Here is a 286,899-nt window from a genome sequence, read left to right on the forward strand (position 1 = left end):
TCCTGCGCTGCCTCAATGGTGTGGAGGCTGGAATAGCATGGGCTTATTCGGTGACAACCTGCTAACACCACGCCATGGCCCTAGTTCACAAGAAGGGATGGGACTCCATTTACGTGGACCAGTTCTGCTGACATTACTGGAGCTTTGTGGGAGGAGCACATACTGTTAAAGCAACACTTAAAGGATCCTTTAGATCTTACTGTGTTGCCAGCATGATGTAGCAGCTGCTCTGGCCTTGCCCACAGAAGTAATGTCTGTTGAAAGTATTCATGTGGATCATATAGCTCACTTGCCCTCGGGGTGACAACCCTGTTGTGAGATGTAACTGTCTCTCTAACTTGACCCAAATGGTTCCTCTTTATAGATGCTACCATGAGGCTAGGGATAGATGGCTGGATGATCAACCTATGTCAGTTTTGTGTCAGTTACACTAACACTGGGCCAAGGTCTGCTCCCTCCTATTTTGTATGGATTTTACAGAGACTGCACGAAAAAAAATACCTGCATGTAAATTGCATGCACTCTTTCCATCAAATGTGCATGTATTTTTTCTCATTCCACCACAGCCCTTTAAATGTATTTCCTCCTAAAATATGCACTTTGTACCCTCTTTTTTTGTCGTTGTTGAAGATGCATATTTTTGTACTTTTGGGACCAAAGCTGCAACACAAAATTCAGAGAAGTGCATAATCCAACAGATTAATTGCATCCCCAGCTGTCAGCAAGTTTGGGGATCTCAAATCTGGCAGCAAAAAGCTCAAACAAATTCCTCTCCCACCCCCAGCTAGGCTGCAGGGAAGCAACTTCTGTGTGGCAACTTCATAATGCAAGAGTGGGGCCCAAGTAGAAATCTGCAGATTACCCTTCCCATTAAAATAGCCAGGTTTACCCGTTGCCTTAGCAAACCCCAAATGGTATTGCTTCAGTGAGGTCTGTTATGTGAATCTGGTGTGCATAATTCAAACGAAACACTTTTACTTGGATTCATACACAAATATTGGATTTCACACGGCTCATTACAAAAATACACTATCATGAGATTATACTGTAGACAAACGTGGACTCATGCATTCCATCTGACTCCTTTTTTCCACCAAAAAGATCATCAAGTGTCACCACAGGAAACATACACCAAGGCCTGCACTATGTTAGCAATGTGGCAGAGGCTGTGTTAAGTACAACACTAATACAACTAGGACAGAAATGCCGTAATTTTTGAAGGATGGGAGTGTTTCTCTTCTCATCAGGCCACCTGGCGTCCTGCTGATTTACAACAGATTTGTGTCAGAAACCGACGGCACTGAAATGCTGATTGTATGTTAATAGGCAGAGATGGCATCATAGCCAAATAAAATATATAAACAAAGGATGTGAGCCAACTAAAGCTAAGCTCGGTTTTAAAGCCCTACAGGTTCCAGTGGAAGAGAGCCGAATGTGTACTGGACACCCATGAGGTTTAAAAGCGCTTAGGCTTTGCATGCCAAGACCCGTAACCCCGCAGCACCCCAGCAGAAGGAACGACCTCCAAGTCAAGCCTCAATTTATTCCCTGCCATTGGGAGCAGGCCCGGCTGGTGCTGATTGGCCAACCAAACCCGGGGCCAGGAGGAAGCCTGCCCAAGCCTACCAGGACCCAAACCAATAGCTTCAATTTACAAGAAAGGAGATTCTGATTCAACACGAAGAATAACTTTCTGACAGTGGAACGGATTCCCTCGGGAGGTTGTGGACTCTCTTTCCTTGGAGGTTTTAAAGGAGAGGTTGGATGGCCATCAGCCATGGATGCTTTAGTCGAGATTCCTGCATTGCAGGAGATTGGACTAGATAATTCTCAGGGTCCCTTTCAACACTATGTTTCTATGGAATGGTGTTGGTTGTACTGTGGCAAGGGGGGCTGCAAGAGGAGGGAGAGATATGTGACACAAATCGAGGGTGGTGGTGTCAACCGTACCTACGAAAGGGTGTTTCTTCCCCTGCTGAGCGCCTTGTGAGGCAAATACACTTCCGAGGAAGAACTTGAAACAACAAAACCCCAAAATAATAACAAAAATAAGCTATTTCTAGAAGTGTTATACATTTACAGATTATTCTTTAAGACTCCCAAACAGCAGCTCCCAAACTTGATATTGCAAGATCTTGCATATTTTTAGACTATGCTCTTTTATTTTGCACATTAGCTTATTTCACACAGAGCAGCAGCTCTGAACTGTTTCAAGTCACCACCATGTGGGACTTAGCTCTTTGTTTTTCGGGGGTTGGGAACAGCTGCTCTTTTGCACATTGGCAAGCAAATAGCTGAGGTCAATAAGCAGGGGACTCCCAGAGTGCAGGACACTCATAGAGAGACTTTTGTTTGGTCTTGGCCTGTGGGCCTGAGTCAGTGACACTTCTTCAGCTTAAAATATGAAATGTTAACATTATGCCACCTAGGGATGTAAGGGCCACTGCACACCTGACAGAGAGCAGGAGTGTATTCCCAAATTAGTGATTGTACACAAAACTGCATGGCACAAGCAAAAGCAAGGCTATCCAGAAAACATTTAAAGCAACAGAGAAAGCTTAAAAAGTAACAAGTTATCTCTTGGAACATTTATTAATCTATTAGCAGTATAGACTAGTTCCAGCATCTTTAGGTGACATCCTCCCTCCCCAAAAAGGTAGGAAACCTTCCAAAATAAAATGCAACATGTCAAAACTCTCCCTGATTTAGATGCCTTCCAGATTTAATGAAATGTCACTACACATTCCTAATCCCTAAAATTACACATGAACTCAGAAGTGTAAAGTTGTGTGTTGGTGGGGGGTGGGACTGTGTCTGGCCACTGTGAAGCTATATAGAGCTGTGGGACTGGTTTTCATTGCCACATGTCAGGTGGGAAGATAAAACCGCATATTTGTGCGTTAAGATGGCAAGTGGAGACTCACATATGGAAAATACAGGAAAGGAAATCTTTCACATAAAAACAGACAAACATGTAAGGCAGACGCTTCCTAGCCTGGCCTGTTTCCTGACGTGCCAACTTTCAAGGTATGGGTTTATTATTATTATTATTATTATTATTTTGCGTGGAGGAGAATTCTTTTCCCAACCCACTCAGAAGTAGGTTTGCGTCCTTCTATTGTGTTTGAGAAGCCTGGGCTTAGACACTATGGGATTTCACAGGAAGGCCTTGGATGAAACAAGACTCTGAACATGCTTTGGGTTCTGAAGTCACGTCAAACAGCACATCAAACACGCAGTCTCTTTCACTGCCCCAATACACGTGTGTGTGTTTCCTCCTCTTTGCCATCAGTCTCCAGATCCATCGTGGATGCCCCTGTTGAAGAGGTCATCTTGCGAACTGTGTTGCTCAATCCCTTCGTAATACGAGTTGCCGTTGTGCAGAAACGTCCCCACCGCACGGCCTTGCCGTGCATGTCCCACGGCATCACTGAACACCTTGTTTATCTGTTCCTCAGAAGGCATCCACCAATCAGGGTTGGACGTGCAGTGCATCCTAATGAATTCTGCAGGAAAATGTGGAGTTAGCAACAGCGGCCCACTGGCACCATTAGCTCTCTCGCAAGCTGGGCAGTGGCAGGCGGATGCATCACATTCATACACCAGGTATACATTCTTGGAGGCAATGCTAAGAGAGCCAACCCCAAAGCTTTAACTCCTGCAACACGTAGTCCTTTCTCCAGCTCCCATCAGGGGCTTCAACACACCGTGCAAATTAACACAGTTAGTCCCGGGCGGCTGCACAGTATGGGTTTCCGAAAGCATTTTTGGGTTAGCAATTGAGGTGTTTGGGAGGGAAAGGAGTGATGGATGCATGGGATGTTAAGGAACAGCGGCAGGAACACGGGAAAAAGGGGGTAGAAAACATCTAAATAAATTAAGTAAATTAAAATACTGCACCAAAAAGTGGACATTTTGATTCTGTAAAATTAACACAGGGAGAACACACTGGCACGACTTTTCTTATTTTGCACAACTTATTTACCAAGTCAAGCTATTCTGAACAATGTTGGGCAGAAGATTCCTGCATTGCAGAGGGTTGGGCCCTTGTTGTCCCTTTCAAACTCCACAATTCTGCAGTCCTTGTTTTGCTGTTGATAGGGCATGTGGGATGGAGTTATGCAGGACTCCCAAGACAAGAGTGCTTTCTTTGCCATTTTAATTTTATGCTCCTTTGGATATTTTTTTCCAGCTGTTACTCAAAGCCATTGTACATATGCGACTGCAGTTTAATGAAGTTTTCAGAATTTTGAGCAACTCTTACTGCGAAATGCTTCAAGATGTTTTTAAATAATATGTTGTACGGAAATTGAGTTATAAAGAATGCAATTAACAAGAGTTGTAAAAGGGGACACAGCCTTCTACTCTGCCTGCACAAAGTGGCAGGGCTTAGGAAAAGGTGGCCTTCTCCCTCACCCTTCCTTGTAGGATTATTTCATGTTCTAGAAATATAATCTATGGCTAACAACTTGGGCCCCATTAAAATTAAACCTCCTTCAACATAACAAAAAGCCTCAGCGAGCCATTTGGAGCAATAGGCATAATGCCAGTTGACATCCACTTCAAATGTTGGGTGCTTCCACACAGCACCCTACTGTGGGGTTAGTGCCAAGCAAGATTTGCTCGGTGTCCATGCAATGCCCTCAGCAAAATGCTGTCCCACATCACCTTCCCATTTAATGTGGATTATTGTTTCCTGGGAAAATCTGAGAAGTAAAAATAAAACTTGCGGAAGGAGTAAATCCGGATCAAATGGGACAGAGGGTGGGATGGGGAATATGGGATGGCATTTCGATGAAGACGATGTTGTGTAGACACTGTAAAAAAAAAAAATTGCATGCAGAAGCCATACCGAGTCTACTATCGGGGACTGCGTGGAAGCTCCCTTCAACAGTGTCAAATGCTGTTGCAAGAAGCCACCAAACCAACAGAGATGTGTTTGAAACTGTAAGTTATGTTTTGCCTAATTCTCCCACTTAATGCTTGCATGCCTTGACTGGTGAGGTATATAGGCAATTTACGTGCAAAAGGCTTACCACCTGCATATATATATATATAAATTTAGTGTGCAATTGAGCACCCCAGTGCTGACATTTAAGGACAGCCTCGATCCAGCAAGGGATGGAGACTAGCATTCAGAAGCACACTTCCGTGCCTGTGTGCAGACAGTGCAAATGTGAACCTGGATGCAGATCCGCATCTGCATCACAAACAGATGGATGCATCTTTCAAAGTGCATCCCATTCGGAGCCCAAGTTGCCACCGTACTCACACCTGCTGCTCCTCAAGCCTCTGAGGGGCGATTCTGCTGCTGATGCTGTGAGCTTCAGCCTTCTTTTTGTTGAGAGTGGGCCTGCTCAAGGCTGACCACCCTGGACCTGAGCACGACAGCGCTGCCACTTGTAAGCCTGTGAGCATGAGGGGGGGAACAGCTGCCTGCCTGCCTCCCTCCCTCCCATGAAAGGGCTTCAGCATCAGCAGAGCTGCAATAACCCATACAGCTCAGCAGGTGCTAATCTTCCCGAGCTGTTAACAGTGTTGCTTCAGGGCGAGCCGGCTCTCAAGCAAGCAGGAGCAGGAGCTTGACAGCTGTAGCAAGTGTGCCTGTCAGGCAACCGAGGTGACAGCGCACAAGGTGTCAGCCCTGCAAGGGATACCTGGGTCCTGCAAATGCCAGTCGAATGCCTAGTGCTAATAGTAGGCCTGCCAAAGCCACTAGTCCTTAGCACTCGACTGGAGCCAGTGTGCTTGGCATTTGAAAAGTCCCATTCCGGTGCCTCGGCATTTAGATGTCGTAAAGGGGAGGTGGAAGAGGAAGAATTTTCTCTCTTCTGAAACGACCTGCTGCTTTACATGGCCATAGCATGACATGAAAAGAACACTGAAATAATCTCACCGTTGCTCTTCGAAGGTAATAAAACCCATTACCGTATTTACTTGAGTCTAATGCACATCTCTCTCTCTCTCTCTCTCTTTTGTTTGCCAAATTAAGCTGCGAAAAATTGGGTGTGCATTAGATTCAATGGCGCATTAGACTCAAGTAAATACGTACCTCGCTGCGAGCTCATGCTAGCCGGCAGTGGGGTGCAGGCTCTGTCCCACCTCTTCATTGAGGGGTGAGCAGCTGCAGGCCTCAATGGAGCAGTTTAAAAGCTAGCGAGAAGATGTGCAAGATCCTTGCAGAGGAAGCGAGTTACATCCGCCAGCAAATACTTTTGTTGTTGTTTCAAGGTTCTGAATATTGAGGTGCGCATTAGATTCGATGGGGCATTAGATTTGAGTAAATACAGTATGTGCTGACCTGGCAAGAGAGATCTATGGGTGGAAGCACATTGACACATGAGCAGTTGCCAGTCATCCCATCTCTCCCTGGTTTTACTGGTTGCATCTTTTGCAACTGGACCGTGCTAGTTGTTGTGTACTGTACAATGAGTTGTATGCAGCCAGGGCTAGACTGTGGCCATAAGACCAGGATATCGTCTGTTCCATTCCATTACGAATGGTTTCCATATCTCATTAAAAATGGACTTTGGAAACAATTCTCTCTCTTATTCTGAAGACAGTGTATTGATTTCAATGAAGAACCACATTTCATTCAATCAAGGACTAATCGGGACAAGAAAAGCCACCTGATTTTTTCCCAAACAGTGAATCCAAGTAATTAGATTTAAATGTGTAGATTAATCAACCTTAATCTATTTTATAATCAAGTTTAATTTAAAGTCTGATTAAAGTTTTAGTTGATTTGAAAAGCCAGGGTCAATTATAAGCAACGCTGCGGGTTGCGAACGTGCCTCCCGCACGGATTACGTTCGCAACCTGAGCGTCCACTGTAAATTAGTGAAGGAAATGTTAATTATCTCCAAAAGAGGACCTCTTTTGAGGTTTTTTCTTTAAGGGGGGGGGAAGCATGCTTCTCAATGCTGCTCAAACTTTCTATATTTATGAACACTTTGCATTGTCTACTGAGGAGCCCTTTAGCAGCCTACAGCAAATTCTGGGGCATATTCTTGTCTAGGGCACATGCTCTGTTCACATCAGGCCAGTTGGGACCTCATTGTCACCTAGCAACAACTGAGAGCGCATCCTTGAATACATCCTCACATCTGTGCACTGCAGGGGGAAATGGGTGGTGAGGAGGAGGAGGAGCAGGAGCAGGAGGAGGCAGTCTTCCAGAGACACTTTCCAACCTGTGCTAATTGTCTTAGTGAAGAATCCCCGAGTTCCCCAGAGCACAGTCTGAAAACTGCTGGATAAACTGATTAGAGAGGTAAGTGATCAGTCAACCCATCTCCCATCGATTGATGGCGCAACCTAAGCCCCATGAACCCCATGTTTACAGGAAGCTCCCTGTTCCTTCTAGACCAGACATCTCCAACCTGGTGCTCACCAGGGGTTTTGGACTACAACTCCAATCATTCCAACTAAAAGAAGTTATCCTGGCTGGGGCTGATGCAGTTGTTGTCCAAAGCCTTTGGAAGGCACCGGGCCACATGAGAGAACAGGAAGCTAAGCCTTCTTGCCTAAAAGCCCAAAGCCAATGCGGTGAAATGGAGATTGCGTATGGTGGACACCGAGTGAGAAGATGTAGTACCTCTGAGACATGTTACTTTTACTGGATCCAGAGGGCGTCTTTCAGGACCAGTGTCTCCTGACTGCACTGACCTTTTCCTTTTCCCAAGGCCGCACGAGTACTTAAGCTCATCGGTGGTGAAGACAAATCGGATGAGGTATCGAAGGAGCCGCCGCCCATCTTTCTTTGAGGAGTTCACTGCCTCGTCCCACTGTTTGCTAGTGATGTAGACAGGATAGTTGTTAAGCAACTGTTTGCTCCCCTAAAAAAAATGAGAGGAGAGAGAGAGAGAGAGCAGAACAGTTTCCTGGTTTTTCAGAAGGCTAACAGGCAGAGAAGATGAAGTCAGTTGCCAAATAAAATAAAACAGAAATTAGGCAGCTGTGAAATGCTGACAGTGAAAACATAGGCTGATGGGAACAAGGACTTGCTCATACTGAGAATGAGCATTAAAAAAAAATAATCATTTGCATTTTCTATAACAAGAACCAGTGAGGTATAATGAACACCTTGAGAGGAAAGAAGCTATTTATAATGTACTTTCGCAGGTAGGTTAAAAAGTGTCAAGATCCAGTGATTGGGAAAGCTATTTAAATATAATTTTCTTTCTTCATCTATTAGAATGTGCAAAAATGTCTTTTGAAGAGTGTGATCAAACAGGCCTTTCAATGGCAGCTGACGGATAGCTACTTCAGACGCTACTTTTTATAATAATTCCATTTACATAATTAACGTATTACCTTTTGTTTAACACCCTTAGAACCTGACAGCAGTTAAGTTGCAGGGAAAACTCTAAAGCAAATAAACAAAAGTTACAAACCCTAAGTTCCCAGGGCAGCATGACTATTAATGAATTCTACATAAAGGCAGATGACAGCTTTGTGGGGTGGACAACTCCCCACACAAAATCTCTTGGTTGCTGTTTGCTTAGGAAGCCCATAAACAGGCATTCACCCTGATAGAAACCTCTGGGGTTCTGTGTAAGCTTCAGGTGGGGTTCCTCCATGAGACTATCAGTACAATGGCTTGCACTCAACCACCAAATATTCTCCTGCAACCCACAGTTACAAGGATGTGCTATGGATATGTTATTGGACACACTCTTAGTGAACAGTTGAAGAGAACCAGCAGTGAGGTCCACCAGGCCTGGCTCAAACAGCCTGTGTGACTCAGATCGCAGCCCAGAATCCTCAGCAGCAGGTTAAGGTTCCATGTTGGACTCGTAACTAGTTCCTCAGCAGACAAGTCAAAGCAGAGAAGGTTCCCTGTAGGAAGCAAATATACAAAACCAGGGGGTGCTGGGCCCCCATGAACTCGGCCTCCCTTTCTTAAACACAAGGTAAATCCTGACACACACTAATGGTTCAGGGTAACGCTTAACTGCAATAGGCATCTCCTGAAGCTCTGGTGTGGGTCTAACTGTTGGTGAGGGACACTGAAGGGAGAACAGGCTATTCCAAGCACCTGGAACAAAGTTTCACTCATCTAAAGGGAGCTGAATTGGGTGCCATTTTGAGTCTTATCGGGTGTTTTGTTTCCTGGTCAAAGCAAGTGATGAATAGTTGGGCTTTGAGCACTGGAGTTGGAGGCACTAAGATTATGTATAACCTGCACATTTCTTCCTACACTCTCATACAAACCTGCTCAACCTATATATTTGTAAAGAGTAAACCAATACCATCTCCTGTGGCAAACATGTAGTCTGATCCTAAGGGTGCTTGATTGGTAGCAAGACCCAGAGAGTTGAATGGGACTTGCTCCCAGGTAAGCAAGATGTCTAGAATTGTTGCTTTATATTTCACGATTTGGGAAGGGGAAAGTGTGTGAAACATTGATGTTTGCTTAACTTTTCCATGTGATGAGTATGCAGCAAGTTGCCCTCCTGGTCAGCACAAGATTTAGGTCGCTTTGCCTGTGGACATTTAAGCCTCAACGTGTAATGTAAAACCCTATATCCATATGGCTTTTGGGGGAGGGGTGTTCAGATCTCACTGCATTTTTTTCTTGGAGAGGATATTAAAGTTGACCTAATTACAAATGGCGCTACTCAAATATCTCCCTCTTTTAACAGTCCGACCCCTCAATTATTGTTGAGTGTGTGCACAGTGGTCTAATTGCAGCTTGCTGCACTGAACTCTAGACTTAATGGCCACTGATTTCTGTAAGTAGTATGTTACTGGACACAATAACCCTTTGTGAAAAGTATGCTGTGTTTTGGCAAAAACTCCTGTGATGTAGTTAACCAACTGAACAAAGCACATTTTAACCTCCGTAGCAGCAAATGATGCTATCTATCCATAGAGCCAGACAGAAACTTACAAAACAGAATGAAAAACCTTCTAACGTAACGTTATGTGGAAATATGTAAAAAAGAAAGAGAGGCAATGTTCAGGTATGTGCCTTGCATCCTGCTTCACAGAGGCCTCACCTACACCGTCAATCTACAGTGCTTATATATTTTGGCAACTGTTACAGCTTCCTCTAAAATATCATGTGAACTGAAGTTCGGTTAGATACTGAGTGTTTGCTGCTACAGTTCCCCAAGAAAAGCCTCACCTAATTACAATTCCCTACAAAGAGGGAATCACTGTTAAATTAGCCTGTAGAGAGGTCATGGATCAAAGGCTGCAATTGTTCACCACAACACAGCAATGGAATATGTTTAGCTAGTGCTAACATATTAGATGTCTCCCACAGCTGCAGTGAAAAGAACTCATTTCTGTAGGACCATCTCAAATTATGAATTCAGACAATAGCAGAAGCACATCACCAGCTAATCCTATGTGGAGAGAAGTCCGGATGATAGCTGAAATGGTCACATCAAACTTGTAGTTCACACATGGACTGGGTATATAAGTTTTACCGGTACAGTCAAACTTCAGTTTTCAAACATCTCAGCTGCCGAACGTTTTGGAAGCCAAAAACCCAGGAGTGAACGGCTTCAGAGGCGCGTTTTTCGATTCCCCCCCATTGACTTTGCAGCCAGCCCTTTGATCCTCAGTTTCCGAACGTTTCGGAAGTCGAACGGTCTTCCGGAATGGATTATGTTCAAAAAACTGAGGTTCCACTGTAACAGGGAGTAAGTCTCAAGTTTCTAATGCTTGTCCACTGTATGTATAACCTTTAACATCAGTTGGGGTCTATTACACAATAATGTCCACAAAGAGGTGTTATCATTCGGGTTAAAGTTTATAATGTTTGATGTTTTATTGTGCTATTAATTCTGTTGGGAAACCCAGCCAGGTATAAATATTCCCCCTGGTGGGGGAAGGGCATGTAAACAGCAAATCTTGCTCCAGGATGTGTATCATCAATGTACCTAGGCTGAGAGTGAATGGTTCTCAGTGTCTTGTAAATGTAGTAATGTACTGCAGAAGATAAATGAGAGTTTTTCTGTTACACTTTTTTAAAAAAAAATAATAATAAAAGGCATATTCATCCAGCATTGAATTATTTCCCTGTGCACACTTGCCCACTGAAGTGGCCAGGCCCCAGGCACTTCTTATCACCCCTGTACAGTACCTCTGCTGGCTGCTCCGCTGGCTGAGGAATCATAAGCTGATTGTGATGCTGAAGAACAGCCTTCAAGTAATCTAAAACAGTCTGGCAGGGCACTGTAGGAAAAACAGGGGAAGTGAGTGTACATCTGCTGCTTATTGTTAAAAAGGCAAACGTATCAGCGAGTCAAAACACTATTTCACAAAAGCGGGGTAAATCCCCAGAACAGTTTTGTTCCTGAGGTTTGCTCCTTTGTGATGTGGGAAGGAACCCTCAGCAGGACAGCCCTCACCAAACCCCTCCCGGGATTTTTGCAAGACTAAAGAAATGCCTCCCTTGGAAGAAAGGTGGGGTAAATATTGGACAGAAATGTAAAATAAAGTAAGGGTGAGAAGGGAGAAGAGAATACAGAGATGTGGTGGCAGGAAATGTGGTTCGAGCATGGGGAAGTTGGCTTGCAGGCAACCATACTGTGCATGATTTTGATGGGCTCACCCATGTGTCAATCACAAGGCCACCTCCCCCACTTCTCGCAGCAGCCCCTAGACCAGGCACCCCCAAACTGCGGCCCTCCAGATGTTTTTGGCCTACAACTCCCATGATCCCTAGCTAACAGGACCAGTGGTCGGGGAAGATGGGAGTTGTAGTCCCAAAACATCTGGAGGGCCGAGTTTGGAGATGCCTGCCCTAGACCTCCAGCATGAAGCATGCCTCTTATTTTCCATCATTTGGGGTGGATGTGGGCAGAGCAGTCACACCTAGCAAGACCCTTCAAGCTACGTGCAATTTAGTAGATGAGCAAGTCACTAAGTGCAGGTGGGTGAGGAAGGCCCATGCCAAATAGCATCCTGTCACACTGAGTGAGCAGTTCAGCGCAGGCTATTCATGACAGCTGCCAGCAGGAGTACCCAAATACTCCAAGCAAGAAAGGGAACAGACAATGAATAAACCAGTAGGAACTCTAACAATGTAAGAGGAAGTTCGAGGCAGGAGTAGGGAGAAGCAGGGGGGAAATGTGAATGGCAAGTGGGGTGGATGGAGTTACATCACAATGTTGTCTGCACTGGTTGGCAGTGGCTCTCCAGGGCTTCAGGCAAGGGTCTTCTAGAACAACGGTGGGAGAGTGAGAGAGGGCAGCAGGCTACAAAATGCTACCTGGCCACTGACGCCTTTTCTCATTAAATAGGGGCCTTGAGATGCTGGTTCTAAAGGATGGGAGTTATCTGGTTCTAAAGGATGGGAGTCTATATTGGGATGGCCAATGCAACCAGGGATGATGGGAGTTGGGAGTCCGACACCACCACCCTTGGTCTATGTTAAGTCATCTGAGGACACAGGTTACGCCAAAGAAATGTGCTGGAGTATACTTACGCATGTCTCACTGGAATTTGTAGGAGGCTAAAGGAAATTAGCTAAGTAGAGTTTTCCAAAGGGTGGGTGCTACACTCAAAGAGGCCCTGAAATCCAATTTGAGAAGGAGGGAACAGCCCTCTGGACTTGGAAAAAAATAGATATTCCTTTCAGTTGAACAATAGTACTGATAGTATGTTAACCCATTTATTTAGCCATGAAGGATGATGTTTTAAGGACGGAACACTTTATGCTGGTTATGCTGCTGCAAAGTGACAAGTAACAATATCCTGACATGAAACGTGTTTATTCGGAACTATGCATTCTGGTACATCAAACATCTATGGTGGCCTTGACCCTTAAACCAAACAGCACAAACTGATGTTAACAGGATTTATAGATGCTAGTCACTGGGCCTTGCATCTTATATATCTACAGCGCTAGATGTCTCAAATGGTTCTGTTAGGATTACCTGGAATGCTCTCCAGCTTCCGTCGGAGTTCCTCGTTTTCTTGTTGCAATGAAATGACCTCCTGCTCCAGCTCTTGGCAACGAGGACAGTAGCCTTCCTCTTCTTCTTCCTCCTCCTCCTCTGGAAGCGTGGAAGAGGATGGATGGCCGTGGGACTCAGAGGTTGCTGGGGATGTCCATCCACCCAGTGTGTGCACTGGAGAGGTTGAAAGTGGATCCACGTCGGCCAAATGGCCAAAATCACTCACGGAGGAAGCATTCTGAGATGGAAAGCTTCCAGAAAGCAAATAGTTTTGAAGGGAATCGGTAAAGACCCTCAGAAAAGCAGAGGTTTGCTGCTTCTTGTGCATGTACTGCAGCTCTAGGTCCAAGTTGTCTGACACTTGGCTATGGACCATTTTCCCAATCTGGCACTGCTCTGGTCTTTCACTAAAGCTCAGGCTCTCCTGCTTAACACAGGAAGCCAAAGACTGAGTGCGGCTGTTGTCCAGAAATTTCCCACCACAGTTTAAAAGACTAAGAACCCGGCTGCACTGCTGGGCAAAGGCATCCAGAATCATACGGCTCTCTGAAACAGAAGAGGAGACAAATCACAGAAACCCAAAATAGAGACAGTCTGGTTGGCTAGCTGGATAGAATGAGGAAGTAGATTACAGTAAAAAATCCAGAATACATTATGGATGAAAATAGCAAGACAACATCACAAAAACACATTAAATTCACCAAGGGCCTGCATCATCATAATCATCATTACTGCCTCTCTGCACATGAACCAACGCAGGCCCTGTGTTTGGCACCCAAGGCCCTCCTATTTGTGCCCCTTCTGGAGGAGGTGCTGAGGATGGCAACAGAGAACAGGCCTTTTCAGTGGTGCCTCCCCACTTATGGGGTGCTCTCCCCAGGGAGCTATGCTTGGCGCTATCACTATCTACTCTCAGGTGCTAGACAAACACATTTTCCTCTACCCAGGAAACTGGTCCTTAATTTGAAGCATTTTAGATATTTGTGGGCCCTTTCAGTGGGTGGGATGTGTTATACCTGCCTTTTATATGCATTGATGTGTTCTTGGCATTCCTCACTCCCCAAATACTTGATGAGGAGAGGTCTGAAGCCTGCTTTGGTGCAGGAGGAGAATCTTAACTTTCAGTAGGGAAGGGACATGTGTGTGCAGAACATCCAGACGACTGGTGTATTGCATCACCAGCATGTTGGAGAGGTATAATGGAACTTTAAAGACACTATCTCAGCCCATGCGGAAGCTACTTTTCCATGACAAGGTCCTGTGTGGCACAGAAGACTCTTAAATAAGCCAGTCACACAAGTAGGGCTAATCACATAGTTCTTTTGGATAAATAGTTCTCACTTGGCTGGGGAAAGTATCCAAAGAGCATTCCAGAGAGCCAGAGTGATGTGTTGCACAAGATGATGGCTTTGGGCTGGGAAGACTTGGGTTCAAATCCCTTCTTTGGCCATGAAGCTCAACAGGTAGCCTTGGGCAAGCCCCTATGACTCAACCTCATTAACTTGTTTGCCGCAACGATCACAAGCAAGACAAGGTTATGCACACCTGGCCTATATGAAGAAAAAAGACAGGACACAGATGCGATAGATAGAAGCATATGAGAGAGGGAACTGTCCCCTTTGCTACCCAAGTAGCAGCGCTGCATGAACCCTCAACACATTTCATGCATGCCCTGACCCACTTGCTGACAATCAGTGTGGTGATGGTAAATTTTGGCTCGCACCAGCACTTGTTCAGAGGGACCAGGGGCCAAAGGTGGAGGACACCCAACTGCAAAAATGCCATTTTCAATTCCATTTTACTGAACAAATGGACGTAAGTATTGTCAGTCTTGCACTCGGATGCAGAACTCTGTAGATCTCACACACCCGCAGCAGTCTAGTCTACAAACACCTGATGAAAACTTCCTTCCATACACCTGCGGGGTGAACAATATGGCTAATGGCTAGTTTGTCCCCCTTACAACCAGTCATTCCTCCCAGCTGCCTTTCCTTCATAACCAACCCCACCCCATGTGAATGCAACATCTACTTTGGCCCAGATACCCATCCAAACGCAAGACACTCCAGGACCCTGGAGAGCTCCCAGGAACTACAGAAACTCTATTCCTTATCCTAGCCCTGATGGATTCTAAAGGTCGAAGGCCACCACCCAGCATGCTGTCATTTTAGACTCTGGAAGATGTCCAGGGGTGCCAACAGATTTTAAGAGACCAGTATATTGTATGTGGCTTAGGCCCTCCAACCCACTCACCAAAGAGGACACAGATTTGCATAACATTCACATTTGCTCTGCCATATGCAAACGTGTGTCCTTTTTTTTTGCAGGTGGTGTGGAGGGCCCAAAAATAAAACAAGTGGTTTCACACATAATAAAATGTCTGACAGACAGAATGTGAACAAATGAAACTTTCCAGGCTCAGCCTGTTGAATTTCTGCCTGCCACACCGTTGTTAAATGCAGAAGAACCCTGCTTTCCCTCATTGCCAACCCTAAACCAACCACACCTGACAATAGACAACTCTAAACCAATCCTGGACACATTTGGTGGAAGGAAGCTTCCACAGGAGTCACACAGCTCTAGAGAATGAGAAAACAGGAAACAAAAAACTAACGAGAGACTCCTGCTAACATCATGATCAGATGATAAAGGAATAATGAAAATGTAAATATCGGTATCAGCCTCAATATAAGGTTGCCTTCCCTCATTATTCACTCACTCCATTTCTCTTTTGAAAAATATCAAAGGAAGATATTGATTGGAACTTTGTAATTCAAATACACAGCAGTTTTTCATCCGTTTTAATCCTATAATCAGATTCTAGACCTGAAGCTGTATTTACTGTGCGCATTTTAATCAGGATGATCCCAAGTTCTCAGAAGTTCTCTGCACCTCCTCCATCCACAGAAGAAGCAACATATGAACGGAGACTTCAAATTACATTATATATGCTGCGTTAAGTATTATGATTTCCCCTAGATTGTAGGCATGATCCACTTTTGATGCCGCAAATTTAAATGTAAATGACTTATTACATTTTAAAACCAGGAAAAGATAAATTTGTAGATATGGTAAAAGGTAAAGGTAAATGACCCCTGGAAGGTTAAGTCCAGTCAAAGGCAACTATGAAGTGCGGAGCTCATCTTGCTTCAGGCCGAGGGAGCCAGCGTTTGTCCACAGACAGCTTTCCAGGTAGATATAACACCAAATGAGTAAGGAAGCTGTTGCTGTCCTGAGTCTCTTTTATTTTTAAAATCAATTTTACATATTGAAAAAACGATAACACTCATAGTATCAGACTATGTTGGGTATGTTCCAACCAATAGCTTAAACCAGGGATGACCAACATGGCACTCTCTAGACACTGTTGGGCTCCAGGGGTGTCTCCAGCCTATTCCTATTTTCAGCTGGGATTCAGTCACATGTTTGCAAATTCACGCTGTGCCATTATGGTTGACTGGAGGTCCTGCACAAACAACATGTTTCCCCGTAAGGTCAGGTTTTCTGTGATAAGGAAAAGATGGGAAAACACACTGAACAGTGTTGGTAGCACTTGTTTTGACACAAGACCACCTAACCTCCAGACAAACGAATCAGAATAAATGCTCATGAAATAATCAGTGCTGTCTAACTACCTCTCTGCAGAGTCACCAGGGTGGATGTGCAATATACAGGGCATCTGGAAGAACCCAACTCTCACCAGCTCCACTCATCATGATGAATGATTGGGGATGATGGGAGTTGAGATCCAGCAACATCTGGAAGTAACCATGTTGGCTGCCCCAGCACCAGTTGTTGCAAATCTTAAAACCCATGTGCACCTCTAGCTATACATTTTGCAGTGGTAGATGGACCTAATGGGCATAAGTCACGGTAAGAGAGCAAACATGTGTGTGTGTGTGTGTGTGTGTGTGTGTGTGTGTGTGTACGCACACACACACACACACACAGGCAATTATATACAGCTTGATATATTTACATTCATTAGCCAGACAATGCATGTTTATTTCTTATAAAGCAACTGAGTAGAATATCTGTATGTTTTCTTTTGTAAGAGGGCTAGTAAGAGATTTTATTTGAAGAAGAAAATTGACCAAAGGAATCCATAACATTTCCCTAAGTGTCATATCCTCACAGGTCCTGGGGTGATATTCTTAGGAACAAAAGGGACAGTCTTGTGCTGAGCAAGAGGGAACCCCAGCTGATGAAGTATCTCAGCCCCAATGACAAAGCATGAAGGTAACAAGCTGTGTGAGTTCAGCAGAAGGGTAAGGGGGAAAAGGGGAAATCACTCTCCCTCCCTCTTATTTGACCTAAGAGTTCTGAAGTACAGTATTGGAAGCAGTGTGCCAGTTGCTAGGGATAACAAGGGGGAAGAGTGTGGTTGCACTCATGTCCTGCTTGCAGGCTTTCCATAGGCATCTGGTTGCTACTGTGAGAACAAGATGCTGGACTATATGGGGCTTTGGTCTGATCTTTTTATGCTCTTAACATGTGGAGCTGATCTCAGACTTTTGTTGTTGTTGTTTAGTCGTGTCCGACTCTTCGTGACCCCATGGACCATAGCACACCAGGCACTCCTGTCTTGCTCTGCCTCCCGCAGTTTGGTCAAACTCATGTTCGTAGCTTCGAGAACACTGTCCAACCATCTCGTCCTCTGTCGTCCCCTTCTCCTTGTGCCCTCAATCTTTCCCAACATCAGGGTCTTTTCCAAGGATTCTTCTCTTCTCATGAGGTGGCCAAAGTATTGGAGCCTCAGCTTCACGATCTGTCCTTCCAGTCCATGGGACTCTCAAGAGTCTCCTCCAGCACCATAATTCAAAAGCATCAATTCTTTGGCGATCAGCCTTCTTTATGGTCCAGCTCTCACTTCCATACATCACTACTGGGAAAACCATAGCTTTAACTATACGGACCTTTGTAGGCAAGGTGATGTCTCTGCTTTTTAAGATGCTGTCTAGGTTTGTCATTGCTTTTCTCTCAGACTTTACACCTGGCTAACTAGCAATAGGGAGACGTGCAGTTACTCTTAGCTTTTTCAGCATATATGCTTATTTTACATGGCGTTAGTTGGTGGTAAAGTTGTGCACCTGGCAACTGCAGAAGCTGTCATAATAGACAGATGGTGTGAAACAACAATGTGCCCATTGAACATTCTGGTATGGTAACAGTACTAACTTAGGGCTGAGGCAGAGGCGATATTTGTCATGTGGTTTGCCATTTTTGTGGTTTAACAAAGAACCAGAAAGAGACCGGGCAGGAGAGAGCCAAGCCATATCAGGACCATGGAGAGAGAAAAGGCTGTAACCCACAGTCTCAACTGGAATTATCCCACATGCTTGCAATTTGCAATGAGAGGAAAGGTCCCATTAGCACCATATTGCAAACATGCAGGGGGATTCCAACTGGAACCCCAATCTCCTGGTCCCAATCCAACATGGGGCCCCACAAAAGGAAACATGAGATTACTACAGTCACAGGAATTGTCTTTCAAGAAGCTGCATTGGGTTCATCTAGCTCATGAGTTGTCTACACTTCCTCTAGAATTTCAGGTGGCAGTCTCTCGTTGGGAGATTCCAGGGATTGAACGTGGGATCTTTGGCATATGAAACAAGTGCCTTTGCCACTGTCCTCCCTGCCCTGCCCACTTTTAGGTAAGCAGCAGCAAGGCCCTTATCAGGAGGGCAGATCTATGCCTATAGGGGCCACTTTTGAAACTGACTCAGCATCTCATACTAGCTTTTGGCCATTGGCCACTGGAAAGACAGGAAACAAATAGTACAACAAACAGCATATAAAGTAAAACATACAACCCAGATATAATGCAAGATGAACAAGCTAGGAATAAAATCACTGGGTGATGAGGTGGCTTAGTGTCATTAGGTAAGACAGGTCTGTAACGTCAAACCATATTTTGTGCAACAACTCTGAGGAATGTTTGAACAGGGTGCACACACCCTAAAAACTAACATGCACAAGTCCAAATCGTGCCATCAATTCTCTTCCCTCCTCCCTTCAAAAATATTTTTGAATCTACCTTGTGATTTGGCCTTATGTGCATTGGATTTTGTGCAGGCAGACCCTGTCCAAACATTACAGTGACATGGGCTGTTCTGGAGGTGCTGGAGATAGGACAAAAGTGGGAATGACAGAAGGGGCAATCTCTCCCTCTCACCATGTGTACAAGGAAGGGAGGTGAGAGCAACTTCTGAAATGCACGCTAATCGTTCTCCTGAAAAAAATCACAAGGTATCCCTGCTTCAGCTCCAAAACCAATCTCTCCCTATTCTTTGGGTCTGTGTAACTACGATCCCTGTGGGTTGCTTTTCTGGTGCCCGCAATGGTTTTATATAATTAGGTAACTCTCCGCCTGAAGTGACTAAAATGTTTGCATTGTTAACAAGCCTCATTTTGTATACAATTCATTCTTCCTTGAAAAACAATCCTGCAATGCTGAAACATACGTGTTTCTTCAGACACACACACAGAAATTTTTTAACAGCAGTTGTACAAAAGTGAAAAATCTTAACGGCAGCTTCAATATTCAGCTGGTGTGCTGCTGTTTTGCTGCTACTTTCCACAACAGCTCTGCATATCTCTTACCTAAGCGTAGCTTCCATTCTCTTAGACTAATAATGCAATGACATTCTGTATCCAATCATATTTACCAGACAGTTAAATGCCTTCTGAAGGGCATTCCAATTCTGCAAAGACAGCACTGGTGTTTTGATAATGAAACAATATTCTGATCCCTCCTTTCGACCCAGTCAATCTGAACTCCCTCGAGGACATGAAAAGCAGAACAGAAATAATTTACAAGTTTAGAAGACCTGTTTATTTAATGGACATTGTGGGATCTACACAGAAGATGTGACAGTGAATGCAAATATTCAAAAAGCTTTATTGGCAGGGCAGAAAGAATAACCACATTTTAAATCATTTACTTCTTCCATTCTGTAAATCAAAGATACCTTCATGGGATCTGCAGGAACTGAAGAAAGCAATGAGCTACATGAACTTCATAACAGTTGAAAATGTTTGCAGCTTTTTGCAAAAATTATTGGGAACTGTAGTATGATGAAAGTGCTAAGAATGCTTGCCAATCACCCTTGAACTGTGATTCTGTTGGGAAAGAATGACTATTACACCAATTTATATTTGTGGTGTAGATACTCCCTGTGAGAACAAGAGAAGCAATTGATAGGACTGTAAGCAACAGAATGGGTGTCACACAGATCTCTGGAATGTGACGACACAACTCGTTGAATTGCATGTCTTGGTCCTACCATGTGTAGAACACCCTGAGCGATCTAGGGCATTCTTCACGACACATACATGCTGCACTCACATGAAGCGCATCACATGTGATGTTCTTCATGGGATTCCGACTAAACATCAGGAAGAACCTTCCAATGGTAAGAGCTGTTTGACAGTGGAAAAGACTCCCATGAGAGGTGGTGGCCTCTCCTTCCTTGGAAGTTTTCAATCGGGGGTTGGATGGGAAAGGGTTTGGGGTACACCTGTGTAGCAGAGTGAGAGATGGTCCCCCCTCGCAGAGCAGTCTGACATCACAGGGCAATTTGTGCACAAACACATGGGCAGGCAAATCACAGGAGGGCTTATTGTCAACCTCCCTTCCATCAGGCAGTGAAAAACTCCTCCATATTATTAGCCCCACCAAAATGATTAGTTCCTTCACACAAATTCCCCAGGGGCATGCAAAGGAGGCCGCTCACAGCACATACAGCACGCACACTAAGGGAGGGGCATCTGATGGATGCAATGAATTCGAAGGAAGCAGCCCTTTAAAAAAAACAAATGGAAAAACCACTGTGTTTGCTGGAAAAAAGGCAAGCAGCCATCAAAGCGACCAAACCAGGCTTTCATGCAACCTGCAATCTCTTATATAAATAAACAAGCAAAGGCTGTGTCAAAATGAACAGAAGAGTTGAGATGCCCATTGCTATCAAAACCAGATGGTTGCCTCCCAGTATTCAGCCTGCTCAGTCAAACCCTGACTATTTTCTTGGACCCTCAGTATATAAAACGGGGATGCTGTTATTTGTGATGGCAAACAAAAGCAATCATGCCTGCCAAGCACATACTATAACAGTCAGCCTTTCAGCTCTGCTAGACAGAAAGTAATTAGAATGCTTTTAATGTCCAAAAGAATGATGCTGATAGGCTGCCACAGATGTGTAGATTTATGAATATTTATACGGTGGTTTATAGCTGACACTTTTATCAGTTGAAGAAGATAAAATATCTGCCTGACTCAAAAGCTTGACAGTCAGGTTAATAAAATCTCATTAAAGAGAATGACCTATGCAATTATATAGGATTTATTGTAATTCATTTTTGATTGTAGTCTGCTTAAAGATGCAATTTCCCATTTCCTGGTGCCAAATTTAGGCTGCATATCAAGAACTACATGGGCTCTAACACCAAGCCATCAGTAGGAAAAGGAGAAGAGAGAGAGAGGGATAGAGAGAGGAGGGAGAGTTGCATTTAACATCTTAGTAGGTTATACCTTGAGAGAGAGAAAATATTTTGATCTACATCTCAGTTAACACCCCCACGCCAAGGCTCAATAAATTTATTTATATATATGATATATTAAAAACAATAAATCAAATTATACGTGCCCATCTATTTGGGGGGGATTTTTTTTAACACTCTGTTTTCTGCTAATGGGCTGTATCTAGAGTCTGTACAATTTTACAGAAAGCAAGTCACAGAAGAGTGAGCTGTCACTCCAATGGTCATTTCTGTCCTGAGTTTTTTCTCACCTCATTGGAGAAGCAGTGTGCCGCTCTCATCCAAAAGATCAGGTCACAAAAAAAAGCAATAATCTTGATCACAAAGCGACGACAAGAAGAAATTTCTACCAAATGCTAACCCATTTTCAACAGAAAGGTTTAGGCAGCACATGAAAAACTTTGTTCAGAGGCTGTCTTAGGTTTTGGTTTTTTTTAAATGTTTATCTAGCAAGAGTATCTACAACAGTTATTACAAAATGAAGGAAAAGTCCCCTTTGGGGGCAGAAGTCATATGTGCATGATGGAGACAAAAAGTAATATAAGAAGCCTATTGTATGAGCCTGCAGTACAGTTAGGCCATGTTGAGATTTTTGAAATGCAAGGGGTTGGATTAGATGACAATTGGGAATAGATGACAATTGGGAATCGCTTCCAACTCTACAATTTTATGATTCTGTGACTATTCCTGCTTGTAGCATCTTTCCAATGATTCAGGCTAAGCTCATCCCTATTTCCAAAGAACCATTTAAGATCTATTATTATAATCATTTACAAGAGAACAGCTTAGTTTCTCCTCTTGCCAGCTCCTCCCACACCATGAACCCTTTGACCTTTTTTTTTTACATCCATATTTTCAGTTCTATCCTATTACTCCCTGAAGGTTGAATGTGCACCAGGGGAGATAATTTGTTAAATAAGGTCCAAAACAAGATAGGCAAGCAAGCTTGTGTTTGTACTTTTGGTAACAGATGAGCATGTTTAGCCTGGAAAAGAGAAGATTAAGGCGGACACAGGATAGATGCTTTTAAATATCTTGAAGGGCTGCCATGTAGAAGGAGCAGGCATAATCTGTTGCTCCTGAGACAGGTTCAGACTGAAGGGAAGCAGAATCTGGCTGAACATTAGCAGAAACTTGGGAAGAGCTATTTAACAGTGAAAGAGGCGACTTCAAGAGTAGGTTGTCCTTCTTGGGAAAAACTGAAGGAGAGCCTGGACACTTGTCAGTCGGGGATGCTGTAATTGCAAGATTCCACAAGACCAGACCTGATATGTATCAGAATGAGTGGGGAGGCGACTCCCAGGCATCAGAGTGGATCCTTGTAGAGGAAGCGAGATGAACTTGAATGCAAAAAAGCCCAGTCCTTCAGCTTTTCCCTAGTTGGCTCTCTATGGCAGTGCTTCTGAAAATGTGGATGGGTCCTCTTGGGGAATGTGGAGAAGGTCCAAGACTCCTAGAAGGCAGGTGCAAATGGTTTTTTTTTTTGGGGGGGGTGTGCGCACAGGGGGACATGGAAGGAGGAAGTCACAGCCAACAGAGAGACTTTTCTTGCTACCGCCCAGACTGCTTTGCTAGCCATGGGAAGTTGCAGAGATGAGCAGGCATCAGCTGAGGACGTCTGGCTTCCTTCTTCCTCTCCTGCCTCCTTTCCAGGAGGGAAAGGAGGGAATCGGAGGCCCAGCCTGCATACTATATGTTTAAGACAGTATTATACCACTTTAAACAGCCATGGCTTCCTCCAAAGAATCCTGGGAACTGTAGTTTGACAAGGGTGCTGTTAGGAGTTGTTAGGAGACCCCCCTACAACTGTCACAGTGGTTTAACTATCAAGCCCTCTTCTCAGGGTACTCTGAGAATGGTAGCTCTGTGAGGGCAATAGGGGGGTCTCCTAAGAACGCTCAGCACCCATAACAAACTACAATTCCCAGGAGCCATGGCTGTTCAAAGTGTTCTGGTGCTGTTTGACATGTATAGTGCAGATGGGGGCTTGTAGCAGCCACCTAGTCCACTTCTAGGTGGGAGTGCCCCCAAGCCACAAATTCATACACCCACTTGTTCTGCAAAGATTTGGTACACTTATCTGACAAATAGTTGGGTTTGGGCACACAATCGAGAAAGCCTTTTCCAAGGTCAGTGAAAACGGTCCAGAATCCTGCTCAGCAGTTAGTATCATGGAAGAGAGTATTGTGGACGGCAGCAAGGACTGGTCAGAGGAGACCAGGGGTAGGGAACTGAGGGGACACACTCCATTTGGGGGAATATGGGCACCCACTATCCCTACCTTCCACTGGTAAACCATAATCCCCCAGGTCCCAGCTTCCATTAAAAAAAGAGAAAAAGTTTCTAGAATTGGTAATATTTTAGGTAGGAGACAAAATGTGCACACAACATTCTTTTTTTTGTGAGAAACTAATCTGCTGCAGACCAAACCTATCCATTCTGAAGGAAATCAGCCCTGAGTGCTCACTGGAAGGACAGATCCTGAAGCTGAGGCTCCAAAACTTTGGCCACCTCATGAGAAGAGAAGACTCCCTGGAAAAGGGAAAGATTTTGTTGGGAAAGATGGAGGGGACAAGGAGAAGGGGACGACAGAGGACAAGATGGTTGGATAGTGTTCTCAAAGCCACCAACACGAGTCTGACCAAACTGCGGGAGGCAGTGGAAGACAGGAGTGCCTGGCGTGCTCTGGTCCATGGGGTCATGAAGAGTCGGACACAACTAAACGACTAAGCAACAACAACAACAACAACAACTCTGCTGCCCACCTTGAGTGTTTTACTTCTCCTACTCCTGAAAAATGCCTGGTGATGCCCATCCTGGGCAGCAACCTTCCTAAGGCCACATGCCCAGGGGGAAAAGCAGGTAGAGCAACAAGTGGGCTGGTTTCAACACACATTCACACACCCCTTTCTATCCTTCATCACACAGGTGAGCAAAAGGCACTATCACAGTTCAGGAGGTATTTCGGCCAAAGAAGAGGGTCTATGAGGTGCATGGCTTTGGAAGAGAAGGTGTGGCATGGAAAGAGTCGTCCTGTGGGATAGACAGAGAAGCACGGAGGACTGCATTTTGACCCTTTGGCCTGAGTTTTCACACCTCTAGATTAAGTCCTGCTGCTACATTCCCCCTCCACGCCCTTCTTCCCTTTGGCCTGGCAGCTGTGCGATGAGAGGAAAAATGGTGATACTGAAGAGAGCAGATTTGCTCCAGATGCAGATCCGAACACCAGGAAATGTTCCCCACAATTAGGATCTAAAGCGCCCCACAATCTGTAGGGTGTTTTGCACACTCCCTCCCAACAGAAGGCTGGCCGACAGGTAACTTGCAGTCCCCAGAGGCTACTCCCTAGCTTTTCCCAATTTATTCATTTCTAAAGGAAGAGAGGCTGGGGGGTCAGCTCATATGCAAATTCTTGGAGGGTGTGGGTAGGATGCAGGCTGTGGTTATCATCAGCCGGCTTAAGGTGCTTTGTGCATGGGCAGAGAAACTCTTTTTTTCATTCTGCTATGTATTGTCGATGTTTGCATCTGGAAATTTAAAACTGGTTCTGAGGCTGAGCAATTGTGAAAAGCTTCTGAAGGGTCATGGGTTTCAGATGAAGTTGGGGAGGGTGAGGAAGACCTTCCCTCTAATATTTTAAGAACCCATCCATGCGAGATACTCAGACTTATCACCAACCACAGTTTTGAACCTTCAGCTCCACTGATCTCTCTTTCACGCACCTTCTGTCAAATATAAACACTTTCCGCCTCTCCAGCTATATCCAAAGAACCCTACAGCTTTTAACAGCAGGACAAGCAACTGAAAGCCCAAACAGCAAAGATGGATCATAGTCAGCTTGCCTAACGCTTTGTCAGCTGCAAGGCCGTTTCCAAGGATGTCCATCAACATGCAACTCAGCAGTGACATGACGCCTAAATGCAGAGGTGACCTCCTTGGTGTGTGAACCAATGGCACCAGTTCCTCATAAGGACTGGTGCAGGGCAGTTGCCAAGAGCATTAGCTAGGGGACTTCCAGTTCCCCTCTCACCTGAACAATGATTTATTCCTCTCATTCTCAGTTCCCTCTCTGATCTGAAATACAATGACCCTTGGACCAGCCATACTGTTGCAAGTGCAGGAGTCAATGCCTAGGGGCTAAGGTCCCTTCAACACCCCCCAATAAAATATTTGAGGGGGTCAGACCCCCTCCGAGTTGATGGGCATTGACATTCAAATGGTGTGCCTGCAGCGCATCATGTGATTGATTATTTCGTTCAAGTTGGCACCCCTGGTTGCAAGCGTCCTTAAAATGATGGCTAGCGATCACTCTGAACACTGCGAACGCACTCCTCCCCCTACAAAACGGATTGTCGCACGCTCTGCACATGCCCAGAGGCACCCTTGCTACTTTGCGCAGCGCCCTTCAGAATAAGATTGGGCGTCTGTGTGTTAGAGGGGAGGAAGCTGAACTTCTCTCCCCGCGAAGGCATGCCAGAAGAGGCACCGCATGCAAACGACCCTGTCCAGCCCCCTCCGCCAAAGTTGGTACCTGCGCTGAGCTCCAGGCTGCCGCTTCCCTCGTTGCTGCTGCTGCTGCTTGCTGCCCCCTGGTGGCCGTGGCCGTACCTGGCCGACGACGAAGCGGCGGCAGGAGCCGCTGCCTGATGTCCCAGCTGCGGAGCCGGCGTCCTGGGCGGGTGGCCCTGCGAGGCTCTGGCGCCGTTGTAGGAGCCGTGCGCCTGGTAAGGCAGCTGGTGCTCGCTGAGGGACGACGACGAGCCGACGGCGGGCAGCGGCTGGAAGTGCTGCTGCTGCTGCTGCCCGACGCCCGCCCTGACCTGAGGGATCTCCACCATGGTGGGTCTCTCGTAGCGCTTGTTCAGCGCCGGTCTCCGGCTGCTGGGGAAGGTCTTGAGGGCGCTGTAAGGGCTGCGCTGCTGCTTGTAGATCTTGGCCACGCTGGGGCCCTCCTCCGCTACCGCCTGCATCGCCTCCTCCATCGGCAGCGCCCGCTTGCTCGCTCGCTCGCGCTCTCCAGAGCCCCGTCTGCCGCCGCCGCCGCCGCCGCCTTCGCGCTCCGGAGCCCCGTCGTGCGGCGCTGGGGGAGACGCGGGCGGGCGGGGGGGAGTTGGCGGCTGATTGACACGCGGCCTCGCCAATGCCTGGAGGGAGAAGGGCGGCGAGGAGCAAGCGAGGGAGCCCCCACCCCGCCCCGCCCGCTAATGGGAACGGCCCGGGGTGGGGAGGCGGGAACGCCTCAGGGAGCGCGGCGCGCGGCGCTGCTAGCTGTGCCTCAGGCGCCGCCGCCGCCGCTTTGCCCGAGAAACCCGCGGGGGCGCTCGTCGGGAGTGGGGCACGACGAAGCCGCTCCGTTCCCTCTGGAGTCAGGGCGCCACCGCCGGCGCCTCCTCCTGGGGCAACTCCGCGGGACTCCCGCGTAAAAGCGCGCCTCGGCTGGCGCAGCGCGGGAACTTTCTCGCGCTCCAGGCAGGCACGTTTCCTTAGAGACGTCGCGCGGAGATGGGGGGCTGGCTGGCTATCCGACCTCCTGAGTTTAAGGGCGCAGAGGAATCCTGAACGGGGTCCCCGCGCGCACCCTCGCCCGCCTCCGCGCAACTTCTTCGCGTTCAAGCGGGAAAGGAAGTTTGACTCCTCGAGCTGCCGCCCCTTATGAACCGCGTGTTTCGGTGGTGTGGAGGGTGTACACGGGTCTCGTTTCCCCCTCACGGGACCGGGATCACGCAGGCATCTTTCCGACGACCTACTTGCCATTCACCCCAGAGCCTCTCGCGTCTCTCTCTCTCATCTCTCCTCCCTCCCCCGCTCTCCCGCCTCGATTTCGCGCTCCTCGGCTCCCATGTTAGCGATGGGATGGAGGCCGCTGAGAGATAAAAGTATTTTTTTTGGGGGGGGGGGTGGTCCAGGGAAACCGCCAGGGCCGCCGAGAGCGCGACGCAGAGGACATTTTGTTTCTCATTATGCCCGAGCCGTTTCCTGGCGAAATCGGAGAGGCGGCGGGGCTGTAACTCAAGCATGTCAGATTTCCAGGAATCCAAGAGATTAATCACGTCGCTCGACGTGATTTGCACAAAAGGAGCAGGAGGAGGAGAAGAAAGCGTGCTCGTCTTCCTTGGCCTCGCGAGGCGAGGCGGGTTTGGATTTGGTCTTTTCTTACTTCCGAAACTCTTTAGACACGTGGCTGCCTGGACCCCCCGCGCGGATCAGGCCCGAGAAGAAGAAGCATTAGCTCTCCGGATTTGTTTGCTGAAGAACAACGGAGATCCGTGGGAGACACTAGGGAAGATCTACCGTATGGCAGCTTCAGGGGAGAGATGGCCCAGGGAAGAAAAGGAGCCAGACCTAAAGGCTGGCTCTCCCCATTTTCAGCCACGCAGTCTCGTGTGCATGGTCTGCATTATCATTTCCTGTCTCTGCACCGGGGGTGCCAACTTGAATAAAATATTGGGGGGGCAGGGAAGCCCTGCATCGCATAATCGATCACATGTCATAGTGCACACACAACATTTGAATGGCAATGGCCAACAACCTAGGGGGCCCAAAGAGACCCCTTGCCCCCTAGGAGTTGGCTCCTATGCTCTGCACTTACACACTCCAACACGCCCCCCCCCGCCTTTATTCACTGCTTTCATTGATCAGATTCACAATTAGCCCCTTGGCTTTCAAAAGTCAAACCACAGGCTGCCCAACTCCTTGTGCTGCTGTTCCAGGTGTTGCCCCGTGGAGTCTGCCAACCTGCTTCTGTGGTGGCATGTCATAGGAAGGTAGAAAGTGGCCTCACATGGAGTCAGACTGCAGGTCTGTCTGGCTCTCTATTGTATGGTGGAGGCTCTCTAATCTTTCAGAGGGAAAGGATCTCTTCCAGCTCCACCTGGAGATGCCTGGGGCATTCTGCATGCAAGGGGGATGCTCTTAACACTGAGCTGTGGTCCTTCTCTTAGTTCAGCTAATTCTAGTGGTGCAGCAATGCTAGCACATTTGCAAAACTAAGCAGGGACTGGTGTGGTTTCAAATTGGATGGGGGAACCACATGTTGAGATTCTTGCATCGCAGGAGGTTGGTCCCTTCCAATTCTATGATTCCTCTGGATCTAATGGAACAATTGATTCTATCCGGAGCTGTGGCCCTTCTCTTGGGTTCATCTAATTCCGATTCCTCTAGATCAGGGGTGGCCAACTCCCAAGAGACTGTGATCTACTCTCAGTGTTAAAAACTGGCAATGATCTACCCCCTTTTGGGGGCTCCAGGTCAAAGTTGTTGAGCTTCTTTTAGGGAAGAGGAAGGCCCATTTTTTAGGGGTTCAGGTCTATAATGTGTAGCTTTTTTTAGGGAGGAGAAAAGCCAGTGATCTACCAGTGATCTACCACAGACATCCAGTGATCTACCAGTAGATCACGATCTGCCTGTTGGACGTGCCTGCTCTAGATCTTATGGGAGAATTGATTCTGCTCAGTTAGGTAGGACCCAGCTAATTTTAGTTCCACTGACTTCTAGGGAAAGCGAAGGAGGTCCTTAAGGCTGCAATCCTAACCCCATTTATTCAGCTACCCTTGTTATACACACAAAGAGAAACTAAATCTGTGTTTTGGGGGGTGGGCACCATGAGGGGGGGTAATGAATTCCTGGTCATTCAAAACACAAGGGCTCAGTGACAATGCTCAACAGTAAAGTAAAGGCACTTATATATCAACCACAGTTTCCCAGCAAGTTCAGTCTCTACAACACTGTAAACTAGGGCCTTGCCAGCGAAGGAGCTGCTTGCAGGGATGATGCCACATGGGCAGAAAAACCCCAGTGGTCACTCACAGGGAACCAATGTCCAAATGGCTAGCAAACTTGTTGATGTGGAAAAGGCTGAAGAAAGAACGTGCATGCCTTAAGTATTATATTGTTACAGCTGACAAGTGAGGGCAGCTTTGTTTGTTTTTCTCTTAGCCTATAGCTAAAGATGCTTTAGTGAACCTTGACAGCTATATGATCATTCAGGGGTTTTGGTGGCCAGTAGCTACCATTTTCTAGGCACACCACACTTGCTTTGAAAGACGCTGGAGTGAAATAGTTTGGCAGTAGGACTATAGAAAGAAGGGGGGGAAGGGACTTAGAAGCCCAGTGATGGATTGCAAGAATAAGTCTTGGTGTACCATAGACATGCTGTTTGCTTTGGGGGGAACTGATGTGGCTTTCTGCAAAGTAAGTGAACTTCTGTCATGGTTTTAAAGGTGGAAGTCAATCACATACTAGCAAATTCAAGTTGCACAATTAAAAAGTTTCACCACAACCCTGCTATCCCTTTAAATAATAACTTTTTTGCAATAAGGAAAGTGATGTGGAATGCTCTGGAAAGAGTGGGACAACAGCTTCCTCGAATCAACATCCCTGCCAACAAATCAGTTGAGTTGCCTGCAAACCTTGTGCATACAAATATGTATGGTAAAGGTAAAGGACCTCTGACAGTTAAGTCCAGTCGCGGACGACTCTGGGGTTGCGGCGCTCATCTCGCTTTAGTGGCCGAGGGAGCTGGCGTACAGCTTCCGGGTCATGTGGCCAGCATGACTAAGCCGCTTCTGGCGAACCAGAGCAGCGCACGGAAAAGCCGTTTACCCTGGAAGGGAGTTAGCAATGACTGACTGAGTCTTTTTCTGTCCCCCCTCCCCGCTCAGCTTACAAAAGCACCCTACCCTAATACTCTACACAAACAGAAACAAACTTCTCCTGGAACTTCCTTTGATTGGGGAGCAGGGAGAGCTAAACGATTTAAAAAGAATTGGGGGCAGGATTTACATCTTATGATGTAAGAAACAGCCATAAATAGACTGGGAAAAATTATGGAAAGTTGATTTAAAATTCACCGCATGTACAACTTTGAAAGAGAATTATATGAAAATGATCTACCGATGGTATTTAACTCCTGTCAAACTGGCAAAAATGTATAGAACAAGTGCTAATAAGTGCTGGAAGTGTAAAGAGAAAGAAGGTACATTTTACCACATGTGGTGGAATTGTAAAGTAATTAAAAGTTATTGGGAAATGATATATAATGAATCGAAGAAGATGTTTAAAATAACCTTTGTTTAAAAAAACCAGAAGCTTTTCTATTGGGTATAATAGGACAGGAACTACCAAAAGAGTGGAAGTAGTTGTTTATGTATGCTATAATGGCAGCTCGGATTCTACTAGCCCCAAAATGGAAGGACGACAAGTCACTAACAAAAGAATAATGGCATGTCAAGCTTATGGAATATGCAGAAATGGCGAAACTGACAGAAAGAATCAGAGACAATGATAATGAAGAATTTTTAAAAGGCTGGGAACCTTTTATTTTGTATTTACAGAAATACTGTAAAGATATGGTCTCACAAGCAGGGTTTGATTAAACCAGGCACCCCCAAACTGCGGCCATCCAGATGTTTTGGCCTACAACTCCCATGATCCCTGGCTAACAGGACCAGTGGTTGGGGAAGATGGGAATTGTAGTCCAAAACATCTGGCGGGCTGAAGTTTGGGGATGCCTGGATTAAACACAAGTAAGAAAATAAGATCAAAGGCTAAGTAAGGACAACATGGAATGAAATTGACTGTAAGATGTAATCATGAAGGAAAATTTGGTATAAAACTGATTAAAAAATAAGAGTATTAAGGTGTAAGATTATAAAAATAAGAAAAGTTAAGCAGAAGTAGTAAATATTTAAAGACCAGAAGGGGAAGTTGAGGGAAGTCATGGGGAGGGGGTTCTTTTTCTTTTACATGACAAATGTTATATTGTGTTATTTGATTGAATATAAAACTGTAAAAATCCAATAATTTTTTTTAAAAAAATAATAAACAGGAGAAACAAATGAACTTGCAGCTACCCATGCATCCTATGGATTCAAGGTTTTTTTTTTTATAAACATGAGTGGAATTTTAAATGCTTTATGTTATTAAATGAAATAAAACAACAGAATAATAGTGTTGGGGTGTTTTTTTTGTTTAAAAAGGGACTTAGAAAGTCAGCTGCATTGCTTTATATGCTCTCATCTTTCTAGGAAATATTATGAAGTAGTACATGTTTGTAGTAGATCGAAAAAGACCCAGTCTAGACATGGGCTATCAATCATGAAATGTCTCGGTGTCTGGAGGTGCAGTATTCAAAGAACAAAGCAAGTACTCAAAGAACAAAAGCCATTTATCTCTACCTTCGTAGCAATGGGTAAATCTCTCTCCTTTTATGCCATCCTCAACTGCTGATGGAGTACAGAGGGCAAATATGATTTGCCCCCCACCCCCAATACGTCACTGTTACAGGCTGCGTCTAGCAAGTGTGATGGACGCTGTAGCCGGCAACTGCTTCCAACCCCAATCTTAGTTTGTAATCTAGATGTATTTTCAGCAGACTAGCCAGCTTTTCCTTCCTGAAGAAGCATTTAACTTTAGCTAGCTAATTGAAGCCTAGCCCAATTGCTCCTGTTTATTAATCACGAAACAAAATAGTCAGGAGGATCAAAAGAAAACGAACTGCAGAATCCACTATTTCAGCAGCTCTTGATAGACATAAAATGGTATCAAAGAGCGGCATTCCAAAAACCATAGGCCTTCAATTATTATAATGAGCCTAACAAGGAAATGAGATTGACGCAGCAATTCTATTCCCCCACCCGTAAATCCCCTGCGGTTACAGATTATTCAGTGTTTGTTTCTGTTTTTAACCTCATTGGCGATTCTAAGCATTGAGGCAACACTGTGGAGATTGGATCAATCAGGTGACTCTGAAGCCCAGAGGATTTTGCACCTGAACTAAGCATTATCCCCCTTTCAATATTTTATACAGGTTTCCATTTGGGATTGCTACCCTCTGCCCAGTTGCATTGTTTGCCAGCACATTCTGGGAGAAAAGAGATGGGGAATGTAGTTAAGTGTTAGTCATACTAATCACGTCCTCTGCAAGAGTTGGGGTCTTGCCATTGTTATATATGTCCAAGTTGTTCTGGCTTGATTGCTGCAATCTGCTTTTTGTGGGGCTGCCCCGGAAACTGTAGCTTCAAGGAGAAATGGCCATAGCTTAGAGGCAGAGCATCTGCTTTGCATGCAGGTTCAATCCCCAGCATCCCACTCAATATAGAGAATTGTCATAGACTGGTTGGATGCAGAGGAATGGTGGGAGTGGATCAGTTCCATTCTTGCCATCTTTCAACAAGGGTTAAACTCCTGCACTCTCAGTCCATCCCTCCAAGCAATCCTAGAAGGAAAAAAAAGGCCTATCTGTCCTCTCCTGGACCAGAAGCCCACAGACGAGACAACAAGGAAGGGCAGCTGCAGCACCTTGGAGAGCTCCAAGTGAGCTGCTTCACCAGACAAGGTCTGGAAAGGAACAGAAACTTTTTACAGTATTCTGCCAGGGCCAAATCCCTCTCATAGCCTCCTGACCTTTCCTGAGGAGTGGAGTGACTTAAAAAAGCACTCCTCTGACTAGGAGCCCAGTAACACTTCCCTCCTCTAGGCTAAATGGATGGAGTTTTCTCAGGGAGGTGCAAGCCAGAAGCTTCCCTCCCCATCCCTAAGTCGCAAACAAATAATAATAATAATAATAATAATAATAATAATAATAATTTTTATTTATACCCCGCCCTTCCCAGTCAAGACCGGGCTCAGGGCGGCTAACAACAAATAATATCAACACAAATATAAAAGAAACAATTCAGTTAAAACAACAGAATAATACAATGTTAAAATTCAATTTTAAAATTAAAAATATACGAATAAGATAAAACCATTATAAATAAAACCTTATTAATAAAACCTTAGGGGAGGGTAACCGTGGGGTCAGACTGCGTCAGTCCGAAGGCCAAACGAAACAGCTCTGTCTTGCAGGCCCTACGAAAAGATGACAAATCCCGCAGGGCCCTAGTCTCCTGAGACAGAGCGTTCCACCAGGTCGGGGCCAGTACTGAGAAGGCCCTGGTCCTGGTCGAGGCCAGCCTAGCCACCTTGTGACTCGGGATCTCCAATATGTTATTATTTGTGGACCGTAATGTCCTCTGTGGGTCATACCGGGAGAGGCGGTCCCGTAGGTACGAGGGTCCTAAGCCGCATAAGGCTTTAAAGGTCAAAACCAGCACCTTGAACCTGATCCTGTACTCCACCGGGAGCCAGTGCAGTTGGTAAAGCACTGGATGAATACGATCCCGCGGCCGGGACCCTGTAAGGAGCCTCGCTGCGGCATTCTGCACCCGCTGGAGTTTCTGGGTCAGTTTCAAGGGCAGCCCCGCGTAGAGCGAGTTACAATAATCAAGCCTAGAGGTGACCATCGCATGGATCACTGTGGCTAGATCAGGTTGAGAGAGATAGGGGACCAACTGCTTAATGTGGCGGAGATGGAAAAATGCCACCTTGGCCGTGGTTGCAACCTGTGCCTCCATGGAAAGGGAGGCATCCAAGGTTACCCCCAAGCTCTTGACAGAAGGGGCTGACACTAATTGGGCCCCAGCGAAAGATGGAAGTTGCCCCCCCCCCCGCCCCATGTCATCCCGACCCAGCCAGAGGACCTCTGTCTTTGAAGGATTTAGCTTCAGCCGACTCCCACGTAGCCATCCAGCAACAGCTTCCAGGCACTTGGTCAATGTGTCCGGGGCCGAGGCAGGACGGCCATCCATCAACAGATAAATCTGGGTGTCATCAGCATATTGATGACAACCCAGCCCAAAACTCCGGACAATCTGGGCAAGGGGGCGCATGAAGATATTAAAAAGCATTGGGGAAAGGATTGCACCTTGCGGGACTCCACACACCAAGGAGTGCCGCGGTGACAACCCCCTCCCTAGCGCCACCCTCTGTCCCCGACCTGAGACATGAAAAACCAAGGTTAGCCAAATTATTAGACATGAAAAACCAAGGTTAGCCAAATTATTCTGGTACCTGAGAGAGAAAATTCCACAAGTGCCTCTCCTTTGGAGTAAAAAATACAACAACAACAACAACAACAGCAGCAGCAGCAGCAGCAGCAACAGTGTCAAATTAAGCAATGAACCATTTGATATCCTTTTGTTATACAGCCGTACCTTGGAAGTTGAATGGAATCCATTCCAGAAGTCCGTTTGACTTCCAAAACGTTCGGAAACCAAAGCGCAGCTTCTGATAGGCTGCAGGAAGCTCCTGCGACCAATTGGAAGCCGTGGAAGCCCTGTCAGGTGCAAACCGGAACAGTCACTTCTGGGTTTGCAAACCGGAACAGTCACTTCTGGGTTTGCAAACTGGAACAGTCACTTCTGGGTTTGCGGTGTTTGGGAGCCAAAACGTTCAAGAACCAAGCTGTTCGAAAACCAAGGTACGACTTTACTCCAGATCGGTTGCCTGAGGCAGCCACTTCACACTGCCTAATTGTAGAGCAGGCCCTAATAGGTTGTTGACTTTGGAAATCAGTTAATGTATACAGTATGGGAGAACTACCAAACAGAGATCTCTGTAGGTTGTTTTTCAGTTTAACCTCTGAATAAGCACAACCTTGAGACACATTCTCTGTTGTTTCTGACTCTGCAGGCCCCAATTCTGGCATTCATGGCAGAAAGCATGGATAGGCTTGTGTTCAGACTGTCATGATGTTGGGGCCTGGCATTTTAATCCAGCACCTCTGCCTCTAGTGCTCTGACCGAGCTTGCATATCTCTAGTGTTTCCTTGTCATCTTGGTCAGAGCTCAGCATTTGGGGGTAGTTCTATTAGTTCTTTAAGGGACCCAGGTGGTGCTGTGGTTAAACCACTGAGCCTAGGGCTTGCTGCTCAGAAGGTCGGCGGTTCGAATCCCTGTGACGGGGTGAGCTCCCGTTGCTCGGTCCCAGCTCCTGCCAACCTAGCAGTACGAAAGCATGTCAAAATGCAAGTAGATAAATAGGAACCGCTATAGCGGGAAGGTAAACGGCGTTTCCATGTGCTGCTCTGGTTTGCCAGAAGCGGCTTTGTCATGCTGGTCACATGACCTGGAAGCTGTATGCCAGCTCCCTCGGCCAATAATGCGAGATGAGCGTGCAACCCCAGAGTCGGTCATGACTGGACTTAATGGTCAGGGGTCCCTTTACCTTTTTTACCTATTAGTTCTTTGCCACATACACCTCTGTGGCTTTGATTAATGTCACCTTTATTGGGGGGATATTTTTAATTCCAGTGGGGTTCTCAGCTGACAAGAAGCCATCACATACTGGTAAATTAATTTAACTCAATCTGGGCTCAAATGTATGAGTGTGTGTTTTTGTTGTTGTTGTTGTTGTCTTCTTCTTCTTCTTCTTCTTCTTCTTCTTCTTCTTCTTCTTCTTCTTCTTCTTCTTCTTCTTCTTCTTCTTCTTCTTCTTCTTCCTGAAACTGTAGCAAATTGAATACTTGGACGGAGTAAACAAAAGCAGAGGAGAATAATGGGAGGAGAAGGCAAGACTGTGTGTTTGTAAAGATCATGTTGTCTGAGGAAAAGAGGAGTGTGCTCCCCTGAGAACCGACGAATGGATGAATGAATTATTTAAAAATAGTCAAAAGGGTATGCAGGGAAGAAGTAATGGCTCTGACACCAGATGTGGGGGGGTGGGGGAGGATGAATATTTTAAGGGATCCAATTGTGAACATATGGGAAGCTCATTGTATTGAAAGACGGCGAATAAAATGCAGCTTGGAATCTGGAGAGCCTGACTTGGCTAAATGAAACAAAGTGGTGGCTGAGGGGGGTTCATGCCAGGCTCCAGGGCAGATGCTGCATACTTGGACAGTAAGGGCAAAAATTAAATAAAATTGACACCGTTCTAATCATGTGCCACTGTGTGGCATTTTGGGTAGAGCAGAGGGAAGGCAAGGGATTCATGGGTGGCAAAGACTCTGGAGCTCCTGCCCTTTCTGAAAGCTTGGGGTGAGGAGGCTTCCATTGGGTCCATTCGGGAAAGGGCCGTAGCTCAGTGGCAGAGCATCTGGGTTTAATCCCTGGCAACTCCAGGTACGGCTGGAAAATATTTTCCTCCTGAAACCCTAGAGAGCCCCTGCCAGTTGTTGAAGGCAATATTTGGTCCCATGGTCTGCCTCAGAATAAGGCAGCGTCCAATGTTCATCAATAAAGCTGCCGCCCAGACATAATAATATGAAAAAGGCAGATAAAGTTCTTGCCTCCGTAAGCACTGCACCCAAACACATATAAATGCATATTTAAGCAAATGGCTCAGTAGTAGAGTACAAGCTTTGCCTGCACAAGAGCTCAGGTTCAACATCTGGCATCTCCAGCTAAAGAGGATCTGGGAGCAGGTGCCTGAGACCAGGGGCGGACAGTGGTATTATGGGGCCCTGAGCTAATCCAAAATTTGGCACCCCTCCCACCAGCCCTCGCACTGTCCCAGGCCTTGGGAAGGAGGTGAGAGGGCTCTGTCAGGGTCCCCGAGCCCTACGACCTTCCCAAAGCTGGGTGTTGCTGGTAGCCAGAGATGGGTTTTTAACCCTTTCTGTGCTGTTTTTTCCTGGCGCTTTGGCAGACTATGATTGGGTATAACAGCGTTCATTTTTAACCCGTTCTGTGCTGGGTTTTTTGGTGCTTTGGCAGACTATGTCGGTGCTGTGTGTTAGTTCCAGCGAAGGTATTATTCCTCATTTATTTCTGTTCTCTTCCCCCCCCAAAAGCACAGCAGCTTTGGGGCACTCCCCCCAAAAAAGCAATGCAACTTTTGCACCCCACAAAACCTCCAAAACTTTGGTTAGCAGCTCCCCCCAAAAAACTCAACAACTCTGGGCACTTTCTGATAAATAAGGGGTTTTTTGGTTTGGTTTGGTTTGGTTAAATAATTAGTTTTTGGTTTATTAAATACAGTTATATATTACAATTATGCATTTTTGTTATTTAAACTATAAATATCGTGAAATTATGGGTTTTTTCTCGAAGTGACACACCGCCCGAGTTATGCTTGGTTTCTTGGCGAATTTTGACACACCAAGCTCAAAAGGTTGCCCATCACTGAGCTAGGCTTTGGAAAGGAGGTTGGAGGACTCTAGGACCCTGCCAGAGCCCTCATGCCTTTTTCCTGTAGCCAAGCAAGTGATTACTGGGTGCCCTCTCCGCTCAGTGCCCAGTGTGAGGGAACCAGTCACACTGCCCTGAAACCACCTCTGCTGACACCTTGGAGAGCATTTGCCATGTAAGAGTTGACAAATGTTGGGCAAGATGAACAATATACATAAATCTCCAACTCCTCGAAAGATTCTATCAATGGTGTCTCCGAAATTTTTTACACATCACTTGGGAAGACAGGCGAACTAATGCCAGTCTACTGGAAGAAGCAAAGATCACCAGAATGATTCTTCAACATCAACTTCGTTGGACTGGTCATGTTGTGTGGATGCCTGATGATCATCTTCCAAAGCAATTACTCTATTCCGAACTTAAAAAATGGAAAGTGTAATGCTGGTGGTTTAAAGACTGTCTCAAGGCAAATCTTAAAAAATGTAGTATAAACACCAACAACTGGGAAACACTAGCCTGTGAGTGCTCCAATTAAAAAACAGCCTTTAGCAAAGGTGTCATGGGGTTTGAAGACACTTGAACTCAGGACGAAAGGGAGAAACATGCTAAGAGGAAGGCACGCTTGGCAAACCCTCACCATGATCAACTCCCGCCCAGAAACCTATGTCCCCACTGTGTGGATCCAAAATTGGCCTCCACAGTCACTTACGGACTCACTGTTAAAACTGTGCTTATGGCAGACAATCTTACTTGGTTACGAGTGATCGCCAAAGAAGAAGAATCCATTTGTGTCTGGGCTGTGATGGGGCAGTTATGGCTTTGACCCTATATATATAGCCCTCCAAAGTTCTCCAAAGGGAACTAGGCAGCCACCTTCAGCACAGACCTCAGAAGGGCACGGTTTTATACAGATTAGCTTCTACTTTATATTTTGAATAATTTTATCGTTTTTGAAGTAATTCATGCATTAGAATGGTTTCTTTATGTACATATGGAAAAATGCACTTAATTTTAAATCTCACAGTCTCATCTTAATCTTATTTAGAAAATGTCTTCATTTTTCTAGTGAGCAACGGCTGATGAAACAGCAACCATCTGGAGCTCAGTACTGCAAACGTAAGGCAGAAAAAGCTAAGGAGCAAGCTTTGCAAGAGGGGTTCTTCCTGAAATGCCTTTGTACACAGAAAGCAATTGAAGAACAGGATTATGGCTGTGCTCTTGTTGAAAGTAGTCCGGAGGTGCTGCTGCTGCTATGACAATTGATATAAACTCTAAGATGGAAGTTTCACATATTGGAGATAATTCTGGAAAACAACCCAGAGGAAAAAGAGGGTATCAAGATATCAAGTACTGCAAAGTCTGCAATAGAATTGTGCCTGATTTGAATTACTGTGACCCTGCTAATTGGCCTAACCATTGCAGCGATCATTTGCAATACAACAGGTTGTATACAACAGCATGTTGTATCACATTATTTTCCCAAAGACTAAAAAAAACAAGATCTTCTCCAATGCGCTACAAGAGGAGGTCAGCCAATGGTGAATGAGTGTACCATCAGTGGTTGCTATATTCATCCTCAAAAGTTGTGGAGGTGTTTGTTGTTTTGTTTTGTTGAAAGTTGTTCAGCAAAAAAGTAAAGGTGCATCAACCGGAAGAGAAATAGGTGCAAAAGACTGGAAGAACATTGGAGCAATTCTGTCTTCACGTGAAATAAATACTGACCATTGAGAAAACTATCAGACCTGAGGAGAACATGAATTGTGCTTATCTATAAAAACAAAACAAAACACCAACAACTGATGATATTAACCAGCAGAAAATTAGGCAAGAAAAACATTACATGGCACAACTGATGAGTTAGACAGCGCTAACAAAGGAGTTTAAAAAAAGAAAGTTTGTACAATACCTAACCATTTTTTTTAAAAAAAAATCCTATCATAAATGGACATTTGTACAGAGTTAAAGATCAAGAAGCAATGGTTCACTACTTAGGAAAAGACACCCACAATGAGCTTATGCAGTTTCTAGCAGGTGCTATAAAGCAGAAAAAATTAGGGCATGCAAGCTCAGCCAAATTCTAGTCCAGGCACCCCCAAACTCGGCCCTCCAGCTGTTTTGGGACTACAATTCCCATCATCCCTGACCACTGGCCCTGTTAGCTAGGGATGATGGGAATTGTAGTCCCATCATCAGCTGGAGGGCCGAGTTTGGGGGGTGCCTGTTCTAGTCAGTTATTCTTTGGAATCATTGAGATATCATCTTGGTAGTATATATGCTGCTTTAATGGAAATCTTCTATTATGCAAGCCTTTATATGGAAATATTTCCCGGATTGAAACTATTAGTAAGTTCAAGCTTGTACAACATCCTCTTCGAAGTCAATCTTACAAGCAAGTTACTACAAAATAAGGAATCTGATTTAAATTCAGCTAGAAGCCCATTGCAAGTGACCAGGAATTACCTTGTGAACTGCAGGTGTGATGAGGGTTTTTGACAAGTTTTGATTAGATGTTACTCTGATAGCAAAGGAGCTAGAAATACCACAAAACAGGATAAGTTAGGGGAAAAGAGAAAGAAATGGCACCTTGTGTATGAGGCCTAAGAAGAGGCACCACAAGATCCATAGCAGAAAATCAATGTACTGTATGTTTCTGCTATGCTTAGATCCATGGCCATACAATCTGTTGAAGAAAGATTTCAGCAGCTACAACAATCTAATTCCCTATTTGCATCCTTATGATATCTATAGCATCGAGGAAAAAAAAATCTACTGAAGATGTACCTGCAGGAATTGGGGGGGGGGAATCATTGATGCACAATGGAAACAAATATATTGATGCAGAAGATCTGTGCTGTGAACTTATAGCAACATCTCATAGACTTCCAAAGTCTATCCTCCCACAAAGGTTACTTCTCTTCGTAAGACAGCAAAAATTCCTGGATAATGTGCCAAAATGTTTCTGTTGCTCTAAGGATCCTTCTCTCGCACTTTCAGTGTCAGTGGCAAGTTGTGAACTAGTTTCTCAAAGCACAAACTTACACAAACTTACATGTGCTCAACTAAGTTGCTAAAGAGATTAGTTGACTTGGTAACTATTATCAACTGAACATGCCCAGGGCATCAGCATGTGACCTCAAGGAATTGGTGACAAGTTTTGCAAAGCAAGAGGCATGCAAAGTGAGGTTTTGATGTTCCTGAAATTTAAACTGTTAAGAGATTTACATTTTAAAATTTACAATTCACGAGATTATTCAAGACCCAGGCTTTGGCCATGGAAAGGCCCCAGAACCACAGGGGCTAATGGGCACAATCCATAATGAGTAGGAAGCTTCCATTCATTTCATTGGGGCTTACATACAAATCTTAATTAATGTTTGATGTTTCATTATGTTTTTATATATGTTGTATGCCACCCAGAAAAGGGATGCAGGTGGCGCTGTGGATTAAACCACAGAGCCTAGGGCTTGCCGATCAGACGCTTGGCAATTTGAATCCCCGGGACAGGGTGAGCTCCTGTTTTTCGGTCCCAGCTCCTGCCAACCTAGCAGTTCGAAAGTACATCAAAGTGCAAGTAGATAAATAGGTACCACTACAGCGGGAAGGTAAACGGCATTTCTGTGTGCTGCTCTGGTTCGCCAGAAGCGACTTAGTCATGCTGGCCACATGACCTGGAAGCTGTATGCCGGCTCCCTCAGCCAATAACGCGAGATGAGCATAGCTGCCAAGTTTTCCCTTTTCTCGCGAGGAAGCCTATTCAGCATAAGGGAAAATCCCTGTAAAAAAGGGATAACTTGGCAGCTATGGAGATGAGTGCCGCAACCCCAGAGTCGGTCATGACTGGACCTAATGGTCAGGGGTCCCTTTACCTTTACCTTTATGCCACCCAGAGTGGCTGGGGTGATCTTCTTCTTCTTCTTCTTCTTCTTCTTCTTCTTCTTCTTCTTCTTCTTCTTCTTCTTCTTCTTCTTCTTCTTCTATTTTGCCTGATGCTGTTTACTGATTATATGTTTAACTGCAAAATAGACTTAAATTATTTAATTCAGTCATACTGGAAATTTAACCATGTAAAAATCGGCCTTTGATTTCTCTGAGCTTACAGACCCATGAATTGCCACGAGACAATGCCTTAAATATTGACAATAGGTTGTTTTGGACTTTGTGTTCCAAATATTTTGTGTCACCCAAAGAAAGAAACTGTGCATCTTGGGCCTTGTCATGCTTACTTGGAAGTAAGGCTGACTTGGTTCAATGGGATATATTTCCACATTAGCCTACATAACACTGTATATCCTTCACTGATCAATTAGACTGGTTTTAGGTGAGTAATTGAATAAATCTGCATGGCATTGTATGTGAATAAGCAGTAATTTTGAAGGTAAAAGCATACTCTTTTTCTACCAACATATAACTTAGCAGACATTAGCTTAGGGAATGGAATCACTACTGAGTCTTAGAAAAGGTGGTGGTGAGATGCCTTTTCAATAATAACAATAACAATAACAATAATTATTATTCCTACCGTGGTGGATGGCCCCTAACCTCTGGCTTTTGTGAGTACTTCTATTTTTAAAAGAATCGTGAAATGATACATTGGGAAGACTCTTCTAATCCATCAAATGATTTTAAATTGATTAATTAACCAACGAATCAGCTAATAGTTACAGCACCTTTTGCATGCAAAACAGATGCTCTACCATCAAACTACAGGCTTTCCTCACTGATTATTTGGACTGCTGGACTTCTAAAAAAACGCAGACGTCCCACATTTTTTGCCTCTGCCCCTTCAACTGGCATGTGTACAAAGTACTACAGTGCCCACTGGCAAAGACACCCAGCTCTCGCCACGCAAGAAAGAACTACATGCAACACATCCCTTTCCGACACATGCTGGATCGCTCTGAATCTCACCATTTTGAGCTTATTTATGACAACATCTTTTAATGCTAGCTTCAGCATTTTAATGGGGGTGGGGGTGGGGTGGGGTGTGGAATCACAGAAATTTGTACAGCAGAATTAAAGAAATGCAGTCTGGAAGTAGACAGCATGGATAAGGAAACAAACGCTTCAAATAGAATATGGTTACATCCTGTTATCGTTCATGCAGGTCAGTATTATATATGATAATAGATTCAGGCTTTGTGCTGTAATATATGCAGAAATGAACAATTTGCATGATGTATGGAGTTTAAATCATTTGATTCACATTATTTCATCCACAGTATATTACATATCTTTGCACTGTATGCTCCCAGTAACTAGCAATGATATGGTAGGCCTGGAAGTCGGGCACACTTCATCTTGGCATATATTTAAGGATGGCATTTTAAAAAAGGGGGATAGGGAAACTGCGACCCTCCAGATGTTGTGGGGCTCTCACGCCCCCCCTCTGCCTCATCAGGCCTGGCCAGTGGTCTGTGACAATAGGTGCTGGAGTCTAGAAACATCTGGAGGGCAACAGGTTATTCTACCCTTGTTTTAAAATATAATAGACTGGAATATCAGAATGGTTTTTTTCTTGGAGCTGCTAAACACACTCTATCTAAACTACCAAACAGGAGAATTTTGAACATTGTCAGCAGATATATACCGAGACCTGCGGGTATAGCACAATATATAAATTTAATAAATAAGTGATTTTCTTCTAGAGAGAAAAGGTGCCAGCGCTGCGTACCCTTGAGTAACCCCAGAAAAATGCACTAATCATCGTCATCGTCATCACCATCACATTGCATAGATGTTAGCTGGTATGGGAGCAAAAGTGGGTTTGGGGCATTTTTAGAAATTCCACAGCCCTAATCATCATGTATACACTGATGATGATGATGATGATGATGATGAGGCTTCCTAAGGGGGTTTGCTGGCTTGAGCCCCCCCCCCCCCCCATCCAGCCAGTCCCTGAGAGACATGCAAACACATCTCCTAGACCACATCCTGGCCTGCATTCCAAGTTCTTGGATCCTTCAGCCGATCACCAATTAAGCAAGCACTTCATCATCATAACCATGCTTCATTGTTAAAACCAAAGTTATAATGAAAACCATGAACCTTAGATTACGAAGAGGTAACCATTCCCAGCATAAACCGCAAGGGTACATCTTCAGCATTTGGACAGCAGCTGGAGATCAAAGGTGAAAACCAAGAGCGAAGTGCTAAAACCAAACAGATGCAATGTCCCAGTGTCTCGTGGAAATATTGTCCAAATAAACTAGTTCAGAACGAAGCAGCCTTTTTCCAGTTCCGGGGAGGGCTAGCTTAACTTTCCTCCACTCCTGTTGCAAGGATAAGTCACAACTGAACAGCTGCCCTGTGATGATCTCCCTTAATCTCCAAGAGAACCAGTGAGAGCCAAGACGTCGAATAAATATATAGATGATCTGTAATTCGCTCTTCATTCAGTAAAGCCAGTCAAGTTAATTAGGAGTAGGGGAAGGCCATTGATTAATGGCCGTCACATAACATCGAGTTGGCCTTTTCTGCATAAATGCTGCATTGCATTTAAGCAGCGGGTCCACTTTGGAAGTTTAAAATGGAGGAAGTGCAGTGCTATAGCAGCTGTGGTGGAGAATAGGCATTCTGCCAACCTTCTATGATCTGGTGGCCACCAAGTTTGCCCAGCAGTGTATAAAGATGGCAAGTGACCTCCAGCCTTAGCTGTGCTCAGAGCAGACCCACTGTCCATTAATTTCAGCAGGTCTACTCAGCATATTTTGCAGCCTTTAGTCAATGGACTTAAAAGTCTGTTAACTGAGTGAGTATGACTTAGTTGGGAATCACCCATAATCACTTCTGAATCCCATTTTGGGGCACTCGGCCAGGTTTGGGGCATGGCAAGCCACAAAGTCTAGAGATGCAGAGTGAGAAACTGGTGGCATCCTGCAGTGACAAGTGAGGGACTGAGGAAGTGCAGCAGGCCAGGAGCTTTAATAGCAAGCCGTGGCAGATGATTGGCTCCTGGCTGTCACCTGATTCTGAAATCCAGGAGGATTCTGGTGCATGGGATGCTTCCATCCCACTATTATTATTATTATGATTTTGTAATGTATGGAGCCCAAATATGGATCACCTTGAGTGATGAGCACATTGGTTTGTACATCTGGTGCAATGGCCAACTGCAACTTCTCTCCATATTGTGAAACATATTATGTGCTGGTATTGAAATAAATGCAGGTTTTCTGTGTAGGAAAGGCATGTCAGGTGCGAGGCACCCTGAGCTGGGAGGCACTTGGCACCAAATGCAATTGCACTCCGCAGACTGTATCCTATTAAAAATATTGCATTTAGTGGGGGGCGGTAAATATTTATTTGTAACTTTCAGAGAACATTAAGCTGGGAGTAAACATTTTGTTGATGGCTACACTCTGCTTTTATTGGTAATTTTCACATAAATCAACTTATATATATGGAAAATGTATTCATAATCTGAGTTTTCTCTATAGTGATAAAATGTTTCTGCTTCTGTGGTAGAAAATAGCTTATTATGCAAACAGCATTGCCTGTCTTACATTATGCATGGAATTCACCTGGCGAACATAGCTGCCAAGTTATCCCTTTTTTAAAGGGATTTTCCCTTATGCTGAATAGGCTTCCTCGCGAGAAAAGGGAAAACTTGGCAGCTATGCTGGCGAACATCAGAGAGCTTCAACCCAAATGTGTGTGTGTGTGTGTGTGTGTGTGTGTGTCTGTCTGTCTGTGTGTGTGTGTGTGTGTATGAAGAAAAATAGGGAGTTGCATTTACTGAACCACTTGGCAGTTATAATTAGTAGTAAATGAGTTGATAGCTCTATTTTGAAATGTATTTCATATTTGCCTTAGTAAAGCACAGGAAAAACAAAAAAATAAAAACAGGTATCACAATGCATGCCTATGGATTTTGAAATGATAGCCTCCAGAATGTCATTCCCAAATAAAACAAAGTAAAATGCAGGTGACACAGTTTTAATTGCTTTTAGTAATTTTTACTTACAGAGTGGCTCATGGCTATGATTGTGTTCACTCATTATTTCATTACAGTATCTTCTCTGTGGCTCACTTGATTTAATTAAGGGATTTGTGCATGTATTCTGGATTATCAGCAAAAAGAATAGCATTGTTAAGGAAGGTGGCCAGTTCTAAAGAAACCAGACATATGGTACTGGTTCAGATAGTGCACTTCCGGTCTGTCGCGGCGGAGAGAAGGACGCAGGGACCTCGCGCGCCGATGTCCCTGGCTTCGCGGAGGGGGGGGGAGGTCCGCAGAGCGAGCGGATTCCCCGTAAAAACACCGGGTAGAGAGTCCCGGTGACTCATGCGCCCAGCGGCTGCTCCATTTTTTTTGCGGATCCCCCGCTGCCCGAGAGCTCAGTAGAGCGATCGAGAGCCGGTGGGGTGGAACCGCGGGAGCCATTTTGGGCTTGATCTTACCTCCGAGAAGTGAAGCTCCGAGTCCCGACCCGGCAAGCGGCAGATTCTTCCGAAATAAATTCGAACTTCCAAAAAAGTAAGTGGAATTGTGATTACGGACTTTAAATTCGTTAATTGGAAAAATAGGAGAGACTCTAAAGAAACGGAAGTCGGTCTCTTCCTAATGGAAAACTGAGAGGCGCTATAAATAACCTTAAGCTGAACGATAAAGGACTTTTGAGATTGTGGACCCGAGAGAAAGAAGACCTTTTTGAACCCTCTCAACTCCCGAGTCCGGCCCCCCTTGAGGTACAGCATCATTAAGGGGGAGAGCGCTTTGACAGCTGTCAAAAAGCTGTCAAAAGACCGGGTGGACTGTTTTTATTGTTAAAATCGGAAAAATTGGATGAAAATGTGCTAGAATTGTTTAATTTTGGATTTAAGAATGGACTTGTGATTGAGTTAAAAGACAAAGGAAAAGACCAGCCAAAATGGAGTCGACCGTCTGAGAAAGGAATTTTCCAGTACCTCTTTGTTCTCCACCTCCTGTTTGCCTGCGGTCAGGAGAAATATGAAAACAAAGTACTCTCGAGCCTTCCAGGAGGCTGTGCTAAACTATCTACAAACATGGGAGGATATCTACAAGGAACGGCAGCATCCCAATTTACCAGCAGATGAGGATGAAGTCCAAGCCCAGGATATAGAGGAAAATTAGACTTTAGAGACTGTGGAGATTGAATCTGGATGTCAGGAGGAACAATTGGATGAAAATTTTAAAGAGGACTTGGACTTTAAAAAATATGTTTGGGATGAAGCAAAGCATGGACCTCAAAAGGAAGAAAATCAAACAGAGCAAGACAATGAGAAGCAAAGGAATTTGAGGATTGATGGACTTGAAGATCCTGGAGGGGGTGAAATGTGGGATGATGTTAGGGAGGAGTGGAAAAGACAGGGGCAGGGGGGGACAAGGGCCTGGAGATGGACATGGGAAAGAATGGGTGTGGGGTGAATATTTTAGTTAAAAGACTTTGTCTTTAGTTTCTGAGAGACGGTTTTTCGAAATTTTGGCTTGCTTAACGGAAATGCTGATCCAATTGGGGGAAAGGATTTTGGGAGAGGAGATGGAGTCTAAAAATGAATGGAAAAAGTTGTGCTTTCTGGAGGGAATTATAAGAGCAGCTTAGGAAAGAATTTAAGTGAATGTAAATTTTTGTAAGATAAGTTAGGTTTAGGCAGAAGGCTGCCTACTCTCCTTTCCTTACTCTGAGATACTCAGTGGCAGGGGGTGCTCGGAGGGGGGAGGAGGGGATATAATGGAACCTTGGAAATGCTGTGCCCCACGGATTTCTCTTGTGGCAGGAGGGGGTCTGTGGGAGGGCAGCATGGAAAAGGAGGAGGGTTGAGTTATTATTATAAGAAAAGGATTTTAAACTGAAATAGAAAACCCGCCATCAATTTTAGATTTTGTTCTAAGGAAAACCAGGAGGAAGACCACCGAGGAAGTCACAAGTATAAGGTTAAGGTAATAAGAATAAGAAACTCTCCCCTATTATGTTTATGTCTGTATTGTGTTAAGGTATATCTATGAAAGAGCTGGGGGAAGCCAATCCTCAGAACTCCTCCACTCCTGTCCTCTCAGTGGCAGGGGGGGGGAAGAGGGGGGAGGAGGGAGGGGGGAGGCTAAACCCAACTTACAATGGCCCCCTTTGATGCTCAAAGCACACTGGTTTCACTGGTGGCAGAGGTGAACCAGTGTGTGGAGGGAGAACGAAGGGACAGTATTATATTGTATGTTTGTGTAGTTTGTGTAGTTTTGTTTGTAAAATCAATAAAAATCATTTTTAAAAAAAGCAGATATGAAACAGTGGTCCTCAAAGGGCCAGTGCACACAACTGGGTAAACTCAAACACATCTCAGTGTTGATGTATTAAGGCCTGGCAAAAGATGATGAATAACTCATGATGTGATGTTCAGCTGATGTGTCTCAGTGGCAATAAATGGGATATTTTATTCAGAGTTTCTTTGACAAGTTATCCAACACCCCTTTTTTCTGCCGTGGCTATGCAAAAGGCCAACAAACAGAATGAAAACTGCAATCTCTGGGAACACAAATAGTGTTGATGCACAGCTGTCCTGCAAGCTCTGCCTCACACTTGTTCAAAGTCTCAAGATGCGAAATGCCATTGCATCCCCCCAAATAACATGGCACGCAATTGCGCAATGCACAGGAACTTTTTATATTTTTGCAAGGAACTTGCTGCTGAGACATATCCCCCTCTTCTTTGATCTTCTTGCAGAGGAAGGAGCTCCAATTGCACACCAAAGCCCTTTCCCCTCCACTGCATCCTGCAGTCTGCCTTGCACCTTAAGGAATCCCACGGAGGAAGAAAGGTTTGGAGATCCATAGTGTTGTTGTTAAATGACCATCCTGCACAACTGACGATGCTATAGACTCCTGTCCTTCCCCACCCCCCATTTACCTAACAGAGATAGCAACAACAGTGGCCTACCTTACAGGGCTGCTGTCAGGGTTACTCAGATAATGTGAGTAAAGCACTTGCAGCGTTTGAAATGTGCTATACAAACACTAGGTACTCTTATTATTGCGACTTTGCCAAGAATTTAAACCAGATGGCTCAGTTTTGAAAATATCTGAAAATGCTTTGCAAACCAGTGTATGGAGATTGATTGCTGCTGTCTGGCTTGATCATCAGCAATTCTACTTCTTTGACATTTCTGACGCGATACCAAGGTGGGGAAGAAAAAATTGATACTTGGGAAACGTCCTTGAAAATGGATCTGCTGGGTCATTCATTGCCTCTGAAATGTTGGTTTTTTAAAAAATGCTGGCTAGGATGAAGTTTGGCATGGTATGCGTTAGAAGAAAGCCTAGCACAGGGTTGTATCCAAGGGTAGTCCTGCTCAGAAAAGACCCACTGAAATGAATGAACATTACTTTCTTAGCTCCATTCATTTCAATTTTGTCTACTCTGCGTGAAAATTTGTTGGCATACCACCCGTTGTTCTCATGGAGCCACATTTTAGCTATGCCTGTTAAGAGCCCAAGCTGCATTTGTTTGTCACGCATGTTTCCTTTCCTGTAGATCCAGCGCAGGGGTTGCCAACCTTTTTGGGGCCACTGGGTATGTGTGCAAAGTGGAGAAATTGTTTTCGGTGCTACACGGACACACAAATGGTGGCTGCCTGCTGGTAGGTCAGAAGCCAGGCAGGTGAACAGTAGATTATTATTATTATTTATACCCCGCCCATCTGACTGGGTTTCCCCCGCCACTCTGGGCAGCTTCCAACAAATACCAAAATACATTAAAATACCACAGATTAAAAACTTCCCTAAACAGGGCTGCCTTTAGGTGTTTTCTAAATGTCAGGTAGTTGTTTATCTCCTTGACCTCCGATGGGAGGGCGTTCCACAGGGCGGGCGCCACTACCGAAAAGGCCCTCTGCCTGGTTCTCTGTAGCTTTGCTTCTCGCAGTGAGGGAACCGCCAGAAGGTCCTCGGCACTGGATATCAGTGTCCGGGCTGAACAATGGGGGTGGAGATGCTCCTTCAGGTATATAGGACCGAGGCCGTTTAGGCAGTAGATTAAGCCAGAACCAATGACAGGCAGAACCACCCCCTGACTGCTTGTAAGTAGGAAAGCAGCAGGTGGGGGTTAATCGGAGAGCAAACTAAGGTTGGTGGAGTAGTCAAAGGAACCAGCCTCCACTGTCCGCAACCAAGCACACACCACAACCTATTATATTAGGTTGCTTCTTTCTGGTACGGACCCAATCAGTGACAGGGAATGTTTCTATGGGCTCATGCACAAACATGGGCACCATGTTTGTGACAGCACTGGACTAAGCATGGTTTTAGCAGCCATTCTCTCTCCACAAGGCACCCTGGAACTGTAGCATGGGTGGGAGACCAGGGAACATGGCTCCCTCAACAGACTTCAATTCCTAGACTTCTTTGGGTGTATCAAAAATTATCTAAAAGGCAGGTTATAAGTATAGTTAAATAACATACCGTAAATATTCCCTCTGGATGCAATTTCCAGAGAAGCGGACACGGAGCAATGGATTCAAACTTCAAGAAAGAAGATTCCACCTAAACATTAGGAAGAACTTCCTGACAGTAAGAGCTGTTCGGCAGTGGAATTTGCTACCAAGGAGTGTGGTGGAGTCTCCTTCTTTGGAGGTCTTTAAGCAGAGGCTTGACAGGCATATGTCAAGAATGCTTTGATGGTGTTTCCTGCTTGGCAGGGGGTTGGACTGGATGGCCCTTGTGGTCTCTTCCAACTGTATGATTCTATGATTCTATGAAAATTGATGAGAGTCTGCCAGTGACGTCCGTGAGGTTCATCCTCTGATATTCACAATCAGATTAGGGTACTGATCCTCTTGCCTCCACTGAGGTGAATAAAGCAATGGACACACGACTTTGTGTCTTCTGTAGTAGGTTCCCAAAGATGCCAAAGGAAAATAACAAACACAGACTGCTGGTAGAGGAGGCAAGAGAAGCCACTCATCCCATGGAGAGTGGCCAGCTCTCTGGTTGGAGCAAATCTGAAGCACAACCATCCCCTGGGGACAAGGACTTAGTGTAGCTGTTATTCAAAACCAATGGTGATCTCTTCCTTTTCAAAAAATAAATTGTCCAGTAGCACCTTAGAGACCAACTAACTTATTCAGAAGAAGTGTGCATGCACATGAAAGCTTATATCAAGAACAAACTTAGATGGTCTCTAAGGTGCTACTGGACATTTTTTTTTATTTTTTGATATATTTTGACTGCGTCAGACCTACCTGAATTTTCCTTTTCAAGTTTAACTCATATTGATGAGGGTAGCTAGTGTAAGCTTCCTCTCTCATGCTTGCAAAAGCCCTGTACTTTGCACAAATGCCTGTAGAACGCAGCCCAGGGAATCAAGGAATTAAGGGACATGGTCATGGTGCTAGGAAGAATACAGGGCGTTAAATGAGGCTGCAATCCTAGGCAGACTTACTTGGCTGTTAAAGCCACTGGGATTTAGTTCTGAGCAGATGTGCTTCAGAGTGCGCTGTTAATAGTGTTAGGAGTTTTTGGGGGGAGGTAGGCTGTATGCCTGAGCCCTACTTCTAATTCCTGGTTCCAGCACAGATTCAATTTCTGGAACAGCCAAGTCATCCTGGTAATGGCCTGCTAAATATGGGTCGTTAAGGGAACAAAGGGAGTGGCTGTGTGCCAGAGGGTGAATAGGTGGGCCTTCCCTCCTCAAGCTGGATGCAAAAGTGGCAAGCTGGGAAGCCAGAGAGTCAGAGCCATGCCTGATCTTTGTTGAGATCCAGGACTGCGGCTGTGGGAGAAGCAAGACCCTCTTGGGGGTGTTAATGCTGTGAACCTCTCCATTGTAGGCTCAGGTTGTCTATATGTGTAAATAAACCATATATCATAAAGACGCCACACTCCCTGCTGTGCCTCATTTCCAAAAGGAACCATGAACCCTGGGTAAGCATGTCCAGAACTTCTGGAATCTTGCACCACTTGGAGATTGGGTGTTAGGGCACCAACAGGTTGGCATGCTGGAGGCAGCAGTCGGAAGCAGTTAGAGCCTAGGTCCAATGGTCCAGGTCAGGAACCAGCCAAGATCAGGTATCAGCACCAGGGTCAGGCAAAACCAAAGTCAGGAGCAGTCCACGTCAGTAACCAGCCGAGGTCAGGTATCAGTACCGGGGTCAGGAGAAGCCGAATCAGGTCTAGGACGAGCAAGGGCAACCACACGCTACAGCACAGCAGTTGCAAGTGCTGGCGAAGGGAGCAGCCGGCCTTCCTTAAGTAGCCGGCTCATCACCACGCCTCTTACGAGCTGCAGCTGCCTCCAATTGTTCCCTCTGTTTCTCAGCTCTATGCTCTACAGCTGAGAAGGGAGGAGGGGAGGGGCCTGCTGGCTCCTCTCCTCACAAGGGCCTGATTCTGACTTGACTCCTTCCTCCTCCTGTTCTGGTCTTCCCTCTTCCCTATCTGATTCTTCCTCTTCTGAGGAGTGCCGCCACAAGTCTTCTCCAGGTAAGAATTCCTCCCTATCCCCAGATTCTCCCATGGGGGCATCCTCCCCGGGGGAGGGGGGGCTTGCCATCACTCCTCCTCGTCCAGCTCAACCCTGACATTGGGGTGGCGTGCAACAATAGGTTTGCATGAACATAAGCTATATAATCTTAGCTCTGAGATGGTCTTAATTTCTTTCTACTGTGCTCTCAGTACACCCGGTGAGCATCCAGCTCAATATACCCCTATCCCAGTTAAGAGTTCTGTCATTTCTCCTCCTCCACTGATGTAAAAGCCCTTCATCATACAAATCACTTCGTTAAAGTGCAGCAGAAAAATAATTCTAAGCTGCGGACCACATAAGTGGTAGCAATAAAAAGCCAATAAGAGTTTCAAGATTCACTACTTACCACTGTAATATGGTCTTTATGCTTGATATTATGCATCAGTGAACTAAAATGGAAGGGAATGGGCGAATTCAGTTCGGGTGACTATCATATCTACTACTGTGGGCAAGAATCCCGTAAAAGAAATGGAGTGGCCCTCATAGTCAACAAAAGAGTGGCAAAAGCTGTAATGGGATGCAATCTCAAAAATGACAGAATGATCTCGATACGAATCCAAGGCAGACCTTTTAACATCACAGTAATCCAAGTTTATGCACCAACTACCGGTGCTGAAGAAAGTGAAATTGACCAATTCTATGAAGACCTACAACAACTTCTAGAAATGACACCAAAGAAGGATGTTCTTCTCATTACAGGGGATTGGAATGCTAAAGTAGGGAATCAAGAGATAAAAGGAACAACTGGCAAGTTTGGCCTTGGAGTTCAAAATGAAGCAGGGCAAAGGCTAATAGAGTTCTGTCAAGAGAACAAGCTGGTCATCACAAACACTCTCTTCCAACAACACAAGAGACGACACTACACATGGATATCACCAAATGGGCAGCATCGAAATCAGATTGATTATATTCTCTGCAGCCAAAGATGGAGAAGCTCTATACAGTCAGCAAAAACAAGACCTGGAGCTGACTGTAACTCAGATCATCAGCTTCTTATAGCAAAATTCCAGCTTAAACTGAAGAAAGTAGGAAAAACCACTGGGCCAGTAAGATACAATCTGAATCAAATCCCTTATGAATACACAGTGGAAGTGAGGAACAAGTTTAAGGATTTAGATTTGGTGAACAGAGTGCCTGAAGAACTATGGATGGAGGCTCGTAACATTATACAGGAGGCAGCAACGAAAACCATCCCAAGGAAAAGGAAATGCAAGAAAGCAAAATGGCTATCCAACGAGGCCTTACAAATAGCGGAGGAGAGGAGGCAAGCAAAATGCAAGGGAGATAGGGAAAGATACAGGAAACTGAATGCAGATTTCCAAAAAAACAGCAAGGAGAGACAAGAGGGTCTTCTTAAATGAGCAATGCAAAGAAATAGAGGAAAACAATAGAATGGGGAAAACCAGAGATCTGTTCAAGAAAATTGGAGATATGAAAGGAACATTTCGTACAAAGATTACCATAATCAAGGACAAAAGTGGTAAGGACCTAACAGAAGCAGAAGACATCAAGAAGAGGTGGCAAGAATACACAGAGGAATTATACCAGAAAGATATGGAGGTCTCATACACCCCAGGTAGTGTGGTTGGTGACCTTGAGCCAGACATCTTGGAGAGTGAAGTCAAATGGGCCTTAGAAAGCATTGCTAATAACAAGGCCAGTGGAAGTGATGATATTCCAGCTGAACTATTTAAAATTTTAAAAGATGATGCTGTTAAGGTGCTACACCCAATATGCCAGCAAGTTTGGAAAACTCAGCAATGGCCAGAGGATTGGAGAAGATCAGTCTACATCCCAATTCCAAAGAAGGGCAGTGCCAAAGAATGCTCCAACTACCGCACAATTGCGCTCATTTCACACGCTAGCAAGGTTATGCTTAAAATTCTACAAGGCAGGCTTAGGCAGTATGTGGACCGAGAACTCCCAGAAGTGCAAGCTGGATTTCGAAAGGGCAGAGGAACCAGAGACCAAATAGCAAACATGCGCTGGATTATGGAGAAAGCTAGAGAGTTCCAGAAAAACGTCTACTTCTGCTTCATTGACTATGCAAAAGCCTTTGACTGTGTCGACCACAGCAAACTATGGCAAGTTCTTAAAGAAATGGGAGTGCCTGATCACCTCATCTGTCTCCTGAGAAATCTCTATGTGGGACAAGAAGCTACAGTTAGAACTGGATATGTAACAACTGATTGGTTCAAAATTGGGAAAGGAGTACGACAAGGTTGTATATTGTCTCCCTGCTTATTTAACTTATATGCAGAATTCATCATGCGAAAGGCTGGACTAGATGAATCCCAAGCCGGAATTAAGATTGCCGGAAGAAATATCAACAACCTCAGATATGCAGATGACACAACCTTGATGGCAGAAAGCGAGGAGGAATTAAAGAACCTTTTAATGAGGGTGAAAGAGGAGAGCGCAAAATATGGTCTGAAGCTCAACATCAAAAAACCAAGATCATGGCCACTGGTCCCATCACCTCCTGGCAAATAGAAGGGGAAGAAATGGAGGCAGTGAGAGATTTTACTTTCTTGGGCTCCTTGATCACTGCAGATGGTGACAGCAGTCACGAAATTAAAAGACGCCTGCTTCTTGGGAGAAAAGCAATGACAAACCTAGACAGCATCTTAAAAAGCAGAGACATCACTTTGCCGACAAAGGTCCGTATAGTTAAAGCTATGGTTTCCCCAGTAGTGATGTATGGAAGTGAGAGCTGGACCATAAAGAAGGCTGATCGTCGAAGAATTGATGCTTTTGAATTATGGTGCTGGAGAAGACTCTTGAGAGTCCCATGGACTGCTAGAAGATCAAACCTATCCATTCTTAAGGAAATCAGCCCTGAGTGCTCCCTGGAAGGACAGATCGTGAAGCTGAGGCTCCAATACTTTGGCCACCTCATGAGAAGAGAAGAATCCTTGGAAAAGACCCTGATGTTGGGAAAGATTGAGGGCACTAGGAGAAGGGGACGACAGAGGACAAGATGGTTGGACAGTGTTCTCGAAGCTACGAACATGAGTTTGACCAAACTGCGGGAGGCAGTGCAAGACAGGAGTGCCTGGCGTGCTATGGTCCATGGGGTCACGAAGAGTCGGACACGACTAAACGACTAAACAACAACATGCTTGATATTACACCTCATGCCAGCCTCAACGTTGCTTTGACTTTCTTGTGTATTATATTGAGGCCTGGTGCAGCATATTGGCGAAGGCTGCAATCCTATGCATGTTTACATGGGAGTAAGTCCCAAAGAACACAGCAGCATTTACTTCTGAATAGACAGGCAAAGAATTGCCCTTTAAGACACCGAGAAAGTCCCTTGTCTTTGAACCTTGCTACTGTCACAGGTTAACTAACACCTCGATCCTGATCCTGTTCATTTTTACTTGGGAACAAGTCTTACTGTGTTCATGACACTTAACAAGGTTTAAAATTTCAGCTGCCAGTAGGGTTGCCAGACTCAATAGAGGACAGGACTTCTGTGCCTTTAATTGCCCTGCTCTCTTTTGAGTCTGGAAACCTTAAAGAGAAACCAGCAGACCCTTTGCTTGGAAATTAAACAAAGGGTCTGCTGGTTTCTCTTTAAGGTTTCCAGACTCAAAAGAGAGCAGGGCAATTAAAGGCACAGAAGTCCTGTCCTCTATTGAGTCTGGCAACCCTAGCTGTCAGGGCAATCCTCTATCAGTGGTGGCGAAACGCAGCCCTCCAGATGTTTTGAGACTACAACCCCCATCATCCCTAGCTAACAGAACCAGTGGTCAGGGATGGTGGGAATTGTAGTCCCAAAATATCCAAGTTTGGCCACCACCGCTCTACATGCTAGCTCAGAGGTAAGCCCCATTGCCTTTAAAATTACTTTCTCCCAAGTGAGTGTATACAGGAATGCAATCTAGCAGTGCAATAGGGTAGCAGTGCACCCCTATGCAAGTCTATTCAAATGTAAGTTCTGCTGAAGGTAAGTGGATAAGTGGGTATAGGATTGCAGCCTAGGTGCCCTTTGACAACCTCAGTTTCCCATCTGTAATATGGGTATAAAAATACTGGCCCACCTTATAGCACTGGGGACTGTTTCAGCAAAAAAACACAAAAAACGTGCTTGTTACTCAAAGTAGTCCCCTCTGTTCCATTAGGCGCATTTAACTTATTTTAACACCTGTTAACTGATCAAGATTCTCAGGAGTAGGCAGTTAGCAAGTAAAAGCATTCATGATCCGACTAGCAATGGGAGAATGCATGTTTTTTGAGCACTAGAAGAAGGAACATAGCACTGGTGTTGGACACACAAGGTCAGGTGGATAATAGCCCACAAAAGTCAAACTACGGGCAAATACATTGTAATGCTGCTAGATAAGAGTGATTTGCAGTTGTTAAGAGACCCAATAATTTATATCTTTGTTATGTGGAGGGCGTTTTACAATCAGAGTTAATCACATTGCTTTATGGTTCCTCTGCTTGCTCAAAACTCGAAATACAAGGGAGAGGTTGCTAGATCATTATAGTAATTGCAACAAGGCCATTTCCATACTGAATGCCCCAAAATAACAAAACCAGTTACATGATGAAGGTACCCTCAAATGGGATGAAACACCTCCAAATCCTGCAGTCGGTACACAGAAACAAACAAGCAAATAAACTCTCCCAGCCGGATAGTGAAACATTTCTTGTGGCCAAAGTATCTGCGTGACTCTAGCTATAATATAATATTGTTTTCAGCATGGACCACAAGTTCATTATTCAGAAGGTTGGGCTTCTGGAAACATATTGCATCATTGGCTCCAGTTGTTTTTCAGGCAGAACTGTAGATACTGTTACATGCCACCCCCATCTCTGCGTGGTGAGAGACTCTATGCGTTTCAAGTGCTTACCTCGGGTTTGGTTTCCTTGGAATGAAGGTCAGCAGAGACCGTAGTGCTTTTAGGATATATTGCTTTATTTACACATATATGCAACCTGAGCATTGGATGGAGGAGCTCATGGCATCGACCCTCTCATAGATCTTGCTTCCCCTTTAGGTTTCCAGGGGAGCCCGAAAAGTCTAGCACAGAGCAAACATGTCATTGCGTCTCCAGCTTCCAGCCTCCTATTGACTTGTTGTTCTTGTAGCTATTGCAACCTAGCTCATCCGTTGAGCTGTTGAAGAGGGCGCTTACAGTAAGTGGCCAGCTAAGGCCATTGTCTTACAAAGAAACTCGTCTGACCATTCAGTAACCTCTTCTACTAGATTCTAACCCTCACTGGATACAAGATCACAGGCCAGGCAGAGATCTAAGCGTATCATTCAGACCAGATGCGCCATGATCTGCCTAACATGGGGGGCGTGCGTGGCGGTGTGTGCTTATGATGTCATGCGTGTGATGTTGACTTGAAAGTGACCCAAAAACATCACAAAAAGTTACAAAAACGGGTGGAACAGGGCAGGGCAGAGGCAGGCCTTTTCAATTGTGTTTCAGATATACGCAATTTCACTGACGCGCACGGCGCCTTGGAACATAACCCCTGTGTAAATGGGGAGTTGCCCGCATATGAACTAAATACTGAGAACGTCTAACCCCAGAAAACGAGACTATTGGGACATTCTTCGCTGTTTATGTCAGTTATCTGCTGCCTACGCAGCTATCAAGCTATCACTTGCTGGAATCTATGGGGCTACTACTTGGCTTGTGGTTGGGCACACAGCCAGAGATGCTAGCAGGGCAGGACTTTGGGGGGAAAGGCTAGGGTCCCACACAGGGGGGTGAGCAGTGCAGTTTTAACCAGCAGCCCGACGTTACATTTCAAGCTGTGCAAAGCAATGCTATCTAAAGAGGCGTCCCCCTGTAAGACCATTAAGTCTTATGGTAATGTTTCTCAATCTTGGGTCTCCAGCTGCTGTTGGACGACAAGTTCCATTATCCCTAGCTGCCAGGGACAGCGGTCAGGGATGATGGGAGTTGTCGTCCAACAACAGATGGCAACCCAAGGCTGAGAAACACTGTTTATAGGAAGGGCCACAGCTCTGCGCTTTGCATGCAGAAGGTCTCAGAGTCACTACCAGTTAGGGCTGGGGGGGGGGGGGGGGTTGGCAGAGGCTTCCTGTCCGAAATCCTGGAAAACTATGGCCAACATCTAACTGAACCACTGCACACATCTTTGAATGAACAGTGTAAAATAGAGGGTAAGAAGGATGAAGACACAGCTCTCAAAACAACCAGCTCTTTATTCTAGCTCTGAGTCCAGACTGAACAGTAGCTTAGCCAACTGGCTTATATAGTACTCAGTAACTTGCAACAGTAACAAACTTCCCCTAGCTACCCAATCTGTGAACAGCACTCTCAATCCTTCATTTGCATGTTGCGGACCTGAGTGAGAACTGCAGCCACAGTGAGCAGGGTAAGAACTGCAGCCATGGTGGCCAGAAAGGAGTACTGCAGTTAACTTAATACATAACAAACAGGGCCTCCCATTGAATGAGCCTCCAAGTTGGGAGCACCCATGTATCTGCCATAACGCTCCTTTTTCTAAGCCACCATATTGATGCAAATCTCAGTCGCCACTATGGGGGCATTGGTTCCTACCAGCTGTGACCCTGGTGACCTGGAATAATATTGGGGACAGGAGTGTGGAAATTACTAGGTACACGAACCAGCCCCAAATCCAATGTCTAGTAGGCTCTATCTAGGCTGAAATTAGTATGAATGTGCGAATGCTTGTCATTTCCCTCCCTTCAAAATTTGACAGCTAGAGATGAGAAGAGGTTATTTTTGCATCACTCCTCCCAAAAATGGATGCGGCTGCCTTTTCTCCTCCCGTAATGCGGTGTTTTCTTTGGTGAGAGTGTTGATTTCCAGTCACTCTCTTTCGGCCAAGGTGAATGCTCAGAGATAAGGGTTGCTCGATTCCCCTTGTATTTTGTGCATAGGGAAAACTCTTGTGCAAGAGTGAGCTGCTGGGGGGGAAATTCATTCACATCAGGAGAGTAAATCCTGTGGCGATTGGCGTGGTAAGTGGTTGAAATGAATATGGACCCATTGCCTGCTAATAGCACGTCAACCTTGGGACATATTGATTATGAATGTAGATGAAAGTGGCTTAGAAGTACTGATAAAACAGTCCATGCACATTTCAAAATATTAGCTACATCCAGCTAAAAAGGGTAGGGAGGAGGGGGGGTGAGAAACGAAACCCACCGCACCTACGGTATCTATTGTGTATGCTAGACTAGATTTGTTCTGATAGATTGGGTTCCCTTTCCATAACTCTTTGCCTGGTTTAATATGCATGACAGAGAAAATGTGTCTCTCCACCAACATTGCAAAGATAACCTTGAAGAGTATAAATGAATGCACGTATTGATGGAGCAATTTGTGTTTTTATTGATTTCTTACTGTGTCTCACTGAATTCTTAGTACGAAGACTAGGCAATGGCGATTTTGCTATCAGGGATGTGCAAAGTAATATTTTCTTTCACTGGTTTTTAACAGCCTTAGAGAATGTACTTTCTCTTTAAAAACAACAACCACCTGACAGACACTCTCTGATATAAAATGCATGATGCCAAATGTGGAAACAGTAAAAATTCATCAGTAGATAGGAACCCAGAGAGCATCAAGTGGCAGCTTAGGGACATACTAAGGACCCCCATTCCCATTAAAGATGTACTGTATTTCTTGTTGCAGGAATTTAGAGCTACTGTCACAAATTTTTTTGCAGAGGTTGGATGGCCATCTGTCATGGATGCTTTAGTTGAGATTCCTGCATTGCAGGGCGTTGGACTAGTTGACCCTTGGGGTCCCTTCCAACTCTACAATTCTATGATCATAAAGACACTACAGTCTCCGCTGTGCCTCATTTTCTAAAAGGAATATACAAACCCAGGGCAAAGCATGCCAGGAACCCCTGTGGAGACTGGGGTGGTCTGTAACAATATCATATGGTTGGGTCCTTATTGGGGGGGGGCAGTAATTGGCACTCTGATTATCCACAAACCTGTTTTTGTGAAAGCATCGCTAGATCATATCTTTAGCTATGAACCCATATCAGTTTTGTGTCTTTGCTTCCCCCAAATAATCTTGTAGGCGGTGCTTGGAACTGTCTGTCCTCCCTCAAAGAAGAACCACAATAGGAAGATTTCATGGGGAGAGGGCACAACTGTTAAAATGCTAAAAGGCAATAGTGTAGCCATGCTGCTAACAGTCTCAGTTATTCAGGGCACACTGTCTGCATATCATACATGAATAAACCCTGAAGAGGCTAATATATGCCTGTGCATAGTGAGTCTCTGTGCAACATGTAAGAGAGAAAAAGTCAATACCGTTTGATTTCTCCCAAGACAGTGTGAGATCGCTGAAATTTAAACAGACACCTCTTTTTTTGAGCAGCTCGGACTAGCCTCTTTCCTCTTATGCTATCTGCTTGAAATCAAGGCTTAATTTAAGCAATTCTATTATAAATCAAATTTCTATGCATAGGCGATGCTTGCGAGGAACAGGAAACGTTTGCAGAGTATTTTTATGTGGGTAAATGCTGTTGATTCAGTCTGGAGGGCAGGGCTTCTCACCTCCTTATTTGTTCTATTAAAAGTATATTCTATCACAACTCATCTGTATTTGCTTTAATCAAAACAGGCTTTCTGAAAAGCAGCCTATACAAATACATGAAAGAAGATCACCTAATATCTCCCCTCTCCTTGCCATCGAGCTACATATCTGACTCTGGCTTTCTGCAAAAAAAGGAGACATTACTAACTGCACAAATGTTTGGCTAGGAAACATTTTTCGCTTTTGGTCTCTTAAAGATTGATTTTCAAAGGGACTCTGTACTCACTCTGCACCCAAGATTCTGGATTCGTTAGAAAATCAGGTCTTTGCAGATTTTTTTTCTATTTAACCTTCAGACTACCTTGCCACACTCCTGCAAAGAATGACACATGAATGTTGATACAGCACACTCCCCACCCCCCACCCCGGAGACAAAATCATGCTATGTATAAATAGTGGATGCATTCCCTGAGCACCTATTCTTATGTAGCCAAAACGGGACTGTCTATGGACAAGAGGGAGGTATCAACACACTCAGGGGGAATCTTAAATTTGCAGAAGTACCAAAAATATTGGGTGAGCGGATTGAAGAGAAATTCTCCTCCCAAATAGTCCAATGATGAATGAGTATGTTTCCATGGTCACGGAATGCTGGTTGACAGTTGAGGTGGTTGTGGAATGGAGTATTCAGGAGGAGGAAGGCATGGCTGATCGGCAGCAACACTGAACAAGGGCATTGCACGTGGCAGCTTACAGTCGAATTAAAAACCATGTGTTCTTTATTGGATGCACCTTTTGTCAGTGCTCACAAAGGCCCACTCTGTTAAATAACGTGTTTAGAAGAGCAGGGTTTCACTCAGAATGGAAAGTAGAAAGTTGGGAAGTATTTTAAGGATAGGTGATTGCAATAGATGAAAATGTTAGCCGGGGATCCTATGCAATTTGTTTTATATGCTGCTGTGTCCATCATGTTCCGCATCTTATTAAAGCTCATGAAATTCTGAAGAGATTTTTCAGGAAAGCACTGGAGAAGGGATGGATGGATAAAGACAACCTTTTTTTTACTGGTATTCCCCCTGTCCTCTGCATTTTCTTCATTTGTAGTGACAAAGCTCTTTTTTACGTGAGGGAAAAGAGAACTGGATTCCATCTAACTAAACCAGGGGGCCCAAATTCTTTTTACTAAATCCTTCTATTCCAAGTGATGATCTGTGTGAGTGACTGGTTTTCACTTGCCTGCCTGCCTGCCCACCATAGCTGCCAAGTTATCCCTTTTTTTAAAGGGATTTTCCCTTATGCTGAATAGGCTTCCTCGCGAGAAAAGGGAAAACTTGGCAGCTATGCTGCCCACGAACCAACAATCATTTTAACCTTTTGATTGGCAGTTTAAACCAAGTATTTAACAACGTCTGGATCTGAATATATGACAGAATTAAAACCAGAAGAGCAACTATCTTTTTTTAAAAAAAAAATGGCAAGCCTCCCTGGATGCAATACAAATGCTTATTGCTTGAAGGGCTGGGTCTCCTTTGCATGCTTATTAATAATATACTTCCTTATTGCAGGATACAGCATTTATTTAGATTGCATTATAGTTGCAGATTTGTCTCCCCTTCCCTGCATCACCTTTCTGCCATCTATTCATAGGCCTGTATTTTAAAAACTGTATAAATGTATTAAAGAAAAGTAAACACAGAAGAGAAGATTGTGAATTAAATATTGCAATGAGCACAGAAGTAAATACAGACAAAAGGAAGATAACCAAGGAGAATTAAGTTGTGAATGGTTTTCGGGAAAGGAAAATCAAGATATATAAGCAGATATTAGCAAAAGCATGGGAGAATTTTGAACAAATATCATGATTTAAACAAAAAAAAAACAAATGCCTATTATATTTGGATTCAAAATGGTCGGACAGAGAGGGCCACTTTCCCTAGGATAGCTTTCCTCTTATTTCTTTGGTAGCTATCTGCAGGGAAGATTTTGGGTACCACATAGCAGGATAGAGTTTCAAACAAAGCCCACATTCCTAGCATGTTTGCACTCCTGTCTCAGCGACGTCTATGCCCTGGCTTGGTCATGCTAGTAGAATGGAAGATGGCAGGATCCCCAGGGATATGCTCTTATGGGGAGCTGTCTTCAAGCACCAGGCCTGTTGGCAGACCAACTCTGCTACAAAGATATATGCAAAGGGACATGAAGGCTGGCAATGTTGACCCTGCCCTGTGAGAATCCCTTGTAGATGACTGCAGTGCCTGGAGACAGTCGGGCTGTGCATCCATAGCAGTGACCGGAGGAGGAATGACTGCTGGGACACCTGCACCAGCAACAACCAGATGCCTTCATTTGCCCCAGCTGCAGAAAAACATGTCTCTCCCATATCGGTATCTACAGCCACAGCAGGCACTGCAACTAGGGTTGCCAGACTCAATAGAGGACTTTAATTGCCCTGCTCTCTTTTGAGTCTGGAAACTTCAAAGAGAAACCAGCAGACCCTTTGCTTGGCAATTAAACAAAGGGTCTGCTGGTTTCTCTTTAAGGTTTCCAGACTCAGAAGAGAGCAGGGCAATTAAAGGCACAGAAGTCCAGTTCTCTATTGAGTCTGGCAACCCTAGCTGCAACCTTCCAATAGTTTGACTTCACCCCCAAAAGGCATACTCTTCCATCGTCTCCTGAGACAGATGGATGCCAGCAACATCTGTTGGGATTGTGGAAATGAAATACAGTACAGTGGTACCTCGGGTTACAAACGCTTCAGGTTACAAACTCCGCTAACCCAGAAATAGTACCTCAGGTTAAGATCTTTGCTTCAGGATGAGAACAGAAATTGTGCTCTGGCGGTGTGGTGGCAGCAGAAGGCCCCATTAGCTGATGTGGTGGTTCAGGTTAAGAACAGTTTCAGGTAAAGAACGGACCTCCGGAAAGAATCAAGTTCTTAACCAGAGGTACCACTGTACGGAGAGTCAGTTACATAGCAGCCAACTCTTAGGGACCTCGCCCACCCCTAAATAAAGTAAAATATTTGAGGGGGCTTCCAGAGTTGACGGGTAAGTTCAAATGGCTTACCTGCCCCCCCCCCCCAATATTGGCACCCCTGGTCAGCTACATCCTTTATCTAATTATGGGGCATTCTGCCTCCAGCCCCACTAAAGATGGCAATGTGATGTTTTTATGCTTGCATTAGGAGACAGCTATCTCTTGCTATTATAGGTGCATATGAATCACTGCACAACACTGGGGTAAAAGCATCCAACCTTTTTACTCTAAAGCCCTGTTGAAGTACTGGGAAGTGCTTACAGTGTTTTCCTTTGGGAGTGTTTGGTTTGGGCATTTTCTCACCGCGGTTGTGTTTGAAAGACAGTGACATTAATTGTTATTTAAAAGGTTAAAAGTGATTTTGCACATTTGGCAGTAAAAGCAACAAGAACCAGCAGGCGACTCTACTTCATGCCTTAGTTTGTGAAAAACACTAAAAACATTGTCCTCACCAGCACAACTTGTTCAACATGCAGACAGAGCAATCATTGGGGCAGGATAATTTTCAAAACTAAGGTGTTTTCAAAACAGCAGGTATGTCGCTGAAGACAAAAAGGTTCTGGTTCTTGAACAGGCACTTCGAGGAATGAAGCAGAGGATTCCTCACTGCAAAGCAAATGGCCAAAACAGGATTTATGTCCCTAATTCAGATTAGAAATTAAGTGATAGCCATTATTCTCATTGTCAATAAGAAATCAATACGAATTCTGTTCCTCTAGAGGGCACCATTAGATTCCACTTGAAACCTGTCAAAAAAGCAGGTGGCTGTGCTGGCCCATTCGCGGAATGGGTGAAATCTGCCATAATACATAAAAACAGGGAAATAGCTTTTACGTTTCACTGAAGCCAAGTTCGAGCAGTTTTATTCTTGGGCAACGTAGACATTTTTGTGGCATGATGCAAGTGACAGAAAGTGAACTGTGCAGGTTTCCTACACAACATAGCTCAGTCGGTAGAGCATGGGACTCTTAATATCAGGGGTAGGGGAACTTATTATGCAGCACAGAGCACCTTCTCCAGCTATATTTATTTTTCCTACTGTGTGCCGTTTCTAGTCTTGGACCTTAACCAAAAGAAAAACAGATGAGGAAGCAGCAGCTTACAGGGAGAGAAGCATGAATGAGGGAGGGCTTAGCATCTTCCTCTCTTCCACTTGCCCTTCCTGGCAGTGGTGTAGGAGTAGATTTTGAAGGACAGGAGCCCATCATGAACACCACCTCTGGCCATGCCCCCCAAAACAGTCCATAGCCACACTCCCAGGGGGAGGCCAAAAATGCAGGCAGCCATGTGGATTCGTCATATATTATACACTCTCAAACACACATACACAACAGAACAGTGGCATAGCATGGGTTGCCACAGCCCGGGGCAAGGCAAGAATCCTTGGCACTGCCCGCCAATAGGCTGGAACAAAGGGGTAATAGTTTGGTGACCTACCCAAGTGGTGCCCTATGAGCGTTGCATACGGCAGGACACGGGATTGATTGAGAGCGGGTATTTTTTCTAAAGCATGTGCAGAGTGCGCCGTAGCCAATTTAGAACACTGCCAAACCAAGCCAGACCATTGGACTATTTAGCACACCACTACACTGGTGGGCAGCAGCTTTCTGGGATTTCATAGTATGCACGTGTTCCATGCAAAAGATATGCTCTAATGCTGACTGAGCTATTGCCCTCCCCACCCCATAAGAATCTGAAATTACCCTAATGCTTCCCTGAAACTTTTGAGACCTGGTGTGCATCCTTGCAGAACCCCATATGTATACTTGAGCCGTGATCAGGAGCTAATAACTCAATTACCCCAAAGAATCCTTTTACCAGCTATGCCTCAAAGGTGAGATCAACGCATTTAAAAGATGTACTAATATCTCATTGAAGCTGCCAGAGCAGTTTCATTTTCTCAAAACACGTTGGAATTGTTTGCACACATCAACAGTACAGACGGTATGCTCTAATGAGCTATAAGTGCAGGTCGTTTGAGTAAATTCTAAGATTTGCACATGCTGTTTCTCCCAAAAAGAAGCACATCTCCTCCACCTAATAAATTCTGCATGCAAATATGGGCTTGTTCATTTCATCAGAAGATTCTAATTCATTTCATTTTTTATTCATTTTGCAGCGTATGCGAACTTGCATGTGTAATTCATCAAGCGTGGAAGCAATCTTTTACATTCTCATCACTTGTGACATTTTTAATCAATGAGTCCCTGCCTAGCAGTGATTAAACTTCTCTTTGAATGGAAAAGGCTATAAGGCTTTGAATGGAAAGTCAGGAGGATGTGGGCAGTAAAAAAATACCCTCCTGGATTGTAAGGTATCTACAGCACCCAGGTATTTCTACAGTGAAAGCTCTTTAAGAAATCCAGGTGGGGATTAAAATGAAGCAACTGGGCAATGGTGGGGTGCAACACATGACCAGTGTTATTTTTCTACAACAAGAGGTGCTGGAACTCACCATTCTCTTAGAATGGCAATGGCACCCACCTGAGAGGTGCCAAAACTCAGTTCTGGCGAGCTCCAGCTGGAAAAAAAAAAGGCATTTACATGGCCAACTTAAAATGTAGTTACGGCTGTGTTATATTACCATTTCAGACTCTCCAAGTGCCCTGATTTTCCAGGAACAGTCCTGGTTTTACAGAAGCTGTCCTGGTTTCTGATTCGATCCCAGAATGTCCCGCTTTTACTTGATATGTCCCTATTTTCATTGGAGAAATGTTGAAGGGTAATGAAGCTATGCGACTTCCAAGCCCAGGAGTTAAGTAACTATACAACCATTAGAAGACATCTGAAGGCAGCCCTGTGTAGGGAAGTTTTTTAAATGTTCAGTGTTTAATTCTGTTTTTATAGATGTTGGGCAACCTAGTCAGATGGGCAGGGAATAAGAATAAGAATAATGGAATAGGATGTCCCTATTTTCTTTGGAGATATGATGGAGGGTATGCAATTTACTCTGGCTCCTGGCCCCACTACTGGTGTTTGAAGCCAAGTACACACGGTGTTAGCCACACCCATATGTGCCCTGTAGTTCCTAGAGAAATACTGCTAATTGACGTGTTTCCCCTCCAACCAGCTTACATCTGATTCAAAAACAGAAGCCACAGTTAAGCCAAGGCATGTGCATCTGAGACAGCTATTGCACTTGTGCAAACAACAATTTCATTGAAGAGGACTTTGGTGCAGCGAAATAGGTCAGGTAATGCCTCTCTGGAGTTCGTAGCGATGTAAAAACACAGAGGGGAGGAAATGGCCTCGTGGCATTTTAAGCACTGATGTGTACCTAGTCTAGGTCATTATTCTTCTCAATTCAGATCAAAGCTAGTTTTCAAGGGAAATGAAGTAAAACACAGAGTTTCATAAGAAGCAACCAGATAGGTGCAGGATAAATAGGGTTTGTGGCTAATGTTGTGTAGACAACGCTTCCCAAACCCAGCAGCGGGAGGGCACTGGGTGCAGAGTAAACAGCAGTGTGCACACAGCAGGCTGCAACCCAGTTTCCTGGAAGTAAGCCCCATTTACCTGTTATGATCGTCCTACTCTCGTGTAAGAGCCTGGCAGAGACACATGCCCGACTGGCATGTTCTCTCCCTCCTGGTCGATCGTTCAGGAGCTTCAAAAGCTTTCTTCTGCCCGAACATCACAGGGACTGATGCCAACAGACATCAGCACACTCAGGGATCCGCAGAGTGTTTGCAGTTCACGTAACAGACCTCAGCAACTCAGCATTTGGCTAAACTACATTTATTTACATATAAACACACACGGAGCACTGCAACATGGTTCCCTCTCTCTCTAGCATCAGACAGCAAACAGAAAGAACAAAGGACAATAATCCCATTTCACGGAACACAGTAACACAAACATCTTGTCTCCGTCACTTCCCACTCTGTGTAATGTAAACATACACCGTCATGTGATAGACAACAATCCCATGACTGCAGACACAGGGAATGAATCTCCAACATTACCTCCCAAGCCAGGACTGGAGGCAGTATGAACAGTGCCACCCAGACCAAGGTCAGCATAGCTGCCCAGAATGCCATTAATTTTGACGGAGGAGATACTTTGCATGTGCCAAGTCATCCCACTGAAATTAAGGCAATTTTCAAACTGCTTAACTATGGTTTGATTATACACATAATTTATTTTACTGAAGGCTGTTATTAAGGAAGTGCTTCCTTATCACACAGTAATGACATCTACTGAGTATTTTAAGTGTTGATACTGGCTATTAATAATTACCCTAAGCATATTATCTTTTGGAGTCCAGTTCTCTCCCCCCCCCTCGCATTTGATATATTTACCATCGTGCATGCCAGTTTCCTGTTTTATTCAAGTTACTTTAGTCAATGGCAAGATATCCTGGGTGAAACCATGCTGGCCTGATGGAGAAGGCTCAGGAATGTCCTTGTTACAGAATCCTCTCCATACTGCTTCTTTCAAAGAAACTGGGTCTGACTGGTTCAAGCGGCCTCTCTCTTCCACTAGATCAGTGTTTTTCAACCACTGTTCCGTGGCACACTAGTGTGCCGCGAGATGTTGCCTGGTGTGCCGTGGGAGAATTACTTTATATATAGTCAATATAGGCACAGAGTTAATTTTTTTAACGTTTTCTAATGGTGGTGTGCCTCGTGATTTGTTTCATGAAAGAAGTGTGCCTTTGCCCCAAAAAGGTTGAAAAACACTGCACTAGATCATGGGAAGGCAAACTAAGGCCCCGGGGGCCGGATCCAGCCCAATCGCCTTCTAAATCCGGCCCATAGATGGTCCGGGAATCAGTGTGTTTTTACATGAGTAGAATGTGCCCTTTTATTTAAAATGCATCTCTGGGTTATTTGTGGGGCATAGGAATTTGTTCACCCCCCCCCCCCAATATAGTCCAGCCCCACACAAGGTCTGAGGGACAGTGGACTGGCCCCCTGCTGAAAAAGTTAGCTGACCCCTGCACTAGATTCTAAACCTCCTTGATACAAGATCACAGGCCTGGAAGCGACTGGTGTGATACTGCTCTCCCGAACTGATAGATGAACAAAGCACAGCTATTTGTGGGAACATGCACATCTCTCAGTTTTGTGATTCAGTTTGCCATAGGAAGCTGCACAACTAGGTGCCTATGGGAAACCCACAAGCAGGAGCTGAGCATCACAGAGATCTCCCCACTTGCCCCCCCTCCCCAAACTGGAATCCAGTGGTGCTCAGTTTCTGGCACTGGAGCAGCCTTATCCTACCTGGATTTGTCTAACCCCGTTTTGAAAGGCATCCGAGTTAGTGGCCGTTGCTGCACCTTGCCAAGCAAGGTTTGGTGTCAAGCCGAAACCAAATTGTTTTTGACAATGAAATAATTTGCAAGTGCTCCCTCATTAGTTGGTAATTGGCTTTTGAAGACGACGCAACCGGAGCTTTGATTACAAGCTAAAAGAAAACATATCTGCGAAAATGAAGGATTACTCTTTGCTGAACTAAATGCTGATTAGCAGAAGAATGACTGAAGTGTTTCGCAGGAAGCTGAGCAAAAGTGGCATTGTGTCTGCACCGGCAAGTTGAGAAGCTGTGTTTAGTGCTAAGAGGTAGCCTATTCTTCTGAGGGATGATAGCTTCACATTAAAGACAGATGTACCAACTAGATCAGGGACATCATCATCATCATCATCATCATTTTTCAGGGCTTTTTTCAGCTGGATCTCAGTGGAACTTAGTTCTGGTACCTCTCAGGTGGACACCATTGCAATTCTAAGAGAATGAGGGAGGCGGTCGTGGTGTGTTCCACCACCTCTTTTTCTAGAAAAATAGCACCGATTTTATTATTTATATGTTACCCACCTGACTGGGTTGCCCCAGCCACTCAGGGAGGCTTCCAACAAAATATTAAAACACACAAAAAAATGAAAAAAGATGAATGTGTTACCCAAGATGTTATTCTTATTTCAAACAATACCGATTATAAAGGGGACAGGACAATTCAAAGAATGGCAAAAGGAACTGCAAAGATTTGTCTGGCAGGGGAAGAAGCCAAGAATAAAATATAAAATTTTGATCGATAAGAAAGAAAGAGGTGGATTCTCCATGCCGGACTTAAAAACATATTTTGAAGCATCCTGCCTATGCTGGATAAAAGAATGGATAACATTGGGAAACACGGACTTGTTAGATTTAGAAGGATTCAACAACAGAGCTGGTTGGCACGCATATTTATGGTACGACAAGAAAAAAGCACATAAAGGATTTACGAATCATGTGATAAGAAGATCATTATTTGAAGTATGGGAAAGGAATAAAATGCTGTTAGAGACTAAGACTCCATGGTGGATCTCACCAGTGGACGTATTTACTGTGAAAAAGGTGAATATGGAAGGAGAGAGATTAACATATGAAAATTTTTTAAGGAAATCAGAACAAGGATGGAAATTGAAAACATATGAAGAAATTAAGGACTCTTTGACCAGTTGGTTGCAATATCATCAAATAAATGATATATTTTCTAAAGACAAAAAGATAGGTTTTGAGGACAAAAAGTCCAAATTCCATATAGAACTGCTAGAAGGCAAAACAAAATTACTGTCTAGAATGTATGATTTGTTGTTAGAATGGAATACAAAAGATGAACTGACAAAAGAGGTGATGATTAAATGGGCAAAAGATTTTGGGCATAATATAGATTATGATTGTTGGTTGAAGCTGTGGAATCATACGTTAAAATTCACTGCATGTACTGCATTGAAAGAGAATTTTTGGAAGATGATATATAGATGGTATCGAACTCCAGTGAAATTATCTAGAATGTATAGAATGAATAATAAAATATGCTGGAAATGTAAAGAGAGGGAAGGAGACTTTTATCACATGTGGTGGAAGTGTGATAAGGTTAAAGAATTTTGGGAAATGATATATAATGAACTGAAGAAAATCTTTAAATATACTTTTCCCAAAAAGCCTGAATCATTTTTGTTAGGAATGTTAGGACAAGAAATCAAAAGAGAGGATAATGTATTATTTTTATATGCAACAACAGCGGCCAGGACTTTATTAGCCCCAAAATGGAAGACACAGGACTTACCGACAATAGGAGAATGGCAGACAAAAATGATGGACTATGCTGAATTAGCAAGACTTACAAGTGGGATCCGGAACCAGGGGGAAGCAAGGTTCCTAAAAGACTGGAGTAAATATGTGGACTACATGGAAAAGAACTGTAGAAGTTTAAAAACTCTTGCAGGGTTGAAGTAAATCCTGCGAATTGAACTTAAGGGGAAGAAATAAAGAAACTGCGAGATAAGTTTTGGTTAGAAAACCTTATGAGGGGAAGGAGGGAAGTCACAATAGAGTATATGTTATTTGTTATTTGTAAATTTGATTGGATGTTTAAATGCATATTAAATGGAAAATTTAATAAAATGTTATAAAAAACACACAAAAAAACTCACCATTAAAAACCTCATTGTATAGGACTGCCTTCAGTTGTCTTCTATAAGTCAAAATAAAAAATAGTCCAGTAGCACCTTAGAGACCAACTAAGTTTGTTCTCGGTATAAGCTTTTGTGTGCATGCACAAACTTAGTTGGTCTCTAAGGTGCTACTAGACTTTTTTTTTATTAAAAAAATTATTTCGACTGCGTCAGACCAACACAGCTACCTACCAGATTCTAAAAGTCAGGGGGTTGTTTATTTCCTTGACATCTGACAGGAGGGCGTTCCACAGGGTGGGCGCCACTACCAAGAAGGCCCTCTGCCTGGTTCCTTGTAACCTCACTTCTCTCAGTGAGGGAACCGCCAGAAGACCCTCAAAGCTGGACCTCAGTGTCCAGGCTGAATGATGGGGATGGAGATGCTCCTTCAGCTTTACTGGGCCGAGGCCGTTTAGGGCTTTAAAGGTCAGCACCAACACTTTGAATTGTGCTCGGAAACATACTGGGAGCCAATGAAGGTCTTTCAGGGCCGGTGTTATATGGTCTCAGCGGCCACTCCCAGTTCCCAGTATAGCTGCTGCATTCTGGATTAATTGTAGCTTCCAGGTCACCTTCAAAGGTAGCCCCACGTAGAGCGCATTGCAGTAGTCCAAGCGGGAGATAACTGGAACATGCACCACTCTGGTGAGACAGTCCGCGGGCAGGTAGGGTCTCAGCCTGCATCCCAGATGGAGCTGGTAGATAGCTGCCCTGGACACAGAATGGGCCTGTGCCTCCATGGACAGCCATGAGTCCAAAATGACTCCCAGGCTGCGCACCTGGTCCTTTGGGGGCACATTTACTTCCATCTGCTCAGCTCAGAGATCACCTATATTTGTTTTTTTTTAAAACATACTTTTTATTAATTTTACAGAATACAAAAAAAACAAAAAAAAACGGTACATACATAAACACCTTTTCCACCTCCTTCCTACCCACCCACATGGGTCCTCCCCTGCCACAGAAGTATCCCATGTATGTGAACAGTCAGAGATGTTCCATTTTATGCTTGGATTTCTGTCCTCCTCCCCCTCCCCTGACCCCAAAGCCCCCCCCTGCCACCAGGGAGCTCCAGCAAACCAGGGCAGTACGCAGGAGGCCATCCATCCAACCATCTATTGTCATACCAAAAAAAGAGAGAAAAATAGAAATAGGAAAAAAGAAAAAAAAGAAAGGGCAAAAAAAGAGAAAAAAACAATACAAAACAGAAAATTTTTTCTTACATTCATGATTTTAAAACCATATTTTGTGGGCTTCCCCTCCCCCCCCCTTCCCCGGTTTTCATCCCTTTTTTATCATCTGCAACAGTTTCTTACTTTATAGAAATACACCTTTGTATCTTATACAACTTCAAATCACTGAAAAATCAAACTCCCATTTTATCTTCCCGTGCCTAATTTTTTCTCCCTCTATAAGCCTCCATATTTTCACATTTTCCAAAATCCATTCACTTTTAAAACTATAACTATTCTCAATTTAACCTTACATCCCCGATTACCGGCTCCACCCCCCCAATCCAGCAAATTCCATAATCAGCAGACCAGTTATAAACCTGTTAATCCATCCATGTAATCACAACATCACTTTCCCTTCACCCCACCCCCTGTTTACAGTCTTTTGCCATCCAGGCCACCATACAGGGCCCCTGAATTTCTTCTCTTCTCTGCATATTTTTTCCTTCTTCCCTGTGGGCGTTCTGGAGTTCCAATAATACCAATCGTGCCCCCCTCAAAAGCGGGGCACTCCATCCAACTTTTTGTAGAGTAAAGTCATCATTTTTTCCGTGGTGTGCTTCATTTTGTGTTGAATCATCACAGTCCTCATCTTCCTCTTTTCCTTCCAAATCACAGTCATCATCATTGTCATTCTCACATTCATCTTTTTCAATGTCAAAAGCTTCATCTCCTAAAAAATCATATTCTGTCATCACCATCTGAAATTTTTTCTGTAACTCTTGCCGTCGTGTCTCCTCTTGACATAACTCTATTCTTGTTTCCCACATTAAGGTCAAAACAGACCGCTGGAACTCAGGGGAACACTTTTTTGTTGACATAATTCAATCCTGCCAAGGTCAAAACTTGTCACGTGGGGTGGAATATGATCACAGTTTATTTTCTCGACTCCATTTTAACAAGCTGGCTGCATTCTTCAAGTCTTATTAACAATAAAGTTCGAACTCACATTTCACAAACATTTAAACCAGAAAAGAAATTCCACAAAGTCCAGAAATACAAAATGAAATAAAAATTGACTCATAAATCCTGATCAACTCACTGGGTTGCCTGGGCTGCCGGCTCCCGAGGAAAAGAAAGATTTTTCTCAGTCTTTACCTCTTGCTGCAGGGCAGTCATAAACCACAGTCTCTCTCCCCTTCTCACCCTGCATCAAAGGGGAGATTCTCTTTGATGCCTTTGAGGGATCCTTTGAATTGTAAATCTTCTGTTTAGGGCTTCCGGGTTCAGCGCCAGCGCCGATCGGCGGGGTCTCGTCTCGTCTCCGAGACGGCCCGTCCCTGCTAGGAGTGGGGAGGGCAGCGAGAGCGACGCTGCGCCCCTTAGAACCTCGGGAAGGGCGTCCCGGGGGCAATTTGCTCGGCACAGCCCAAATCCGGACTCCCCAACTCTTCGGTTAGCTCTAATAAGAGCTCCGGAGCGAGGAGGGTAGAAGTCGCGGGGGCCATTTTGAGCGGCAACGTTATTCTAGCAGGGAGAAGCTTCAAGCCGAAGGCGGAGAGCGCTGGATTCTTCCGAAAATAAAACGATTGGAAAAGATTGTAAGTAACCTCACGATTTGGATTATAAAACAATTTGGATCTGGGAGAGAGGGGAAAAAAGAGGAAGCCACCCCCCCCCCACGGCAACAAAAGAGACAGTAAATAGAAACCCGAGATCACCTATATTTGGCTCCTCCTCTCCCTAAACACTTTCCATTCCCACTGGCCATTATAAGAAATACTATATCACTTTTTAATACACTGCCTGTGATTGCTCCTTTTCCTCCTCCTTCCTCACACCTTCTTCCTTTTGTGCCACACCTTTTAGGTTACAAGCCTATAGGTAAAGACTCTCTTGCTTTTATCAGTCTTGTGTAATGCAATTGGCTGGAAAAATGCTTTAGAGAAATAATGATGTGCTGCACAGAACCCAAATTTGGCATTCACTAGGTTCATCCATGCTTCTGCTTGGCTTATACCTTCCCCCTAGAAAACCTGCTGTTTACTGCTGAATCAGAGCAAACATCAATAGTATTTTCTCCACACTGATGTTTGCTCCAGTTTAGAGCTAAAGGGTGGGTTTTCGGGGGAAAGCGGAGGGGCAAACTGCTCACATCTGTGCCTAGAAAGCACTAGACAAACCGAAAACCACTTGGAACTGTGCTTTCTAGGCAGTGGGAAAGAAAGAGTGTGGCTGAGAACCTCAGAGGCACCATTGTAGTATGGAAATCACCTTTTGTTGTTTAGTCATTCAGTCGTGTCCGACTCTTTGTGACCCCATGGACCAGAGCACGCCAGGCACTCCTGTCTTCCACTGCCTCCCGCAGTTTGGTCAGACTCATGTTGGTGGCTTTGAGAACACTGTCCAACCATCTCGTCCTCTGTCGCCCCTTTCTCCTTGTGCCCTCCATCTTTCCCAACATCAGGGTCTTTTCCAGGGAGTCTTCTTTTCTCATGAGGTGGCCAAAGTATTGGAGCCTCAGCTTCAGGATCTGTCCTTCCAGTTAGCACTCGGGGCTGATTTCCCTCAGAATGGATAGGTTTGATCTTCTTGCAGTCCATGGGACTCTCGAGAGTCTCCTCCAGCACCATACAGTAATTCAAAAGCATCAATTCTTCAGCAATCAGCCTTCTTTATGGTCCAGCTCTCACTTCCATACATAACTACTGGGAAAACCATAGCTTTAACTATACGGACCTTTGTTGGCAAGGTGATGTCTCTGCTTTTTAAGATGCTGTCTAGGTTTGTCATTGCTTTTCTCCCAAGAAGCAGGCGTCTATTAATTTCGTGACTGCTGTCACCATCTGCAGTGATCATGGAACCCAAGAAAGTAAAATCTCTCACGGCCTCAATTTCTTCCCTATTTGCCAGGAGGTGATGGGACCAGTGGCCATGATCTTGGTTTTTTTGATGTTGAGCTTCAGACCATATTTTGCACTCTCCTCTTTCACCCTCATTTAAAGGTTCTTTAATTCCTCCTCACTTTCTGCCATCAAGGTTTTGTCATCAGAGTGTCTGAGGTTGTTGATATTTCTTCTGGCAATCTTAATTCCAGCTTGGGATTCATCCAGTCCAGCCTTTCTCATGATGAATTCTGGAAATCACCTTACCTATCTTTTATTAAGCATTAGTTGCAATGCCACAAACTGAGCACTAGATGGCAATATCCAGCTACTTTTCCTAGCTTCCTTACTTCTAAACTAGAATCCTGTTGCATTTAAAGAGCTCCCTAATGGAAGATAAGACAGTGTTCTTGAAGCTACAAACATGAGTCTGACCAAACTGCGGGAGGCAGTGGAAGACAGGAGTGCCTGGCGTGCTATGGTCCATGGGGTCACGAAGAGTCGGACACGACTAAACAACAACAATGGAAGATAAACAACTTAGGGACCAGCGGTTTGCTGAAACTCTTAGTCATAACCAAGCCAACTTTATTAAAGCAAAATCTGATCCTGGCTAGTTCGAACTACAGCCGTACCTTGGTTTTTGAACCACTTAGTTCTTGAACGTTTTGGCTCCCGAACATCACAAACCTGGAAGTGACAGTTCTGATTTGCGAACTATTTTTGGAAGCCGAATGTCCAGCGGGGCTTCCACGGCTTCCGATTGGCTGCAATAGATTTTAAACTATAACAAGAACTGGTGATCATGTGTGTAGCGGGGGGGGGGGGGCGGGAAGCAGCTGCTCCCCCCAATCAATAAAAATAAATAAAATACATTGCTAACTAAGGTTCTGCCCCTCCCAACAAAACACTTAAAGGATATTCATTGGCTCCCAGTACATTTCCGAGCACAATTCGAAGTGTTGGTGCTGATCTTTAAAGCCCTAAACAGCCATGGTCCAGTATACCTGAAGGAGCAGCTCCACCCTCATTGCTCAGCCGGGACATTGAGGTCCTCCTCTGAGGGCCTTCTGGCGGTTCCCTCACTGCGAGAAGCGAAGTTATAGGGAACCAGGCAGAGGGCCTTCTTGGTAGTGCCCCCCCCCGGGTGGAACACCCTCCCTTCAGATGTCAAGAAAATAAACAACTATCTGACTTTTAGAATATATCTGTTTAGGGAAGTTTTTAAATGTTTGATGTTTTATCGCGTTTTTACTGTTCTGCTGGAATCCGCCCAGAGTGGCTGGGGAAATGCAGCCAGATGGGCGGGATATAAATATCATCACTATTGCCATCATCTTGGGCAGGCTAGCTGAAGGCTGGCTGCACTGCTGTGGGGGGTACAAGGCTCTCTTGAAAGGGCCATGCTGTAAGATCTGGACTCCTCCCAGAAGGTGTAAATAGGGGAATAAGCCATATTTCTTAAAGCTACAACAGTCTCTGCTGTGCCTCAATTCTCCAAAGCAACGCAGGCCCTGGGTGAGTGCCTGGAACCCCCAGAAATCTTGCAGAGTGTGGGGGAGGCACCCAACTTTTGTAACAAGCATTTTATTATTGGGAAAGTGACTGGGATTCGAATTGGCTGCCCCATGCTTTCAGAGCTGCAGAGAAGAACAGGCTCATTGGTTAGCTTGCACTCGGCCAGCTTCTTTTGCTAGGAGTGCCTAAGCTTCCCCAGCTGTTTTTTTTTTTTTTGCCAGTCAAATAAGCCTGTGTCCTGAGCTGGGAGCCTAAAGCCTATTCTTGCCCCATTCATGAGGGCAGTCATTAGAATCACTGTGGCTGCTTTGTGGCTTAAAGGCTTTTAGTCTAGCCCATGAAGGCATTCCCATGGCTAGCCTAACATTGGATCCACAAATACCTGCCCACTTATCAGGCAACTTTAAAAACACTGCTCACAACAGGAGCTTGGTTTCTTATGGTCTGTGCATGGGATGCCATTGTCAGCAGTGAGATCAGCCCCATTCCTCACATTGGACATACGGGTGCCTTAATCTCACTGAGAGTGTCACAGCAAAACTGCAGTTCTTAGCAACTTTGCAACAGACCTTTCTGCATAGCTGCCAAGTTTTCACTTTTCTCGCGAGGAAGCCTATTCAGCATAAGGGAAAATCCCTGTAAAAAAGGGATAACTTGGCAGCTATGCCTTTCTGTCATCACTGATAATCATCAAAAGATCAGTCCAAGCCATTTTAGCAGTGTAATAATGAAGGCTGTTGTGGAGGCATGCACAAATTTTAATGCAGGAGTTTCAAAGTTTCAAACAACCTCCTAAAACGCAGCAAATGCGGCCAAGCAACATACGCAGCAGAATCCTATCTACATTTTTAAACATATGCTTATTATTTTCCCAAAATAAAAAAATACATCTGTTACAATAAATCTGTTTCAATAACAATACAATACAATCAATCAATCAATCAATCAATCAATCAATCAATGCTATTGTTCTGCTGAACTTGTGACTTCCCTCCCTCCCCATACTTGGTTTTCAATTCTTTTCTCTATTTTATATACCTTCCCAATTTTATCTCTGTCCATCATTTTAATTAAGTCCTATCTTGTTTATGATCAGAAATCTCTATTGTTTAATGTTGTAGGTTTTATGTCAAGCCTGTCAGTGTTTTCACATTTTTACAAAACTCCTTTATGTATTCCACAAATTTATTCCAGTCCTTTTGGAACTTCTGGTCTTTTTGCTCCCTTATCCTTCCAGTCATCCTTACCAACTCTGAAAACTCCACCAATTTAGTCCGCAAATCCTATCTACATTTATTTCAGAATTAAATCCTGCTGTATTCAATGGGGCTGACTCTTAGGTTCATCAGTTGGCAGACCCTTTATTTTTGCTATTTAAGCCAAACACGGAATAATACTTAGCATTTACATAATTCTTTAATGCTATGTATAATATGTGGATATGATCAGGCCAAAACTATGTATTTTTAAGCTCCCTTGATTTCAATGTGATACAGCATGCACTTACCTTTTTTAGCTGAAATGAATGAAATTGAAATGTGTTTAACTTGATTTGTATCATTATTCCCTTACTCCTGCAGTCACCAATGTGGCACCCTTCCTCTACCATATTTTATCTTTTAAATGAATGAATAACAGCTTTGCAGGGATTGTTTGGTAGCTGGGTTGCCTTTCTTTGGTCTGTTTTATTAGTTTTTGGGGTGTGTGGGTGTTTTGCCTGTTTGTAGGGGGTGGAATCTTGAGCACCAGCAATTTTTCTTATGTGAAATGGGTATTTTGCAGTGCCCACAAAAGTTTAACCAGGCATGGAAAGTTGATGTATACTTTAATCTGTAATTTTAGCTTATCATGTATACTTTTAATCTTATTCTTTTGCTTTTTTTATAAACCTATTTTTACTGTTGGTTTCTGACTATTTTAATGTATTTTTAAATTCTTTTGTTAACTGCTTAGAGGCTTACACAACTTCTGTTAATTAAAAGAAATTTGCAAATATGTTTCCAGGCCCAAAAAGGTTGAGGAGCCCTGTCTTAGAATAACCTGATAAGGTAGGCCAGTGTACAAGTATTGCAGCCGTGGGACTGATGCAGAAAGATGTTTGTGGCTGCAGTAAGATTTGAATGGAAGGCTTTTAGGCTCAGTAACAGTTATCATTCTTAGCCATTGTACTACCTGGATTCCCAAGAACAGCTGGAGAAAGCAATGAAGAGGAAGAGCTCTGCATAACCCCAAAGTTTGCCTGCACTAACATGAAAGACCAGTTGGCCCAAGAAACAACAATGTCTTGCTTGCTCTATAATTCTTGACCCAGCTGCCCAAATCAGAAGACAATTACTCATCCGTTTCTGCCAGGGATTGATGTGTCTTTGTTTTTACTACAGCAGCACCTTAAATACAAATTTGCATTCAGTTTTGACAATACCATTTTCCTTCCAATTTCACTTAAAGTGAAATTTCAGGGCAACGTGATATTCCTCCACCGGCATTTGAAAAAGCATGGGCAGAATTTCAGATGCAAAAAAAAAAGATTCATTCGCCCTAGCAAAAATTCTCACGGTGGGGCGGCTTCCGGGTTCAGCGCCAGCGCCGATCGGCGGGGTTTCGTCTCGTCTCCGAGACGGCCCGTCCCTGCTAGGAGTGGGGAGGGCAGCGAGAGCGACGCTGCGCCCCTTAGAACCTCGGGAAGGGCGTCCCGGGGGCAAATTTGCTCGGCACAGCCCCAATCCGGACTCCCCAACCCTTCGGCTAGCTCTAATAAGAGCTCCGGAGCGAGGAGGGTAGAAGTCGCGGGGGCCATTTTGAGCGGCAACGTTATTCTAGCAGGGAGAAGCTTCAAGCCGAAGGCGGAGAGCGCTGGATTCTTCCGAAAATAAAACGATTGGAAACAGACTGTAAGTAACCTCACGATTTGGATTATAAAACAATTTGGATCTGGGAGAGAGGGGAGAAAAGAGGAAGCCACCCCCCCCCCCCCACGGCAACAAAAGAGACAGTAAATAGAAACCCGAAGCCGTAAACAGAAGATTTGCAATTCAAAAGGATCCCTCAAAGGCATCAAAGAGAATCTCCCCTTTGATGCAGGGTGAAAGGGGAGAGAGACTGTGGTTGTGAGTGCCCTGCAGCAAGAGGTAAAGACTAAGAAAAACCTTTCTTTTCCTCGGGAGCCGGCAGCCCAGACAACCCAGTGAGTTGATCAGGATTTATAAGTCAATTTTTATTTCACTTTGTATTTCTGGACTTTGTGGAATTTCTTTTTTGGTCTAAATGTTTGTGAAATGTGAGTTCGAACTTTATTGTTAATAAGACTTGAAGAATGCAGCCAGTTTGTTAAAATGGAGTCGAGAAAATAAACTGTGATCATATTCCACCCCACGTGACAAGTTTTGACCTTGGCAGGATTAAACTATGTCAACAAAAAAGTGTTCCCCTGAGTTCCAGCGGTCTGTTTTGACCTTAATGTGGGAAACAAGAATAGAATTATGTCAAGAGGAGACACGACGGCAAGAGTTACAGCAACAATTTCAGATGGTGATGGCAGAATATGATTTTTTAGAAGATGAAGCTTTTGACATTGAAAAAGATGAATGTGAGAATGACAATGATGGTGACTGTGATTTGGAAGGAAAAGAGGAAGATGAGGACTGTGATGATTCAACACAAAATGAAGCACACCACGAAAAAAATGATGACTTTACTCTACAAAAAGTTGGATGGAGTGCCCTGCCTTTGAGGGGGGCACGATTGGTATTACTGGAACTCCAGAACGCCCACAGGGAAGAAGGAAAAAATATGCAGAGAAGAGAAGAAATTCAGGGGTCCCGTATGGTGGCCTGGATGGCAAAAGACTGTAAACAGGGGGTGGGGTGAAGGGAAAGTGATGTTGTGATTATAAGGATGGATTAACAGGTTTATAACTGGTCTGCTGATTATGGAATTTGCTGGATTGGGGGGGTGGAGCCGGTAATCGGGGATGTAAGGTTAAATTGAGAATAGTTATAGTTTTAAAAGTGAATGGATTTTGGAAAAATGTGAAAATATGGAGGCTTATAGAGGGAGTAAAAATTAGGCACGGGAAGATAAAATGGGAGTTTGATTTTTCAGTGATTTGAATATTAGATGAAAATGTTAACAATTGATTTATAAGTTGTATAAGATACAAAGGTGTATTTTTATAAAGTAAGAAACTGTTGCAGATGATAAAAAAGGGATGAAAACCGGGGAAGGGGGGGGAGGGGAAGCCCACAAAATATGGTTTTACAATTATGAATGTAAGAAAAAATTTTCTGTTTTGTATTGTTTTTTTCTCTTTTTTTGCCCTTTCTTTTTTCTCTTTTTTCCTATTTCTATTTTTCTCTTTTTTTGGTATGACAATAGATGGTTGGATGGATGGCCTCCTGCGTACTGCCCTGGTTTGCTGGAGCTCCCTGGTGGCAGGGGGGGGCTTTGGGGTCAGGGGAGGGGGAGGAGGACAGAAATCCAAGCATAAAATGGACCATCTCTGACTGTTCACATACATGGGATACTTCTGTGGCAGGGGAGGACCCATGTGGGTGGGTAGGAAGGAGGTGGAAAAGGTGTTTATGTATGTACCGTGTTTTTTTTTGTATTTTGTAAAATTAATAAAAAGTATGTTTAAAAAATAAATAAAAAAATCTCACGGTGGGGCTTCTATACAAGCACCTCAACTCATGCTAAAAGGGTCAGGAATGAATTAGACTTTCATTATCACAAGACTGCCTTTTTGTCCAGGCTATTTGTGGGTTAGAAACCCATCGTATGCTTATCTTTGTAAAGGGAAAGCGATGGCAAGAAGAATTATAACAGCTCTTTATCAGCTGGAAAAAATACAAAACAAAAACCAACATTTGAGGCGAAAAGCACACTTTCCCTGATTTCTATGACGATGTAGGATGGAGAGAGAAAGTAGCCCTCGCATTGCAAGCAGCTGAACAATTTTTTTTTTTTGACAAACATGCTGCTGGTCTAGAGAGTTTTATTGCTGGTACACAGCACACTTTGTTCTTTTTTGTTTCCCTTAACCTGCTGGTGGTTCAAATTAGCGACGCAGGCGTTTGAAATGTTTGACAAGTGGTCAGATGGAGAGATCCACACCCATATTCCCACCGTGAAATGACGGAAGGAGATTTAAGAGGAAGTGAAAATAAAATGCATTTGCCCCTGTTCCCCCAGACAGGGTTTTAAAAAACATGGCGCACAGGGACTAAAACCATCCAGTGGAGTTCAGTGATAAATCACCAAAGGTGCTGAAAACTGCACCAGCCTTTGGCAAGTTCCATTCTCCTTGCTCTAATTAATATATACATGCATTTTACAATTAGAGAGAGGAATGTGACATTTTCGCTGAGATTCTTCTTAGTGCTTGGGTTTTCCTAATATTTTTTCTAGGAGAAAAAAAAAGGATCAAAGGGGCCACTAAAACAGACTTGTCAGTCCTCCTTACCTTCATTCTCTGTGCACCTTGGTTAGAAAGTAAAGATGACACATCTGCTGTAATCTTAAAGAGATTATGGGAAACGTTTCATATAGAACATATATTATCACCAGGAAATAAGGTACGAATACGCGAGTCCTGCTAATAAGAACATTTGTGGGTATATTTCAAAGCATGATCTGAATATTTATATTATTTTTACTAATGGAATACGTTGTTATTTGGCATAATTTGTATGCCGCTTAAAGAGTAAAACTTCTAAGTGGTTTACTGAAACTATTTTACTAACAGATATAACAGCAAAGAGAATATTCTCAGGGACCAGCCATCTCCAGAAGGCGATATGGAGGCTGGAAAGTGTCTTCTGACTACATCTTTATGAAAACCTAGTCAGTTCACCAAGAAACAGATAAGTGTGTCTCAAGAGAGCCAAATCTGGCCAAGGAATGCCAGAAAAGGTAAACGACTATTTTGCTGGGAAGTGACCTCCTTAAAGAGAAACTCACTTTCCCCAAGAATGGCAATGCCCATATCAAGCTTACTGCTTAAAATAGCAGGCCAGGGCATCTACCAGTGAGAAGGACCTCAATGCTTTGCTCTGTGTGGACCCCTGCCTCCTGGGGATTAGCTTGCCAAACAATTTGCTGCTCACAAAGATATTGCAAATACAAGGCTATTAACTCACAAGGAATTCCCGTGCTTCTAACTGGATGTGGGTGCTGAATATGTGTGAAGAGCATCATAGGAATTTCTGCTGAGCAGAAATGTTTTGCATACATTACTTGGCTGGAGTACTGCATTGCTAAATTCAGAGCGTAGGTTTCTAAGGATGGCTGTAGCTCATGTATTGTTTCAGAAAGTGCGAACCAGGTTAAGTTCACAGGTTTCCCAAACCAGCCTTCAGAACAGATTCTGAAGCTTTTCCAGAAGGAATTATTCCACACTCCAAACAATGATCAGCCACCAGTGGCCCTTGAGAGAGACAGCTCTGCCCCACAGTTGCCATCCCAGTAGCAAGAGGGGTTACATGAAGAAAACAGTAGCTGTGGTCTTGGAATCTGCCAATAGCCCATTGGGGGGGGGGGTAGCAGGAGCTCGGTTCACCATGCCTTCTTCAAAGCAACCACAAGGCAGTAAAATTGTTCAGTATGGACATTTTCAACACACTCCTTGGCCAGTGCTTCCCATTTCCTGCTAGTGTCCTTCCCCAGCCACGAAAGCCTTATTCTGGGGAAGGAGCATGGGACAGCAGGCAACAGAGGAATCCCTTGGTAGAGTTTGAGTAGAGTTTGGGGGGCAGAAGTCCAGATCCCAGCTCAGCAGAATGAGGAGTTCCTAAATGCTGCAAGGGTGGCGTAGCACATTTTGAAGGAAGTGGAGTCACACGCACACCATCTAGAGAGGGTGACCCCTTAAATACAAAGTCTAAAACTACTCAACAGGCAATAATAGCTGTCTTTATTTTTCTTTTCTCTAGTGTCCTCTTATTACTCTTTTTCTCAAGAATGTTTAGTGGAGACACAGGTGATCCAGAACTAATGGTATGTCCCTTAGTTCTTTATTCATTCTAGAATGCTGTTAGGGCAGGGAACCAGGGGGGGGGGAGTACTAGCTTTCCCCAGGTCCTCACATCTCTGTATTCACCCCAACTCTAGCTGATGCTCAAGAGTATTCCTATTCTGCTTCACACATACATGTTCAAGGCAGACAATTTCCTTCTAAAAAGTGTGGAAGCACTAGAGGATGGCAATGCATTAGTGGTCCTGCTTGCAGGAGATAACAACTTAGATGCAGCAGCATCTAGGCTGCATAACAGTGCACCACTGGACACAGGGCTTGGCTATGCTGAGGGTGATATAGTTTATTAAACCAACCCCTCTTCTTAGAGGATTTCCCAATCTTACATTGCCTTTTGCAAAATGCTCAGTTCCCGCTCTATTAACTTGCAAATTGAGGGGTGTTTATGTTCGGAGCATTCTGTATCAATAAATTGGTGTGCATCAGGTTCAGACAACAAGGGCGTCCCCCTACAGACCTACCGAAATCCAGGCTTAAGCACCGTTGGGAAGTCTTACAAGACCTACTTGTGCGGGCTGGTGAATTTTCAGTGAATGTGATGGAACTTCATTGTTTTCCTTTGTTCCCTATCTGAGTCTTTGGCGTGGGGTAGACAGCCATATAAAACAACAAAACAATTCACCGCTGACTCAACGTGCCTTAAAATGGACTGACAGAGATGCTGGCAAAACTGGGAAAGATGTCTTTTTTAAAAAATAATAATGCATGGAACGGGGAAATCGGCCAATTCAAATATGTCATACTTTGCTTTGTTAATATTGCAATACTCTTCTCAATGGTTTAACAGGATCACTAGGCCTGAGCCTTGGAAAGAGACAAATAGCCCTTAAGTCATTATTACAAAAGGCTTATCTATGGAGACGCAATGACAGAAGAAATACTGTGACAAGAGTGCATAGCAATGTAAGCACCAGAGCATTGCAAATAGGAAGTGACTGGGAACCTGCCCAGTTAACAACACTGCTCTTTGCATGACAGCTGTATGTGACAATTACTCGGGACAGCCAAACAGGAGACAGAAAACATATTGGAAACACAAAACAGCTCTAACTCTTGGTTTCTGAGCAATTTTCAGGCTGGATTTGACTGTATGCACGTATTTTTATGTACAGTATGTATGTTGTAACTCATCAAAGGCTATTTCCCCATTCCATTATTTGTCAAATCAAATCACCAAGTTCAAACTCCAAGAAAATTCTCTTTTGGGGGGGATGGGAGAGATGAAATATGCTTATGAAATTATTGGAAGATACAAAGCTAAAAAGAGAATCCAGGCAACTGGACTTTTATCACAAAAGCTGCCTTTTGTCTGTATTAATATGAGTGGCATACTAATTACTGGTATTAGTATGAATATCATTAGTAATACCTGAATGACATTATAATGCCAATCTATTGAATTTCTAAAAGTGAAAATATAGAAGAAGCCATAGTAATCAACTGGGTCATTCCCTGTCATAATTGCAAACCTATCATTGACCAAATCAGGGAAGAAAAACAAAACAGAAAATGGACAAGATGTTCTCTCTTAGACTTACAAAATATAATAGGTTAATTTGCATCAATACATTCCTGCTTGCATCTCCTTTTTGCTTTTCCCCTTATCTGCCCTGCCCCCCCAATAATTTCTTTTAATCATTACCTCATTTACTTTCTCAGATTTGCAAAGAACCTTTATGCAAGAGTCTGTTTCCACAGACCAGTCTTGACAGTGGGTTGTTGTATACTGTACCTATAAACACTAGCATTATCATTAGGTTTCAGTTACTTGTCTTGCCCTTTCTAACTTTCCTATAGATTTGTTTTAGGCACTGGAGAGCAAGTAGAGAAAGGGCAGAATGGGAGATCGTCCATTGCAATTAATTGTTGGCCCCACAGTGTCTGCATTGCTTCAGTTCCTAATATATGCATATTTTCTTTTTTTACTCCCCTATTCTCAGCAGAAAGCTGAAGAGAGACCAGGGAGGAGGCATTCAGAATTAACTCTATCTTTTTACTGAGGTAAATAGAACATCAACTTTGTCAGGAGGAAGGCAGCTTGGCTTGTCAGATACCACTGAGAGCTTTCATCCAAGGGCTCCCACTGTGTGATGAGCAGCCTATACACTTCTTGACTTGATTCACAGACTATTTATCTGGAACATACAGAAAAAGGCTTTCCTAAATACTTACCTTTATGGCCTGTCATGCTTGAAGCTGTATGCATTCCATAACTTGTTGGGTTTGTTGTGCAATATCAGGCTCATGAACTGTCATGTTTAGCAGATTAATTTTATTAAAGCATGTTTCTAGTCCTTCAGACCACTTTTTTTTTAAGTGTTGGCTGTCTGCATAGATTTCAGAAGCCAAATGCAACCGTGGATTCGGCTCCAAGTGATTTGATCCCAGAATGCCCTGCTTTTCCATCGGACGCCCCTATTTTCATTGGTGAAATGTTGGAGGGTATGGAGTTATGCGACCCCCCCAAGCCAAGGAGTTAAGTAACCTATACAACCTTTAGATGACATAGGAAGGCAGCCCTGTATAGGGAAGTTCTTTAAATGTTCCATGTTTTATTATGCTTTTATATATGTTGCGAGCTACCCAGGGTGGCTGGGGCAACCCAGCCAGATGAGTGGGGATATAAATAATAAAATTATGATGATCATGATGGAATAGGACATCCCTATTTTCACATTGGAGGATATGTAAGTCCGGGACTGCCCCTGGGCAATAGGGACAACTCCTTGTTTGTTGTTAATTATTATTATTTTGCGCCACCTTGCACTGCCCTCAAGGACTGTTTGGGAAAAGGAAGCAGGTGGCTCCATGGACCTTCTTGCCACACTCACACGCTTGAGTCTGCTTAAAAGGCTGGCTGGAAAGAATGACATTTACTTATTGCAATTACACCCTCAAGTTATCATTATCTATGTCGTTAGCGGTTCTCTTTTCTTTTAATAATTAGTAAGCCGCCTTGAGCCCGTCAAGGAAAAATATATGTAACCACCATCATAATAACAGTTAGCATAGAATGGGTTGGGCTAGAGCCATGGTTCCCAACATGGGACAATTTTATTTTTAAGGGGGGCAATTCGAGAATGAGTTATTAAGCAGTTCATGGCCTTTTAGGAGTTCACTTTTTGAATAATAAGAATTATATGTCATGGAGGGGGGCAATCAGGATTTTAAGATGCTTAGGTGTCGCAGGTGGCACTGTGGGTTAAACCACAGAGCCTAGGGCTTGCCGATAAGAAGGTTGGCGGTTCGAATCCCTGCGACGGGGTGAGCTCTCGTTGCTTGGTCCCTGCTCCTGCCAACTTAGCAGTTCGAAAGCACGTCCAAGTGCAAGTAGATAAATAGGTACTGCTCCTGCGGGAAGGTAAATGGCGTTTCCGTGTGCTGCTCTGGTTCACCAGAAGCGGCATGGTCATGCTGGCCACATGACCTGGAAGCTATACGCCGGCTCCCTTGGCCAATAATGCGAGATGAGCGCCGCAACCCCAGAGTCGGTCACGACTGGACCTAATGGCCAGGGGTCCCTTTACCTTTACCTTAGGTGGGGTATGGCCAAAAAAAAGTTTGGGAACCACTGGGCTAGAGGACCCTCGGGTCCCTTCTAACGTACCCCAGAAGGCAAGGCAAAAACAACCATCCCCGAGAAGGGCGCGAACGAAGCCTTCCCCGAAGCGCTCTCGGAAGGGGGAGCCTTGACGCCGGTGGCCCAGAGTCTCCAGCGGGGAGAGGAGGAGCAGGAGGGGCCCTGGAGTGCCGTCCCTGCCTTCTCCCTCCTCAGGGGGCGCCTTCGGGTGGGCAGCGAAGGCGGCGCCGCCATCGGAGTCGCCCGAGGGTCGGCCATGGGCCCGGACGCGTGGCTGCGCTGCCTGGTGCTGGGCTGCTGCTGCCTGGCCGGGCGCTGGGGCGGCGTCGGCGTGGCGCAGAGGCTGGCGTCGGCGGGGGCCGCACTGGGCGGCGGCGAGTACTGCCACGGCTGGGTGGACGCGCGCGGCGCCTACTCGGCGGGCTTCGCGTGCCCCGAGCGCTTCGACGCGCCCGACGCCGCCATCTGCTGCGGCTCGTGCGCGCTGCGCTACTGCTGCGCCGACGCCGGCGCGCGACTCGAGCAGGGCGGCTGCACCAACGACCCGTCGCAAGCGGAGCAGCCGACCGGGAGCGCTCGTGAGTGTCGGCGGGGAACCCCCCCCGGGCGGGAAGGGAGGAGTGGGGTTGAGTTGCGGGGAAAAGAAGCGGGTCCCGGTGGCGTGGAAACGCGGACTCGACGTGTGGAGTTGGAGGGAGCGCCCTGGGTGGCATCTAGTCCACCCCTGTGCAGAGTTGGAAGGGATCCCAATGCAGAGTTGGAAGGGATCCCAAGAGTCATCTAGTCGGAACCCTCTGTGATTGCAGGAATCAATGTGATGTGTTAGGATCGTGGGGTTGGATGGGACCCCCAAGGGATGTCTCGTCCTGCCCTCTGCAATGCAAGGATTTCAACAAGATCATCCATGACAGATGGCCATCCAACCTCAGCTTAAAAACCTTCAAGGAAGGAGAGCCCACCACCTCCCAAGAGAGGCCTTCTACTGTCAAAGGGCTCATACTGTCCGAGAGTTACTTCTAATGTTTTGTCTGAATCTCCTTTCTTGTAAATTGAAGTCCTTGGTTGCTAGCATCCAAAGCAGGAGAAAACAGGCTTGTTCTGACCTCCATGGGGCAGCCATTTAGATATTGGAAGATGGCTGTCGTATCTCCTCGCAGTCCAACCCTCCTGCCCTGTTGCCTATGGACTCCTCTGCAAATGGCCCTTTCGATTTTGCCCTCCAGGCTGTGTGGAACCACAAGCACCTTCAGGGAGAGCAGGCAGCTGATGCGTGTATTTTACTTGGGCGTAAATTTCTGCGGAACTTAGTGCGAAGAAAGTGGGCGCAGGTTGACAGCCTTAAATGTTTCTCCTGTATGGGTCCCCACCGCATGCCTTGATGAAAGGAAAATTGCTGGGCTAAATTTGTTTTTCACGCCAAGCCCTGAGAGTGGCTGCTGAGAAGTCTTGGACTTTATTCCCAAGAGAGTTTGGGTAGCGTTGAAATCTGCCTGTCTTCCTGGAGAGCATTCTAGCAATTGTTGCTGCATAATCTTAATAAAACCCTGATGCTTTTTTTCTAGCAAAAAGCTCACTATGGTGTTTTAGAAAGCCGCTACATTGCATAGTTCTTGGTGCTGAGCTATTCTTTCTTTAATTAAATTTTAGGACTGTTTAATTATATGAATTCATTGTAAAAGTTTTTATGCTTTTAAACTCTGTCCAGAAGTGGAGGGCATTTGCCACCTATCCTAGGAGGTCAGGATCTGCCCCAATCAGATGCATAGCTGTCAAGTTCTCCCTTTTTTTAAAGGGAAATTCCCTTATGCCGAATAGGATTCCTTGCGAGAAAAGGGAAAACTTGACAGCTATGATCCGATGTGGGGTCATGTGTGGCACTGCTATTTTCACCAGTTATTAAGGGACAAAGGCTGCAATTCTGTGTGCACTTACAGAAGAGTATGCCCCATTGGACACAGTGGGACTTCTGAGTAAACTTGCACACAATTGTGCTCACAATGTTATTCACCAGCCAAGCAGGTGGACTTGGTAAATCCTCAAAAATATAAAGTCCGACAAGCATTCTTTCCCTTCTATTTCATGCTTTTAATCAGCTGAGAAAGGATCAGAGTCGCAGATAAATAACAGAGCTCATGGGCGATGCTTAGGAGAACTTTACTAACTCCCTAGACTTTAAAAAAATGGGTACGAAACAGGCCTTTTCTGGGACACAAACATATTACAGAGAGATCACTACCTTTCTTGTTCAGGTACATAGTAAGGACTTGCTACTTTCAAAGCTGCTGCCTTGGGCAGTAAGTACTTGGATTAGAAAACCATCATAAACTTTGCTGCTGTTCAGTCCAGGAAAGCAACTTCAATAAAATAAAATAGAATCCCTTTAAACCCCACCCAAAATATACTGCAGTAAAAGATGCAATACAACATTACTGCAACTTTTATCTTTCCTTTTTGTTTTCCTAGATCTTCAGAATTGATCACTGGGTAAATAGGAAAGTATTCAGGTGACAGGTATTGTGAATACCAGGTGCTGGAAACCACAGGAGAACAGGATGCTGGACTAGGTGGGCCATTGGCCTGATCCTGCAGGCTGTTCTTAGGTTTTTACTATTGTCAATGTCCCCCAAAGCTCGTTGTTGATGTTTTGTGGAAAAAAAACAATTGCCCCACCTAATTTGAAAAGAGACTCCCAAGGCCAAAACACTAAAATATATATAGAACAGTCCCTACAGAAATCACAAATATTGACATCAGATCTTAAGCTTCCATAACAAGTAATTGTGCACAAGGCTCTACTATCCCTTTTGGAGTCAGGATCCCTGTCGTGTCAGTGCACCTGGCTGCCCCGTTTTCTTCATCTTGGAAAAAAACAAATTCAAGAAGTTTGCAAATACATCCAGCAAATTATTTGCAGCCAAATTCGAGGCATCTTTCCTCCGACTTCCTATGAATTCGTTGGGACTTATTCCCAAGTTTAAGTGTGCCTAGGTTTGCAGCTCTGTTCACCAGTCCCACTGAGTTCAGTAGTGGTCAGGACTGCAGACTTCACTCTGCAACAAAATCTTTATTTCACTGTCTTCATAAAAAGGCATTCTAGAGCTCTGGAACTGTAGTGTTATGGGTTTAAGACATTTCCAGTTTTGGAATTTACGTGTTCATTTCATATAAAGGAGGGGGAAATTGCTGGAAACCAAATGCACTTCCTTCACCCTTGAAAATAAAAGAACTATCCCAGGTTGTCTAGTGCAGTACTGTACTTTCCTTAGGACCATCTAAAAATAATAACCACAAGCGGTGAGATAGACGTGCGAATTTCACAGAAGTTTTTCTCAGGGTCAGTGTTAAACAGAAAGGAGAGGAAATGGGGAGCAAAGAAAAAGGAAGCATTTTCTAGACAAAGTAGGTTAAGACATGCCAAGTGGAAAAAAATATTGTTGGAAATAGTTACTCTTCTAACAACAAGCAACTTTCAAGTAGTGAAAGTTTCCTGGATGGAAATACAGGGTCAGAGTGGCTTGAACTAACTCAGGAATTCTAGTTGAGGGTAGAATCATTGATAGCAAACTTTAAAAAAACAAAAAACAAAAAACTTGTCCAGTGAGATTTTTGTTCCATGTGTAGAAAGTAGAGGCTGACTAGAAAAAATGGATTAGTGCAGGAATTGATTAAGATCTGAGTAAGAACAATTTAGATGCTTGCAGTTAGAATTTTAGCTGGGGTTGGATCCAGACTAAGTTTGTTGAATGTAGGCATCATCAAAATCAATCGGACATGCTCATCTTAGCTTAAATTATGTCCCATTGATTTAATTGGAAACGAAGTGGAACTAATTTAGTCTGGCTCCAGCCCATTAGTGAGTGACCCAGAGAATTAGTGTCAGGTATGCTGTTAAGACTGATTATTGTCCCATAATCTTTGCGAAGCCCTTTGTTCTTTTGAAGAAAACGGAAGACTATAAGCAATGATTTTCTAAATGCATAAAGCCTGGCTAGGTTTTGTTCATAATTTATTTTTCCTGTCTCGCTCAGAACCAGTCTATGTGCCGTTCCTGATTGTCGGATCGATATTCCTCGCCTTCGTTTTCGTGGGCTCCTTTGTCGCCGTTTATTGCTGCACGTGTTTAAGGCCGAAGCAAACGTCGCCGCAGCCGATCCGGTTTTCTCTCCGAAGCTACCAGATGGAGACTTTGCCAATGATCCTGACCTCGACTAGCTTAAGGACTCCGTCGAGACAGTCCAGCACTGCCGCCAGCTCAAGTTGCACGGCCGGCTCTCTCGGCAGGTTTTCATTTGCCAGGCCAGAGTCTGGCTGTACAGCGGCATCTTCACCCCCACCTTACACACCAGGCTGCTTGCAAATGGGCCACTCGGTCAGCCTCTCTCAGCCCTCTGGGTTTTTGGTGTTGGGACCATATTTCTCCTATCCGCTCGACTCTGAGCCGCCTCTAACTGGGAAGAGCGTTCCGGAAACTTAGCCACAGCTGAGCGAAGTGTTCAAAACAATGCTTCCGCTAAGAAGCACAATGGACTCCTGCGTTACGTGGTTTTCATTGTGGTGTTCTCTGCTTATGGAACTGGAAATCACGTGAATGGGTGAGTTACCCTTTAAAAAAAGTGTCAATTATTGCAGGAATTTTCGTTTGGTAAAAAGTACTGGTCTAAAACACGTTGGACTTGTTGGAATAAAATGCACATTCCCAACTGATATCAATTTGGAGCATATCTGCATTCAGAAAGTGCCACCTGACCAAAGTGTGTCATTGTGTGAGTAAAGCTGCACATTCCTGCCTTGCAGGGGGTGGATTAGATGATCCTCAGGGTCCCTTCTAACTCTACAATTCTATGATTTTTGTGATCTAATATGAGCAGAACTCTGGCAGATACAAGGAAAAGACATTAAACAACCACATTGTTTGGATAATTTATTTAGGCGATGAGTAGCATTAGTGATGGTTTCAATGTGAACTTTAAACATATCAGTTCCAGATAGTGGGGTATCTGACTGGATCATGCCCTGCGTTTTGTGTGTGTTTTAAATATAGGCTTACCTAAAAAAACCAACCCACCAGAATTAGTATCACTTATTATAAAGGGAATAGTTTTATTCATAGATATTGGAAGATCATGCCACTAAAAGAAGAAGCTATAAAATGAAAGAAAATTAATGGTTATAAGCCCTGTTTTTTTTAAAAAAAGGGTATCTTAACACCGAGTTAAAGACACTAACCAATGCCAACATTTGTTGGGCCAGGAAAAAAGTGATGCGCTGTTTTGAATGTGTGATAGCATAGACAGTTGTGCTAGGACAGTTTCAGATGTGACAAGATTGCTGGGTATTTCACTAATAAGCAAGCTTTAACTAAGAGTTTGTACAAAATTTCTCTCAGTCAAGAGGATAAGTTGTAATAACATCTAAAAGCTATACAGTAATTTCACACATTTGCAGCGTATAAAACATTAAAATGCCCGAAGTAGCCTTGTGTATTTATTGAGTTTTGTCCTGTGACTTGGAAGACAAAGCTGGGTAAATAAAAGTTTTATTTTGTAAAATCTGCACTATCTAAAATAATGTCTAAGAACTGTAACTTAAAATGTATTGACAAGCTTGACAATGTTTTGTAGTCACAGGTTTTCTCCCAATAAAATGCTCCACGGCTGAAACAATATTTTGGTTGTCCAATATGTTTATGTTTTGAATTAATGGAAACATGGGGTGGAATTCAGAGTCTCGCTAGGGAGCTGCTTCCTCTGATGGAGCAACGTCGCCTCTCCTCCCCTTGTGAGCTGTTTTGGGGCGTTCTCCTGACCCCCACAGAGCTGTTTAGGGAGCTTGTGGGGAGGAGGGAAACCCCCATTGCACTAGTAGGACTCCCACTAGCATAACTAGTTTACTTTCCTACAATTGCTTATATTTCTGAATTGGCAAAATGGCCTGTAAGACTGATGCATTTATTGGCTTGCTGAGAGTACATGAAAACTTTTGCACAACTTAAAACGGTCAGAAATCAAAATTAACAGGCGTGTAAACTATTTACACTGGGGGTGGGCTGACCTTTACCCCCCCCCCCAAAGTTCCTAGACTGCAGCTCCCATCATCCCTGACCCCCTGGCCCAAAGGAGCCCAGGTAAAGCAATGTGTTTTTAATTTAAGAATGTATGTGGAAGCAAGCCCCGTTATAACAAATGTGACGGAGTTTTGTCCAAATTAAACTGCAAACGCTGTTGTGTTCTGCTGCATTTTTGAATACACCTCTGAATCTGTTGAGTAGCCAATTAAATCAATGATTTCCTGTTTTTAATGCCAATAATAATAATAATAATAATTTATTATTGTTTATTCCCCACCCATCTGGCTGGGTTTCCCCAACCACTCTAGGCTGTTTCCAACAGAATATTAAAAACACAATAAAACATCAAACATTAAAAACTTCCCTAAACAGGGCTGCCTTCAGATGTCTTCTAAAAGTCAGGTAGTTGTTTATTTCCTTGACATGTGGTGGGAGGGCGTTCCACAGGGCAGGTGCCACTACCGAGAAGGCCCTCTGCCTGGTTCCCTGTAACTCCACTTCTTGCAGTAAGGGAACTGCCAGAAGGCCCTCAGTGCTGGATCTCGGGCTGAATGATGGGGGTGGAGATGCAGAAATATAGGGTGGTTTTACTCAAAGTAGACCCATTGAAATAAAGGAACATGACTAAGTTAGGCCTGTTAATCTCCGTAGGTCTGCTGTGAGTAAAGCATAGTTGAATACCACTCATAACAAGGAAACGGGTGAAACATACCCACATTTCTGCACTGATAATGTTTTTTCAATTCTAGCTACTTAAATTCAGCGTGCCTGAAGTAGTTCGGCATTTCCATTTCCCCGTGTGTAAATATAGGGCTGAGCATGACCCAGATGTTGTTGTTTGTGCCGTTGGTTTTTTCTCCTCTGTGGGAAGAGTTTTTTCTCCTCTGCTGTGATGCAGACCCCAGCTGCATTGAGGAGAGGACTCAGTCCTGCTGGGTGCTGCTTCGAAGGGAATGAACTGTCAAAGCAGACCCTCCCCACTCCACAGGTCAACTTTGATAGATGGGCAGGATCTCCCACTTAACAGTTACCTCGTAGCATCATGACACCAGATGATGGACAAGTATCAGAGCTGGCCAGTGGGTTTGGGAGGGATTTAACGGTGAGGCCTGCTGGACCAAGAAACCTCCCCATCCCTGGCTTAACCAAAAAACGAACAAACATGTCTCATTTCCTTTAGCCCTCAGTCTGATCAAGAATAAACACACACCACTATGTAGAGCTGGGGAACCCAGTGCCCCAAGAGGATTTCTACAGCCTTTCCTTCCTCCAGCAGTTCCTGATAACCCCTGCAAAGTTGTCCCTGAGGGTCAGGTGACCCTTAAAAGCGACATGTCAAGAGGCGAAGGTAGATGTGTTTGTTTGGGGGGAAGGAGCAGAAGCTGGAGAAGGTCCTTCAGAAGTGCCTTGCATGCTTCTTCCACAAGGTTCCTCTGGATTTTTACTTGCATTTTAGATAAGCTTCTGTGTCTGACATGCAAAAGAAGAGCTTTAATTTGACCCAGGATTCAGCTCTAGATCTTTTTCAATACCAGTTTTGGAAGGTAAACGCCTGTGAGCAAAGGGAAATGGCATTAGCACTGATCAAGCACGGGTCTTCTTGCATGAATGGCGTTATTAGCAACAGGACTTTTCACTCAAGAGTCTGGATTTGAGCATTGACACTCCCCCATTTATTATTATTATTATTATTATTATTATTATTATTATTATTATTATTATTATTGATTTTCAACAAATATAAACACAACAAAGAAGTTGTGTTTCCTGGAAGAGATGATCAATTTATCAAGTCCCGCCCAAACCTGGTTTGTAAACTCGTTGGATGCCAGTCATTGGAATGTTCATTAGATAATTTCAGAAAAGTGTACTGAATTTCAACGAAGTCCTCCACATCACACTTGCTGTTCAGAGCATGCCACCACTTTAAAAAAGTTTCCTTGTATCGTAAATTGAGCTGGTCTTCTTTGAATATTGTCTATAAACCCAGATTTGGATTACACCGGAAATGTTGATTTGTAATATTGCTTGCTTCTGCAGATACTCTGTCCCAGAATGACCGTGCATGTTCATATAGCCACATGTGGGATGTTCTGCCAACTGTTACACCCTCTCCCAATACATTGGCGAGGATTTTTTGTTAATGTACCTGTATCTTAACAGTGTTAAATGCCATCTATATATTAACTTACAAGAATTCTCCCTTATACGGGTAGACACTGATCTTAGAGCTTTGACACTTCTTTTAGAAACAAATCTCAACTACCCAGTCCTATACCAGAACTGGACAAAGAGTTGTTACAACAAGGTGAACTTAGTGCTATACCATTGAATCCTCACAAACGACAATCATGAAACAAATCCTGAAATTCTCAATGAGTTGTTCACCTGTGGACTTGGTCATAGAAGATGCTTGAGAGTCATAGAAGATACCTGAGAGGATTTTCTTTTTACTTTGAGTAAAAGCAAATCAAAAACTGTTGTTACTTGAGAGCATTTTGCTGCTGCTATATAACCAGCTTTGGATTTTAGCAGATTTAGACCAAAGCAATGCTCGGTTCATGACATTCCTAATATTGGGTGATATCTAACAGTGTCCGAGACGGACGAAGAGAGAAGTTTCATAACCTGTCAGCCGTCTCTTCTCCATATCTGGCTCAAATTTGGACTCGGATGCCTGTGCAGACCGATCTCTTCTGCTTCTTCCTTTCTACTTAAAGGAGAGCAACGTTTTGGGCCCCTGTGGCATTGGGCCTGGCCTGGGGGACCACAGATGCCAACTTGAATAAAATATGGGGGGGGGCAGGTAAGCTCGGCCCCACATAATTGATCACATGACACGGCACACACGCACATACTCCATTTGAATGGCAATGCTCGTCAACTTGGGAAGGGGGGCTCAAATACTTTATTGGGGGGGCTGAAGGGACCTTGGCCCTTAGGAGTTGGCTCCAACGTGGGGGGCAATGGTCCTACTTCGCTCATGCCCAGGGTCCTTGGGGTTTATTCCTGTCTCCGTGGGAATAGCGTTCCTCAAAGCAGGGCAAAGAGAAGGCACCCCACCTGCGAAAGGTGATATCTATGTGGCTTCATGAGCTGAACCACCCCACCCACTTTATCCCTGATAGGAGCGTCAGGTTAGATCAGGGGTAGGCAACCTAAGGCCCGTGGGCCGGATGTGGCCCAATTGCCTTCTCAATCCGGCCCACGGACGGTCCGGGAATCAGCGTGTTTTTACATGAGTAGGATGTGTGCTTTTATTTAAAATGCATCTCTGGGTTATTTGTGGGGCATAGGAATTCGTTCATATTTTTTCCCAAAATGTAGTCCGGCCCCCCCACATGGTCTGAGGGACGGTGGACCGGCCCATGGCTGAAAAAGGTTGCTGACCCCTGGGTTAGATCCCCAACGACCTCCTCATTCAGCCACTTCAGGAACTTGGGGGGTAAGGCTGCCCATCTCAAAAGAAACCAGGCAGGGCATTTCAGAGCTGGCCATTATGTAGGTCAGGCACCGCCAAACTTCGGCCCTCCAGATGTTTTGGACTACAATTCCCATCTTCCCCAACCACTGGTCCTGTTAGCTAGGGATCATGGGAGTTGTAGGACAAAAAATCTGGAGGGCTGCAGTTTGGGGACGCCTGATGTAGGTGCTCCCCTCAGCAGTTCCCTCTCTCGAGACAGACTGTTTAGCCTGGAGAAGAGAAGGTTAAGGGGTGATATGATAGCCATGTTCAAATATATTAAAGGATGCCATATAGAGGAGGGTGAAAGGTTGTTTTCTGCTGCTCCAGAGAAGCGGACACAGAGCAATGGATTCAAACTACAAGAAAGAAGATTCCACCTAAACATTAGGAAGAACTTCCTGACAGTAAGAGCTGTTCGACAGTGGAATTTGCTGCCAAGAAGTGTGGTGGAGTCTCCTTCTTTGGAGGTCTTTAAGCAGAGGCTTGACAGGCATATGTCAAGAATGCTTTGATGGTGTTTCCTGCTTGGCAGGAGGTTGGACTGGATGGCCCTTGTGGTCTCTTCCAACTCTATGATTCTATGAAATCAAAGATGGCAGCCACAGATGCCTCCAGGGCGGGTTCCACTCATGAACTCCCTCCCTTGGCCTCAGTGAGGGATACAATGTGGAGGCTGGGCCAGGAGACATACGACCTTCCTTCCGACCAGGAAGTTGATGTTTAATTTGCTCCTTGTTGGACAGCCAAACACTGCTGGGTTCTCTGCTCCTTTCAGGAGCCACGCTCTTTAAAAATGGCTGTGGTACCCAGAGCACAGCATCAAGTGGGCAAATGGGAGAATCCCCTGCTAACCCAGATAAAAGGGCTCGGCTTCAAAGAGCAGTCCCCAGTAAGCAGAGCAATGACTCGGGGTGGAGTGGTCTTTGGAAACTGGCCAAACATTGTAATTCCTTAAGCACATGTGGGGGGGGGGAACCCAACTCAACAGAACATCAGCTAGATCGCTTGTAACATCCAGGGTGCGTTAGACCTGTCAGGCAAAAGCAAGTTGCGGTTACCAATCAATTGTAGTAAGTGGTTTGCTGTTTTCAGCGGGGCTTGTACTGCATACTGGTAGAGTCTGGAATTAGCACTTGATGACCAGCTTATTCAAAAATGCAGGAAAGCCAGGAATGGCTCTGACGGATAATTTTGTTCAAACTTGGTACCTGTTTATCTGTTGTGCAGCTCCAGTAAGAACTTTCTTTCTGGAGGGGCACTTTCATTGCCAGGATAAGCTCCAATGTTTACATTGTATCACACTAATGTAGGACTGTGGAGACATTGTAGTTACTCATTATTTTTTTTACTTCATTGCCTAAAGGAAATCCTTAAGGAATATGCATACTATTTTTATTTAGAATATATATCCATTTGTATTTTACTTTTATAGCAGCACTGACTTTTTAATGCTGTAGCTTGTTTTTTTCTTATCTCTTCTAAATGTTGGTTTCTGATTATTGTTTTACACTGGTAGTTCATGTTGCGTGCTTTTAAAAGTCTACACATTCTTAGGCAAATAGTGTTCCTGTGTAATAAATCATCCTTTGGCTATCAAGCTGTGTTATATTTTAAAAATTTGTCTTCATTATTCATTATACTGACTCTTCTGTGAGTGTCTTCACTGAACAATGTTCTTCAGGTTTCTAATTATTTAGTAAAAATTACACAGTGTCACGTTAGTTAACTAAGGGACATCAAAACTAAGCTTTTATCGAGAGGATTTTAATTGCTCAAAATCGGACTAATGGAGTGTGCTTCTTGGAGAGGGTTGCATTTAAGATGCGGACAACGCTTCAGAGTTTATTCAATGGCAAGGTTTATTTTTGAACAATTAGAAGACAAAACATTTAAAATTTGCAGTTCAAAACATGCACATTCACAAAAGGCCAATGACATGTAACACTGCATAGAACTGAATATATTACTAAAATTTAATAACGTTATAAAACAGTGCATTTGACATCCATTTAAAACGAAACCTGAGAAAAACTACCATAAACACGGAGTCAAAATCTCTCCATTCATGCAGCTTCACAAATTCCACAGTAGTTTCAGCAGTAATGGTTCAGTGGAGCTGGAAAGTCCTACTTTGCTTTGAATGCAGTCTTTTTGATACAGTGCCTTTCAAGACAGCATGGAAATCAAGTTGCAGTAGAAAACTAATATTGATGTATTATGGCTTCAATTGTAGAACAAGAAAAAACACGGAAACATGATTTTGCTTTTACACATTCGGGCCACATTTTCGTAGTTACAAAATATTAGAAGGGATGCAAAAGTCTGTGTTGGAACAACCTATAAAACACAAGAAGACCCGACTGCCTCTTTTTACTGCCCTCTTACTGTTTGAGTAGTGTAATTAGTTTAGTGGGCTGTGCGCAAATTTTAGAATGCTACCCTTGGTCAACTTGTGTATGATTTTCCGAGTTCACATTCAGTACTAATAAAGGGAAGTTGTTAATTCAGTTGTTGATCCAACACTTGCTTTTGCTTACCAATACACACACGGTTTGATGCATGTTTGAACTGAAGGGGAAAGAAACAATGAGCTTTACAGCAAAAACATGCATCAGCTCGGATTCACACTGTGACATTTTAACTCATGCAGACAGATTGATAAAACTTACTAGAACGACACCTGTTTTTTGCACAATACATGAATGGGCAGAAAAAGAGGGGAGCTAAATACCTGGTCCAAGACTCTAAGCAAACAATTCAAAATTAATTAATTGATGAAAACAGATGTCTTCCCATGTGAGACAGTGCAACAGGAATCTTTCACCATTGCATTTGTTTAAATATTTTCTCTATTTTTTATACAACTAGAAAGTTGCTTATAAATTTGTCAAAATTTCTCTGCAAAAATAAATCTAATACTAAGAAAAAACAAGTCCACTTACGGCTTCTCAAAGTGATTCCAATTACCAGTAGCTGATGTTCTGGTTACTACATTCTCACAAGTAATTAAAATAATACCTATATTTAGGCGATGATCTCTGAATGGCACCTTTTCATTCAATTAATGATTTTTTTTAAGTAAAAAAAAAACCACCATTAGCGTGAAATTGTTGCACAATACACCTAATACATACAAAACATACAACTTCCTTTCTGGATTTAATTAAGAGAAATGTAAAAGTTTAGGATTTCAAAACAAGTACATTATAGTAAAGTACTGTAACTTGAGTAGAGTATTGTTTATTAAAACATGTTGCTTACCAACCAGTAGTCCCAAATATATATATTATAATATATTCCTACGGTATATTATAATGTAATAAACCACTTATCTAGCCTTTTGTTATGAAATGTGTTTGTTTGTAAATAACTTGTGTATTGTATGTCCTGACTTTTTGTTTAAATAAATATAGTTTACTTGGGTGTTGTGTTCTTTAGGAACTCCGAGTTTTTATTTAGATTTTAATATGGGGGGGGGGGGAGCAAACTATTAAAGACAGAACAAAAACACAATCATCGGATATTGTGATAATGACTGCTGTTAGAAAAATGACATCCAGTGTGTGAGACAAAAAAGCTAAATGACATCAGAACAAAGATTAATTCAGGAGGGCAAAAATGAAAAATTAAGATGTGGAGCACTTATTCGGAATAGCTAAGATAAGCTGAATAAGCCTACATCTTCCTTAGAAAATTAAACATTTTTTTTTTTTTAAAAATAAGACGTAACCTAATCACTGAGAGTTTAAAATCCCATGATCGAGAAAATGTGCTAAGAACAGTCTACTTTTAGGCAGCAATGGCAGCCAAAATGAGTACCTATTGTGTCTATTTTTTTTGCAAATAAGGGTGGTGTCACAGTGGCCGGAGTGGACTACTTCAGAGTAACGACGCTACGCAGCTCTGCATTTTATTCTTTTATTGGTGCTGCGTATTTACAGTGCTCAAGTCATTGCTATTTACACGGAGCGATGTTGTCAGTCGGTTTCAGAACCTCCTAATGGCTTTTGGCGCGTCTTTCTCCAACACAAAAGCTTTGGCAGACCCATCCTCTTGCCCCTCCTCTTCCTGCGTAATTCTGGAGTTGGGGGGATGGGTCTTCCCCCCTTACTTGCCCCTTCCTGTCCCACCTGGGACCCTGGCTCCTCTACCTTGCCTGAGCCTCGGACACGACTTCCTGCTTCCCCACTGGAATCGGAACTCTCCCTGCTTTCCCCTTTGCTCGGGGACGGGCTTGAACTCAGGAGGGGAGGGACTTCGCGATATCCCCTGTCCCTCACAGGTGGCCATAGAGTTTCCCGAACTATCGCTAATGTGATACCTATGCCTGCACCTTGATCCAGCAAGGGAGATCTGTTTGAGGTAACTGGATTGCGTGTGTGTTGAAATAGGTATCTGCATGCAGATCATTCTCCTGCGTCATTTGCATGCAAACTGCCATTTCATGCTTCAGGGAGAGGAGGAAGGAGACACACCTGCATCCAGCACTCTCGATTTACATGGTGCATGTCAACTCTGACCGCTTAGCTGGGGTGCGGGAAATGAATGGAGAAGACATTCTTTCCTGATTACTCCTTTCAGATGCCCCTAAGAGGCTGCATGGGGCCAGAAGCAAAGAACAGGTTATATGAATGAGCAGATCGTTTCTGCTGAATCACGACGGATCGACTTCATTCATTGATTCTAAAAAGAAATATGCACTGCTTAGAATTGTACTTAAGTATTCTAAAAAGATTATCATTTTTAATCGTTCACTTGGGAAATCTGTTGAAGGAGACATGTCTCACGGAGAAACAGGCCCAGTTTGTGAAAGGGCAAGCCCCAAATTTTTGTGTGTGCTCCAGGTCAAGTGATTTGGCCCTCCTTGCCGATTCATTCATTATCTATGCCTGAAGTAGCTTTTCTAAAGGCAATTTCGGGCTGCAAGATGGGAAGCAAGGCTGTTTTCAGCAAGGGTTCGTTTTTCTCTTTTGGACTCTTTTTTTCCGTCAGTTTTATTTTCTGTTTAAATATTTACTTGTGAAAAAGAACAGTGTCCTTGCCATTACGAGTGAGTGCAACTGTGTATCACAAGTACGGTATATAAAATGTTCTACATCATTTAATAAATACAATGTTCCTATTACACTTTGCTTTTCAAAAGTTGGACCATCGCATACAAATATTTCATTTATAAGAATATTTATATTTGTCTTTCCACAGGTAGAACAGTTGTACAGTGCACTCAAATCAGAGGTGAAACCTACTATATAAAAATATATTTTAAATTAGACATACTGAAACAGCTTTTAAACGGCTTCAAAGCAGAGCACATGTTAATTTGCAGTATTGTATCAGATTCTGTTTCTCATCCTGATTAGACAAACGTATTTAAAAATACTGAATTACAATATTTTGGGGGGGGGGGTGAGGAGTTGAAATCTTACATTCCTGATTAGAGTATGAAAACTTTTTTTGTTAGTTTACCTTCCTTGCTTTCACTAGCAGTTTTACATCTTATACCTTTCAAGATTTACACATAAAAAAAGAAAAACAATTTATCGGTTAAAATCCTCACACTTCAGCATAGTCTAGTTTAAATCAAATTTGGGACTGTACACATATATTTGACAGCAAGACTTAAGTAACTGTCTTGTAGTGCAAACAGAAAGCAGTGCAATGCCGATGACTCTGGTACCTCGTTCTTGTGAAAACCACCAAAGTAAATCACTTTGTTTGCAGCAAGTTGCTCTGGCAACTTAAGTGTAAATTAAAACCAGCATTTTCAAGTACACTTCTGCTCCAATCCAGTAAGAGCAAGCATTTGCATGTGTGCATGATACAACATTTTGGTCTGGGTCCTATGAATGCAAAAGAAGCTTGGGAAAGAAAACTCACATGGGATTCATGCATGGTGCTCCGGCACTAGGTGTGAACAATGAGCAACATGGCTGGCTCTTTCCTCTCTGTTTGTCAGAAAGGAAACTGGAATCAAGTCACCACCTTTTCCTTTCTGTCTGGCCTTACAGGTAACCAATTCCATTAAAATGAAAGTATGCTATGTTGGGGATGGTGGCAGGGAAACAAACACCTTTGCAAACAGCCCGTTTCTGGGTACAGGTTTCCCTGAATCAGGTCCTTAAAGTGTATGGAAGGGATATAAGGCAGACGAGCATCTGTCTATAATTCAAAGACACATGCCCCTTACATAGAAGTTGGCTGCTGTGTTAAATGTACACATTTCTGTTAAATGAACATGAATGAAAGGCTTGTATAAGGCCAAAGGTGAAAGTGACCTCAGATTTGAAAAATAAATGCAATACAAAGCAAACGGTATCAAGTTCACATTATTGTAAAACTTTTCAAGTACAGAGTTTCAAGCATGCAATTCTTATATCACACTTGACGTTGCCACCCTTCAAAATTTCTCTGCAAATGATTACTAAGATGAGAAATATGGAAATTCTTTGGCAAACTTTTTAGGCTAGTTTGACACGTGTACCTATAAATGTCTTGCTTTGAAATCTTACTTCAACACATAAATTAATATTTAAAAATTGTTATTTAGCACTTCTTGAAATCAAAGGCTAGGTTCTTTAAATAATTCACCGCTCACAAACCTTTGCAAAGGCTATGGTTGTCAATGTATGCTATGTCGATTAATCTGGCTGTTCATTATGTCCCGGATATACATATAGGAACGTTACATATTCAGCATCACTGTAAATAAGTAGTTGGCAAAGGCTGAAAGCTATTTTCAATCTCTGCTTACAAAATCCAAGTAACACTTGTTGAAAAATTTGGAGATGGTGTATTACAGTATAGTTGCACAGTGCTTATGTCTACTCAGTATGTGAACTCAAACTTCAGGGAATAAGAGTAACAACACACATCTTCCTCTAATCTGTTGCTGGACCTTGCTAGCAGACCCAGGAAATACATATTACTTTGCCATACTATGGCAAGTATTAGAGCTCAGTGTCATAGTTCTCCTTCACCACTCGTCAGGTCTTTGCTTTGTAGTATCGTAGGCTCTTATTACTTCAGATTGTGAAACGATCCCATTTTCGTCTTGAGAGAAGGCATAACCATCTGCAATTATAAAGGCAAACTGGAATGAGGAACAAGGACTACAGTTCTAGTTCGGCTGAAATATTTTCAAAAAGAATCACTCAGTTTAGATACCAACATGCTAAAGAAGCCTATTGCTAAGCACAGCCCTGACATATTGCAGAGAATCCCTGTTCTGGATTTGTCAATTGTGAGGGAGCTTTTTAGTATGTTCAGTCATTCTTAGAAGCCCCCTTCAGACTCTTCCGGAAAGTTTGGGAAAGGAACGAGCTTGGATGCTGTGCGCGGCAGATGTTGAAAGAGGGAACCAGCAGTTCCTGCTCTACTGAGCTGTGCGCCCTACAAATTTATGCCTTCTTGCACTTGGCTGAACACCAAGATGGCTACAGTTATTGATGGATATGATTAATGGTATATCCAGTGCTCCCCCCCCCAGAAACAGAGGTGGAGGAATTCTTTTTTTAGCGGGGAGCCAAGGTTGTTGAGGGTTTTTTTGGGGTGGAGACCGTCCCACAACCTCTGACACAAAGCCACAAGCAACATGCAGCCCACACACAGCTCTGGGCTGCTGGTACGCTGGAAGAGGTGCTGGAACGCACCGAAGAGGTGGCAGAACTCAGTTCCGGCTTTTAAAAAAAGCCCTGGGTATATAGCATTGGTGTTGTTTTTATTTGGCTTTTAATTGATTTTACTTGTTTACATTTTAGCTTATTAAGTTGCTTCGAAACTTCTTTTTTTACATTAAACAACTAAAAACGCAATAAAGAAATAAAACAAAAACAAAATGAATAGAATTATTTGTGCAATCCTATACATATGTATTAAAATTAATCTGAGCGCAATAGTGCTTATTTTGGGGAAAGCTGGCACATGATTGCAACCTAAAATAACTGATATATGTTCTCTATTCTAAAGCAATGTTTCAAGAATGAATTCAAATTCCATTACTCATTTAAAATTATGAGTTGGAGCCACATGGGACTCTCTGAATGGGGTGTGGGGCATGTAGTGGGAAGGTAGAAATGGCACAATTTAGAGCAGCCACCTTGTGCGAGGAGACCCGTCTTTCCACTGTGCAAGGCATTCTTGGATTCAGCCTTACGGTTCCAATTACGGTCCTTTCTTGCTTTCCTATTTACTCTCTTTCCTGTGATTAAATCTTGAGCAAGGGGAGCCAAGTATGTAGGATCTATTATTAATAGCTTTCTAAAACCCATCTTGGCATTTATTTATTTTTGGAAACACTTGTATCCCTCTTTTTCATTTTGAGGTCTTCAAAGCATCTCACAATAAGAACCAACAAGATAACAATAATAAACCAACGTTAAAAATAATGGTGCATGTGACTAAAGCTATGCAATAAGAAATGTTATTTAACGGGGCCAAACATAAATATGAAAGCAGAACCAAGTGTATTCATGGTCTGTGATTCTGCTATTTCTGTCTTTTGGATTTGTACTTATTTCTGTCAAATCTGAATACTTACGAAGCAAGTTTTGTTGCAGAGACTCAGAGCGGTACATGTTGACATGGTTTTTCTTGAAGACATTTTTCAGTAGCTGAGCTGTTTCAGTTAAGCTAATAAAATAAAATAAAATGTCAATACACTAATATCTGAAATAATGACTGAGCGCTGTGAAACAATATTCAGTGTTCACCAGGGACTATCAAACAGGTTATGGCAAGTTAACTAAAAGCACAATCCTAAGAATTAAGTCCAACTGAGTTCACTGAAGCCTACTCTCAGATTAGTGGATATAACCACTTTTGTCTAGGGTTGCCCTATAACTACTTTCCTGGGAGCAAGTCTCGCAGAGCTCAGTGGGACTTTCTTCCGAATATGCATGAATATGCCTGCACTGTAAAAGAGATTATTTATTGGCAACTGCAATTCTTCATCATAGGCTCTTTAAATTCCTACTTATGGGAGAACCTAAGACACAGCAATGGATGCAGAGACCCACCAGACATGCAAGTAACCTCTGCTTTTTGAATGGGATCTCCACAGTGACATTTATGACTTGAATGCTTCACAATTAAGAAAGAGCAGAGTATCTTAAAGAAAACAATGAAAGTCAAGATTTTGCTGGCAAGTGTGGATCAGCCCTAAGATACTGCAATGCTTCATAACAACATTACGATGGGGTTCTTCTTGTGCAATGATGTGGATTATTTACAGGTATTACAGTACCTTTTCCCATGAACAACTGCTCCTGGATCTTGAGATTTTGCTTCCAACTCCTGAACTTCATCTACCAGTGTTTTAAATGCTGCTCTTTTCACTCTGCAATGAAAAATGCTTTTGGATAACTCATACCGAAGCTGAAATTTGAGAAAAACTAAAACAGAAATCTCCAGTATAAAAATCTATTTTATACACCAATCTAAAGTTAAGCTTCAAAGTAATGCTACATAAGAATGCACATACATGTTACACAGAGTGCAGACTGTAAATAAATTTTCAGAATTAACAGTTGGAGGAAGTTTATAAAAATGAGCATTCAATTCATTGTTGTATACTTCAGAAACCATGTCTGCTTTGTTTTAGCATTTTATATCAACTATCAGATTATATTTTATATGAAAAACAATTATTTTAAAGAATTAACATCTGCATTCTAAATACAACTTTGGGTTACTAACACATGAATGCGTTAATTTCTTTAAAAAAACATAAATAAAGAGTATTATACTTACACTTTATATGCTACATCGAAGATCAAAGCTGTCAGCGGAATGCTTAGTAAGCCCATCCAGAAAACACCAGAACTGAACATCATAACTGCCTGCATGGATTTAAACAACGGCGTTATTTATAGAAAAGAAATGCGAAACTTTTCAAATGAAGCTAGGTAATATGGTGAAAAAAAATAGTAACCTATTGAAAAATTCAGCCACTGGGAATGTGTTCAGTAAGGAGTGTCAATGAGAGAATGTTGGTATTCCTTATAGACTTGCGTAGAATAAGCAATACGGTATATAAATCGCTTTACCCACCGTTCCAAACACAGGAGAATGACAATCGAGAGATGTGAATAAGAAATTCATATTAAGCACTTTTGCAGGCAATAGTAGAAGCATCTTCCATGCACTGAGCATTTGGATCTAAAGCAATGTTTATTTATTAGACTTATCACTCGCCTTGTTCCTAGGGTTTGCTCAGGGAAAATACCAATATGCTGATAATGTGACGAATATAGGACTCCTTTAAGTTATTTATGACTCAATTAGGAGCCACTAAATGCCGCCCGGCACGCTTTCTCTAGCGTCTCTGCTCCGTAGACCCGGGCTGGGCAGTGAAATATAGCAAAATTCTTCTTTTCCTTTCTCACGCACAGCGGTAGCTTGTATAGCCGTTGGATAAAAAGCCTCTTAAGAACACACAGAGTCCAAGGTGTTCTAATAACTACTGAAGTTTATTTTACAAAGAAAACAACAAACGACCTGGTGAGCTCGCAGACATTTTGCGACCGTCTCCCAGGCAGAATCGAAAACAACTGATACACAAAGAAACACTTCCAGTACATTCTGTAACATGATATCTTCCTCAGTGGTCAGGTGGACAGTACACAGTTAACCCCTTGGTTACTTGTTACTCCTCACACCCCCTCTCACCTGAACACTGGGGATACCGGGTATCCAAACTTACCCCAAAATCATGTGACGAATATAGGACTCCTTTGAGTTGTTTATGACTCAATTAGGAGCCACTAATTACCGCCCGGCACGCTTTCTCTAGCGCCTCTGCTCCGTAGACCCGGGCTGGCAGTAAAACACACAGCAGAGTTCTTCTTCTTCTCATACACAGCGAAAGCTTGTATAGCCGTTGGATAAAAAGCCTCTTAAGAACACACAGAGTCCAAGGTGTTCTAATAACTACTTGAGTTTATTTTACAGAGAAAATAACAAACAACCTGGTGAGAGCGCAGACATCTTGCGACCGTCTCCCAGGCAAAAACGAAACCAACTGATACACACAGAAACACTTCTAGTACATTCTGTAACATGATATCTTCCTCAGTGGTCAGGTGCTACACAGTACACAGTTAACCCCTTCGGTTACTTGTTACTCCTCACACCCCCTCTCACCTGAACACTGGGGATAGCGGGTATCCAAACTTACCCCAAAACCAACCCTTCACAGAATTCCCCATGCCGTTGGAAACTCAAGGGTTTTGTGAACCCATCTGCTAGGTTCTCCTGGCTTGGACAATACCTCAACTTTACCAAGCCTACCTGTATGCTCTGACATACGTTTCGGAAGCGGATGTCTAAGTGTTTGGTTCTGGCCTTGAACTGTCCAGACTCCGCCAGTCTCAAAGATGGTTGATTGTCGCCCCAAACAGTGATGGGCTGGCTACAATCACCCCAGATTTCCTGGACCAAACATCTGTAGTACTCCAACTCAGTGCATGTCGCAGACAACGCACAGAATTCGGCTTCCGTGGAAGACATTGCTATTAGGCTTTGCCTGCGCGACCGCCAACCAATCAGGGCATTTCCAAACTTGACTACCAAACCAGTCACTGACTTCCTGTCCTCCTGATTGGCCCAATCAGCATCTGTAAAACAAGTGAGTTGTGGCTCACCTTGCGCTGACATCTCCAAACAATACTCTTTGGTCTCCTGCAAATACCTAAGCACTCTCTTAATGCCATTCCAAGCATGCACGCTAGGTTTCGATGCTTCTCTACTGAGCAAATTGACTGCAAAAGCAATATCTGGTCTGCTCCATTGTGACAAATACAACAGACTCCCTAGCGCTGACTGAAACACTTCAGGACTCTCAAACGCTACTTTGTCCTTCACTTGTGACTCTTTCACAAAGTTTGTCTCCATGGGTGTTCTGACCCCTTTACAGTCAGACATTCTGAACTTCTCCAGCAAATGTTCAATCTTGCCTTTCTGACTGAGCAAAAAACTTCCATCCTCAGTTCTGTCTATCTGAACACCTAGATAAACTTTCACTGCACCTAGATTCTTGAGTTTGAACCTCTTGCCTAGCTCCTTTGCAAACTTCTGCACTTGCATCTGGCTCTTTGCTAAGCAAATCGGGTCATCTACATAGACAAGCAACAGTTCTTGCTGTTCTCCTTCACCTCTGAGATACAGACAACTGTCAGCTAGACTCTTCTTGAAACCTAGGCTCTTCAAAACAGAATCAAGACATGAATTCCAATTTTTAGCGGATTGCTTCAGACCGTAGATCGACTTGTGCAGCTTCCACACCTGACCTGGCACGTCACTCTCAAACCCTGGAGGAGGCAACATGTACAACTCCTCCTGGAGGTCAGAGTTCAAATAAGCGGTGTCCACATCAAAGTGGTTGACCACTAGGCCTCTCTGCGCTGCAGTCGCTAAAAGCACCCTGAAAGATTCCGATCTCGAAGTCGGACTAAAGACACCTGTGTAGTGGATTCCTTTCTTCTGAGTAAAACCTCTAGCCACTAATCTAACCTTGTACTGAGGCTCTCCAGTCACTGTGGGTTTCAGCCTGTAAACCCATCTACAACTGACTGCTTTCTTACCTTCTGGCAACTGTGTTAGACTATACACACCAAGAGATTGCATGGAGTTCAACTCTTTCTCCATTGCAACTTTCCACTTCCTAGCTTCCTCCACTGACAACTGTTGCACCTCTTCAAAGCTTTCAGGCTCACACACTGCTAGGTTCGTCCATACACTGACAGCTGAAAACCTTTCAGGTGGTTTACCTTTCGTGGTGCGTTTTGAACGCCTTGGTCCCACATCCTCCCCCTCTAAATCCGAACTGCTTGTCTCTGACTGTGGCTCTCTCGGACTAGCAGCACTGTCAAGAGACTTACTACGCTTTGCAGCCCCCTCTGGGCTTGCTTTGGGTGAAGTGGGTGACCTACCACGTTTGCTGTACTTCCCAGGCTTGACCTGGGGTGAAGTCGGTGCGCTTCTGACTACTTGCTTCACTTCCCTAGGAGCTACACCACTTGGACCAGCTGCCTGACCTGAATCTGGTCCTGCAGCACCTGGAACTCCAGCATCAGCCACCTGAGTTTCCTCTTCCTGGTCAAAACCTGAAGACCAGTCAAGAAGAACTTCGGGGTTAGCATGAATGCGTCTCCAGCCCTCTTGTTCACAGAACGTAGCACTCCTGCTAATGTGAACGCGGGTTTGGTCCCCCTCTGCTGGTACAAACCTCCAAGCCTTTGAGTTTGGTTCGTAACCACAGAAGATCATTTTCCTGGATCTTGATCCACCCTTTCTGCGCTTCTGCTTTGGAATTAGAACCCAAGCCTCACACCCAAAAGTTCTGAAATAGTGCACCTTCGGAACTTTGCCATACAACATGTAGTAGGGTGTGTTGTCCACAACTGAATTAAAAGCGCGGTTTGAACAAAAATTCACAAATTTATAACATTCCCCCCAAAACCTCTGGGGTAATCCTGCATCAAACAACATTGCCTCTACCAGTTCAGACAGCGTTCTAAATTTTCTTTCAGCTAAACCATTTTCCTGTGGACTAAAAGGGGCGGTTTTTCTGTGCCTAATTCCCTTGCTGCGGAAAAACCCTTGTAGTTCTGCACTCAAAAACTCTCCCGCCCTGTCACTCTGAAAACACTGGACAGTGAGAGAGAACTGTAGTTCTACTTCGGCTACCCACTCCTGTATCACTCTGGCAGCCTCCCCCTTCTCTTTCAGTGTTATGACCCAGGAAAAATGGCTGAAATCATCCAGAAGACACAAAACATATTTTGAACCACCTAAACTTGACGTTGACATCGGCCCAGAAATATCCAAGTGCACTAACTGAAATGGTTTTGTGCTCTTCCTCTCAGACCTAGGATAAGAGCATCTCTTCGTCTTCGCTTTCGCACATGCGCGGCATTGCAGGTGTTTTTGACATGGCTTGAACCTGCAACCTTTGACAAAATCAGGGGCTTTTTTCACATAAGGAAAAGACATGTGACAAAATTTCCGGTGCCAAGCATGAATACAATCCTTATGGATAGCGCCCTCTGTGCCCTTTGGGGTATTTGCACTTTTAGCCTGAGCATCACCAGTGTTACTTCCACCTGCTTGCCCCCTCCCATCTAGGACAAACAGACCATCAGACCCAACAGTAACACTTACCAGCTCAGCCCCATCTCTGGCAATTTTGCAAACACCATTGGCAAAACTTATTTCAAAGCCCTCACGCAATAAGCAAGACACACTTAAGAGACCATTCTCCATGCCTGGTGCAACATAAACATCAAGGTTAGTGTCTAAGCATTGCATATAAAAAACACCCTTGCTTTTAATTGTTCCAGAAGAACCATCAGCAAGATGCAGGCTTTTTTCATCTTCAAGTGGCCTGCAGTTCAGGATCTGTCCTGAAGGCGGTACAAGATGATGGGTGCTGCCTGAGTCGATAATAAAAGTGAAACTGTCCTGTCCTCTGTTTCTAACCGTTGCTAAGGCAGCAGAAAGATGTTGGCTGACAGGCTTATCTGTAGTCTTCCCACGTCCTCTGCCTCGGCGCTGCTGGCTGGTCCCACGACCACGTCCGCTGGGTTGCCTGGCACCTGGCTGAGTGACCTTGGCTGCTTCCGGAGCTGGGCAGAATCTCGCTACGTGCCCAGGCTGCTGGCACCGAAAACAAAGCCTTGTTGCGCACGCACTCACAGTGGGTTCCTCAGTGCTTTTTCCTGCACCCCCACTGGCTTCTCTGCGCCCACGGCCCCCCTTCTCAGCCGATTCTTTCTGGCGTCGCAGTTCCTCGTCCGCCAAACGACCAGAAACGTAAGCAATCGTGAGTTCATCTTCAGGCATTGCCTCAAAAGTTAAGCACAAATGCTCATAGGCGTTTCCCAAACTAGACAGCAAAATATAAACTTTTTCCTTCTCTTTGAACACAAGCTCATGCCGCTGCAGCTTATGGAATGCATCAATCACATTGGCAATGTGCTCCTTAATGGGTTGCCCTGGTCTCAGTCTCAACTCAAAGAGATGCCTCATAGCATGCAGCTTAGCTCCAGCTGTTTTTCTCTGATGGACCCTTTCCAAACTGTTCCAGGCTTGCTTAATATTTTCAGCATTTTGCACATAGGGCAGCTGCGTAGCATCACAGCTCATGGCAATGGCACATAGAGCCTTATTGTCTTTCCTGGTTTCTGCTGCAAACCTCTGTGCTTCAGCTGCTGAATTATCAGCGACAGGGGTTGGAGGATTTAACACACAAGTCCATAAATCCTTTCCCAGCAACCACATTCTGGCCCTTTCTCTCCACTCTGCATAGCTGTCGCCATTCAACCTCTGGAACGGCACGACAAATGACTCCTGTAGCTGCTCCGCCATCTTGTCTACCCCCGGGCTCCGTGTCCAGCACTGTACTGTACTCACTCAGAATAGCTGACGTTGCTCCTCCGGGTAGACTGCGGATCCCAGCCTCTAGTCCAGGGTCTTTCTGCCAGCGAGTGCATCTGTTAATTGCCGACTGCAAAACAACAGGTTTCTCCCAGCTAGCTCTTTACACCGGCTTCTCCAAGGCTTTTACAGCTGCAATCACCTTTTATTGCTTTGGTGATTGATTAGGTTCAGGACCTCTTATCTCCCAGAACCTGTCACCCAGAACCTGTGACAGGTGGGCCCATGATCTGTGATCCATAACCTGTGACGAATATAGGACTCCTTTGAGTTGTTTATGACTCAATTAGGAGCCACTAATTACCGCCCGGCACGCTTTCTCTAGCGCCTCTGCTCCGTAGACCCGGGCTGGCAGTAAAACACACAGCAGAGTTCTTCTTCTTCTCATACACAGCGAAAGCTTGTATAGCCGTTGGATAAAAAGCCTCTTAAGAACACACAGAGTCCAAGGTGTTCTAATAACTACTTGAGTTTATTTTACAGAGAAAATAACAAACAACCTGGTGAGAGCGCAGACATCTTGCGACCGTCTCCCAGGCAAAAACGAAACCAACTGATACACACAGAAACACTTCTAGTACATTCTGTAACATGATATCTTCCTCAGTGGTCAGGTGCTACACAGTACACAGTTAACCCCTTCGGTTACTTGTTACTCCTCACAAATCAACCCTTCACAGAATTCCCCATGTCGTTGGAAACTCAAGGGTTTTGTGAACCCATCTGCTAGGTTCTCCTGGCTTGGACAATACCTCAACTTCACCAAGCCTGCCTGTATGCTCTGACATACGTTCCGGAAGCGGATGTCTAAGTGTTTGGTTCTGGCCTTGAACTGTCCAGACTCTGCCAGTCTCAAAGATGGTTGATTGTCGCCCCAAACAGTGATGGGCTGGCTACAATCACCCCAGATTTCCTGGACCAAACATCTGTAGTACTCCAACTCAGTGCATGTCGCAGACAACGCACAGAATTCAGCTTCCGTGGAAGACATAGCTATTAGGCTTTGCCTGCGCGACCGCCAACCAATCAGGGCATTTCCAAACTTGACTACCAAACCAGTCACTGACTTCCTGTCCTCCTGATTGGCCCAATCAGCATCTGCAAAACAAGTGAGTTGTGGCTCACCTTGCGCTGACATCTCCAAACAGTACTCTTTGGTTTCCTGCAAATACCTAAGCACTCTCTTAATACCTGTCAGAGGGCCTGATGTGGCTACTCTAGAGTAACGACTCCAGCATGGTCTTTTTAGGCTTTTATTTATTTATTTTATTCATGCTGATTATTTACAGTGTTCAGAGCGGTTAATATACATCCTTAAGGTGAGGTGTCAGAACCTCCGAATGGCGATTGGCGCGTTTTCTTCCAGCATAGAAGCTTTGGTAGACCCAACCTCTTCCCCCTACGTTTGCGTCGCAATTCGGGAGTTGGGGGGATTGGCCTTCCCCCCGTGCGCCCAACTTCCTGTCCCACCTGGGGCATGGGCTCCGCAACCTTGCCTGAGCCTCGGACACCACTTCCTGACTCTCCGCTGGAGGCAGAGCTCTCCCTACTCTCTCCAGCGCTTGGGGATGGGCTGGAACTTAAGATGGGAGGGACTTCCCTGTATCCCTTGTCCCTCACATCCACCCCCCTCCCAGGCTCCTCTCCCCCCCCCTCCCTAGGAGCTCTCCGCTTGCTGGGGACGAGTGAAAACCCAAGAAGTCCGTGATGTCAGAGCCTGTGGGTGTAAAAATTTTCCCCCAATCCGGCGATCTTTCCCCCTCCCCCTGAGAAGACGGGAATCCCAAAAAGTCTGTGGCGTCAGAGCTGGTGGGAGTAAAAATGTGCTGCCAGTCCTCTCCTGCCTCTGACGTAGTCGACCTCGGTGAAACCCACACCTCTTCTTCCGTATCCTCAAATTCCGCTTCCCATCTCCATGGAGAGCTGCTGCCTGCGATCCCTTCCTCCCGCCCTTCCCCCTCTCCCTCCCTTTCCATGTGCCAGGGCTTGGGCCTGTGGGGGAAAAGGGCGTGGAACTCTTCCACTAAAAATTCCTCTTGTACTTCCGTGGCAGGTATCCACTCATTGTGGGACGGCGGAGTGTCCTCCCATGCCATGAGGTACTCCAGCCCTCTCACCCCTCTCCTTGAATCTAAAATCTCAGTTGCCTCATTGAGTTGTTGGGTGTCTCCCCTTTCCCCCCTTCCCTCTGGAGGCTGATCGCTGTCCCTGAACCTGGTACTTTCTCTGTACGGCGACAGCAGCGATCTATGAAACACTGGGTGCACCCTCATGTCCTCCGGCAGTGCCAGCCTGAAGGCTACTGGATTGACCTGCTGCGTGACCGTGAAGGGGCCCAGCCTCCTAGGCGCCAATTTCTTGCATCGCCCTCTGGTGGGAAGGCCTTCAGAGGACAACCAAACCCTGTCCCCCACCCTGATGACCTCCCCCGGTCGCTTGTGACGATCTGCCCCCTTCTTGTACGCTTCCTTGGCCCTCTCCAAGTGCTCCCGGAGTTGTTGGTGCACCGTCTCCAGTTCCTCCGCCCAGTCCTCTGCCTGCGGGCCCTCCTCCTCCTCCTCCCCCTCCCTCTCTGGGAAAGATCTGAGGTCGCGCCCGTAGTTGGCCTTAAATGGCGACACCCCTGTGGAGACGTGCACCGCATTGTTGTAGGCAAATTCTGCCAGTGGCAGGTGATCCACCCAGTCCGTTTGCCTCTGGCTGACGTAGCATCTCAGGTACTGCTGCAAAATGGCGTTGACCCTCTCCGCCTGTCCATTGGTCTGCGGGTGCCGGGCAGTCGACAAGCTGACCTCCACCTGCAGGAGGTTCATGAGCCGCCGCCAGAACCTGGAAACAAATTGGCGGCCTCGATCCGAAATAACCCTTAAGGGTAATCCATGCAGTCTGAATATGTGGTCAACAAACAGTTTGGCCGTGTCTTCTGCAGAGACCGCCCTGGCACACGGTATAAAGTGGCACATTTTGGACATGAGGTTCACCACCACCAACACTGCTGTCTTGCCCCTGGAAGAAGGCAGGTCTGTGATGAAGTCCATGGACACTACTTCCCACGGCCTGTGCGGTGTGGCTAATGGCTCCAGCAACCCTGCTGGTGCTGCCCTGACTACCTTTGCTCGCTGGCAGGTGTCACAGCCCCTTACATAGTCTCTGACATCCTCCCGCACCCCTGGCCACCAGAAGTGTCTCATGACTGAGTGGTTTTGTCCCTTCCAAAGTGCCCTGCTGTTGGGTTGTCGTGCATCTGCTTGAGGACCTTACCTCTGAGTTGTGTGGTGGGTAGGTACAGGGCTCCACTGTAAAAAAGCAACCCCCTCCTTTCCTCAAAGTCTCGTGCCTGCTCCCTCCCCCCTTGCAGGTCTTGGAAGATGCGGGTGGCAAACTCATCTGCTGCCGTCAGTGCTGTGAGTTCTGCCTCGCTCACCACTGCTGCTCCGCAGGACCATGCCGACGGGGGAAACACGTGTCGGGGCGCCGGTGGTAACTCCTCCTCCATGTACTCTGGCTTACGGGAGAGGGCATCCACCCTGACGTTCTGCTCTCCCGGTATGTAGTGGATGGAGAAGTTGAAGTGTGAGAAGAACTCTGCCCACCGTATCTGCCGCTGGTTGAGCACCCTGGCTGTTCTCCAGAACTCCAGGTTCTTGTGGTCTGTGCACACCTGGATGGGGTGCTTGGCGCCCCCCAGGAAGTGTCTCCAGTGCCGGAACGCAGAATGGATCGCGAGAAGCTCCTTATCAAACACCGTGTAGTTGCGTTCTGGCTGGGTCAGTTTTCTGGAGAAAAAGGCACAGGGTCTCCACTCTCTGTTGGCATCCAGTTGTAGTAAAATGGCCCCCACCGCGCGGTCTGAAGCGTCTGTTTCGATGCGCAGTGGCGCGTGCTGTACCACATGGAACAGGTTCTGGTCGGAGGCGAACACCTTTTTTAGGCTTTCGAACGCTGCTTGCGCCTCCGGTGTCCACCTGAACTTCTGCTTGCCTCTCAGGCAGTCAGTGATGGGAGCCGTAACACGAGAGAAGTTCTTGATGAATTTCCTGTAGAAGTTGGCGAAGCCTAGTAGGCGTTGGGCATCTTTGCGCGTCCTTGGGCTGTGCCAGTCCAGGATGGTCTGCACCTTGTCCTTGTCCATCGCTAGCCCCTTGTCTGACAGCTTGTAGCCCAGGAAGTCCACCTCTTTGGTGTGAAACTTGCACTTCTCCAGCTTCACATACAGGTGGTGCTCCTTCAGGCGCTGCAACACCTCCCTGAAATCCTTCACATGCTGCACTGGGTCATTGGAGTAAATAAGGATGTCATCCAGGAAGACCAAGCAGTTCTTGAAGAGGAGGGACCCCAGGACGTGGTGCATGAAGGCCTGGAAGCATGCTGACCCCCCTTGCAAACCAAAGGGCATCACCAGATATTCAAAAGAGCCCAGTGGCGTGAACATCGTGGTCTTCCACTCATCGCCTTCCCGGATCCTGATCAAGTTGTACGCCCCCCTCAGGTCGAGCTTTGTGAAGATCTTGCCCCTGCGCGCTGCTGTCAACAGATCGTCCACTCTGGGCATTGGGAAAGCCACTGGTTCTGTCATGGAGTCCAGGCGTCTAAAATCCACCACAAGACGGCGCTGTTGCGTGTCTTTCTTGTCCACCCAGAATACCGGGCTGCCCCCTGCTGCCTTGCTTTCTCTGATGAACCCCCGCTTGAGGTTCTTGTCGATGAACTCCCTCAGATCCTCCAGTTCCCGGTCTGACATGGAGTACAGCTTGGCTGGGGGTAGCGTTGCCCCGGGTATCAGGTTTATCTGACAATCAAAAGACCTGTGGGGTGGCAGGTGGTCGGATTCCGCTTCACTAAAGACCTCCTGCAGGTCCCAGTACTGTTTGGGAATTGCCTCTCCCCCCTTAATGTGCATGGTGGCCACCGTGGCTATCGGTGGCCCCTCCCCTGGCTGGCGCTGCATGCAATGTTCCAGACAAAAGTCCGATCCAAACGTAATGCATCTCTGGTGCCAGCTTATGGATGGGTCGTGGCGTGCTAGCCAGCTCATTCCTAGCACTATGGGGGGGGTCTGAGATGGTGGTGACGTTGAAAGCCAGTGTCTCTGAGTGCCTTCCCACTGTCATTCTCATGGGGGGGGGTCTGGTGGGTGATGGCCCCTCCCAGCAACTCCCTGCCGTCAATGGTGGAGACGTGCAGGGGAAAGTCCAGCTGCAGCAGTTGGATTTGGTGTGCTTCCGCAAAATTTCTTGAAAAAAAATTGGCCGACGCCCCCGAATCGATTAACGCTAAAACCGTCAGTGGGTACCCATTAGGGAGTGTCAGAGCCACTTCTAGAACCACCCCTGCTCTGGGGGGTGTGGGCTGGCGCTGCCCCTCTGTGGAAGGGAGGGAGGGAGGGGGCTGGTTTCCGTCGATTGCGCCTGGCTGCTGCCCCTTGTCTCCTGCAGCCAGGCAGTCTCGTTTCCCTGCTGTTGCGTTGAGTCTGTGGGGGCGGGCATAACAGTTCCCGCCCTTCCCTGCCATTCCCGGCGATGCGGACAATTCCTGACGAGGTGACTGGGGGAGTGGCATAAAAAGCAGTTTCCTCCCCTCCCCTCCTTGCGTTTCTGTGGTGCCGGGGTTTGAAAAGCCCGCGCACGCGCTCCTCCGATCTCCATCGGTTCCGGCTCTGGGCTTGGTCTGGGCGGGGCTGGGGGTGGGCCCTGGGGTGGGGTTTGGTGATGTGGTCTGTCCTGGGAGCGTGGGAACCAAGGTTTTGCTGCGCGCGTCGTTTGTTTGTCATTCCATCTGGATTCCTGTCTCACCCCAACCGCTAGCGCAGCTTTGCTTAACTCATCCATAGTCCGCGGTTTAGGACCTCTCGCCAGCTCATCCTTAACGTCTGAGTGCAAACCCAGGTAGAAGGCTGATTTCACTGGCTCACTGTGCAGATCCCACCCCAGTTTGTGCACCAGCATGGTGAATCTCGCCCAGTAGTCTCTAACTATCGATTTTCCTTGTGTTATGAAGCTCCTCTTTTGTGGCTTCCATTTCAGAGTCACTCGCGTACATAATTTTTAAAGCTTCTAAAAATAGTTTTGCGTTCTTCATGCAATCATTTTTTTGCGCAATGAGCGGTCTTACCCATTCTCGGGCGGCCCCCATCAAATGCTCTATGATAAAGGAGACTCTGTGCGCGTCATCTGGGAATTCTGCTGCATGCAATTCCAGCGCATAATTTATTTCTGTCTCAAATCCCAGGTACTCCCTAGGGTCGCCGCTAAACTTGGTGACTAGGCTCTGTCCCCTTCTCACTTGGACTAGCTGCGGCTGGGGCGCCCCCCCACCTCTAGCGGCTTTCTCCTCTTCCAACTTTTTCTGCAGGTCCAATACCATCACTCTTAGCTGTTTCTCAGTCTCCTCTTTTGTCCTCACCTGGTCCACCAGCTTGTTCAGCTCCTCCTGCGCCCCGCGCGCTTCCTCCTGAGCGGCATGCAATTGCTGCTGGGCCTGGGCTGTCAGGTTCAGTATCTCCTGCTTCGCCGCTTCAGCCTCCCGCCTCCAACGCTCAGCCTCTTGCGCGCTCATCGCGGCACTCCAAAGTAGCCAAAAAAAGATTCGGAGGTTGCTGTCAGAGGGCCTGATGTGGCTACTCTAGAGTAACGACTCCAGCATGGTCTTTTTTTTTTTTTTTAATTTATTTTATTTAAGGTTTTCTCAGTTTACAAAGACATGGGCAGTGTCTCTCATAGCATTTTTACAGATCAGTTTCAATTGTTGAGACATTGGGGAGGAAAAGGGGGAGAGCGGTAGATAAGGGGAGGGGGTGGGGGTAGTGTGACAATGTTTCTAGTTTACTTAAAGTGTGTTGGGGGGGTTGTCAGCATCGGTTGTGCAGGTTCTTTGTTGTGCATTTGTTTTCCTTTGATGGTGAGAGTTGTTGGGGTTGGCCTAGGATATAGTTTTCTTTTGTGGTTGGCTGTGGTGGTCTGTTTTATGTGAGTAGGGTGGGCGGGTCAGGTTAGCCATATTGATTTGTATGCTGTTGGTGGATTTCTGTCGTTGTCTTGTTGCGCTGTGTATGTGATAAAGGGGAACCATACTGGGGTGAAGCCGTCTTCTTCTATTTGACCCCGTGTCAATTTCAACTTATTGGTTAATTTTTCTAATAGGGCTGTTTCCCATACCGTCTGGTACCATTGGTCCATGTTTACTCCTGCCAGGTCTTTCCAGTGTCTGGTTATGGTGTTTCTGGTAGCTGAGAGTAAGTGGGTTATGAGTTCTTTGTGATGTAGGTGGGCATTGTTGTCCTGGAAGATGTTTAGCAAGGCCAGTTCTGGGGTAAGTTCTAATGTTTGTTGGGTTATTTTACCTATTTCTCTTACGGTTGTTCTCCAGAATTGTTGGGCTTTGGGGCATTCCCACCACATGTGGAAATATGTGCCTGTTGATGTGCATCCTCTCCAGCATTTTGATGAGGTTCCTGGGCGTATTAGTGCTAGTTTTCGTGGTGTTAGGTGCCACCTGTAGATGGTTTTCAGAGTGAGTTCTTTCCTTTTTGCTGATATGGATTTAAATGGGGGTTTAGACCACATCCTGGTCCATTGAGTGGGGTTGATTTCATAGCCTATATCTTCTTCCCATTGTTTTTTTATTGCGTCTGGGGAGTTTGTGGAATTTTGGAGGAGTATTTTATATATTGCAGATACCATCCCTTTGCCGTGACCCTTTGTCGTTAGAAGGAGGTTTTCAAAAGGTGTCAGGGGTCTTGTTGCTGCTAATTTTATTGCTGGCTTGTTTAAGAGGGCATGTAATTGGTGTTGTGCTAGCCAGGGTATTTGGGTGTCTTCTAGTTTATCCTGTATTTCTCGTGTTGTCAGAGGTATGTTATTTTTATAGAAGTCTGTTAGGCGATATAGGCCTTTGGTTTGCCAAGTTTTAGTTTGGATGTTTTGTGCTGCCTGGTGGAATAATGGATGGTAGACCAGGGGGAGTAGTGGGGATGTGGTTGGGGTTAGTTTGTCCGTTTCTGTTTTCCATGCTTTGAACATGGTTTGTGTGTACCTATTAAGTGTTGTGGGGATCCTTCTTAGTTTGTTTGGGAGGAATGGGTATGCTGTGGTGCTGATATTTTCAATTGTGTCTCTCTCTAAGTGTATCCATTGTTTTGTCTCATCTTCCAGTATATACGGGATTATATGTCGTATTTGATTGGCCCTGTAATATGTTTCTATGTTAGGGATTCCCCATCCTCCTTGTGAGGTGGGGAGGTGCAGGTATTTGGTGCTTATTCTTGGTTTTTTATGTGAGAAGATGAAGGAGTGCAGTTTTCTCTGCCATCTGCGGAGTTGAATTGGGGGGATCCAGACTGGGAGGGTTTGGAATAAGTAGGTTAATTTTGGGAGAGTGATCATTTTGATCATTGCCATTTTATCTGAGAGGGTGAAATTCATGTTGTCCCATCTCTTCAGGTCTTTGTTTATTTGTCGCCACAAGGGTTTATAGTTGTGTAGGTATAATTTGTTGAGATTTTTGGTTATTTGTACCCCTAGGTATCTGAACTTGGTGTGGCAGAGTTTTATTTTGGTGATATTAGTGAGTTCTTTCTGGGTGTGGGGAGGAGTGTTGAAGCACATGGCTTCTGATTTTGCAAAGTTTACTCGCAGGCCTGACACCGTTGCAAATGTGTTGAGTTCTCTGGTTAGGGAGATTGCTGTGTTTAAGGGGTCTGATGTTGTGACCATTAGGTCATCTGCAAAGAGCCCTATTTTATATGTTCTGCCTTTTATTTCAACTCCTTTGATGTCTGTGGTTGCACGGATTCGGATTGCTAGCGGTTCTAGGGCCAGTATAAATAGGAAGGGGGATAGTGGGCATCCTTGTTTTGTGCCCCTTTGGATTTTTATGTTGTTGGAGTCTATGTTGTTGATTCTGCATTTTGCTGAGGCTTGGGAGTATATTTGTTTGAGGACTTGTAGAAAGTTTGGGCCAAATTTCATGCTAGTTAATACTGCTAACAGGTATTTCCATTCTAGGCAATCAAAGGCCTTGAGGATGTCTAGAGACATAATTGTCAGTGGGGTTTTGGTTGCCTTGCTGTGTTCGATTAGGTTCAGCAGTTTCCTGATGGGGTCTGTGATATTGCGACCAGGGACGAAGCCAGTCTGATCTGGGGCTACTAAATTGCATAAGAAGTTTTTTAAGCGGTTGGCCAGGATTGATGTGAATATCTTGTAGTCTTGGTTTATTAATGAGATTGGGCGATATGATTCGACTTTGAGATTGTCCTTCAGGGGTTTTGGGATGGAGACTATTTTGGAGTGGGTCCAGGTTTGGGGGATGGGCCCCCCTTTCATGATGTCGTTAAATAGGCGAGTCATGTGTGGCATTAGGGGTTCTTTGAATTTCTTATAGAATTCTGCTGTGAAGCCGTCTGGGCCTGGGGCTTTGTGTGGTTTCAGGTTTTTTAGGACCATGTCTATTTCCTCTGGGGTGATGGGCCTGTCCATGTATTCCTGTTCTTCATCTGTTAAGGTAGGCATGGTCAGTCCTCCTATAAATTCTTTTATTCCCTTCTCAGGTGGGTTGTGGGATGTGTATAGACTAGAGTAAAATTCTGCAAATTCTGAAGTTATTTCTTTGGGGGAGAATGTTGTGTTGCCGTCTTTTTTGGTGATGCAGTGTATTCTTGTTTTGAGTGTTCTTTTCCTACATCTATTCGCTAATAGTCTGGAGTTCTTCCCCCCATATTCATAGAAGCGTTGTTTAGAATATAGAATGTTGATCATTGTTTTATTAATTTCTAGGGAATCTATTTCTCTTCTCTTTTGTTCTATAAGTTTAAGAAGTTTTTTGGATCCTGTTTGTTTGTAGCGTGATGAGAGGGTTGTAATTTCTTGTTCCAGTTTACTAATCTTTGTGGTGGTTTGTTTTTTAAGGAGTGTTTTCTCTTTTATGCAAGCTCCTCTGGTGACTGCTTTCATTGCGTCCCATAGGAGGGGGGTTGTTATGTTGTCTACATCATTTTCTTTGAAGTAATTTTGGAGGGTTTTTGTGAGACTTTCTCTAATTTGTTTGTTTGTGGTTAGGATGGGGTTAAAGGACCATGATGGGGTATTAAGTGTTCTCTCTCCTATTTTAATAGTAACTTCTACTGGGGCATGGTCTGTGATTTTAATGTTGCCTATGTTTGATGATTCTACCCAAGGGATTAGACTCTGTGTGAGCAGAATGCTGTCCAATCTGGACGTTGTGCCATGCCGTCCAGATTGGAATGTGTGGGTAGTGTCTCCCGGGTTTTGTTCACTCCAAATGTCGTAGAGACCCCTGTCTTTTAGCAGTTTTATTAACTTGTAAGAGTCCCTAGTTATTGGGGGTTTTCCACGAAGGAAAGTTGCCCATGGGGTTGTAGATTGGATGTTTTTTAGGGATATGCCTTTCATATTTAGGTTGAGGTCGCCTCCTAGGATTGCTTCCCCTTCCATGAAGGAGAGAAGTTTGTTCAGTGTCTTCTGGAAGAATTCTAGTTGTTTTGAATTTGGGGCATATATAGATCCGATTGTCAGTTTAATTTTGCCATCTAGTGTTCCTTTGATGAAAATGAATCTGCCCTTTTTGTCCTTCAGGACTGTTGTGGCTTTGAAGTTTAGGTCTTTATTGAGTATTACAGCTACTCCGCGGGCCTTTCCTGAGCCTTGTGCCACCCATTGTTGACTGAAGCGGGGGTCGCTCAGAAGTTTGTTCCCTTTGGGGGGGTTGTGTACTTCTTGTAGGAAGGTGATGTGTGGTTTCATGGTGTTTATGTGTGAGGTAATGCGTTTTCTTTTGATGGGGTTTCCCAACCCCCTCACATTTAGTGTAATCGCTTTTAAGCTAGCCATCACGTCTATTTGTTGTGTAAGGCGATTCCTTGCCAACCCGTCCAGGTTGTCCTGTGTCTCTCACTATGTGTTGTTTACTGAACCATTGGGGTTCCGCTGACCTAGGGTGTGGTGGGTAGGGGGCTAGTGGGGTTAGAGTTAGATTTGGGTTAGAGAGTAGGGAGTAAGTTGTATAGAGTTTCCTATGTGTAGTCTTATAGGTGTTCATTTGGGGTATTTTGGGCCGTCTGGCCCTTGGCCGGTTGGCCCTGGGTCTCAGCTGATGTGGAGGGCCGTGTTCAGAGACAGGCCTTCCCCCTTGTCGTTTACAATGGGGGGTGTTCAGCGAGACAATGTAAAGCGTCCTTGCGATATGGATGTCGGGTTTAAGGTTTGGGAACAATGTTGCCAGTATTAATAGCAACATCATTTTTGTGTTGGGGTGTAGGTGTGAGTGTTGGTGCGCTCTCTGGTGCCACCATTGTGCTAATTAGGTAATATCTTTTAGCCTGATCGTAGGTTGGGGTGTGTGGGTTGCATTTGTTATTTTTCCTTAGAGTGGATTCGGGGGGGGGTGTTGAGGGTGTGTGTTGTGAGTTGTCGGATTAAGGGGGATGTGGGATGTGGTTGTTTGGACTGGTGTTGGAGTGGCGGTTTCTGTGGGGATGTGGGGCGGGGGGGGAATGTTGCTGGTGTTAGTTTTGTTCATAGCCTAGGGGGGGAGGGGGGAGGGAGGGGGAGTCACCAGTCCTTCAGCTTGCGATGTTTTCCGGCTGCTTCATTTTGCTGTGGTTGTTGTTGCAGTAAGGTCGTTCCTCTGTGCTGTGTTGGTTTCGTCGGTCTTGGTCAGGCTTCTTGTGTCGTATGGTCGGCCGGAAGGTTTCGTGTGTGAGGGTGTTGTCTGGTTGTATTGGCGTGCTTTGTGTTTCTCTTGATTCTTTGCCTTTTTCTTCTTGTTGTTCTGGACTTTCGTCCAGCCATTTGCTGTTGTTTCGTTGTCTTGGTCTTGGCTGTCGCTTGGTGGGTCATCTTGAAGCCATTCCGGTGGGATGCTGAGTCCGAGGTCCTTCAGTAATTGCTTGGCTTCCGTTTTGTTGGTAGCTGTGTATTGTTTTGCGTTTTTTGTTGCAATGAGGCGGAAGGGGAAGCCCCATCGGTAGTTGATCCCTGTTTCTTGGAGACGTCGGGTGCATGGGCGTAAGATTTTCCTCCGGTTTAGGGTATCTTGGGACAGATCTTGTAAGGCCAGTATGTGGTTGTTTTTGTATTGAAGGTTGGTCGAATTTCTAAGGTAGTTCCAAATTTCTTCTTTCTTTTTGTAGCGTGCGAAGCACACGATGATGTCCCTTGGGGGGTCGTCGGATTTTGGCATGGGTCTTAGAGCTCTGTGTGCCCTCTCCAGGTCATCTATCTCAATTTTCAGGTTTGGCACTGTGTCTTTTAGCCAGTTTACTATTAGGTTCGCTGGGCTTTTCTCTTCCGCTTTTTCCGGAAAGTTGCGAAAGCGGATGTTGCAGCGTCTATTCCGATCTTCAAGGTCCGCTTGTTTGATTTTCAGTTCTTCGTTTTCTGTTTCCAGTTCGTTCAGTTTCTTTTTTATATGTGTGTTTTCCTCCTGGTGTTGCTCTATTGTCCTTTTTTGTGTTTGGTTCTCGTTCTCCAGAGCTACCAGTTTGGATGTTAGTTCATTGATTTGTGCCTGTAGGGGGGCCACTGTGTCCTCCAGTTGTTTTGTGAACTGTTTTGTTAATTCTTTCGTTATTCTCTCTATTAGTCTTGTTTCCATATCCCTCTGATCTTTTTTTGTCATCGGGTGGTCGTCTTCTTGGAGAGGCGTTGCGTTCTCAGCTCTGTTTGCCATTTTCCTGGCTGGTGTTATCCTGGTTTCCCTGGGGTTTTCGGTTTGCGGTCTGCTTGGTGACTTCTTGGAGTAGGGTTTGTTGTGATTGGGAGTCGTGGTGTTAGATTGTTGGATTGATCAGGCGTTGATTGGTGGCTATTCAGAGCGTTTGAATTAGGCGGTCATTTGTGTGTCACCTGGGTTGTGTTTTGCAGGCTTCTCTGGAGTTCTCGCGTTCTCCTCAGTGGTGCACCCTCGTGTGTTCGGGGGGGGGGTGTTGGGGTCCAGTTGGGGGTGGAAAGTGGGGTTGTGGAGCCACAACAGGTAATTAAAGGGTTTGAGCTTGGCAGGGTTGTTTTCAGGTAGATTTAGGCAGAACTGTATAGTGTCAGAGGGAGGGAAAGAGGATGGAGAGGGGGTTTAGGAGGAGGGGAAAAGAAGGGGGGAGAGGGGGAGGGATAGGAGATTGGAAAGTAAATGGGGGTTGGAGGGAAGTGGGGGAGTGGGGGGAAGGAAGGAGTGAAAGGACGGTAGAGAGAGGGGGAGAAGGGGAGGAAGGAAGGAAGGAAGGAAGGAAAGTAGTAGCAGTGATGGTATATTGTATTGGTGCTTTTAGGTTCAGTGTGGGGTAAGGGTTTGCTGGGAGATTGTTGGTGAAAGTGGGTGGGGGGTATAGGTATGTAGTTGTTGGGGATCAGTGGGGAGGGAGCGGGGAACAGGCACACTTAGATTGAGGTATAAAGTGGGGGCCGGGGCCGGGGTGGAGAGCAGTGTATTTGAAAGTGTGAGGGATGGGGGTATTAGCAATAAATCAAAGTTGGGATGACTGCAGTAGCAGAGGTCCCCTTCTAAACTGAGAGGTGTTGGGGTTAGGTATGGGGTGGATTTAAGAAATAAAATAAAATGAAGTGGTCAAGCAGGCGTGGGGGGAGCAGGAAGTGGGGTGGGTAGGGTGATGATGGGGAGATGCGTAAAGGGAGATGCGTAAAAAGGGGGGATTGGGTATTAGTAACTAAGGGGGGTTCTGTATGTAGAGGGTGGGAGTGGGATGTTATAGGTGGTGTAAAGATGCTGGTGTGGGGGGGGAGGAGAGTAAGGTGGGTTTAAAAAGTAAAATGGAGATAAAAATATAAGTGATACACACACACACACACACACACACACACACACACACAAGACAGATCCAAAAAGGAGGTATAAAAAGCAAAATTATTTGGAGGAGGTGGCTGCAATGGCAGCGCCTCCCTTAAAAAGGGAATGTTCAAAAAAAAAAGGGGGGGGGAAGGAAGAGAAAAGGAAGGGGGGAAATGGGGGGAGGCCTTTTCTGTTTTTATTTTGTTTCCCAAATTAGAAGGACTGGAGAGTGCTGGGGGGGGGGCTAATGATAACAATAGAGATTGAGAAATGAGGGTAATATAAAAATTGAAAAGATAAAAAAGGTAGTTGGTAAGAATGGGAGAGGCAATACAAAACAAAAACAAGGACAAACAATGAGCAGAGATCTCCTTAGGAGTCCTATCTCACGCTGCCTCTCTCTGGGTCTCGCCCGTTAAGAGCAGCAATTAATATATGTATATATGTGAAACAGCTACAACAACAAAAATAAGGTTAAAAAAAAAAGGAATTTTTTTTTTTATTTATTTAAAGAAAACTAGGGGGAAATAATAGTAATAATAGTAAAAAAATTGGAAGAAAAATATTTTTAAAAAAAAGAAAGAAAGAAAAGGGAAAAAATGAAAAAATGAAAAAATGAGTAGAAAAAAAAAATTCAAGAAGTTGCAAAAGCGATGTCTTTTCCGACAGGCCTCGTTGGTGGGGTGAGAGCTGGGCTTGGGCCTAGTTTTTGCCTCGTGTCTCCCCCACGGCCTTTGTCCTCCTACCTCGCCTCTTCTCCCTTGTTAGTGGCGGTGGCTCTTTGGCAGGGCTGCTAGTCCAGGTTGCGACGGTGTGAACGGCAGGACCGAGGCACCTCGCCTCAGCGGGTCCTTTCTCCTTCTTCTCCCTTCGTCCCGGTGGGGGAGAGGGCGGCTGCAGCCGCGGCCGCGGCGGTGCACGTGGGGACTCTCCTTCCCCTCCGGTATGTTCTTTCTCTCCCTCCTCCCTGTGTCCCGGGGGGGAGAGAGTGGCGGCGGTAGCGGCAGCGCGCTCAGGGGTTTTCCTTCTTCTCCGGAGCGTCGGCGCTCCGGGATGTAGGCTTCAGCGCGCTTGGGGGCTCTCCTTTTCCGCCGGAGCGTCGGCGCTCCGCGGTGTAGCTTTCTCTAAGCCCCCGAGCCACGGAGCTTTGCTCCGCTAGCGGCCGGGTGCCCTTGGTGCCGATCCGGCGCGGTCGCTGGGGGGGGGGGCGTCGGCGGCCCTCCAGACGGTCCACCGGGACCGCCGGGTTCCTGTGCAGCAGCTGCTGCGGTCCTGGTGACCCTTCGCTGTCCGGGGGCTGCACCGGTGGCGCTGGCACGTTGGTCGTCCCTAGGAGCTCCGCGCCAGCGTGCCCGCAGCCATCTTGCCTCGCCGGAAGTCCTCCAGCATGGTCTTTTTAGGCTTTTATTAAGTGCTGATTATTTACAGTGTTCAGAGAGGTTAATATACATCCTTAAGGTGAGGTGTCAGAACCTCCGAATGGCGATTGGCGCGTTTTCTTCCAGCATAGAAGCTTTGGTAGACCCAACCTCTTCCCCCTACGTTTGCGTCGCAATTCGGGAGTTGGGGGGATTGGCCTTCCCCCCGTGCGCCCAACTTCCTGTCCCACCTGGGGCATGGGCTCCGCAACCTTGCCTGAGCCTCGGACACCACTTCCTGACTCTCCGCTGGAGGCAGAGCTCTCCCTACTCTCTCCAGCGCTTGGGGATGGGCTGGAACTTAAGATGGGAGGGACTTCCCTGTATCCCTTGTCCCTCACAATACCGTTCCAAGCATGCACGCTAGGTTTCGATGCTTCTCTACTGAGCAAATTGACTGCAAAAGCAATATCTGGTCTGCTCCATTGTGACAAATACAACAGACTTCCTAGCGCTGACTGAAACACTTCAGGACTCTCAAACGCTACTTTGTCCTTCACTTGTGACTCTTTCACAAAGTTTGTCTCCATGGGTGTTCTGACTCCTTTACAGTCAGACATTCTGAACTTCTCAAGCAAATGTTCAATCTTGCCTTTCTGACTGAGCAAAAAACTTCCATCCTCAGTTCTGTCTATCTGAACACCTAGATAAACTTTCACTGCACCTAGGTTCTTGAGTTTGAACCTCTTGCCTAGCTCTTTTGCAAACTTCTGCACTTGCATCTGGCTCTTAGCTAAGCATATCAGGTCATCTACATAGACCAGTAACAGTTCCTGCTGTTCTCCTTCACCTCTGAGATACAGACAACTGTCAGCTAAACTCTTCTTGAAACCTAGGCTCTCCAAAACAGAATGAAGACATGAATTCCAGTTTTTAGCGGATTGCTTCAGACCGTAGATCGACTTGTGCAGCTTCCACACCTGACCTGGCACTTCACTCTCAAACCCTGGAGGAGGCAACATGTACAGCTCCTCCTGGAGGTCAGAGTTCAAATAAGCAGTGTCCACATCAAAGTGGTTGACCACTAGGCCTCTCTGCGCTGCAGTCGCTAAAAGCATCCTGAAAGATTCCGATCTCGAAGTCGGACTAAAGACATCTGTGTAGTGGATTCCTTTCTTCTGAGTAAAACCTCTAGCCACTAATCTAGCCTTGTACTGAGGCTCTCCAGTCACTGTGGGTTTCAACCTGTAGACCCACCGACAACTGACTGCTTTCTTACCTTCTGGCAGCTGTGTGAGACTATACACACCAAGAGATTGCATGGAGTTCAACTCTTTCTCCATTGCAACTTTCCACTTACTAGCTTCCTCCACTGACAACTGTTGCACCTCTTCAAAGCTTTCAGGCTCACACACTGCTAGGTTCGCCCATACACTGACAGCTGAAAACCTTTCAGGTGGTTTACCTTTCGTGGTGCGTTTTGAACGCCTTGGTCCCACATCCTCCCCCTCTAAATCCGAACTGCTTGTCTCTGACTGTGGCTCTCTTGGACTAGCAACACTGTCAAGAGACTTACTACGCTTTGCAGCCCCCTCTGGGCTTGCTTTGGGTGATGTGGGTGACCTACCACGTTTGCTGTACTTCCCAGGCTTGACCTGGGGAGAAGTCGGTGCGCTTCTGACTACTTGCTTCACTTCCCTAGGAGCTACACCACTTGGACCAGCTGCCTGACCTGGATCTGGTCCTGCAGCACCTGGAACTCCAGCATCAGCTACCTGAGTTTCCTCTTCCTGGTCAAAACCTGAAGACCAGTCAAGAAGAACTTCAGGGTTAGCATGAATGCGTCTCCAACCCTCCTGTTCACAGAACGTAGCACTCCTGCTAATGTGAATGCAGGTTTGGTCCCCCTCTGCTGGCACAAACCTCCAAGCCTTTGAGTTTGGTTCGTAACCACAGAAGATCATTTTCCTGGATCTTGATCCTCCCTTTCTGCGTTTCTGCTTGGGAATTAGAACCCACGCCTCACACCCAAAAATTCTGAAATAGTGCACCTTCGGAACTTTGCCATACAACATGTAGTAGGGTGTGTTTTCCACAACTGAATTAAAAGCGCGGTTCGAACAGTAATTCACAAATTTATAACATTCAGCCCAAAACTTCTGGTGTAGGCCTGCATCAAACAACGTTGCCTCTACCAGTTCAGACAGTGTTCTAAATTTTCTTTCAGCTAAACCATTCTCCTGTGGACTAAAAGGGGCGGTCTTCCTGTGTCTGATTCCCTTGCTGCGGAAGAACCCTTGTAGTTCTGCACTCAAAACCCCCCCTGTCACTCTGGAAACACTGGACAGTGAGGGAGAACTGTAGTTCTACTTCGGCTACCCACTCTTGTATCACTCTGGCAGCCTCCCCCTTCTCTTTCAATGTTATGACCCAAGAGAAATGACTGAAATCATCCAGAAGACACAAAACATATTTTGAACCACCTAAACTTGACGTAGACATAGGCCCAGAAATATCCAAGTGCACCAACTGAAATGGTTTTGTGCTCTTCCTCTCAGACCTAGGATAAGAGCATCTCTTCGTCTTCGCTTTCGCACATGCGCGGCACTGCAGGTGTTTATCGCATGGCTTGAACCTGCAACCTTTGACAAAATCAGGGGCTTTTTTCACATAAGGAAAAGACATGTGACAAAATTTCCTGTGCCAAGCATGAATACAATCCTTATGGATAGCGCCCTCTGTGCCCTTTGGGGTATTAGCGCTTTTAGCCTGAGCATCACCAGTGTTACTTCCACCTGCTTGCCCCCTCCCATCCAGGACAAACAGACCATCAGACCCAACAGTAACACTTACCAGCTCAGCCCCATCTCTGGCAATTTTGCAAACACCATTGGCAAAACTTACTTCAAAGCCCTCACACAATAAGCAAGACACACTTAAGAGACAATTCTTCATGCCTGGTACAACATAAACATCAAGGTTAGTGTCTAAGCATTGCATATAAAAAACACCCTTGCTTTTAATTGCTCCACAAGAACCATCAGCAAGCTGCAGGCTTTTTTCTTCTTCAAGTGGCCTGCAGTTCAGGATCCGTCCTGAAGGCGGCATAAGATGATGGCTGCTTCCACTGTCGACAATAAAAGTGAAACTGTCCTGTCCTTTGTTTCTAACCGTTGCTAAGGCAGCAGAAAGATGTTGACTGACAGGCTTATCTGTATTCTTCCCACGTCCTCTGCCTCGTCGATGCTGGCTGGTCCCACGACCACGTCCGCTGGGTTGCCTGGCACCTGGCTGAGTGACGTTGACTGCTTCCGGAGCTGGGCAAAATCTTGCTACGTGCCCCGGCTGCTGGCACCGAAAGCAAAGCCTTGTTGCGCACGCACTCACAGTGGATTCCTCAGTGCTTTTTCCTGCACCCCCACTGGCTTCTCTGCGCCCACGGCCCCCCTTCTCTGCCGATTCTCTCTGGCGTCGCTGTTCCTCATCCGCCAAACGACCAGAAACGTAAGCTAGCGTAAGCTCATCATCAGGCATGGCCTCAAACGTTAGGCACAAATGCTCATAGACGTTTCCCAGACTAGACAGCAAGATATAAACTTTTTCCTTCTCCTTGAACACAAGCTCATGCCGCTGCAGCCTATGGAATGCATCAATCACATTGGCAATGTGCTCCTTTATGGGTTGTCCTGGTCTCAGTCTCAACTCAAAGAGATGCCTCATAGCATGCAGCTTAGCTCCAGCTGTTTTTCTCTGATGGACCCTTTCCAAACTGTCCCAGGCTTCCTTAGCATTTGCAGCACTCTGCACATAGGGCAGTTGCGTAGTATCACAGCTCATGGCAATGGCACACAGAGCTTTATTGTCTTTCCTGGTTTCTGCCGCAAATCTCTGCACTTCAGCTGCTGAATTATCAGCGGCAGGGGTTGGGGGATTTGACACACAAGTCCACAAATCCTTTCCCAGCAACCACATTCTTGCCCTTTCTCTCCACTCTGCATAGTTGTCGCCATTCAACCTCTGGAACGGCACGACAAACGACTCCTGGAGCTGCTCCGCCATCTTGTCTACCCCCGGGCTCCGTGTCCAGCAATGTACTGTACTCACTCAGAATAGCTGACGTTGCTCCTCCGGGTAGACTGCGGATCCCAGCCTCCAGTCCAGCGACATTCTGCCAGCGAGTGCATCTGTTAATTGCCGACCGCAAAAAACAGGTTTCTCGAGCTAGCTTTTTACTCCGGCTTTCTCCAAGGCTTTTTACAGCTGCAATCACCTTTTATGGCTTTGGTGATTGATTAGGTTCAGGACCTATAACCTGTTACCCATAACCTGTGACGAATATAGGACTCCTTTGAGTTATTTATGACTCAATTAGGAGCCACCAAATGCCGCCCGGCACGCTTTCTCTAGCGTCTCTGCTCCGTAGACCCGGGCTGGGCAGTGAAATATAGCAAAGTTCTTCTTTTTCTTTCTCACGCACAGCGGTAGCTTGTATAGCCGTTGGATAAAAAGCCTCTTAAGAACACACAGAGTCCAAGGTGTTCTAATAACTACTGAAGTTTATTTTACAGAGAAAACAACAAACGACCTGGTGAGCTCGCAGACATTTTGCGACCGTCTCCCAGGCAGAATCGAAAACAACTGATACACAAAGAAACACTTCCAGTACATTCTGTAACATGATATCTTCCTCAGTGGTCAGGTGGACAGTACACAGTTAACCCCTTGGTTACTTGTTACTCCTCACAGATAATTCTACCCAAATGCCATCTGATATGAAGAGCAGCTTATGATTCTTTCAGGAGGGAGGCTATTTGGCAATTAACCCCCACCCCTGCCAAAAAAGGCCAAGTTCGTATGTATTGCTTTAAGAAACACCTATGTGCAAGGAAGATCACAGCATTAAGCCAATAATATATAAAAGTAATGCAGGATTAATTTAATGTCACAAGTGCTGAAGTGAAAATTTAAATAAAGCAATTTCAAAAACCGTTTCAATACTAAAAATCAATTTTAAGGAAAAGTGGATTTACAAGCAACATAAAGAACATAATTTAACTTATAAACAATGTTATAATGGAAAATGTGACTTTTGTCATGTTAGACAACATAGCCAATTCTTAATGCCACCACTCCCAAGCAAACACTGTGAGGTAAAAGTTTTATAGATTGCAATTAATAAACAGTAAGCCCTGAATAAGAAAACAGGAGGCAAAAATGGATCTAGATGTGATTTAAACGACATACTTCTATTTTTAAAGTAATGACTTTTTAAGAGTAGGGTAACAGAGCAAAGAGCTATCGTTCTGTAAGCTACCCTGTATTAAACGTTTCTTGGTGAAACAGCAGAAGTGATAATGTAGGTCTTAGGATGTTAATTCTTACCATTGTAATGCTAACTATGAAAGAAGGAACAAACTGGCGCCTACCATTCAGTCAATCCAGCCTTTGGCTTTACAAATGAAGAACATGAATTGAAGGGGGAAAAAGTTTTTCTGCGTCATATTTAAAAGCCTGTCACATTTTTTTTCTTTTGCAGAGTTAATCCAAAACTAAAAGATTTAAAGCCGACATTCGCATTAAAGACAGAAGGCCTCTTTGTATATTTGGATGAAGAGGGAGAAAAATAAAATCCCACCGAGGTATTTCCTTCCTTTCTGTACAAGAAAGCTCCCTCCTTGATCAGTAGAAGCATTTTTGTCTCAAACTTTTCACATCTCTCTGCACATAGGCAGGTCAGCTGGGAAATGGCAAACTGGTCCATTTTAGACAATGGCGCTAACAGGGGCAGCCTGTTCTGAGGACGGATTCTGTTTTCTTCAGTTTGTGGTTTACAAATTTATACTAATGTATGAGAGCCGTGGTTTATGCCAAGTCTCTTCTGGTTATAACCCTTCCATTTTGGTCTTATGAAACCAAATGGAATCTGATGCAAACTTGGCTCCCAGGGATATATAGCCAACAATTTTAAATGCAAATTACAATTAACTGGTGTTATTGGTCACACACAAAAAAACAAAAGACTTGTCAATGATTTTAGAACTTGTGAAAAGCTGATACCTCAAAGCCAAAATGGCCAAATCTGCTTGTTCTGAAGAGATAATAGGCTGCACGTCATTAATCTCAGAACAATCAATTCTCAAACAAAAATAAAAGTATGGTTTTACATAGAGATTCAGAAATTAGTTAAAAGGCGAACATTACCTCCCCAGACATATCAGGGGCCATAGGAATTAGAGGCCACAAGGAAGAGTAGATTCCGAAAAATACTACCCACAATGCAATGCTTCCCCATATTGCTATGTGGCTGAACTGGAAAAGAAAGAATAAAAATCAAACAGTCAAACGTGCAAAATAGGTCAATAGGAGAAAATATGTTTCATTTATGGTTAGAGCCAGACTAAGGCTGCATTCTATTTACCTGGGAATTAAGCCCCACTGAAATCAATGGGAATTACTTCTGGGTAGGCAGGATTATAGTTCTATCCCATTCCCTCTTTTCCTTGGTTTATTGCTATCAGAATTTGCAGATTAACATGCCTATTTTGTCTATTAATATTGCCAATTTCTATGCAGTTGTTCTTTGAATAAACCCAACCCAGTTAACCTCTCGTCAACCTATATAGGTCAGTACTCTGTTACATAAATTACAGTAAATTTACACGTATCGCTTTATTATATAGTGTAACCTGAGCTATTTTAAAAATAATTTCTTACCAAAGTCCAATATGAAGTCTCTAATCCAGCTTTTAAACACACAGTTATTACTACAAACTAAAGAGAGAGAGAGAAATTAGCTACTTTTCCTTAACCGATATAACAGTGTTTCAACTCCAAGTGAAGTATGACGTTTCAAAATTTGCTTTTGGAATGGCATGCAAAAGGTGAACAGGTTAAATCTGTAATGATACACTGGGTGAGGGATTTGAGACATAATATCCAACTTTCAGATTGGGAAAGGTTATGGAAAAAAGACTTGAAATTCTTGGCATGTTGTAGACTGAAAGAAAATTATATGAAAATGATGTACCGGTGGTATTTGACTCCCAGTGAGTTAGCAAAAATGTATGAAAAGTACAAATAACTGCTGGAAATGTAAGGAAAAAGAAGGCACCTTCTACCATATGCGGTGGACATGTAAGGTAACAAAAGCATCCTGCAAAATGATATACATTTGAATTGAAAAAGATGTTTAAAATAACTTTTGTAAAAAAAAAAAAACCAGAAACTTTTTATTAGGAATTGTAGGTACCAACATTCCAAAGGAGCAGAAAAGACTTTTTATGTATGCGACAACAGCCACACGGATGTTACTAGAGAGGAATGGCAAATTAAGCTGTTGGACTATGCCGAAATGGCAAAACTAACCAGAAAGCTCAGGAACCAAGAAAACCAAAACTTCAACAAAGAATGGGAACAATTTATAATTTATCTAGGAGATCACTGTAAGCAAATGAGAACACTAGAAGGATTCCAATAACACTTGTAATATAGCGAATATGGTGGACAATATGAAAAGATATAAAATACGGATTATGAAATAACATGCAGTTGAGAGGGTATACAACAGGACCCATGGAGGGGAAGGTGGGGAGTCCAGAGATTTGGACAAATCTCTAAATATGGAGAAGTAAATTGGACTGTTATGATTTATATTTGTAAAATCAATAAAATTAGTATAAAAAACAGAAAAACAAATAAGTCATGTTTATAATTGAATAAGATTCCAGATTACAATTTAACATTCAGATTGCTTTACGAAATCCAAAGAGCTGAAGAGTCCTTGGTGTTGGTTTTCTCAAATTGCATCCCCACTCCCATCCTCAATGGCAGTAGTGTAGGAAGGCAGGGGCGGGGGTGGCGAAGTGCACTGGGCGGAATGGAGCTGGAGGGTGGCATGGTTCCTGCAGGGTGACAGAGCCGCTGTCCCTCTTGGATGCCTAGGAATCCCCTGCAGGAGAAGTGGCGGTGGCGGCGAGGGAAGGAAGGAGGGAGGAGCAGAGAGGGGGTGAGAGAAGCTGGATCCAAAGGCAGGGGAGTGAGGCTTATTGTGGTAGGAAGGGGAACAAAACGGATCAGCTGGTTCCTCCTGCAAAGCTCTAAAAGTGGTTGGGGGGAGGGATCGTTGCCTTCCAAGTCACAGCTCCTCTTTCCACACACACACACACACACACACACACACACACACACACACACACACACAAAGTCATTGGGTCCAGTGAAGGTGGAGGCAGGGAAGTCAACTTGCCCTACCGCTGAGGCTGTGATTCTCTCCCCGCGCCACCAGAAAAGCAGGTCGAAGTGCTCCCAAGGTGCGCAAAGCTTCTCTCAATCAACCTTGCCCCTTGCGGAGCCTGGAAGAGGTGGAAGAGAATGAATAGGGAGATAGGGCCGGGGGGTCAGCTGGAGGCAGTGCTGCAGCAGTTGCTCTCCAGCTGGAGGGGGCGCTCCTGAGGGACCTAGCTCCGACGGCGTACACCGCCCCTTTGGCGAGGAGCGTGCGCACCCTGGCACACCTGCAACTGCCCCAGGCGCCACTGGGGGTAGCTACGTCACTGCTCAATGGCACAAAGCAAATGGCTTTTGAAAAGGAGGTGATTCTCACTGTTTGTCCTATGATACGGGGGAAGAAGCCAGCTGTTCAAATAAATGAAGTTTCAAACTCTACTGAGTGTGGTCAAGCATTTGAGCAAAGCCTAAAGTAGCCCTTTTCGATGCCAGCCTTCCATCTATAGCTATCTAACACACAAATACCTGAAAGACAGCCTTCTTCGCTCGCTATAGACCCTCTTGGGTGCTAAGAGTGGCGGTGGGAGAGGAGGTAGTTCCTCTGTCCTCAGAAGCTCAGGATGGTAGCCTGAGAGAGGGCATTCTCTGTGGCACTCTCTAAGTTATGGAACTTCCTGGCCATAGATGTCCATCAGGCACCTTCATTATACAGCTTCTGGAGAATTCTGAAGATGCACCTCTTTACTCTGGCTTTCGATCCTTGAGGTATAGATCTTTAGGACCATCTTATTTCTATGATTGCAGGTTGTTTCAACCTGTTTTTAACGTTGCATTTTAATGCTGGAACCTGCCCCAGGACCTTAGGATGAAGGCCAGCAATAGCTGATAATAATAGCATTATAATAATTATCATGAGATGATAAAATGCCCTTTTATGCTATGAGACAGCATAAATTCAAATGCAAAAGATCCAGGGGATGATTTAATCAAGAACAGGACATTCAAGAATCAACTGTACAGGGAGTGGTAGAAGCTACACAAGCACCTAGGAATCCATTCATCCTCAAGGACCAGAAATTGGAGAAGCTGTTGGATGTCTTAAGAGGTGTGGATGACTCTCCATTTGAAGAGGAATGGGCTGGCAAAGATGTAGCACACTGAACCTGACGGGTTGCTGAAGGGAGGCTACACAGGCTTCTTATGAGAAGTTGTTTTACACCCTGCTCTATATGCTCAGAGTGCACAAATTTAAGTTTTTTGATTTTTTGATTTTATAGTTCATTTTAATTTATTTTTTGTATCTGGTTTTTTTTTGTTAACCTTACTGTACACTACTTAGAGACTGTGCTCATACCTGCTTATACCTTGTTAAATGGTATATCAATTGGTTAAATCAATCCATCATTCAATCAAACAGCCAACCCACAGGCTAAAATAATAATATTAAGATTGGAATAAAGAATCACCCAGTATCAAATTTCTAGCATACTCTTCTGCCTACGACACAAGTTACATTCACATTAGCAATACTTACGGTATATACTGTGTTTCCCAAAAGCAAATAGTCTGAAGTTTTACCACTGGCAAATACAGTATCTGTAAGATAACAACATCAGAAATATTAAAACGGGGGTTATTTATGGAAATGATTCTATAATACCGGTATAAATTTCTGCTTAAATTGCCAAAGAACTGTTCCCTCGGGTTTCTTTCCATGGACAAAACTATTTTAATTTGAGGCAGAATATGGTCAGTTTGTTGTCCCCATCAAAGAGGACCTAAGTACCGGTAACTACTGACCAGTCAGCTTGGTGTCAATACTATGTAACGTCCTAGATCAGATAATTAAACGGTTGGTCTATGAGCACTTAGAAAAGGATGCTGTGATGACTAAGACTTAGCATGGGTTTCTCAAAAACAAGTCATGCCTGATGAATCTCAATTCTTTTTTTGTTTTTACTACAAGCTGAGTAAATAAGGGGAATCCTGTGGACTTAGTGTATCTTGATTTCAGTAAGGCTTTTGTATGATATTCTTGCAGAGAAGCTGGTAAAATGTGGGCTGGATGAGATAACTAAACCCAAACAGTGCTCACTAATGGGTTCCCATCATCCTGGAAAAAGTGGTAGGTCAGATGCCACAAGGTTCTTTCCTGAGTCTGTTGTTGTCCAACATCTTTATAAATGCCTTGGACAATGGAATTGAGGCTATGCTCATCCAATTTGCAGATGACACCAAACTCAGAGGGGCAGCCAATGCCACAGAAGACAGAATCTGGATTCAAGATGACCTTAACGGATTGGAGAACTGGGCTCAAACAACCAAAAACATTTAAGTAGGGACAAATATAAGGTTCTGCACTTAGACAGGAAGAACCAACTGCACCTTGTTTGCCAGTAGCACATGTGAAAAGGTTCTAGGGGTCTTCATAGAATACAAGCTTAACCCAAGTCAGTAGTGTGATGCAGCAATAAAAAAAAATGCTATTCTAGGCTGCATCAATGGAAGTATAGTGTCCAGATAAAAGGAAGTAATAGTACTGCTCTTTTCCGCCTTGGTCAAACCACACTTGGAGTACTGTGTCCAGTTCTGGGTGCCACAATTTAAGAAGGATATTGACAAGTTGGAGGAGGGCGACCAAGATGATCAAGGGTCTGGAAACCGAGCCTTATGAGGAATGGTTTAAGGAGCTGGGAATGTTTAGCCTGAAAAAGAGGAGACTGAGAGGAAATATTACAGCCACCTTCAAATATCTAAAGGGCTATCATGTGGAAAATAGAGCAAGCTTGTTTTCTTCTGCTCCGGAGGCTAGGACCCGAACCAAACTTTCTGACGGTGAGAGCAGTTCAACAGTGGAATGGGCTCCCTCAGAAGGTGGTGGACTCTTTTTCAATGGAGGTTTTTAAGCAGAGGTTGAATGGTTATTTGTCATGTATGATCTAGCTGAGTTTCCGGAATTGCAGGGGGTTGGACTACATTTCCCTTGGGGTATCTTTCAACTCAAGAGTCCTATGATTCTATGAAGTGCCTTGTACAAATGGTAAAGTTCATTGGGCAAAAATGTGTGGGTCACCGAACTTCTCCTGTGTTTGGTGGTAATAATAAAATATGGTTTATCATTATTAGAATAAGTCTTAGGTGGCTGTGCAGATATTGAAAGCTTTCACTTCCATTTTAAACTAACTGCAGATTAGTGTTATGTCCAAACCAGAACAAATGGTGGTTAATCTTAACTATGTTTTACGGGGGGGGGGGGGGACCACCTTCAAACCACAGTGTATGGTTTGTTTCAATAAGTTTAGGATTCAACATTAAACTGTAGCAAAATCTTGCTATCTCCTGGGGAGCATGTGAACCAAGGCTCATTCCTGTAACAATAAACCAGTTTATCATTATTTCCAAAGACATCTTATGGCTAATATCCTAGAGTTATTTTCCTCTGACAGGAGACCATTTCTGCTGGAAGAAGTTAATTCCATTCACTGAAGAAGACAATTGCAATTCTGCCAGAATAATTTCTTTTAATTTACCAACCACTAGTCTGATATAAAGCTGAGGTTTTTGGTTTATAACGTATTGATCTACTTAGTTTATCTCCTTTGGCTTATAAGTAATTCAAACTTGGGAGGATACATACTTGTATTTGGAAACACACTTCCAAATTAACCTCTACAAGTTGAATAAACTCCCAGTTCTCCAGCAACACAGTTTGGAAAAAGACCCTCTATGCAGCTTGGAAGAAGACAGATCCGAAAAGAACTTCTATTGATATGTATTAAATAAGACTAGTATAACATTGTTGCATTATTACCGGTACATAACAATTATACCCCAAATCACATGACACTAGCAATTTAAAAAGATGTTTTAGCTCCCCATTTGCTTTAGTGCAACCCTGGATATTGCCATTTTAAAAACATACAGTATTTTCAAATTCTGTATTTCATTTACTTACCATACTGGATGGCTTTTAGTGGAAACCAAAACAGAATTACTGAGTGGAAGAGGCCATTTAAACAATGAACCCAGAAAACCTAAAGGAAAACAAACATTCCTGAGAACCATTTGAGGTAAAACTAACTGTGTGAACTCTGACCTTCTTTTCATCTTTTAGTTAGATTCAGAAAATGTGTTTTTCAAAAGGCCACCGCTAAGAACTAATATAACTGATGCATTTTCTGCCTCACAGCTCTTCATGGGTGATTTATTTATGTTTATGTTTCTCGAAATATGTTCACTATCTTTCATTTTAATTTTTTTAGTTTTTAAAGAAATGAATGCCTTCTATAGAAAAAACCAAAGCCATCTTTGTTCTACTAACTGATTGTGCACTAAATTAGCATTAAGCATTAAGTGTTTGTGGTTTCATTCTATATCCTAATCAGTGTAACATGAGGACAGATGATAAAACAACAATTTCAAAATATAGAGTGAAAAGAAAAGAGACAGAAAAAAATTAGTTGTTGATACACACACACAACTGTTTTCTTTATTACCGTGTTTCTCATATTATAAGACACGTCTTATATTTATTTTTTCCTCAAAAAAACACACTATGGCTTATTTTCAAGGGATGTCTTATTTTTTTCCTCCTCCTCCTGCCGCGGCCGGCATTGCTGCTGCGCCTATCACTATGTCTTATTTTCGGGGTATGGCTTATATTCCTTGAATGCTTAAAAAATCCTGCTATGGCTTATTTTATGGGTATGTCTTAAAATATGAGAAACAGGGTACACATTTTCCCACAATTGTTTCTTTTTACTATATGCGTGTTAGAAACACCTGCCAAAATGTGGCAAGTCTAGTCAAACGCAGAAACCCAGCATTTTGCACATTATATAAAAACTAAGTAAGAAGAGAGCTTTTGGTATAAATTCTTTCATATAGTAGAAAACCATGTTTTATAATCAGATATACTTTCCCAAAACATAATCTTTATTGTGTTAAACAGAAGGGCATTAATAGTTTTAAGTTGCTCAAACAACAGAAATTGAGTTGCCTGCCTAAAAAAATGTTCCACCATGTCTCCAACTTCTTTGTTACTTTCCCCAAGTAGGTAAGGTTCTATGATCCAATTTACGCCACAATACTTTAGAACATTTGAACTTGTGTTGCTCATTAACCTTTCTCTCTCCTCCTTGCTATGCCATTGCCACAAGTTTTATTTGACAGAAGGCACAGGTGGATGCAAGAAAATTAGGCCTACTTTTCCATTTTCCTGACCGGTACTTATTGTTACATGCTAATCCTTTAACCTCTTTAGTGGCTCCACAAACTCTGACCCTTTTTAACATAACAAACCCACGCAACAATGATTCCAGATCCTCTGCACATCAGGCCTGAATCAACCATTCTGTCTCCACAGGTAGCTTGTAAGCATTTATTCAGAAAACTTACTCAAAATAAACCCAGCAAAATATACAAGCTTTCTAAAACTAACAAAGAATTAAAACCACCACAATGGAGATACTCGCACAACTAAAAAGAATCTTCAAATATTCTGCAAAAACACTGTTTATCATATGAATATGAGACCCTAATCCGAATTTTCTAAAAGTTTATTTAGCTGTCACATTATTTGTTGCACTACTTGGGGCATGTTTAGTCTATATGGTTATTCTCGCATCACAAGTACTAACCAGGCCCGACCCTGCTTAACTTCCGAGATCAGACGGGATCGGGTGCTTTCAGGGTGGTGTGGCTGTAGACGTTATTCTGAATCTATGAGCGATTGACCACTGACCAACAACAAAATCAATGCAAAGAACAAAAACATAATCTATGAATAAAAAACAGAGATTGCCGTTTCTCTTTTTCTTTTATGCTCTGTGCTGATTGTTTAAGTCACTTTGACATACTTTGTAAAAAGCAGTTTTAAAAAACTTTAAAATCTGGAAGTTTAGGCCGCCCGGATACCGCTAGCCCAAAGGTGAAAAGAGGAAGCAGCCCCGACCAAAGAAGATTGGCAAACCAAGTTAATGGACTACACTGAAATGGCTAAATTAACTGGAAAGCTCAGAAACAAAGATGACAAGAAACTGAAAAAAGAATGGGAAATGTACTTACAAAAGTATTGTATACAGGCTAATATATTGGCCGGATTTTAAGAACACATGTAATTTTAGAAATAATGTAAGAAATTAGAGGTAGAAAAAGAATTTGGAGTAGAAATGATATGCAGTTGAAAAAGAAAATCAAGGAACCGGGGGGGGGGGGGGGGAGGGAAGTCACAGGATTCAGATAATCCTGTTTTATGGATTGGATATTGCTTCTATCTAGAGTTTTCTTTCTTTCTTTGTTGTTGTTGTTGTTGTGGTTGTGGTTGTTTGTTTTTTATTTTTGTTGAAAAATTAATAAAAAATATTTAAAATAAAATATGGAAGTTTAAAATTCAAACATTTAAAATCCAAAATACCATAGAATAAATGGGAATAAAACACAAAAAGATTAAAATATGGTATAAAACATTTTAAAGAAAAAATCCAATACCACAAATGACAAATATGAAAACATGTGCCATTTTCATTTTAAATATGGTATTCAATACTGTCCTCCCCACTGACAGACAGAATCCATCCGGCAGCAGAAGAAAGGCATTCAAGGTCTATATCACCCATGCTTGTAATAAAGTTGCAGGCTTACCTGGCCTCTAGGACACTGCATAGTCTAGTGTCATTGTGGCTGCAAACAGCCCTGGCACTAAACTCATGTATGCTACCAGGTCCAGAGTTAAGGTGTGTTTGAGGCTTGCTGGGTCTCTACTATTTATGCAGTCGTTAAGAGGGAGGGAAAATTAGTGCAGTATAGCAATTTGTGAATTGCATTTTTGTGACATTTTATTCAATTATTTTACAGCCTGGTGGTGATGTAAAATAGTTTCATTATTAATCATATAGCTAATCCTTTTTAATCACGCAGAACTGAAACAGGAAGTACATTCATATGATGCTATTCTAAAGATAACGAAACCATTTTCTACCTTAGAGTTGAAATCCAGTGCATTTTGAGAAGTCTTGTATAATTCGGGGTATTTTAGCATATTTTCTTTTCGACAGGATCTCTCAAATATTCCAAGAGTCAGTGGGGGCATGGCTGTAAACATCTAACATGTAAACAAAACACACCATGGGATCAATTTGTTAAGAAATCAGTGTATTTTAACAGGAATTAAAATGTCAGAATAAATAAGGTACAATATCTTACCACATTGTAAAGTCCTATGCACCATCTTTCAAAAAGTATTTGTCCAGAAAATCCATTAACAAATGCAAACCATATCTGAGGAAGAGATTTTTGAAGCTAGTCAGTCTTATTTGGACACATTTGGTGTTAACTTTTAAAATGTATAAAATCTGAGCAAAGTTTCACTTTCAGCAAGAAAAACAGAGGGAAATAACAGAGTTTAGTATTTAATTAGACCATACAATAAAACACAACTGAGGAGTCATTCTACATCCATTTAAACTAAAATTTTAATGTGTAACAAATCACACTTTATATGAAAAAGCACATGAGTTTGGTCAAACTCATGTTAGTAGCATAGGATGCCATAATTACCTCAATAATATAAAGGACAATATTCTTGTAGAAGCAGTATAGGATGCATTTAGCAACTCTGCTATAATTCCAGGCACCATGGACCAATAGCAAGTTCTTCAAGTACTTGAACTATAAATGATAATGGAAATAAATTTAGGTATATGTATACTGCATCTGTCACTTGAAACAACTGTCTTTTAAAATTTCATTTATCAGTGGATTTACCTGAGCTATTGAATAATCTGAAGAATTAGCTGCTTGTAGCCCTTCATTGCCACTAATGCCAACACCAACATGTGCTGTTTGTATCATGCTAACATCATTTGCTCCATCACCAATTGCCAGTGTTACCACTTTTACCTGCTTTTTGACCATTTCTACAACTTCAGATTTCTGAAGAGGTGAAACTCTATAAAAGAAATGTTTTGAGAAATTCCATTTTACCATTTTATTTTTCTAAATGTAAGGCAGCAAAGAAAATCACAATTGTACTGCATGCTTTTTATGCAACTTCTATGATTTCACATTACACTGGAAGCCATTGTTTTTTGTTTTGTTTTTAAGATTCACAAACTGAAAAAGAAATGGGGGAAACTGATTGGAAAATTGAGAAGCCAAGAAAAACCAAAATCAGTAAATTATGGTAGTTGGCAGGCTTTAGGAAAGCCCATCCAGTTATGGTATTGCTAAGAAATTATGATATTGTTGATCATATCACATGCAATACAAAAGAACAAATGTTTCCTATAACTATATTTTTAAGTGTTGGGTTGCCATATTTTGAAGAGCAAGAAGGCCATTAAAAGCAAATAAATGCAATGTGTCCCGAATTTTACCCCGAAAAAGAGGTCATGTCCTGGAAAAAGAGGACACATGGCATTGTAGCAGACTGTTAAAATTATGCCTAAAAAAACCCACTCCAAAAACTACTTAATAACCTAAATTATTCTAAAAATAGAAAACACTTTTTGAGGAGCTATACTTCTCAAAATTGTATGAATGCTTTGTTTTCAAGAAGAAAAAGTTTTACCTGCAACAAATAACAGCTTTACACGACAGAGCCAAATCGAGGAAATATTGCCTTACACCAAATGTCAATGCATACTTCAGTGTTTTACCATCAATAATAAGAGCAAAATCATTTTCTTTCCTCAAAGCATCACCAAGAGTGCTGCAATGATTGCTTAATGTCTCTCTTGTTGCCTATAAAAAAAATCACCACCAAAAATATGAATCACTTCAATTCTGTTGAACAGTTTTATACTTTTGATATACATTTATCAATTAATTATGGAATTATTATATTCTGCCTTGATGTAACTAATACACCAGTAGCTTTTAAAACAGCAAAGATAAATAAAGACCACATCAGTATTGCCACAAAATAGCACCTAGCCAGGGAAAATAAAAATCCCACTGCAAAAGCTAGGAGACCCTCTTGGGGTGATGTTTAGTGGATGACTTTTTTTAACCACGTACACAGGTATACCGCTAACAAGTTCAGTGGGATTACATCAATGTAATCTGTTGCCTTTTATTACAGATTCATTAGCTGGGAGTATTATTACCAGTGCCTACTGACCCAGAAAGCCTGATGACCACTGACCTACAGAAATGTCAGATCTTAGTTGATTCCATGATTTATAATATCTGTAGTTATTTCAATTTCCCCTCTCAGCTGAATGGCATTTACTATTTTAGCCATGAACCGTATGGGTGCAGGCTATCTTAAAATCAGATTCTCAATATTCATTTGTGCTCTTCGTTTTCGGGAAATGATCAAATTATGCCATTTCAGTATAATGGGACCCACAGCAAGGAATTCAATTTTTAAGCACATCCTACTACTAAGAAGAATAATGTTACGGAAATCCACAGAATTCCCAAGTATTAACCATGCCTGGCCTTTCTTCTTCTTTTTTGCATTTTCACATTATTGTACAACAATAACATTTTGCAATTTTTGGAGAGCATTTCAAGTATTCAAAGTATGTCACTTAGAAGATCTTCAACATCTATGTAAGGTAGGCTATTATTATTATCCCTATATTGCAGATGGGGATTGAGGAGATGAAGCTAATAGAATAATAGCTTGCCTAAGGCCACCTATAAAGTTTATTACGGAGGTGAGATTTGAATGGATGCATAGTTCTTACTCTTAGTCAATATACTGTATTAGTACTTCAATTTGTATTACTCATCACTTGCTATTTTTACATATTGTCCTTGTCTTACTCATAGCTGTCAACAGGTAGGTAGCCGTGTTGGTCTGACGCAGTCAAAATAATAATAATAAAAATCCTTCCAGTAGCACCTTAGAGACCAACCAAGTTTGTCATAGGTATGAGCTTTCGTGTGCATGCACACTTCTTCAGATACACTGAAGAATACTGAATCTGAAGAAGTGTATCTGAATAAATGTGCATGCACACGAAAGCTCATACCTATGACAAACTTGGTTGGTCCCTAAGGTGCTACTGGAAGGATTTTTTATTTTTATTTTTCATAGCTGTCAAGTTTACCCTTTTCTCGCGAGGAAGCCTATTCAGCATAAGGGAATTTCCCTTATAAAAGGGAGAACTTGACAGCTATGCTTACTGTTCTTTTTGTATGTCATTTAAGTTCAGTAACTCAGTACCACCCTCTGGTGGCATACAAAGAGTCAGCTACATTTAATCTCAAATTAGGAAGCATCTGAAGTGAGGAGAGACGAGGATGCACCGCTGTCACCGACCCATATTTCTCTCTCTGATAAAACCTAGTAAAATAAACGCGTGACACACTATCATTGCGCTCAGTGTTATCCTGCCCCCTCCAAGCAGAAGAACAAGAACTGGAGCAGCAGCAAGAAAAAGCCGAATTCCTTTATTAGATGCTACCAGGGATATAGGTGTCAGCCACATACATGCTTTCCTGCATGTGGTATAATTATAATAATTTGATCCAAACACATACTGGCGGTTTAAAGGTTTTACAGAGACCCATGGTAGCATGCAGGCATTAGCATGTTTTTTCAATTATACCTACATCGAGAGAGCCTTCATTTATGACAAGTAGCCCCATGTTCTTTCTCAGGAGTTTACATGAGTGCCCTATTAGAAAGAAATACAATATTTTATTAGGAGAAATCAGTGTTGGTGTTTGACTTTTATGCCTGGATATATGGGATTATTTGCCCTCTGACCTATCCCTGCCAGCAGTGCCAGCCACCTGCACTATTGGATCTTCAATGATATTCATGTGTGCGCCCTTGATAAGAATACGGGGAATCTCCACTGCAGGGGAAGGGGAAAAGCATCTGTTTGTGAGGCTCTGGGTGAGGGAGACAGTACACAGCCCAATCTCTCCATCTCTTTCTGTCATGCTGTAATGTGGTGAGTCAGCAGAGGAAGCCATAAGGAGAACAGCTAGATGCTGTGCAGCCGACCAAAAAAGGCACAAAACTGCTATGCTCCTCTTTGAGCTAGAATGAGAGAACGCACCTCTCCAACCCGTGTCACAAATGTGATCCCGTATTCCAGAGAGTATGGGAATTGTGAAAAACGTGTCTCTTTATAAAAGACTTGCCCTGTATTGCAAGTATTGCAGCGTGAGATGAGCATACCTCTGGCCTGGTCACAGTTATGGCCCCAAAGGGCACAGGGCAAATCCCAACTGACCACCCCCACCCCAGGTTGTGACCAACAACCTGATCTCCCAAACCCACAGAAGCAAAAAGGGAGAGGGAAACAGTGACAAAAGAAAAAAAAACCCACAGATACACAGACACACTAGATGGAGTGGGTAAGCAAGGACAGAAAAATAGGTGAAAGGAGGGTTCTGAAAACTTAAATGTGCATACCCGCCTAACATAACAACCGACAACAAGAGGAGAGGACAGAGAGATGAAACTCATGAAAAAGGCACAGGAAAACACAGGGCACCTGGGGACCATGGGGTGGGTTACACGGGGGGGGGTGGAGCAACTCCTTCCCCTGGGAAGGAGGAGAAAGGCATTCTGAACCTGGACACTGTGAAGCAATGTCTGCCGCTACCAACAGGCAAAAGATGGTTTGATAATTGTAGCCAGGCTCTCTGGATCATGCCTTCCCCAGGTAGGGGAGAGAGGGAGGGGCAGTGTGAACAGTGTCTTGCTTGCTCCTCTTTCTGGTGAAGTGGCAAGAGAAAAAGGCACTTTGGGGTTTAGCTTGTACCTTAGCAATGAGTCTACCTCAGTTGGGGGGGGGTATAAGGGGGAGAGGAGAGGCAGCATGGTGAATAGCATTATTTCTTCTTTTTCAAGCCAGAAATATCCTGTTGCCTTCTAGCTTGGCAAGGGCATCTGCCCCTCATCTTTGCGTCCTAGCCTGTAGCCAAGAGGAAGCGCCTTCTCATAAGTGACACCTGCATCACAGGCACCTTAGGGTAAATGCAGGTCTAGGTCACTTGTTTCCATTACACAAATGCATATTTCTTTCCATTATTATTACCGGTATTTTACTATTATTTAAAGATTTAAAAGAACAATGTAGCACGAAGACTTAAGTCTTACACATTACCAATGTTAATAGCAGTCTCTTGCTTATCTCCAGTAAGGATCCAAATTTTAATATCTGCTTTCATTAGAGTTTCTATTGTTTCAGGCACTTGGTCTTGTAACTTATCTTCTATTGCTGTAGCTCCAAGTAACTGAAGGTTCTTTGAAAAGAGCATATCAGAATTATTTTTTAAACAACAATCACAAATACAGTTTTGAATATTGTAAATAAAAATTAAATACAGAATCAGGGGCTCTGGGCAAAAAAGCATAATCTAAAGAAGCATTTACTTTGAAATATTTCAGTGATACTTATTTTCAATGTTTGCTTAGAATTGGGCTGAATGCCTTAATGTATAATTTGCAATGCTTTGCTCTTCACGTCTAGTTTGATTTGTTCTTACTTTCATTCTTTCTGGGAAGAGCAATAGCAGCAGGAGGAAATCATCTGGATCTTTCTGGCCTCCTTACCATTTTTTAGAAGTGATCATTCATTTTGAGACAGTTCATTCTCTTTCCTGCTACTCTGGAAAACCATGGGGCATTAGGCATTTTATCAGTAGTGGTATTTTTGAGGACCTGGGCAAGACATTTGGGAAGGGATGGCCTTAGAGGGGAAAAGCTTCGGCTCTATTTCAAGGCTTTCTTGTATATAACTGACTAGGCCAAAGTACATAGGCCCAGTAGCCCAAGGCATAAAAAGCTTTATTTGATGAAGCTTAACAAATTAAAAAGGCTTTGTTTCAAATCAGTGTGTTGGCCATATTTTGGGTTTTCCAAAATAGACTTATGGCACAGTTTAAACCACTTCCCCTCCCCTCCCCACATCTATAGTAGAAGGTGAAGAGGCAGGATCTGGACTGATCTCTGCGCCAGCTCAAGGCTAGCACAGTATGTCCAAATCAGGTCTGATTCACAGGATCCAGCCTGGCTCAGTTCTGCTGCCTTCCCACCCATGGAATACCCTATTTGGGGGGCTTTATGCTGGCTACTGATGACGGGCAACCCACTGATCAAACACCTGATCATTTGTGTGAGGGACAAGGGATACAGGGAAGTCCCTCCCATCTTAAGTTCCAGCCCATCCCCAAGCGCTGGAGAGAGTAAGGAGAGCTCTGCCTCCAGCGGAGAGTCAGGAAGTGGGGTCCGAGGCTCAGGCAAGGTTGTGGAGCCCATGCCGCAGGTGGGACAGGAAGTTGGACGCACGGGGGGGGGGAGGCCAATCCCCCCAACTCCCGAATTGCGACGCAAACGTAGGGGGAAGAGGTTGGGTCTGCCAAAGCTTTGGTGCTGGAAGAAAACGCGCCAATCGCCATTCGGAGATTCTGACACCTCACCTTAAGGATGCATTTTTACTGCTCTGAACACTGTAAATAATCAGCACTTAATAAAAGCCTTAAAAGACCATGCTGGAGTCATTACTCTAGAGTAGCCATATCAGGCCCTCTGACAGCAACCTCCGAATTTTTTTTTTGGCTACTTTGGAGTGCAGCGATGAGCGCTCAAGAGGCTGAGCATTGGAGGCTGGAGGCCGAAGCAGCGAAGCAGGAGCTACGGAACCTCACAGCGCAGGCACAGCAGCAATTGCATGCCGCTCAGGAGGAAGCGCGAGGGGCGCAGGAGGAGCTGAACAAGCTGGTGGACCAGGTGAGGACAAAAGAGGAGACTGAGAAACAGCTAAGGGTGATGGTATTGGACCTGCAGAAAAAGTTGGAAGAGGAGAAAGCCGCTAGAGGTGGGGGGGCGCCCCAGCCGCAGCTAGTCCAAGTGAGAAGGGGACAGAGCCTAGTCACCAAGTTTAGCGGCGACCCTAGGGAGTACCTAGGATTCGAGACAGAAATAAATTATGCGCTGGAATTGCATGCAGCAGAATTCCCAGATGACGCGCACAGAGTCTCCTTTATCATAGAGCATTTGACGGGGGCCGCCCGGGAATGGGTAAGACCGCTCATCGCGCAAAAAAAATCCTTGCATGAAGAACGCAAAATTATTTCTATAAGCTTTAAAAATAATGTACGCTAGTGACAGTGAAATGGAGGCCACTAAACAGGAGCTTCATAACTTAACACAGTTAGGGACTACTGGGCGAGATTCACCATGCTGGTGCACAAACTGGGGTGGGATCTGCAAAGTGAGCCAGTGAAATCAGCCTTCTACCTGGGTTTGCACGCAGACGTTAAGGATGAGCTGGCAAGAGGTCCTAGACCGCGGACTATGGATGAGTTAAGCAAAGCGGCGCTAACGGTGGGGGTGAGACAGGAATCCAGATGGTATGACAAACAAGCGACGCGCGCAGCAAAACCTTGGTTCCCACGCTCCCAGGACAGACCACATCACCAAACCCCACCCCAGGGCCCGCCCCCAGACCCGCCCAGACCAAGCCCAGAGCCGGAACCGATGGAGATCGGTGGAGCGCGCGCGTGGGCTTTTCAAACCCCGGCGGCGCCAAGACGCAAGGAGGGAAGAGGCGGGAATTGCTTTCTCTGCAACTCCCCCCGGCATCGCGTCAGAGACTGCCCTCATCGCAGAGAGTGGCAAGGAAAGGCGGGAACGGTTGTACCTTCCCCCACTGAAGCAGCACCACAGCAGGGAAACGAGACAGCCTGGCTGCAGGAGACCAGGGGCAGCAGCCAGGCACAGTCAGCAGACAACAGCCCCAGCCCGCCCACCCGCACAGAGAGGAGCAGAGCCAGCCCACCCCTCCCAGAGCAGGAGTGGTTCTAGAAGTCACGCTAACGCTCCCAAATGGCTATCCCCTGACAGTCCTCGCCTTAATTGACAGTGGTGCCTCAGCCAACTTCTTCTCGAGAAACTTTGCAGAAGAGCACCAGATCCAGCTTCTGCAGCTGGATTTTCCCCTGCACGTAGCCACCATTGACGGCAGAGAGTTGCTGGGAGGGGCCATCACTCATCAAACCCCCCCCCCCCATGAGAATGACGGTGGGAAGGCACTCAGAGACACTGGCTTTCAACGTCACAACCATCTCAGACCCCCCCCATCGTTTTGGGAATGAGCTGGCTGGCGCGCCACGACCCCTCCATAAGTTGGCACCAGAGATGCATCACGTTTGGGTCGGACTTTTGTCTGGAACATTGCATGCAGCACCAACCAGGGGAGGGGCCTCCAATAGCCACGGTGGCCACCATGCATGTCAAAGGGGGTGAGGCGATACCCAAGCAGTACTGGGACCTGCAGGAGGTCTTCAGCGAAGCGGAGTCCGACCACCTACCCCCACACAGGTCTTTCGACTGCCAGATCAACCTGGTGCCAGGGGCAACGATACCCCCAGCCAAGCTGTACGCCATGTCAGATCAGGAACTCGAGGATTTGCGGGCGTTCATAGACAAGAACCTCAAACGGGGGTTCATCAGAGAAAGCAAGGCAGCAGGGGGCAGCCCGGTCTTCTGGGTGGACAAGAAAGACACGCAACAGCGCCGTCTTGTGGTGGATTTCAGACGGCTCAATTCAGTGACAGAGCCAGTGGCTTTCCCCATGCCCAGAGTGGACGATCTCCTGACAGCGGCACGCAGGGGCAAGATTTTCACCAAGCTAGACCTGAGGGGGGCGTACAACTTGATCAGGATTCGGGAAGGCGATGAGTGGAAAACCACGATGTTCACGCCTCTGGGCTCTTTTGAATATCTGGTGATGCCCTTCGGGTTGCAAGGGGGCTCAGCATGCTTCCAGGCCTTCATGCACCACGTCCAGGCTAGCACTGCCTGAGGACATGAGAGTGCACCCAGTGTTTCATAGATCGCTGCTGTCGCCGTACAGGGAAAGTACCTGGTTCAGGGACAGCGATCAGCCTCCAGAGGGAGGGGGGGAGACGGGAGACGCCCGACAGCTCAATGAGGCAACTGAGATTTTAGACTCAAGGAGAGGGGTGAGAGGGCTGGAGTACCTGATAGCATGGGAGGACACTCCGCCGTCCCACAATGAGTGGATACCGGCCACGGAAGTACAAGAGGAATTTTTAGTGGAAGAGTTCCACGCCCTGTTCCCCCACAGGCCCAAGCCCTGGCACATGGAAAGGGAGGGAGAGGGGGAGGGGCGGGAGGAAGGGATCGCAGGCAGCAGCTCTCCATGGAGATGGGAAGCGGAATTTGAGGATACGGAAGAAGAGGTGTGGGTTTCACCGAGGTCGACTACGTCAGAGGCAGGAGAGGACTGGCAGAACATTTTTACTCCCACCAGCTCTGACGCCACTGACTTCTTGGGATTCCCGTCTTCTCAGGGGGAAGGAGAAAGATCGCAGGATTGGGGGGAAATTTTTACACCCACAGGCTCGGATGCCACAGACTTCTTGGGGTTTCACTCGTCCCCAGCAAGCAGAGAGCCCCTAGGGAGGGGGGGAGAGGAGCCTGGGAGGGGGGTGGATGTGAGGGACAAGGGATACAGGGAAGTCCCTCCCATCTTAAGTTCCAGCCCATCCCCAAGCGCTGGAGAGAGTAAGGAGAGCTCTGCCTCCAGCGGAGAGTCAGGAAGTGGTGTCCGAGGCTCAGGCAAGGTTGTGGAGCCCATGCCGCAGGTGGGACAGGAAGTTGGACGCACGGGGGGGAGGCCAATCCCCCCAACTCCCGAATCGCGACGCAAACGTAGGGGGAAGAGGTTGGGTCTGCCAAAGCTTTGGTGCTGGAAGAAAACGCGCCAATCGCCATTCGGAGGTTCTGACACCTCACCTTAAGGATGCATTTTTACTGCTCTGAACACTGTAAATAATCAGCACTTAATAAAAGCCTTAAAAGACCATGCTGGAGTCATTACTCTAGAGTAGCCATATCAGGCCCTCTGACAATTTGTTTACCAGCCTCAACCAAGAGAGCTAGACTGAGGGATGCCTCCACATAATTCACCACCTGTCAGCCCAGTATAAGGGGGCTTTGGACTTCTTTTTAAATTGTTTGAGCAAACTGAAATGCAACAAAATTCTAAATATGATCAGCATTAGCTTCAAAAGATGCAAGATATGCCACATATAAGTAACATGTTCAGGCAACACACAACACCTACTTTTTCAATTAGTTCATAACTCTCTTCAAGTTTCAGTGCTCTATTTTGTACAGCAGTTGCAGCTCTTTGATAGACGTCTAGCCATTCTCGGTAGTCATTTTCTGAAATCTCAGCAACAGCAAAACAAAGTGTTCTCAAGCCTAAGGAAATAAAATGGTCATGCAAGGTTCAATGATTATTCATTGCTTTATCACTTTACAATATTGGTTTCATATGGTATCTCGCATCAAAAATATCCTTTATCATCTGGGTTTGTAGTAGAGTTTAGAATCTGGAAACAAAAAAAATGCTTCCTGGATATATAAAATAGCCACAGAACCATTTTTATCTTACACTGATATCCAGAGAGAAGCAACATCTACACCTAATATGATGCTTCTTCTAAAAAAGCAGCACATCATAACTCCAGATTCTTCCAGTATATAGTAGCTTCACGTTAGTGTTTCAATTCAAATGTTCACAGGTATTCAGGTACACTAGAAACAATGGGAACTACCATAACTTTCAAACCATCCCACCCCTCCTCCTATACAATGTTGCAACTCAAGTAAAGGAAAGATGTTCAGAACACCAAAGGACAAACTATTCTTCTTAAAACAAGAATAAATGTTTAGGAAAGCAGACTAAGACTTAAAAGTAAATCATAAAAAATAAAAACAAAAGCATTGCGCTAATTTGATTGATACACTAACATATGGAAATGAGAAATGCTGTGTTGCGTCGGGATAATTAGTTATAATGAATCCAAAAGAATGTGACCACTCCATTACATAGATAGTATTGCTCTCAGAGGACAGCCAGCTTGCATGTGAGCATCTGACAACATAATTGCAAACATTTGCCATCAATCTGCTACTCTTCCATAAAAAACCACCACCTCTTTTATAACCAGGTGCTCCTGGTTTGGGGTATAGGTAATTGCTAAATGTATCAGATGTTTTTGAACCAATCAAAATCTTAAATTTCAAGAGGAACTAAAATTTTGTATTTGTTCGCACAAGCTCTTTTTCCTTTGATAACTGTGGCATCGTATTGCTACTTACATGTGTGAACGGACCAACATGAGCATAATACCCACAGACAGACCTTTCACATTCCCTCATATTATCTCAAACACTATGCTTCTCAATGAGATCATTTCACACATTCATCTACCAAACTAATGTAATCAAAGGCAGAGAAATCAATGAAAGAGGAATCAAGTTATGTACATGCGTAAAGGCATCTCTCAGTCACGATGAGAAAGGAAGAACCACTACACTACATTGCACTAACTTTAATGAAGAAAGTGAAGGCTCTTTTACAATTGTTACAAAATCATAGTATTGTTATTACATTAATGGTTTTATTCATAACCAACTAATATGCAAATAATAATACCTCCTGTAGCAAACAGCTCTAAATGTTTCAGGGTAATTTCCTTGTATCTTGAATTTTCAGCCAGGCGATCATAAATTACTGTGTCCTATAATGGCACAAAACAAATTGAAGCAAGATTTCTTTTATAAAGCAATGGGGAAATTTTTTAAAAAGGGAAATGCATTTCTATAATAACTACAGTCTGACTGTAAATCATCATACTGTTATTAATTTCTTTATGTATTTATGCAGAATATTCATATAATACTTTTCAACAAGAAGCCACACAGAAATGTTTTTTAAGGTTATGACTGAAAAGCGGATTTTTGATCCCTGTTACTCAACAAATTCTGTAGCAGTTTTATTTGCACCAGTGCAATATACACAATGTACAACCAACATTCACAGCCTTTACTGTAGTATGTGGGTCAGTTACACATTTGATATGTAACTGATTTATGGGATCTGTACTGCAAATGTTTGGTGCTTATGTCACTGCTGGATTGTCCCAGGCTATATATTTCCTTATTAAATAGGTACAGTCTACAGGACTCTTTGACCCACAGTAGTGCCTCTAATTGACACTCACCCTAAACCTGCCATTTAGCTGTCATTTATGCCATTTGCCTTCCCTTTATCACCCTTTCTTCTCATATATTTGATGATTTATCCAACTGGTCTGATATTTCATCAGTAAACAACAATACATTTCTTTTTAAAGTGGTGGCTGACAGACAAGCAAATCCTAGCCACAACTTTGTGCAGGATAAGCAAAAGAACCAAACCAAACCGTACTGAAAAGCTTAAGATGCCAGAAAAGGGAAAGGACCATGCAAAGCACATGTGTAATTCAACCTGAGCATATGAATATAACCTGAGCATCCAGCAAAACACAGATAATACACACTATCCCCATTACGGTAGTAGGGATGGGGAACCTTTGGTCCTCAATATATTGTGGGACTACAACTCCCATCAGCCCCAGCTAGCATGGCCAATGGTTGGGGATGATGGGAGTTGTGGTCCAATAGGCCCAAAGTTTCCCAGTCCAGCTTTAGGTGTTTATGTGTGCTCACTGCTGCTGAAGTCTAAAGCTTGGAGCACATAGGAAACTAGGGAACAGGATGAAGACTGAGAAGGGCTTGGGCCAAGGTAGACAGACAGATGGAGTGATGAAGGAATAGGGAGGCAACAATATACTACTTTTAAAAAATCTTTAAAAACACAGGCTCTACAAAATGGGGAATGTACTATAATAAGAAAAATACAGTAGCAGGATGCTGAGGGTAGATAACACCAGGACCAAGAGCGAGGAGGACCAAAGAAAAACAAGAGACAATGACTAATGCCACAAAATAACAGAAAATTGAAACAATAAAACATAATCATGCACACTACACTATTCAGGCCTGAGCTACAGAAGACAAGACTGAGAGTGTACCCAGCATCTGCTTCATGCAAAGACAGGAATGAATGAATGATTCAGAACCATTCTCAGTGTTCCTGCCTCCATCCACGAGGGGAAGCTCATCCCACCTGAGAACATCTTACATGCATGGGAGTATGGGACTGACTTATTGTGATTCAGGTTTTCAGTGAGAAATCAAGTTCAGAGTGCTAATTGAAAAGTAGGCCCCATGGGCCACCATCTCAGTGTTGCTGGAATGCACTAGGGATGCTGGGATGTAGTCTCTAAAACTGTATTCTGAGAATCTGTAGTTCAAAGGAATTATCTTCCCCACTTAATGTCACCTGCCATGTATTAATAAAAAATAACCAATCTACCACCACTGTAAATGCGGGGACGTCTTTCCACTCCATAAAACAGTAATCTCTATTGGGCCTATGTCTAACATAATGCTTCACACCCAATCCTTGAAAGCAAATAGTGCAAAGAAATGGAAAATGAAAACAACAACATCATCACCAACAACTTACAGCCCCTTTGCAGTAAAGTCTTAATTTTCCTGTAGGTGTGCGGACAATCACAGACATTCTTTTCCTAGAACTGAATGAAAGGCATGTTCCATTTCAAACAGGTTTTAAGCAACTTAGTGGGGTGTGATAGACTTATACAAGAAACATATATAAGATGGAGCATAAACATATCTTGAAATGAGAAAATGTTTACCAGAGAGAGAAAATAAATGTCCTCTAAAATATGAAGCCTACCCCCTCCCCGTCCTACAAATGTTTGCAAAATATTCCATCTATGAAACAATGTAAGTTTTGATAAAGTAAGAGTGGTCTTTTCATACATAGGTTTTCTATTTTTAAAAATGAGGGGCAGAACTTCTCCCAACGTTAAAAGACTGGGGGAAATGGTATAAAACAATAGAATTATAATTAATTTATAAATTATGTACTATAAGAAACACTGGAAAGTGTGAGTAACTAAGAAGATTCAATATAATGCTGTTTTTAATTTATGTTGTTGGAATGAGAAAATTAAGCAATACGAGGTGTTAAGGGTTATTAAATAATAAATAAATGATAAATAGGATGGACTTTACAGCTGTACTATTTCTGTTGACAATGAATTGCATACTTTCATGTTTTTGTTCTCTTAATTTCTTTGTGCTTTTATCAGTCTCTTTAAAAAACTTATTTTGTACTTTATCGCTATATTACTCTCTCTCTCTCTCTCTCTCTCTCTCACACACACACACACACACACACACAATGTCCTACTCTAGTTTTCTAGCTTATTTTGTTGTGCTTAAAAGCCCAAATGTAGGACATTTCATGAATTAAATTACGTTTTGAATGTCCATTTTCTCAAAATTTTCCTTTTCAAAAAGAGACTTCCTTTACCTGAGAAAAAACTGTTTCTTAAATACTGAACAAGAGAAAATTCACAGGTGTTTAATTACCTTGTAAATTCTAGTACATTTAGCATTTCATATCTTTCTTCCTGTCCAAGCTAGGGGAAGAAAATGAAATCGTGATTCAGTCTTTTAAAAATGTTTTCCAAATGTTTTTTTCTGTACTAATAAAAACTATTAGCAACAACAGTTAAATACCATTTTAGACGTACTTACAGATTCTATAATGACAGAGTCTGGTGTTCTTCCAGTGAAAACAAAATGGAGGTGCTTGGCTGCTCTAACCAATGCTCCTTCATCTGTAACAAACCATTCCCTGTTATTTGACTAGCAAATTGATAAAAGTGAAAACCTTGAAATCTATATTTGTATATACTCTGCAGGTCATGTCTTAAATATTGGGAAGAAAAATTACACATTTAAAGTTTCCTGGTGTATTTACTCTTTAATGCATGTGATTAATGTTCCTCTTAAAGATCTTCAGCATTTTCCTATCTCTGTTACTCAGTTTCCCCTTTGTTTTCTGTATATGAAAGAAATTCCTTATCTGACATCTCTAAACCAGGATATTTCAGTTCTAAAATGAAAGTGAGTCAATGGCTTTAAAATCAAAGGCTGTTCCAGCAAGCAAGGGTGTTTCCTGCACAGGAAGCACTGCTTAGAAAGTGATCCATACTTTTAACCCTGCTTCCACATCCCCCACAAGAACGGAGCAGACAATATGGTGAAAGGCTGTTAACATGTTTTGCAAACTTGCTGTTGGTGGCATAGAGTGGGTTGCCAGGGTCCAGGGTAAAAAAAAGCATTGCACTCCCTAACAGGCGCCTCCACTGCTGCTCTGGGACGGAGCTGTGGAGCAGTGGCGTGACATTTGTGGGTGCCACCCTGGGCTGGGGTGCCACCACTGCCACTGCTTGCGCTGTCTGCTCGCTTCTCCTGTTGGCGGGGGATGCCGTACGGCTGATAGATGCATGGCGGGCTGCTCAGGTGAGGCAGGGGGCAGGATGGGGGGGGAAACTATTTTGTTGTGCTCAAGGTAATTGCTCTGGCAGTTCTCCTTACACTATGCTTCTGCTTGCAGTTGTGCTAACTTGACACAATCAAGTTGTAATTGCAGTGCTTCTTTTCTGGGGGGTACTCAAGGGTAAGTAGTACTGGCACCTTTTCCTAGAAGAAAAGCACTGGTAATAGGTACCTATGAAAATCCTTTATTATAGTGATTTACCAGGTGAGTCCCCACTATGATCTTATGTGTTTACAACAGAGAAGCATTATGATCAATAGAGGAGCATAACCTATTCATTAATAATATGCTGACTTTATGTCAACAAGGGTATAACATTTTTCACAGGTTTCAATGACCTTACCTGGAGATGCTGCTTGATAAATTATCTTGTCATCCTCTCTTTCTGGAACTGCTGTATGACATACTGCCATCATAGTTAGAAACTCACAAATTATAGGTGCAGTTGGCTAAAACAGACACACATAAAACAACACAAATTAATTATGCCTCATTCCAAAATGTAAAGCTATAAGCAAATAAGAATAGTTCTAACTGTAGCTGTGGAGAGTATATTATTTTTTATTAGACTCAAGTCTTGTTTTACTTTCAGTCAACTACAAGAAGACATGGGAAGGTATTAATGAGACATAGACTTGTCTTAAACAGTATATTATCAGGGCATATATTTCTGCTATTCAAGGAAAACAGAGAGTCAAGCAAGCTAACACAGGGGACTAGTGCTCCCAAGATGCACTTGGGAGTTAAAGGATTCCTACTGGAATAATTATAATAGATTGAATGTGAACATAAATTGAATTTAACATAATAAACCCCTAAGCAGGCTTAAATCTAAAAAAGACAAGGAATAGGAAAGGGACACAAATGAAATTAAAGGAAAAAGATAAGGGGAGTTCAGGGTTTAAGAACTTGAGAGAAGAGATACTTTAAAATACCATTTAAATATTTGCAAGGGAAGATGTCTGGATGTGAAAGGAGTTAAATAAAAGTGGACAGCAAGAAAGGATCAAGGTAATGAAACAGAAGGGTCAAAATACATTTTGTGTTGGTCACGTGTTTTGTCTTTAAGTTCAAGATACTTTTTTCACAAAGAGCCAGTGCAATGGAGCCCCTGAACCTACAACATGTGTGTGTGTGTGGGGGGGGGGGAATATCCTGCTGGAGTGAATGAGAACTTTCCTCCATGAAAATACCGTAACAGGCAGGCATGGGAGCCTAATCCAGATTGCATGGGTAGATGGGCACACATTACTTTGAATGTTTGGTTAGACCCTTATGAAAGTAAATCTTATTTAAATCAATGTGGCTTTATTGAAAGTACATGTGCATGTTTCCTGCTTGTGATAGGCTCCTTTTGCTGAATTTCCATTTTTTCTTCTTATAACAGTAGTATTTATTTCTATAGCTTACATGTTTGTTTTGGAGGTTTTCCAGTAATGATGAATCACTAAACATTTTTTCATCTCCAGGTTGTGAGCTCTGCCTAAAAGAAATAAAAGAAAAATGAAAGCATACAAACATTTAATTTATCTCTTAATACTACACATCCTAGGACCACACGCTATAGAACAGACACAAGGCTTGATTACACTGTGTTAGTATCAACTAATAAAGTATTATCTATTACAGGAATGCAATCTGTATTTATTAAGGAATCCTGAAATTTTAATTTCTCTTCGTTTGAGTGATTATTTGCATAGTTCAGCTAACTTCAACAAAAGAAATGCCCATATGTGGGTTCCAGATAGGATCTTGATATACAAATACACATAATAAACAAATTACAACTTTGCTAGTTTACCCATGCATATTAATAACTTGACTACAACATCAAATCATGACTTGTATGTGTAAGTTGTAAAGCAACTTCTGCTATTACCAGGTTTTCTATCAGGCAAGCATTTCACTTTGTTGGACTCTGGTATTTATCAATATTTTGCAAACAAGGGAACTCCAAGATCAGCATATTTATGTGTTTAGAAATTTAACAAGTTTGGAGAAAAATAAACATTTTACTGTGTAACAAATACCTGTGTGACCAGTAAAGCTACCAATGCCTGTATTCTCAACAGGAAGATACCTGTGGCTACCTGTGGTATTCAAACTTTGACATGCATTTAGAGGTACTCCCCTTCAGAGTCAGGAGCTGTGTCACTTATGCACACTATCAATTTCACTATGTAATTTAAAAAGTTGTTCTAGAGTTAATAATAAAGATAGACATTCATATTCATCCTCCAGGTGACCCATTTATTGATTTTGATTTGTTTCTACAAAGCTTATGTAGAGGTTAGGATTGGAGGTTATTATATCCAGTATTTTCTGAGATTTATTCTGATATATATATATATATTTTGCCAAGAGGTTAAATGACAATGAGCATTCATCCTGCAGTGCTTGTGGTGTATCTGTCCATCTATCTCATGATTAATCATTCCTTCATTCTACACTTTTCATTTCATTTCCCTGTCACTTTCCTAACCACAAAAAGTCTGTTTCTGTCTTAAAGAAGATTTATTGTGCCAGGGATACAGAGTGTTTTAATCATGCAGATTTAATTTTCCTGCTGTGCACTTGGATCCTACTCACGAAATACTGATAAGTCTCCATTCGCCCAAGTTTTCAGCAAAAACAACCAACGCTAGAAGAAGATTAGTGCTTACCACTCGCCTGTAGCATAGCCATAATCCTCTGATTCAGGAGAATGGCTGTGTGGAAAGAAAGGAGGTAAAGAAATAGGAAATAGCTCTGAAAGGCGTCGAGTTCAGATGGCACATGAAGGAGAATTTAATGAAAAGGAAATGAAAATAAAAAGAACACAGAAAACAAAAAGAAGGATTGTGATATGAAACACACTGTGGAAGTCTGCTGAGAGCTAATTAGTTCCGTGAACAAAGTTTGAGTTAATATGCCAGGTAAGGTTTGATGTCCTAAGGTGTGAAGATACTGACGATGCTGTAGGGCAGGGTGGGGATGTGCAGGCCTGCAGGCCAAATGAGGACCCTCCAGGCTTCTCTATGTGGCCCTCAGAACTCTTCCCAGGCTGTACCCCTCACTGGCCATACTTCGTATTCTGAATGTCTTCTCTGGGTTGAAATGTATCCTGGAACTCTGATAATGCCTCTTGCTTGCTGGCATGGAGGACAGAGATTTATGCATGTGTAGAAATCAGCCTATGCATGTGTGACAAATTGACGCAGTTTTGAAATGTTTATTCCTACCTGGCTGGCAAAGAGTTAAGCCACCTCCAGCCTGACTGACATAGAATTCTGATGGGGGTGGGACTGTGCCCGGTTCAAAAGGAGGGAGTGTCGGTTTGGTCAGTTAGGGAGAGGGAGGAGGGTGTGGTGTGATGTGGTGTGGTGAGATATATGAAGAAAGTGGAGAGGTCAGGAGACTGGGAATTTAGATAAGATTTAGGAAAACTTGAAGTTAAATGTTTGACTGAGTTTTTTTGTACAACTGGAACATGACACGTTAAAGAAAAACTTATGCTTTTAAGACAATAAAACTTCATCTCTGTTTTGCCAAAAAGGTTCGTCTTTATTATTCCAGCGAGGTACCAGGACTCACAGCCGCGGTGGCTCAAGAGAGGGCAAAACTCACCTCAGGCAGGGAGGTGGCAGTTTGTGTCCTGGAGTTAAACGGAGGAGGCTTAGTAGGGTAACCTGAGGCGCCAAGAAGTTGCCAGAGTGAAAAGGGCAAACTTTTACAGTAGGGAATCAGACTGAGGGAGACCCTTTACTGTAGGCAAGAGGTTATTCCATCGGACAGCCTAGAGTTTCCTAAGGTACCAGGCCACGTAAGCTGGAAGGTTCTCCTTACTAAGGAACCCCATAAGTAAAAAGGGTTTATTTTTGAGGCGACAGGAGAAGAGGGTGGTGTTTTCCCCTCTGAATTCCTGTGTCGCATTGATAGTAAGAGAGAGTGGGACCCATCGTCACAGCATGACACCAGAAATAAATTTACATTGACTGTTCCATTCAGTGTTGCCCCTGAGCACCTGCCCACTGTTGGCATGTGGCCCTCGGATGGCTGCCCAGAAGAAAAAGTGGTCCCTCAAGTGGAAATAATTCCCAACCCCTGCTATAGGGAGTATGGAGGATGAGAGGATTCTTTCAATCAACCTGTCCACCCTTTCCCTTGTAGGCCTCAAGCATTTGCTTAGCCAAAATATACAGCTAATTAAAATAACTTTGCTCCAATGGTATTTTTCATTTCACTCAGTTATTCAATAATCAATTGCAATGATATACAGTGGTACCTCAGTTTTCCAACAGCTTAGTTCATGAACAACTTGGAATCTGAACACTGCAAAACCGGAAGTAGGTGTTCCGGTTTTCAAACTTTTTTCGGAAGCTGAACGTGCTCTGTTTTGAGTCCCCCTGTGTTTCCTGTTGCAGTGCTAATTGGCATCACCCCATTGTAATTCAAGCCTTCCGTTTCTGATTGCAGTGTTCTGAGGTGATATTTGGAGCTTATATTTGGTGCTTTTGTTTTTGCTATTTGTTTTGCATTTTTTGTTATGAGGCTTTTTTAGTTAATTTGTTGTTGTGACTGTATGGATCCCAGTGCAGCTACTGATTGATTGATTGATTGATTGTGTGACTCTGTGTGTGACTCTGGAAATGATTGTGTGACTCTGGAAATGGATAAAAAGGCCCCCCCCCAATCCAAACAATGACTATCATCAGTGCAGGTAAGAAAAAGTTTTAATTTTAATCATCTACAATACTGTTTTATTTATTTATTTATTTTGTTTGTTTATTGTTTTCATTTTATGGATCAGTGGTCTCGTAAGATAGTAAAATTCAAGTTAAATTGCTGTTTTAGGGGTTGTTTTTAAAAGTCTGGAACAGATTAATCCGTTTTGCATTACTTTTTATGGGAAAGCATAGCACCTTGGTTTTGGAATGCTTCTGGAACGGATTAAGTTTGAGAACCAAGGTACCACTGTACTCAACTTATCAAGACAGAAAATATCTGTGTATTCCAGCTATAGCAGTCATTGGAGATGGAGTGGCTTGTCCTACGCCATCTAATTCTCAAACTTTGGATCCTTATGTAACCAAAATGGTTTGTAAAACAAGGTTTGGAAAACAACAACAACAAAGAAATATTTAGAGAAGGAAAGAAACTCCAAAGGGACACTGTGAGGGACAAGGGGTATCGCGAAGCCCCTCCCCTCCTGAGTTCCAGCCCAGCCCCGAGCGAGGCTGAAAAGAGGGAAAGCTCCAGCTCAAGTGGGGAAACAGGAAGTGGTGTCCAAGGCTCTGGCAGGGTAGAAGAGCCATCGTCCCAGGTGGGACAGGAAGGGGGAAGGAAGGGGGGCAGACCCGTCCCCCCAACTCCGGAATTGCGCAGAAAGCGTCGGGGGAAGAGGATGGGTCTCCCCAAGTTGTTATGCTGGCGCAAGACGCGCCAAAAGCCACTTGGAGGTTCTGATTCAAGCTGAGCAGATGTGTCTTTGTAAATAGCACTGCCATTAGCACTGTAAATACTCAGCACCAATAAAAGATAAAATGCAGAGCTGTGTAGAGCCGTTACTCTGAAGTAGCCCACTCCGGCCACCGTGACAGCAACCTCCAAGTCTTTCGGGCTACTTTGGAGCGGCCGCGATGAGCGCGCAAGACGCTGAGCAGTGGAGGCTGGAAGCCGAAGCCACGGCACAGGAATTACAGAAATTACAGAACCTGACAGCGCAGGCACACCAGCAATTACTTGCCGCTCAGGAGGAAGCGCGAGGAACGCGGGAGGAGCTGAACAAGCTGGGAGAGCAGGTGAGAGCGAAAGATGAGACTGAGAAGCAGCTAAGGGTGATGGTGTTGGACTTACAGAAAAAACTGGATGAGAAAAGAGCTGCGAGAGGTGGGGGGGTGCCCCAGCCCCAGCTAGTCCAAGTGAGGAGGGGACAGACCCTAGTCACCAAGTTTAGCGGCGACCCGAGAGAGTACCTAGGATTTGAGACGGAGATAACTTACGCGTTGGAATTGCATGATGCAGAATTCCCAGATGATGCACACAGAGTCTCCTTTATCATAGAGCACTTGACGGGGGCCGCCCGCGAATGGGTCAGACCACTCATAGCGCAAAGGAATGATTGCATGAAGAATGCAAAATTATTTCTAGAAGCTTTAAAAATCATGCATGCCAGTGACAGTGAAATGGAAGCCACTAAAGAGGAGCTGCATAATTTAACACAAGGAAAATTGACAGTGAGAGAGTATTGGGCGAGATTCACCATGCTGGTGCACAAATTGGGGTGGGATCTGCACAGCGATCCTGTGCGGTCAGCTTTCTATCTGGGGCTGCACTCAGACGTGAAGGATGAACTAGCGAGAGGTCCAAAACCTAAGAATATGGATGAGCTGAGCAAAGCGGCGCTAGCGGTGGGGGTGAGGCAGGAATCCAGATGGAACGACAAACAGCGCGCGCCAACAGACCTTGGTTCCCACGCTCCCAAGACAGATCCCACCATCCAGCCCCGCCCCAGGGCCCACCCCATGCCCAGCCCACGCCAGCCCCAGAGCCAGAACCGATGGAGATCGGAGGAGCGCGCGCGCGGGCTTTTCAAACCCCGGCGGCGCCAAGACGCAAGGAGGGAAGAGGCGGGAATTGCTTTCTCTGCAACTCCCCCCAGCATCGCGTCAGAGACTGCCCACATCGCAGGGAGTGGCAAGGAAAGGCGGGAACGGTTGTGCCCTCCCCCACTGACGCAGCACCACAGCAGGGAAATGAGACAGCCTGGCTGCAGGAGACAAGGGGCAGCAGCCAGGCACAGTTAGCACAAACCGGCCCCAACCCGCCCACCCGCACAGCGAGGAGCAGCGCCAGCCCACCCACCCCCCCAGAGCAGGGGTGGTTCTAGAAGTGACGCTAACGCTCCCAAATGGCTATCCCCTGACGGTCCTCGCGTTAATTGACAGTGGTGCCTCGGCCAACTTCTTCTCGAGAAACTTTGCAGAAGCGCACCAGATCCAACTTCTGCAGCTGGATTTTCCCCTGCACGTCTCCACCATAGACGGCAGGGAGTTGCTGGGAGGGGCCATCACCCACCAGACCCCCCCCCCCCCCATGAGAATGACGGTGGGACGACACTCAGAGACACTGGCATTCAACATCACCACCATCTCAGACCCCCCCATCGTCTTGGGAATGAGCTGGCTGGCGCGCCATGACCCCTCCATCAGTTGGCACCAGAGATGCATCACGTTTGGATCGGACTTTTGTCTGGAACATTGCATGCAGCGCCAACCAGGGGAGGGGCCTCCCATAGCCACGGTGGCCACCATGCATGTCAAGGGGGGTGAGGCGATACCCAAACCGCACTGGGACCTGCAGGAGGTCTTCAGCGAAGCGGAGTCCGACCACCTACCCCCACACAGGTCCTTTGACTGTCAGATCAACCTGGTGCCAGGGGCCACGCTACCCCCAGCCAAGCTGTACTCCATGTCAGATCAGGAACTGGAGGATCTGCGGGCGTTCATCGACAAGAACCTCAAGAGGGGGTTCATCAGAGAAAGCAAGGCAGCAGGGGGCAGCCCAGTCTTCTGGGTGGACAAGAAAGACACGCAACAGCGCCGTCTGGTGGTGGATTTTAGGCGCCTGAACAGCATGACGGAACCAGTGGCGTTTCCAATGCCCAGAGTGGATGATCTCCTGACAGCGGCACGCAGGGGCAAGATCTTCACCAAGCACGACCTGAGGGGGGCGTACAACTTGATCAGGATCAGGGAAGGCGATGAGTGGAAGACCACGATGTTCACACCGCTGGGCTCTTTTGAATATCTGGTGATGCCCTTCCAGGCCTTCATGCACCACGTCCTGGGGTCCCTCCTCTTCAAGAACTGCTTGGTCTTCCTAGATGACATCCTTATTTACTCCAATGACCCAGAGCAGCATGTGAAGGATGTCAGGGAGGTGTTGCAGCGCCTGAAGGAGAACCACCTGTATGTGAAGCTGGAGAAGTGCAAGTTTCACACCAGGGAAGTGGACTTCCTGGGCTACAAGCTGTCAGACAAGGGGCTAGCGATGGACAAGGACAAGGTGCAGGCCATCCTGGACTGGCACAGCCCCAGGACGCGCAAAGATGCCCAACGCCTACTAGGCTTCGCCAACTTCTACAGGAAGTTCATCCAGAACTTCTCTCGCGTTACGGCTCCCATCACGGACTGCCTGAGAGGCAAGCAGAAGTTCAGATGGACACCAGAGGCGCAAGCAGCGTTCGAAAGCCTCAAGAGGGTGTTCGCCTCAGACCAGTACTTGTTCCACGTGGTGCAGGATGCGCCCCTACGCGTGGAGACAGATGCTTCAGACAGAGCTGTGGGCGCCATTTTGCTGCAACTGGATGCCAACAGAGAGTGGAGACCCTGTGCCTTCTTCTCCAGAAAGCTGACCCAGCCAGAGCGCAACTACACGGTGTTTGATAAGGAACTTCTCGCGATCCATTCTGCGTTCCAGCACTGGAGACACTTCCTAGTGGGCGCCAAGCACCCCATTCAGGTGTGCACGGACCACAAGAACCTGGAGTTCTGGAGAACGGCCAGGGTGCTCAACCAGCGGCAGATACGGTGGGCAGAGTTCTTCTCGCACTTCAACTTCTCCATCCACTACATACCGGGGGAGCAGAATGTCAGGGCGGATGCCCTCTCCCGCAAGCCAGAGTACATGGAGGAGGAGTTGCCACCAGCACCCCGACACGTGTTTCCCCCGTCGGCATGGTCCTGCGGAGCAGCAGTGGTGAGCGAGGCAGAACTCACAGCACTGACGGCAGCAGATGAGTTTGCCACCCGCATCGTCAGAAATCTGCGAGGGGGGAGGGAGCAGGCAAAAGACTTTGCAGAACGCAGGGGGCTGCTTTTTTACAAGGGAGCCCTGTACCTGCCCACCACCCAGCTCAGGGGTAAGGTCCTCAAGCAGATGCACGACAACCCAACTGCGGGTCATTTTGGAAGGGACAAAACCACGCACTTAGTCATGAGACACTTCTGGTGGCCAGGGGTGCGGGAGGATGTTCGGGACTATGTAAGGGGCTGTGACACCTGCCAGAGAGCAAAGGTGGTCAGAGCAGCACCAGCAGGGTTGCTGGAGCCATTAGCCACTCCGCACAGGCCGTGGGAAGTAGTATCCATGGACTTCATCACAGACCTGCCTTCTTCCAGGGGCAAGACCGCAGTGTTGGTGGTGGTGGACCTCATGTCCAAAATGTGCCATTTTATACCGTGTGCCAGGGCAGTCTCGGCAGAAGAGACGGCCAAACTGTTTGTTGACCACGTCTTCAGACTCCATGGATTACCTTTAAGGGTTATTTCGGATAGAGGCCGCCAATTTGTTTCCAGGTTCTGGCGGCGGCTCATGAACCTCCTGCAGGTGGAGGTCAGCTTGTCGACGGCTAGACACCCGCAGACCAATGGACAGGCGGAGAGGGTCAACGCCATTTTGCAGCAGTACCTGAGATGCTACGTCAGCCAGAGACAAACGGACTGGGTGGATCGCCTGCCACTGGCAGAATTTGCCTACAATAATGCAGTGCACGTCTCCACAGGGGTGTCGCCCTTTAAGGCCAACTATGGGCGCGACCTCAGATCTTTCCCAGAGAGGGAGGGGGAGGAGGAGGAGGAGGGCCCACAGGCAGAGGATTGGGCAGAGGAATTGGAGACGGTGCATCAGCAGCTCAGAGAACACTTGGAGAGGGCCAAGGAAGCGTACAAGAAGGGGGCTGATCGCCACAGGCGACCGGGGGAGGTCATCAGGGTGGGGGACAAGGTTTGGTTGTCCTCGGAGGGCCTTCCCACCAGAGGGAGGTGCAAGAAGCTGGCACCCAGTAGGTTGGGCCCCTTTACGGTCACGCAGCAGGTAAACCCGGTGGCATTCAGGCTGGCACTGCCAGAGGACATGAGGGTGCACCCAGTTTTTCATAGATCGCTGCTGTCTCCGTACAGGGAAAGTAGCAGGTTCCGAGGCAGCGAACAGCCCCCCAAGGGAGGGGGGGGAGAGTGGAGGCAGGGAGCCACTCAATGAAGCAACGGCTATCCTTGATTCACGAAGGGGGGTGGGGGGCCTGGAGTACCTCATGGCATGGGAGGACGCCCCGCCATCCCAAAATGAATGGGTCCCAGCCACCCAGATACAGGAGGAATTCTTAGTGGAAGAATTCCACGCCCTCTTCCCACACAGGCCCAAGCCCTGGCACATGGAACGGGAGGGGGGGGAGGAGGAAGCACAGGAGGGGGAAAGCAGTTCGCCATGGAGATGGGAAGCAGAGTTTGAGGACACGGAGGAGGAGATATGGGCATCTCCGAGGTCCATCCAGTCAGGAGAAGAGGTGGACTGGCAGCAGATTTTCACCCCCACCAGCTCTGAGGCCACAGACTTTTTGGGCTTTCCGTCTTCCCAGGAGGAAGGAGGGGGCCAACGGGACTGGGGGGAGGTGTTCACACCAACCGGCTCGGACAGCACGGAGTTTTTAGGCTTTCAGTCACCACCGACACCCGTGCAGCCTCTCGGGAGGGGAGAAGGGGGGCTTGGGAGGGGGGTGGATGTGAGGGACAAGGGGTATCGCGAAGCCCCTCCCCTCCTGAGTTCCAGCCCAGCCCCGAGCGAGGCTGAAAAGAGGGAAAGCTCCAGCTCAAGTGGGGAAACAGGAAGTGGTGTCCAAGGCTCTGGCAGGGTAGAAGAGCCATCGTCCCAGGTGGGACAGGAAGGGGGAAGGAAGGGGGGCAGACCCGTCCCCCCAACTCCGGAATTGCGCAGAAAGCGTCGGGGGAAGAGGATGGGTCTCCCCAAGTTGTTATGCTGGCGCAAGACGCGCCAAAAGCCACTTGGAGGTTCTGATTCAAGCTGAGCAGATGTGTCTTTGTAAATAGCACTGCCATTAGCACTGTAAATACTCAGCACCAATAAAAGATAAAATGCAGAGCTGTGTAGAGCCGTTACTCTGAAGTAGCCCACTCCGGCCACTGTGACAGACACAAACACATGAACTAGTTCAATGAGGAAATATCATGTTCAGTGGACACAGATGAGGGGAGAGCAGAATAAATAGAAGACAAGGGGTCGATGAGAAGAAATGGAAGAAAATATATTGGAAGAGGGCATCACTTGCTGGCTGGCTTGAACCCGAAATTAAGAGCATTCAACATTTCACTGCAGATCTCAAGGGTCAGGTTTCCTAAATTGAAAATCTTTCACTTTGCTTGAAAAGCCTAAAGGTACTTTCACAAGAAGCATCAAGGACCTACCACAGTCCTCAATTATGCAACAACAATTCATTTTAGCGGTTAAATAGGAAATATTTTAAAATTAAAAGACCCTTTTTATTTTACTTTTCTGAACTAGGACTTCTAAAGATACTTATTGGTCTCATGGTTACTATGAGGTGTCTTAACCCGACTGCTCAAAGCCTCAATTATAATTTCTGCATAGTTATAATATGTTTATATGAAACAGGTGTCTGTTCATGTGCTATAAAGTCAAGGTATTATTAACTTGCTTAAGAACCAGTAAAATATTGCTGAAATCATAGTAATTCATAGGTTTCTGGCCCTTTTAATTGCATTTTGCTTTTGAGTGCTAAAGATATATTCCAAAGTGAATTGATTTTTAAAATTCTGACTTGATTGAAACCCCAAATATGTGAATATAATAAAAACTATTTTCACTAAAGTAGCAGAGAGTACAAATGCAACCATATTTATGGGAAAACTTACCCATAAGCGATTCCTGCAATAGTACACTTCTTAAACTGCATTACGTTGCATGTCAGGGTGCCAGTTTTGTCAGAAAATATGTATTTGACCTAAACAAATAATAAGGCTGATTAAGACTTCTCATTAAGCCTACATTCATATTATTAATGTCTCAACTGTTAAAAGCTCTTCATGTTTTAACATGTTGTATAAATAATAAATGTTGAAAATGCTAAACAACCTTAGCAAAGAGAAATATTACTGGCTGGTTTGGATGAAATGTTTGTCATTTGTTCCTCTAATCACTGTGTCCCCTCAGAACTCCTGTTTCACCTCCAATGCTGCCAGATGTTCAGCATGGATGCAACTTTCTGCAGCAGCCCACATGCCTACAAGCTCAGACTACCCATTGGATTTCCAATCATATGTGATAGAAAACACACAACTCTCCTTTTAATCCAGCTCTGTTCTACCATAAAGATAAGTGACATCCCACCCCCCTGCCCTGGGCTCAGAGGGAGGTCTTTCCAGAGCTTTTATCACCATATTTAAACTGCAGGTAGGAAGATTCAGAAGGGATAGAGTCCTCTGCATCCTAGTCTAGGAGTGAAGTAGCTCCCAATCCTTTCCCCCCAGCTAAAGAGGGCTTTTTCTTGTTCTTTCATGCCCTCTAGTGCAGGCATCCCCAAACTGCGGCCCTCCAGATGTTTTGGCCTACAACTCCCATGATCCCTAGCTAACAGGACCAGTGGTCATTGATGATGGGAATTGTAGTCCAAAACATCTGGAGGGCCAAAGTTGGGGGATGCCTGCTCTAGCAGATACCACTGGATTGCTGCAATTCTAAGCCCTCTTATAGCAGAGTCGGGGAGGCTTCGTACTGTTTGGGATGTGAGGAGTAACAAGTAACCAAAGAGTTAACTGTGTACTGTCCACCTGACCACTGAGGAAGATATCATGTTACAGAATGTACTAGAAGTGTTTCTGTGTGTATCAGTTGGTTTCGTTTTTGCCTGGGAGACGGTCGCAAGATGTCTGCGAGCTCACCAGGTCGTTTGTTGTTTTCTCTCTAAAATAAACTTCAGTAGTTATTAGAACACCTTGGACTCTGTGTGTTCTTAAGAGGCTTTTTATCCAACGGCTATACAAGTTTCCGCTGTGTGTGAGAGAAGAAGAAGGCTCTGCTGTATGTTTTACTGCCAGCCCGGGTCTACGGAGCAGAGGCGCTAGAGAAAGCGTGCCGGGCGGTAATTAGTGGCTCCTAATTGAGTCATAAATAACTCAAAGGAGTCCTATATTCGTCACAGGTTATGGGTGACAGGTTCTGGGAGATAAGAGGTCCTGAACCTAATAAATCACCAAAGCAATAAAAGGTGATTGCAGCTGTAAAAGCCTTGGAGAAAGCCGGTGTAAAGAGCTAGCTGGGAGAAACCTGTTGTTTTGCAGTCGGCAATTAACAGATGCACTCGCTAGCAGAAAGACCCTGGACTGGAGGCTGGGATCCGCAGTCTACCCGGAGGAGCAACATCAGCTATTCTGAGTGAGTACAGTACAGTGCTGGACACGGAGCCCGGGGGTGGACAAGATGGCGGAGCAGCTCCAGGAGTCATTTGTCGTGCCGTTCCAGAGGTTGAATGGCGACAACTATGCAGAGTGGAGAGAAAGGGCAAGAATGTGGTTGCTGGGAAAGGATTTGTGGACTTGTGTGTCAAATCCTCCAACCCCTGTCGCTGATAATTCAGCAGGTGAAGCGCAGAGGTTTGCGGCAGAAACCAGGAAAGACAATAAGGCTCTGTGTGCCATTGCCATGAGCTGTGATGCTACGCAGCTGCCCTATGTGCAAAATGCTGAAAATGCTAAGCAAGCCTGGGACAGTTTGGAAAGGGTCCATCAGAGAAAAACAGCTGGAGCTAAGCTGCATGCTATGAGGCATCTCTTTGAGTTGAGACTGAGACCAGGGCAACCCATTAAGGAGCACATTGCCAATGTGATTGATGCATTCCATAAGCTGCAGCGGCATGAGCTTGTGTTCAAAGAGAAGGAGAAAGTTTATATCTTGCTGTCTAGTCTGGGAAACGTCTATGAGCATTTGTGCCTAACGTTTGAGGCAATGCCTGAAGATGAGCTTACGCTTGCTTACGTTTCTGGTCGTTTGGCGGATGAGGAACTGCGACGCCAGAAAGAATCGGCTGAGAAGGGGGGCCGTGGGCCCAGAGAAGCCAGTGGGGGTGCAGTAAAAAGCACTGAGGAATCCACTGTGAGTGCGTGCGCAACAAGGCTTTGTTTTCGGTGCCAGCAGCCTGGGCACGTAGCGAGATTCTGCCCAGCTCCGGAAGCAGCCAAGGTCACTCAGCCAGGTGCCAGGCAAGCCAGCGGACGTGGTCGTGGGACCAGCCAGCATCGGCAAGGCAGACGGCGTGGGAAGACTACAGATAAGCCTGTCAGCCAACATCTTTCTGCTGCCTTAGCAACGGTTAGAAACAAAGGACAGGACAGTTTCGCTTTTATTATCGACTCAGGCAGCAGCCATCATCTTGTGCCTCCTTCAGGACAGATCCTGAACTGCAGGCCACTTGAAGATGAAAAAAGCCTGCATCTTGCTGATGGTTCTTCTGGAACAATTAAAAGCAAGGGTGTTTTTTATATGCCATGCTTAGACACTAACCTTGATGTTTATGTTGTACCAGGCATGGAGAATGGTCTCTTAAGTGTGTCTTGCTTATTGCGTGAGGGCTTTGAAATAAGTTTTGCCAATGGTGTTTGCAAAATTGCCAGAGATGGGGCTGAGCTGGTAAGCGTTACTGTTGGGTCTGATGGTCTGTTTGTCCTAGATGGGAGGGGGCAAGCAGGTGGAAGTAACACTGGTGATGCTCAGGCTAAAAGCGCTAATACCCCTAAGGGCACAGAGGGCGCTATCCATAAGGATTGTATTCATGCTTGGCACAGAAGATATTGTCACATGTCTTTTCCTTATGTGAAAAAAGCCCCTGATTTTGTCAAAGGTTGCAGGTTCAAGCCATGCCATAAACACCTGCAGTGCCGCGCATGTGCGAAAGCGAAGACAAAGAGATGCTCTTATCCTAGGTCTGAGAGGAGGAGCACAAAACCATTTCAGTTAGTGCACATGGATATTTCTGGGCCTATGTCTACGTCAAGTTTAGGTGGTTCAAAATATGTTTTGTGTCTTCTGGATGATTTCAGCCATTTTTCTTGGGTCATAACACTGAAAGAGAAGGGGGAGGCTGCCAGAGTGATACAGTAGTGGGTAGCCGAGGTAGAACTGCAGTTCTCCGTCACTGTCCAGTGTTTTCAGAGTGACAGGGCGGGGGAGTTTTTGAGTGCAGAACTACAAGGGTTCTTCCGCAGCAAGGGAATTAGGCACAGGAAGACCGCCCCTTTTAGTCCACAGGAAAATGGTTTAGCTGAAAGAAAATTTAGAACACTGTCTGAACTGGTAGAGGCAACGTTGTTTGATGCAGGACTACCCCAGAAGTTTAGGGGGGAGGCTTATAAATTTGTGAATTATTGTTCAAACCGCGCTTTTAATTCAGTTGTGGAAAACACACCCTACTACATGTTGTATGGCAAAGTTCCGAAGGTGCACTATTTCAGAACTTTTGGGTGTGAGGCTTGGGTTCTAATTCCAAAGCAGAAGCGCAGAAAGGGAGGATCAAGATCCAGGAAAATGATCTTCTGTGGTTACGAACCAAACTCAAAGGCTTGGAGGTTTGTACCAGCAGAGGGGGACCAATCCCGCGTTCACATTAGCAGGAGTGCTACGTTCTGTGAACAAGAGGGCTGGAGACGCATTCATGCTAACCCCGAAGTTCTTCTTGACTGGTCTTCAGGTTTTGACCAGGAAGAGGAAACTCAGGTGGCTGATGCTGGAGTTCCAGGTGCTGCAGGACCAGATCCAGGTCAGGCAGCTGGTCCAAGTGGTGTAGCTCCTAAGGAAGTGAAGCAAGTAGTCAGAAGCGCACCGACTTCACCCCAGGTCAAGCCTGGGAAGTACAGCAAACGTGGTAGGTCACCCACTTCACCCAAAGCAAGCCCAGAGGGGGCTGCAAAGCGTAGTAAGTCTCTTGACAGTGCTGCTAGTCCGAGAGAGCCACAGTCAGAGACAAGCAGTTCGGATTTAGAGGGGGAAGATGTGGGACCAAGGCGTTCAAAACGCACCACGAAAGGTAAACCACCTGAAAGGTTTTCAGCTGTCAGTGTATGGGCGAACCTAGCAGTGTGTGAGCCTGAAAGCTTTGAAGAGGTGCAACAGTTGTCAGTGGAGGAAGCTAGTAAGTGGAAAGTTGCAATGGAGAAAGAGTTGAACTCCATGCAATCTCTTGGTGTGTATAGTCTCACACAGCTGCCAGAAGGTAAGAAAGCAGTCAGTTGTCGGTGGGTCTACAGGTTGAAACCCACAGTGACTGGAGAGCCTCAGTACAAGGCTAGATTAGTGGCTAGAGGTTTTACTCAGAAGAAAGGAATCCACTACACAGATGTCTTTAGTCCCACTTCGAGGTGTGAATCTTTCAGGATGCTTTTAGCGACTGCAGCGCAGAGAGGCCTAGTGGTCAACCACTTTGATGTGGACACCGCTTATTTGAACTCTGACCTCCAGGAGGAGTTGTACATGTTGCCTCCTCCAGGGTTTGAGAGTGACGTGCCAGGTCAGGTGTGGAAGCTGCACAAGTCGATCTACGGTCTGAAGCAATCCGCTAAAAATTGGAATTCATGTCTTGATTCTGTTTTGAAGAGCCTAGGTTTCAGAAAGAGTCTAGCTGACAGTTGTCTGTATCTCAGAGGTGAAGGAGAACAGCAAGAACGGTTGCTTGTCTATGTAGATGACCTGATCTGCTTAGCAAAGAGCCAGATGCAAGTGCAGAAGTTTGCAAAAGAGCTAGGCAAGAGGTTCAAACTCAAGAATCTAGGTGCAGTGAATGTTTATCTAGGTGTGCAGATAGACAGAACTGAGGATGGAAGTTTTTTGCTCAGTCAGAAAGGCAAGATTGAACATTTGCTTGAGAAGTTCAGAATGTCTGACTGTAAAGGGGTCAGAACACCCATGGAGACAAACTTTGTGAAAGAGTCACAAGTGAAGGACAAAGTAGCGTTTGAGAGTCCTGAAGTGTTCCAGTCAGCGCTAGGGAGTCTGTTGTATTTGTCACAATGGAGCAGACCAGATATTGCTTTTGCAGTCAATTTGCTCAGTAGAGAAGCATCGAAACCTAGCGTGCATGCTTGGAATGGCATTAAGAGAGTGCTTAGGTATTTGCAGGAGACCAAAGAGTATTGTTTGGAAATGTCAGCGCAAGGTGAGCCACAACTCACTTGTTTTGCAGATGCTGATTGGGCCAATCAGGAGGACAGGAAGTCAGTGACTGGTTTGGTAGTCAAGTTTGGAAATGCCCTGATTGGTTGGCGGTCGCGCAGGCAAAGCCTAATAGCAATGTCTTCCACGGAAGCCGAATTCTGTGCGTTGTCTGCGACATGCACTGAGTTGGAGTACTACAGATGTTTGGTCCAGGAAATCTGGGGTGATTGTAGCCAGCCCATCACTGTTTGGGGCGACAATCAACCATCTTTGAGACTGGCGGAGTCTGGACAGTTCAAGGCCAGAACCAAACACTTAGACATCCGCTTCCGAAACGTATGTCAGAGCATACAGGTAGGCTTGGTAAAGTTGAGGTATTGTCCAAGCCAAGAGAACCTAGCAGATGGGTTCACAAAACCCTTGAGTTTCCAACGGCATGGGGAATTCTGTGAAGGGTTGGTTTTGGGATAAGTTTGGATACCCGCTATCCCCAGTGTTCAGGTGAGAGGGGGTGTGAGGAGTAACAAGTAACCAAAGAGTTAACTGTGTACTGTCCACCTGACCACTGAGGAAGATATCATGTTACAGAATGTACTAGAAGTGTTTCTGTGTGTATCAGTTGGTTTCGTTTTTGCCTGGGAGACGGTCGCAAGATGTCTGCGAGCTCACCAGGTCGTTTGTTGTTTTCTCTCTAAAATAAACTTCAGTAGTTATTAGAACACCTTGGACTCTGTGTGTTCTTAAGAGGCTTTTTATCCAACGGCTATACAAGTTTCCGCTGTGTGTGAGAGAAGAAGAAGGCTCTGCTGTATGTTTTACTGCCAGCCCGGGTCTACGGAGCAGAGGAGCTAGAGAAAGCGTGCCGGGCAGTAATTAGTGGCTCCTAATTGAGTCATAAATAACTCAAAGGAGTCCTATATTCGTCACATGGGATTATGTAGCCCTTGACTGCCCTTCTCACATAAAATGGGAGACCCCATGTTTATTTTTTGTCTTGCTCATGCCTAGCTCAATAAGAGGCACTGGTGGTGTCTTTTCATGAGATGTGAAGAAAGGCCTGCATGCAGTTGATGAACAGGATGTCTCCCCTCCTCAGCCATGCCACAACAGATTGCTGGGTTTTTGTGTGGAATTTCCACTTCACTAAATATCTATTGACATATCTGTTGAAAAAACTCTAGCCTCTATCAGAGAGTTCTCCATTCTCTTAGGAGGGCATAGAGACGTCTATCAGGACAGGGATGGGGTGAAGTATCTCTTTTGGGCCACACCTTCAGATGAAAAGTCTCTAATCTCTAGGACTAGGGCAAACATTGGTACTGCTTTACCAACATTGGGGTGAGGGGAGACACACCTCTTTACCCTGGTTTTTGCCATGTGATATGTTTATTTTTAGGATCCACCTTATGTTTGTAATTGTAAGTAGTTCTAAACTGTTTTTAACATTGTGTTTTAATGGTTGTAACCTGCCCTGGGACTTTAAAAGTGAAAGGTGGATAATCATTATTATTAATAATAGATGTAGGCGATGTAAGAAACCAGAGAAATGTTTCAGGCTGTTTCTAAGCAAAATATAGCAAAAAATTTCTAAGGGAAAATCTTAAAATCTAGGACCCTATTAATTGCTCATGGAAAATTTTAATAACAAATTTCAATGGATTTCAAAACCATCAAGTGTTAGGAGGGACAACATACCTGCCCAAGTTCTTCATTGAGATTGGATGTGCGAGCCATGGCAGAAGTGTCTGTAGGTTCATAGTGCATGTCAATATCCTATCAAAAGGAAAAGGCAACATTTAAAAAGCTGATGACCCACCATTTCATTCTGCCTTTATGCCTGTCACATGAAAATAATGTTTCTTGTTGTCAGTGTGACTTATTTCATGTAGATACAGTTATCCAGAATTCCGTATGTATGCTGATATCACTTAGCAAAAAACAAACAAACAAAACACTACTGCACATGCATAAGAAATGGAGTAGCCAACAGTTGCAGGGGGGAAGTCAGGCTGGCTAAAGCTCAGAATGAGCTCAGGCTTGCAAGAGAGGTTAATAATAATAATGAAAGTTTCTCCGGCTATGTCCAAAGTAAGAGAAAGAACAAGCAAGTGGTAGGTCCTCATGGGGAATATAAAGGTAAAGGTAAAGATACCCCTGACCATTAGGTCCAGTTGCGGACGACTCTGGGGTTGCATGTTCATCTCGCTCTATAGGCCGAGGGAGCCAGCGTTTGTCCGCAGACAGCTTCTGGGTCATGTGGCCAGCATGCTATTGGGTGACAGAGAAAAGGCGGAACTACTCAACACCTACTTTGACTCTGTCTTCACCCAAAAGGAAAGCGATGCCCAACCTGATGATAACAGAATAAATAATGTAAGGAGGGAGCTGCAGCCCAAGATAGGAATAGAGGTAGTAAGGGAACACCTAGCTACTTTAAATGAATTCGAATCTCCAGGGCCTGGTGCATCCAAGGGTACTAAAGGAGCTTGAGGATGTCATTTCAGAGCCTTTCTCTATTATCTTTGAGAATTCTTGGAGGACAGGTGAGGTCCCTACAGACTGGAGGAGGGCAAATGTCCCCATCTTCAAAAAGGGGAAAAAGGAAGACCCAGGTAACTACAAACAACAAACTGGTGAACTTGACATCAATACCAGGGAAGGTCCTAGAACAGATAATTCAACAGTCGGTCTGTGAGCATTTAGAAAAGGATGCTTTGATTACTAAGAACAAGCATGGGTTTCTCAAATATAAGTCATGCCAGACCAATCTGATTTCTTTTTTTTATGGAATTACAAACTTGGTGGATCAGGAAAATGCTGTGGACATAGTGTGTATTGATTTCAGTAAGGCTTTTGACAAAGTCCCCCATGATATTCTTGCGAGGAAGCTTGTAAAATGTGGGTTGAATGAGGTAACTGTTAGGTGGATTTATAGCTGGTTGACTGACCAACCCAAAGAGTTGTCATGCTGGAAAAAAGTGACTAGTGGGGTGCCGCAGGGTTTTGTCCTGGGCCCGTGGTTGTTTAATGCCTTTATAAATGACTTGGATGAAGGAATTGAGGGCATGCTCATCAAATTTGCAGATGACACAAAACTGGGAGGGGTAGCTAATGCCACAGAAGGCAGAATCAGAATTCAAAATGATTGTAACAGATTGGAGAACTGGGTGCAAGCTAACAAAATGAATTTCAATAGGTACAAATGTAAGGTTCTGCACTTAGGCAGGAAGAACCAGATGCAGAAATATAGGGGGGGGGCTGATTTGCCAGCAGCACGTGTGAAAAGGATCTATGGGTCTTGATGGACCACAAGCTTTACATGGAGCTGGGTATGTTTAGCCCAGAAAAGAGGAGACTGAGAGGAGATATGATAACCATCTTCAAATATCTTAAGGGCTGTCACATGGAGGAGGGAGCATGTTTGTTTTCTCCTGCTCTGGAAGGTAGGGCTTGAACCAATGGCTTCAAGATGCAAGAAAAGAGTCCCTGAGTGTCATAGTTAGCTCTCTGGATCCCTTGTTAATTTCCCCCTTTCAAGTGACATACTGTCTTGCTCAGTTAGAAACTGCTTTGAAGCTCCATTCTGTTTAGAAAGGCAAATCCAAACACCCCATGGGCATGTGAAAGTAGCTGGATGTTTATTTGGATCTAAGTCTTATTGTAGATGCAGTATACTGCATAGTGTTATTCACTTATTAGCTGTGCTCAGCATACACTGTAAGAGCTGTTCACAAGTCTCCTGCCCATCTCCCACGCTGCATATAGCAAATGAAGGAGGAAGTGGAACTGCCCCTGCTGGCCCCGCCCCTGACATCACCTGCCCCTGACATCATCATGTTCCCAGGTAGGCCACCAAACTTTGTGGGTTTAGTTGAATGTTGGCATATAGCTCTTACCAACATACAACTCAATGGACAAATGTTGGGGCCATGGACGAGATGAGAGCAGGGGGAGGGCACAGTTTTCTTTCCACACATTCAGTGTATGTGTGGAGGAGTTATCTGAATGCCATTACTATTGCACTTGTTTCTGAAGTTTCTATGGGCAAAATAAAATCTCACAGGTGGACCATGGAGCAGCATCTGCTCCCTTTGCACAAAATGCATAATCTGGCCTCAGATTCCGTGTTAGTATGAGCATCCCTTCAGGTGGTACTAGAACTAAACAAGTTCCTGTAGGCTGCAACCTCAGCAAATTGATTCACAATGCTAGGTTGAAAGGGATTTCAACAATCCATAGAAGTTAAAGTCTATGAAATTATATATGAAAAGGTGCATGATGTTGCAAACTTTAAACTTTATAAAAACATTTAATCTTGTAATTAAGTTTGCATTACTTTAATAAAACCTACCTTTCATAGCAAAGAAAAGACATATATAACATTTATTATTGAAAGCACTTATCAAAGCTCTGCAAATAGCGCAAAAATGCTCGTATTTACCCAGTTTATGAAATATGCTTGAATAAATTTAACCACTTCCAGCGTAACTAACAGGCTGATTGGAATGAGATTGTTGAAAAGAATGATAAAGGTCAGGAAATTCAGTCCAAAATTATTAGCGCCACCATCTGTTTTGAAAAAAAAGAAAAGAAAGATAAAAGAAAGAATAAGAATATGTTCATAGTTTAGGAAATTAACAGCGTAATGCTAAAAGTTCATTTACCAGGTGGCATTTTGAAAGTTTAAGTTTTAAAAAGAAAAAATGATAAACCAAGTTCAACCTGTGGTATCTATGGTCCCAACAAAATTATCCCTGTTATATTCTCTGGGAGGAAATCTGCTCAAGAGTAAAGGAGAAGAGACAAACTGCCCCAGGCACCCACATGGCTGGCCGGCAATATTCCCTAAGGTTAGTGTGACAAACAAGGTTGCACCTGGAAGTATTCTCTGAGTCTTCCCTCCAAAAGCAAATAGCTTGGGGGCACACCTTTCATAAGGACCATGGCATGAGTGTATAGGAACAAAGCTTCTCCCCCACGCCTGCTGCTTTTTTAACCCCAAAGAAATCAGATACATGAAATGTAATCAGACATTTCCCTTATCATAATTTGGTCCTGAACAAAACTTTTCTCTTGTTAATTTCTAGTAGTAAGTGCAAGTATATTTTACATACACATTTTGATGTAAAACCCTTATTCAATATGAACAAAACTGTACCTTAACGGTGCAACACATTTATCTTATTTTATGAATACAAGCTAGTTGAACTATCACTGTACTCACAGTTTAAATTGATATACCAGTCCCGCTCCTCATGTTTTTTATTCCATATAGCTGAACCAATGGAACAAACCAAAGACATTGCAAGAAGAATGCAGAACAGAAACAGAATTTGAATATTTGTAATTCTTTCAACATTGGATAGTTTAAGAGGAGGGCTTGTTGAGTTCTGTGGATGGAATAAAAAGACTTCATAAATAAGAGAAGACATATGCATGTGATTCCCCCCCCACTAGATAGTATTGGAAATCAAAGACAATTATATGTATTGCCCATCCGGTAAGTGTGATTACCAGTTTTGAAACACACCATGAAACAGCATTTTGCCTGTACAGTACTTTCTAATGAAGGCATACAAGAACAGAAAAGCAGATTTTTTGCTATGACACACATGAAGTACATTTAACCATTAATTTATACCTAGCAAATCAAGAACCCCTTTCACATGTTTTAATTAATGCAATTATATTTGTCGAATAGGATTGGTGACCAACACTATAAAGTCTACAACATTAGCTTGTGCCACAGAACTACATATACAACTTCTGTGATTTGTGATGGATTTGCCTTTAGTCTATTGAGCTTCAACAGCACTGCACTGTAGGCTGCAATTACATTTTAGGTATAACCCTATGCCATAGGACCATGGGCCTTGCTACTTGTGTCTAGATTTCTCATAAATATACAGTGTGAAAAATGTTACAGGTATTACCCATGAATTAGAACATCCAAACAAAAAATTTAGATTATTCATAATTATAAGACGAACCTGCATGAGTTTGGTATCGTGCCCTGTATAGACAACTATACCATGAACCCATTGTGTATTTCTTAGCTGAGCTCCACGCAGAAGAATTTGATCAGGACCCAGTGGAACAGTGCTAAAAATAATAAAATAAACATTGATTTAGGTTGAGCTTTAAGTAAAATACCCATTTGGGGAAATACCAACTAATGTCTATTTTATTTCAATTTCTGACACTATCAACTTGAGATATCACAACATAGTTATGAAAAATTAAGGAAGTAGAATGAAATTATATGCTCCCTCTCCATAGGTTTGAAAAAGCATTCTATGCTGGAGAATGATCAGACGAAAAGTGTAAAAAGAAAGACACAATGCACTTCAAGGAATCCACATCTAAGTAACATGCAATTTTATACTGGATTTACTTCTATTATTGGATCATCTTGATTGGAACAATCTCTATTTAACGGAGTGGGGAAGTGTGGGCTGCTAGTTGGATGAGGGGAATGTCACACACACACACACACACACACACACACACACACACACACACACACGGCACAAGCAGCTTCATATCCACACTAAACTCTTAAGAGCACAAAGTTGCAATCTTAACTTCCACTGCAAGGTAAAACCATATTACGGTTCTCCAAAAAACCTACACAACGCTAACCTTTCCAAGTAGAGATCTGCTGCACTGCTGGAAGATGCTAAGTAAAAAACTCTAATCAACATAAGGCAGCTTGCTAGCCAAGAAAAAAGATCACAAGGAAAGGCATTGAGCACTCTAAGGGTACTAGCTTGGACCATTTTATCCAACATTCTCTCTCATGGCAAATTTTCACATCCTAGTTTTCTAAATGGTTTAGAGGTTTTTTTTTATGATCAAGCAGCATATAAATGCTGTGAAATAGAAAAGAGCTGATAAGGTAAAAGAAGATGCTCTTCATAGGTGAGACAAGGAAAATAAGCTGGAAAAGGAATCTGCCTAGCATACAGTTTCTCAGAATGTGTCTCAGCCTCTCCTAGAATCACTTTAAAAAAAAAAAAGTTTGAAACAAAGCACTGAGTTCTGCAGAAAACATCCCTCTCTGTCTCAGGAAGATAACCTGCAAGGCTGGTGGGTAGTTTATAGCCAGCAAGAAGTAATGTTTGCAGCCCTGCTTTCCCAGTCCTGAAGGTAGAGCCTAAATGATTTAAGAGAGATCCTTTGGCTAAAGTTTATAAAGGGGAACCAGAATACTTCAAAGGGTTTGCAATTTAGCTGCATATGGTAAGCAGCTTGTTCTGCAGCAAAGCACAAAGCCTTGTGAAGACGGATACCTCTTCTATGTATTCATAAAGTATATATAACTTAACACTTGACGTTTGCTTATTATCTGTAATAAAATTCACTTATATCATTTATATTCTCTTCAGGTTTTTAATGGCACGATGAAAAGATACTTAGATGGTTACATACCCATGCGCATCTAATCTGATATTTCCCACAAAGTCATAAAGATGTCTGTTAGGACTTTCACATTCAATTCTTCCTGAAAGTCTCATCAAGCTGTCAATGTCCTTGATATCCGATGTCAATGGTAAACCCTGAATCAACAAATTTTTATGGAACACTATAACCAAATCAATACAGGAAACATTCAACACAGCAATATTTGCTTTCTCAGTTTGGGCCAAATTCCTATATCAACACAGAACAACTGTACAGCCCCACTCACTTGTCTTAGTAGCATGACCAGAGAATGCATAAGAGCTATATTTGCTGTTATAGCTAACCAAGAAAAACAATGGCTTGTCTTTGTTCCTCCAAACCAGGATTACAAATCAGCTTCAAAATACTGTTTGCAAACCAGAGTTTACAATCTCTGATAGAACAAGAACCTATGCTTTGCCGCAAACAAAAAAAGGAAGTTACTGTGGATGAACAGAGTTCATTCCTATAGCATTAATCCACTATTTGCCAGAACACATGGCTTCCAATTTTATTTTTACAGTTGAAGTGCTCTTGAAATATTAAAATCTCATTTACCAGCTATGAAAGTTGTGGCTAAATTGTGGCCAAATAATCTGAACATTGTTACCTTGAATATCTCTTACAGTTTTCAGTAATTTGGCTCAAATGAAAATGTTTTTGGTTTAACAGTGAGTTCTTTAGAGAGCACACGGAGTTAAATTCTATTAATACAGTGGTACCTCGATTTATGAACACAATTGGTTCCGGAAGTATGTTCATAAACTGAAGCGTTCATAAACTGAAGCGAACTTTCCCATTGAAAGTAATGGAAAGTGAATTAATCCGTTCCAGACGGTCCGCGGAGTACTTAAACTGAAGCGTTCATAAACTGAAGCGAACTTTCCCATTGAAAGTAATGGAAAGTGGATTAATCCGTTCCAGACGGGTCAGTGGAGTACTCAACCTGAAGCGTACTTAACCCAAAGCATGGGTGTAATTGGTTCCGGAAGTCTGTTCATAAACTGAAGCGTTCATAAACTGAAGCGTTCATAAACTGAAGCGAACTTTCCCACTGAAAGTAATGGAAAGTGAATTAATCCGTTCCAGATGGGTCTGCGGCGTTCGTAAACCGAAAATTCGTAAACCGAGGTGTTCATAAACCAAGGTTCCACTGTACAACGTATTAACGTATTCAGTAATATGATGTTACTGAACCAGAGTTGCTCACACTACTATGTTTTCCTACTTGCATTCTGAAATAAGATTCCTTAGACAAACACCAAAACATTCCTAAACTAAACAGTGACAGTAACTATGATAGCTTTCTGGCAACCTTTCCTAATGCTTTTTAAAACACATCTCTCCCCCCCACTCCGCCATCAGCTTCCCCAGAAATGCTCACCCTAAACCTGGAGGTGTAACAAGTTACTTATTTCTCAGAATACGTGTGTATGCGTGTGTGCCCTGGAGTTACAATTGCTGGTTCGTGTGACTGTTACTCCTTCTCACACTGATTACTAACAGTGAGTGACACAAATATTGCCATAACAGACTTCTGTTTTCAGGTGTGCTGCTCAGCTGCAAAAGCACCAGGACGGCTGGCAAGAGCTCACACCCCAAAGACACAAACTTTATATTGAAACCCAACTTTTGCTTAACACACATTTATGTGTTAACCTTTCATTGCTAAAATATGAGCAAGTTACAACCTAACTTGCAAAGGAGTGGTATGATTTAAATATAGGATTGAAAGTAACAGTCCCTTTACTACACAGTCAACAATTGGTGGATAAACTATAAGCATCTTATAGCTGGGGGTACATGTGCTGTTCCACAATACAATTTTCCCAGTCCCAGTTTTTGCGACGTACATAATTGGAGGGTAGCTGAAATCTGCCCCCTATTTTGCTCAAATGGAGACAACAAGAACACTTGATACCCAATCATTGGCATTCATTCAGTCCAGAAGAATTGTATGCACACCTCTGGTCCTGAATGGCAGTTTGTTCAAATATCTTATCTCCCATTCACTGTCCATTAGTGACGACAGAAGCGACACTTTATGACAACATAAACATTTTAAATTGATAGGCAGCAACTTACCTGTCGTATTTTTAGATTGGTTTCACCATCTAAATTTGATGTTTCAATGTAACACATAGCTTGTGGTTCACTTAGAGGGGGGGAAAAGATTCATTTTTGTGAGTTGATCACTTAAAAGGTTGTATCCATTCTTTAGTAAGTTACTTTCAAAAATAAATTATATTTATAATCAGCCATTCACATTTGTAGAACATGATTATCAAAGTATGACCTTTGATACAAATCCATATAGTAAGCCACACAAAGTTGTTCAGTTGATCATACTGCCTTATACTTTAACTAGAGAAAATATTCCAGATCTCAAGAGATTCTCAGAAAAATATTAAGCAAAGAATGCTAGCCAAATAAACATATTTGACAACATGCTAACACTACAATCTGCAGAATCACATACCACAAAACAATAAAGCACTCTGCAGAGATAGCCAAATTTTTGCACTCTGAATTTATGCAACATGAAGCATGTATGGAAAAAACTGACAGAAGCAGAACCATTATTCCAGATGCACTGCCTATTCTATGCTTTCAATGTATTCTGAAGATCTTTCAGTTCCCCAAAGCATTTCCTGACTATTGAGTGTATATTGCTGGTAATTGTGGAAATTGTATTTTATTTTGTTTCCAAATCACTATTATATTTACTATTATTGTATAATTTTACTATATCACATACCACTTTGTAATTCCTAAATGTTAAATGGTTTAGAAGTCTTTTAAAATCAACCAGTTAATAAAGAAATATTCTTATTAATCTGATTCTGAAAGACTTAAGATTCAAATGGCTTGGGGCCCAATTACTTGAATGAACCTATACTAGGCTGGCCATATCCTAAGCTGCTCCAATGGGGTTCTTCTCTATGCCTCATCATTAAAGGAAGTGAATTATATGGTGGCACCGAAGAGGGTCTTCTGTGGAATATCCTCTTCAGCAGTGTGATTGGTGCCAACATTTAGTTGAATTACAAAATGTTTCCACATTTCTCAATTTGATAATGAGCTATCTTCTGGTCTTCTTTTCTTTAAGTGTAAATGACTGAATACTGATTAGAATTTAGACTATTTTGCTATACTAATTAGTTGATACATATTTACATTCTGTCGTACTTCATTCTGTCGTGGCTCCCGGTGGAGTACAGGGTCAGGTTAAAGGTTCTGGTTTTGACCTTTAAAGCCCTTTGCGGCCTAGGACCCTCATACTTACGGGGCCACCTCTCCTGGTATGCCCCGCAGAGGACCTTAAGGTCCATAAATAGCAACACTCTAGAGGTCCCGGGCCCTAAGGAAGTCAGATTAGCCTGGTAGAATGCTCTGTCTCATGAGACCAGGGCCCTGCGGGATCTGATTTCTTTCTGCAGGGCCTGTAAGACAGAGTTGTTCCACCTGGCCTTAGGCTTGGAATCAGCCTGATCCCCTCTCCCTCTTTCCTTTTCCTTCTGTGATGGAACTCCCATTTGGGGACTTCCCTGGCCTTTTTCTGGCCCACGTAGGACCAGTCTGGATAGTTGGCCTTGGTGAAGATTTGACGTTTTCTCCCCACACACAGTTTTGATTCTGGGCTTCCACTGAAATGAGGCTGCATTTTAAGTTGTATTTTAATCCTGTTTTTAAGTTGTATTTTAATCAATTGTTTTTATACCTGATGTTAGCTGCCCTGAGCCCGGTCTTGGCCAGGGAGGGCGGGGTATAAATATTATTATTATTATTATAATATTATTATTATTATTATTATTATTATTATTATTTAATAAATAAAGTAAGGCTGTAATCCTATTCACAGATGTCAGTGGGCTTACTTCTGTGTTAACATGCATAACATGGGGCTGCATATTTTGTATGGACTTTGAAAATAAACAAGGCAGCAGAAACACTAAAAAGAAAGGACACATGCTCCACTAGAGACATTATAGAACTTCTCAGATTGAATCAGATTGGATTTTGATTGGTGAAATCAAAATAAGATGCAATCACAGCACAAAGACTTTCAAAATCTGAAGTATACGAAGTATCGTGCAATATTTCTACAAAGAAAAATATGACTCCAGCATTTGCTAACTGCATGCAATACAAAATGTGCAACATTTACGTTTGTATTGAGGGTCCACTACAAAAGCTCAAGTATACTAATTGTTAATTTTTGAGTGTTATATAAAGTTACTGAAAGCAGGTTCTCTAGAATATAAATATGGACATTAGTTAAAACTTTGAATAGAATGTATTTAATGATGTAAAGATTTAACTAATTTCAATACAGGCAGCTGCACATTGAACCATTTCAAAGAAACAGTTTCTTGTATAATATAGCATTATTAAGTATGGTGTAATTACATACGTAACAGGAAGGCAAGAAAAGCAAATTCTGGATGTTCAAATATGCTTGCATTTGTGTTTGTTACTGCAATCCTACGCATGTTAACTCAGAGGTATGTCCCATTTATTTAAATGGGGTATATACCACAGTAAACATGGAAAGGATTGCAGTCTTAATAGTTTTTAAGAACTCAAGGTGAATGGTCCTATTACTTAAGCCCAGGTAAACCTCTCTTGCACTCCTATTTTATACGAATGCTGCATTATTTCTTGAATTCAATTTCTGTATACAATTAATATGTAAAAGGTTGATGGCAGACACACTGCTTTGGCCTATGAGGACCCACATACACATTTGTTCTGAAACTGCTTCATTCTAACCTTGAAGACAGACTGATGAGATCAGCTGGGAGGTGTTCCCCATTGGTCACTTTCACTAATTCCCCTACTGCAACCTACATATCCCAATTTAAATTTTTTAAAATGATTATAACACAACAAGTAAAGGGCAGGAAATCAAATGGACAAAAGACAAAAAGAGACAAAAAGTTGGAAATTACTATACAAAGCATGTTAATAAATGCTTGATGGCTTTTTTTTTTCAAAATCTATTTTAATAGGATCCAGGAAAATATGGTAATGATATGGTCATATCAGAATTAAAACATCATTTAATAAATATATATATTTAGGTACAAACTCTAAGAATAGTTAAAATGTAAGCATCTGATTATTTAAGATATGCAGTGGCAAAGTCATGATACTGTAGCACTGAAAATTATATTTAGTTATGGGAAAAGGTTACGGATGCTTATGGAGTCACTTCTGGAGGAGTCCTTCCTAGATAAAGAATTCCAGTACAGTGGATTCATTAACAGCACAGAACCATTACTACTGGAATCCATGGTTCTCCAAGGTTCCCAGAAAAGTATTCCCATATTTTCTCAAGAAATTAAAATGAACACTAAATGTAAAAATAAAAACTCCTGCTTTATCTCTCCTAAGAATTGATTTTCATTTGAAATTAAAACCTTCTTTTAGCAATGGAATAGGGCATGAGGAGAATAATAATAATGATGTCAAAATTCTGGGCATCGGCTTTTTAAAACTGAGCAGTTCAATTAAAGCAAACATGCTTCCAGTTTAGAATGGTCCCTGAAGTAGTTATTTCCTCTGCAGCTTTTTTTCTTTAAAAATATCCATTCTGCTGGACTGTGAATGGAAGGGTAAAGAAACAAAACAAAACATAAAGCAATTCTTCTATTGCAGGAGATGTGGGATGTGTACCAGAAGAACCTCTTCTCTATTTATTGGGTTAGTTCGCAAGGCCAATCAATAAAAGCTATTTCCTAGCACCAGCATCAAATGGAACAATGGTGGAACAATGACTACCCACGTAGTAATGGATAGTAAATCCAAAACTGATTGTCTGCTAGGCACATTCTGGCACCAGAATTGATTAAAAAATAATGATAATTAAAATCAACAATAAACTGAAACCAGATTAAAACACATGACAGCTTCTACATGTCTGGATAGGCTTGCCTAAACAAAAGCGTTTTTAGCATATAATAATACAATGAAGCTGTCTGCCTGGTGCCAGTAGCCAAGGAGTTCCAAAGTGTGGGTGGTTGTCTGAGTCTAGACTTCTCTCTTCACTTTCCCTCATACTAGAATTACTGGGAGAGGAAAAAATCCAGCAAATGGACGTTCTCTCTTCTATCCTGCCAGTGAGAACCCAGCAGGGCTCTGGGTGAGGCCTTTGATTCCTTCTCCCCGCATTTTAGAACTGCAGCCCCAAAACACTGAGAATTGTAATTGAAAAAGACAGTAAGCAGAGCAAATATGGTAACATATATTGGCCTTACAAGCCAACTCATACTGCAAAGTATAAATAATAGATGCCTCATTTTAACAACAACAAAAAACAAAAAAAACCCAAGTAAACATTATGAAAATCGTTCACTTAATAGCTTCAAAAATATTCTTTTAAGGTTATTAAAAGTTCAAATAATGATATGGTCTAATAGATTTTGAAAAAAGAGCATCCTCTAAATATTTGGTCTGGACTTGTAAATAAAGTAGTACAAGGAAATAAAGATAAACAACCTCCATCATTAAATCTTTCAAATATTAAATGTAATATTTGGCATGCTGATGTTATGAAGAAACTGGATGTTTATTCATGTGTGAAAACAATCGCCTCGGAATACCCCCAATGACATGTTTTCTAGTCTTCTAAATAACTTTAAGTATTAAAATACTTTTTGTGTAAATAGCATCAGACAGATTGGAAGCCTCTGTCCTATACGAAAAGGCCTTTATCCAGTCAAAGTAAGTTAATTTTGTTTAGATTGTAAATCAATAATTTCAGTAATGCAGTATTTCAGTACTTTGAACCAAACTGGGAATAAAGGTAAAAGGCGCTTCTGTTTATTCTTTATTTCCTTGGAGCATTTATAAAGTCAATGCAAGGGTAGAGAAACCAGCCTCTACACCAGAAGCGTTGATGGGTATTCTCTACCTTGATGAGAGTAGTACAGTATCAGCAGGTATATATTCTGTGCCTTTAATTAAAACTATATCTCCAACATTTACCTGAAAGAAAACTAGGATTGGTTAATAATCTGAGACTAGCAAACAGTTCTTAATCTTTTTACTATATTTAAATATGTGTTGCCTAATAAAACTGGTAAACTACTTAAACTGGAACTTGCAAAGGTGTTCCAAAAATACCAGAGTTCCACTGCAATAAATTGGAAGTGAAATCTCATCTGTCTATATTCTTTCTATACTTAACAGATTGGTTTTCCTGCATGGCACAGGAGTAAAAAAAAAAGACCAGGGAGGAGCAAAATGATTACCTTTGGTCTGTTTAGACTAGTATTGTCTACTTCAACTAGCATTTGTTATACAAAGCCTTAAACAGATATTATTTCCCAGCAGTAATACCTGGGATCATTTTAATGATAGGATTGAATCTGAGACCTTCTGCATGCAAAGCATGTGATCTACTATCACTGAGCCATGGGCTCTTCCAAGCAAAATTACTGTATTGGAGTCCCAGCAGGATAATTATGATAATGGTTAGAAAGATCTTTCCTGGTTTCAGTCAAAGCATATAATGGAGAAAACCCAGCTGAAATGTCTGAAGGAGAGATCGATCACTCTTGTGATTATGTAAAAGGTAAAGGGACCCCTGACCATTAGGTCCAGTCGTGACCGACTCTGGGGTTGCGGTGCTCATCTCGCGTTATTGGCCGAGGGAGCCAGCGTACAACTTCCAGGTGATGTGGCCAGCATGACAAAGCTGCTTCCGGCGAACCAGAGCAGCGCACAGAAATGCCGTTTACCTTCCCGCTTGGAGCGGTACCTATTTATCTACTTGCACTTTGACATGCTTTCAAACTGCTAGGTTGGCAGGAGCTGGGATAGAGCAATGGGAGCTCACCCCGTCGTGGGGATTCGAACCACCAACCTTCTGATCAGCATGCCCTAGGCTCTGTGGTTTAACCCACAGCACCACCTGCGTCCCTTTTGTGATTATGTAAACTTGATTAAATCGTATTTAGTGAAATTAAAAAATATGTAACCCTTTTTTATTATATTCCAGCAGTCCATTTCATAAAGGTAAAGGTAAACCTGACCATTAGGTCCAGTCGTGACCGGCTCTGGGGTTGCGGCGCTCATCTCGCGTTATTGGCCGAGGGAGCTGGCATACAGCTTCCAGGTCATGTGGCCAGCATGACTAAGCCGCTTCTGGAGAACTAGAGCACCACACAGAAACGCCGTTTACCTTCCCGCTGGAGCGCTACCTATTTATCTACTTGCACTTTGATGTGCTTCCCTAAATATATCTTGCAGTCAGGTTACATGACTCATTTAATGGACAACAGAATTGGCTTGTACCAGAATAGTTAAGCAAGGGAGGCAATAAATTCATTATTGTGGTGTTTCATTAGCACAAAGTTGCATTGACACTAAGGGGAGGAGGCCACTTTGACCAACTTTGGAATGAGACAAGGAACCGTTGGAAACCCAATACCTCCCCCAAAGTCCTTTGGTGGCAGAGCAACATTGCAGAAGGGTTTTTTGAATGCTCACAGTGTTTATTATTACTGCTGTTCCAACACAGGGACTGAGCCCAACTCACAGCACTATGAAAGGCACAAGTTATCTTTTTAAAGAGGCACTGGGATGCTTGTGCCTTTATGTGGAAATGCATGAAAATCTATATATTTCATATATTAAGCCATACAGAAATGGTCTTAAATAAATAACTTAAAAGTCACATTTAAAAGTAGCTTTTCATTTCTAATTTACTTTATTTCCATTGTTGGTGCCTTTCTTTGTGCAGAAGTTGTATTCTGCATGTATCAGAGTTGTTGCACAAGAAGACTGAGATGAAATCGTAAGATGTTCTTCCATTTGCACAAAAGGTTGTGTAAGCTCCTGCATAAGACTAGAGCTTCAAAAAACCTCCCTAGTACTATGCCTAATCTGGTGCCAGAAATTTGTAGAACAGCACTATCAGGTATTTTCCATCTCTTCTATTTTTGGATCAAATCCAGTATTTACAGTACACTTTTATTCTGAACACTAAACAGATCACATACCTTTTCCCAGTGCACAATTTCCCAAGCTCCATTTCTCAGAACTAAAAAATTAAAAACCAGTGAAAACACAAATGTTGATATTAAATAAAACCAAACTATAGGCATGGCTTAACAAAACGATTTATAAATAACCACAAAAATCCATCATAACCACATAAGTCACACTATCGATAAAAGCAGTTCTACACTTAACATGTGTCAACATAGAGACCATGCTTATTGAATAGAAAATGTTTGTGGTTCACCTATTTTTATTTTATTTTTGCACAAATTTCTCCCTTTCAAGAATGGCGCAAAGAACTTACAGAGCAATCCTAAATCACAGATTTGCTGGCTGGAGGGGGTTAGGGTTTTATGGAATTGTCCTGCTGTCAGGAGAGAAAATGCTCCCTGGTGGGTGGGTGATCACGTTTGCTGTAGAGGCCTACATTATGCCCAGGAAAAGCCCTGCAGGCATAGTTCTATCATCAGTGGTGTTCCTGCTGGCAATAGCCAGGGTTAGTGGACTTTCTAGGAATGGAATGGGGACCCTACATTAGACAATGAGGCCTCAGGAGCAGGCTGCTCATCTACGCCAGCCTGAAGGTGGTGTAACTAATTTTCCAATGGATTCGGGGGTGGGATGGGGACACTTCCTGACCTGGCTGGTAGATTTCCCATCATTTCATTCCCTCTCCTTCCCACTTAGAACTGCACTCTTCTCAACAACACAGATGCCTTTATCCACAACCACATTTGAGAGATGACAATTGTGGCTTAAAGTAGTCAACTTTCTAGGTAGATCACAGTTCATATTATTCCTGTATCTATACCTGCTTTTCAAAGTAGTCATAGTAACAATGGAAGCCAAATTAATTCATATGACTTCGATTTTCTCCACTGTACATTTTTAAAAATTGCTGTGGCATGTCTTTACCTTGAATTTTCTTCTTGTTCACAGCATTATCAGCTTTATGCCTTTTCTGAAACAAAATTGGACAACGTTAGAAGCTACTGTACTGAAATATCAGAATGCTGCACTATTTAGGGGGTGGGGGGGGATGGGTAGAAACTAAAAGTGAGAGCCATTCGTTTAGTAATCTGTGTCTGGGATTGGGGTTCTTGTAACACAATGGTTCATCTGCAGCAGCACTGCCACTAGGTTCTTGCCCTAAGGCAGGATGGGCAGCAGAAATATAAGCTCTGCAATCACTCTCCACTGCCTAGACAAAGGGCCAAATGCATCCTTCCAGGACAGTGGAGAGTGATTGCAAAGCTTATATTTCTGCTGCCCATCCTGTCCAGCTGGGAATAAGGTCCTCATTCTTAAAGAGGTTGCCCACCACTGGTCTAAACTATATTCCCTTGATTCCCGACAAACAATCCAATGCAACAATGAAAACCTGATGGTGTAACTTCACATCAACCTACACCTTGTCATCTCTTCCCAGTTGACTGCATAGGCACAAGTACACCTGCCCATATCCATCATATTCACACACACACACCACACACCACATCAATGGTTACATAATTCTAGCAACCTTTTTGTTTTTTCAGTAGCAGCTTTTGACCCTAGGATGGACACACACACACACAAAGTCCCACTTACTTCCAAGTAAATACGTAGATTGTCATGCTTAAGATCAATTTAATCTAATTGGTCTTAGCACATACAATATTATATCTAGAATTGCAGCCTTATGAATTGATAGCATTTATTAACACCCCCGTTTCTAGAAATTATATCATATCAATATGAATATAAAACAAAGCAGCATAACAGAGTTACTGGTCTTTTCAAATGAAAAATAAAATAAATATATCAGAAAAGAAAGGATATTAGAATGGTATGAGAAATGTATTTTGAAACAGCTACTACAAGATGGCGGCATCATTTTTAAAAACTTGTAGGTTGGATCCAAATATAACCTTCTGCACAAGGGTACCTTTGGATTCAACCCAACATAATTTAAATAATATACATTATTTGAAGATAAATACAAGGATTTAGTGTTATTTGGAAAAATACTTACAATATCTTCTATTATTTCTTTTACAGCTGCTACAATTAAAATAAATAAGAGCGGAACCAATGTTGTGTAACGTCCTGTTGGAGAAACATCTGGAATTTGCTAAAGAAGAAGAGAGGACGGGTAATGTAGACTTCATTGCGAAAAATACTATTTAGTTATTATAAGCAGAAATAAATAACAATACAAAACCTACAGTGGATTGCTTTTAAATGTAAAATGACAATTCTCAAATACACGTTGAAAGTTTGAAAGAAGCAACAGGCATTTCACTTTTAAATGAGAAACCCTGGGATACTGTTGCTATTGTTCCTAACTGCTACCTACTCAGCTTGCTACCATATTGGCCCAAATTCCGATTGCTACCATATTGGCCCAAATATAAGCCGCACCTTTAAAATTGGAGGGCAGGGGGAATAATAAAAAAACACACCTGAATATAAGCCCATCCATTCCTCACTGCTCCTGGCTGCATACTTTGGGGGGGGGGGCTGCGCTGCCATTGGCCTTTCCCCTTCCTCACTCTCTCCCTTCCCGGCCTTGTGGGAGAGGATGGGAGACTACGCATGGGGTGGATGCCGCTTTGCTGTGTTCCTGGCGCTGTGTGCCCTGTGTGTGGCTGCATACCATAAGGTTGCGAATATAAGCCACACTTTAACTTTTCACAGTCGGAATTGGGGGGGAAAGTGAGGCTTATATTCAGGCCAATACGGTATCTCCTATCACCTGAACTTCTTTCTCATACAAATCTTGCTAGATTCCTGAACCTTGAGATATAACCAGCTTTGTCCCTGTAATGCTTAGCACCTCCCATATTGTTCTTGCATTTCTTGTCTCCTTTTTCTTCATACAAGACATATCTTGAAAAGCTGACTCAAGCATCACCCAGAAACATGGAAAAGAATTGATGTCAAGTACTATCCAAATGCCCATCACTTTCATATGTTACATTCCTGCCACACTACTGCTTCCAAATACTCCTGTCACCCTACTCTTCTGCTCTCCCAACAACCCATATCTGAGTAACAGTTTTGCCCGCCTACTTTCTCAGACACTGTCTTATTCCCCTCTGTCCCTCAGGTACCCTATTATTTTTAGTGCAACTCCTTGCAGAAGAAGCAACTGCAGTGTGAAGTGGTTTCTAGAAAGAAATGTCAATCCCTTAAGGAATTCTTGGTACTATGGCAAAGTCCCTAAACAGTGTGATGAGGAGACACACAAATTTCCTTTTCTCCTAGTAATTCTTAATTTTGGGTCAAGTGTGAAAAATACAACTGGTAAAGTGAGTTTACAGTAAGCTTCTATTACGTGACTGCATCAGTAAGAACATTAAACCATGGTTTAGTGTTATGTAGGATAAACTGCAGTGAGCCAAAGCAAAGAGCTGGGCTTTGGCAAAGATTAGTTTCACTTTCAAGCTGAGTGTCAGCTTGATCTGTCATATGCGCCAGGTTTTTAAACATAACAGTTTGTTGTGAGCCAGGATTCCTTGTTCATATGACACAACAAGCCAACATTCTTTGTAAGTGACAGTAAATTTGTGGGAGAAGAGGGGAGTGGGAGCATATGAGCCCAATGCTATGCTCAAGTTTTCTGCAGCTCATCTATATAGTTGGCTCAGCATTACAGACATTATGCATTTGTAAAGGCACCACTGTTTATAAACATGACAATTCTCCAGTGTTAAAACAATGCGTTTCAAAGACATTTCCCATGAAGTAGTACCACACCACACAAATCGAATGGATGAGGACCTGGCATTTCAGGACATTCAAAGCAATTTTACTTTTGCCATATAACAACTGAATATTATTAAATATATATTTACCTCGTCTAGCTTACCTGAAGCAATGCAATGAAAAGAAAAAAGGCATTAGCAGCTCTTCTGAACTGGGAATAGAGGAACCTCGGCAGGAATGTGATTAAGTTGTATTTTGCAGTGCTAAGAAACAGAGATTAAAACTGTATGTAGTTAAGAGATAGAGATAAAAATCACACAGCACCCTGTATTCAGAATGCACTAATCCATAAGATACCTTTCAATACTGTGGAGACAGTATTATGGAACAGTCACTGCTCACAATATGTAATTATTTATTTTTTCCTTTTGTGGTCACTGCTTAAAACTATTTTGCAGTTTCTCAAAGTGCTTCAAATTGTATCCAAGAAAACTCAAAATGAGCCCCAGAACACAGCCATTTTCAGTGCCATATACATGCATAGGTTTTGGTGTGAATGTCATGGAGACTTTTTTTTTTAACTACATGGTGTATACTTTTCAAAAATTAAAAATGCACCACTAAGTCATATATCAAATACAAAACACAAACATATTTGCATACTAGAGGTTGTGCCCCTGCTCACTCTACTCACCAACCACACCACCATTCCTCCACTTTAACCTCCTAGAGTTTGCCCTTCTCACCCCATATAACTACCAAGTTCACTTTTCAACTTCCCAACCCCATTTTTGAAGCCACTTCTCCCTTCTGTTGTGCAGACCTACTTTGCAACATGTTCCCACCTCCTTATTGCCCTCCTGTTGTACAACCCCCTTTTGCACACAGACCACTCCCATGGTAATCTCCTGCATCCTTCTGCACGTAGCAATGACTTCGCACTCTTTTCACCTTCTGCCCAATTATGAAGCCACAATCCCCTCCTATTTGTCAAACCCTTTCATGCCTCTGCTTTCATCTTCAACCACATCCCCATGCCTCCTACTCCCTGCTTTTTTGCAACCACTTTTGCACCCTGTTTTCACATTCATTCCCTCCCCCCCACTCCACCTTCCTCCTCTCTTTTCTCAACTCTCCCTTACGCACACACCACCTCCATTTCCATGGCTCCTCCTCTCTCCTATTCTGCAGCCACCTTTGCAAGTTTTAGCAAGAATATGTACCCAGGGGAGGTCTGTCCCATTTCACTGCCTGGGGCAAAGTGGGAAGGTGCCCCCGCTGCAAAGCTTTGGTTACTGGGGTTGTATGGCTATGGAGGCTTTCGATGAGATTTGGCAGAACTCCTGCAAAACCCTGAGGAACTCTCACACTGCCTTGTAGGAGTCTGCCACCACAGGTGGCTGCTTCAGCCGACTTCATGGGCAGGCTGGCCCTGGTTTCTGCTATAACAAACCATTTCTGCTATAACAAACAAGCTAACACCAAAGGGCCTTTCAACAGGGCCTTTCCTAACTCCCTCCTCATTTTACTCAAACTTTATTTTAAACTACCACCCCATGCTTGCTGTATCCAAATTTCTGCCTCCTGCATTCCTCAGTTGCCTCATGTGAGAGAGATCAAGGATGCAGAGCCATCGAATATTCCAAAGTATTCTACGCAAACCTCTGCAGTAATTTTAAAACCACTGTTTTCCTCTCAGTTTCCTCCATCCCTACTCAAACTGCTGTGTTGTTTTAAACCAGCACTTCCCCCCTCTCAGTGCTTCTCCCTTCTCACTCCTATTGCCATGCTTTCCTCCCATGCCCTGACTTCAGGCAAATCCAGGGTCATGATGCAGCACCTCAAATCCTTCCGTGGGAGCTGTGTGATGACAGCCTTAGGTTTTTATGTATATATGGAGGAAGAAATCCATAATGTATTTCAAAATGATTAAACAGTTGTTTAATCATGTGATATTAATGTCATAACAACTTGTGCACATGTAATTCAAATTGTTCTTGGGCTTGTGAGTTAATACTGAAGCCTCAAGGTGTTTCTGCTTCAAATAATGCTACTCTGCAGTGTCCCAAGCTCTCATCTGAGGTAATTTTGCATAAGAAAGTCTGTTGTACTTTCTCTCCATGGCTCTTCATCAAATGTTTGTTTTTAAATCTTTCATTCTATTTCCTTCAATATCCAGTAGATGGCGTTAGCATATTAGACACTACACTTTTGTGGATGGAAAAAAATGGGATATTGTCCTCTCTCCTTTGAGCAGGTGTCCAAAATATAACTTGCCAGCATGCCAGGAACAAGGGTCCCAGCAGCCTTTCCTTCTCTTTTCCAAAGCGCATCTTTCTTCCAAGTCCTCTGTGCTTACCAAAGAACTCAAAGGCACAGTCTCGTCTCATATGTGGATATTTGAAGTACAAAAGAAATAGTGGGAGAATCCCCTACTGTTTCCAACCTTCTCCAAACTGCTGCATAAGTAAGACAGGACTTCGCTTGTTCCAGAGACTTGCATGCCTAATGATATGAAGCTGGCACCACCTAAAATAAGTTTTAAGTACCAACTTAAGGCTTAGTTATTTCAGCAAGCCTTCCTAGGAAAATGATTTATTTTTATAACCTTCTTGTTGAATGAATGAATGAATGATCTAACCAGCTTCACTAATACACCACTGACTTTGGAAGCAGCTGCAATTAGGAAAAGCAGCACACCATTTCCTTCCACAACAGAGTTCTGACCATCTCCATTGCATTTGTAGCTACTGTATAAAGCTACTGTTAGGGTTTGATCTATCCCACCTGAGGCCCAGGGAGCATGCACTCTCAATATCCTCCCATTGCCCACTAGGGAAGCAATTAATAAATTAGCTGCACAAAATGCTCATCTCCCCCCTCCCCAGCTACAATGAATGTTTGTGTTTTGAGAACAAGGAAGAGATGAAGACATATCCAACAGGTTGGATCCAAAGCTTTGACAGTTTGAGCTCCCTTTGCACAATATGCCTCTGATTTGGGGATATTCTCCTACCCCATTGCATCTCCCTGAGCTAATACCCTTGTTCAGGTTCCTCTGATCCTCCAGAGAAACTTGAAGAGGAGATGGAGGTTGCAGGGAGAAACAGAGAATAGGAAAGATTCTTATAGGAATCACTTTCTGGATCCCATCCAATATTTTTATAACGAATAATAACAGTTTCAGTTTAGCACTGGTGCCTGGGTACTAAACATAAAAAATAGCAACATCAATCTCAAACACTCTAGAATTTATTGTAGCTTTGTTTGGAAAACATTAGGAATACAAAAATCCCAAAAGTTAATACAGATGTTCTTCTCTCAGGCCTCAATTATTCTTAACTTCCAGTTAACTGATTTAACTGCTAACATGAATCTCTTTTTTTACAAGTCCCCATTCAGAGTGAATTAAGTTTTTCTAAGAGTAGGTAACGTGTCCTGCCAGATTTTTCTTAACACTCCCATTTCTTTAACGCTGTACATAAATTGTGACAATATAAAATTGTAACTTAATAAAAAGAAAATTAACAATTGCAAGTTATAAAGAGGTTATAAGAGTTAGTTATAAATACCTGATGTGATTGTTACAAAATTTAGAGAATTGTGGTTGATTGATAAATATAGTTCTCACTTCCTCCTGATCAGCTAGTGAGGTCTTCTCTGAAACATCATCTGTCTTCTCATAGCCTGTAAAATATTAGCCGCTTAATATACAATTAAACATTTTTATAGCACAATGACCTACATAAAAAGCGCTGGGAGAACCAATCGAGAGGTTTGGGTTGCACCACCATTTATTTACATGCATATGACATGCAGCTCTGCCTTATATCCCAGGAAGCTTTGGACTTAATGAATTAGTATCTGAAGGTAGTTTTGTTTTGGGTGAGAGAAAACAAGCTTATGATAATCCAGACAAGCCAACAGTACTATGGGAAAGAAACCTGATGTATCTGTATGGATGTGTGCTACCATTCTTGGCACCATCTGTGGAAGCATTATTGAGGATTGCATTTTACCACATTAAGCTGCAACCCTATCTAGAGAAGGCAGATCTAAACTGGGGGCTCATGCACATTTCCAATTGTCATGTACTTGCAAGTCACGGGCTGAGAGGTGGCAGGGTTTTTTTTTTATTTTTTAAAACATAATTTTTATTGATTTTACAAATTACAAAAAACGGTACATACATAAACACCTTTTCCACCTCCTTCCCACCCCCCTCCATGGGTCCTCCCCTGCCACAGAAGTATCCCACGTAAGTGAACAGTCAGAGATGGTCCATTTTATGCTTGGATTTCTGTCCTCCTCCCCCTCCCCTGTCCCCAAAGCCCCCCCTGCCACCAGGGAGCTCCAGTAAACCAGGGCAGTACGCAGGAGGTCCTCCATCCAACCATCTATTATCATACCAAAAAAAGGAGTAAAAATAGAAAAAAGAAAAAAGAGAAGAAAAAAAAATAACAAAAAAGAGAAGAAGACAATACAAAACAGAAAAAAATCTTTCTTTCATTCCTAATTATTAAACCATATTTTGTGGGCTTCCCCACCCTCCCCCCTTACCCGGTTTTCATCCCTTTTTTATCATCTTCAACAGTTTCTTATTTTATAAAAATACACCTTTATACCTTATACTACTTATAAATTGATTATTATCATTTTCACCTAATGTCCAAATCACTAAAAAAATCAAACTCCCATTTTTTCTTCCCGTGCCTAATTTTTGCCCCCTCTATAAGCCTCCATATTTTCACATTTTTCCAAAATCAATTCACTTTTAAAACTATAACTATTCCCAATCTAACCTTACATCCCCGATTACCGGCTCCACCCCCCCAATCCAGCAAATTCCATAGTCAGCAGACCAGTTATAATCCTGTTAATCCATCCTTATAATCCCAACTCCACTTTCCCTTCACCCCACCCCCTGTTTACAACCTTTTGCCATCCAGGCCTCCATACAAGACCCCTGAGTTTCTTCTCTTCTCTGCATATTTTTTCCCTCTTCCCTGTGGGCATTCTGAAATTCCAGTAATACCAATCGTGCCTCCCTCGAAGGAAAGGCACTCCATCCAACTTTTTGTAGAGTAAAGTCATCATTTTTTTCGTGGTGGGCTTCATTTTGTGTTAAATTATCACAGTCCTCATCTTCATCTTTTCCTTCCAAATCACAGTCACCATCATTGTCATTCTCACATTCGTCTTCTTCAGTTTCAATAGCTTCATCTTCTAAGAAATCATATTCTGCCATCACCATCTGGAATTGTTGCTGTAACTCTTGCCGTTGTGTCTCCTCTTGACATAGTTCTATTCTTGCTTCCCACATTAAGGTCAAAACAGTCCGCTGGAACTCAGGCGAATACCTTTTTGTTGACATAGTTCAATCCTGCCAAGGTCAAAACTTGTCACATGGGGTGGAATGGTCGCAGTTTATTTTCTCGACTCCATTTTAACAAGCTGGCTGCATTCTTCAGTCAAGTCTTAATAAAAATAAAGTTCGAACTCACATTTCACAAGCATTTAAACCAAAAAAGAATTTCCACAAAGTCCAGAAATAAAAATTGAAATAAAATTTGACTTATAAATCCTGATCAACTCACTGGGTTGTCTGGGCTGCCGGCTCCCGAGGAAAAGAAAGGTTTTTCTTAATCTTTACCTCTTACTGCAGGGCACTCACAACCACAGTCTCTCTCCCCTTTTACCCTGCATTTAGGGGAGATTCTCTTTGATGCCTTCGAGGGATCCTTTTAAATTGAAATCTTCTATTTACGGCTTCGGGTTTCTATTTACTGTCTCTTATGTTGCCGTGGGGGGGGGGGGGTGGCTTCCTCTTTTCTCCCCTCTCGGCAGGGGTTTTTTTTTGTCCTGTTGTAAAGCCACTGCTGAATCTGAACAAACATCAATCACGAGACAAATGGAAGTGTGGCTAGGCCCTTGGTTACCCATGCACTAGTGACGTCCAGACTAAACTACTGTAATGTGTTTTATTAGACTAATGTGATCTGCATTTTTAAAGGGTCCAGAAATATTAACTGGAACAAAATGTGGCTGCTCAGATGTTGCTGGAGCAGGGCAGTCAGAGCATGTGATGTGGTTCTTGCATAACACTGGTTGACAGAATGTTTCTGAAGTGCAATACAACTTTAAAACAGGGTTGGTAACCCTTTTTTAATGTTGAGAGCCACAAGTTGTCAATCAATTGTTAAGCAACCTGAATTTCTCCCCCCATCCTAACCCAGCCCATCTCTGGTTTCAGCTTCATCCAGATTCTTGCCTTGCCATTCCCAAGACATTACGCAAAGACTCCCCTAATTTTTATTTGGGACATCTCAATGATTTCCCCTCCCACATTCCAGATTACTGCATCATTTATATTTAATCATTAAAAGCTCACAAATCAAGTTCTGAGAGCATTATTTAAGCTTTCACTCCCTACTTGTCAGCATCCAGAGGCATCTGGCTGGCAATGGTTGGGAAAAGAATGAAGGAGATTTTATCAAAAGGAGAAATTCTGGTATTCATATCCCTTATGGCCTGCCTCATTCTTTAGCTTTTAAAGTGCTGCCACAGACTACAACTTCCATTATTATCAATGGGAAACACATGCCGTTATTTTCAATGGAAAATACAAACTCACCTAGACGGATCCATACATCAGATTGGGTATAGAAAAACCAGTTACATAAGTGTGTCACCCTCACATAACCTCAATGATGCCATCAGGCACATATCAAGCCGTACTTTTTTTTCCCCCTAGGAAAAAGGCTGCTGGTACTTAGCAAGATCCTCTTCCCACTCTTTTTTCTCTCTCACACACTTTCTCCTGTTCCTCCTCAATTAATTAAAGCCCCACTTTGCACATCCCTTCCCCTTCTTCAACTTCCTTCCCAACTTGCCCCCATCAGCTCTTCACACCCACCCAGCATCCCGCCCTCCCTTCTCCTTCCTTCCACTCCTCCCAGCCACCAGCCACACCATTTGCGCTCTCCCCTATGACTTGACCTAGCCACAGCATGTAGGACAGCAGTGCTAGCAGCAGAAGCTGCTGCCTCCTCCCCCTTCTCTCTCTCTCCCTCCCTCTCCCTTCCTCTCTTGCAGTCATGGAAAGAGCAGAGACAAAAGGCAAGCAGGCCTTGTGCTCACCCAGCCACTTGTGGCGCAGTGAGGCAGCACATTCAGGAGGAGAGCGTGCACTGTGGGGTAGCCGAGGGGGAACGATGCAACCTGTTGACTGAGATCAGCAACTGCAGCACTGAACAAGGGCATCCTTTTCCTCACCGCAGCCTCAGCCTCCCTTTGCAATCTCCCTTTTAGCCACAGTTGCTTGCTTGCTCTCTCCACCATCCAATTATCTTATTGCAAGATTTGCTGGGCGGGGGGAGGATGGTGCCAGTACTGTGTACCATTATCACCAGAAAAAAGCACTGAACACACAGAGGTTTCTGAGAGTGCTTTATGGTCCATTCCTACTGCCCACCACCACCCTACAGTCATTTATGGGGTTTGGAGGACATCTTCCACACCAGCATACAGGCAACAGGTACACAGACCTCAGTTTCTGGGCATGCACCAGCTGAAAAGCCTCAGGAAAGTCTAGGGTTCTTTTGGACCTTTTCAACACTCTTATACACTGGTTTTAACTTTATGTCTAAAACGGGATCAAAAGAATGAATCTCCCCAATCCACTAAAAAATACAGGGGGGGAATGGAATTCATCTACAGCTGTAGCAGAAAATTAAAACTCCAATTTAAACTAAGGGCATGTGGGCCTTGCAGATTTTTGTAAGAATTCCAATAATAAAGTACTATTCCCTCTCAAAGTTAGTTCCAAGATGCTGCTTTAGCAGAAAGATTTCAAGGACAAGCCTTCCAGGAAATTATTGGTATCAGTATCCCTCTCCCCTAAGAAATTAAGCAGTGGTTTGGTTCATTGTCATTCTTTTCTAAACTGAACAATTATACAGAATGAAATGTTTGGCATCAAGAGACAGTTAAGAGGGCTTATCTCCTTTAAAGATACTGCCATTGTCATATAAGGACTTAAGTAGTACTAGGAATATGTATCTGAAGAATACATATCTTCAGGTATCTGAAGAATACATATTTTCAGGTATCTGAAGAAGTGTGCATGCACACGAAAGCTCATACCAAAATATAAACTTAGTTGGTCTTTAAGGTGCTACTGAAGGAATTTTTTTATTTTTGCTAGGAATATGTCGTAACTCTAATGAGTAAATCCAAATATTACGAAAGGGAAGGGGTGGTGAAGAGTAAAGAACAGGAAAGTTCAATATTGTTATTATTCCATGGCTTGTTTTTTAAACAGTGTAGAGACACTGTATATATAGCTTGTTTGGTCACGAATCACAAAGCCATAGTCTTGTAAAAGTAACATTTGTTTCAATGAAACTAATACACATTGCATCTTTCTGTTATTAATATATGGAGGGTTCTGCCAAGTATCAGTTCTACAAGAGTAGACTCATTTAAAAAAATGTAAACTCATTTAAGTCATTTTAATTCTCCTTTGAAATGTGAGTATTGTGCATTCTAACCATTTATATTCTGTTTTAAGCATGTTTCTTGAAAATATGGGGTAGATTATGTTGATAAAGTTATTGAGGTTCAGTTCCAGGTTTAGCTTCTACAACAGAAAAATATACATTTGGCCTCTGCAATACAATACTATTTACGAAGCTTTTTTGCATTCATTTTTCTTCATAGTTCCTCACATTACAAATTGCATTCTTTGACTGACTCTATGCTCTACCCAGTAAACTATAGTAACCAGAATAATATTACTAAAATAAAGTATTATCTGTCTTTACTCTGTACAAAATTAGACGTGGGAAGTACAGTAGACCCTCGGGTTACGTTACTCTTGAGTAACGTAAACTTCGGGTTGCGAAAGCGGCAAACCCGGAAGTATTTTTCCGGGTTTCACCACTTGTGCATGCGCAGAAGCGCTCTATCGCGCCACATGCGTGTGCAGAAGCAACACCTCTGGATACGGATTTTTCGGGGTGCGCACGGACCCCCGGAACTAATTAAATTTGTAGCAGTTTCTTTACATATCTGTAGAAATTATTTCTCTATCCAGGTTAATGTTTGAAATGTTAATATTTTGAATATGTCATAAGACATATTATTTATAATTTATCACAGTCTCAAATGTAAAATATATAAGCTCTGATCCACTTAGTAGCCAGACGTATAGGGAATTCCCCCCCCCCCCATGTATGTATGTATGTATCCCTAGCTGCAACAAGAACAGTGTGTGCTAATAAACAATGTACTTAGGCAGGGGTCAGCAAACTTCTTCAGCAGGGGGTCGGTCCACTGTCCCTCAGACCATGTGGGGGGCCGGACTATATTTTGAAGGGGAAAAAATGAACAAATTCCTATGCCCCACAAATAACCCAGAGATGCATTTTAAATAAAAGGACACATTCTACTCATGTAAAAACATGCTGATTCCCGGACCATCCGCGGGACGGTTTTAGAAGGCGATTGGGCCACATCTGGCCCCCGGGCCTTAGTTTGGGGACCCCTGTACTTAGGTTTCTACTTCCCAATGCAATTATCTGCACACACAGAACCTTCTTTAAAAACCAGTAGCCATAACTATCAGCTGTTTGGGAGAGGGAGTTGGATTTAATTCTGCCAAGTCATCAGCATGATTACTGGGGGTTTTTTTGTAGAGGGTTCCAGGCATGCTGCACATGTGTTGTTAGACTGCAGCCAATCAGCAACCTTATGTAAGATATCCGTTGCTGAACCATAACATTTTAGACAACAGATTTTTATTAAAAGGAGCTTTCTGCACATATAAAAGTAGTGATCTTGAGATGAAGAATGAAGTCAATGAGGCGTTCAAAGGAAGTGTTGAGAGTAATGGGAGATTTCAATTACCTTCACATAGATTTGAGTAAATGCATATTCCAGTCATGACAAAGAGGTAAAATTTCTAAGGACTCAAAATCAAGGGTGGAAAACCTGTGGCTCTTCAGATGTTGCTGAACTCCCAACTTCCATCAGCTTCAATCAGCATATTCAGTGCTAGGGGGTGATGTGAGTTGTAGTCCAGCAACAGGGCATAGGTTCCCCATATGTGTCTTAAATGACTAAACCCTGGATTTGTTGCTCATAGAACCGACCACAGGGATACTGACCCCAGACTCAATCCTAAATGGCACAAATTAGAAACAGTGACTACAGTGGTATCAACTTTAACTTATAGCAAAGTGGGAAGAAGTAAGGGGATTGGTGAAAAGGAAGCTGAAAAAGAAATTGAACATACCTATTTAGATATTACTGGTATTTACATTTAAATCTCTCTAGAACACCTGCAGTTACTCAAAACCACCATATCAGATGCTCTGAGAAAATGTACATCACATATCATGACAGGTCCCATCAAGTCAAGGAGGTTCCCATCTCATCTCCTTGCTTAACGAGCCTAAATAATTGCCCAATTGAGGAAAACAAAAAGGAACGCAGATTTGTATTAAAGAAATGCAAGAAGGCAAATATATACAGTATATGAATGAAGAGCATATTGCTAAAGCCCAACAATTAAAAAAAAAACTTCTTAATACATCAGATGCAGGAAACTGGATAAGGAGGCAGTGGAACTGTTGAATGGAAAGGGTGTGAAAATTGTGTTGTTGTTGTTTAGTCGTTTAGTCGTGTCCGACTCTTCGTGACCCCATGGACCATAGCACGCCAGGCACTCCTGTCTTGCACTGCCTCCCGTAGTTTGGTCAAACTCATGTTCGTAGCTTCGAGAACACTGTCCAACCATCTCGTCCTCTGTCGTCCCCTTCTCCTAGTGCCCTCAATCTTTCCCAACATCAGAGTCTTTTCCAAGGATTCTTCTCTTCTCATGAGGTGGCCAAAGTATTGGAGCCTCAGCTTCACGATCTGTCCTTCCAGGGAGCACTCAGGGCTGATTTCCTTAAGAATTGATAGGTTTGATCTTCTAGCAGTCCATGGGACTCTCAAGAGTCTCCTCCAGCACCATAATTCAAAAGCATCAATTCTTCGGCGATCAGCCTTCTTTATGGTCCAGCTCTCACTTCCATACATCACTACTGGGAAAACCATAGCTTTAACTATACGGACCTTTGTAGGCAAGGTGATGTCTCTGCTTTTTAAGATGCTGTCTAGGTTTGTCATTGCTTTTCTCCCAAGAAGCAGGCGTCTTTTAATTTCGTGACTGCTGTCACCATCTGCAGTGATCAAGGAGCCCAAGAAAGTAAAATCTCTCACTGCCTCCATTTCTTCCCCTTCTATTTGCCAGGAGGTGATGGGACCAGTGGCCATGATCTTGGTTTTTTTGATGTTGAGCTTCACACCATATTTTGCGCTCTCCTCTTTCACCCTCATTAAAGGGTTCTTTAATTCCTCCTCGCTTTCTGCCATCAAGGTTGTGTCATCTGCATATCTGAGGTTGTTGATATTTCTTCCGGCAATCTTAATTCCTGCTTGGGATTCATCTAGTCCAGCCTTTCGCATGATGAATTCTGCATATAAGTTAAATAAGCAGGGAGACGATATACAACCTTGTCGTACTCCTTTCCCAATTTTGAACCAATCAGTTGTTCCATATCCAGTTCTAACTGTAGCTTCTTGTCCCACATAGAGATTTCTCAGGAGACAGATGAGGTGATCAGGCACTCCCATTTCTTTAAGAACTTGCCATAGTTTGCTGTGGTCGACACAGTCAAAGGCTTTTGCATAGTCAATGAAGCAGAAGTAGACGTTTTTCTGGAACTCTCTAGCTTTCTCCATAATCCAGCGCATGTTTGCTATTTGGTCTCTGGTTCCTCTGCCCTTTCGAAATCCAGCTTGCACTTCTGGGAGTTCTCGGTCCACATACTGCCTAAGCCTGCCTTGTAGAATTTTAAGCATAACCTTGCTAGCGTGTGAAATGAGCGCAATTGTGCGGTAGTTGGAGCATTCTTTGGCACTGCCCTTCTTTGGAATTGGGATGTAGACTGATCTTCTCCAATCCTCTGGCCATTGTTGAGTTTTCCAAACTTGCTGGCATATTGGGTGTAGCACCTTAACAGCATCATCTTTTAAAATTTTAAATAGTTCAGCTGGAATATCATCACTTCCACTGGCTTTGTTATTAGCAGTGCTTTCTAAGGCCCATTTGACTTCACTCTCCAAGATGTCTGGCTCAAGGTCAGCAACCACACTACCTGGGGTGTACGAGACCTCCATATCTTTCTGGTATAATTCCTCTGTGTATTCTTGCCACCTCTTCTTGATGTCTTCTGCTTCTGTTAGGTCCTTACCACTTTTGTCCTTGATTATGGTAATCTTTGTACGAAATGTTCCTTTCATATCTCCAATTTTCTTGAACAGATCTCTGGTTTTCCCCATTCTATTGTTTTCCTCTATTTCTTTGCATTGCTCATTTAAGAAGACCCTCTTATCTCTCCTTGCCGTTTTTTGGAAATCTGCATTCAGTTTCCTGTATCTTTCCCTATCTCCCTTGCGTTTTGCTTGCCTCCTCTCCTCCGCTATTCGTAAGGCCTCGTTGGACAGCCATTTTGCCTTCTTGCATTTCCTTTTCCTTGGGATGGTTTTCGTTGCTGCCTCCTGTATAATGTTACGAGCCTCCATCCATAGTTCTTCAGGCACTCTGTCCACCAAATCTAAATCCTTAAACCTGTTCCTCACTTCCACTGTGTATTCATAAGGGATTTGATTCAGATTGTATCTTACTGGCCCAGTGGTTTTTCCTACTTTCTTCAGTTTAAGCTGGAATTTTGCTATAAGAAGCTGATGATCTGAGTTACAGTCAGCTCCAGGTCTTGTTTTTGCTGACTGTATAGAGCTTCTCCATCTTTGGCTGCAGAGAATATAATCAATCTGATTTCGATGCTGCCCATTTGGTGATATCCATGTGTAGAGTCGTCTCTTGTGTTGTTGGAAGAGAGTGTTTGTGATGACCAGCTTGTTCTCTTGACAGAACTCTATTAGCCTTTGCCCTGCTTCATTTTGAACTCCAAGGCCAAACTTGCCAGTTGTTCCTTTTATCTCTTGATTCCCTACTTTAGCATTCCAATCCCCTGTAATGAGAAGAACATCCTTCTTTGGTGTCATTTCTAGAAGGTGTTGTAGGTCTTCATAGAATTGGTCAATTTCACTTTCTTCAGCACCGGTAGTTGGTGCATAAACTTGGATTACTGTGATGTTAAAAGGTCTGCCTTGGATTCGTATCGAGATCATTCTGTCATTTTTGAGATTGCATCCCATTACAGCTTTTGCCACTCTTTTGTTGACTATGAGGGCCACTCCATTTCTTTTACGGGATTCTTGCCCACAGTAGTAGATATGATAGTCACCCGAACTGAATTCACCCATTCCCTTCCATTTTAGTTCACTGATGCCCAGGATGTCGATATTTATTCTTGTCATCTCATTTTTGACCACATCCAGCTTACCTCTATTCATGGTTCTTACATTCCAGGTTCCTATGCAATATTTTTCTTTACAGCATCGGACTTTCCTTTCGCTTCCAGGCATATCCGCAACTGAGCGTCCTTTCGGCTTTGGCCCAGCCGCTTCATCAGCTCTGAATCTACTTGTACTTGTCCTCCGCTCTTCCTCAGTAGCATGTTGGACGCCTTCCGACCTGAGGGGCTCATCTTCCAGCGTCATAACTTTTATATGCCTGTTGTCTTTGTCCATGGAGTTTACTTGGCAGGGATACTGAAAATTGTACTAAAGGAGATTAGAGAGATTACATCAGTCTTCACTGCAGAAAATGTAGGGCAGATACTCATGGAGGAATGGAAATTTTCAGGAAGAACGGAACTGAAGAAGTACAAGCAGGAGAGTGTCATTGTGCTTATGTTCTGCTTGTGGGCTTCCTGGAAACAGAACAGTAAATTAGATGGGCCTATGGTCTGATACAACAGGGTTGCTCTTACGTTCTTATGACACACCTACCCATTAGCTATTAAACAGCATAAATAGTCTCATGATTCACTAGTACTCTAGATATGAAAATGCACATAAGAACATAATTCAAGGTCCATCATTCTGTTTCCAACTCAGCCAAGTACCCAAAAAAAGGTAACAAGCAGGAAATGAAAATGGTAGTAGTCATGGTCTACTGTTCATTTCCAGCATCTGCTAGGAGGCTCAGGTTAGCTGTTATGGATAAAAGCAGCTGACAGACCCAACAGGAAGGGTAATGTCAGCAATATTTCACATTCCAGTCGACAGATAAGCAATTTTACATTCTTCGTGAATCCAAATGTGCCCTGGTGACTTGACTTGTTAGTTTTTAAAATTGTCAATTGGTTCTAAAATTTCACCATTTGTCACTTCTCTTTGGTGTAATCCTTCAGCAGCACTCTCTGAAAAAAATATTTTTTAGAATTTGGCATATTTTTAGGGAAATCATTTAGTTTCACTCCTATTTTCCTTCAGCACCCCCTTTCATCTGCACCATTCAGTAAGCCTCCTGGATTTTTGTTTTTAAGTATTTAAATGTTTAGTAACTTTTATATCTTCAGAAATTTGCTCATTTCCTTATTGTCAATTTACACTAGTTTTTCTGGATTTTGTTCCCTTTTTATTTGGAAACTTTGTTACACCTCAATTCTGCTATGTAGCCATGCTGGAATATTTCCCCTAATCTGTGAAACTATATAGGAATAAAAAATAAAGTCTATTTTATATTCCTGGATCTCACTGACACTCACGTTAGCAGTTGCCATCATTGCTGTTTTATTTATTTATTTATTTATTTATTTATTTTATTTATTTATTTATTTATCATTGCTATTTTATTTGCCTCCATATTTACCTGTATCTTGGAAATTACGGTACTTTGTTCCCTGTTTTAGTTGTTACTACCGTTCTGCTAATTCACAATCACTTCGTGTATCTGATGAAATAGGTTCCAGCCGTTTAAAACACATTAATAATGTTGGTCTTTAAGGTGGTACAAGTCCTGTGTTGGCATTGGTACAGCTAGAAATAATAATAAAAGCTTTCCCAATATTGAACACTTAACTTCTGGGGATTCAATTCAAAAGTAGGTAAATTCTCTATGCAAAAATATTCTTGTTAACATTGTTTGCCTTAGTCACCATTAAAACTTTTTAAACCTTTATTTATATAACTTCACAAGACGTTGTCAATAAATAATTTATCATATACAGTCTTTGTTTCCCTAATGTTTTAAGTAACAATCTAACACAATAGCTGCATTCAGGCATAATGCCAAAGCATACATGCACATGTAGCAAATAATGATCTGCTCACACCATAATTTGCCGGCAAAACAAGATCAAACCCTATTTTATAAGCAAACCATGGTTTGCTATCTTTCCATGCAAGAGCAAACTGATGGTTTCCTGAGAAATGTTAAGTTCTTCAGAAAATCACACCATAGGAGGAAAAGAGGAAGGGGTGAAAGACTAGTCATTGCTCATTCATATAACACCAAATAGTGGTTTGGAATAACATCTCAATGCAGCTAGTATTAGGTGCACTAAAGTTAACTGCAACCAATGAGGTTCAATATAAATTGTTGGAGTATGGATTTGCATCCCGTCCGTGCTGGCTAGCTATATTGAATACACCTTCATGTGTAAACAAATGAAATACTTAATATTAACCATGTGTAGTCTCCAGACCTGACTGTCTCAAGACTCATTCAAAGCCAGATGTTTCTGGTCTTACTTGCTAAGAGAGTTACAGCATGTTTGAGTCTGTAAAACACACATAGTTTATTTGTAACAATCAAATATTATTTTAGTTGAGGATATATTATTCCATCTGGTCTTGCAAAAGCCATTGTTGTGAAAAAATATTGTGTTTCTTTAATGTTTGGGTCTTGGGTGAAGAAAAAATTATGAAGAACAAGAAACACATCCTAGTATATTTAACTTACATCTTCACAATGGCAGGTTTGTGGTGACCTTAATACAGGAGTGAACATTACAGGGTATACAAAAGTCTGAATATACCTGATTATAAGAGATAAAAATGTTCTATTATTTCATCCTTTAAATACTATTCTCCCTAACAAATGAAAACCACAACTCAACATAGAGTTGGTTTTGTTGGAAAAGGAGTATAGGAATATGATCTCTTATGACCCAGGGATCCTCAGACTGTCCAACTCACATCCCAGGACTTCCTTTGGCAAGTGTTTACATGCAAACAGGCATAAAGACAGAGACTATGTGTTAAAATAAAGACTGGCCAACTTTATTCAGGGAGCTGAATAGAAAAATAAAGATCAGCCATTTTTTACAGACATATATATGAAATGACAAAATCACACACGTCAGCTTTCAAGTTACAAATTAAAATTACATATGTGAGCTTGCAGGAAACTACGCTACACTGAACATTTCCTGCTTACTAGTATTATTACATATTAACATGAGGAAGTAGTGAGAGCGTTCACAGCTCTACTGTTAGGGAAACAGTTAAGTTTTAGGAAACAGTTCAGTTTCTGCCCCAAATATATATTTGTTCAGTGTATGGGTTGGTGAAAAGCTTTTTGTTTCCACCATTTACTGAATGGAAAAGGATATGAGGCTGTATCAGGTAGCTATGCTATTTGCTTCACTGCTTTGTTTGAAAAACTCAAAAGAATGTATAAGGTGGTTTCATAGTTTTGTCATTCATGCACTGACAAGGTCCGATCTTTCTTAGTTTCAACACTGTTACAGGATTAGGAATTCCAAGGCCAATCATTAGCCCCTCAGGGAACACAAAGCTGTGCAAAATACTGAAAGTGAACCACCTGAATATTAGACTCCTTTTTACTCTTCCAATGGATTCTGATATTTTATCAGACATACTTTGTAGGTTTTAAGTCAAAGTTTATTTTCATAGTCATAAGAATAAAACTCTTTTGTTTTTTAAAGTGGGTTTTTAATATATCTGAGCATAAGGAACATAAAAACCACTAGAGATGTTATATAAGGTTGTCTGCCCACCCTTTCTTTTCAACATTTACATTAATAATGTAGTCAAATAATTCTGCAATCCTGATTTCACACATACACTCCCCAATTCAGGTTTATAAAGTACTGATTGTTCTATATGTTAATAATATGGTATTATTCTGTTACACTACTTTAGTTAGAAAAAAGAAGATTGAAAAGGTTTTAGGAATACTGTTCACAACTCCCAAATTATCAATTATTGCAAAACTAAAGTTCTGTGTTTTGGCAGGCACTCAAAAACAACATTTGAAAAAAGGAAATTTAACTCCCCCTCCAAAATAACCCACCTTTTACTGTTAATATACTGGTATTTGTTTTAGCTGATCCATCTTACTGAAAATAGATTATGTTTCCTCAAAACTGTTAGATGCAGTGTTCTTAGGCCATATTATAAAGACAGCAGAGTCTGGATGCTGTGAAGATTTTTGGAAGAACACTTCTGGCTATATTTGTGGCTTGGAAGGCAATAAAAATTCAGAGAAGTTACAAAATCATTTCCTGGTAGCCTTAGTAGCCTTGTCTCTGATGACTCCTAAAGCCACACACACACCACAAACCTTACTGGCTTGAATTTTCTTTTAGAAACAGTTTTACTGTTACTGTACAAACAAGAAGTTAGCTTTCAGAACAACCGCAGAAAGTTCTAGCATCTCATAGCTCACTCACATAGCACCTTGTTTTTACCAGGAGTTTAACTGCATAATTGATATCTGTGAAAATTCAAAGACTAGGAACAAGATATACGATTTATGGAAAGAAACACTTTCAGATTATTTCTTGTCCCACCCTAAGCTTTTACAATAGGAATTATGCTCAGTCATACTCTCTTGGCAGAAAAAATCTGCCTGAGTGACTTCTGTGCTCCTCCTTTGATGTGGATGGCAGAAAATAATTCTATTCCACTTGAGAGCACACTTTTATTTCCCATTCCTTCCAATGAGCCTGACTACTTCAAGTGATTGATAAGTTCAGGAGAAAACAGACTTTGTGGGCCTCATTGCTGGAGAGGGAAATAATTACTAGGAAAGTAATAGGCTCCTTGGGGAGAAAGGATGGGACGTAAATATAATAATAAATACCTAATTTTAATTTTTGCTTCCAAAATAGAATTCTTAAAACCGATAAATTAAAATAATCTGTGTGTTGTTGTTTTATTGGGACCTCAAGCTTTCTTTTACTGCTGAATGGCCAAGTCAAGGCAATATATTATTTGTGAATACTGTTTCTACCGTAAATATGTCATCCAGTCATGCTTGCAAAAATGAAAGGGAAAGCAGTCAGTCATTCATTCAAATTTATACCTCCCAGTGTTAATATTATTTCAAAATATTTATACACTGTTTGGTTGTAAAAACAAATCAAAGGAGTTAACAAAAAGATAAAACCATAACATCAGGAAATTTTTACAATGCATTAAAACATGCATATTAAAATTTACATCATCTTTTCTAAAATAGCTCCCACTGGCATTATTATTATTACTTCTTTATTTTACCCTTTATCTGATAAGAGTCCATATAAACTAACATGGGGATACTAACTACATTTAGTAATATAAAGCAGTTATTATAGCTACTGCAAAAATTGTTTTGATATTCATATAAACTGCCAAATAATGTGTTAGCTTTTACACCAAGTCCAGTAAACCAATGCTCCTCTATTGTACTATTACTCCAATACACTGGTTCATTATATATTTATCTTACCAAGTGGCTCATGAATCCCAACAGATCTTCAAATATTTATGTCCAAAATTTTCAGCCAAGTTTTTTACTTCATATTTCCCCATCCTTTTATAAACTGATTTACATAGTTCCAATATGAAAAGTTAAGAGATACTGTTTGTGCCTGCTTTTATCTGCTTAGTGCTAACAAGTATACAATTCTTCTATGCAAAAATGTGAGACAACAGAAACATACTTGTACTGAAACAGAGCATGACACAAGCCCTTGTGCCAATATTGTGTAAGCATTCAAGATATGGAAATACGATACAAAAGTTGTGAAGCTATTAGTAATGCTATACTAAAGATGTAAACACATTACTGAATGACTGACTGCCAGGGCTCCCTTTTATTTTTGGGTCTGTAACTGCACGCAAGAGTACAAAAAAGCAAAAATCCAATCAAACAAAAAAATTACTTTCATTTACAGGTATCAGTTTATTATTTTTATTACCAAACACTGACACTTAATGTGTGAAGTTTTGTCTCTCTTGCTACATATTAGATAAATAAAAATAAATAAGCAAATAAATGAAAACTTAAAATCAGCTTCAAAAATTACAAAAAGTAGACTAGATTTCCTGCTGAATTAGAGAGGAGACATGATCTGAACATTTTGAAATAACTCTAGTTGCTACTATTATGGAACTTATGGGTAAAATGAGAGTCTAAATCAGGCATCCCCAAACTTCGGCCCTCCAGATGTTTTGGACTACAATTCCCATCTTCCCCGACCATTGGTCCTGTTAGCTAGGGATCATGGGAGTTGTAGGCCAAAACATCTGGAGGGCTGCAATTTGGGGATGCCTGATCTAAATCCTATAAAGTAGCATGTCCAATTTATGGACCAATGAGGAACTATGGGTTAGGATAAATTATTGAGAAATCATCCCTATAGTGCAATGGTATGAGACTTCTGAGCTTCAGGGCAAGATAAGTACAGTAGCTTCCTTTGCATCTAGCCCTGCGCTTCAGCAGTTTGGTGCTGTATAATGCAATTGCCCTATAGCACTGACTGAGGTTTAGGACTAGATGAGCAGAAAGCTCCACATCTACCCCAAAGCTAACTGAACGGAAGCAGGTGTTTTTCCTTCCCCCTTCCTCTGCTGTACTAGAGCTGGTGAAGGAGAGTTGGGGTTGAGAGGTGTAGCCTCAGTGCACACATCCCTATTTTACAAGACACTTTAAACCAGGCATGTCAAACCTGCGGCCCTCCAGATGTTTTGGACTACAATTCCCATCTTCCCCAACCACTGGTCCTGCTAGCTAGGGATCATGGGAGTTGTAGGCCAAAACATCTGGAGGGCCGCAGGTTTGACATGCCTGCTTTAAACTGTCAGGGGTTCTGCCTCCAAGTCTATAAAATCGGCCCCCTTGTACTCTATTAACTTCAAAAGGATCAGTGTCTTTAAAAACTAATAGCACCCTGGTCAGGAGAGGGAATCATGGCTGAAATATACATTTGTGAAATATACATTCCAAAACTCACCCTGCTTCAGGATACTACAGGATACTACAAATTATTAAGAGTTTGAGCAGGCCAATTCCCCCCCTCCCCCATCCCATTGCTCAACTGCCACCAACATTTTATGGCTCCTGAAGGACAATGAGCACACTCAGTTCTCTTTGGATTTCTATCTTTTTAAAAACAAACAAACACAAATGCGTTTTCCCCTGCATTGCTCGGAAGTCCCGGAATATGTAGAAATGTCATCTTTGTCTGTGGATTTCATGGACCATGTATAAGACCATCAACAGTTGACTGTAAGGTTGCGTAATGACAGGGGTGCCAACTTGAATAAAATATGGGGGGGGGGCAGGTAAGTCCCACCTCACATAATCAATCACATGACACAGCGCACACACACACATCATTTGAATTGCAATGCCCATTAATTTGGGGGTGAGTGGGCTGGCCCCATAGTTGGCTCCTAAGCGTATTGATGAGAATGATTTTATTATTTCTATCCCTGCCACAGTAGGAACATGAAATAGCAACTCTCTCCTCCCTCAGCCTGATGATCACAAAACATACAGCAAACAACAAAAGCTGTGGAATATCCACTGTCTATGCTTCCATTGTGTCAGGTATGCTGACCATTTTCTGGATTTTTTCCGGGGGGGGGGGTGTTTGAGGGGAGGACAGTCAGACAACAGTCAGACGAACGCAAGCAAAATGCAGAGGAACAGACTCAGAGATGGAGAAGATGGTCCAGGCTGTATACCTGGAACAAAGGAGCGTGGATGCTGCTAGCACAGTTGGAAACGGGGCAGCATCTCAGCTGGTAGAGCACAAAATCTCAGGGTTGTGGGTTCAACCCCCTCCCCATTGCAGGAGGTTGGACTAGATGACCCTCAGGGCTCCCTTCCAACTCTACAATTCTGTGATGCTATGATTCTATGCGGAGTGGCCGTAGTTCTAGAATTAAACTGGGTTGTGTGGGTTGCTAGATAGAAAGGCTCTTCCCTTTCCCTTTCATAGGAGCCATCTCCTAGGGGCCGGGGTCCCTTCAGCCCTTCCCCCAATAAAACATTTGAGGGGGTTGGGTCCCCCCAAAGTTGCTGGGCACTGTCATTCAAATGCTGTGTGTATGTGATTGATTATGTGGGGCGGAGCTTACATTTGCCCCCACCCCCTATATTTTATTCAAGTTGGCACCCTTGCTCTCTTTCTATAATACCCCCCCCATGCATTCCTTCTACTGACAGGAATGGGGTAAAATGTATGTGGGTGAAACCAGAAGGGCGCAGGTGAGGAGCGGGGGGGGGGGGGGTAATGTCTTTTGCTACCTGCTTGCTCGCCAAGGCTCCACCGTAAGGGGCGCTTCTAGGGAAGGCGGGGAAAGACAGAGAGCGCCTTCCTCCGAAAACGGAAGGAAAAAGCAGCAAAAAGGGGGGCGTGGGACGAAGGGCTGCCTAGAAATCCCTTCCCCGATTAGCACGAGATGCCCCCTTGTCTCTTATAGTTTATAGTACTCGGGATGTTTGGGTCTGTAAAATGACAAGATCGGGGCAACGAGGACTCCCTCCCGCTTCCCTTCCCTCCTTACACGCAGAAAAAGCCCCCTTCCCTCCGCCGCCGGAGCAGCCCCACTCACCCTCCGCCCTGAACCGCAGCTCGGACACGGTTTTATGCACGACGGGCATCGCGCCTCAGCCGTCCTCTCAGGGCGAGCCAACAACCCTGCCCGCCTGCCTCGGACTCGGGTCTTCCTTCTTCTCCCGGCCGCAGCCGCCCCTCACAAAAGCTCCCTCACGGTTCCCTCCTTTCGCCTTGCGCAAAAAAAGAAGCGAGAGGGGAAGGGGGAAAAAACAAAACAAAACACCACCTTACGGGGAAGGGGAATTAAAAACGGGAGATATTGGGGGTAGGGGGGGGAGGAGATCTCTTGTGGCACCAGAGCGACGCCTGCAGTCGCGAGAGCTCCGCGGACATGCGCGAGCCCGAGCATCCAGCGACGGCAATCCTCTCGCGCCCGCCGCTCGAGCCAACTGACAGCCGGCGCGCGACGCGCTCTCTCTCTCTCTCTCTCTCTCTCTCTCTCTCTCTCTCTCTCTCTCTCTCTCTCTCTCTCTCTCTCTCTCTTTCTCTGCTGCTGCTGCTCCACCCCCGCTTCCCCCTCCCGCTCAGCCGCCCTGGAACGTACCAACTGGCTTTCCGCGGGGGGGGTCGCTTGTTCACCCCCCCCCTCTTCTGACAACACCAGGCCCGCGTCAGGCGCCGCTTCATCCACGGATGAAGACCTTTCTTCCATTCCCGGCAGATCGAAACGGGCCGGGAGCGGGCCTCGTTCGCGCCTTTGTGCCAGCCTCTCTCTGATCGCCCCCCCCCAACTGGGTAAGAATGGAACGAGCCGCGTCTTGGGGCGGACCCCTCCGCTTGACAATAGGAGGAGGAGAGGAAAGGGGGTGGTTGTGGATTTCAGTGCAGGAAGCTTCTGTCCAACGTGCGACTCGAACCCACGACCCTGAGATTTAAGCGTCACGTGCTCTACCAACTAAGCACAGGTCCTGTCCACTTTTGAGACCATAAACACCTGTCATGGATGTACCGTAGGCAGGGGGGCGGGCAGCTCCCCCCCCCCAATGGAGGAAATAAAAAGTATAAATTGTAGAAAGATATTTGACCTATGTTAAATTTTAAAATCCGCATTAAAGCAATACTGTGCCTACGTCAGGGGAGAAAATAAAATATTGCAGGTAGAAAATAAAATACATATTGCAGGTAGTAAAGCCATCTCTGTGTGCCGCTCGTCAGTTTTAAGATAGAGTGAGAGATGAAGCAGACATTTAAATGAGGCTGTATTGGGTGCTATTTACGTATCAGCTCTTGGAAAGCTGAAATGTACAAACACACAATGGCTGTTGTCCTTTCTATGCAAATATAGAAACCGGTCATTGCCCAGGAGTGTCCTCCACCTTTAGGAGAAACGCCCAGGTTTCTTTGGAGATTGACAAAATGAAAACAGAGAAACCAAGTAGCCCTTGTGGCAACACAGAGATTAAATTTAGGTGGAGTGTTTGGTAGAAATGTCAACATAAACAACACTGGGTAGGCTTACTTAGCAGTTTTATGGAATGTTACATTAGAGGATAAAGTCTCCAGGCGATACAAGATAGTCTTCCTTCAGATCAGGATTCCGAAGCTGAATGACTAAAATCAGCACTTTCCAAATCACACAAAAAGGATAAGCAGCTGTGTTGGCCCATGAGAGAAATTCAGCAAGCAAGCAAACAAAACGTTAGGACAATACCTTTAGTTGGTCAGCCAAGATGTGAAAAACTGCAAGTTTTTGAGTTCTTCAGAACTCTTAATCATGGGCAAACAAAGCAAAAACAAACCAAAAAAAAAACCCAAGGTGAAGAGATCACTCACAAACATACACATGCACACAACTAGTGGTGAACATGGGAACTCAAAAGCTTGTACTCAGACCACAGTAACATAGCTGCCACTGAAAATAACTTCTGTGTAGCCGGTACTTCACATAGCTTCAGCAATAGTTGAATTACTACACATGTGACCAGGGCTTTTTTTCCCTAGAAAAAGAGGTAAATTGTTGAGCTTTGTTGAGGGGGAGCAACCAGCCATAGCTGTTGAGGGGCAGTGAGGTAGTCAGATGCATGCGACTAGATCCTTGTTTGAGAGTTGCCACCAACATTTGCTTTAAGTGATATTTGAGGTTCTTCTTTAGACAGACAGAACATCTGAGGAATTTCAGAAGCAAAAGACTTTCTATACTGTTGAATGATTTTTCTTCATTCTTTCCAGCCCCCCAGCCCCCAGCTTTGTTATCAAAAACTCCTTGTGGTGAATCTGAAGTATCTGAAGAAGTGTGCATGCACACGAAAGCTCATACCAAAATATAAACTTAGTTGGTCTTTAAGGTGCTACTGAAGGAATTTTTTTATTTTGCTTCGACTCAGACCAACACGGCTACCTACCTGTAACTCCTTGTGGTGAAGTTACACTATTTTGTTATTTCTGCTCATTTTTCCTCTAGGTCACATCACAGCCAACCTTAAACTCCTAATTCAAACTTCTGCTCTCTGAAACTGGTCCTGTACGCAGGAGTGCAACTGTAACAGCATCTCTAATTCCTGCCCATGGAGCCTGTTCAGAAGGAAAGCATTAAAAAGCTGCTGGTAAAGGAAAATTAGCAGGGTCGCACTCCCTTTGTTCTCCTTCCAATACAGCTAATCAACCAAAGTGACCAAAACCACATCTGCAGCCAGATTGAAATAGGTCTGGATAACCAGCTTAATCCAAATATGCCTGAAGCTAAATGGCTGTCACCTCTTAATACATTAGCCAACTATTTTGAACACTTATGACTGGTAGCTTTGCATGCTACTCTGTTGAGTCCTCTGCATCTGTTTGGTTCAGTACTTGCAGTTGGAACTAGTCTAGGATAATTATTTATAGTTATCATATGGTATAACTGAACAGATGCTGAACCACAGGTGCTTCTCAGAGAAACCATGTTTGTGTTATGTTCTGAAATTGGGTTTAAATAAGCTTACTGTTGTGTAGTGGGTCTTCAGTGATTTCAGCTCAGTGCAAATAAGAAACAGGAGGCGAGGATCTGGTACAACATCTCTTTACTTCAAAGAACAAGGAAGAGCCAGAACCCAGGAATGGGGAAAACTGGGGCTTATATAGTAACAGAGAACTAGCAGGGAAAATATACATTTTGGCGGGAACCAATGGCAAGGTTTCCCTCCAGCGTAAACCAATCCAGCAACGGATCCAAATCCTGCACTCTGAACTAGCAAATGATAGACATTCCCGCTGGAACTTATACATTCAAATAAACTCTGTAATACAATACAATAAACTCTATATTACAATATATACTTGGCTGTGCTATTACTTTAATACACAACACTTACACTATTTTTTTGTGGTTTGACTAAGCTTGTGGTTGAGTTAACTATTTACCCACTACTTATCCTGCCTCTTACAAATGCATAAATCTGTAGTGATGGATCAAATTTGTTTAACAAGGTTCATAAGTTGAGGAGGGGGGCAATGGGTAATAATATATATTAATACTTTATTGATCTGCTACACATTATTTCTTGCTGATCAGACCACTGACATCTGTTTTCTTGTAGCTGCATACACCACCTGAGTTTGTTTTTAATATTTGTTTTAAAAAATTATTTGGTCAATTATCCCCTCGCCCTCAACAATTAACTGTATTTCTTGCCCTGTATCATTCATGGGACTTAATGGGCAGTGTTCAACTGAGTTTTACTCGAGTAGACCCATTGGATGATATCCATCCAAGTTTTACTCAGAGTAAACCTATTGAAATGGGTTCAGAAACCCCATCCAAATAATTGAGCAAAATTTAAATTACTGTACTTTTATGGCCATTTTTAAGTCAACCTGGTTTGCGAGTTGATTTGTAATTTTGATTCTTTAACACAATGTTAAATTAAGTTTCTTTAAAAAAAGAAGAAGACGCAACCATTTAAATCTCTCCCAACACATATCCACAGCGTTGACCACTAGTCATTGTGAGAGCTCGGCTAACAGAAGGCTTTTAAACAATTGTTTATGGAATTATGTTTATGGAAATAAGTCTTTCTTCAGCGCTTTGTTTCATCCAGACTTTTCAACCACAGAGCTGTTAGAAAACATCCAGATTGCTACACATTGACAAATCTACATCAGTGTGAAATCAAGCCCTCTTGCTCTACAAGTAAGAAAAAGAAGGAAGATCAAGCTATAGTTTCCTCTAGGGAGAAACATCAGCAGCATTTTTCTTTCTGACTTATTTTGACACTAGTTCTGGCAATTTGCACAATGGTTCACAGGCAAAGAAAAGCCGATTCACAATGTCAGAGGCGTAAAATAAAACATTTCTAATTTAAGCATGGAGGGCTCTGGTAAGGCTATTAAAAGAAATCCTTCTACAGAATTTTCATTCTGCAGGGCTTCTTGATTCTAGAGTGTTTGGTGGTTATACCATTAAAACACAAACTATTGCCAGCCAAACTGAAGTGGAATAAATAAAAACAAATATAACCGCTTTTGTTCTGAGAAGGTCATCACACTCAGATATGCCTTACAAAGGCTAACATTGTGACCTTCACAAATCAAACTTGAATGCCTTGCATTTTCTCTAAATGAAAGGAAATGCTTTTCTTAACAGAATATGCTAAGCACACCATATGACAGAATCTCAGTGGCCGTACATACTAGATATAAGAGATATATCTTTGTATGTTCTGCGGTGAAGGGAAATAGTTATGCAAACTGATGTGACATGCTGTGCCAGGTGAAAGATTACACACTGAGACTGGGGTGGTTTTGAAGACCTTGGGTTCGTTTCAAAAATAACCCCCAGTTACCACGAAAGGAGAACTTCTGTGCTACACAATGTGAAATGTAGGTTTGAGGTTTTAGAAAGGTAAGTGAATTCCACCCAGGCCTTGCGCCAGAAAACCTGCTAGTAGCAGCCTGCTGCCGGAAAATAATAGGTTATTCTCTGCATCATTAGGCTGCAGTATTCTCAGCTCGGCTGTGCTCTGTGTCTAGCCACTGTTAGCATTGTGTGTGATTATTTGTTATCGCCCTTAACAGGAAATAGGAAAAAGGTACCTGGGAGGTAAGGAAACTAAATCAACGTGGCTTATATTTGTTTCTCATCTAAGGGGAGAAGTGGGCCCAGTAACTAAATGTTGCCAAGTACCCTCACCTCCCACCTGTAATGCTCCTATTTAAGAGTTCTTGCCAGACCGTTCTTAGAGGATGCTATAATCTGGAAGGAACTCAAGCAGGGCATCCCATCATCCCCCCCCCCGTTGTTTTCTGTCTCCTTTTTCAAACCAAACCAAACTCAACATTCTGTGGCTCCTGAACACGCTCAAACCTCACGGGGCTGCTTTTGTTTCCCCTGCATTATGTATTCTCACATCATTATTTTTTTATATATTTCTGCAAACCATGTTTATCAGCGGCATCCATCTGGATTCCATTTCTGCCGGCACTCACCACCCAAGATCACTATGAGAATGAGTGATGCTATATCAGCTGCAGATATTCGAAATTTGGAAAAATGTTGACATTCGCATGTGAGTCCCAACACTCCCAAATTTGAAGTTTTATTACAACCAAGGAGCTGCAATTTTGTGAAGTAAATAAATAAATAGATTGCAGTCATCTTAGTTGCCAGGAGATGGGCGCGTGTTGATATTCATGTGTCACCTACATGTAACATTCATGTGCACATCTATATCTGAAAAGTGTACAAATGCATCTCTTTTTCACAAAATTATTTGTACACGTTTCAGATATAGATGTGCACATGAATGTTACATGTAGGTGACACATGAATATCAACACGCGCCGATCTCCTGGCAACTAAGATGACTGCAATCTATTTATTTATTTACTTCACAAAATTGCAGCTTGCTTGGTTGTAATAAAACTTCAAAGTGACTTACATAAAAAATAAAATTATCAGTAAAGAAAAGTTGAAAACAACTACAGTTAAAATATTCAAAAAAATTAAAACCCGCTTAAGATCCATGTAAGCAGTACTGTGGCAGTAACATCACAGGAAATAACATGGAAGGCCAAGTCTACTATGATAAGGACCAGATGGAACCCCTATCTTCAATGGATAACAACTACTGGACCAGAAGACATTCAGTGGAAATTAAAGACATTGTGCCCGTGGTTGAGGACAACTGTTTGAACCCTTCCAATGGATTATGGGTGGGGGAGGGGTGGGAAGGGAAAGGAAAAATGGAACGGGAAATTAAAAATTGGAAGGAGAGAATATAATGTATGTAAAAATTCTCGTACTTCAATAAAAATCTTTTTTAAAAAAGAAAAAGATCCATGTAAGCATTCTACATGTCTGTAGAGGCTTGCCTAAACAAAAATGTTTTAGCATACAGTATGTTGTAAATACTTTGATGTCCAAAGTGTGGCTCACCCTTTCAGCACCCATGCTTAGCACCTATGTACTATAGTTATATGGTACATTTTGAGCTGGTTTAGATTTCTCAAAGAAATGCCAGCCAATCTTGCTTCTTCCTCACTTCTACTTTAATATCCAAGAGACGCTCATAGATCTCAACATGATTAAGATCTACAGGTTCATACTTTGCTTATTAGAAGGGAGGTGAGGAGAACAATGATTGTGAAATGTTATCTGTCTGATCTGTGGAGGGCAGTGGTGGTGATGGACATGCTTTGTGGCGGGGATCAGACTAAATGGCCTTCTGGTTCAATCTAGTGCTCTGATTCTATCATCCTAAGACTACCTGGTGCATTCTCAGACTGTGCCTCTGAGCAGCAGCTGGGCCACACTCGGAGGAGAGCATTTGTCATGTCTAAATTTTAAACCTTGCCAGTGGCAGCTGTTTAGAGGAACCACTGAACTGGCAAATTTCCCACTTGAGCTAAGGTAAATCCTATTCCTGTGGATAAGGTGGTTTAAACAATACAATACTGTACAATGATTTATTATTGCTACAACAATGCAAAGGGTTAATTTGGTCATATGCGTCATCTAGTAAGCATGTGCTTTTGATCAGCATCTTGGTTTCTTCCAATAATTTAATCAGAGGAATACCATGAATCATGTGTATGCCAAAATAAAATTTTATTTCCATGTTTAATGGCAAAACAGGAAATTAATTTAATGGCAAAACCAACAACCATATATTCTAGAATACCACGAGACCTTGTAATTTGTGTTCATATATATTACATGTTTAAGCATAAACAATTGTATGAAATACATATTTAACCAACTTTCTCTAGTTTGCTTCTTTACACCAGAGTCTTCTCTCAATGTAAAAAATGATATATTATGCAAATTATGATCTGTTTGAAAATGGGACCTTGGCTTTAATCTGTTGTCATAATTTCTTGCTTAAGGGGAAATATGAAGCAGAGATGTCAAACTAATTAAACAGAATAAACTAAACTGATTTCAACCTCAGAATGTTTTTGCAAGTTTATGTGGCTTTGTGTGCTGCAGTAACTATGCCATGCCACTTTCTTGGAGATAAGATGAGACCCCCTAGCTTGTGATTAAGTGCTTTCTGATGACTCACGTTCAAAGACGGGAGGAATATAAATAAATCAGTGTTATACAAGCCGCTGCATCATTCCACCAACTTACTTTCAGAGGTGAAAGAACTGCTGTATCTTCAAAGATAAGTCATGGCCTTTCTGCTTTCCTTCCTGTGACATCTGACAACTCTAATAGATCTAACTGAGTGGACTTCCGGTTTCCCGCGGATCAGCTTCGGACGCACCGGCGGGTCGCTCTTCGCTAGCGCACTCGAAAAGGGCGGATAGGGGGGGCATTGGGCTTCAAAGCCCCCCTCCAAAAAGGTCGTGGAGGGTTTCCAGACCTAACTGATCGGCAGCAGCGTCGGGGAAGCTCCGGCACCAAGCGAAAAAGCGCGGTGAAGAGGAACCTCCCCGGGACGCCTACCTCAAGATCCCGCCCCAGCCGAGAAAGCCAGGAAAATCTGAAGCAAGCAAGCGGTGAAACCTCCAAGGGAATTACCCGACCTAAGGTAATACGCAGCTCTCCCAAGCCCGGAGGTCTTTTGAAAGACTGAGGGAAGCGATGAATTATAGGGAGAAAGAGAAGGTCGGCAAGCTAATTTAACGGCGGTGCAGGAAGTCACCTCTGCAGCGTTCCGCTTTGCTTAAAAAACCAACTCAACAACATCAAAGGTTGCAAGGAAACAGCTACTCTTTTCGTTCCTTGGGCTGCCTGAAGAACGGTAGACACATTTGTAGCAGTCAACGGAGGGTAAGAACAAAGCGGGATAGCAATATTGTAGCAGCAATTCCTGAGAAAGGTATCATTTTCTCTTCTTTTCACTGGAGTTCTGTCGGATGGGATGGACTTAAAATGACTGAACTGATGTAAAAAATATCACTCCCCTCCAAAGCTTACCATGACTGAAATGTATGAGATTGAAATGTATCGAAAATAATTTTGGGGAGGAATTTCTGGCACTTAAGAAGGAATTTGGAGGAACAGTTATAAGAAGAGTTTAAAAGATTTAAAAGATTTTTGAACCTTTTCTTTTTCATGAACTTTTCCTTTCCATTGGCTAAATAGGATATCACATTGGCAAGTGACTTCATCTGAACTGCTGAGTCACAGCGGGAACAGGAAAAAATCTTTGCTCAGGACAACGCTATTTAGAAAGAGCGCCACCTCTAGGAAGGTGGTAACAAGGCATCCAATAACCTAAAATTCATATAACTCACAGCCACAGCCACCACCCAGAGAATAAACAAAAACTTTTTTTGGAGCAGTTTGCTGGGTGAGCAAGAGGACAAGAGGAGCAGCCAACAGTCAAGGAAGTTAAAGACTTCTGTTAATAGTGGATATATTGTGACTAATTATTTTTTTGGTTAGCTCTTTGTTTTAAGCATTGCCAAACCAAAAAGACTGCATTGTGAACACCCCACCCCCCCTGCTTTTGATTTCACATTCCTCTTTCTCTTTTTTCTTTTTTGTTGCCGGTTTATATATATATACACAAGGACTGTTGGGGAGATATGGGATCCCAAAGAGAGGGGGTCAACAAAAAATTGGCAACTTCTGCATTAACAGGGAATGTTGGTAACCAAGCTAGAAGAGGGTCAGGAGCAGATATGGATGCAAATTTGGACGTGAAAGAATTAATCCTAAGTTTAAAAAGGGACATTGTTGATATGAAAAAAGATGTAAATGAAAAATTGGATAGTTTTGGGGAAAAGATAGATGGGAATGCTAAGATTGTAACAGAATTAAGTGAGAAGATGAATGAATTGGGGGAAAAAATGCAGAGCTTACGACAATAGTGCAAGATCTAAAAGGCAAGACTATAAGCTTAGAAGAGTCAGTGAGGAAACTACAGAATGAAAATAGGGAATTGAAGAGGGAGGGGGAACGGGTAAGGAAGGAGATGGCTGAAATGAAACAAACACATGAGGCTGTGATGGACGCAGTCTCTATGATTGAGATGCATAGAAGAGAGAACACCTTGAGATTAAGAGCAATACCAGAGAAACCGGATGAGCAAATTGGAAAGAAAGTGACTTCAGAGCTTGCCAAATGGCTAGAAATTAGCGAACAGGAAATGGAACAGCATATAGACAGGACTTTTAGAATAAGATCAAAGGTTGCAAAGGAAAATAATTGGCCGGGGGATTGTTTGGTAACCTTCAAAACGTTAGATATTAGAGACAAAGTCCTGCAAATGAGTAACAAAAAAAGATTACAAATTGATGAGAGCGATGTAATCATTCATAAATACATACCTTCCAGATTCTTGAAAAAACGAGAAAAATTTAAGCCATACGTAGAAGCACTGAGAGGGAAAACGATAACCCATCGATGGGAATATCCAGAGGGGTTTTCGTTTTTCTTTAAAGGTAAAAGACGAAAATTTATGGTGCCAGAAGACGCAGCGAAATATTGGAGAAAATATTCGAAACAATTAGGAAAAGTGAGAAGGGCAAGTGGAGGAGGGGAGGATTCAGATTCAGATAATCCAGTAGAAGCAGAAGAGAGCTAGAGAGGTGGATTATTGTGTTTCAAGTCTTTATTATTGTAATCATTATAACCAGGAGCTGAAACTGGTATATTTTCATTTGGTTCTGATCTGTAGTTTGGTGAATTGTTTTTCTTTATTTTAAACCATTATCTTTCTTCATAATAAAGTGAATAAAAGTAATCAGAAAAAAGGGGGGAAATATAATATTTTTTAAAAAACAAGCAAACAAACAAACAAACAAAAGAAAAATGGGAATGAATCTTAAATTTTTGACTTGGAATGTGAATGGACTGAATGAAAAGACAAAAAGAAACAAGGTAGAACATGAATTAATTAGGCAAAAAATTGATGTGATCTGTCTTCAGGAAACCCACGTAACGCAGAAACATATAAGAGTGCTCTCCAACAAAAAATTAGGGCAGGAATTTATTTCTGCTCACAAAACTAAGAAAAAGGGGTGTGTGGTGATTTATGCCAAAAATCATTTGGAACCCAAACTGTTATTTAAAGATTCGGAAGGGAGGATAGTAATCATTGAAATCACATCACAAGGAGAAAAGATTGTAATAATTGGAATATACGCACCAAACAAGAGACAAAAGAAATTTTATCAAAAATTGGAGAAAAAATTAATAGAATACGTGGCAGAGAAGACAATCTTGTTGGGAGATTTAAATGGGGTTACCGCACCTGATATAGACAGATCACATAAAAAGAATGGTAAGAGCTCTAAGCAAAGCAAATTACCGGTAATATTTTCCCAAGCGATGGAAACATTGCATATGAAGGACGCATGGAGAACAAAACATCCATTGAAAAGAGAGTACACACACTTTTCCGAGCCGAATAAGACCTCAGGCAGGATCGATGCCATTTGGATTCCTACTGAACTGACAGTAAATATCGCTAAAGCCGAAATTCAGCCCAGAACCTTATCGGATCATAACCCTGTACTTGTTTGGATAAATAAAGAAATGTCTGGACTTAAAAGATGGAAGGTAAATGAATCCCTAATGTATGATGAGGTAATAATTGAGAAAGCTAAAAAGACTCTTCAAGAATTCTTTAAATTTAACTTGCATAAAGAAACCCCTATCACGACAGTATGGGATGCCGGAAAGGCAGTGATAAGAGGATTCTTTATTAATCAGAGCGCAATTCAAAAGAAAGAAAAGGAAAAAAAGATACAAAAACTCAGGGATGAAATAAGGAAACATGAAGTGGACCTCGACAAAGATCCAAAGAATGAAAAAATTAAACAAAATGTAAAAATATTACGGACACAGTACTCAATGATTTTAGAAGAAGACATCCAGTGGAAAATAAAAATGTTGAGGCAAAAGAATTTCGAACAGGCCAATAAGCCAGGCAAGTTACTTGCCTGGCAATTAAAAAATAGACAAAATGAGAGAGTTATAAATAAAATGAAACAGGGAGATAATTACACTTCTAACCCAAAAGAGATTGAAAAGATTTTTTTGGACTTCTATCGGGAATTATATAGTGAAGGTAAAGAAACCGATGAAGAAGCAAAAGGATATCTGGAAAAAAATAATTTGGGGATAATTCCCAAGGAGTATATTAAAGACTTAAACGCACGGATCACTACATTTGAAATTAGCCAAGCTGTAAAAAAAGCTAAATTAGGGAAGAGCCCAGGTCCTGACGGGCTACCAGCAATATATTATAAAAAGCTTGAGGAAACCGTTACAGATCCATTAAAGGAGATAATGAATAACGTATTAGAAAATGGTGAAATGCCCCTAACATGGGGAGAAAGCTATTTAACTCTAATTCCCAAACAGGGAACAGACTTATCTTTACCATCAAACTTCAGACCAATTTCGTTACTGAATAACGATTACAAGTTGTTTGCTTCCATTTTAGCTGACCGTTTAAAGAATGTACTAATAACAATAATTCATGAGGACCAGGCGGGCTTTCTCCCTAAGCGATCAATGCAAAATAACATCAGAAATATTATTAATATTATCGAATATTTAGATATGAAAATTGATAAGCCAGGAGTCCTAATAGCGGTCGACGCTGAAAAGGCGTTTGACCAAATTTCTTGGAAATTTATGAGGGCCACTATGGAGCAAATGGAGTTCGGGAAGCTTTTTTGTAACGGAATTAGAGCAATATACACTACACAAAGGACAAGATTATTGGTAAATAATAATATCTCTAACGAGTGTGATATACATAAAGGGACTAGACAGGGTTGCCCCCTGTCCCCTCTAATTTTTATTCTAGTGATGGAAATACTAAATAACAAAATCAGAGAAGAAAAGGAAATAACAGGAGTAACACTCGGTAGGAGGACGTACAAACTGCGCGCTTATGCGGATGACCTGATAGTCACGACGGAGAACCCAAAGGAAAGCATAAGGAAAATGTTAGAAATAATAGAGGAATTCGGCAAGGTGGCGGGGTACAAATTAAACAACACCAAAACTAAAATGCTGGCTAAAAATTTATCAATGGAAGAAAAAATTGAAATTGAACGGTCAACTCAACTAAAGTTTTGTGGCAAAATCAAATATTTAGGAATCTGGATATCTCCAAAAAATATCAATTTATATCAAGACAATTATACCAAAGTATGGGAAGAAATTAAAAGAAATTTGATAAATTGGAACAAACTGAGATTATCATTTCTGGGACGGATTTCGGTAATAAAAATGAGCATATTACCAAAACTGATTTTTCTGTTTCAAAACATCCCAATAATACGCAATACAGGGTGTATAAAAGAGTGGCAGAAGGAAATTTCCAGATTCATTTGGCAGGGAGCAAGGCCGAGAATAAAGCACAAGTTGCTTATAGATAGAAAAGAGAGGGGAGGATTCGGTCTCCCCGATCTGAACTTATATTATGAAGCGGCCTGCTTCACGTGGTTAAAAGACTGGTTTCTGCTCCAGAGAACCAGTCAGCTGGATTTAGAAGGATTTGATTTAAGGTTCGGCTGGCACGCATATGTACATTACGACAAGACCAAGGTACATAAAGGGTTTAGTAACCACATAATAAGAGGTTCCCTTTATAAAGTGTGGGCGAAATATAAAAATCTTTTGGAGCCAAAAACTCCTTTATGGATTTCGCCGGTGGAAGCCAAGGCGGTAAGGAAAAAAACTAATAAGGATAAATGGGCTACATATAGATCACTGCTGATAAAGGAGGACGAACAATTTAAATTAAAAGGATATGATGAAGTTAAAAATGAATTAGTAAGCTGGTTAGATTACCATCAATTAAATGAAGCTTTTAAGGAGGACAAAAAAATAGGATTCAATTCAGAAATGTCCAGATTAGAAAAAGATTTGATGAATAGTAATAATAAGATAATATCTAAAATGTATCACCTCCTTCTTGAGCTGGAAGTAATGGATGAAGCAGTGAAAGAAGTCATGATAAAATGGGCCCAGGACTTTGGCCATGCAATTATGATGGAGGAATGGGAAAAGCTGTGGGAACGCAATATGAAATTCACGGTATCATACACGATTAAAGAAAATATGTATAAAATGTTATACCGGTGGTATCTTACGCCCTCCAGACTGTCTAGAATGTATAAAAGCATTGCAAATGTTTGTTGGAGATGTGGAGAGGCAAAAGGAGATATGATACATATGTGGTGGACTTGCCGCAAAATTAAAGTGTTTTGGAATCAGATACATGAGGAGCTGAAAAAAATGCTTAAGATCAACTTTACAAAAAAGCCAGAGGCTTTCCTCCTCGGAATCCTGAGCACAGATCTGCCAGTAAAATACAGAGAGCATTTCCTGTATGCGACGGCGGCAGCCCGCCTGCTGATAGCTGCCAACTGGAAAGGAGATAAAATCCCCACAGTTGGCGAGTGGCAAGTCAAGTTATTGGGTTTTATGGAAATGGCTCAGCTAACTGATAGTTTAAAGGGAAATTCCAAACAGGCATTTACGGAAAAGTGGGAAAAATTTAGGAATTATATGCAAGAAATTGATAATAGGAAAGGAATCTTCATGGCAGTTTTGTATTGATGGGCATATAACAAACACTCAGACAAATTGGTAGAATAAGCTTTATTATGTACAAAAAATAACAAGATTATGATGAGGAATGTCAGTACATAAAGAATATAAAGGAGACAAGTTGCAGATGGTGACGGGAAGTCAATAGCAGAATTCTGATGTATTAGTTACTTAGGTGATGAAATGATAATGTTCTTTACTTTATTTTATCTTTTCTTTCCTTTCTTTTTCTTCTGTAAATTTTCTGTAAGACATTATTTTTCAATAAAGATCGGTTTTGTTGCAAAAAAAAAAGAAAAAAAAGATCTAACTGAGTAGATGCATAAGCCTGGTAGGCATCTACAGTAGCCTGGTAAAACAAAGCCTAGTATTGTTTGATGGCATGACTGATTAGTAAATGCGTGCTCACCACTGATACACTAACATGTCACTTTCCAGCATTTGATGGTTCTTGCTTCTAAGGAAGAGGGAGATATGGACACAATCAGTTTCTCCCATCTGGTGCTCTGAGCCACTCTTCACTGACAAATGGCACGTGCAAATATGATGACCAGTTTTGGGTAGTGCAAAACCCAGGCTGGATCTAGACACATCAAAGAAGCATTTCAGTTAAACTCGTTGCAAAACTTTGCATGAGAAATCGGGTTGGCAAAAAGCGGAACTCCACAGCGCCATCTGGTGCCGCAGTGTTAGAATGCATATTAAAGCATATAAAGTGTTTTTTCTTTGCCATTGTAGCTGAGTCCTCAGTCTTTTATCTATTTAGAAAGGTTATATTGGTTCTAGTGTCCCATTCCGTGGTGCTGGAACATAGGAAAAAATGTATACCTGACTCTCTTTCCACTTTAGTTTATATATCTGTATCGCAGTGAAATACACTGTCTGCCCAGCCAGTCACAAAATTACTACATTAGCTACATCATCACCTAATGACTTTCAATGATACCTAGTGACAATCAAATGCTTCATAATCAGTTTTGTAGAGTTCTGTTCTCCCTTATACTTCATTTACAAAACATGTTCTTTCTAGCATTTCTTTCTTAGGCTGGTTCATATTAGCCAGTAACCAGTGCTATTTTTCTAGAAAAAGAGGTGGCAGAGCTCACCATGAACACCTCCCTTGTTCTCTTATAATGGCAATGGCACCCACCTGAGAGGTGCTGGAATTAAATCCTGGCGAGTTCTGGAATATCTGATGGAAGTTCTGGCGAGTTCTGGAACATCTGATGGAAGGGAGGGCACCACTACAACTAATCCAGAATGTGGCAGCTAGACTGGTGACTGGGAGTGGCCGCTGAGACCATATAACACCAGTCCTGAAATACCTACATTGGTTCCTAGTACGTTTCCGAGCACAATTCAAAGTGTTGGTGCTGACCTTTAAAGCCCTAAATGGCCTCGGCCCAGTATACCTGAAGGCGTGTGTCCACCCTCATCATTCAGCCCGGACACTGAGGTCCAGCACCGAGGGCCTTCTGGTGGTTCCCTCATTGCAAGAAGTGAGGTTACAGGGGACCAGACAGAGGGCCTTCTCAGTAGTGGCACCTGCCCTGTGGAACACCCTCCCATCAGATGTCAAGGAAATAAACAAATACCTGACTTTTAGAAGACACCTGAAGGCAGCCCTGTTTAGGGAAGTTTTTCATTTTTGATGTCTTATCATGTTTTTAATATTCTATTGGGAGGCACCCAGAGTGACTAGGGAAACCCAGCCAAATGGGCAGGGTATAAATAATTGTTGTTGTTGTTGTTGTTGTTGTTGTTGTTGTTGTTACTGAAAGGGCCCTCTGCCTAGTTCAACTCCATCAGTCACAACTGGCTGTAGTGACTGGGGGAGTTGTAGATACCAGATTGGTGAAGGCTGGCTTAAACCAACTAGCCAAGTCATTGGCCCCAAAGTTGATGGGCATTGCCATTCAAATGGTGTGATGTACCTCCCACCCCCCCTATTTTATTCAAGTTGGCACCCCGGGCACTAGAGTTTGTCACCAATCTTTTGCAAAAAGCTAAAGAGATAAAAATGCATTGTTCTAGCTAACAGAATGCCAGGCTTGTGGCTGCTGCTGCTATTCTTTGAGCAGAAAAGCGACAATGCTCTTTCAGAAGCATTTCATTGGCTGTTTCCCCTCTGATTTGTTTTCACCCTAGACAGATAGCAGTTCCACCAGTCACGCTTCAGCAATAATGGATTTCTTCTTTTGGAAAGGGAGAAGAAAGAGCCTCTGTTTCTTTTTAAATAATCTTTGTCTTTCTTCTGGAAACATCATGGCTCCTCTTTATTCAGATAATACTGATGTCGCCCAGCGTTAGCTGATGCCATTTGTCAAATCAATCGGCAGAGTCAAGTGTCCTTATCCTATATCTACAATGGTGTTGTTTTTGCTTAGGTGAATTTTTGAAAATTGAATTAAATACCTTCTGCAGAGGTAAGCATCATAGCCTCCATCGATATCTTAGTGCTGTACCCCTTGCACTACCTCAATTAACATGCACTGTGAAATACTTTTATAAAATACTCTGTTGATACAGCAATGGGTCTTTCCCATTTACATGTCAGTTCTCCCAGTCTTGTTTTTTCTTTCAAGGTCAACATTTCTCAGAATTTATTTTTTTCTGAGAAAAATTCTGATACCCACCCCCACCCCCTTTTCTCTCTCTCACTCCCCTAGAAAAGGAAGGCAACTGCTGAATTTTCTCTGACTATTCTCCACCAATACCCTGGAACAAATTTAGTTCTGTGGCATTGCGGAGGATGTGGGCAGGCGCCTTCTTGGTGGTGGCGCCTGCCCTGTGGAACACCCTCCCATCAGATGTCAAAAAGGAAAACAGCTACCAGATTTTTAGAAGACATCTGAAGGCAGCCCTGTTTAGGGAGGCTTTTAATGTTTAAGAAATTAGTGTGTTTTAATGTTTCTGTTGGAAGCCGCCCAGAGTGGCTGGGGAAACCCAGCCAGATGGGCGGGGTATGAATAAATTATTATTATTATTATTATTATTATTATTATTATTATTATTATTATTATGGTTGCCAGGCTGCCACACAGTAACTTCTCTGTGGCAACCACAAAAAAAACCTATGCTATCGTCATTGTTCATGCCATGCCACACACACACACACACCCCATGGAGAGATTTGCTGAAGTAGTCCCTCAATTCCTCTGTCCACAAATAGGGTGGAGAATTTCAAGCGGCCATTGGCACAAAGCTCTACCTTTTCAACACTTCTTTAGTGACAGTGGACTGTCGAATTGTTTTACATTAAGACGACAGGATTCCACGGACACACCATTCATGAATGAGTTCTCTGTTATATAATGTCTCTTCTCTCCAGTTGCAGCTGGAATTATGGAGAGAGTTCTACTGGGAGAGGAGAATAATGTGCCGTTGTAATATGAATCTGCCAGAGTACAAATAAGCAAACGGAGAGAACAAAGATCTCAGTGATGTAGGGACAGATTCTTATCCATGATCAGGCCTCCGCATACCGTTCTGCTCTTGTGCAGTATGTTTCAAGATAACCATGCCTTCTCATTGCCTTCACTGAGCATGTCAATTATGGGGAAACACATTTAAAGTATGCTGGATCTTAAAAACGAGTGTCTCAGAACTGGATGGAAACAGCAACATTTGGAACATTGCAACTTGATGGTTGGAACATTTTGGTGAATTTGTTATGCATTGTTCTATTGTTTATTGTTTGTAAGAGATGTATCGTGTGGCTTTTGTTTCAGTTTCGTTTTCTTTTCTTTTTCCAAGATTGTGTATATGTCTTGATTCAAAGTGTTGGTGCTGAACTTTAAAGCCCTAAACGGCCTCAGCCCAATACACATGAAGGAGCGTCTCGACCCCTACCTGCTCTACTTATCTCCCGCGTGGACTACTGCAATGCGCTCTGCATGGGGCTACCTTTGAAGGTGACCCAGAAACTACAATTAATCCAGAATGCGGCAGCTAGACATCTGACTGTGAGCAGCCACCAAGACCACATAACACTGGTCCTGAAAGACCTACATTGGCTCCTAGTATGTTTACAAGCACAATTCAAATAATAATAATAATAATTTATTATTTATATCCCACCCTTCTGGCTGGGTTCCCCCAGCCACTCTGGGCGGCTTCCAACCGAATATTAAAAACTGTACAGCATCAAACATTAAAAACTTCCCTAAACAGGGCCGCCTTCAGTTGTCTTCTAAAAGTAAAATAGTTACTTATAGCCTTGACATCTGCTGGGAGGGCGTTCCACAGGGCGGGTGCCACTACCGAGAAGGTCCTCTGTCTGGTTCCCTGTAACCTCACTTCTTGCAGTGAGGGAACCACCAGAAGACCCTCGGTGCTGGATCTCAGTGTCCGGGCTGAATGGTGGGGGTGGAGACGCTCCTTCAGGTATACAGGACCGAGGCCGTTCAATTCAAAGTGTTGGTGATGACTTTTAAAGCCCTAAATGGCCTTGGCCCAGTATACCTGAAAGAGTGTCTCCACCCCCATCGTTCAGCCCGGACACTGAGGTCCAGCTCCGAGGGTTTTCTGGCAGTTCTCTCACTGCGAGAAGTGAGGTTACAGGGAACCAGGCAGAGGGCCTTCTTGGTAGGGGCGCCTGCTGTGTGGAATGCCCTCCCATCAGATATCAAGGAAATAAACAGCTATCCGACTTTTAGAAGACATCTGAAAGCAAGCCCTGTTTAGGGAAGTTTTTAATGTTTAAAGTTTTATTCTGTTTTTAATGTTCTGTTGAAAGAAAGCCACCCAGAGTGGCTGGGGAAACCCAGCCAGTGGGTGGGGTAAAAATAATAAAGTATTATTATTATTATTGTTATTATTAACAACCAATAAAGTTACTTCTTTAAAAAAGGAAACAGCAACATCTGTGATCTTGAAAATATGAGTATGTGAGCTGTCACTATAATTCACGTCCATCTATGTATACCAGCACATTCTGGTATTTAGCCTTTAAAAAGTTTTCAGGATGCAAATTCACAGCCTGCACAAGCCATTTTATTGCCCAAGGTGAAAGAGAAGGAGGGACACCTCCTATTCCACATACACAAGCTGACTGGCCTCAGGGCAGAAGGTGGTGGTGATGGGGACAAAGGATAAGTCTTGGGGTTCACACAACTCTGTCCCCTCAGCATCTAGTCATTGCTCTTTGCCCTCCAGTATCTACTGCCTAATGATACAACCAGGCCTTGGATGCAATCCAAGATAAACATACCTGGAAATAAGTCCAAATGAGAATGATCAGGGTTGCTGAACACCGCTGAATTATTGTGTTCTAACGTGAGCTCAACAGGTTTGAAGTCATCTTTTAAATATGCTTCATGCAGGGCAGACCAAATTTATATTGTACATACATAAAATATGAAAGCACTTTTTCTGGTGTGACATATATAGCTTTTGCCAGTTATGAAAAATATGTTTGAAAAGAAACGTTCCGTCAAACGCATTGAGTAAGGACCCTTCAAAGTGACTTGTGGTGCCTATAATTTATTGGTATCACCTGTCTAACCGAGTAGTTGTAATACGATTTGAAATGTAACGTAAATCTAACATTTTAGGGAGGGAGAAACAGAGTACAGTCATACCTTGCGTTACGCCTGCTTCAGGATGAGTCTTTTCGGGATACGGACGCACCGAACCCAGAAGTTCTGGAACGGGTTACTTCCGGGTTCGGCGTGCGCGCATGCGCAGAAGCACTAAATCGAGCTTTGCGCATGTGCAGAAGCGCCGAATTACATCACACGCCTGCACAGACACAGTGCTTCAGGATGCGGCCTTTTCATGTTGCAAATGGGGCTCCGGAACGGATCCCGTTCACAACCAGAGGTACCACTGTACTGTAGAGGGTATGCAATTGGACTTTGTTGTGCTGGGCTACTTGTATGGACTGCTACATATTACAGTACATGCAAAGCATGTACTACAGAGGGGGCAGACTGTGTTATCCAGGAACTCAGATGGCTGCAGACTCAGGGCAGCTGGGAAGTGGCTGTCTCACTGGAATGCTTGTGATCAATCCTAAAAAATGTTACGATTTTAAGAGTCTGGAAACCTCCCTGACAATCAGAAGCTTAGTTACCACTTGGAAAACGCTGACGTTTATTTATTACACATTCATAAAATACATCAAGGCAGCTTCCAAGGTACAAAATACATAATAATAATAATAATAATAATAATAATAATAATAATAATCCATAAAGACATATTTAAAAACTTGAATATGAAGACGTTTTAGAGATCTACTGTATTTGAAGTATACTGGGAAGAGGAACACACAAATTTGTTGCTGTCTGCCCCTTGTCCCTATGCATGTTGTCTACTCAAAAGTAAGTCCTGTTGTTTTCAGTGGCGTTTACTCCCAGGGAAGTGGGTACAGGATTGCAGCTGTAGTTTTACAAACTAGGTTATGTGAGAAACATTCCCTGCTTTGACACAATTGCACAAAGAAGCTTTAGATACAAAAATTGCCATTCCAAAAAATCCCATCCCGGTTGCATATGCAGTGTTTTCAACTGCAGCCAAGAGTGGTGTGCCTAGACAGATGAAAACTTACTCGTTCTTCTGCAGCGTGTGCCTCCACGGGCTTGAAAATGACACCAATCTTGTAAAATGGCTTGCGCAGACTATTTTCTGTCTGGCCAATTCATCTACACCAGGCATCCCCAAACTTCGGCCCTCCAGATGTTTTGGACTACAATTCCCATCTTCCCCGACCACTGGTCCTGTTAGCTAGGGATCATGGGAGTTGTAGGCCAAAACATCTGGAGGGCCGCAGTTTGGGGATGCCTGATCTACACACTATACCTCCTCGTTTCTTTAGCGGGAGTGATTTCCCCGGTCTTGGAAATTATTGGGGATGTGCTACGTGCCAGAATCCACTAATACAAAAATCCCTCTGAGTCATAGGCTGATAACATTACGAAGACTGCAACAGCTGCTGCAGAGATATATCTGTGGAACATTTCAAAGGCTTACGATGGACACCTATGCAGGGTCCCCTTCTGCTCCAATTCACAACAACAACAACAACAACCACCTAAATCTGCACAGAGGAGCAGAGAAACAGTGGGCAGGTTGGTGAGAAATCGGGGGGCGGGGCAGAAATCTTAATAACCTGTGCATTTTGACATTACAGCAATTAACAGTGCAACCCTACATTCAAATGTAAACCTCGTTAAGCTCAGTGGGACTTAGGTAAAGGTAAAGGTCCCCCTGACCATTAGGTCCAGTCGCGGACGACTCTGGGGTTGCGGCGCTCATCTCACTCTATAGGCCGAGGGAGCCGGCGTTTGTCCGCAGACATGGACAGCATGACAAAGCCGCTTCTGGCGAACCACAGCAGCGCACGGAAACAGCATTTACCTTCCCGCCGGAGCGGTACCTATTTATCTACTTGCATTTTGACGTGCTTTCGAACTGCTAGGTGGGCAGGAGCTGGGACCAAGCAATGGGAGCTCGCCCCATCACTCACCCCATCACGGGGATTTGAACTGTTGACCTTCTGATCGGCATGCCCTAGGCTCTGTGGTTTAGACCAGTGGTCCTCAACCTTGGGCCTCCAGATGTTTTGAGACTACAATTCCCATCATCCCTGACCACTGGTCCTGCTAGCTAGGGATCATGGGAGTTGTAGGCCAAAAACATCTGGAGGCCCAAGGTTGAGGACCACTGGTTTAGACCACAGCACCACCTGCATCCCTCAGTGGGACTTACTCCCAGGTATATGAATAGCGAGTTGCAGCTTAAGCAAATTTCTGAGGTCCCTACCACCTGTTACCTGGGAGGAAATCTCACTGATTTCAGTGAGACTTCCTTCTGAATAAACATTTCTAGGGCTGTGACTTAAAGCCAATTAATCTGCATAGTGTGTAGCATATAGCTGGTGCTAAAAAGTTGAGGTTTTTTTTTTTTAAAAAAAGTGTATGATGCTTTACAGAGTTAAAGATAAAAGGTCCCTACCCTTTTATCAGAAGAATGGAAGGAAAGTGAAGAGAGGAAACATACAAAATGAGCACTCCATCTGCACTATACATTTAAAGTAGAATCATAGAACTGTAGAGTTGGAAGGGACTACAAGGATCACCTGTCCCAACCCCCTGCAATGCAGGAATCTGTTGCCCAAGGTGGGACTCGAACCTACAACCCTGAGATTAAGAATCTCATGCTGTACCAACTGAGCTACTGCCTCGACAAGCAGTATCATACCACTGTTTTCACCTGGCTGGAATATGTCCTTGAACTCTGATGCTTCTTGCTTGTCTGGATGGAGGTGGGGAGGGGCAGGAGTAGCGTTGCAAGTTTGCGTAGACACCGGCCTACTGCGCAAAGGCAAAATTCACATTTATTGCTTTGCCCACTTCTGAGGGCAACTTCAGAAAGTTGCTCAGAAGGTAGTGTGGCCCTCAGACTGTAAAAGTCCCCCCACCCCTGCATTATACAGGAGTCTGATTTAAAAAAGGTCAAGTTATATGAAACGTGAGGGGATTTATAGTAGTAGATCAGGCATCCCCAAACTGCGGCCCTCCAGATGTTTTGGCCTACAACTCCCATGATCCCTAGCTAACAGGACCAGTGGTCAGGGATGATGGGAATTGTAGCCCAAAACATCTGGAGGGCCGAGGTTTGGGGATGCCTGTAGTAGATCATACAGGGGTGTTTGGGAGCAGGGGCTATGCAGAGAAACCATGGGGATGACTCCCTTTTCCACATGAATCTGTGGCCGCTGTTAGGCCATATCTTGAAGAGCTGTTTAAAATTATTTTTCAGCTAACACGCTTTTGAGTATAGCACTACAGTGATATCTCGGATTAAGAACTTAATTCGTTCTGGAGGTCCGTACTTAACCTGAAACTGTTCTTAACCTGAAGCACCACTTTAGCTAATGGGGCCTCCCGCTGCTGCTGCGCCACCACCGCTCGATTTCTGTTCTCATCCTGAGGTAAAGTTCGTAACCCGAGGTACTATTTCTGGGTTAGCAGAGTCTGTAACCTGAAGCATCTGTAACCTGAAGCGTCTGTAACCTGAGGTACCACTGTACAGTATTTACATCAGCATACCCTCCAACATTTGGCCAATCAAAATCGGGAAGTGCGAGCCAGCTGGGGTTCCCCCGCCCCAGTCCTCTGTCTCCGTTTCCAGCAGCAACTCCCTCCGTGAGCGCCACACTGGCACGTCCAGCTCTTCCTCCTCTTCCCTGCCACTGTCCTCTTCCTCGTCTTTGTTGGCTGCTTCTCCGTTGGGGTGTCTCAGGCGGAGGAGGCATGGCATCTGGAAATGCCAGGGGTGACCTTACCTGCACCACTACCAGCTCCTCCTCCTCCTCCTCCTCCTCCTCCTCCTCCTCCTCCCTGGGCTCTGGCTCAGTGCTGCCTTCTTTCATGCGAAAGGTGTGTGTCTTTTGGTGCCGAGCGCTGGACAGAGCCAGCTGACTTGAACACAGTGCCGGATTTACGTACAAGCTAAACAAACTATAGCTTAGGGCCCCACTCTCCCCCCCCAAAAAAAAATTAAAGAAAAAAAAACCTGGTTGTACATTTCCAAAATATAAGATAAAAAACAAATAAAGTAAAACCTACATACAGCAACAGTGTTTTGTGTTGTGTAGGCTCCTGTGATGTAAGTCATGGGCCTGCTCCCTAAAATAGCCTGCTCCCTAAAATATCACTGGTTCGCTCATTTCTATATATAGGGTGCCTACATTCTGCTATTTATAATTATTAGGAGTTTGCATCATATATTTTCACCTATTATTATTTTGTGTTATAGCAAGTTTCTAGAGACTAGATAATAAGTCTTTGTAAACTGTGTTTCTAAAGGAACTTTTGTTACTGCCAAATGCCAATGTGTTTGCATTATTAAGTTTGTTATGAATAAAAAAATCATTTTAAGTAAGAGCTTAATAATTTTTTCACTATTAATATACTTTTTCTTAATTGTATTTCACTATTAATATACTTTTTCTTAATTGTATTTCAGTTCAACAATTACTTTGATAAAATACATGGTTTGTTATGTGCAAATGGCTTTGGATACCTATTAGGTCCATAAATTACCACATAGCATATATTCAACACAAAAAACAGCGACAATTTGTTGTTGACAAAGGACAGCTGGACATATAAAGGGCCCCATTACCTTCAGTAGCTTAAGGCCTCATCAAACCTACATCCACCTACATCCAAACCTACATCCTACGGCTTGCAGAGCATCATTCTGGGATCCTATCAGAAGCCGGGATGGCTTCTGTAATTCCAGGATGTCCTGGTCAAATTCGGACAGTTGATAGGTATCCATCAAGCCTGACTATTGATCTACCAAGCTGAATCAAGTCCACGAGCCTTGGATCGTAGCCTGTCGAGTGCATGGCAATCCTCCAATCCTAGGCAAGCAAGGTTTATCAAGATGCACCTGGTGGCTCCCATTCATAGCCAGTGGAACTGCGTGCCACTTGCTGAGTTGTGCAGGGATGATTCAAAATATATGGTAATTGCATGTCACATTTTCAGTATGTGAAAGGGGAGCACATCTGCTGCTAGTGGTATCATCAGTTTACATCATGTGTTTTGAAACAAAACTTTTTAGAACAATACTGTAGTGCTGCCTTTGCAAATACTTTTTGCCAAACACACCCAAAGCCACTGTTTTTATATGCGATTGCTTCCCTTTCCCTTATAATACGTCAGAAATAAACCTTCCTTTTTGCACAAGTAAAGAAGCTTAATGAAATGTGACAGTTATAGCAATGATTATGTGCTATCGTGAATATTTCTTACAATGCCACTCTGCTTGTACGGTTTGAAATACATTTTACAGAATGTTTATAACCCAAAGGGCACAGTGATCTGGAACTAAATGGAACACTTTAGAACACACACTCTGTGCAGAGTGGATTTTAATGGAAGATCTTGATTTGCATTTAGTGAAAAGGGAATAATCAAAGAGCATATCATCTCTATGGGATGCTGTTCAGAGAAAAAGGAGCTTGAATAAATGCCTTTTGATGGGTACATTTTCTATAAGACAGGGAAACAAGACCTCTCTTTTTATAAAAAAAGTTATACCCCCCCCCCAAAGAGATTACCAGCCTTCAGCCAGTCTTACTGAATTCAGTTGTAGTTACAGGTAGGTAGCCGTGTTGGTCTGAGTCGAAGCAAAATAGAAAAATTCCTTCAGTAGCACCTTAAAGACCAACTAAGTTTTTATTTTGGTATGAGCTTTCGTGTGCATGCACACTTCTTCAGATACACAAACGGTCTTCCGTTTCAGATACAGTGGAAGTTTCAGATACACTGGAAACGGTCTTCCGTTTCAGATACAGTGGAAGTTTCAGATACACTGGAAACGGTCTTCCGTTTCCAGTGTATCTGAAGAAGTGTGCATGCACACGAAAGCTCATACCAAAATAAAAACTTAGTTGGTCTTTAAGGTGCTACTGAAGGAATTTTTCTATTTTGAATTCAGTTGGGCTTTCTTCTAGGTGAGCAGATTGCAGATATAGAAGAGTGTTGTTACCCTCAGTCCTGCTTATGGGCATCTGATTAGTCACCAGGAGAACAGAATGCTGGACTAGATGTGTTTTTGGTCTGATCAAGCTGGTTTCTTTTTAAGTTCTTGGTGTATGCAAGAAAAGGCAATATCTATCGTGATAATGACTTGGTGGAAATTATTCTCATACCATTTGTCCTGCTTCACAGAGCTGTTGGGCAAAAATGGCAAGGCACTTTGAACACCCTTAAGTGCAGCAGAAATGCCTCCATTCCAAACAATAATACACTCCATAAATCTTGCATTATCACAAGGCTTATTACAGACTGTATGTTTGCAATGAAATGTTTGACAGTACTCCTGTAAATGTCATTTTCCATTTACAGTTTTTGCATCCAATAAAAAGGATTCTAAGATCATTCCAAAGGCACACCATTATACTTTTACACCACTATCCTATACATGCATACTGGCAACCCCCGTTTCGATGCAACGCGTGTGTCTGTGAAATCACATATAATTGAAACCCAGTGAAAAAGCCTGCAAGCACCCCTATTTATGACTTTTCAGTGACATCTTTATGGTGTTTCCTGGTCATCGGTTTCCTGGGTTCGGTGGAATGTGTGTGCATCCATGGTCGTGCACATATTGAACGTGCGTAAATGGCGCAAACTTTCTGCCTGTATTCTGAACCAAGGGCTATGGACCTCAAAGGGACTCACTTTCAAGTAAATGCTTTTAGGGTTATAGCCTGAGATAATTACAGAATCGTTGTGCTTTTGTTTTGTTTTCCACTTGGTAAATTACAATTAGTCTTACATGCATATTGCTTTACGCTAAGCGTTTGCAAAGCCAAACCATTACTCAACACCTACTGATCAAACATTACTGGCTCAAAAAGAATTTTCAAACCAAAGCAGTGACTCAGAAGTCAGCATACAATCTCACTCTCATTTTCCTCTCCCACACAGTGTGAAAGCAATGGAGACATTTGTTTTCCACAAACTACTCTACAAACTTCACCTGATTGGCAACGCAAAGTGAAGCATTGGGCGGATTTGCCTAATTTCTCCCGTCACGATTGTTTATGTGCATGTTTCTAACGTAACTCCATTCGACAGGTGATAATTCAGTTGGGCAGAATATTCGGGGCACATTTCTTCTACTTTATTTATTTCTTATATTTCTATACCACCCTTATATTTCTCTGCCACCCTTTCTCCAAAGGAGCCCAGTGTGGCAAACAATAAGTAAAGAAACAATAAAAACATCTTTAAAACATCTTACTAGCAATTCCAATACAGGTGCAGATTTGACCCTCACGCTAATTTTCAAATGGACCATGACGGACTTTAAAGGAGCAAGTACATAGCTTGGGGGCACTCCTGGATCCACTTCTGTCACCTGAAGCCCAGGTGGCCTTGGTGGCACAGAATGCCTTCTATCAGCTTCAGCTGGTAGCCCAGCTGTGTCACATCTGTGCAGGGATAGCCCGACTTCTGTAGCCTACGCTCTGGTAACCTCTAAGTTGGATTGCTGCCATGTGTTATACATGGAACTGCCTCTGAAGATGGTTCGGAAACTTCAGCTGGTGCAAAGTGCAATGGCCAGATTGCTAACCAGAACAAGGCAGTTTGAGCATATAACACACCTGTGAGGGACAGGGGATATCGCGAAGTCCCTCCCCTCCTGAGTTCAAGCCCGTCCCCGAGCAAAGGGGAAAGCAGGGAGAGTTCCGATTCCAGTGGGGAAGCAGGAAGTCGTGTCCGAGGCTCAGGCAAGGTAGAGGAGCCAAGGTCCCAGGTGGGACAGGAAGGGGCAAGCAAGGGGGGAAGACCCATCCCCCCAACTCCAGAATTACGCAGGAAGAGGAGGGGCAAGAGGATGGGTCTGCCAAAGCTTTTGTGTTGGAGAAAGACGCGCCAAAAGCCATTAGGAGGTTCTGAAACCGACTGACAACATCGCTCCGTGTAAATAGCAATGACTTGAGCACTGTAAATACGCAGCACCAATAAAAGAATAAAATGCAGAGCTGCGTAGCGTCGTTACTCTGAAGTAGTCCACTCCGGCCACTGTGACAGCAACCTCCTAATCATTTTTGGGCTACTTTGGAGTTGCCGGGATGAGCGTGTCAGAGGCGGAGAAGTGGCGGCAGATCGCTGAGCAAGCCCAGCTAGAACTGCAACAGCTGTCGCTGCAGGCGCAGGGAGAATTGAAGGCAGCTAAAGAGGAGACTAAGAAGGTCCAGGACGACCGGCTACAACTTGCGGAACAGGTGAGAGAGCTTCAGGAAAAAGAGCAGCATTTAAGGGCGGTGGCGGTAGACCTCCAAAACAAGCTGGATGCAGAGAAAAACAAGGCGGGAGGGGCACCCCAAGTCCAAGTGCTGCCAGGAAGGAGAGCCGGGACCCTAGTAAGCAAGTTCAACGGAGACCCGAAGGAGTTTCAGGGCTTTGAGACTGAGATTGTGTATGCTCTTGAGCTGCACCACGATGAGTTCCCTGATGATGAGCACAGAGTAGCGTTTATTGTGGAGCACCTTACAGGGGCGGCCAGGGAGTGGCTAAGACCGTTAATTGCAACAAGGAATCCTTGCATGAAGAATGTCAAACTGTTTCTAGAAGGTTTGAAAACGATGTATTCGTCCGATAGTCATATGGACCAGACTAAGGAGGAACTTCATAATTTACGCCAAGGAAATATGACAGTTCGCGCGTATTGGGCGAAATTCACCATGCTGGTGCACAGATTGGGGTGGGATCTGGAGTCGGCCCCGATGCAAGCGGCGTTCTACTTGGGGTTGCATGAGGAGGTGAAGGATGAGCTCTCGAGAGGTCCAAAGCCCAGTAATATGGATCAACTGAGCAAAGCGGCTCTGGCGGTGGGGGTGAGGCAGGAATCCAGGTGGAGCGACAAGCAAGCAACGCGCGCAAAGCGGGCTTGGTTCCCACGGTCGCAGGAGAAGCCACTCCCTCAACAACCCTTTCAAGCCACGCCTGGGGCCAGTCAGGACCAGGAACCCATGCAGATTGATAGCGCGCGCGCGCGGGCTTTTCAAACCCCAGCGGCGCCAAGGCGCAAGGAGGGAAGGGGTGGGAATTGCTTTCTCTGCAACTCCCCCCAGCATCTCGTCAGAGACTGCCCACATCGCAGGGAGTGGCAAGGAAAGGCGGGAACGGTTGTGCCCTCCCCCACTGACGCAGCACCACAGCAGGGAAACGGGAAAGCCTGGCTGCAGGAGACAAGGGGCGGCAGCCAGGCACAGTCAGCAGACAACAGCCCCAGCCCACCCACCCGCACAGAGAGGAGCAGAGCCAGCCCACCCCTCCCAGAGCAGGAGTGGTTCTAGAAGTGACGCTCACGCTCCCAAATGGCTATCCCCTGACAGTCCTCGCCTTAATTGACAGTGGGGCGTCAGCGAACTTCTTCTCGAGGAACTTTGCAGAAGAGCACCAGATCCAGCTTCTGCAGCTGGATTTTCCTCTGCACGTGGCAACCATTGACGGCAGAGAGCTGCTGGGAGGGGCCATCACTCATCAAACCCCCCCCATGAGAATGACGGTTGGAAGGCACTCAGAGACACTGGCATTCAACGTCACCACCATCTCAGACCCCCCAATCGTTTTGGGCATGAGCTGGCTGGCGCGCCACGACCCCTCCATAAGTTGGCATCAGAGATGCATCACTTTTGGATCGGACTTTTGCCTGGAACATTGCATGCAGCACCAACCAGGGGAGGGGCCTCCGATAGCCACGGTGGCCACCATGCACGTCAAAGGGGGTGAGGCGATACCCAAACCATACTGGGACCTGCAGGAGGTCTTCAGCGAAGCGGAGTCCGACCACCTGCCCCCACACCGGCCTTTTGACTGCCAGATCAACCTGGTGCCAGGGGCAACTATACCCCCAGCCAAGCTGTACGCCATGTCAGACCAGGAACTGGAGGATCTGCGCGCTTTCATCGACAAGAACCTCAAGCGGGGGTTCATCAGAGAAAGCAAGGCAGCAGGGGGCAGCCCGGTCTTCTGGGTGGACAAGAAAGACACGCAACAGCGCCGTCTTGTGGTGGATTTTAGACGGCTGAATTCGGTGACAGAGCCAGTGGCTTTCCCCATGCCCAGAGTGGATGATCTCCTGACAGCGGCACGCAGGGGCAAGATTTTCACCAAGCTAGACCTGAGGGGGGCGTACAACTTGATCAGGATCCGGGAGGGCGATGAGTGGAAAACCACGATGTTCACGCCTCTGGGCTCTTTTGAATATCTGGTGATGCCCTTCGGGTTGCAAGGGGGCTCAGCATGCTTCCAGGCCTTCATGCACCACGTCCTGGGGTCCCTACTCTTCAGGAAATGCTTGGTCTTTCTGGATGACATCCTTATTTACTCCAACGACCCAGTGCAGCACGTGAAGGACGTCAGGGAGGTGTTACAGCGCCTGAAGGAGAACCACCTGTATGTGAAGCTGGAGAAGTGCAAGTTTCACACCAAGGAGGTGGACTTCCTGGGCTACAAGCTGTCAGACAAGGGGCTAGCGATGGACAAGGACAAGGTGCAGACCATCCTGGACTGGCACAGCCCCAGGACGCGCAAAGATGCCCAACGCCTACTAGGCTTTGCCAACTTCTACAGGAAGTTCATCAAGAACTTCTCTCGAGTTACGGCTCCCATCACTGACTGCCTGAGAGGCAAGCAGAAGTTCAGGTGGACACCAGAGGCGCAAGCAGCGTTCGAAAGCCTCAAGAGGGTGTTCGCCTCAGACCAGAACCTGTTCCACGTGGTTCAGGACGCGCCCCTACGCATTGAGACAGATGCTTCTGATAAGGCTGTGGGCGCCATTTTGTTGCAACTGGACGCCAACAGAGAGTGGAGACCCTGTGCCTTCTTCTCCAGGAAGTTGACCCAGCCCGAGCGAAACTACACAGTTTTCGATCGGGAACTTCTTGCGATCCACGCGGCGTTCCAGCACTGGAGGCACTTCCTGGTGGGCGCCAAGCACCCCATCCAGGTGTGCACAGACCACAAGAACCTGGAGTTCTGGAGAACTGCCAGGGTGCTCAACCAGCGGCAGATACGGTGGGCAGAGTTCTTCTCGAACTTCAACTTCTCCATACACTACATCCCGGGAGAGCAGAATGTCAGGGCGGATGCCCTCTCCCGCAAGCCAGAGTACATGGAGGAGGAGGCGCCACCAGCCCCGAGGCACATTTTCCCCCCGTCGGCATGGTCCTGCGGAGCAGCAGTGGTGAGCGAGGCAGAACTCACAGCACTGACGGCAGCGGATGAATTTGCCAACCGCATCTTCAGAGAACTGAGAGGGGGGAGGGAGCAGGCAAAAGACTTTGCAGAACGCAGAGGGCTGCTTTTCTACAAGGGTGCGCTGTACCTACCCACCACCCAGCTTCGACGTACGGTCCTCAAGCAGATGCACGACAACCCAACAGCGGGGCATTTTGGAAGGGACAAGACCACTCACCTAGTCATGAGACACTTCTGGTGGCCAGGGGTGAGGGAAGATGTTCGAGACTATGTAAGGGGCTGTAACACCTGCCAGCGGGCGAAGGTGGTCAGAGCAGCGCCGCCAGGGTTGCTGGAGCCCTTAGCCACGCCACACAGGCCGTGGGAAGTGGTGTCCATGGACTTCATCACAGATCTGCCTTCGTCCAGGGGTAAGACTGCAGTGTTGGTGGTGGTGGACCTCATGTCCAAAATGTGTCACTTTATACCGTGTGCCAGGGCAGTCTCGGCAGAAGAGACAGCCAAACTGTTTGTTGATCACGTTTTCAGACTGCATGGATTACCTTTAAGGGTTATTTCGGATCGTGGCCGCCAATTTGTTTCCAGGTTCTGGCGGCGGCTCATGAACCTCCTGCAGGTGGAGGTCAGCTTGTCAACGGCTAGACACCCGCAGACCAACGGACAAGCGGAGAGGGTCAACGCCATTCTGCAGCAGTACCTGAGATGCTACGTCAGCCAGCGGCAAACGGACTGGGTGGATCGCCTGCCACTAGCAGAATTTGCCTACAACAATGCAGTGCACGTCTCCACAGGGGTGTCGCCCTTTAAGGCCAATTACGGGCGCGACCTCAGATCTTTCCCAGAGAGGGAGGGGGAGGAGGAGGAGGAGGGCCCGCAGGCTGAGGATTGGGCAAAGGAACTGGAGACGGTGCACCAGCAGCTCAGAGAACACTTGGAGAGGGCCAAGGAAGCGTACAAAAAGGGGGCAGATCGCCACAGGCGACAAGGGGAGGTCATCAGGGTGGGGGACAAGGTGTGGTTGTCCTCGGAGGGCCTTCCCACCAGAGGGAGGTGCAAAAAGCTGGCACCCAAATGGCTGGGCCCCTTCACGGTCACGCAACAGGTCAACCCGGTGGCATACAGGCTGGCACTGCCAGAGGACATGAGGGTGCATCCAGTGTTTCATAGATCGCTGCTGTCGCCGTACAGGGAAAGCAGCAGGCTCCGAGACAGCGAACAAACCCCCGAGGGAGGGGGGGAGAGGGAAGGCAGGGAGCAACTCAATGAGGCCACGGCCATCCTGGATTCAAGGTGGGGGGTGGGGGGCCTGGAGTACCTCATGGCATGGGAGGATGCTCCACCGTCCCAGAATGAATGGGTCCCCGCCACTCAGATACAGGAGGAATTCTTGGTGGAAGAATTTCACGCCCTCTTTCCCCACAGACCCAAGCCCTGGCACATGGAAAGGGAGGGGGAGGAGGAGGAGGCACGGGAGAACAGCTCACCATGGCGCTGGGAAGCGGAGTTTGAGGAACCAGAGGATGAGGTATGGGTGTCGCCAAGATCCACCCAGTCAGAGGAAGGAGCAGATTGGCAAAACATTTTTACCCCCACCAGCTCTGACGCCACGGACTTTTTGGGATTCCCGTCCTCCCAGGCGGAAGGGGGGGGCTCGCAGGACTGGGGGGAGGTGTTCACACCAACGGGCTCGGAGAGCACCGAGTTTTTAGGCTTCCAGTCGTCACCGACACCTGGGGGGGGCCTGGGGAGGGGTGAAGGAGAGCTTGGGAGGGGGGTGGATGTGAGGGACAGGGGATATCGCGAAGTCCCTCCCCTCCTGAGTTCAAGCCCGTCCCCGAGCAAAGGGGAAAGCAGGGAGAGTTCCGATTCCAGTGGGGAAGCAGGAAGTCGTGTCCGAGGCTCAGGCAAGGTAGAGGAGCCAAGGTCCCAGGTGGGACAGGAAGGGGCAAGCAAGGGGGGAAGACCCATCCCCCCAACTCCAGAATTACGCAGGAAGAGGAGGGGCAAGAGGATGGGTCTGCCAAAGCTTTTGTGTTGGAGAAAGACGCGCCAAAAGCCATTAGGAGGTTCTGAAACCGACTGACAACATCGCTCCGTGTAAATAGCAATGACTTGAGCACTGTAAATACGCAGCACCAATAAAAGAATAAAATGCAGAGCTGCGTAGCGTCGTTACTCTGAAGTAGTCCACTCCGGCCACTGTGACAGCACCAATCCTGGCAGAACTGCACTGGCTGCTGGTTAGTTTCTGGACCCAATTCATAGTGCTGGTGTTGATCTATACTCTTGCATGGCTCAGGACTGCAATGCCTTAAGGATCCCCTCTCCCGGTTCTTCTTTTTTTTTGGCAATCACTTGTAGCCGAGTAAGATTGTCCCCCATAAACACAGTTTTTAAAGTGAGTCTGTAAGTGACTATGGAGGTCAATTCTGGATCCACACGTCCTTCCACAGTGGGGACCTAGATTTCCAGGCGGGAGTTGATCATGGTGAGGGGTTGCCAAGCGTGCCTTCCTCTTAGCATGTTTCTCCCTTGCGTCCTGAGATCGAGCGTCTTCAAAACCCATGACACCTTTGCTAAAGGCTCTTCTCCAACTGGAGCGCTCGCAGGCCAGTGTTTCCCAGTTGTCAGTGTTTATACTGCATTTTTAAAGATTTGCCTTGAGAGAGTCATTGAACCTCTTTTGTTGACCACCAGCATTACGCTTTCCATTTTAAAAGTTTGGAATAGAGTCATGTTGTGTGGATGCCTGATTATTGTTTCCCAAAGCAACTACTCTAGCCCTCTTCCAGTATAAACTGACCCAGACTCTGTTCTTATCATCTGAGGCCTTTCTCTGAGATGTTCAGAGGGTGGCAACAAGAGAACATGCCTTTTCTGTGGTGGCTCCCTGATTGTGGAATGTCCTCCCCAGAGAGGCTCGCCTGGCGCCATTATGTCGTGATATTATATTTTCTAGCACAACCAGATTGCGATGAAGAGGAGATGATCCCACTGAAGCCGGTCTAGTTCGTTGTGTGAAAAAATGAACAGTGTCAGATGAGAAAAGGTGCCTTTCTTGATATATAGGGAGAAGGGCCTAGAGCAAGGAAAAAGTTGACATGAAAGGATAGATTTTAGGAGGAGCTTTCTGAGCTTCTCATTAAAAAATTGATTAACCAAATAACTGCCTCACATGGAATGGACTGGGGCAATATGTTAACCTGACTGTTCTTTAGCACATCTTCCCGCAGATTCTATCTGTGATTGCTGGATTGTTTGTTCATGGGCATAGCTGTCAAGTTTTCCCTTTTCTCGCAAGGAAGCCTATTCAGCATAAGGGAACTTCCCTTAAAAAAAGGGAGAACTCAACAGCTATGTTTATGGGTCAACCATAGGATTTATGACTGTGTTGCCTCTGGTTGCCCTGGAAACATGCAGTCATGAATGGAGACTTATGAAAAGGCCCATGACCCAAATAGAGAGACCTGTGCAAATACCACAGGAACTATGGAATTAACACAGAAGTGTTAGGAGATGATTTGTCTCATTTGGACGTGGATTTCTGCTACTATCTGAAAGCACCCAGCGAGTGGTGGCAATGGTGCTCTGAGAAATTCATGCTAGGCACCTGCCTGGATGCGACTCATACATCCTATTTTAACCATTTTTAACCTGTTTTAACCTATTAATACTTTCCTCTGCACGCCCCCCCCTACATACAACTGATACAATGAGCGTGAGAGAAGCTCATCGTAAGGTATGGCTAAGTGCAATTTGTCTCCCCAATTTCTCTATGTTATTTGCAGGCGTCAAAATGGTGGGTGGGTGTGTTGCCAGCTATTTCTGAGGAGGGAACAAAAGTCCCCAGCAATTTTTTGCTCACTGTATTTTGAATTAAGCTGATTGGTTAGTTCACATTGGTCCAAAATTCATAGATGGATTCACCAGACATTCTCCATACAAGAACCAAAAGTCTACAGCTGTTCACGAGGAGCTTGAGAGAACAAAAATAAAACAACAACCCAATAGTTCTTATAGAAAAGCACCACTAATAAATGGGCCGTCTCTCTCCATTTCATTGGGGAGAACTTCCAGCTGGTTTTGAGCAAGATTCAAAGGCCACATATTTTGGTTATAGTCAAGGTTTTATCACAATGAAGAACATTTACTTGAGGACCCTCCTGACCTGATAAATAGTGTATAGAAAACCGAATTGTGGTTATTACAATTTTCCCGTTATTCTTAACTTTTCCATCCATTTTAATTTAAATTTAAATTTCCTTCAATAAATTCAATTTTATTTTAAAATTGCATTCTGTGCCTTATAGGTTCACACCCTGCCCACCTATTTCTTTCTTTCTTTCTTTGGCGATCACTCGTAGGCGAGTAAGATTGTCTTCCATAAACACGGTTTTAACAATTGTGCTTTGGCTAATGTTACCAGATAGATGTCCAGGCTTTTTTTTTAAGAGGTTTTGATGAAGCACTCATTACCTATTCAAATACAGTACTAGCATTATGGCCACTGATGTACTCCATCACATAAAGTAACCATTAGGGACGGATATGCTCTGCCATTTGGACTTCCACAGGGAAGTGACGCTGCAATAGTTCAATCAGCACATGAGCAGCTGGGAAAGATGTGGTGGGGAGATAGGGTGTTTTGAGAAATAGTGAACGGGGCAGGGGAGCCATACAAACCGTGTGCTGAAAACTGGGTCCTCCAGCTTGACTATGATTTTCCTGAATAATAGAACACTGTGTAACAGTGCTTAATGTGGAGAGCTCTCATGATAAGCATTATATGAGCCAAAAGTAGGGCAGACATGCTGCGTGAGAATAGCATTCACCCTATTATTATTCAGGAGAATGGTCTCTCTAATTAAAGTTACTAATTATATTTACAAGGACTAATTTAGAAACTCTGTTCACAAACATCATGAACACCAAGGCCCACAAAACATGCAAGCAACATTTGAGCATATCTTTATCCCAGCTGATAAAAAAAAACTAAACTAAACTAAACTAAAAAAACCTTGCTCAAGCAGCAAATGAATGTAACATTTCTGGTTATTTGAACTTGCATTGTCCTCCTCTCTTTCAGGTTATTTAGGGGAAGGTTGTAAGATCAGCACTATCATATGAGTGAGAATCCCTCTACTCCAATAAAAGTCTGTCCCAATAATTTCTACTTTGATTGACCTAATTTACTCATGCCCATTAATGTTCTCCCTCCACAGCTGGAGGCAGTAATGCTTTCAAATACCAGTTGCTGGAGACCATAGGATGGCAGAGTACTCTTGCGTTCGAATCCTGCGTGAGGGTTGACCACTGTGAAAACAGGATTCTGGATTAGATGGGCCATTTCCTGATCCAGCAGGATCTTCTTACATTCTTATTTTCTTTTCTGGGTGTGACTAATGTTGGCTACAACTGAAAGCATTATTATTATTATTACAGTTGTACCTTGGTTCTCAAATGCCTTGTGACTCAAATGTTTTGGCTCCTGAACGCTGCAAACCCGGAAGTGAGTGTTCTGGTTTGCAAACGTTCTTTGGAACCCGAACGCAGCTTCTGCGTCTTCCGATTGGCTGTGCAGGAGCTTCCTGCAGCCAATTGGAAGCTGCACCTTGGTTTTCGAATGTTTTCGGAAGTCGAACGGACTTCTGGGATGGATTCCATTCGAGAAGCAAGGTACGACTGTATTATTATTAAAATTGTATACCGTCCTATACCTGCAGGTCTCAGGGCAGTTCACAAGATAAAATCAAAATATGAAAACACAAAATACACAATAAAAACAAAAGCAACCTAATAATGCCCCCAACACATTTTAAAAGGGCATCAGATGTCCATCAGCCAAAGGCCTGGTTAAAAAGGAATGTTTTTGCCTGGCACCTAAAGGTGTATAATGAAGGTGGCAGCCGAATTTCCTTGGGGAGAGCCTTCCACAAATGGGGAGTCACTGCAGAAAAGGCCCGTTCTCAAGTTGCTATCCTCTGGACCTCTCGTGGAGCAGGCAGATGAAGAAGAACCTCAGAAGTTGTTCTCAGGGTCTGGTTAGGTTCAGAAAGAGATGGTCCTTCAGTGGTGGTTCTTATATACAGTGGTACCTTGGTTTACGAACTTAATCCATTCCAGAAGTCCGTTCTTAAACCAAAGTGTTCTTAAACCAAGGAGTGCTTTCCCATAGCAGCGGGGGACTCAATTTACAAATGGAACACACTCAACAGGAAGCGAAACATGTTCTTACTCCAAGGCAAAGTTCACAAACCAAAACACCTGCTTCCAGGTTTGCAGCGTTCTTAATCCAAGTTGTTAATAAATTAAGCTGTTCTTAAACCAAGGTACCACTGTACATAGAAAACCGAGATGTCAGAACTTCAGCCAGACATGACTCATATTTTTTGTGTCCAAAGCTCTAACCACTATATCACAAGGGGTTTTACAAATCCCTTCACTATCATAAAGGTCACTAGGTGGACTTTGAGCAAGTCACTGCCTCTCAGCTGAAACTGCTTCACAATATTGTTGTGAGGATCAAATAGGGCAAGCCCATGAAAGTAGCCCCAAGAGGAGTGAGATACGATTGTGATAAACAAACTTGTGTGCCCAACACCTAGAGTTTTAAACCACAATGACAAACTAATGTTTCAGCCTGGTTTTTCCCTTTTGCATTTGTGGTCCTGTGTGGAGAGGAATGCAGCATTCAAAGTGACAAGTTTCTTAATGAAGCGCTGAAATCAATGAACGTTTTGATTAACTGCTTGAAAGTGAAGACAACATGAACCTGATATGTCAGAGTTATTTTCTTTTAAAAGATTGATTGTTTTTGCAGGATTATTGGTTTTTCTCTACATAAAATAATATGCATCACACTTGCTTTGGAGCACAGAATAGAACTAGACTACACTTCAGATGCACATCTCTCTGTTTCTGGGTAAAGGTAAAGGACCCCTAGGTGGTTAAGTCCAGTCAAAGGCGACTACGGGGTTGCGGTGCTCATCTCGCTTTCAGGTCGAGGGAGCCGGCGTTTGCCCACAGACAGATTTCCAAGTAATGCAGCCAGCATGAGTAAACTGCTTCTGGGGCAGCGGAACACCATGACGGAACCCAGAGCAGATGGTAATGCCATTCACCTTCCTGCCACAGCGGTACCCATTTATCTACTCCTGCTGGTGTGCTTTCGGACTGCTAGATTGGCAGGAGCTGAGACAGAGCAACAGGAGCTCACCCTGTCACGCTGATTTGAACCACCAACCTTCTGATCAGCAAGCCCAAGAGGCTCAGTGGTTTGGACTACAGCACCACCCGCTCCACAACAACAACAACAACAACAACAACATTTACACCTTTCTCTGGAAGTTTAAGAGATCAATTCCTGAAGGACAGGTCTGTGAATTGCTATTAGGATTTGAAATCTCAGTGGGGCTTCCATGTTCAGATGCAGTATACCCTGGACTGTCAGGTGGTTGGGATCCACAATGGGGCAGGATTATTAGATTGTTACCCTGCTTGTAAATTTCCCAGAGGCATCCAGTTGCAGTCAGAATGCTGAGCTAGTAGACCACCCCAACCAGTCAGCCAGATATGGTACTTCAGCAAAGCCCACAAGCAGGGCTGGAAGGCAACACTTTCCAACACTGTTCGCCTCTCCTAGCAACTGGTATTCAGGCTATTCTCATTTAGCTTTCATGGCTAATGGCCATTGATGGTCTAATCCACCATAGCCCCCCCCCCCCCGCCCTCCGTTCCCTTTTAAAGCCATTAAAGGCAGCAGCCGTCACAAGATCTTTTAGCAGCAAATTCCATAAGTTAATTAGGCTTTGTGTGAAGAGCTGCTTTCTGTCCTCTTCTACCCGTTTTCTCTGCACCACTCAGTCTTGCCGTCTATCCACCCTCGGAACGTCTGCCGATTGAAATAAATGGGAGGCACACACTCAAGACAATCGCTCCGACAGGCTTTAGAACAGCAGTCGCATTCAACAGACAGAAGGCTGCCGACTGCTCTGCGCAACCAAGCCCAAGTTCTATCCAGTTTTCCTGTTTCAGTTTGACAAAATGGAGAACGGTTGCATCAGAACGCCAAGATTAAAAGGGGCTCGATGAGGATGTGCACACCTTTAAAAGGCAAACCTGTGTCGGCCTGTGCAACTTGTGATGCATTAGGCTGAATGCAGGGCCGTCGTCAGGTATGTTCTGTGGTCTGCTAGGTCTTTGATAACCCCTCTGTTGTGGCAGTTGGCGGCAGCAAAAAAAAAAGAGGGGGAAAAAGAGATGACAGGCAGCATGGAATCAGGGGCAGACTTTGATCTTTCAAATTTCAGCAGCACACTATGTGAGGCAAAAATACGGCGCTACTCCACCTCTCACCTTCCGTTCTGCTCAATTCATTACGTCACAGTTGTGGGGGTCTGAGGCGTCCCCTAGACTCAACACCCAGTGAAGTGGGACCGGTTGCGCTGCCCTAAAGTGGCTGGGGAAACCCAGCCAGATGGGACGGGGTATAAATAAATTATTATTATTATTTATTATTATTATTATTATTATTATTATTATTATTATTATTATTATTATGCCTCTGATGGAATAGCAGGTATAGGTATTGGACCAGGGAGACGTGATGCCAAATAAGCATTCAGCTATTGAGTTCACTGGCTGCTTGAAGTTCCCTACCTCAGAAAACATTGTGAGGATATAATTGAGTGTGTGAGAATTATTCATGCATTTGACATTATTCAGCTAAAGTTTTAGTTTTCTATGATGAGATGGATCCCACAATAATTCCTATGGTGGAATTCCTTCCCAATGCACTGTGGGAATGATTTGGAGCAAAAAACAAAAACAAAAACACCCAAAACCCCCGATGCCAATAATTCAGGGTTGGGGAACCTTAGGCCCTGAGAGCCAAATGCACTCCTCCAAGCTTCTCTATGCAGACCCCCTGGACTCTCCTAGGCCATGTCCCTGCTTAAGCTCTCACCAATCCTGCTCTATATCCTCCTTGCATGTTTTCTGCTCTGGGTCCTGAAGCACTGACAGGAACTAGCTTCTGTTGGCAGGCCCTGTGCCAGGGACCGGGCAGAGGAGGAATAGTGGAGACTGCCTCCCCATCCTGACCCTTCCAGGGAGGAGGAAGAGGAAGACAGTTTAGATTTACAACAGGGGTTTGCGGAAGGTCACAGCTCAAAGGCAGATGAGGGGAAAAGTTGGGAAATACAGTCATACCTCGGTTTAAGTACGCCTTGGTTTGAGTACTTTCAGTTTCAGTACTCCGCGGAACCATCTGGAACGGATTAATCCACTTTCCATTACTTTCAATGGGAAACGTCGCTTCAGGTTAAGTACGCTTCAGGTTAAGTACGGACTTCCAGAACCAATTACACTCATACTTCAGGTTAAATACGCTTCAGGTTGAGTACTCTGCGGACCCGTCTGGAACGGATTAATCCACTTTCCATTACTTTTAATGGGAAAGTTTGCTTCAGGTTAAGTACAGACTTTCGGAACCAAATGTGTACTTAAACCGAGGTACCACTGTAATGGGAGAGGAGGAGGAGGCAGAACCAGAGTGGGAGCTGGCTGGCTGACACGGTGTCACTAGAAAGCATCCCAGACTCTCCATCTCCCAGAACCCGGCAAACCTTAAAAGTAGGAAAGCAAAGAGCTCAAAGACAGAGGGTGTGTAGCAGCACCTGAAGAGGAGGCGATGAGAATGACGAATGAGGAAGTGGGAGAGATGGGGTGTGTGTGTGGAGATTTACTCGGGACAATACCATTATCCAAGAGGCCGGGTTCTATAGCCTCTTTGTGTAAAGACTGAAATAAAAAAGGACTGTAAGAAACTTTCCCTTGTCATTATAATTTCCTGGGGACCAGCTGGGACCTGCTGACAGCATCCTGACACCCTGACAGAGGAAGAGGAAGAAACAGAGCAGGAGTTGAATGGTGAGAATTGGGGTTGCAGGACAGGGGCTCTCCTTAGCTGCTTCGGAAGGGGAGCAGGGATACCCGCTCCTACCCCTGACCTCCTAGCAGAGCAGAGGTTCTTAGTGGAGGCTGGGGAGCGCTGTGGGCAGCCAAGGAGAAAGGTGGCCCAGGGTGCAGCCCACCACCTCCGCAGCTGAGAGCAGGCCCCCTACTCCTGGAGGAGTGAGTGTGCATTTGCAACTCAGACTTTCCCACAAAGCAAGCGAGTCTCTTGAGTGAGTGTGTCACACCTTGTCTTTAAAAGCTTGGCGGGCAGGGCATGGAAGCTGTTGGGACGTCTCTGTTTCTTCTGTCCAGTTCCGAACGTCTTGCCTGGTTCCTGAATCATGGTTCCTGATCTCTGTGTCTGCTGCCAAGCCTGTACTGTTGCTTGCTTGAATAAAAGTCTGTTACTTTAGGTCTGCATGGGTTGGGTATGAGGCAAGACACTTTGACTGGCTAAATGTGCCGTTGAATTGCCATTGAAGTGCTATTGGGTCTTGCTTGCCTGTAAAGGTGTGTGTGAGAATAAATTTTTGATTTACAACTGCAAAAAGGTAAGAATCAGGTGACAATCCATTGGTCCATTTGCCTCTGGTCCCACCCACACTGGCATGTGCCCCCCCGGAAGATTTCCTAGTAAGCAACATGGTTTTTGTACTGAGAAAAGTCCCCCCCTCCCCCCGGCGCCATGCAACAATTCAGACTTTTGGTTTCTGTTACACTTCCTGAGAAAGTGAAATGCCGGAGGATATGGTTTTCTTCATTTGCTTCTGTAGTCGTCACAAAATGTCATAGTAAGAAAGGCTTTGTATTGATTTTGTGTGCTGCATCAGTTAGCTATTTCGGCCACATATTTACTCATCTTTATTTCTATGTTACTTTCTCTCTCTCTCTCTGAAACATCAACCTCCACATCTCTTTATTTACTTATAGGGGCTTGCACCCTCCCTACTCCTCAAGAGTGGAATGGGAGTTGGGAGGGCAATACCAGTTGGCTGTACTTTTAGGCAGCTCTGGATCTTTGAAGCTTTTGTGAGAACATCCAGATTTGCTCCAAAGTGCTTTCCCTGGTTGTAGAACTCAGCTTGTTTTTGTTGTCCTGTGGCACAATGAACATTTCTCTTAAGCCCTGAGTTCTGCTCTTCTGTTGTTGTTGTTTAGTCGTGTCCGACTCTTCGTGACCCCATGGACCAGAGCACGCCAGGCACTCCTGTCTTCCACTGCCTCCCGCAGTTTGGCCAGACTCATGTTGGTAGCTTCGAGAACACTTTCCAACCATCTTATCCTCTGTCGTCCCCTTCTCCTTGTGCCTTCCATCTTTCCCAACATCAGGGTCTTTTCCAGGGAGTCTTCTCTTCTCATGAGGTGGCCAAAGTATTGGAGCCTCAGCTTCAGGATCTGTCCTTCCAGGGCTGATTTCCTTCAGAATGGATAGGTTTGATCTTCTTGCAGTCCATGGGACTCTCAAGAGTCTTCTCCAGCACCATAATTCAAAAGCATCAATTCTTCGGTGATCAGCCTTCTTTATGGTCCAGCTCTCACTTCCATACCGGTACATCACTACTGGGAAAACCATAGCTTTAACTATACGGACCTTTGTTGGCAAGGTGATGTCTCTGCTTTTTAAGATGCTGTCTAGGTTTGTCATTGCTTTTCTCCCAAGAAGCAGGCGTCTTTTAATTTCGTGACTGCTGTCACCATCAGCAGTGATCATGGAGCCCAAGAAAGTAAAATCTCTCACTGCCTCCATTTCTTCCCCTTCTATTTGCCAGGAGGTGATGGGAGCACCTGCTCTTCTAGATTTTCCATATCCATGTGTAGTGATGGGCAGAGCCTAATACACACATTTATACCAATCAACCTTCACTAACATAATGCAGTTTTGCATGTTACTTTCACTAATAGGTGCATTTTTATGCACACTTTGCCTCAATATATGCATGTTTGTACACATTGCATGGCTGGAGAACTGCATTGCAAAATTTGCAAAAGTGCAAATTCTGTAGGGTGGCTGTGTTTTGCTTTGTGTATCATTTCCGAGAGTGCACCCTCTGTAATTCTAAATGCAAACTGAACTGTATTTCTTCCCCGTCCCTACCAATTGGACTGATATGCACAGGGTGTTTCCTTGCCAAAAAGGGGAAGAGCCTCACACCTAGTTGTGCACATATCTAACCAGGAGCAAGCTGGGGGGTTTCATTTTGCATTTTTAAAATGATTTTATCATAATGCTATGTAGCCAGGCCTTTGGGACAACACACAATGTCTCATATAATGCTGATATGGTTTCACGATGACAATACAATGTAATAATTCAGAATAGATAAAGCGGTGGTTCTCCTGCTCCACTTAATATTCCCCTCCAAGCTCTGGGTATATATTGCAAAGAGCCTGACAATATCTTACAACTGTTTCCTGCTGCAACTTCAGGAAATTGCATGCTCTGCTCTTCATTAGGAAGAAACATGCCCAAGGCAAAGCTCTGTTTATCTCTTGTGTATCTTCTCAGTCTGACTGTTTAATGGTTTTTTCTCTTTCTGGTGCATGAGTGTTGTTTGCACTAATGCTTGAAATGGAATCTGGATGATTTATTGTTGATCACCTTCTGAACGAATAGGCTCATGGCTTTTATTTAAAAGCTAATGCCTCGTCGCTAAGTCAATATGATACATGAGCCGCATGCATATAACACCTGAAGATGCTCCTCTGAATTGATGCTAGACACAAAAGCCTATGTTGATCTCTCAGTGACCTGCCTCAGAGAGCTCAGTTCAGCAACCCATATATCCCGTCTTTTGCCCTTTTGCCCGAAGCTCAGTCAAATGGCTTCTCAAGACTGTTCACAACTGTCAGGGGGTCTCCTTACAGAGAGCCCCCACCCATCATTTTCACCAGCTCATCACCCAGCGCCAGCACGAGCAGCGAGTCAGAGGAGAGGAACGAGGACGTGAGCAGAGTGGAGAGAGGGTTCTCGTATGCTACAGAGCCATTGCACCGCTCTGAGGGAGAGCTAGGGGAGGGGGAGCTGAGACAGCCATCGGACACAGGGCGTTTGTTTTCCCCGACGCCTGAATTGAGGCGTGCCAGCACCCGTAGGGCAAGGGGGCGGCGTTTTGGGGTCCCCAGGCTCTTATGCTGGGCGAAGACCAGGAAGAAGCCATTGCGAGGTTCTGATACGGACTGAGCAGTCATGTTTCCTGATACTCTTGCACTGTAAATAGCATGCACAATAAAACCCTGAAAGAAAGGATGGAGTGGGGTGTCTTTACTCATGAGTAGCCGCAATCCTCTCTGACAACAACTGTTCCCTTTGTTTGCCCCTTCAAACAAAGGGATTGGTGCTGGCCGCACTATTAGGCAGAGTGAAGCAGCTGCCTCAGGCCAAACTGTTAGAATGGGGCCAACGTGTTAGAAGAAAGAGCTACATGCCTTGTGTTCCCTACTGTATCCTGCTGTCAACATTGCAGCAGTGACGTAAGATTCAGCTGGTCAACCAGTTGGCTTCTGTCTGCAAGGCCATCCCTAGGGGAATGTGGGGCCCAGGACAAATCACACAATTTGAGCCCCCCATTACCATTTACCACCTCTTTGCCTTGCTCCAGGAAGAGGAGATGGAGATCTTTCCAGTTGAGTGGGACACATCAGGGCTGACCAGGCAGCTTGTCATGGACTGGCTGGGTGCAGAGGCGTGAGCTGGGGAACCCCCAAGGGAAGAAGGCTCAGATCCAGGGGACTGGTGGTGGGATGATGATGAGTGGTCAGAGGGAGAAGAAGGAGCAGGGTGGGAGGAGGAGGAGGAGGTGTCGGAAGCTGAAGAGGCAACAGGATTTAGTGAGCAGGAAGAGGCTGTGGCAGACAGCAGTCCAGAATCAGAGGCAGAATCAGAGGCTGGAGAGGAGGGGGGCTAGGAGAAAGAGAGGTAAGCTGCTGAAGAATCCAGAAAGTCTCCCCCCTCCTGCTGCAACCAACTGCCCTCCCCCCTTGTCTCCCGGAACACACAGAAATTAAGAGGGTGGAGCAAAGAGAGACAAGACAACAGAGTCTTAGGCTGCTGCATAGCTGCCAAGTTATCCCTTTTTTACAGGGATTTTCCCTTATGCTGAATAGGCTTCCTCGCGAGAAAAGGGAAAACTTGGCAGCTATGGGCTGCTGGGCACTGCCTCATTGGGGCAAGACCTACTGGGAAGGGTTGCTACGACAACTAGGCCTGAGCTGTTTTGTTTCTTTGAATAAAGAGTTAACTTCACTGAAGTGCTTTATTGTTTAATTGCTGCCCAATTCCAGCTCCTGACACAGCGCCACTCTCAGAGACATCTCTGCCTATATGTGGAATAAGGGGGTCAGCCCCCAAAGTGATCATGCTTGTCCTGAACTACAGACTAGCTGGGCGAGGATGGAAGGTGTGTCAATCTGTTTATCATAGCTACCCCCAAATAGTACATTTTCAGCCTTCCTCCTAAGCCATGGGACCATGCATTGCTTTCCACCACTTGCTCTGATTCTGCACTCTCCAAGGGAGGGTTCTTGCAGTGCGCAGGGAAGGCTGTGGTTTTTCCATTAGAGGTCTGGAGGCCAGATGAACCCGTTGGATAAGAAATTATAGCTCCAGGAGGTAGAAATAAGTTCCACAGAAGGCTGCCCCACTGCACATACATAGCAGTGGTTGCAGCCCCAAATCCTGATGCAGGGAGTCTTGCAGGAGCTAGGAATATTATTATTATTATTATTATTATTATTATTATTATTATTAATACCCCGTCCATTTGGCTGGGTTTCCCCAGCCACTCTGGGCGGCTTCCAGCAAAACATTAAAATACAATAATGTCCCATGAGCAGGATGGGGCCCACAGAACGCTGGCTGAGGACTCCTATTTGACATTATATGCTTTTGAATATAGAAAGCACCACTTCCTCAAGCACTGCATGGTGTCTCTATGTCCTCTTTTGTGTTGTCCTTTCAAAAAAAGAAAAGAACAAATAATCTTCTGTTCTAGTCTGGAGAATGTACTGGGTGAGGGGGCGGGGAGGGGGAGGAAGAGAATAAATTGTATTATTTGTATGTATTAAAATCTGAGACGGGAGAGTAGGAGATGCAGGCATTTAGGAGTAATCAAGATCCTCTGATCATAGCTAGTTGGTCTGCCTTTTGGCATTGCTTGGCTTCATTGCTCTAGGCATAACATTCTCTCCTTCCTTGCAGATTGGCTGGGCTGGCTCTGTTTCTCTAAAGCTGCTCTCCACAAGTACTGCACTGCAGTTCTGGCATAGCTGCCAAGTTTTCCCTTTTCTCGTGAGGAAGCCTATTCAGCATAAGGGAAAATCCCTTAAAAAAAGGGATAACTTGGCAGCTATGAGTTCTGGCCAGATGGCATTTGTCTTTGCTACAAATGGAGCTCTCTGGAGACGCCCATCCTAAGCCAATGCCAGGAGTATTCCTCCCCCGGGGTGAAAAATAAAGTGAGAGCTTTACAGGTTCAGCCTTTATAAAAAGGGAATGCTCTCAAAATGAATGACGGTGTAAATAAGTTTTTTTTAAATTAAATTTTTCTTCTTCTTCTTGTTCCCAACCGGTTTGAAAGATTGCTAGTTAGGGTTAGAGCATCATGGGCTAAGTTCCTAATAAAGCAATTCAATGTGCCTTAGTTATTATTTAGTGTAATGAGCCTCAAACCGTTTTTGCTTTCTAAAAAGAAATTTCATTATAATTCACAATGTAGTAGCAATAACACAATAACTGTACACTTAAAAAATAATAATGGAAAAGACGGCTGTATCTACTTTAAGATCATTTCGTTGTGAATTAGATTTGTGGTTTGCAGACTGGACTATACTAAGCTGCATTTTTGTGTAAAGCTATGTGTTCCTGGACCCATTCATCTCAGCAGCCCTAGGCGTGGCAAACTTTGCATAAGCCTGGGCTTGAAAAGATTAAGAAAAGAGTAAGAGACCAAGAGTTGTTTATTTATGATAAGGGTTGGAGTGATACTGCAATTCTGGTAGAGCACAAAAAGGCCAAGAAATGTGATACTGGATGCAGAATTCAGCTTCCGGGGAATCTTAGCCTTCATTTTAAAAAGAGCCAGTTTCTAGTCCTTATGAAGATTCTGAATGCAAAGAGAAATCTCAGCGGCCATCTGAGTTGCTGAAAAAGATTTCAGGTAGCAGAATTAGGGTCTTAGTGTCGTATAGTGGGACCTCGACTTACGAGCTCCTCGACATCTGACGTTTTCGACTTACGAGCGGAAAAAGTGGCCGCGTGCTTACAATTTTCTCGACATCCGAACGGAAAACCTGTTCGCGGCTAGATGGGGTTTCCTTGACTTACGAGTTTTTGGATGCGGTTTCCTCGACTTACGAATTTTTCCGTTTCCAATGCATTCCTATGGGAAACTGCTTTTCCTATGGGAAACTCGACTTACGAAGTTTTCGACCTACGAGTGTGCATTCTGAACGGATTAAATTCGTAAGTCAAGGTCCCACTGTATATAAACAGGACATATTATGTCAAATGGTAACAAAGCAAACTAAATTATGCAAAATAAGATGAACTCATGATTGTTTATTTCATACCCTCCAACATTTATCCAATGAAAATAGGGATGTCCCAATAATAATAATAATAAGTAATATTTATACTCTGCCCATCTGACTGGGTTGCCCCAGCCACTCTGAGCAGCTTCCAACATTTATAAAAACACAATAAAAAATTAAACATTAAAAAAACTTCCCTTCAGATGTCTTCGAAAAAGGCTGTATAGTTACTTATCTCCTTGGCTCAGAGGTCGCCTAACTCGATACCCTCCAACATTTTTCCGATGAAAATAGGGAAGTCCTAAGGAAAAGTGGGACATTCCGGGATCAAATCAGAAACTGGGATGGCTTCTGTAAATCCAGGAGTGTCCCTGGAAAATAGGGGCACTTGGAGGGTCTATTATTTTACATAGTTTATTCAGGTCACAATACAGCTTTTCTGATGGTATAATTATGATTATATGGGCACACAGACCTATTGATGATCCTCCCTATTTTATTTGCTTTATGATGTACTGCGTTATGATACCATTCCCCCCCTCCAATCTTTTCTCATATCTCTCCATATCTTGTTGCAGCACCTTATCACAGCAATTCATTTTTCTAATGCGTCTCCTTATCATGGTTAAGCGCCTCCTCCCACACAAACTGAATTTACAATGCTTAGTCTCTTAACCAGGTGGAATGTGGTTTGTTATGATGATTGCCTTTTGTAAAAAGAGGGGGAGAGACCCAGGTAGTAGAAATGCGGCAGGCCTCTCCTGCTGGTGGCACATATTGAATCACCAGATGTCTTACTGAATCAAAGGAACTGGGGCACGTAAAACTGGGCTGAGGACAGGATACCTACCTGATGAAACTGGATTGGATAATGGGAAAGTAAGAGGCAGACACCCCAAATTATGAGGGAAGCATGTTTGGTAGAAAGAACTCATTATTTTCTAGTTAGCTAGATTCATTTCTAGTCAAGTGAAAAGAACTGAAATCCCAAAGTAATTTAAACACTTGGAGGTTTTTTTTGTTCTATTTCTGTAAACTCACGAAAATCTGAGCTTTTGATCTTGCAGCTGATCCCATTTATTTTTTTAATGTCTTTTTTCCAGTACAGTGGTTTTTACAGTACTTTTGCACTTTATTCAACACAGTGACCATGTCTCTAATTTAAATACCTATGTGGGCTGGAAATGTAAGAGCTGTCTTTGAAGCTTAATTTGTAAATGCAGTCGTACCTTGGTTGTCGAACGCCCTCGAATTTGTACTTTTTGGCTCCCAAACGCCGCAAACCCCAAAGCGAGTGTTCCGGTTTACGAATGTTCTTTTGGAACCCGAATGTCCAACGGGCCTTCCGTGGCTTCTGATTGGCTGCAGGAGCTTCCTGCAGCCAACCAGAAGCCGTGATTTGGTTTTTGAATGTTTTGGAAGTCAAACGGACTTCCGGAATGGATTCCGTTCAACTTCCAAGGTACGACTGGACAGTGGATCCTCCGGATATGAATTAAATTCATTCCAGGGATCCATATTTAACCTGAAAAGTCCATAACTGGAGGTGTCGCTTCTGTGCATGTGCACTGCGTGATAGAGCGCTTCTGCACATGCATGTGGCATGCAGAGTGCTTCTGTGCATGCGAATGTGGCGAAACCTGGAAGTATACACTTCCGTGTTTGCCGCGTTCGCAACCCAAAAGTTACGTATCCAGAGCGGTACGTAACTCGAGGGTCCACTGTATATATAGATAGGGAAGCTATGGTCCTTTAAATGTTTTTGGACTCCAGGTCTCATCAGTCTCAACTGCATGGCCAATGGAAAGGGATGATGGAAGTTGGAGTCCTTCACATCTGCAGGGCCACACGTTCCCCCTCGCTAATAAATTTCCCTGTTCTGAACGTACAAACTGCTGTTTATTGTCCAAGGGACAGAAAATAAAACAAGCACTGAATGTATCTCTTGACTAAAACCAAAACTGAGGAAAATGAAACACTAATGTGTTTCAGAGATCTCTTGTTTGTTGAAACATAGTAATGGACTAAGAAGGAGTAAAGAGTTCATAAAAAGCTTTTGATAAACCGAAGTGTTGTTTTATGCCTGGTGTAGAGAACTTTGTGTGGATATGGGCTGTTTCAGATGGCCATGGCACTGTGCAGAAGAAACAGGAAGCACAGTTCATTTGTGCTTCCTGTTCCCCATGATCCTCTGATTGGTTCCACACCAATCTCTTTCAATGGAGGAAATGGCCAAGATGAATACTGGATGCTCCCTAGGGGTGTTGAAAACATGAAATGCAAGACAATTGCACATCTTGTTCCCATCTTGCCACATGCAAAGTGGCCGTAAGATATAAGATGTGCTACATGGTGCATAGAAAAAAATAACTCAGATGCAAGCAGGCAATAATTATTTATTACACAACCATATCATTTTGTACATAAAATGTCACTTGATTAGGGGACGTATCTTGGCTTAAAAGTTATGTGCCTTGAAATCTCAATTTCTTTTTTTGTAAATAATTTTTTATTAACCCCCCAATAATAATCAATAAAATAAGGATACAAAAATCAAACCACCATCTAACATTTATACTTCTAATAAAAAAATCCCACTATTTTACAAACCTTTTGAGGTTCTTTAAACCTCAAGACTTCCTTCCACCCGCTTCTACAGGTTCTTTACATCTTACACCATTCTCTGCATTTTGTTACCATTTTTATCCACTTGTTACACCTTTACATTCTCTAATTCTTTACTACTGACAAGTGCTTAATCTAAGCCTGCCAATGTTACCAACTTGTTTACAGTATTTCTGCACATACACAATAACTTGTCCCCATTCCTTTTTAAACTTCTCATTGTCAGAGTCTCTGAGTTTTGCCATTTCTGCATAGCCCATAAGTTTTATTTGCCGTTCTTCTGATGTTTGCAACTGTTCTTCTTTCCATCTTTGGGCTAACAGGACCCAGGCTGCTCCATTTCAATTCCTCTTAATGAACTATATAGTACTATACATCTCTCTCCAGGTCCATATTTGCAGGTGGCACAGACTGAACTGTTCCTACCTCCAGCTATGTGAAATGTGGGGAACCTACATGGGCTGAAGCAACCACAGATTTGGACTGGAAGTGCTGAAACAGCCCTCACAATTTCCCCAAATGAGGAGGGTCTAAGAGGAAGCCCTTCAAATTCACTTTAGTGCAAAAGTCTTATAGGCTCTCAAGGCATTCTTTCCCATCCTAGAGATATAAAAATGTGCTCTCCCCTTCCAAATTTTTCCGGTGCTGCTATGGCAACAAAACGATCCCTCTTCACACTTCAGCACATTCTAATGTGTTTGAACTTCATTATGAAACTCTAGTAAAACTTATCATCTTGTCTTAATGCAGTGTTATATAACCTTTTTCTACAGCAGAGGCAAATATAGCCAGTAACCTCCTGTCTATAATGATCATGCTTTCTGTGCATGAGTTTAACTTGGGATATTTGGGATAACAGTCCTTATGAAAGAGTTGGAAAGGAGCTTGCGTATCCATATGTTTTAGGTCGGCGGTGTCAAACCTGCGGCCTCCCTCAGAGGTTGCTGGACTGCAGCTTCCACCATCCCTGCCCATTGGCCATGCAAGTGGGGATGATGGGAGCTGGAGAAGAACAAGGTGTAAATCTGGGATAGCAAAGTCCATAGAGCATGAAACTCGTAATCTCAGGGTCATGAGTTCGACACCCACGTTGGGCAAAATATTCCTGCATTGCAGTGATTTCGACTAGATGACGCTTGTGCTCCCTTCCAACTCTACAATTCTATAATTTTATGATTCTGTGGTGGAGTCATGAGGGAGCTTCCATATAACCTAAGAATAAAAAGGTAAAGGGACCCCTGACCATTAGGTCCAGTCGTGACCGACTCTGGGGTTGCGCGCTCATCTCGCATTATTGGCCGAGGGAGCCGGCATATAGCTTCCAGTTCATGTGGCCAGCATGACAAAGCCACTTCTGGCGAACCAGAGCAGCACACGGAAACGCCGTTTACCTTCCCGCTGTAGCAGTTCCTATTTATCTACTTGCATTTTGACGTGCTTTCAAACTGCTAGGTTGGCAGGAGCTGGGACCGAGCAACGAGAGCTCCCCCAGTCACAGGGATTTGAACCACTGACCTTCTGATCAGCAAGTCCTAGGCCAGGGGTCCCCTGACTTACCGGGCTTTGGGCAGGGGAGTGCGCGCGCAGCGGGCCGGAGGGCGGGGGAGTGCGCGCCCGTGCGCATGCGCACACGCACACGGTTGGAAAAAACCCGCCGAAAAATGCTTGTGCGCATGCGTATGGGCCTCCCCCGACCCGGAAGTGCATCGGAAAGGACCTCTTCTGGGTCGGGAGAGGCCCATACGCATGCGCACAAAGGATTTTCGGCGATTTTTTGCCGATTTTGAAGATCATCACCGCGCCGCGCACCGTAAGAGCGGGCGGCGGCAGCGGGCAGCGGGGGGCATCGCGGGCCGGATTGGGAGGCCAATTGGGCCGCATCCGGCCCGGGGGCCGTAGTTTGGGAACCCCTGTCCTAGGCTCAGTGGTTTAACCCACAGCGCCACCTGGGTCCCTAATAATAAGACTAGGACGTCCCTATTTTATCAGAGAAATGTTGGAGGGTATGTAACTGTAAGGCCTAGGATGGTTGATATTGGGGAAGGTGCTCTTTTCTGGTTTTTGGACGGCACTTATTATTGCCCATCTTGGCTGGGGGTGCTGGTTGTTCACATTGGCCACCCCAAGTTTTAAGGGTGGACCCAAACTAGCTAGCTGTTATGACCACTTTAGGCTTCTACTTTTGCTGGGTGAAGAAAACAAAATAAATACAGTATTTAGAAAATTCTATGATGCGTAAATAGGAAGCCGAGGAGGCTTTAAGAGAACCGGGATCATGGCTGATGGCTTTGCAGAGAGCTCAGTACAAAGGCAAGCTGGAAAGTTTGATGGGTTTGATGGTCCACGAGTGGCTTAGCCTGCATCTGAGCAACGTGTTGCTGAAGCTGAGAAGCCGAGTCCAAGTCAGTAGCTTTACAGAGCCAAATTGGCTCCTCCTGATCCCAGCAGCATCCTACAGGGCCGGCTGAAATCTGCAGCATGATTCATCCTCTGGTCATTTGCAGTTGCGATGCTGCAGTGCAGCAGTGAGCGAGGCAACCATGTCCACCATGGTAAGGAGTAAGACACTGGGCTAGGTTGGCAGAATTTTTGGTTTTGATATCTCCTGTTACATTCTCCTACATCTATATTGAAAAGCAACACTGACCACTACAATGCTAACAACAGCAAAACTGTGTTGCACAAAGATGGGAAAATAAAGACCCCCCCCCCGCCACAACTGATGGGTTAAGGAAAACTTGGCAAATAATCTGAACGATAAAACTTACATACAAGAGAAATGTAATACTTGCTAATCAAGAAAACAAACTTATTGAGAGGTGTGCCTTGTTTTTACATTTCTGGAACGACAAAGTAAATCATGATATTTTTCCTCTTAATGGTATATTCATGGTATTATGACGTTTTAGTTTTCTCTCTTCATATGCCTTTTTCTTTCCATTTTTAAAATTATTATTTCACTAGTTTTCTTTTTTGCATGAGAAGCGAGGATGTTTGATGCATAAATGCATAATGGTTTTTGCTACACCGTGTTACAAAAGAAAGAAAGAGGCAAAACAAGAAACAGCATCACATCTTCATGAAATGGCAAGCGATGTTCTTCTAACAGGCTGGTTTCAGCTCTCCCCAAAGTGGCAGCTTCCACATCCACAAGGTTCTGTTTAAGGATTTCCATGCCAACATCGAAAACAAAGTGGCTTTACAATCAATTATCATAAAAAAGAGTCTAAAAGCAAAACTGCTATCTTAAACCTTAAAAGAACATTATTAAAACATTTCAGACCAACAATAAAAATGAAAGGGTTTTTATTTTAAAAAAGTGTCCCAAAATGCATGCAAAGTAAATATTTGAAAACCAGCACACTGTCTTTAACCAACTGATTTTTATTTTTATTTAAAAAAAGAAAGAAAAACGTTTTAAAGCTGGCTTTAAAGCAAACAGGCAATGAGCTAAATCAGGCTTCCTCAACCTCGGCCCTCCAGATGTTTTTGGCCTACAACTCCCATGATCCCTAGCTAGCAGGACCAGTGGTCAGGGATGATGGGAATTGTAGGAATTGTAGGAATTGTAGGAATTGTAGGAATTGTAGGAATTGTAGGAAGCCTGAGCTAAATGTACCTCCCTGAAAAGCTAATCATGTTGCGCATGTCTATTCAGAAGTCCGTCTCACTGAGTTCAGTGGAGCATACTTGCTGGAAAAGATGCACAAGATTGCAGCCTTCTTTCTTTCTTTCTTTCTTTCTTTCTTTCTTTCTTTCTTTCTTTCTTTCTTTCTTTCTTTCTTTCTTAGAATACTAAAATGGTTTGGCCTATACATATATTTATTTATTTATTTACTGCTTAAATGCCAAAATGGCTCCTAAGTGGTTTGCAGCTATAAAATAAATACAGGTACATAATTAAAATACACAATAACTTTTCCGTTGAGGCATTTAGGCAATAACAAGATATTCAATAATACCATTTGTTTGATTCTTTTCCTTTGTTGCATGTTCTACTTGTTGCGGGTTCAGACCCAGAGACCTCCCCGCTAAATAAATTCACACTTGACTCAAATTTCGGTTTGGTTTTTGGCAGAATTTAGGCCACAACTTTATTGATTACAGAAAGTGAGTGGTTGCATAGGCTCTGGTTCAACTAGCTAGCTCCCTGCACCCTTGCAGGTAGCACTGACCCAGGGCACCAGCATAGGTCAGCCAAGGGTGAACACATGGACAGGCGGAAAGCCAGGAACAGGCCATGTCCGCCACCCAGATGTCCCTGGACTCAGGCTCCGGGCACAACCCCCTCACAGGGGTTGACCAAGCCATTTGAGTCCCTGGATTCCTTCAACGGAATACCCTTCACATAGGGATGGCAAGAGCGTTCTCCCATCCCTATCACCTGAACCAGTGCCTATCCGCCACATGAGCACCCGTGCTCGCCGCCAACCACCCACACCTGTAACCAATCCCTTAACCCCGCTGACACGGCGGTCAGCCATAAATCATTCCCAATCACAGACAGATGAACCCCATCAAGCCTGTAAAGGGACGCATCCTGGAAGGTAATGCCCGGGTGTCAGATCACCGTCCTGCCCAAGGCCAGAACATTCTTGGCCACTGCACTCTAGATGCACCTCTTGGTGGCAGCTGGGCATCGGCTTCCACGCCACACACATCACCGAAGATATTAAAAATAAATTTAAGGAACCGCAAAAAGAGGGGGAAGGAAGTCAAAACGCATTCGTCTAGCGAGGCAAGCTCCGCTCGAAAAATCCTTTCGTTAAGCGGAAATTTCGTTAAGCAGGGCATTCGTTAAGCGAGGCACCACTGTATTGACTGTTCAACAAGAACAAAAAAAGTATGCACCTCTTGCTAGTCTAACAATTATTTATGCGGTATGCAAAGGAGCAATGGGAAGCTTAGTGGGGGAAAGGTAATGCATCAAATATCTGGAAAGGCAATGAGTTTAAATAAATGCTGCATTGATTTGTTTTTCTTTTACTGACTCCTTAATGGATCTGCAGCAATGAGATTGGCTGCAAATTGATTAACTTTGTAGCTCTAATTGTGTCTTAGGCTTTCAAAAAAGTGAGTCTGTAAGTGGGATTTTTTAAAATTATTATTTAAAAAATCAGCACTATTTCTCTGGAGGGTGGAAGGAATCAAATGTGTATAAAAGAACAATAACACCCTGCTAATAGAGTGAGATGTTTCAGTTGTGAGCACCATCTCTGTCCATGTCACCTGCATCTCAGCCCATGTGATGCTGCCTTTGGACTTGAGATGGAAGGATCTTTCAGTTTCGATTAGCTCTAGCCCTTATTTTTCCAGGCTTTAAATTCAGTTCCCCATACTTCTGCAGCAATTTGATATTTTTTAAATAAAAACCCTCATGATTCCCCTCCAATCAGGTTCATTTTCATGCAAAATGAAATGTATTTACCCTCCCAATGAATACATTTTTACATGCAGTTTTCACTAACGTACACATTTCTGCAGGCACTTTTTCCTAATGTGATACATTTGTATATTTTTTCCCACCAATATAATCATATATTAGTGAAAGAGAGCTAGCATAGTCATTAGCTGTGTGTCCAAGGAAAGTACTGAGACATGTTTGCTTGTTTATTATTAACCTTTATATCTTGCCTTCATCCTCAGATGTACCTGCTGCTTTAGGGGGAGTAAAACCCTATATGGTTGTTCAGTAGCTTAGGAAATGACACAATTTTCAGTCTAGCTTTTTGGAGGAAAGGGAGCATTGGCAGTTTGGCTGGGCTTAAGATCTCACTAATAAGTCTGATGCTAAGGAATAGGGAATCCACTTTTGCTGCTGCTTGGTAGAAGTCACTGGCATGTCTGGTCATGGACAACCCGTACAAGAAGTCATATGACCAGGGCCATCTTTACCCAGGGGTGCAAGGGTTGTGGTGCACCCGGGCACCAAATTCTGGGGGGCACCAAATGTATTTGGGGTGGGGGTGGCTAATGTATACCTACTGTATACCAGTCCCTCTTGATCGGCGGCAGTGAACAGCAATGGAGCGAAAGCCCTGGCCCCCCTCCTCCGTCGCTCTGTTGTTCCGTAGCGTCAAATATTCCTGACGAGACTCGGGAAACAAAAGCAGTTATTTCCGCTGCGTCATTGTTACAGGTGAGCGATTTCCCTCCCTCTAATCTGGATATTCAATATATAAGGACTCAAGGACAATTTTGTCAGATGCAGTCCATTCATATGACAACTATTACCATGTCCTTCGAATTTGTTTCATTGATGGTTCAGTTTCAAGGTCACAACACGGTACATCCTTGAGAAAATGTTTCCGCAATAATGTGTTGAATCATGATCTACCTATACCCCGAACCATTGAGAAGATATACACTCTGGGGGAATCATTTCACAATACAGTGGTACCTCGGTTTATGAACACAATTGGTTCCGGAAGTCTGTTCATAAACTGAAGCGTTCATAAACTGAAGCGAACTTTCCCATTGAAAGTAATGGAAAGTGGATTAATCTGTTCCAGATGGTCCGTGGAGTATTTAAACTGAAGCGTTCATAAACTGAAGCAAACTTTCCCATTGAAAGTAATGGAAAGTGGATTAATCCGTTCCAGACGGGTCCATGGAGTACTCAACCTGAAGCGTACTTAACCCGAAGCATGGGGGTAATTGGTTCCGGAAGTCTGTTCATAAACTGAAGCGTTCATAAACTGAAGTGAACTTTCCCATTGAAAGTAATGGAAAGTGAATTAATCTGTTCCAGATGGGTCCGCGGCGTTCGTAAACCGAAAATTCATAAACCGAGGTGTTCGTGGAACCGAGGTTCCACTGTAACTTCAACATGTAAAGCATGGTCATATAAATCGGTCCTCTGTTGTGAGACTGGACAAGAATTGCAAGATCTAAAACTTAACAAATACGGGGGGGATTTTTCTGTTTCGTTCTTCAGAAACTCATTAGAGAAATCTTTCAAAGAGCCTTCTGGCACATTGGAAGCTTGCTTCAAATCATCATTTCCCTCTGCATCCTATAATTATGGATAATTCATTTTCTGCAGCTGGAAAACCTCACACTTCTATCAAGAATTCAAGGCTGCAGGGTTCCGGTTTCCGCCGGCAGGAATGGCGGACCTGTTTTCCATCCCTCTGACCTTCGTAAGGAATTTGGCGGTTGCTAGGGGAGTAAATGGCAACCCCCTACCCTCTCCGGGGGTTACGGAGAGGGGCCGCTGGCCCGCGATGCCCCCAGACCCACTCCGACTGTTTTTGGAGTGGGGGGAGCTTGGGCTGAAAAGCACTTACGAGGGCCAGGACTCCCGGACGCTAATCTGCATGGCGGGGATTTCCATGGTTAAAGAAGATAATTAGGCTTAAATCTATGGACATACTTCAGAAGGAGGGGAAGAAGCGCTGTTTACTGCTGAGAAATTTATGCTGCTGAGGGAGAGGAGTCAAAGGCTGTATTTCATCTGGAAGAAGGATTGATGGGGACGGAGCGATAAGGGAAGTGAGTTTTTTTTAATTTTTCTTCATATGAGTTACTTCGTACCTTCCCAGACGCGATGTCCTGGCTTGTTTGGAGTGAAAGAGAAGCAAAAGACTGTGTGAGTTGAACTTTATAAACTGTTGTTACTGAGCATATTTTTTAAAGATGTGGAGTTGCCGATGAGAAAAGCCCCCCTCTAGTTGGACGGAAGGAGTGCCTGGACGCGTTCGGAGGATTTATGAGCTGTGACGCACTTTGAATTGGAGCAGCGACCTGAAGCTAAGTTCAGCTATAGGGCAAGGAGATCCATTAATTTACCAAGAGTCTATGGTTTGATGTTTGGGTCTTCTGCCTGGAAAAGCTGTAAATTTTATAAAGATCGTTAATCTGCATGGTTATGAGAGAAAACGAAAGTGATTTGAGCTTTTTAAGATGGCGCTGCTTCGTGTTGACGGCGCAACAGGGAGCTCCAGACTAAGAAGATTTATGGGGAGGCTGGACTGATTAACCCACACAGGAGAAAGAACATCTGTGAAACCTTGTTTGATATTTATCTCAGCAGCTGGGAAACAATCGGTTGAAAGTGGAAAACATCTATATGACTGTAAGGGAAAGATCTGGATTATTATGAACTTGGAGAGACGATTTGAACTTTAGAAAAAAGACGGCAGTGGACGGTTGCGAGGAATCTCCAATTTCTTGAAGCATGGGAACCCAAAAAAAATTTCTAGATGATTTGGCATAACATTCGGTTTGATTGATATATATGTGTATAATTTGAAATAATGAATGTGATATAATTGGTTTTAATTGGAAAATTAATAAAAATATATTAAAAAAAAAAGAATTCAAGGCTGCAAAGTGCTGAGGGAATGCCTCAGAGGACACATGTTTGCTCTGTTGCTCAAACGAATGTTTCTAGCTTGTGCCTAGTCTGATTTAAAATTAATGCAGCTGTGTGCTGGTGCTAGAACTCAACCTTCCGCCGTTCCCTCTGCAGGATGGAAAATGGATGGTGTTTGTCTTGAAGAAGATGTCGCTGTTATTGCCCTGGCTCAGAGTGGGAGAGTGTAAAGACGCTGATATCATGCATCGAAAAAGAATTATGCACTTGTTTTGTATCGATGAATGTCATTCTTTAAGCCTTGCCTGGGTGTCATCCGACATCTTTCCCTCCCCCCAAACTTCACGGGCTGCTATTCTTTCCCATTATTTTCCTTGTTCAGCCTTTGAAACCTCTACAGATGCTCCCTCGCAAGATTCACAGCAAGGAGGGAGACGAAACAACAATGAAACTTTGCTTTATTATTTCAGGCACGGGAGAAAAATAGCACATATTTCAAGTGTCGTGCGTGGCCTGTAGAATTCCAGGATCCATTACTTCTATTTGCGTCAGTGGATTTACTGAGGTGAAAATGTGAGGCCTTGGTAGTCTCCCAATGCATGCTGCAATGCTGCTCAAAAATATAAGCAATATGCAGTATGAAGACGGGGCTATATACACACCATATCTTTAAAGCACATCCGCTCTGCAAATAATCCTGGGAAGTATATTTTAAGCTACTATTCTCCACACAAAGGGACGCGGGTGGTGCTGTGGTCTAAAGCACTGAGCCTCTTGGGCTTGCCGATCAGAAAGTCAGCGGTTCGAATCCCCGTGACGAGGTGAGCTCCTGTTGCTCGGTCCCAGCTCCTGTCAACCTAGCAGTTTGAAAGCATGCCCCCAAAAAGTGCAAGTAGATAAATAGGTATCTACTCTGCTCTGGCGGGAAGGTAAACCGTGTTTCTGTGTGCTGCTCTGCTTTTGCCAGAAGCAGCTTAGTCATGCTGGCCACATGACCCAGAAAAACTGTCTGCGGACAAACACCGGTTCCCTCGGCCTGAAAGCAAGATGAGGGCCACAACCCCAGAGTCATCTGCGACTGGACTTAACTGTCAGGAGTCCTTTACCTTTTTATTCTCCACACATTTAACAAACTACACCCCCCCCCTTTTTTTGAGGGAGGGAATGTGCTTTGAATGTATGGTGTGACTCCCCCCTCCCCAGCTCCCACTTTCTGCGAGATGTGAAGTCACCACAGCAATGTTCCTCCTCCTCCTCCTCCTCCTTCTCCTCCTCCTCTTCCCACCTTATTTTCTGACATTTTCCTGGCCTGTGCTCCATTTTGCAGACTCTTCTCGTGGGGGTGGGGAAACACAGTGTTTTGTATTACGAAGGAGGAGCAGAGGAGAGATAATGGGTGGCTGGCATGGGTGGCATCCCCTTGTCTCCTCCCATCCCATCTTGCTCTGGGCTCAGTCAATGAGTGATGATGAACATGCAAGTATGAATCATCACTCACATTCTGAAGGCTAGCAGGCTAGCAGTCCTCTCATTTTGCTTCTTAACAAGAAGGGCATATATCGCTTGCCAAGGACAATTGTCAGCTAATATTGTTGAGGCAAATCTCAAAAAGAGAACACAGAGGTATGATTTCTGCCCCACCCCTCCAATTCTTAACAGTGAAGTCTATCTTAAAGGATCTTTATCGATTACATTGGCTTGCTCGTAACTTACCCTCCTATGGAAAACATACTGGGACCCTATAAGTTACCGGGTTGTGACTCCTAATGATGGATTTACTACTGTTTCCATCTGCTCGTTAATTGGAATGAATTATTTATCGACTTTCCCCGAAGAAAGGTCTAATTATTATGGATAATCATACCAACAAAAGACTCCAGCGCTTGGTGGAAAGAGCTTGCCTAATCAGGTTATTCAAAATGTATGTAAGTTGGCATTGGTAAAGAGAAAAGCCGGAAAACGTTCTGACGGCATTCAACCATTGCTACACACCAGAACTTTCACATGTGTTGTGTGTGTGTGTTTGAGAGAGGTGCATGTATGTGAGAGTGAAATAATGAACAAAGAAAAATAAAGGAAAGGGCATTGAAGCAAAACCCCTGCACGAGCATAATGTACAATAATATTTATGAAACTATAAATATATAGGAATATATATTTATATGACTATATATACAATTATAATATTTATAAATATTCATTTGAAATTCACCCAAATGTCTCCATCTACCCAGGGGGTTTAATCATGCTGCAATTTCAGCCTGCAGCAGCTGTTTCCAGCCAGGCTATGGTGACCTCCAGTCAGAGCCAGGTCATGGTGAGGTAGCCAGATGCAAAGGACAGCAAGACTCCTGTATTTTGCGGAGAGGAGGAAATGCTATCAGGTACACTTTTCGTACCTATTGCCTCATAAACATCACCTTTCTATTTCACTGGTTGGCAACACCCTTTTTAAAAAATGAATTTATAATGATTGCCTTGTTAAAGCAGATGATGGATATGATTCAAAGCTGTCAAAATACCCCCCCCCCCCCGCTAATTAGAAATGGTGTAGGACGCATTTGCGTTGGTCGGTCTGGTTTCTTCTGGAACAAACGTTTTATTATTGGCACATAACCAACTGTCAAGTAAATTATTTGGCTTGTTATTAACTCAATGCTGTTAAAGGCTGAAGAAGTAAAAAAAAAAAGTAAAATGCTTGTCATGCTGAAATTCAAATTATGATGATGTGTGTGTGTGTGAATATTCTGACAGATCATATTCTCAGATGCTGAGCTCTCCTCTCCGAGATGACTTAGATTGTGGGATAATGACCGCTCCCCACATCAATGGGGAGCGACTTTTGCATGGACGCACGCAGCCCCCTGATCCCAGAGGCGACTCCCTGGTAGTTAATGCATGAAGGGGTTAAGACCATAGAGTAAGCTGTTCTTTCATTCTTAACTGTTTTTTCATTCTTAACTAGGTCACACCCCCTCACCTTGAGAGGAAGGGTTACCAAGGCCTTTGTTCACTCTCTATGTGAATCTGATCAGAAAGGACTTCTAAGCTAGATGTCCCAATCTTAGACCGCATGGCTTTAGCAAGCTATCCTTTTGAAACTAAGTTAAACTCTTGTGGTCTCTTCCAATTCTACAATTCTATTATTCTAAATAATGCCTTTGCTTTCATGACTTTAAGGTAGCGATATTGTCTTCTAGAGACCAACTTTAACCATGTTTTCTTGAAAGTCCAATTGATTTCTGTGGGAGCTACTCCCAGGTAAGCATGCACAGGATTTCAATCATAGTGAAGGAACATAAAGGGTCTGCAACCCTATTTTCTTTTCATAACTCCCATGCAAAAATGAAATGCCTCTCCGAGGATAGTTGAATACCTAATTTTGCTGATTCTCTCTTGAAAATGCCTATCCTCAGTTTTTTCTTCTAGAAAAAAGCTGCCAGTATTCACCATGAAGTTGTTTACAGTAAGTGCCACACTTTTAACCAGTGCTGAGTGACCCCAGAAAAAAGCACTGTCCATCCTAATGATGGACACCCACCTCACACCCAATTTTCCTTCTAGCCAGGCCTAGCAAGAAGCCTTGGTTGTGGGGGAACATGTTTGAGGACAGATTTTGCTGGGAACAACTGACAGGCATGGGAATGGCGTCCACCCACCAGCCTATTAAATTCTAAAACCAATTTGCATAAAGTTATTGATTGTAGTGTGGCTTACCATTAGCACTTAATGCTAAACGAGTTAAGTCACACTGAATTCTGGAGAAGGTAAAGGTAAACTGTCAAACACTTACAGAGTGGTCATTGCAATACATTTATTAATATACTGCAATGTATACCCTCATGTGGAAGTATGAATGTACTACAGCAGTACCAAAAAGGTGGTTATTTTTAAGTGTGTACATTTTGTTTTGGGAAAAGAATCCAAGAGAAATCCCATGACCCTGCTTGTAAAAATATATATGCTATGTTGTAAACCTAGTTGTCCAGTGTGCACAATCAAGTGGACAGAACCAAATTAAGTTGTGATAGTATGTCCCAAGGTATTTGAAAATGACTTGGTCTGATTTCTGAAAGCAATCACTCTCTCTCTCTCCTTCTAACAAACCACCCATGTAAAATATCAAGACTGTACAATAAAACACAAAATTCCATAAAAATAATACAAAATAATTAAAAAAATTAAACAACCAAATAGGCCTGTCGGCATAAAATGGTTTTTCAAGAAATGTCTGAAAGTTAGCAGCAAGGATGCTTGTCAACTAACAGCACTCCTCTGGGTAATCTCAGTGATCAAGCTGGGATGTAAGGGCTCGCGTGGTTTCTTGAACTCAAGTATATACTGTACTAATTCTCACATGGAAGAGTGAGGTAGAAGAGTGCATTAACTTTTTGGTGGGGTGGGGAATCCAAGGTGACAATCCCCCTCAGCATCGCCCTACTCTCTTCCTCATGCCATGTTATTTATGGTGGAGAATGCTGAAATAGGGCTTATGTTTGTCTAATAAAGACAATCAATGCGTCTTGGGCCACCTTAAAAACTAACTAATTTATAGTGCCATAAGCTTTTATGCACTCTCACTTAAGTCCGTAAATGTTTATGCCATAATAAATAATTTGTTAGCCTTTAAGATTTCACAAGACTCTTTGATTGCTTCTGCAAGAAGAGATTAACATGCCTCCCTCTCTGGAAATGTGCACACCCCTATGCACAGACCGTAAGGTTCACATTGTATCTGTATCAGTGCTTTTTTTCTCGCAACCAATTCAATTCTATTTTTCAGTTGCTCTGTCTCCACTTTGATCTTTGTCTCAGGTTCTGAGCTGCTCTTTAAAAGAATGAAGTTCTGTGATATCCGTTCTCTATTAAAAAAAAAAGCTATAACTCTTCACCTTGGACCAAAGTGGATGAAATTTGCAGGCACAGGAGTTTCTCCAGAGTAGATTAAGCTGGCCAAGTTGCAGACAAATATGTCCAGCTGGTGGTGAGGAAGTAGATAGGATTCACAAGTTCCTTATGGGAGGGCAAAGGATTTGTCCCTTGTTCTTTCTTCATTAAAGCAATTAAGAGATAACTGGTATGTATACTTGTACAGTGATACCTCGCTAGACGAACGCCTCGCACAAAGAAAAACTATCAAGACGAAAGCAAGACTCGTTTTTTTGAGACTCGTAAGATGAAGTTTCCTATGGTTGTGCTTCGCAAGACGAAGCAGGGCAGGTGCACGAACGGGAGAGCGGCCGTCTGGTTGGGAGTGCGAACGGCGAATGGAGTGTGAACGGCTGCTGGGGAAGGAGGGAGGGAGCGGGCAGAAATTTCCATTGTTGTCCTGCCCGCACCCCTCCCTTACTCACTTACTATACTCATGGGTGCCCGCGAACCACTGGCTGCCTGTCACCACCGTCACTGAGTAGGACGGCATGGCTGCACGGAGGCGCGCAAACGGGAGAGCGGCTGTCATGGAGCAGAGCGCGGGCTGCCGAAGCGCTCCATCCGTCTAGTCCCACTGGCTGCCTGGTTGGGCGGGAACAGCTGCTGGGGAAGGAGGGAGGGAGCCTCTCCCTGGCCCTCCTCCTGCTTCCCCCTTCCCAGAGCCTTAAAAACTCATATATATATGAGTATGTGTGTGTATATATATATATATATATATATATATATATATATATATATACACTCATATTGCTTTATGATTTCAATTGCTAAGAATCCCCAAAGGTAACCTGATTGTTGCAAAACAGCTGATTGCTTAATGATTGCATTAGGGCATTACAGCAGCGCAAGAGCTTATTTTTCATTCTGTCCCTTTGTATAAGGTTTGGATTCTCACTGGAATTGTTATGGATACCAAAATAGCTGGTGGGTAGGTCAAGATCTCAGAATACCATAAACGAGAGCGTAATTCCTGAGCAAATACTATGAATTGTGCTTACCGCACCTATGTTTATACATCAAACCAAAACACTGATAACATTGTGCAAAGAAGAATGCCCTTTTATTGGTTGCCATCAGACTGTGTTTCCTTTCAGGTATAAAGTTTACAGCTCAGAACCATGCATTGGCAAACTTCTAAGCAGACTGCATCACATATGTTAAAGCAGAGCTTTCTAAACTGTGTGTCGCGACATATTAGTTTGTCGGCTACAGTGTGCAGGTGTGCCGCACGAATGTGCCTCACGCTCCTCCCAGGGCTGGCAAGTGGTTAATTAATTCAGCAAAACTGAATTACTGTGTTGCGAAATGATGCTTGTCTACAAAGTGTGTCACCGACGTGAAAAGTTTGGAGAGCTCTGTGTTAAAGATACTTGTGTTAAGATCCCATCAAAGGACACTGCCAAGATATAGACCAGAATCTCAGTCATCTTTGTGGCAATTGGCTTTGCAGTGCTTATGTATTACATCAGTTTGTGCATGCCAGTACAGTGGTATCTTGGTTCTCAAACTTAATCAGTTCTGGAAGTCTGTTCCAAAACCAAAGCATTCCAAAAGCAAGACGGGCTTTCCCATAGAAAGTAATGCAAAATGGATTAATTTGTTACAGACTTTTAAAAACAACCCCTAAAACAGCAATTTAACATGAATTTTACTATCTAATGAGACCATTGATCCATAAAATGAAAGAAAAAAAACAATGTACTGTAGTCACACAATCATTCAGTAGCTGAACTGGGTTCCACAAAAAAAGAAATAAAAAGAGCTGCAAAAACAAAAACACAAAGTAAATAGCAAAAACAGACCTCAGTGTAACATTCAAAACAGAAGTGTGGCACTCAAACCGGAAGCGTAACACTCAAAATGGAGCATGTTCGGCTTCTGAAAAAAGTTTGCAAACCAGAACACTTACTTCCGGGTTTGCAGGGTTTGGGTTCCAAGTTGAGTACCAAGGCAATTGAGAACCAAGGTACAACTGTAGTATCATCATAATACCACAGTCTTGCTGAATCAGACCTCCCTGTGTTGTTTATCACCAGCATCTGGAACTGACTTTCCACATAAAGGCTCCATTAACCTTTAATGCCATTGCAGATCTACCATCTGTAACTTATTAGTGCATGGCAGCTGAACTGTGGTGTTGTCAGAACCTTGGGGCAAAAGTCCAGGGCTCCGCTCAGCAGAATGAGCAGGAACATCTCAGTACTGGTTGAGCACATGGGCTTAATGGTCTAACTGCATTGCTGTCAGGGTTGCGCCAGATGAGCAGGAGTGGTGGCAAGCCCCCCTAGGCGAAGCGGCAACCACGGAAGAGTCTGGGGAAATGGAGGAGTTCAATACCTGGAGAAGATTGGTGGCGGCACTCCTCAGAAGAGGAATAATCAGATAGGGAAGAGGGAAGACCAGAGTAGCAGGAGGAAGGAGTCGAGGCAGAATCAGACCCTTGTGAGGAGAGGAGCCGGCAGGCCCTCTCCCCTCCTCCCCATAGCTGCCAAGTTTTTCCTTTTCTCGCGAGGAAGCCTATTCAGCATAAGGGAAAATCCCTGTAAAAAAGGGATAACTTGGCAGCTATGCTCCTCCCTTCTCATCTGTAGAGCGTAGAGCTGAGAAACGGAGGGAACAATTGGAGGCAGGTGCAGCTCGTAAGAGGCGTGGTGAGGAGCCGGCTACATGAGGAAGGCCGGCTGCTCTCTTCGCCAGCACTTGCAACTGCTGTGCTGTAGTGCATGGTTGTCCTTGCTCATCCTGTTCCTGGTTCCAGTGTTCCTGACTTCGGCTTCTCCTGACCCTCGGTACTGACATCCACCTCGGCTAGTTCTCGACACAGACTGCTCCTGGCTTCGGCTTCTCCTGACCCCTGGTACTGCCGCCTTCAGCATGCCAGCCTGTTGGCGCCCTAACAATTGTTGCAGCCAAGGTTGTCCTGGGTCTCTGCATGGTGACAACAACATTTCAGTGTGCAGACTAAGACCACCCATCCTTTGGTCACTGCTTTGTGGTGACAGATGGTAAATACAGCCCTTTCCCATATCTTGGTCATTTCTCAGTAGAAGTGGAGTAAGGGTCTCCGCGTGGTCTGCTGCTGTCCACAGCCCTCAAGCTATTTACATAGGAACCAGTCTGACATCACAAGTGGTTTGAATGAATGAGGCTGCTTTGCTGGAAGTGTATGTTCACACGTACATGGACACCACTTAATGATTCCCGGTAAAACATGTGAACCATCTGAACTGAAAAGTGTTGTGTTAAAGAGTCGTATCACTCTTTCGAGAGCCGATCCACACTTTCTTGCAAGTATGGCCCACTGAACACAAGGGGACTGGCTTTGAATAGAGATGTGTGGGGTCGCCAATCCATTTGCTGTTGGCTTAACTAAACAGAAATCCAAATCCCAAAAAATATGGAATAATGTTTCTTATCAGTGCCGGATTTACGTATAAGCTAAACAAGCTATATAGCTTAGGGGCCCACTCTCTTGCCCCCCCCCCCAATGTAAAGGCAAATATAAGATGATAAAAACAAAATAAAACCTACAAACAGCAACAGCGGCAAATGGCTTTAGTTACCTATTAGGTCCATAAATTACCTTATAGCATATATTCAACACAAAAACAGCAACAATTTGTTGTTGACAAAGGACAGCTGGCCATATAAAGGGCCCCATTATCTTCAGTAGCTTAGGGCCTCATCAAACCTAAATCCGGCCCTGTTTCTTATACATAATAACTACTACCAAATCAGCATTTGTAAATAAATGGAAGCGTTCTAGAAGGCTCACATTTAAAAGATGGTTACAGACAGCACACCAAAGGCACACTGCAGACCATGAAAAAGTAGAAGATTAACATATATTAACAACTTTAATAAGGTTGCTATTAATAACCACAAATATTTATATTTGATTTAGTATTTAAACTGCCATGCATGTCTATACTTACATGATGAGAGCTTTAAATCGGCGCTTTAAAAAATATTGAATATATATAGAACACTCACATGCCAAAAGCAGGGGAGATCAATTAAGACCCCCCCCCCCCTTTATCTATGATGAAAGGCAAATATACACCATCTGAGAATACCAGAAACGGGAGAAGGAAAGAACTCAAGTTGCTGTGAATCACATTGCTAAAGTTTTTAACAAAGGAATGTGGCTTCCCCTCCCCTTGTAGAATTCTAATAGCTTTCGAGTGGAGAAATCCATTAGTGCCTGATTTAATTATAGCACACTCAGGTGCTTCTTTATGCATTAGTATCTGCTGAAAAGCTGCTCTCTAAATAGGCCTTATTCAATGAGTGGGAAAACGTGTCTTGGAGAAAATGGTTGCCTAAGATTTGTATAATCACACACACACACACACACACACACAAAAACTTGTGTCAAGCCATTCCCAAAGCAAGAATTTTTTAAAAAATTTGAATCAAATTAAAAATTAAATTTGCTGCATATTGAAAACAAGTGTTGTATCATAAAGACACCACAGTATATGCTGTGTCTCATTTCCAAAATGAAACACAGGCCCTGGGTCAGCGTCTAGAACAGGCACCCCAAACTCGGTCCTCCAGGTGTTTTGGGACTACAATTCCCATCATCCCTGACCACTGGTCCTGTTAGCTAGGGATGATGGGAGTTGTAGTCCCAAAACATCTGGAGGGCCACAGTTTGTGGATGCCTGGTTTAGAACACCTGAAATCTAGTGCCACTCAGAGACTGGGGGCGGCATGCAACAATACTATCAGTGGAAACACATTAAAATGCAGATTGGATCTCATCTTTTGTCCACAGCAATTCATTACCTGGTCAAGATTTCAGTTCCCTGTGGTGAGCACATTTATCCTGCTTCTAAATGTGCTCATTATAGTCCTGGCCCTCATACATCACCTCCTTTTGAAATGGTCTACTGTCAATTATCAAATATTTTAATTCTCATCCGGGACGAAACCTTCCTCGGGGACCAGAGAAAGGCACAGAGTCTGCCGTGCCAAAGAACTATAAAGCTAAAATAAGGAGACATCATTACTGAAGAATTATAAACCGTGAGTCAGAAATCTAATTTGAATACTCTGTCACACAGGAATAAGAGGAATAAGCAATGAGATACAGCAAGTTGATGCTTGTCGAAATTTTCCAGGCCTATTTTTCTAGTTCCGCGCTCAGCTTGCTTTGGAGGGAGGCTCACAACTGCATGGTCTGGTGGTGGGCTTGGTCCATGACTTTCTTCTGCCCGTGCTTAGATTGAGAAGCCGAGGGCATGGTCTTCCTCCTCTAGCACTCCCTGTGATGGAGAGGCACTGTAGCTATTCTGTCACACTGCTACACTGAATATTCTGGAGAATGGAAGTTCAGCATCAGCTGAAGACAAAATAAGCTCCATCATGTCTTTTATGTACATATTTATAAGGCTTGCAGAACGTGTAATTTACCAAGCCAACCACAGCTCCCCAGCCCTGTATGATGATCCAACAGAATCTTGACAAGGTTCTTCAACGAAATAGTGAGGGGCTATCCAAGTGGCAAGTCCCAATAATACTTGAGTGTTTCATCATACATTAAACATCACATTTTTTTAAAACAAAAAGGTGGAGCAACCTGTTGCTAAATACATTCACTTGGAGAACCACAGCCTGTAAGACCTATCTGAAATTGCTACAGAGATGCCAACAGGTCCAGCAATTTTAGCAAAATTCCGGATGTGCATGCTGCACGGCTTCAACCTAGAGGAGAGCACCAGCATCACTTATCTTCAGCAAACAAAGGCCTTCTGAGTATTTGATCCTCAAAGCTCTGTAGCTGCCACCTTGGAAAGCAGATCATTTCATTTATATTGGAGCAGCTGATGAAGGTGGAAGCCAAAACATTTCGCAGCACACATAGGAAACATGCTGTTTTATTCATCACAGTAACATTATTTTAGTGATTAAATGGATTTTTTAAAAAAATTTTATTTATTGGTATTTTAAACTTTAAAATTCCATTTATCTCATCATCATACATCATAATAACATAACAATGAAGAAGAAAAAAAATGAAAAAAGGAAAAAGGAAAAAAGATAAAAAGAAAAAGAAAAAACAATAAAAATTTTTAAAAAAACTCTATTATTCATAACATTTTCATAACTTTGACTCCCCCGTTCCCCCCTTCCCGAGCCTAATTGTAACCCCTATTTGGCAATTTCCTTAGTTAAACAATTCTGTACATCTATCAAAATATTTACCTATAACACATAGAAAATAAAAAATAAAAACACATAAGAGATTCCTTATTAATTCTTAAATTGATACCTTATAAAACTTCCTTTACTCCACATAACAAATTAATTGGTCCTCTAATTATTCCCCTTTAGCCTCTTAATTTTGCTAAAAATATTCTACCTTATAAAATCTCATCCTCTCTCACTTCATTTTATAATTGAAATCTAAACTCCCCCCTCTTCCACCAGATGACAGTCCCCTCGATATCCCCGCCAGCTTCTAAATGCAGTCCAATTTCAAACCATTTAATCCGTCCCTAAAAATACAATAACCTCTCAACCCACTCCATTTCTCACCCACTCCAGCCCAGCTTCTTCATTCCACCGGCCTCTCTGCCAATCCCAGTCCAATTTTCCCTTTCCCTTGACCTCCCCATTGTCATAATTTTCACCTGGTTCTTGCCTCCCCTCTCTCACTAGGGAGGTTCGAATCCAGACCACCTCATTAGTCTTTGACACAGCTTGATTGTTGCCAGGGACTTGCTCTCCCTCTCTCACTGGGAGAAGCAGTTCCTGGGATTCCAAAGTAGCTCTGTTGTTGTGACATAGTATCCGTGCACCCTCTCCCACCGGTTGCACTTCGTTTGATGTCTGGAGCTCTTCTTGAACTTCTTCCCTCAAAAAGTTAAAGTTATTATTTTCGATTATTTCAGTCTGTGTCACAATGTTGTCTCCAAAGAGAAGTCGGTGTTGTGTTGCAGCACATATCTTTGTAAGTCTTGTAAGTTCCTTGGCTCCCGTCATCACCTCTTGGACTTTTTCCCACACTCTTTGCATCATTTTCTCACACATCATGTCCGATTGTTTTGGCTATCTCAGTCCTTTGTCCTCTCAAGTTGCAATATGGCGCCTGGGCTGCTGTGACCAAGAAAAAATCCTCACGTAGCTGACCGGTACCTCCAGGTTTCCGTCACCCCGTTACCGGAGGGTTCGTTCCTTTTTAAATCCAATTTTTGCAGAGTTTCAAATTGAAAATCATCCCCCTC

At 43.7% G+C, this 286,899-nt stretch overlaps 3 protein-coding genes across 6 annotated transcripts; 1 reads left to right on the forward strand and 2 right to left on the reverse strand.

Annotated features, from left to right (window-relative positions):
• Nucleotides 1–3,139: 3,139 nt before the first annotated feature.
• On the reverse strand, nucleotides 3,140–26,434 carry BEND4 (BEN domain containing 4). The gene is made up of 5 exons (XM_035111818.2): nucleotides 25,984–26,434; nucleotides 12,894–13,460; nucleotides 11,096–11,187; nucleotides 7,595–7,835; nucleotides 3,140–3,506 (listed from the first exon to the last, which is right to left on the reverse strand). Exons 1-5 carry the CDS (start codon nucleotides 26,432–26,434, stop codon nucleotides 3,289–3,291), a joined length of 1,569 nt encoding a protein of 522 aa, XP_034967709.2. The 3' UTR covers nucleotides 3,140–3,288.
• A 43,284-nt stretch (nucleotides 26,435–69,718) lies between these two features.
• On the forward strand, nucleotides 69,719–91,667 carry SHISA3 (shisa family member 3). The gene is made up of 3 exons (XM_060278260.1): nucleotides 69,719–69,758; nucleotides 87,079–87,624; nucleotides 91,075–91,667. Exons 1-3 carry the CDS (start codon nucleotides 69,719–69,721, stop codon nucleotides 91,518–91,520), a joined length of 1,032 nt encoding a protein of 343 aa, XP_060134243.1. The 3' UTR covers nucleotides 91,521–91,667.
• A 9,508-nt stretch (nucleotides 91,668–101,175) lies between these two features.
• On the reverse strand, nucleotides 101,176–217,033 carry ATP8A1 (ATPase phospholipid transporting 8A1). 4 transcript variants are annotated; one of them, XM_060278864.1, is made up of 37 exons: nucleotides 216,620–217,033; nucleotides 198,379–198,493; nucleotides 194,970–195,069; nucleotides 193,131–193,229; nucleotides 192,032–192,077; nucleotides 191,116–191,156; nucleotides 186,881–186,954; nucleotides 184,193–184,262; nucleotides 182,096–182,223; nucleotides 180,655–180,766; nucleotides 179,889–180,054; nucleotides 179,106–179,233; nucleotides 176,360–176,437; nucleotides 169,378–169,466; nucleotides 160,333–160,377; nucleotides 159,080–159,152; nucleotides 158,013–158,118; nucleotides 156,862–156,944; nucleotides 156,694–156,743; nucleotides 155,759–155,828; nucleotides 153,842–153,926; nucleotides 152,462–152,601; nucleotides 147,473–147,611; nucleotides 145,962–146,026; nucleotides 143,965–144,137; nucleotides 143,160–143,343; nucleotides 142,953–143,063; nucleotides 142,599–142,673; nucleotides 142,375–142,497; nucleotides 139,351–139,429; nucleotides 136,930–136,991; nucleotides 133,884–133,940; nucleotides 133,371–133,478; nucleotides 106,327–106,415; nucleotides 105,821–105,913; nucleotides 105,116–105,207; nucleotides 101,176–103,650 (listed from the first exon to the last, which is right to left on the reverse strand). In XM_060278864.1, exons 1-37 carry the CDS (start codon nucleotides 216,666–216,668, stop codon nucleotides 103,553–103,555), a joined length of 3,495 nt encoding a protein of 1,164 aa, XP_060134847.1. In that variant the 5' UTR covers nucleotides 216,669–217,033; the 3' UTR covers nucleotides 101,176–103,552. The 4 variants fall into 4 exon arrangements, with proteins under 4 accessions (XP_060134847.1, XP_060134848.1, XP_060134849.1 ...); XM_060278865.1 differs by lacking the exon at nucleotides 186,881–186,954 and adding an exon at nucleotides 189,024–189,097; XM_060278866.1 differs by lacking the exons at nucleotides 160,333–160,377; nucleotides 186,881–186,954 and adding an exon at nucleotides 189,024–189,097.
• Between the last annotated feature and the right edge of the window lie 69,866 nt (nucleotides 217,034–286,899).

The sequence above is a fragment of the Zootoca vivipara genome, chromosome 9, assembly GCF_963506605.1.
Source record: "Zootoca vivipara chromosome 9, rZooViv1.1, whole genome shotgun sequence".
Taxonomy (NCBI): domain Eukaryota; kingdom Metazoa; phylum Chordata; class Lepidosauria; order Squamata; family Lacertidae; genus Zootoca; species Zootoca vivipara.

Coding starts and splice junctions, on each gene's coding strand:
- BEND4 (XM_035111818.2), bottom strand. CDS start 26,434: ATGGAGGAGGCGATGCAGGCGGTAGCGGAGGAGGGCCCCAGCGTGGCC. Junction 13,461..25,983: donor CAGCCTGGAGCTCAGCGCAG/GTACCAACTTTG, acceptor CTTCTGTTTCAG/AGAGCCGTATGATTCTGGAT. Junction 3,507..7,594: donor AAAAGTAACATGTCTCAGAG/GTACTACATCTT, acceptor ATTTTCCTGCAG/AATTCATTAGGATGCACTGC.
- SHISA3 (XM_060278260.1), top strand. CDS start 69,719: ATGGTGGATCTCACCAGTGGACGTATTTACTGTGAAAAAG. Junction 69,759..87,078: donor ACGTATTTACTGTGAAAAAG/GTGAATATGGAA, acceptor AACGTACCCCAG/AAGGCAAGGCAAAAACAACC. Junction 87,625..91,074: donor GCAGCCGACCGGGAGCGCTC/GTGAGTGTCGGC, acceptor TGTCTCGCTCAG/AACCAGTCTATGTGCCGTTC.
- ATP8A1 (XM_060278864.1), bottom strand. CDS start 216,668: ATGCCCGTCGTGCATAAAACCGTGTCCGAGCTGCGGTTCAGGGCGGAG. Junction 156,945..158,012: donor TTATCAAGCAGCATCTCCAG/GTAAGGTCATTG, acceptor GGTTTGTTACAG/ATGAAGGAGCATTGGTTAGA. Junction 142,674..142,952: donor TTGTCCTTTATATTATTGAG/GTAATTATGGCA, acceptor TCTCTTCCTCAG/ATATGGTTTGCATTTGTTAA.